This window comes from Aethalodelphis obliquidens, unplaced genomic scaffold, assembly GCF_003676395.1.
Source record: "Aethalodelphis obliquidens isolate GAN/ISIS:26980383/991018 unplaced genomic scaffold, ASM367639v1 scaffold48, whole genome shotgun sequence".
In the NCBI taxonomy this organism is placed as follows: Eukaryota; Metazoa; Chordata; class Mammalia; order Artiodactyla; family Delphinidae; genus Aethalodelphis; species Aethalodelphis obliquidens.
In genome coordinates this window covers 13,272,480-13,518,126 of record NW_020837992.1, presented here as the reverse complement: position 1 = coordinate 13,518,126, position 245,647 = coordinate 13,272,480, and the positions used below count along the sequence as shown (strand labels likewise).

The window sequence follows — 245,647 nt, the reverse complement described above, 5'->3', positions numbered from 1 at the left end:
TGTGTGTGTGTGTGTGTGTGTGTGTGTGTGTGTGTGTGTGTATGTGTTATACTGCTTAAGAACCCTGCTTTAGAGTCTGGATTTAAATTCCAAAATTCCAATGCAATCTACCTGGATTTAAATTCCATGCATCACTAGCCTTGGGCAGGTGATGCCAAGGTCATCATTTGACCTTGGGCAATTCTTTTTTCATTTCTCCAGCACCCAGCCACAATGGGCAAGTTGGTTTGTAACATTTTATATTGCCCTATCTTTCCCTAGTTCCAGGGTAGCCTTGAAAACAAGTAGCCTTGCAACTATGGTAGCTGTTAAAACCAGCAGCCTAGTTGACACTGGAGGGGACTTGAAGCTAACCAGAAAGCCCACCCCAGAGAACTGTCACTATTTGACCTGTCTGGTACCTCACTGAAAAGCTCTATTCTCAGAGCTTGTCTTTATTTAACCTGACTCGACTCACTGTGTGCAAACAGCTCTGTCTTCAGCCTGTTTGTGGAAAGCAGCTGCAGTTGTTTACCATAGAAGCTGCCTGAGGCAGTGATAACAATTGGGGCTAAAAAGACACTGACCAAAAAAGAAAAGGAAAAGCTGAGGAATGACATATCTGTAGAGGACTTTGAAAAGCTCCAGCATATTCCTGGGAATCTAGAAGGCCCCATGCGCAAGGCTGTATGCATGCCCAAGAGAAAAATGAAGAAGGCACCATTCTCACCTGTGACAGAACTTGAGGCTCTGCAAGTAGGAAGTGAAGGCTAGGGCAGAGTTGTAAACTGCGTGTTGGAGTGTTGAAGGCCTATCCCAACACATTCACAGAGCACTTCTTCAATGCTAGGAGAGTTACTGTTTGAAGGCATTTAAGGAGATTTCTGTCCAATCATTAGCTGACTTCTAAGCTAACAAAACAGAATATAGTGGTCACACTCAGCAAAGAATGCAGACTTTACAGAATTAGTCCAAGAAGTTCACTAACAAATAGCAAACACAACAAACCCTGGGGAGGGAAGGGATTCTGTTGTTCAGAGTTGCCACATCATATTAAATGTCTAGTCTCAACAAAAATTTACAAGACATGCAAAGAGACAAAGTGTCTGGGAGGAAGCCCAGATGTTTGACTTATTAAGCAAAAACTTTGTTAGCTTTTAAAAGCATGTTCAAAGAACTAAAAGAAACTATATCTTAAAAGCTAAATTTGAGGATAATCTTTCACTAAATAGAGAATAAAAGTAAAGAGAAATTATGATAAAAGAACCAAATAGAAATCCTGTTTTGGAAAAATATAACAAGTGAAATAAATTCAGTAGAGGACCTCAAAAGCAGATTTGAACTGGTAGAAATATTCAGCAAACTTGAACAGAGGTATCAAGAGGTATCAGTTGAGAGTGTCCTCTCAGAAAAAAAGGAGAGGAATAGGAACTAACACAACATTGTAAATCAACTATACCCCAATATAAAATAAAAATTAAATTAAAAAAAAAGGAATGAAGGGGAAAAAAAGCTGCAGAGATCTGTGGGACACTGTCAAGTGTATTAGCATAATTGGGGTCCTAGAAGGAGAGGAGAGAAAGGGGCACAAAGTGTATTTGAAGAAATAATTGTCCAAAACTTTAGAATTTTATGAAAAAGAATCTGCACATCTCAGAAGCTTAACTAATGCTAAGTAAGACAGACTTTCAGAAGCAGCAAGAGAAAAGTGATCGCATACAAGGTATCTTTAGTAAGATTAACAACTCACTTCTCATGGGAAATCATGGTGGCTGGGAGAGTAGTGAATGACATAAAAAGCACTGAAAGAAAAAGACAGTCCACCTAGAATTCTGTATGCCACAAAATTATTCCTCAAAATGAAAGAAATTAAGATGTTCACACATAAAAACAGAACAAATTTGTCACTAGCAGACCTGCCTGCCTTACAAGAAATACTAAAGAATCCTTTAGGCAGAATTGAAAGGTCATTAGATAGTAAGTTGAATCCACACAAATAAGTAGCACTGGTAAAGTTAACTACATAATTACACATAAAGGACAGTATATTTGTATTAGCTTGGGCTGCTATAACAAAATACCATAGACTGGATGGCTTAAACAGCATACATTTGTTTCTCATAGCTTTGGAGGCTGGGAAGTCCAAGATCAAGGTGTGGGTAGCTTCAGTTCCTGGTGAGGGCCCTCCTCCTGGCTTGTAGACAGCTGCTTTATCACTGTTTCCCTGCATGGTAGAGAGAGCTCTGGTTTCTTTCTCTTCTTATAAGGACACTAGTCCCATAATGGGGGCCCCACTCTCATGACCTCATCTGAACCTAAGTACCTCCCGTAGGCTCAACCTCCAGCTACCATTACATAATGGGTTTGGGGAAGAGACATTCAGTCTGGAGTAGTACTTCTTATTTGTAAGTCTTCTGATTTAAAAGAAAATCACATACAGTAATAAATACGAGACTGTTGAATAGGTTATAATGTGTATAGTTGTAATTTGTATGGCAATAGCATAAAACATCACGGAGGGAAGAGCTATATTGGAGCAAAGGTTTTATAGACTATGGAAATTAAATTGGTGTTAATCTGCAGTCAGATTATTTTAAATTAAGATGTTATCATCCCTAGCACAACCACTAAAACAATAACTCCAAAATCAGTAAAAGGAATTAAAATGGTATATAAGAAATTAACATTTAACACAAAAGAAGGCTGTAATAGAGGAATAGAGAAATAAGACATAACAGAAGACGATAAGCAAACTGGCAGATACAAATCCTGTTACTATGAATTACATTGGATGTGAATGGACGAAACAGTCCAATAAAAGGCAGTTGGCAGAATGGATTAAAAACATGCAACTATATTGCTGTCCACAAGAGACATGTTTAGTTTCAAAGAAACAGATTGGTTGAAAGTAAAAGCGTGGAAAACCTCAACAGTAACCAAAAGAACCTAAATAGCTATACTAATTTTAGACAAAAGAGACTTTGGGCTTCCCTGGTGGCGCAGTGGTTAAGAATCTGCCTGCCAGTGCAGGGGACATGGGTTCGAGCCCTGGTCTGGGAAGATCCTACATGCCGTGGAGCAACAAAGCCTGTGCACCACAGCTACTGAGCCTGTGCTTTAGAGCCCATGAGACACAACTCCTGAGCCCGTGTGCCACAACTACTGAAGCCCGCACACCTAGAGCCCATGCTCTGCAGCAAGAGAAGCCACCCAATGAGAAGCCCACGCACCGCAACGAAGAGCAGCCCCCGCTCCCCAACTAGAGAAAGCGCAGCAACAAAGACCCAACACAGCCAAAAATAAAGAAATTTATTTAAAAAAAGAGACCTTAAGACAAAAATTGTTAGTAGAGACATAATCATTTATAATGATAAAAGAGCCAGTCTTCAGGAAAATGTAACAATTGTAAATATGTGTCCACCAAACAACAGGACCCTAAAATACATTCCCAGATGAGGCAGAAAGCAGCATAATTGAAGGGAGAAATAGACAATTCAACAATAATAGTTGAAGTCAACACGCTGTTTTCATAGTGGATAGTTTAACTTGGTAGAAGATCAACAAGGAAATAGATTTGAACAGCACAGTAAACCAACTAGACCTAACATCGCAAGAGAAAACTTTACCCAACAATAGTAGAATACGTATTCTCAAGTGGACATAGAATGTTCTCCAGGGTCGGTGATAGGCTAGATCATAAAACAAGTCTCAGTAAATTAAAAGAAAAAATTATTCAGTTTATGGACTTTGGCTGCAATGAAATGAAATTAGAATTCAATAGCAGAAGGAAATTTTGTTAATTCGTAAATATGTGGAAATTAACCAATACTTAAAAAAAGATCAGAGGAAATATCAAAAAGCAAATTGGAAAATATTTTGAAGTGAATGAAAATGAAGACACAACATAGTAGAACTTATAGGATGCTGTGTTTAGAGGGAAAATTCCAGGTGTAGATATTAACAAAGGAGATCTCAAACTAATAACCTAACCTTCCACCTTAAGACTGTAAAGAGCAAACTAACCACAAAACAAGCATAAGGGCGGGGGGAAACACTGAAGCAGAAATAACTGAAATAGGTCATAGGAAAACAAAAAAATAAAAGATGGTTCTTTGAAAACATCAACAAAATTTACAAACCTGTTGAGAAGACTCAGATTACTAAAATCAGCAATGAAGGATATCAACTACTGATGTTATAGAAAGAAAAATGATTATAAGGGAATAATATGAACAGTTGTATGCCAACAAATTAGGTAACCTAGATCAAATGGACAAATTCCTATAAAGACACAAACTCTGAAACTGGCTCAAGAACAAATTGAAAACCTGAATAGATTTATAATAGATTGAATTAGTTACAAAAAAATAACAACTTCCCACAGAGAAAAATGGCCAGACCCAAATGACTACACTGGTGAATTCTACCAAATGTTTACAGAACTAAAACCAGTCCTTTGTAAATTCTCGCAAAATATAGCGTATACTTTTTAACTCATTCTGTGAGGCTAGTATTTACTCTGGTACCAAAACCAAAGGCATCACAAGAAAGGAAAACTACAGATCAGTGTTTCTTATGAATACAGACATGAATCTCAAACAACAACAACAAAAAGCCCTACTAGCATGCCAAATCCAACAACATATAAAATGATTAATATAGGACATCTGATTCTAGGAAGATGGAGTAGTATTTTCCCAGAATAGGCAGACAGAAAATCGATTAGTCATTGCTAAGGGCTGGAGAAGGGTTGAAAATTATGGCTATGGGGTTTCTTCTTGGGGGAATGAAAATTAGTAATTCTAAAGTTGGTGATGCTTGTATAACTCTGAATATTTAAACCCCCCTGAAACAATTCCTTAAATAATATTTTAAAAGGGTGCATCTTATGGTAAGTGTCTTATATCTCAATAATGTTGTTATTTATTTATTTATTTTTGTGGTACGTGGGCCTCTCACTGTTGTGGCCTCTCCCGTTGCGGAGCAACAGGCTCCGGACGCGCAGGCTCAGCGGCCATGGCTCACGGGCCCAGCCGCTCCGCGGCATGTGGGATCTTCCCGGACCAGGGCACGAACCTGTGCCCCCTGCATCGGCAGGCAGACTCTCAACCACTGTGCCACCAGGGAAACCCAGGTTGTTATTTTTTTTAATGACTCCCTTTATAGAAGACAAATGGGTCTTCAGTTACAGATACAACTTTCAGTGCCATTCAGCATACTTTTAGTCTAACCCTACTTGCCTTTTGGGCCCAGTTAAAATTAGAGATGTATCTTAGATGGTGTCTAAGGTTGCTTCCAGCTTAAACATTTAATGATGCATTCTCATGCTTACAAACAGCATGTTTTCTTATCACAGATGATTTATTTGGTATAAAACTGTGACCTTTTTGAATATGGCTGTACATTTTATTACTGTTACAGAAATTCTCCTGTAGCTGCTATGCGTTTGAAAGTTTACAGCTAGAAACCACAAGCTTCCTTTTGTAATTTTATTTAATTAGGAATTGATTTAATAAATGAGTTGTGTAGCTAATCTGTGATTATTTTAGCAGAATGTAATTGAAGAGCTCTCTTCAGTGTTCTTAAGTTATACCAAATTTCTTTCAAATGAGCTCCTCAAAATCTTAAGTGATATTCTTTCATTGTGTATAGCCCTTAATACCAGTCTCCACTTCAGGTGGCTGTTTGAGTTTGCTAGGTCTGCCATAACGAACAGATGGATGGCTTAAACAACAGAAATTTATTTTCTCACAGTTCTGGAGGTTAGAATTCCAAGATCAAGGTGTTGGCAGAATTGTTTCTTCTGAGACCTTTCTCCTTGGTTTGTAGATGACATCTTCTCCTTTTGTCATCACGTGGTATTTCCTCTGTGCATGTGTGTCCTAATTTCTTACAAGGACACCAGTCATACCAGATTAGGGCCCACCCCCAGTGACCTCATTGAATCTAAATTATACCCCTTAAAAGACGCTATCTCCGGGCTTCCCTGGTGGCGCAGTGGTTGAGAGTCCGCCTGCTGATGCAGGGGACACAGGTTCGTGCCCTGGTCTGGGAAGATCCCACATGCTGCAGAGCGGCTGGGCCCGTGAGCCATGGCCGCTGAGCCTGCGCTTCCAGAGCCTGTGCTCCGCAGCGGGAGGGGCCGCAACGGTGAGAGGCCCACGTACTGCCAAAAAAAAAAAAAAAAAAAAGATGCTATCTCCAAATATAGTCATTCTGAAGTACTCAGGGTGTTAGGACTTCAATATGAATTGGGGAGGGTGGGGGGGCACAGTTCAGCCCATAACAGTGGCTAATGCTTGTTATTGGCCTAGACACAATTTAGCAGGCAATTCCTAAGGTAAAGATGAAAGCATACTACTAAATTATGCTAAATTAATATTTTAGTAAAACATAAGAAGGCCGGAGAAGAAGACTAAATTTTATTCATTTGGTGACCAGTAATAAAAATATATTGAAAGTACTGCTCAGTTGGCAAGTAAAAGTTATTTTCTAAAAGTGTACTTTTTCTGTTTAGTCAGTGGATTAAATTTTAAACTGCCTGGTTTAAACCAAACTCCATTAAGATGGTACCAAAGGAATACATTTTTTGAAAAATGAATAAACTCAACAGGTCAGAGATAAGGATTTTGGAGACAGATGTTAGCTGTCAGCACATTGGGAAGACGAATGTTTTCACATGGATGGTGAATGGTCAGTGGTAACTGATAGAGCAGCATAAAGAAAGATCAGGAATGTCCACAGAAACCTTAAAAATTGGAGCCCTTGGACTGCTGGAAAAGATAAGGGTACAAAATGAGCATGAAAATTGGATTGGTTGAATGTGTGTATAAGGAGTATTTGGATCCACAGAAACCATCCTCACCACTAGAAGACTGCCTTTCCATTGTCCCATCAGGAGAAGGGTGATTGGTTCTCTATAAAATATGAGCCAGAGCTGTGTGAGACTTGGGACACCAGGCATAGCAGAGGGGGCCCCATCCTGAATGTTGAGATGACCCTGTTCCCTTCCCATACAAAGTCCCCAGAATGCTGGCATTCTGATGACCACTAGGTAGAAGACTGGAGGATTCCTCTTGGAGAAACCCACAATGACATTTGAGGGTAACCCAAACAAAAAAGTTGCACTTTCTCAGTCGCCTTGCAGTATGGTGCACCAGTAAATAGACTTGAATAGACCTTTGCACACTGAAATATAAGAAGCTAGCCCAAGTCACCAGGCATTTGAGGAAAGCCTCTGACATGAAAGACAGGCTGAAACTATAACAGATCAAAACTGATGAAAGATGAAAAGATGAAAAAATGAAAAAGATAATGCAGGAAGCAGAAAAAAACCCAACTTTAAAATCTCAGAAACTCGGGGCTTCCCTGGTGGCGCAGTGTTTAAGAATCCACCTGCCAATGCAGGGGACACAGTTTCGAGCCCTGGTCCAGGAAGATCCCACATGCCGCGGAGCAACAAAGCCCGTGCGCCACAACCACTGAGCCTGCACTCTAGAGCCCGCGAGCCACAACTCTTGAAGATCGCGTGCCTGGAGTCCGTGCTCCACAACAAGAGAAGCCACTGCAGTGAGAAGCCCGCGCACCACAACAAAGAGTAGCCCCCACTCTCTGCAACTAGAGAAAGCCTGCACACAGCAACGAAGACCCAACGCAGCCAAAAATAAATAAATGAATTTATTAAAAAAAAAAAAAACCTCAGACTCTTACATTCACAAATTAAAAATAATATCTTTTAAAGGAAATATGCGAGAATAAAAGAACTTGGAGATTATAAAATACAAAAGGAAAAATGTTTAAGACCAACAGAAGTATTGGAATGCAAGTCAGATGCATCTCACAGAAAGTGGTAAACAAAAAGGTGGAAAATAGAGAAAAAAGTTTTAATCTATCTAGAAGGCCCAAAATTTAACTGTAAAAAGTTTTAGGAAGAGCGGAAAGGTTAAATGGAGAGGAAATTATTGAAGAAACAACGTAATAAAATGATTCAGAAGTGAAGGACCTGGGTTTCCAGATTGAAAGGACCCCAAGAGTGCCTAGCACAAAGAATAGTAAGAAGCTGCATATCAAGGACAGGAGCATGTGATAAAAGGATTCTGAAAGATCCAGAAAGGAGAAAACACATGCACATGTTCAAAGAGGTAAAAAAACATAGTACCAGGCATCTCAAAAATAGTATAAGAAAATTATATCCTTATCTTCTACAGTATTTAGTATATAGGAATTTAATAGGTGGTGCCTAAAATTGAATTGAAAATTCAAAATTGAAAATAAGAGGACTGTTAGTATATTATGTAGAAATAAGGAGTGGATCTTTGGCCCACTCCTTCCACCTCTAAGAATTTACTTAACTTGTGAAATAATGTATATGTACTACTTCGGTAAAAAAACAAAAACAAACAAACAAAATTTGCCTTCTGTTCTCATTTCTGTATGTGAATCTGATGTAACTGTGGCCAAGTGTCTTAGTTCCTCTACCCCATTAGCAGTGTCTTCTGTAAGATGAAGGGGTTGATGTTGCCTATGGTCCTTTCTATCTCTAAAACATGAACTTTTATCTTTGAAAGTATGGAATAAAATCTTTACAGGGTTGAGCACACACTTAATAGATTCTTATCAAATGTATTGAGATTTTCAAGTTGTGACAGATTACTGAGAGAGCTCTGGAATTTAATGCAAGTTTACCTGTTATCTTCAAAATGTTGCTTGCAATGATTTTGCTGTCAGTTGAGTCCAAAGTATAATGAATGGTTGACGGTTTCAGATATGGAAGATGCTCAGTAGGCCAGTGGTTAACCATAGTTTTGTAATAATTCTGTTCCTGAAGTTTCTATGGAACTGCCTTTAGTCAAAAGTTGACAATTAAACTTTACGTATGTCTATATTTCCTTTAATAAGGGTTGATCACCAAGTGGCTAAAAGCATGAGTACTGAAGTCAGCCTGGGATTGGATCCTGGCTCTTTCATTTGCCAGTTTTAGAGTGGAATTGGATAAATCTCATTGATCTTTGCTGTAAGCTTATATGATATAATCTGTGTAAAGACAACAATGTGTAGTGCTAAATCTCACATAAATATAAGCTATTAAAATTAACATGTCACTTCCTAGGAAATGTTTTTACTTGGCAAATTTTATTCTCAGGTCTCTATCTGGGGTCCCCAACCCCTGGGCCATGGACCAGTTAGAAACCAGGCTGCACAGCAGGAGGTGAGCAGTGGGCAAGCAAGCAAAGCTTCATCTGTATTTACAGCCGCTCCCCATCGCTTGCATCACTGCCTGAGCTCCGCCTCCTGTCAGTTCAGCGGCGGCATTAGGTTCTCATAGGAACGTGAATCCTACTGTGAACTGCACATGTGAGGGATCTAGGTTGCGTGCTCCTTATGAGAATCTAATGCCTGATGATCGGAGGTGGAGCTGAGGCGGTGATGCTAGCGCTGGGCAGTGGCTGCAAATACAGATTATCATTAGCAGAGAGGTTTGACTGCACAGAGACCATAATAAATCAACTGCTTGCAGACTCATATCAAAACCCTATCAATGGGTGGCAAGTGACAGTCAAGCTCAGGGCTCCCATTGAGTCTGCATTATGGTGAGTTATATAATTATTTCATTATATATTACAAAATAGAAATGAAGTGCACAATAAATTTAATGTGCTTGAATCATCCCGAAACCATCCCCCCTCCCCCTGACCCCGGTCTGTGGAAAAATTGTTTTCCATGAAGCTGGTTCCTGGTGCCAAAAAGGTGGGGGACGGCTGGTCTACATGATCTAAAATTCTCTCTTCATAGGGGCTTCCCTGGTGGTCCAGTGGTTGAGAATCCGCCTTCCAACACAGGGGACGTGGGTTTGATCCCTGGTCGGACAACTAAGATCCCACATGCCATGGGGCACACTAAGCCCGCATGCCTCAACTAGAGAGCGCGTGTACTGCAAACTACAGAACCCACGTGCTCTGGAACCCACACCACGACTACAGAGCCCATGTGCTCTGGAGCCCACATGCCACAGCTAGAGAGCACATGTGCTGCAACTAGAGAGAAGCCCATGTGCCACAACAAAGAGCCTGTATGCTCTGGAGCCTGCACACCACAACTAGAGAGAAGCCCGCACGCCACGATGAAAAATCCTGCATGCCGCAACAAAGATCCCGCATACTGCAACTAAGACCCAATGCAGGCCAAAATTAAAATAAATTTTAAAAAAAAGGGCTGGGGTGGAGGCAAGCCCCCTAGACCTCTTAAAAAAAAAAGAGTGATTCACTGGGGGCCATTATATAGTAATCTACCCCAGCACATTAAAAAACAATAATAATAAAATTCTTTCTTCACAGTCAACTTCAATTGCATAAAATAGGTTGAAGAAGTTTACAGTTTTGGGATAACTCACACTTACAATTTACTCACATTTTAAAGTTAATAGTCTTATCATCCCCCCCCCCCCACCCCCAAGAGCCAGAAAAGGATCCTTGAGCTAGAAGAGGAGTTTCTTTGTAGAGTGGGGAAAGAGAGGCAACAGAGAAAGGGAACATGGCTATGATTGTAAAGCGGCGTGGGCAAGTGTAGACAGTCTTTCTTTCTAGATGTTCAGCTTTTGTAAACTCTTCCTGGGCCTTGTGATTTCCCTTTCCTAAAGAGTATGGGAGTCAATCTCCGTATGAAGTCTAACATTGTGAGATGCCCACTTTTCCAGCCTCCTTTGTAACTTTAAGGCTGAGATTGTTATAAAAGACAGTTTGATCCTACAAATTGTGTGAATTTGCTGTCTTGCTGGGTCTCTTCAATGAGAGTAGAGACACTGGGCAGGAAAGATTGGCATTCTCAGAATTGGAATAAGAGTTTCAGAAAGATTTGGATGAATGAGTATCTTAAATCCTTAACTCCACTGAGCCTAACTTAAAATGAAAGAAACTCCTTAGATATTTGCTGCCTTGGTGTATGACTGCTTAATAACCTCACTTCAGGTGGTTAGTTACCTGGGAAAAAGCAGTGTATATGTTCTGTTATCCTTAAAATCCCCCATTGTCTCCAGGACATACAGAAACAAAGTGTGACCTGAAAGAATGTTTTGCTTTTTTTTTTTAATCATATATACTGATATGCGGAGAATACCAGGGAAATAGATTTTGAGTATGCTGGCTCCTGAAGGGAGGAATGTAATTTTAAATTGGGTCAGGTTATCAATATGGGTATACTTATACCCAAGGTTAAGGCTCAGTTTGCCAGCTTGAACAGCTGGGGATAGTTCTGTTCGCTTGTTATTTTGACTCAGCAATGGCTTATCTAAATTGGAAGTAGGATGCTAGAAATTCCTTGATATAATGTAGAGAAGGGAAATCAAAGACTTAGGAGGGGGAATGTTGGGGAGGATTTATAATATGATCTGCTCAACCAAATCTCACTATATCCCTCCTGAGGGCCTGGTTCACTCTGTTTACCAAGGCATTGAGAAATATACTGCTGAGCAGAGAACTACACCCTTGAGAAGCTTTATAGTGTGTCTGTAGGCCATGAACGCCAGTGGGAGGTGCATACATTGAAATGGACTCCTTGATGCCGTGGCCGTTGCCAGAACTTCAGTGTGTCAGAAACCAGGTAGTTCCCTTAATGCTAGACTAGAAAGGTGGTGTAGTTACTATAATAGGCAGTAGGACTAACAGGGTGGTCAGTATAGTCTGTTTTTCTTGGGTTTGGCTAATTGATTGTGTGATCCAAAGGACAAAAGTGGTTCTATTTGATTTATATAACTGAAAACTATAGATCTGACTTGAGCCAATATTGTAGTCACCATCTCTTACCCAATTCCCAGGCCCGATATTTTTTTTGCGGTACGCGGGCCTCACTGTTGTGGCCTCTCCCGTTGCGGAGCACAGGCTCCGGACGCGCAGGCTCAGTGGCCATGGCTCACGGGCCCAGCTGTTCCGCGGCACGTGGGATCTTCCCAGCCCAGGGCACGAACCCGTGTCCCCTGCATCGGCAGGCGGACTCTCAACCATTGCGCCACCAGGGAAGCCCCACAGGCCCGATTTAATGCCTATTCCCAGAGCCTTAACATCGCAAGTATAATATGTATGTTCCTCTTAATCTTCTTGAAAGTAACCTGTGGCCGTTTACCAGAGCAATTATGCAACAAGGAAATAAATTCCTAGACATTTTGGGATTACTGAACTGGTCTTGAGTTAGTTCTAATTTGTGGGAACCAGAACATCATGCATTTATTCAGAGTGGAGGCTTATGAAAGTCAGGTGATAAAATGGAGTTTTAACCCATATCTGCTACAGTGGCCCCTAAACCCATCTCTTGGTTACTTCCCATTCATTTCATGAGTGTATGGTTAAGAGTATTAACAATAGCAACTAGCAGAGTCAACACACTGGTTTCCTCATGGTGGAATAGGAACTGGTTTCTTGTGTTTACCAAATTTTAATGGAGGGATACAACTGATATTACTTTACAATGTGATCAACATTTACAGTGTCCTAAATTGCTACTACTGTTATAGTAACAAGGTGCTAATGTAGAATTAGATGGAATTTAAAAGGTATTTCCTCTTTAGGTTGGTAAAATACCTTAACAGAGTTCCAAACTGCTTCCTACCAAACTTTCTTTGGAAAATCTGCCTGTATATGTGATATTAATACATATAGATATGTAAGTGATTCAGTATTTTTACAGATTATACTCCATTTAAAGTTATTCCAAATGGGGCTTCCCTGGTGGCACAGAGGTTAAGAATCTGCCTGCCAGTGCAGGGAGCAAGGGTGCGATCCCTGTCCGGGAAGATCCCACATCCTGCGGAGCAACTAAGCCCGTGCACCACAACTACTGAGCCCACGCGCTGCAACTTCTGAAGCCCGCGTGCCTAGAGCCCGTGCTCTGCAACAAGCCACCGCAATGAGAAGCCTGCGCACTGCAACGAAGAGTAGCCTCTGCTCGCCACAACTAGAGAAAGCCCGTGCGCAGCAACAAAGACCCAATGCAGCCAAAAATAAATAAATCGAAAAAATAAAGTTATTCCAAATGCCTATATTTCCCTGTGCTGTACAATATATCCTTGTTGCTTTTTTTTTTCTTTTCCTTTTTTAAAAAAATTGGAGTATAATTGCTTTACAATGTTGTGTTTCTGCTGTACAATGAAGTGAGTCAGCTATATGTATACCTATATCCCCTCCCTCTTGGACCTCTCTTCCACCCCCCCTGCCCCATCACACCCATCTAGGTCATCACAGAGCACCGAGCTGAGCTCCCTGTGCTATATATAGCAGGTTCCCACTAGCTATTTATTTTACACATGGTGGTGTATTTATGTCAAACCTAATCATCTTCTGGGCTTCCCTGGTGGTGCAGTGGTTAAGAATCTGCCTGCCAATGCAGGGGACACGGGTTCGAGCCCTGGTTTGGGAAGATCCCATGTGCTGTGGAGCAGCTAAGCCAGTGAGCCACAACTACTGAGCCCGCATGCCTCAAGTACTGGAGCCAGTGCACTGCAACTACTGAAGGCCATGTGCCTAGAGCCTGTGCTCCACAACAAGAGAAGCCACCACAATGAGAAACCTGTGCACTACAGCAAGGAGTAGCACCCGCTCGCCACAATTAGAGAAAGCCCATGCACAGCAACGAAGACCCAACGCAGCCAAAAGTAAAATAATTAAAAAAAAAACCCTAGTCTCCCGGTTTGTCCCACCCTCCCCTTCCCCCCTCAGATGTCCACATGTCTGTTCTCTATGTCTAAGTCTCTATTCCTGCCCTGCAAATAGGTTCATCTGTACCATTTTTCTAGGTTCCATATATATGTGTTAATATATGATATTTGTTTATCTCTTTCTGGCTTACTTCCCTCTGTATGACAGACTCTAGGTCCATCCACATCTCTACAAATGACCCAATTTTGTTCGTTTTAATGGTTGAGTAATAGTCCATGATATATATGTACCACATCTTCTTTATCCATTCCTCTGTCGTTGGACATTTAGGTTGTTTCCGTGTCCTGGCTATTGTAAGTAGTGCTGCAGTGAACATTGGGGTACATGTGTCCTTTTGAATTACGGTTTTCTCAGTGTATATGCCCAGTAGTGGGATTGCTGGGTCATGTGGTAGTTCTATTTTTAGTTTTTTAAGGAACCTCTATACTGTTCTCCACAGTGGCTGTATCAATTTACATTCCCACCAATAGTGCAAAAAAGTTCCCTTTTCTCCAGTATTTATTGTTTGTAGATTTTTTGATGATGGCCATTCTGACCAGTGTGAGGTGATACCTCATTGTAGTTTTGATTTGCATTTCTCTAATAATTAGTGATGTTGAGCATCTTTTCACGTGACTCTTGGCCATCTGTATGTCTTTGATGAAATGTCTATTTAGGTCTTCGGCCCATTTTTTGATTGGGTTGTTCGTTTTCTTGATACTGAGCTCCATGAGCCCTTTGTATATTTTGGAGATTAATCCTTTGTCAGTTGCTTCGTTTGCAAATATTTTCTCCCATTCTGAGGTTTGTCTTTTCATCTTGTTCATGGTTTCCTTTGCTGTGCAAAAGCTTTTAAGTTTAGTTAGGTCCCATTTGTTTATTTTTGTTTTTATTTTCATTACTCTAGGAGGTGGGTCAAAAAGGTCTTGCTGTGGTTTATGTCAAAGAATGTTTTTCCTCTGTTTTCCTCTAAGTTTTATAGTGTCTGGTCTTACATTTAGGTCTTTATACTTAATAGATTGTATATCTTTTTTTTTTTTTTTTTGCGGTACGCGGGCCTCTCACTGTTGTGGCCTCTCCCGTTGTGGAGCACAGGCTCCGGATGCGCAGGCTCAGCGGCCATGGCTCACGGGCCCAGCCGCTCGGCGGCATGTGGGATCTTCTTGGACCGGGGCACAAACCCGTGTCCTCTGCATCGGCAGGCAGACTGAATCACTGCGCCACCAGGGAAGCCCTCCTTTTTATATATTATTGAATTCAGTTTGCTAATAGTTTATTGAGGATTTTTGCATCTGTATTCATCAAAGTTATGGCCTGTAATTTCCTTTTTTGGCAGTGTCCTTTTCTGGTTTGGGTTTCAGGGTCATAGTGTCCTTGTAGAATGAACTTGGGAATGTTCAATTTTTTGGAGTAGTTTGTGAAGGATAGGTATTAGCTCCTCTTTATATGTTTGGTAGATTATCCTGTGAAGCTGTCCAGTCCTGGACTTCTGTTTGCTGGGAGTATTTTTAAATTGAAAATTCAATTTCACTACTAGTGATTAGTGTGCTCAGATTGTCTATTTCTTCCTGATTCAGTCTTGGAATGTAGTATGTTTCTAGAAATTTGTCCATTTCTTCTAGATTGTCCAGTTTGTTGGCATATTGCTGTTTATAGTATTCTCTTATGATTTTTTGTATCTCTGTGGTATCAGCTGTTATTTTTTGTTTCATTTCTTATTTTGTTTATTTGGGTCCTCTCTTTTTCTTGATGAGCCTGGCTAAAGGTTTATCAGTTTTGTTTATCTTTTCAAAGAACCAGCTCTTGGTTTCACTTATCTTTTCTGTTGCTTTTGGTTTTTTTGGTCTCCATTTTATTTCCTTTCTGATCTTTATTTCCTTCCTTCTCTGCTGACTTTGGACTTTTTTTGTTCTTCTTTTTCTAACTCCTTTAGGTGGAAGGTTATGCTCTTTCTTTGTGATTTTTCTTGTTTCCTGAGGTAGGTCTGTATTGCTATAAACTTCATATTAGAACCGCTTTTGCTGTATCCCATAGATTTTGTCTAAGGGATTTTCTGATTTCCTCTTTGATTTCTTCATTGAGCTCCCCCACCCCCAGTAGCATGTTGTTTAGTCTCCATATGTTTGTGTTTTTCCCATTTTTCTTCCTGCAATTGATTTCTAGTTCCATATGGTTGGGAAAAATGCTTGATATATACTTTCTGTCTTCTTAAAGTTGTTGGGACTTGTTTTGTGTCCTAGCATGTGACCTGTCCTGGAGAATGTTCCATTGCACATGAAAAGAATATATTCTACTCTCTTGGGATGGAATGTACTGTAGATATCTGTTAAGTCCAACTGGTCTGTTCGGTCATTTAAGACCACTGTTGCCTTATTGATTTTCTGTCTGGATGATCTGTCCATTGATGTAAGTGGGGTGTTGAAGTCCCCTACTATTATTGTATTATTGTCAGTTTCTCCCTTTGTGTCTGTTATTATTTGCTTTATATATTTAGCTGCTCCTGTTTTGGGAGCGTATGTTAACCAGTGTAATATCCTCTTTTTGTATTGGTCCCTTTATCATTATATAATGCCCTTCTTTGTTTTTTGTTATAGCCTTTGTTTTAAATTCTGTTTTGTCTGGTATGAGTATTGCTACCACCACTTTCTTGTCGTTTCCATTTGCATGAAATATTTTTTCATCCCCTCACTTTCAGTCTTTGTGGGTCTTTAGCTCTGAAGTGAGTCTGTTGTAGGCAGCATATCAGCCACCCTGTGTCTTTTGATTGGAGCATTTAGTCCATTGACATTAAAGTAATTATTGTTAGGTATACACTTATTGCCATTTTATTACTTGTTTTCTGGTTATTTTTGTTATTTTCTTCCCTGTTCTTTCTTTAGTTTCTTCTCATGTGGTTTGATGATTTTCTTTAGTGGTATGTTTGTGTTCCTTTCTCTCTTGTTTTTGTGTATCTATTGTAGGTTTTTGATTTGTGGTTACCATGGGGTTCAAATATGTTGACCTATATCTATTTGTTTTAAATAGTAGTCCTTTAAGTTCAAACACATTCTGAAAAGATCTTTTTTTTTTTACTACCTTCCCCTACACTTTGTATTTCTTATATTTTACATCTTCATGTTTATCCCTTTACTGGGATATCAAGTATCCCAGTATCAAGTATCAAGTTATACTTGATTTTAATAATTTTTTTGTTTTTTAGTCTTTGTACTAGCTTATTTAAGTGGTTGATACTCAGCTTTTACTACATATTCGCCTTTACTAGTGGGATTTTCCTTTCCTATAGGTAATTCCTTCTTGTTATAACCTTTTCTTTTCCACTTAGAGAAGACCCTTTAACATTTTATTTTAGGGTTGACTTAGTATTGATGAATTCTTTCAGCTTTTGCTTGTCTGAGAAATTCTTTATCTCGCCTTCAATTCTAAATGATAATCATGCTGGGTAGAGTATCCTAGGTTGCGGGTTTTTCCCTTTCATCGCTTTAAATATATCATGCCACTCCCTTCTGGCCTGTGGTTTCTGAAGGAAAATCAGCCGATAGCTTTATGGGGGTTCCCTGGTGTATGACTGTTTTTCTCTTGCTGCCTTTAGAATTCTTTTAACTTTTGCCATTTTTAATTTTGATATATCTTGTTGTGGGTCTCTTTGGATTCATCTTGTTTGGAACTCTTTGTCTTCCTGTATCTGGGTATCTGTTTCCTTCAGGCTTTGGAAGTTTTCAGCCATAATTTCATTAGTACATTTTTGATCCCTGTCTCTCTTCTCCTTCTGGGACCCCTGTAATGTGAATGTTGGTACACATGATGTTACCCCAGAGATTCCTTAAACTGTTCTTTGTTTTTTTAGTTTTTCTTTTTGCTTTTCTCATTGGGTAATTTTCATTAATCTATCTTCCCAGATCACTTACGTGTTCTGTATCACCTAGTCTGTATCACCTAGTCTGTGTAGATGTATTTTTGAAGTGTTTGTAGGGGGAGGTGAGTTCCACATCCTCCTCCTTTTAGTTTGTTTTTCATTTCAGTTATTGTGTTCTTCAATTCTGACTGGTTCTTTTTTATATTTTCTAGTTCCTTTTAAAAATTCTCACTGTATTCATCTGTTCCTTTCCCTAATTCAGTTAGCATGCTTATTACTAATGCTTTGAATTCTTTATCTGGTAAATTGTTTATTTCTGTTTCATTAGTCCGCCCCCCGCCCCCAGCCATTTTCTCTTGCTCTTTCAATTGAGACAGATTCCTCTCTCCTTATTTGGCTTATCTTTCTCTGTCCCTATGAAATTAGGTGTGACAGTTACCTATGGCATTCTTGAAGGGGTCCTTATGTGGGAGTGTCTCTATATAGTCTGCATGTTCTTTGGTGGGAGAGCTGTATCTGACATAAACACAGGTCACATCTTTCTTCAGTGTGTGCTGGCAGTTATCACCTTGGTGGGAGGTGGGGCTGGAGATGGAGGGGCTAGGGCTGGAGTCAGGTGTGAGGCAGGGTTTCCCATGTTCTCAGTGGCCTATCAGGGGTGGGGTCAGGTCCCAAGTTGCTGGAGCAGAAGCCCTGAGGGTCAGGTCTAAGCTGGCTTGGTTACCTTTTTAAAGTGTGTGCTTTTGCCCCTCCCAGCACTGTCACCCTCACACCAGAGGGGAGCAGTGCTGGAGCAAGAGGTGCAGAAATGGGTATTCAGCGAGGGTCAAGGGTTGAGGTGCTGGCTATGGCAGTCTGGCCTGTCAGAGATCCTGAGTGCCTCTGCCACACTGCCTGTGCAATTGCTAGTAATGGCTGCCCCCCTCCCTGTTAAGACAGCCCTTAGGGTTTGAGCTGCCTTGGCATCTTATGGCCAGCTGAGCTTTTTCCTTGGTTGTGGCAACCCTTGTTCCAATGTGAAGATGTGATGCGAGGCAAGCAGTGCTGGAGTATCTGCTCAGCTCAGGTTGGGGGGTACACCAGGGCGTTCACAGGAAAGGAGTCAGCCACTTGAGAGGTTTCAAATTCAGTCTCCCTTTCCGCCCAGCTTTGCGAGCAGGTGAGTATCCACGTGCTCATGAGTGGACAGCAGCCTTCCCACAGCCCACCTGTTAGTCTCACTGGCCCTCCAACCAGCCAAGGGGGCTCATCTTCCCTTTGTTGGACCCCAGGGCTGAGGCATCCAATATGTGGCTTGAACCCCTCACCCTGCAGGGAGGGCCTTTGCCCATGTAATCTCCCTTTTCCTCTAAGTCCCCTCCCAGGGTCACAGGTCCCAACCTGATTGCTTGTTTTCCCTTCTTACCTGTTTCTGTGTGAATCTTTCTTACAGCCTTGGTTGTACAGGAGTCTTTATGACAGTTTCCAGTTTTCAGTGAGAATTGTTCCACGTGTAGATGTATTTTTGAAGTGTTTGTAGGGGGAGGTGAGTTCCACATCCTCCTCCTCCTTCACCTCGATTCCTCTCCCCATACACATATATTGTAAATAATCAGATGGTCCATGTGCTGGTTTGTCTTACGGATTTATAGTAATTTTTCTTAAGTATACAAAAAATAGTAATAACTTTTTATTTCTTTTTGTGTTCTTTTGTGAGTTATAATTTTAACTGGCAGGAATAATAAAGGTTTTTTTAATGGTCATTATAGAGACTAATTTGCACTTCACCTGTTCCTTTATTTTACTAAAATTCTATTAATTGGAGACAAGAAAAAGCAACCTTCTAGGACTATGCTGTAATAACACAAAGAGATTTTCTTTTATTTCCTCTAAGTTAATATTCTATGTTGATGCAACCTAGACTACCTGAATTTCTATATATGTCATGGGAGTGCTTACATGGTGTATTTAAACCTTTCAGTTGTTACTCTCCCTTAATTGTCAAGCTTACTGCTTGTAAAAAGTTACTTCCTCTAACAAGGTAAATATGTATTAAATCCTTGAGACAAAAATCTAAATTTTTGGTATATCTTTTTATCCAAAGTCTTACATTCAAATGAAGCAAGAACAATATTTATTAATGGAAATGAGATTTTTTTCCAACTAATTTTCATGTCATGTTAGCCTGAGCTACTTGTACAAAAAATTAGCACATACACACACCAAAAAACAAGCAAAACAACAAAAAAGCCAAACCACCCCCCAAAAAACAAGAAAATCCTCACTTCAGAAAGTCATAAGGTGACAAGTTTTACTCCTGAGAGGTAGACAACCAAGCAAATGAATATTGTACGTGCATTAACTGAGGCACTTGAGATCACCCAGTTTATTTAATTCATAACAAAATCTCTCTTCAGAATTTAGTGTCTGTGAACAATCACTATATAATAACAGTGGTCTCAATTTACTTTAACAAAATCTTACTCTGAAGTTTAGTCATGTAGACCTTAAACTTATAAGAAAATGTATTTCTATCTCAGGCAATTATTTAATTTCTCAAAAGCTAGTAATGAAAGATCAGTGTGGGTAGAGATATGATTTCTTGAAATTGGGAATATATTTTAGCTTGTATTTGTGAAAAAATATATTAGTGACCTGAAAGGACATTGTTCCTCCTATTCTATTTAGGGTCATTTTAATAAAAGGCTCTGGCTTCATCTTATACACTACAAACAGAAAAACATAAATATCATGAATCAGTTTAAGTAGAGATGTGATTAAGTATAGTAAAGGATGCCTTCCATAACATAAATAAAATTCCAAACACTTTGCATGTGAAAAATTTCTGAGTATTAAACAGTAGGGTGATCTCAGTCACAAACTTGGCCTTCACGTGAAATGTTTTCATTAAAATTTTAAGTTTTCTTTAAAATAAGAAAAACTTGGAAAGCATAGCTCCCAAATCAGCTAAGTTAGAAACTGCTAATTTTCTGAATGAAAACAGCACTGTTTTTTTTTATTTTTACACAACTGAATTGAAAGAATAGAAAAAGCACTACAGTTGATATAGAGAACTATTAGGCCATCAACACAGACATCTGGGAACAAACTTCTTTTATATTTACCATCTTCTGCAGCCACTTGCTTCTGCTTTGTCATTCACTGACATTTCAACCGTGTCAGCTACTGTATCTTCGGACGCTGGTTGGACGTGGCCCTCTGACTGTCCTCCAGTGTAGGTGGGGGTGCTGTACTTTAAAAGGATAGATTTAAACTGTATTAGAGGTGCATCTGTACGGACACCCATCGGGTCAAAATGAGTTCGGCTGACTCGAAAGCCTGCTTGAGAAAGACAGCACAAAAACTTTTTTAACCTGGAACAAGGAAAGGAAAAAAATGAGGTTCTTGTACTTTTATTTAAATCACAATGTCATTAAAATATTAAATATATACACTGTCATTCACTGACTGTCTTACTTTGGCATATTCATTCCTTTAATGCTGTGTCTATGGATGTTGTAATAAAAGGGAGGATGTTCAGTATTCACATCAGTCTTTTGCCTCTTGGCTAAATTTGTGGTGGTTTCGTTACTTCTTCTCTTCCCTGAAACATACATATATAAACACAGAAAGTTAGCATTCTCTTAAAAATTACAGCCAAATACTTTTATAACTACATACTGTCTTCGAGTATAAATCCTCTGACACACACCATTTCAACCTATCTAATCTTAATTCTAGACAGCTTTTATTGTAAGAAGAATATATATTCTTGATACTTTCACTATCCTTCACCCATGTAATTTTAATATTTAACTGTTTGCTGAATCAGAACTTCTTTTCTACCTTCTTCAATTTTAAGCCTCAAGTCTATTTCCACCTTCTGTAGAAAGCCATTTATGAATTCTGGGCCAGCCATCCCACACTACACTACTCAGAGTTTAAGTTCTGTCATTTTTTTGTTTTCCCTGTTTCACATATTTAGGTCTTTTATGTGTATAAATCCTTTCTTCCCAAATTATATTCTAATCTAAGTTCCTAGGAATAATGTCCTTTATTTCTATACTTGTATTCTCTACTGAATGCCAATACAGTTGAACAATGCAGGTTTGAATTGTGTGGGTCCACTTCAACATGGATATTTTTTAATAGTAAAAACCACAGTACTACATTGTCCATGGTTGGTTGAATCTGTGGATGAAGGGCTGACTCTAAGTTACACATGGATTAACCCTGGGGTTGTTCCAAGCGTCAACTGTATTTGATATACAGTAGGTCTTCAATGAACACAAAACAAAACCAACACAAAATCAGTCTCAAGGGCTTGGATACAGGAATTTAAAAAGGTATAATGTATGATCTCATTGCCTACTTCTTACCACAGTACTTAGCCTTTACATTTTAAGTGAAAGGCAGCTAGCAAGTTAAGTTTCTAGCAATGTATCCTTCCAAAAATCACAAAAGGAAGACAATTGAGATATCCAAGTTACTATGAGATTTTTTCTGAATGTTCAACTCAATTAATTATTTCTACAAGGATGTTATGGCCAATTTTTAAATTTTTATGAAAACTAACATTCACTTAAGCAAAAGTATTCAGAAGCAAAATTTGATGCATGAAAATGATAAACTGCAAAGATAAATATAAATTATTGTTGAACTGTTGCCTCATGACTCCCCCATTAAATCAAATAATTAAAACTTGATTATACTCTCACATTAAATCTAAGAAGATTTAGGAAAATCTGAGACTAAAAATCCGATATCAAACCTTAATAATTACTATCATCAGCAGTACATGGATTTTTTTTGCCTGATATTTTCTATCATGGAAGATTCTGTATGTTGATATACTAGTTTAGAATAATCATATAATTTCAGAGCTATAAAAGAACCTAAAGAGATTAGTCTAATTCCCTTAATTTATACATGAGAAAGGCTCAGAGATTTAAAATATTTTTAAAACTTATGTTTTACCTTATTCTAAAAAGGTTTTATGACAACTCTTTTGAAGGTGGGGGACCTGGCTGAGGTTATACAACAAATGACACAAGGAAGTAGAATGATGCTCTTAAATCTAATGTGCTTCAGAGTATACCATAATGCCTTTTTCTTCCTCCAACAGAGAAATTAAGGAGAATAAATCATTTAAGTGATTTGAATCTTCGCTAATTAGTTGAAGATGCCAAATGAACATGACTGTTGGCAAGAGTATGCAGTAATTACTAAACTGTAAGCTATTAGCAGGAGTTGAAATTTTCTTGTCTTTGAAGATCAACACTAAAATGTTGAGCAACTAATACAAAATTATAGCTTGTAATTATAGTCCTCTGTTCTTTCAGTCTTAACACTGTGTTTTCTTTTTACCTGTATACAAAACACATTTAGAATCTAACATTGTCTTTTTAAAACTTTAGACATTAAGGCACTGACATTATAAATCTTAACATCCTTTTGATATGAATTTGCAGTGTCTAATATAAGTAAATTTTAAAGTATGCACACACCCCAAATTGTAAGGCCACGTAATAAATTCTTATGGCCAGAGTATAGGGGTCTTCTGGTTAATCAATGGAATTCCTATAAATCATATGTTGATGAGAAAGTTTATAAGAATTAGAATAAAATTTAATCTTAACTCTATAACCTTTATCAAATATAATTTGATCTTATTTTGGTTCATATGGTTCTTTAAGATCTTATAGCTCTTGCAAGGGGATCACCATATATTAGAGATGTGAACAAAGTACACATTAATAGAAACCTTGAACTGTGCAAATGCCAGATAAACAAGGTTGATTATAATTTTGTTGTTGGTGTAATATGAAAATGCATTTTGAAGTACGCTACCAAAGCAATCTCTTCCCTTCCAATTATCCTTCTGCTATGTGCCCTTTTGCAAAGACACATACATACATATATACGCACACATATACATACATACCTTGTGCAATGTAATTATCTGTTGTGGTATCATCTGTAGTTTTAATAAATACACCATATTCTTCTTAAATAAAAACAAATGGAAATGATAAAATATTTTACAGAATAACAGTAAGCAACAATTCGAAGTTTAAATAAAAGCTTACTTAATTCTGTGCACACTGCTTTTATGAATATGAGATTCTGTGACCAAAACAGGCTACAAGAATTCATTTTTTAATCCTTTAATAAGAGCTGCTTCTTGTAATGACTCATGACAATGCTAGGATGTCTAACAAGCCCACCCTTATATCAATAGCCAGATAAAACAAAGGAGAAAAAACTTAGCTTTACTGAGTGATAAATGTAAAGCTAGTGTCCATGTCTTAATGGATATTACAAAATTTTTGGCCACACTATTCTGAGTGATCTCAGAATTCTCTCTAGAAAGCGGATGTAGGGTAATAAAATCACAACAGACTTTTAGTTCTTTTCATCTACTAAAATTTAAAAAATACATCTGTCTTAACAAAATCATTATTTATTTCATGCCCCTAATATAAACCTGAAGAAAACTATGCAATTAAAAAAAAAAGTTAACCGGATTATGATGAAACTCATTAGGATTTACTTAAAGCACACAACTTATAATTATACTGCTTTTGATTATAACATCAAATAAAGATAAAAAGATGGAATATTTCTGATAACCAATTTGTAAGCTAGTAAATTAGTGTTCAATTAGTCACCTTGCTTGTTGAGATTTGAAGGTGCATGAACTGAAAACTGACTTTGAGGAGTACACTCTGACTCAAAGATTAATGTCTTTATTAGGGTCTGAATGTCATCTAAACCATGGTGAAGAGATTCAAATAGCATTCTTTTGAGGAATCCAGTATTGAAAAGGGAACTTGACCTGAAAAAAGAACATAGAATTGGGTTTGAGAAATGTTTTCTTTAAAAAAAAAGTCTTCATAATTTAACAACAAGTAAGATAATTTGCCCACACCTTTTATCATGTCAGTTCTCTAAGCTAGTGGGATTAGTCAAGGATATTTTATTCACATTATGTCAACAAGAATTTATTGAGCCCTCATAAGGTGTTTAAGTCCTGTGGTACACAGAGGTGTAAGATATACCAAAGTATAAAATTCAGTGTTTACCTTATGAAAGCTTATAAATCTAGACAGAATCTAGACAGGGACATAGTGTAAGGCAGAGGTTTTCACAATGCATATTCCAGTAATAGTAAACCTTAATTCCAGTGTATACATGGTGGGACAGGGTGAGATACATGAGAATTACATATGCAGGTGGTGATGTAGTTAAGAAATGGCTCAGGGCTGAGTCTGATATGCTTCCCATTTAATTTGAGAGTCACAGGTATAATGGACAGAATATCAGTTCCAAGTCAGATAAACTTGAATTCCTGTCCTCGCTCCACCACTCACTAGCTATGAAATCTTGAATAACTACTGCTTTTGAGTCTCACATTCCTCATCATAATATGGAAAATAAAACCTCTGACAGACTGGTTATGGGAGTTAAATGAGATAGTAGTACACTTACGATCCCTAGTACAAAGTATATCCTCAAGGAAGAGAAGCTATTAAGGTTAGCAAATTATGAAAGGATACGTGATTTTAAGTGTCAAATGAGTGATCAATATAAGATTTACTAAAAGACAATTTAAAGATTATTTTGGGTTTAAACACTTAAGGAGAAACTTCAAAGAGGACGTATAATTTAAACTGGAGGTGGGGAAGGGGTAAGAGCCTGGATGAGTGTAAAGACATGAACAATGGCTTTAAGTGAGAAAATCTTAAGTCACAGTTTAGACCTCAGTTTTGGAGGTCAGAAAACCTGAGTTCTGGCTCTGCCTGTGCTACTAACTAAATTTTAGGGGGTCAGTTTTAGCCAGCACTTAAATACACTGTGCCATAATTTTCTCATCTGTAAAATGAGGGAGGAGTTGGGCTAGATCTTTCTGGATCCAGCAACCTGTTGTTCTTAATTTCCCTAGTTCCAAGATCAGTGAGGAGGATCAATGTGTGATATAAGTAAGAGAGTACTAGAAGGTAAGGCTGGCCAGGTCATTCTTAATCTACAAGTATTTACATGAAATGAAGATAAAATAATGGGTATCAGCACAAATATGTTTACTATTAGGTTAATTTTTAGGCTTAGTAGATGGCCAAACCTTGGCCTGGTAAAGTAATGAGGTTGAAGTTTGCAGTGATTCTTGTCACAATGCTGTCAGGAATCTCAAATTTCTACAAGAATATCTAGTAACAGACGCTTATGGGAAGGTGTCTGAGTAAAAGCAATTCAACTTTAAGGCATTAAAAACACAATAACTAGTTACTAAGGATGCAAAAGCACACATACATTGAATATCTGCAGCTGTGTCCTGTCTAAACAGCTTTACCTAACACAAAAGCAGACGTTTACTTTCACATGCCCTTCTTACTTAAATTCCTCAAAGATCTTTTATTAATATATTACTTGACTGGTCTATAAAAGTGACACTTTACAATCACACCCTAGTTCTATAGTTATTACCTGAAAAAAGCCTCATTCTTACTATGCAGAAATAAATTATTTGCAGATCAGCTAGGCTTCTCTTTGATCCTACTGCATCTTAGCCCTGTCACGAACTTGGAAGAATAATGATGTAGAAAAATGTGAAAACAAAACACCTCAGGTTCATAGGGGGAAAAGAATCATAATTATTTTCCTATACTTAAAAAAAAATTGAACCTTAATTTGCTTGTCTTTTACCACACATAATCAAAAGTAAACAATCAATACATATATCAGTTTTGAATATATTATGCTTAGGCACATACCATAGAGGTCCAAGTTCTATTGCTGTCTTTCCAGGCATGCTTCCATGACAGTTACAGGGTAGCTGTCTATATGGGTTTTCTGTGAAAAGATAATAAAAAGAGAAGTCAAAGGGGAATTGACAATGTAAACAGTAGTAAGTATTATATTAACAATAATTTGCAGCTACAATATACTGAGGATCTACTATGTGCCAGGTATTGTGCTAAGTATTTTATATGCATTAAAAAAATTTAATCCTTACAACTCTCTGAAGTAGGTACTGTTAAGATCTCAGTTGTATAGATCAGAGGATTAAAGCTTAAGAAAGATGTAGAAATCCACATCAAACGACTTATTAGAGGCATAGCTTTTAGTCAGTATACTACCTGAAATAATTTAAGTAGGAGCAAGTCTTGTAAATTCCACAAGATATCCATATTTTAAAATCAACTGATTGGGATATAATTTACACGCAGTAAAATGTATACATTTTATGTGAAAAGGTTGGTGAGCTTTAACAAATGTATATAGCCTGGTAACTAACATCCCATCAAAATAAAGACATTTCTTATAAGTTAACTCTTCCGTAACTGGGAAGAAAATGAATTACTCTATTCCCTAGGCTCGATGCATATTCAGCCCCAAAAATCTAGGCTAGAAGAAACTAATTCAGTTTAAAGAGCAATGAGGGGCCTGATGTAATCACAAGGTGACTGGGGAGGTACGAGAGCTATTCTTAGTTTCCAAAAAAGGGTGATATTCTACCATGGACTTTTTCAGTTCACTTCAGACCCAGAATAGTCATTTTAAATCAGACTCTCTCTGAGTTCCCGCAGGCCATTCCTGGGTTGATCATTCACTTTCTTGGAATGGCCTGATCTGATCAGTGGGTCCTAGATATATCCAGAACCCAGGATTATGGTGGTAGGGACATGGGTCTATAACCTATTGCTATCTGATATCACTCTGTCATTCAATGCAATTAAATGGCAAAATGCACAGTTGTAAAATCTTATATTTACTTAAAGGCTTCCTTCACTGTTCATTCCTAGGTCTACCTTTCAGCCTTAAAAGAAGGTGTGGTTATCATTGACCTTAGCTTTGTTGAGAATGATGTTCCTCAGTTATTATATTAATATATTCAAGAAGTTCTCCCTGAAACCATTAAATAACTAAACTACAAATACTACAGGCAGGGTTACTGAAATTAGGGCGATTTACAGTTACGGTTCTGTCAGTCACACCAACTTACCGCCGACAGCACAGACATAAATTTGTATTAGTCAGTTTGTTTCCTGATGCATTTTGCAAAATGCTCCCATCATATAAATCTATATCTTTTTTCAAGCCCCTCACCTAAGATTTCTCAGTGCCTGGTTAGCATCAGCATCTTGAGGGATCAGGGCTATCATTTCAAGTTACCAGTAGCAAAAAATGAAGGGGTAAAAAAAGAAAACTAGTATTTCTATGTCACTGGTAAAACAGGCTATGAAGGTAATTCCAGATAAGGAATTCAAACATATTTAGAGACTTTTATTTAAATGCAATGGACTGAACACATACTTTATCTCTGCTGTTTCTTAAAGCATTATTAAAATGAGAACAAAGGAATAAAATTCAAACCCCAAAGATAAATAAAATGGTAAAGGAGATGACAAAAGATGATGAGAAATGTCAATAAAATTTTAGAAGTGGGAAGGACATACACAAGGGGATTTAGCAGGTCAGAGAAAGCTAAAGCCTAAGCCTGAAATGGGTAGAAGGGCTACCAATAAACAGCAAGCCCACTGGTGTGGGGGACCTGGAAAGGCTTGAGAATTGAAGGTATTGATGGTCTCTGAAGATGGGAATAGGGTGGTACCACACAAAAAAAGGCCTCGTTTAAAATTTTAAGACTTGTGGATCTTCTCTAATACCAACAGTTAGGCTTCTGCATCTTCCCCATCCCAAAAGAGGAAGTTAATCTTGGGTGAGGCTCAACCGCAGAGAATCTGGGACCAGGGACATTAGTCACAGTTAAGAGTGAGGAGACATATGAAAAGGGACTAAGTAAAAGTCTGTACAAATGTTAAGACCTTTCAGTCTCCTTCTTCAACATGGTTCCTAGAAAGCTGATAGAAGACTGCAAGATTCCTCTGTAGAAATACTTACCAATCCAAGAGAAAAGAGATACACACACAGACACACACACACTTACTGACTGACTGACTGGCATTTGGGGGTTCTTGTAGTGAAAAGGCAGACTGCGTTCTCATTACAGTAAAGTCTATCTGTTTATAAGCCCTGCCGCAAGTACTTCCACATAACTTTTCAGCATGGAAAACTAAAGACCACTGGACATTTGAGATATACTACAACAGAGAACAAAATTACAAGAGAGAAATAGGAAAGAGAACTAAAACAAAATAATGGCAACAATACAAAAATAAGCAAAACAAAAATCCTATCCTTCCCTAAAATATAAAATATACCCAACTATAATCAATAGTCTTAGAGAGGTAAGATTAGATTTTACATCTCTGAAACAAGAATAGGATACTACTAAAAAGGGGGCAATGAAAAAATATGAAATAACTCTTGGAAATAAACCAAGTATGACAAATTTAAGCAGGAAAGTTGGAAAATAAAACTCAAGGAAATCTATAAAGTAGAACTAAATGCCAAATAAATTAATAGTAGAGATACAAAAAAATTAGAGAATTAATCTAGAAGATCCATCATATAACTGAAATGAGTTCCAGGAAGACAGAAGAGATATTTTGAGAGAAGAAAATTATCAAAGAAATAATAGAAAAAAATTTACCAGAACTGAAGAACTCAAGTTTAAGGGCTCACAGATTGTCCAGCACATTGAATTTAAAAAGATGAATTCACACACAAAATGAAGTTATTTTAGAATACTGGGTTAAGAAGAGATATTTTAGGAGCACTCGGAGACAAAAACACAAAGGACCATATATATAATAACAATAGCAGACTTGTCAGTATTGGAGGCTAAGAGACAATGGAATAATATCTTAAACATTCTGAGGAAAAACGATTTCCAACCTAGGCTTCTATACTTGGCCATGCAATCCTTCTCAGGAAGCTATGGGAAAAAGTGTAGTTTCAAAAGGCGAAAGTAAAGAAGGAAAAGTGGAAAATACATAAGATTTAAGATATAGGAAATTCTTCAGAAGGAGAAAGCCAAAGAAAATTTCCAGTATGATGGTCTAAAAGGAAGCCCTAGGGCAACAGCTCTCAGAAGACCTAGAAAACAACCCAAACTAGAGCAGGAGGACTGTCTCCAGGGGAATGAAATGAAACCCAAAGATTACTTGATGTTCTTAACCAAAATCACAGGAACACTGAAATTGGATTATGGATTATGAAAAGTATATATACACAAAAGGTGACAAATACATAGTAATTAATTCCAGAGTAAGCAAAGAGTTGTATAAAAAAAGAAATGTTATTACAGCATATTAACTGGTTCATCTGTGTTGTAGCACCCTTCTAAGATAGATAGGCAGCAATGATTCCTGTCTCTGGCATTCATACCCTTCTATAATCCCTTCCTCTTGAATGTGAGATCACTGGATCTAGAGACTCATTTCTAGTGACTAGAATATGGCAATATTCTCTCTTTTTCTCTTTCCTTCTTTTCCTTTCTCTCTCTGGTTCTTGCTTAATCCTTCCAACGAAGTGAGCTGCTATGCTGTGAGTATGAAGCGGACTGCATGACAAGCAGTAACCATGTGAATGAGCTTGTAAGCAGATCCTTCCTCAGTCAGGCCTTGATGATTGCAGCCCTGGCCAACACCTTGACTGTGTCCTTGTGAGAGACCCTCAGCTACTGGACCCAACTGAACCATACCCAGATTCTTGACTCAGAGAAACTATGAGATAATAAAAAGTTGTTTCAAGCCACTAAGTTTTGGAGTAATTTGTTACACAGTAATACATAACCAATATGACTTGTGAACAATATTTTTATATTTATAAAAATATAAACACTGAATATTGATTAAGCCAACACTGGAGAGGAGAACTACATGCATGTGACTGGGCTGGCTTGAGATGCTGAATACTCTTCTTCCATGCAAGGAAGTTACAGGCAGTATAAGCATGCTACTTAGAAATAGGGAAGACACTAAACATTAAAGACTTTAAATATTAGAAGAAACAGCTATGAGGTTTTAGCTGTTGACTTTAGGGAGTGGGGCAGATATCATTATTTTATTAATAAGACTTATGGAACTATTTGACTTTTTAAATTATGTATTACAAATTGATAAACATAAAAAATTCTAAGTGACCTGACTTTTTTGAAAGACATAATCATTTACACTCTGCAAGTCCTGTATGATTACAAACAAAATGCAGACAACAAATCATATTGCTTTATAGCAATTTATTAAGTAAAAAATCCTTTAAAATGTTTAATTAGGGGGAGGGGGAGGGATGGATTGGGAGTTTGGCATTAGTAGTTGCAAACTATTACATTTAGAATGGATAAACAACAAGGTCCTACTGTATAGCACAGGGAACTATATCCAATCCCGTGGGATAAACCATAATGGAAAAGAATATAAAAAAGAATGTATATGTGTGTATAACTGAGTCACTTCGCTGTACAGCAAAAATAAACATAACACTGTAAATCAACTATATGTCAATTAAAAAATATTAAAAAAAAGAAAAACCACTGTAGTAACAGTCCAAAATTATACAGCAACATGAAGCACTTCTGATGGAGAGGGAAAGATGTTAGGTTTTTATGGATTCAGGATCAAATCTGAATAGTGTATTTGAGTTTAGTTACTTGTCGATACTGTAAAACACACATGGTGAGATATGAAAGGATAATAAACTCCATGTAAGAAAGAATTGATTCATAATTTTAAGGGCAGGAACACTGTCAGTAACACCGGGGTATGAGGTAAAAAACACTGAGATTCTTTTTTATTGAGGGAAACTCACATTACTGATACCCTTTTAAACACTGAAGAGGTCTGTTATTTCTTACATAAAGGAAAACTGAAATAGGAAAAAACAGAAAAGAAACCATAGGGCACTAAACCAATTATCCAGGAGGACCAAAACTTTCCAAAGTTTCATCAAAGATATTTATGAAATCTATATTTTAAAAAGCCAGAGTGGATTCTGTAACTCCTCTGATTATGTTGCATTGAAACCAAGATTAGGATGGTGGACTGAGCATTTAAACCTGTCTTCTCTTCTTATTCCAAATCTCTAGAAATGATAGAAAATATATTTTTATGAAAAATTCCTAAATAGTGCTGGAAAATAAGATGAGCCATCACACATCCCAAATCATTCAGTGCTTTCTGAAAGCCTACAAGCTGTGAGATCATACTACTGGACGAAAACCACACTGGGGAGAATAGCTATTAAAGGCAGAAATAGCCTAGGGGCTATATGAACCAAAAAGCAAGGATGAATGGCACTAGAGTAGCTCTAGGACAACTGTTAAAGGGATTGGTTAGAAACTACTTGAAGCAGCTTACGATTATATAACTCCTCTAATCCATGATTAGTAATTACAGAAGATATTTGTCTTCAGTTTGAAGTGATAAAGGTTTAGGTTGGAGAAGCAAGATAGTGCCCCAACCTTGATAAAAAACAATTATCTAGGGCCCTAAGAAGCTCTGAATTCCAAGTAGGATAAACACAGAGAGACTCACTCAGACACATCATAATCAAACTGCTGAAAGCTACACAGAAAATCTTGAAAGCAGTAAGAGAAAAATAACTTATCAAGTATGAGGGAACAACAATACAATTAATGGGGACTTCCCTGGTGGTGCAGTGGTTAAGAATCCGCCTGTCAAAGCAGGGGACACGGGTTTGAGCCCTGGTCTGGGAAGATCCCACATGCCGCGGAACAACTAAGCCCGTGCGCCACAACTACTGAGCCTGCGCTCTAGAGCCCACGAGTCACAACTACTGAAGCCCACGTACCACAACTACTAGAGCCCGTGCTCCGCAACAAGAGAAGCCACCGCAATGAGAAGCCCGCACACTACAACGAAGAGTAAACCCCGCTCGCTGAAACTAGAGAAAGCCCACGCACAGCAACGAAGACCCAGTGCAGCCATAGATAAATAAATAAATTAATTAAAAACAAAAAAAACCCAATTAATGGCTGACTTTTAATCAGAAATAATAGAGGCCAGAAGGCACTGGAATGACATAGTTGAAGTGCTGAGAGGAAAAAAAAGAACTATCAACCAATAATTCTACATCCAGCAAAACTATCCTTCAAAAAAGAAGGTGAAATAAAGACATTCTCAGGTAAACAAAAACTAGGAGAATTTGTTGTAGCAGACTCACCCTATAAGAAATACTAAAGGGGGTTCTTCAGGTTGAAAGGAAATTTTACAGAGTAATTTGAATCCAAAGGAAGGAATAAAGAGTACTGGAAAGGTAATTATGTGGGTAACAATGAAAGATATGTGTGTGTGTCTCTTTTCTTAATTTTCTTTTAAACTCATAAGATTTAAAAAATAATACTATATTATTGGATTGGGTCTGTAGATGTAATTAACATATGACAAAAATAGCACAGGAGGTGAGAGAAAAATAGAATTATATTAGAGCAAAGCTGCCACATTTTGCCAGTCTTAAGTCAGTATTAACCTGAGGTAGATCAAGATAAGTTAAAGGTATATATTATAATCCCTGGAGAAACCATTAAGAAGATAACTGGAAAAAACATAGCTAAGAAACCAACAGAGGAATTAATTTAAATGACACAGTAAAAAAATATTTAACACTATGAAGGCAGCAAAGGAGGAACACAGAAGACATGAGATACATATAAAACAAATAGTAAAAGTGCTGAAAAGCCAGACATTTTAATAACTACATTCAATATGAATGGTCTAAACACTCATCAAAAGGCAGAAACAATCAGATTGGATAAAAAAAGCAAGATCTAATAAGACACTTACAGATTAAAACTAAAAGGATAAAAAATATATTATGCAAATAGTAACTATGAGAGTGGTATTTGTATTAATATCAGACTATAGGCTTTCAGATAAATATCAGGGATAAAGACAGACATTTCATAATGACAAAAGAGCCAAAGATGATACAACAATTATAAATATATATGAATATTTTTAGATAAAATGATAGTTAAAGAAGACAGGTTGAAGAGAGCACACGCATAATAGTACAATGTAAGACAAATTTTAGAATTAAAAAATATTTAAGAAAGCTTTCTTGAAAGGATATTTGAAGCTACATGATGAAAGGGGATGCCATGATTAGGAAAAATCCTAAAATTAAGGTTAGAACGTAGTATTTCAAAAGTAAATATTCCTTTGGGAAGCCAGGCAAAATAATTATGTCATATAAAAGAAGGAAAAGTTACAATAATATTCAGTAATAGAAGACAATAAAAGAATTTTGACAAGGCACTCAAACTCTAAACTATTTAAGTATAAAGCTATAAACAGGGAGCTTTAAACATGCAAGAAATCAAAGAGTATTTTCCCCATGAACCCTCTTGACTAAACTCAGAAAGTTAAATTTAGCCAACCAACACATAATTCAAGAAATTATGGCAAGAACACTGATGATGAGCACTGAATATATTTAATGTGTGGATTATACTGGCAAAATAGAATATAAATGTTACATATAACATAAAAATGGTATAATGGACAAAAATTAGGAAGGGAAAATGGAAAATGGCAGGCTATTACCTCATTTATGTTAGCAAAAAGCCAAAGTATATTACTTAAAACCGATAAATCCAAATTACAGAAACATACACATATTTGCTACTACAAAAGTAAACGTTAAGAAAATAAACAACAGACTAGATAAGTCAGTATCTAATATAGTTAAGAGAAAAGGGCAGAAAGGACAAATACTAAAACTTTAAAAAAATAAGGAGAATATAACCATAGAAACCAAAGAAATGAGAATCATTAGACAACACTTGGCTCAACTCTATGCAAATAAATTAGAAAAGCTGAGTGAATACTATTAACCCTTTAGTGAACAAATAATTCTGATGCTAGCTAAACTGTTCCCAAGCATTGAAAAAAATGTAAAAGTTCCAAATTCTTTTTGAAGGGAATTTAAACTAATTCTAAAGCCCAACCAAAATTATTCTAAAAAGGTAAACTATATACCATCTTATTTATGATATTGAAACAGAACTCCTTTAAAAAGTTAGTAAACAGAATCCATAATAAAAGAATACTTCCTGACAGAGTAGTTTATTCTAGAAAGTCAGAACGATTTGATATTGGAAAATTTTATTACAATCAATCAAATTAATAGATCTAAGGAGAAATACCATATAATCACCTCCACAGATGCTGAAAAAACATGTGACAAAATTCAACATCGTGATAAAACATAGTAAAATTGTAAATGAAGGTTACTTTCTCAACATGATAAATGATAGGTATCTCAGACTCAAGTATGAATCAGAAAGCACCAGAAGGAACTAAAACAAGGAACATGACAGGATGCCCTCCATTCCTACTATCAATTAACACTGTAGCAAAAGTATTAACTCTTGGACAAAAGAAGAGCATACTGGGTTCTTAGGAAGCTTCAGAACTGTAACAATATCTCTATCCTCCTTAATGTGATCAAGATAAACCACCAACTGGTTTATTTATTTATTTTTTGTTAAGTCAAAACAAAGGATCCAATGTCAGAACACTGAAAATAGAGCTATGAGAAGGGATTGTCTTAACAGATATTAAACAACACTAAAAGTCTTCTGTAATCAAAACAGTGGGATAGAGGTGTATGAACATCCAACCACTGGAATAGAAAATCCAGAAACAAACTCAAATACATGTGGGATTTTAGTATAAGATAAATATGGTAGTCTCAAATCAGTGAAGACGTGAACTATTCAATGAAACATAACCTTCCTTGAATAATACAGGATAGGAAAGCTCTTTCCAACTACAGACAAAATCCAGAGTACATTAAAAGTTTGATTAACTTAACAACAGCAACAATGAAAAATTTCTGCATGAAAAGGTAAAAAAAAAAAAGATGCAAACACAAGTGACAAAATGAGAAAAAATATCTGCAACTATCGTATCATATCACAAGGGTTAAACTCTAGTATATAAAGGAGTTCTTAAAAATCCATATTTAAAAAATGCCAAGAACCTAACAGAAAACAATGGGCAACTCTATGTCCCAGAAAAGCAAAATAGAAACAGCTTGATGAGGGCACAAGCCACATCTTTTTCCTTGATTCCCCAGGCCTGGCATATAGTAGAGGCTCAATAAATGTTTACTGAATGAATTTTATAACTGATGGCTTTTATATTCAGTCAGAAACATGAAAATTATTTTTATAGAATTAATGATTTGAAACATCCTAGATAAAGAGGTAATCTGACTTAATGTTCCTAAAATTAGTGACACTGGAAACTAAGTTATTTCTAGATGTTTCAACAGAGGGCAGGGCTAAAGAGCATAAATTATGATGAGTAAATGATTTTAATGAACTCACACGAATGTCTTGTCTGTTGATGAAAGGAAATCCAGTATAGGAAATAAAGTTAGCACTGTAATCTTTAAAATCAAAGGACAACAATATGTATAATTAGGGATGTGATAAAGGCTTATTCATTGGAGGCTTATAGATAAATTAAACCGAATATACAGTCAAAAGAAACTTGAATTTACCTTCTACCATATTACCATCCTTCTGAAAAATTCTCTCTTCACACCACTGACAATGGATTAGGTACTGAATCTTCTTGGCTGTTTCATCTGCAGAAGTAGGCCCCCTCAAAACTCTCACAACCACCAATACAAAATGTTCCAGAGCCACTGCAAACAGTACTTCTATGCCTTTGTTACATCGGGCTGCAGCTCTGGAAAAATTTATTAAAGTTATTTTGGGAGCTTATCATTTTCCTTTGTTTGGCATTATACTGACAATACTAACTTGGACACTAAACTATGGATGGGTTATGGGAAAATAAGCAAAATTCAATTCTTAGTAGCAGTGATTTTAAAAGATCATTACTATAACTTCTACACAAATTGAAACACAGGATATATAGGATGCTTGGCAGGATTTTAGTAACTACACATTTTCCCTTATGAAATCTTCTCAATATTCTCTGGTTTTCAGTGTCACTTTGTTTCTTGTCATCACAACCATCTTTCTTTCTTTTTATCTACTTTTTTCTATAAAAGCTTCCTCTAAACAATAGATGTTTATTGAGTACTAACTACATGCAGGAACTGAACAGTCAGTGAAAAATGAATAAGCAAAGTCCTTGCCATTATTACTTTTATATACTTTTGGATTAAATTCTACTTGATACACCATTTATGTACTTAGTTTTCCCTCTACAGTTCTAAACTAACTTAAACTTTGTATGTATTGATTTGAATCAAGTTTATAAGCCATCATTTTTTTAAACTACATAAATAAAAGATGAAATGGACAAAAAATGATTGTTTCTAAATCTAAAAACAGGCTTTGCTTTCCCTTTTCATGGTGCTGTCCCCTACATTGTTGCAATAAACTGATTTGAAATTAACTTTCAATATTTCCTTTCTTAGTACTTTAATTATTTTAATAACATTTTAAATTGAAGAGTAAACTATTTTAGGCACAAGCTTTCAAATCAAATTCTAACTTAAGATTACCAAACAAATCAAGATTACATATATGGAATACGGAATTTGTATTTCGTGCATATTTTGAAGAATGAAATAAACACTTCTTGTAATATTATTTCGTTTTATCATATACCCAGACAAGGTACACTGTTGGCCATTTCGTACCTTGCCACTGCAGCTACAACAATTCTGGCTGCTAGCTCCTTGTAATATTCAGTTCGGACAATGTTACAGCCGTAGTGACGCCGGGCAACATGTTGTGCCTTGGCATATAAAGAACTGATATCTGTAGAAGTCACTGACACTATGCCAAGGTTTCTTATATTTCTGAATGCAGAATCAAGATAGTTCACAGATGTTCCAAAAGGGTCTAGGTGTCTAAAATCACAAAGAATACAGACATATTTAAAATCATACTAGTATCCAAAATAATACCATTGTCATTATTTCTAATGACAAAATTCCATGGATTCAAAAGGACTTCATAAATCTATTTTAAATATATAATTATGTTTTTAAAGTAAGCAATAAAATGATCATATGATAGGTTACACCTGTAAAAGTAAATCAGGCTTAGAGGAAATTGTCATGTCCAGGCATTTTATTTCAAATGCTAGAAAATGTTCTTACTGCTTTCCTTAGGCCAATGCCAAAAAACTTTATTAATTTAAATAAACAAACAGTGACAAATTATGTTAATTTTTAATGGCCCCCTTCCTACCCCGTCTCCCGCCAAATCCAAGTCAGTTTAGCAAGTGACACAATTTTTTTCACTTACATGAAATCAAAAGATCTCAAATGCATCAGTACATTGGCATCCATTTTGGTCACCTTAATATTACCAAAGTTTTCCTCTCCTTCAGGAATATCATCACTCTCTTCCTTTTCCTTACAGTCCACTACCACTTTCAGTTTGTTTAAATGGCAGTTCTCCTGAATCAACGTCACAGAGTTTTCATTCAAATCATTAATTGTAACCTTGACTGCATTCCCAAGGTGTTTTGCCCATTGTAATCCCATTATCCCTTGGGAGAAATTGGAGGAAAAATGAGTTTTTAAATTGTAATAAAGAATAAAAGTAGTATAATAATAAAGAATATAATTTTATAAATAACAAAAACAATTCTTTCAAAATCTTAATACTTTCATAAGTAATTCTTATTCTACTTTCTCACTAAAATGCCTCTGAAGAAAATTTACCACAAGAAAATGTGTCCAACAGATTTCCATTAATAGTTTGTAAAAAAAACTTTTCTATAATCCATGTTCAAATAAAATATCCATGTATGTTCTTTATTTGGGCTTTGGTAGGATTTTTTTTTCTTTCTTTTTACAATGGAATACTTTTTTGAAACAAAATCTTACAGAGAAACCCAATATACAATATGAGTAAGAGTGCAGTTACTGTACTTGAAGGGAAGATGGGTAGTTGGAACTCCTCCTGCTGACGTTTACCCTAATGCACCAAAATATGAAAACAACTTTCCTGGATCAGTGCTTTTCAAATACTGCGCAACAGCATCATTGTGAATGAAAAAGAACAACTTTGTATGTGTAAGCAAATGACCAAGAGGAATTGAGACCAAGAGGGCCCTTCTCACAGGCTTTCTATTCCTATTGGACTTGAGTCATAAGGGACATTCACTACACAGTGGGAGATGGTGACACAAGCCTAGCCAATATGGAGTAGAAAAAGCCCTATTTACGGGAAGTATTAACCATCTTCTCCCTACATGTGCTTCATAAATGTAAAAAGTTAGCATTTACTATGTGCCATGGTCTTTACATACATTTTCCTACTCTTACAACAAGCTTGTGAAGTAAGTTCCCATATTCACATTTTATATTTATTTATTTGGCTGCATTGGGTCTTAGTTGTGGCAGGTGGGCTCCTTATTTGCGGCTCACCAGCTTCTTAGTTGTGGCACGTAGGCTCCTTAGTTGCAGCAGGCAGGCTCCTTAGTTGCGGCTCACTGGCTCCTTAGTTGTGGCATGTGAACTCTTAGTTGCATCATGCATGTGGGATCTAGTTCCTGGATGAGGGATCAAACCTGGGCCCCCTGCACTGAGAGCGCAGAGTCTTAACTACTGCACCACCAGGGAAGTCCCTATCCACGTTTCAGAGATGGGGAAACATGCAAAATGACTGCTATGAGCTTGATTTTAGTTTACCAAGGCACATTAAAAAGAAAAGGCTGAGAAGATCTTACTTAAATGATAGTTTTAGGGATTTCAGGTAAAAAAAAGAGTAGTTCATTGCATCATTATTTACAGTAGCCAAGACATGGACACAATCTAAGTGTCCACAGATGGATGAATGAATAAAGAATATGTGGTATATATATATACGTATATATATACATATATGTATATATATATATATACCCAGTGGAATACCATTCAGCCATAAAACAGAAGGCAATCCTGCCATTTCAGACAACATGGATGGACCCTGAAGGCAGTATGCTAAGTGAAATAAATCAGAGAAAGACAAATACTGTATGATCTAACTTACATGTGGAATCTAAAAAAAACAAACTCACAGAAATGGAGATCAGATTTGTGGCTGCCAGAGGTGGAGACTGGAAGGGTGGGAGAACTGGGTGGATATGGACGGGTACAGACTTGCAGTTATAAGATAAATATGTTCTGGGGATATAATGTATAGCAGGGTGATTATAGTTAATGATACTGTACTGTTTATTGGAAAGTGACTAAGAAAGAAGAACACAGAAGTTCTCATAAAAACGGAAAGAAAAATCTGTAACTATGTGAGGTGATGGATGTTAATTTTTTTTGGTGATCATTTTACAATATATACATATCATTATGTTGTATATCTAAAACTTATACAATGTTATATGTTGATTATATCTCAATAAAACTGGAGGAAAAAAAAGAAAAAAAATGACTCCACTATCAAGAAACGTATACAGTACCCAGTCTAGGATAGACATTTAATAAATTTTATTGAATGTAAAAAGAGAGAGAGAGAGAAGTTGTGTCAGGGAAAATGCTGGGAAATAAATCTGGAAAAGTAGATTGGGTCAGATTATAGAGGATATTAAATTGCAATCTGAGAAGCTGAACTCTATTTAGACAATAAAGATGCATGATTTTTTTGACTGAGAAGTAACATTATCAATTCAGTGTTTCAGAGGAAGGGCTGTTTGCAATAGCATACAAGACAAACTGGGTGGGAGAGATATCATTGCCAAAAATCATTACATTGGTGGATATGGAATGGAAAAGGAGTATGAGTCATAATAAAAAAGAATAATTAGAACAGATCGGTGGTTGAGTGTATGTGGGGACAGTGGCAGAAAAAGGAGTAAAAATTGATTCAAATTTAAAATACGACTGGTGGGACTTCCCTGGTGGTCCAGTGGTAAAGAATCTGCCTTCCAATGCAGGGGACGTGAGTTCGATCCTTGGTCGGGGAACTAAGATCCTACATGTCACAGGGCAACTAAGCCTGCGCGCCACAACTACTGAGCTCACCCACCTCTACTAAAGAGCCTGCGTTCTGCAAACTACAGAGCCTATGTGCTCTGGAGCCCACGCCACAACTAGAGAAGAGAAAACTCGCATGTCACAACTATAGAGAAGCCTGCGTGCCACTACGAAGAGCCTGCGCACCACGAGTGCCGCAACAAAATATCCCACATGCCGCAGTGAATATGCTGCATGCTGCAACAAAGACCCAACCCAGCCAAATAAACAAATATTAAAAAAAAATATCCAACTGGCTCAGAGGATGTGATCAGCTTAAAATCACTACTTCATCACTTTTACCATATTTACAGAGACATTACTAATGATGATGATGATGGTAGTAGAAGTGGTAATAATACAATAATGATGATACTGAGTACTTTTATAGCATTTGCTATATACCAGACACTGTTCCAATTTCTTTACATGTATTAATTTACCTAATCTTCACATTATTTTATGGTGGGTACCCTCCTTTAGATAGATGAGGAAACTGAAGTATAAATTTCCTGTGGTTAGACAGTTAACACGTTATAAAGCTGGGATTTGAATGCAGCCAGTTTGATTCCACAGTCCATGTTTTTCACCACTAGTTCTCCCTGAGGAGAGGAACATGAGAGCTAAGTCATGCTTTCATCCCATTGGTACAAACTTCCCAAGAATACACTCCTATAACCTTTAAGAAGTAAGATGTGGATTAGGTACAAGTGGCTTCTTAGAAATTTTCTACTTTTTCCATTATCTTTTCTCTACTGTTAAGTCCTTTTGGGAAAAATGTTCTCAATCTTTAAAATTTCACCTTACCCCACTGCCTAATGACTAAGCAATATTTACTGCATCACAAAAAAGAGACAACCAAATACCAACTGATAGCTGATTACAGTAAATGTGTATTCTTGCAAAAAAAAAAAAATCCTATCTGAATCTGCAAACCTGAAGATCCAACTACCAATTTACAGAAATACGAGAGACAGAGGAACCATGTGATGGTTCATCTTATACAAACCATGGTGATGCAATGAGCAAAAATCTAGACTGTGGGAAACTCTACAGGACAAATGACATGTTATATCAACAAATAATTATCACACATACACACAAAATGATGGAAGGTAATATAGATTAAGAAGAGACTTAAGAGACATACTAAACAACTGAAATATATAGTCTTTGTTTGGATTCAGATTTGAATTTAAAAAAAATTATGAAATAGGTATATCTAAACATTTGATGACATTAAAGAATTATTCTTAATTTTTTAGGTGTGATATGGTATATGGGTTTTAATTGTAAAAAGTCCTTGTCTTTTACATATCCCATTGAAATATTTACGGATGAAATGATCTGTGATTTGTTTCAAAATAATGGGGACATAGAATGGAGGAATGAGGTATGAGGGAAAGTGCATGGGAATACATATATAAGACTGAGTATGAATTGGTAATTTCTGAAGTGAGTGATGGATATAAAGGGATTCATTTATTATATGCTCTACTTTTGTATATATTTGAAAATTTTCCATAATAAAAAAATTTACCTTGGATCTTTTTTTTATATCAAAATATTTTGCTACATATGATATCCATATAAATTTCCTAAGAAAAGATACTGTACCAGAAGGTGGGCAAAAGGTACAAATTTCCAATTATAAGATAAATAAGTACTAGGGATGAAATGTACAACATGATGACTATGTATAGGTAACACTGTTATATAGGAACATCAAGAGGGTAAATGCTAAGAGTTCTCATCACAAGGAGAAATATTTTTTCTTCTTTCTTTTCTTCTCATGGTATTGTATCTACATGAGATGATGGATGTTAGCTGAACCTACTGTGGTAATCATTTCACAATATATGTAAAGCAAATCATCATGCTGTACACCTCAAACGTGTACACCTGTACAGTGATGTATGCCAATTATTTCTCAATAAAACTGGGAAAAAAATCTCTTCAGGTTCACATGATATAAACAAACCCTTAGTTTTCAAAGTGGCTAACCAACAAGAAAAAAAAAGAGAAAGAAAAGATACTGTACAGATCTGATAAAGTGGGGTTCCAAAAAGGCTTCATTACTTACCAGTAGCTCCAAAGGCATCTAGACATTCCAAAGGTTTTCGTTCCTTAGCCAAAGCAGCCAGTGTACAGAATATTAGCTGCCTAGAAGAAAGTATAACAATCAAATAGTTGTACGGCACCATGGTTTCATCATTGTAGATTTTATTTTAAGAATAGTGAGAAATGGGGCTCCTATTTACTATGCAAACTATTTTGGAAAGAGACCTAATATTATATTCCTTACTTAACAGTACAAGAACTAAAAATCTGTGAAATTAAACTACAAATCGAATTGGGTTTTATTAACAAGTATTCACGATGAATAATGATTTTATAAATAAAACTTGCCCACAAACTTGCCCAACATGTTCATTTAATTATATAAAGTTAGACCTGTTTTACTCTCTGAGAAAGAAATTGGTTTGGCAGAAAAATAAAAGAGAGAAAACAATCATTCTGAGAAAATGCTAAAATAAATGATTTTCAATCTATACCTAGTTTTGTTTCAATATATTAAAACAAAAAGATTAGGAAAAGGTACATCTGTAATTATTTGAAACATCCCATAACCCTGTTTTCAATTTATCTTACCGATTTAGCTTCATTTTGGGATTAAAATAGGAATCTGTTTTCTGAGGTACAGAATAGTTGGGACAAACTTGTACATCTGTGTCTGCCTCTTTCAAAATTTCATTAGGTGGTTTGGCAGCAGAAGCTAAAATTACAAAAAAAAAAAAAGATTTCCAGTGAAATACAAAATAATTCTAAATATCAAAAACAATATACATTAAAAAAATAACCTTCCTTTATAATATTTCATGTTAATGAAATCAGTTGAGTAGATGCCAAAAAAGTCCCCCCAAACTGACCTACCTAGTACTGTCTCTGGAAAAGAGTAGTACTCAGTTAAGTATTTGGTGAATTAAAGTTTGTCAGCTTAAAATCTTAACTGTCTAGCACATCAATATATCTGTATACCTAGTTAAGAATAATCAACCTAAGATAGTACAAAATCCTAAAATACCTTTATTACTCATCAAACACTACATTGTGTTTATATAGGTTGGTTGCTAAATATATTTTATTGTGGTTTAAACATTAGAAAATTAACCTTTCTGTGTAGTTACATTCCATTAGCCGGCATGGATAACTAAGAGTCACTATATTTCCTGAATGTGCTTGACTTCAGAACACTTTCTCATAATTATGATTTTAAATCACAAATTATATTCAAACAGCTATAAGCTAATGTAAAAAAATTATTCTACATTTAATATACATTAGAATCATTTAGCTATAAACCCAAATGAAACAGTGATGTGTTTGTGTGAATATATTTTAAATATTTAAGAAAGGAAACATATGTAATATGTGTGGGGGAAATATAATTGAGATTCTCTATGTTTGGATTTCTTGATAACATTACTATCAGAATGTTAACTAAATGGGAACCATATTTCCCTTTCTACAATGCCAAATAAAAGTAATCTTTTCTAGTGTTGTGTTATATATCTTTCTATACTCAACAGTGTCAAGTCACATATCTCACAAGATCAGCCTTTCTCAAACCAGGTTCTGTGAGCAAATTAAGCCCTTCAAATAATTATTTTAGTGACTTTTTTTTTCAATTCTTAAAGGGAAGGTCCAGAGTACCATTCTAGATGTATAAGAGAGAAGTTAATTCATTACATATAATGGATGCCTTAGGGCAGGAGGGCTTAATTCTTAATTCTTGAGAAGGAACTGTCTCAGTATTAACAAGCTACTAATAACTCGATATCACTCGGGATAATAAAGAGTCTTTATATATCACTCTACCTCCTTTTTCCAGTGTTTTTCGATAATAAGTATAACACAGTTATTGGTACAGGAGCCGTCATTCGTAATAAAATTCTATAGTCTTTCATTAAGATACCTATATTTACTTGAACATCAGTTACTTTTTTCTACCCATATTTAATATCTATCCCAGATATTAAATATATCTGTTAAATTGAGAACAGTTGAATATTGTTGGGAGTCTCACAGAAACAAAACAAAACCTGACAGATTAGTAGTTAACTAAATGATTTGGTTAAGTCACTGTATTTTGTCTGCTTGATATCTGAAAAGAATAATTAGACCATTGTTTAAGAATTTAATTATTAACATGTTAATGAGATTGCTCAACTTACCAGCAATATACGTGGATTTAGTCTCTCCTTTATTCACATGGCGCCTAACATGTCCTAGCATATCCGTCCTTCTGGTGATTGTTGCTGAACAAATAATACAATGATAATGGGCTCCCATTTTACTGGATATCTATCAAACAGAGTATTTAATTTAAATACATAAATAAGTTACTAAGACAATGAAATAAAAGTTTATTTAATGTTGTAAATTTATGTATGTTAGTGTATTTAGGGTTTAACGTATAGAAGATAGTATTCATTTTGCCATGTGACTTTGAAAGGATTTTTACTTCCTTACCTATATTTACATATGCTTTTTAATCTTACTTTACAATAGGCCACAAGTTTAATTTCTTAGTTTTTTCCATTCATTCTAATCAGCAAATAACTGTACTCTATCTTCTATAAGCAGCACTTAACAAACGGTATGACACTAGCAGCAATGTGCTGGTAGATGTATAGCAACTGGCTCTCCAGGAAAATAAAGCCCTGATTTGTAGTGTCTGCAGCTGTCTGTGGTTTATGTACTCTACCATGGCCGATGTCAAGCTACAACCGTGACATCTGAAGCTACCAATGGGACATCACTGAACGTGAATTTGGGAAGAGATGTGCAATATCATACCAGAGAACACTGCCACGGTGCAGATATAGAATACATAAATAACGTTAAGAGCACAGGTAAAAGTAAAATGTAAAATAAATGGGAAGTAGTGAGTTGTGAGTATTCATTAACTTTGTTTTTAATATAATTTATTTACTTTTAAGTTTATATAATTTAATTTTTGATGATGGCCACATTTAACAATGAGCTTTCAAGATTTCTGGAAAATTGAGCTAGTTCTAGCACACTACTAAATGTTAGAGACAGGATAAAAAGTCTATTTTTCCAAGTAAAAATTCTCACTTTATAGTTCCTCATTTAGCTAAGAACAAAACCACCACTCCAACAGCTCTTCCTGCTTTTGATGCCTTTTTACTCTTACGTCCTGTTTACTCGGGATTATAGAGCAAGGAGAGAATAGTCAAGAACATTGCGCAAGGTTCCTTATGGCATTGTGGTTATCATATTCAAAACAGATAGGGTTAATGGACTAAGCATTATCCTAACTACTTAAGAAATGTTTGTTCCCCCCTGCCGCCAGTTCTTTACTTTTTTTAGTGACTTGAAAGGAAAATTAATAATGAGGACCCATTAAACTAATACGCATTCAGGATAGTGTCACTATAAAATATTTTACAATTTGTATTCCCCAAAGGTCAAATCTATCCTAAAAGTAAACACACGTACTTTAAAAAAAAAGTTAGTGAGATTTCAGAAAGTTTCTTCCTTCTGTCCTTTGACAAAGTAAGAGGAAGAACATAGGGAGGATGAGTATGAATCGACACATATTAAGATATTTACTAACCCACAGAAATTAAAGGCTCTTATTCCATGATCAAAATTTATTTTGAAAGAAAAAAATTACTATTTAAAAATCTCCATTCCAAAATTAGTAAGTGGGTTAATTTTCCTTTTGAACACAAGAGAGCAGGTGATCTGACTGAAATTAAAAACTTTAAAATGAAAAGTTCAATATAGCAACTTCTTTCATACATTTCATATTTTTCCTACTATGGTAATCTGAAAGCCCTTGTAAACAAAATCTTAAACTCATTGCTGAATATGCACATTTTAGTCGTAAAGCAACTCAAAATTGCACTTTCTTTACGGACAGCTAAGTCTAAAAAAACAAATCTACCATGTGATTACCTGTTCTCCAATAATGTTTGGTTTCACTGGTCGACAAGGTAAGTGACAGATGCACATCCTGTAACCTAGAATGAAGAATGAAGAATTGCTGCTTGTCTATCACTGTTCATTAAGTATTCAGTTATTATTAAAAATTACTAGCAAATTTTATTTTATAAGAATAATTGAGATTATTCTTATATTTGTAATGTCATAGTTTATTTGAATGAGATGGCCTTAGTTTTATGTACTTGCTGTATATGACATAGTATAAAAACAAATACAGGAGGATCTAGGGTCAAAACCTGGTTCTGCCAAAAATATCTGTGTTACCTTGGTTTAGTCATTTAGCTTCTTTGGGACTCAGTTTTATCGTCTTTCTGCCATCTTGACTTTTTTTAGGCTTCATCTTCTCTGCCTTATGCTGCATTTACCATTATACAGCCTCTTCTTCATTTATGATACAGCACTATCTTAGTTCTCTTCCCATCTTTCCTACTTAATCTTCTTTACAGATTCTTTTCCCTCTTCATACACGAAAATGTAGATTTTCTGTATGCTTGATGTGCTACAAAAATTTTTTCTCATTTCCTTGGTAACTGTAGTACCTTTCATGATTGCAACTATCTCCCCTGTGAGAAGGAATCCCAAATTATAGCTCTCTTACCAACTCATTCCTGAGGGCCAGATCTCTACTTTCAATTGCCTATTGAAGACATATGACTGGTTATTTCAAAACCTACTGTCGGGAATTCCCTGGTGGTCCAGTGGATAGGACTCCACGCTTCCACTGCAGGGCACATGGGTTTGATCCCTGGTCCCTGTTCGGGGAACTAAGATCCCACAAGCCGTGTGACGCAGCCAAGAAAAACAAAAACCAAAACCCAACAACAACAGAACTCCAAAAAACCTACTGTCAAGGACTAAAATTTTCACTTCCCCTTGAACCAGGTCTCTTTTTCGCCTTTTTAATGAATAATGCCTTCCACTTACTCCCAATTCAAAAACTAAGTTATCTTTAACTCCTTTCTTCTCATACTTTACATCCAATCATTTATTTGTATATGTTGAAGTGTCTCAGGACTCAGACCTTGGACAACAACTTTTTTCCACCTATATGTACTCTTAAGGTTATCCCACCCAGTCTTACGGCTTTAAATACCATCTATATTCTGACAACTCCCAAATATGTATCTCTAGCCCAAACCTTTCCCCCAAAGTCTAGATTCATGTAGCCTCCAGGCTACTTGATATCTCCACTAGATGCATCTCAACATCTGCATGCCTAAATCTGAGGACCTGTCCTTCTTTCTCATACCTAATGCAGTCTTCTCCATCCCAGTAAAGGACAACGTTTTTCTAGTTGCTCAAGTCTCAAACACAAGCATTCTTGGCTTTTTCTACCTCATCTCCCTTCTATTCCTTCAGCAGATCTTATTCAACATATTTGCCAACTACTTTGAAGCCTGCTCACAAAGACAAAATCATGTTCACCATCTACCAGATGACCACCATGTGAAAGAACCCAACAACCTAATGTACATGACAGAGTAAAGCAATACTATGAGCCATCAAAGAGAAAAGAATAACTTGGAGGAGGGAGACCAAACCTAAAGATTAAACAATGGCTTAAATACAGCAAACGAAAGAGACCTTTGTAATTGAAATGAGATCTTTCTTTTTTGATAAGAAGTCAATATGGTTTACTATACATTCTTATAAATAATTAAACATAAGACATATGGCTTCTGAATTAGTCTCTAATTCCCTTTTCTCTAAGTAATTAGTGATAATCTAAGAAAATAATTCTGGTATAGTTCTGGCTTCTTTTTTGGGGTGTCTTATAATGGCTATTTCATTCCGTCTGGTTGAAACCCCAGATAAGCACATTTAACAATGACTATACTTATATAATCATATATAAATATAAGTATATACATGTTTAAGATTGATATTTAGGGCTTTTTTGGGGGGGTACTTTTTGTTTTTATCCCATATATTGCTATTTTCATTAGTAGTTTACCATGGAAATCCTTCCAAGTAAACTGGTATAGATGTAATATACGCTTTTCAATGGCTGCATAATATTTCATGGTATGTATGTACCATGTACCATGAGCATAATTTATTCAGTCTCTTATTTTAGTTCCAAGTTTTTGTCACTAAGCACATGCTGCAATGAATATTCTTGTACACCTATCCTTGTGTATTGCTGCTTTTACTCCTAGGAAAGAGTGCCTGGTGGATGAATATTTTAAATTTTTTAAATGTTGCCAGGTCTCTTTCCAAAAATGCTGTAATATATAATTCACTAACTCAGAATCTAATAATTCACTGTCTCTAAGAAGTATTTTAACTTGGTAAGATGTTGTTTTTTGTTCTTCAACTTTATTCATTTCGTTATATGAGTCCTCTCGTTAAACTTACTCCCTCAAATTGTGTCATTTTTGTCACTATTATAATTGGTTTTTTCTAATTTCCATTTATCTAGAGTAGAGAGACTCTGATCAATCTTGTATCTCACCACTGTTCCAAATACTCTCATCAACTGGCTTTTTTAAGCCATCAGCAGAAAAAAAAAGATGTTTCTTCTTTTTTCCAATGTTCATACCAATTATTTTATTTTCTGTTTTACTACATTTATTATATCTTCAAAAGTATGTGTAAAATTGTAGTTGTTCTAATATAAAAGGAAAAGTATAACTTATTAAAACATGGTTCAATAAGTAATGTGGACCTTCAGCACCAAGCAGGTACCCCGTACAGAAGAGATGCTTAATAAATGTTTGCCACACTAAACTATTGGTGTCACATCTATCTATTGCCTAGAGAGCTATATGGTCTTTTATTAATAAATACATTAAAAGAGGGGCATTAATCCTTCATAATTTTAAACTGAAAATATTTGATTATGTTTTCATTAAAATTCCAAAACTGGTACCAAATCTTTAATTTCGTTTACATCACTTTTAGCAAGCACAAAAATACTAACCTTCAAATTCAACTGAGACTTTCCAGTGTAAATTTTGAAGGTGACGATGAAGCTTATGACTATTACAAGCTCTGAATTTTTCCTTGGGGCACAATGGACAAGCCTGTTTGTTTCCTGTTAAAAGAAAAGGAACTAATAAAGCGGAGAATATACTAGCTGTTAATGCTTAAATTTAGCTACAAAAGAAGTAACGGGGAACCTCTCTTGCCTCTGCCCTTTACTCCCCAAAACACACACTCACACACCTTAGATAATATCTTTCTTAACATTAGGGAGAAGTCATTCCTGCCTCAGCAGGTACTTAACAATAGTTGTTTTAGCACATGGTCAGTGACTTATTTTTTTACCTAAAACTCTCCTCTCTGTGGCTAGCAGATATCCTTGTTGCCACTGGGAACAGAGAGGATGAGGAAGTGATAAACTACATGATATCCCTCCAGCCAAAGTGCCTGCCAGAGAGAATGTCATTCTGTACTTTGGGCAGGAGAAAAGGCAGCAGTTGTCACACTCCCAGAGGGCTAGGAGCTGAGCAGAGAGCATAAGTATCTGCTCTGATACTCTCCTACTCTAACAGCAACAAAAATAGTTAATGTGCGGAGTTAGAAAAATGGAAGAAGGAAGTGGAAGGAGTACCTTGGATCCTATATAATTGCTATTCTGAGACTGGGGTCATGGTTACAACCACTGTATCCTATTACTAAATTTGTAAGTTCTTCCTTCTTTATTAACATATTCTTGGAAAGATTATGTATTAAATAAGTTTTATTTAATTAGAAATGTAATGTACCTTAATAAAAACTTTGATAGTATACAAGAGACTTAAAATCTCAAGTCCAGGTTTAAAGCAATAAAATATACAGAAATAATAACTCAATTTTTAATCCAACAAATATCTTTCACACATAGCACATGGCAAGTATAAGCACAATTTTATTTCTTTATATATATATATACTCTGCCTACTTCAAAAAACTGTGAGGAGATCTTGAGGATGGAATCCAAGCACTAAGGATGGCAAAGTAGAAAGAGAAGAGCTTGGGGCACTGACAACATTGTGAAACTCTGTACCAGCCCTAAACTGCCAGCCTTGGGACTTCTTTTACATGAGAGAATATAAGCCTCGATACTACTTTCTGGATTTCTGTTACTCATAGTAAAATGTAATTCCTAACTTTTAGTATACAAAGCCCTTATATATCCATGAGACTGTAATTTCCTTGAGAAGTTGTGAAATAACTTATCTCATAGCACCTTTGCATACAGAAGGCTATAATTTCCTAAGTAAAAAACCATTATTTTACTTCTGCTCTAGTCCAGTGAAAATAAACAAGTCTATGCTTAGAAAAATTTTCATGTGTTGAAAGATGACAAATCATTAGAAGTTGAGAAAAAACACATTTTCAAATCATGGAAATACCTGCATCAAGATTATCTGAGTTTAGTGAACTGGCAGAGTCAAAATCCCCTTCAGTTACGAAAGCTAACTTCTCTAGATCAGCAAGCTGCCTTTGAATTGAGATGTGTCTCTCTGAAAGGAAATTTTAAGAGTTAGAAAATTATGCTTTAACAATCTGTATTCCAACTTCATTTTTATTTGATCATGTCACATGGAATTTTACACTTTTATTTCCTATAGCACAGTGCCCTAGTACCTAGATGGGAAACTCAGTTTATAAAATGACAAGTGTGCCTAAGAAGGCAGAGTTGGGGGAAAAACTCTGCTGTGTAACCTCACAGCTTTCAAATTCTATCTTATTATTCAATATAATTCTACAAAAGAAAGGTCTAGTCTGTACAAAACACTGAAGCCATGTTTCCTGTTTTCAAAGAACTTTCAACCACGTGAGAGAGATTAAAACGTTAACTACTAACTAGAACACAAGGCAGGATGAAATGAACACTAGGGGTAAAGGTAATATAATGGTGGCCTACAGAGGAAGAAGTAATTCATTCCAACAAGTGCCCCTGGGAATGTCTTCACTGAAGAAGTGGCATTTGACTGAAATTTAGGGTATGAATAGAATTTCATAAGGTAGGAAGAGAATTTCAATAAGTAGAGATTTCGTGTCAGGCCTTATAAACTGAAGTAACCTAATAAACAAAGGCATGTGGTGTAAAAATACACAGCCACCTCTATACCACTCCTGGCTGGAAAGTAGTATGTTTGGGGGATAGAGTTGGTAGAAAGATATGCAGCCAAAAATGTATCATGGAAGACATAAATTTTATGCAAGTTAGTTTGGACTTTACTCTTCAGGCAATGTTAATTCAGGTTTCTGAGGAAATCAAAGACATGATTTGAATGCATTTCAGGAGGGTATCTCTGGCTGTAGTACCAAGGATCAATAACTGAGGTGAGAAATTAGTAACAGAAAAGTACTGGAGAAGAGAAGGTAAAAAAAGAAGCAAAGAACTTGGGATGTGAAAGTAAAGGTGAAGATTAAAGGACGATCCTGAGATTTAATAATACTGTTAACCAATAAAGGAAGCAGAAAACACTTTTGGCAGAAAGGAAGAGGAAAGAGGAGACAAGGGAATTTAGTTTTTTACACAGTGTGTTTGATTACTACTGGTATTAGGTACTCAAGTCCAGTAGGCAGTTGAATCGTTTTTGGAGCTCAGGAAGGATTCTGAATAGATATAACTCAAAAATACACGTTAGATGAAACTATGAGCATGAATAAGAAAGCGTAAGGGAAAAATTTTGTGAAACAGAGAAGAAAAAAGCCAAAACTCAGTCCCAGTAACACATTTTTGGGTTACTGAAATATTATACATTCTTCAAATTACATACCTGTAAATTTTGGAATATATGAATAAATCTTTCCAAAATATATTTAACATTCTTGAGTAAGTCGTGTGTGGGATGCATTCCCCAATGCTGCTGAACCCACTACTGATTAATATAAATGGATACAATTTTTAAGTGAGGTATGGAGGTATGTAGATATTTGTAAGAGACTTTCAGGAAAATCAAGAGGGTACATTCAAAAAGGAAAAATGGTATGGAGAATCAAGATAACGCAGAAGCCAAGAGAGAAGAGACTGTAAAAGAGAAATGCTCAACAGTAAGTATCACAAATAGTTGCAGAGATCAAGAAAAGACCACTGGATTTAGTATTTAGCAAGTCTCTAGTGACCTTTAAGAAAGAAGGTTCAGTGAGGTGTCAGAGTACAAATGGGACTGGAAGGAGAAACCAAGTATAGAAAATCAGCATAGATTATTTTTTTCAAGAAGTTTGGTAGTATAAAAAAGGAGATGGATGGGATTGTAACTTGTTTTTTCTTTCTTTTTAAGGATAGAGAGACCTGAATATGTGTAGCCCCAAGGAAAGGAACATTTACAAAGTGGAATCCTGAATATGCAAGACTAGATGTAACTGACAGGAAAGGATCCCAGTGAGATAGGAGTCAATGGGGGTAAACCACAAGGCTAATATTAATTATATAATTAGATTATACAATTTCTCGGCACTGCTGTCTTCCTGCCTATCCCTCTCCAAGCTTCATGCCCAGTTGCTTTGTTTTCCTTCTGTATAATTTGTGTTCTTGTTTGTCTCCCCTACAAATAAGAAGTAGGCAAGGGCTATGTCTTATTCATCTTTGTAACAGTTAAGTGCCTAGTGCAGTAACTTGCACACCGCAGGCACTAAAGTTTTTAACTAATTTTTTAAAAAAAATCATTAGTCTTTTTGGATGCAGCAGCACCCTGCGTCAATAATTTTGGAATTCAATTCAGCACTGTCAGACATTCCTGCTAAAATTTATTAAAAAACAATTTTTACTTAATTCTAAAATGAGAAAAACAAGGAGCAACAAATGCTATTGTTTAACTTCTTATACCAGGTATTGTTCAAATGACTTACAATGAGATATGATTTCTATAAACAGGTAAAATTTTTTCCCACATTACAAAAACCTTTAATTGCTAGGTGTCTGACCTTACTGTCTAGTAAGATTCAGGCAATGAATCCACGTGTACAAACCAATCTATTTAATTTGAAATCATAAAAGCTTTTGGCTTCCATAGTTCAAAGATCTGTGTGCGTGAAACAAGATATATAGTGCTACATAACGATGTGCTTATTTAAATCATTCCAACTACTAAGTAGTACAAAGTAAGCGAAAGGGGCCTGGTAAGCTAGAAAACTGAAAATCCTGTGGTCCGCTATTGAAGTAAATTCTAAAAGATCTATCTAAAGAGTCCTGATATGCCTATGTACATCTCTGAAATCACTTTCTGGCTCAACACAGTAGTTATCAGTCAATCTGTACTTAAAATCACTCAATCTTTTTGTAACACACTAATCCAGAAGTCAATAGGCAAACCTCTTGTTAAATCAGATGAGTCCAAGATGCTAGGAGGTTCTTTTAAAACTTCTTTTTCCTCAATTTTCAATTCTATTTCAGATATGCCATCTTCATCTTGCCCAGTTAAGTCTGATTTCAGAGGGCTAACTAGACCATCTAAAAATAATTTTTAAAATGTGATTAATATGTTTCTAATGCATTTCAGATTCTCAGTCATTACCTACTTGTCCCAGCAATACATTTTCAGTTTTCTCAAACATCATGCATTCTTCAAATTAACACACTTGTAAATTTTGGAATATAGGAAGAAATCTTTCCAAACTATATTCAACATATTCTTGATGGTGGGGAGGTGGAGAAAGCATGCATTCCCTAAAGCTGTTCAACCACCTCTAATAAACATAAAAATATCCCATCTAGAGATGAGTTAGGGAGGATACCTTACTCAGGAGAGTGTTCCTCCTCCTCCCCCATTGTAGTTGTGGACGAAGAAACAACTGGCCTTATTTTGCACCTACTAGCTCTGATCTTCTGTGATAAGGAGGGGCCTACCAGAGGCCTGCTGACTTTGTCTTTTCTGTGATCTGCCCTACTCTTAAATCTACTATAACAATTTATATGTTGTTTTAAAATTGTAAAATAATTCTATTAGATTATAACTGTCCAAATGTTTTATAAACATTAATCTCACAAGTGGCTTAGAAGTAGGAAAGACAACGAATTAATTTAAGATATTTTGTTATGATTCAGAAAGAGTATAAAGGTCAATTTTGGGACTAAATTTTTAAAAAAAACTTTCTTAGACCTAACATTTCAAAATGTTCAGAAAATTCCTAAGAAAGTGTTACTTATCAATCTTTTAAATTCCTTTATGGTCCAATAAATCATCACTTAGAAAACATGCAAGCATATTCAGAAGCACAATAATACGGGCTATTAATTTTCAACAGCTGACTTCTGACGGAAAAACGTACAAAATTCAACTGGTATTTATGTCTGAGGGAAGACACCTGTAATTTAGCCGACTCTTTCTTAAACTGTTCATCAGCCTCAAATTCTTTTTGGAAGCAAGCTGCTAAAGGAAATGAAATGAGAAAAACCCATCTCTTGTCTCTGTCGAGGCACAAAAGCTAATTGACAGCAACGGTTGCTAAATCTTGGCAGTTAGCATCTACTACAGTAAACAGGTTGCCTCGGTTACTCTATCATATTTTAAAGGACTTAGCGAACCATGGCAGACGGGGCTGAGAGGGAAACTACCAAATTAGGTGTAACTTCTGATTTTTGTACCAAAAAGACTCCCTTTAACGAAGAAGCCCACAACCTCATTATTTCCTTCTATCTGCAGCACACCTGGCCTCCACAGATCCTTCACCGTGAGGTCCCCAAGGTTTGTGGAGATGCCTTCCCCCATCCTACACCCGTTTTACCCGCTATACGGGTTCCTCCTTCCTCCCCCCATTTCTCTAAAACTGCCTTTCCCCATAAAAACCATCCCAGGGGAGAAGGGCCTCCCCTACTCCCCAGCAAGGCGCACTTTCTCGCTTCTCCTGCGGCAGACAGATCTGGGCCTCCTGCACTTACTGCTTTCAGCCTCATCAGGGGCAGAGGCTAGGGACGGGGACAGGGTCGGAGCCTGGGCCAGGGCAGGGGCTGGGACTGGAGCCGAGGCCGGAGTCGGGGCCGAGGCCGGAGCCGAATCCGGGGCCGGAGCTGGGACCCGAGCCGAGTCCGGGGCCGGGGTCGGGACCTGGACCTGGGCCACTTCCACCTCCTCCTCCTCCTCCTTCTCCTGGGGCAGCAGCTCCTCCTCCGCCATATTCTCCATAGTTACCGCCTCCGTGCCAGGCCCGACCGGGGACCAGGAGGGGCTCACGGCGGGGTGAGACAACTGGCGTGAAAGCCCAGAGGGCCGGATCCGAGGAGTGGGGAAGCAAATGGGGAGGGCGGGATGCGTGCAACAGACAAAAGACGAAGAACCAGTGACCAAATCCAGTCAGCAGAAAAATAAAAAGCAACAGACAGCGATTCTCGGTCCCATCCGCTTCCTTTTCCCCGAGACGTTACGACGCCAGCCCAGACTGCGCAGGAGCGGGCTGGGGACGCCGTCCAATGAGGTCAGAGAGTTCCATTTCCGCGGTGCGTCTCCGTCCCAGGCGTCAACCACGGAATCCAGCCAAAACTACAGTACCCAGGGTGCACCGCGCCGCACGGGGGGACGGGGCCAGAGTTCCAAGTTCTCAGAGGAAGTGAACGCAAAGCTAAACGAACGCTCGGGAGCGATCGAGCGGTACCCTGCCTCTGGGCGCAGAACTACATTTCCCAGCGGGCATCGGGGCTCGGGGTCCCTTTCCCTTGGCCCGGGAGTCCGGAGTCGCCACCGGCGGGAGCGCTGGTGAATAAGGTAGGGAGCTGGGGCGGGGTGTGGGGGGAATCGTTGACGTTACGCTGGGCAGGCTCCGCGCCTCACTCCGGTACCGTAGCGGGCGGCCGGCGGGACGGACGGAGGATTCCGGGTCCCTTCGAGCCTGGGCTGGGCGACTCTGGGGGCGGTCCCGGGGTTGAGCCTGCTCTGTGGAGGGTGGGGTTCTGGCCCGGCCCTTCCTCTGGGGCTGCCTCTCGCCCCGGCTAGGGTGAAGTCTGTGAGTACGCGAGCCCGTGGGCCTAGGCGGTTTACAGGACGCTGACAGGCTCGCCTGTCAGTCGGGTGTCTGCTCCTTGTTTCGCACCTTCACGCACACCGTGACCCGAACACTCTTTTCCTTTTGTTTTTATTTTTGTCCTAACCTACGTATTCCCAGTATCAGCGCTGCGCCGTGGCTGTAAGATTCCTGCGGATAGGGAATTTGGCGGGGTGGGGGCGGGGGGAGTGCCCTGTGCTTACATTTAGGCTGTTAATACCCAAAGGTCGTTAATATGTTGAGCTTCGGGGCACTTGACTGATGCGATTTACATTCCTCAAGGCGTATGCAAGTGAGTTCCCCGGCCCCCGTACTTCTCTTGCCTTTACTCTCTGAGACATCCTGAAGAAGGTATCTTCAGAGTTTGGAAGAATCATATTAAGTGAGTATATTACTTATCTGTTGCTGCCTAAGTTATCTCAAAACTTAGTGGCATAAAACAACAAAAACATTTATTACCTCACAGTTTGTATGGGTCAGGAATTCAGAAATGGCTTTCTGGGTGTATCTGGCACTGGGTCTCATGAGACTGCAGTGAAGATACCGACCAGGGATGCTGCCACGTGAAGGCTTGCTTAGGGCTGCAGGATCAGCTTCAAAGGTAGCTCATTCACATGCCTGGCAGTCAATTCATTTTTGGCAAGTGGTCTCAGTTCTTCCTTGGTGGCCTTCTCTTTGGGTTACTTGAATGTCCTCATGATGTGGTAGTGAACAATTCAAGATAGAGAGTAAGGCAGAAGCCACAATGTCATTAGACCTAGCCACATACTACCATATAGCAATATCCTGTTGGTTACGTGGGTTGTCTCTATTTATTGTGAGAGGGGGCTACATAAGACTGTAATTACCAGGTAGCAGAGATCATCAGGAGCCATTCTGGAGACTGGCCGGCACAGGAAGTCTCCCCTCATTTAGTTTGTATTCTGATTTCCATAGAATCAATATGAATTTCACACTAATATGAGTATAAAACATTTGTCAGGGCTTCCCTGGTGGCGCAGTGGTTGAGAGTCCGCCTGCCGATGCAGGGGACACGGGTTTGTGCCCCGGTCCGGGAAGATCCCACATGCCGCGGAGTAACTAGGCCTGTGAGCCGTGGCCGCTGAGCCTGCGCGTCCGGAGCCTGTGCTCCACAACGGGAGAGGCCACAACAGTGAGAGGCCCGCGTACCACAAAAAAAACAAAACAAACAAAAAAAAAACATTTGTCATAGTACACATATGGGTGTTTTTCCTTTGATAGTCCACTATCTGCAGTGTTTTTTTTCAATTTGTCTTATGGGTAACAGGTTCAATTGTGTTCTTTTTGTATTCACAGCACAATGTGAATGGGTTTAAATTGTAAACGGTAACATAACCAGTCCATTGCCTCTAAGCAGTTTATCTCATGGAAGTTATTATTTTTCATTATGCCTTCTCCCGCTTCACCCCCCGCCAAGCCCCCCATGGAATGGGGTCCTCGGAACAAGAAAGAGAAATGAAGATTATTCTTCTAATCTGAAAGCTCAACTGTGAATTCAATTATTGCCATAAATTATCTTACAAAGCAAAATTTCTGGGTAATTTAGAATTTGTTCGTAGAAGTTTACGTTGGCTACTCTTTTATTAATTTTTATTATTGTTAGATTTCTGTTAGCTATCAGCATTTTTATTCTTTCTTCCATAATCATCAAAACATTCTAAAAGTTTGATTTAGTGTAATTGATCATTCTTTTTTAGAACTTCACTTAGTGTCATCGTGATTGACCAGGAGTAGTTGCAATTGCTTGGTTTCTAGTCTTTGTTATGTTCATAGTGTCTATACATATCACTGCCAGCAATAAACTCTCCTTTGGACTTTGCTTCTGGACCCCTTTTACATCCTCTTGCCCCAGCAAACCTGGTGATATTCCCAGTCTCTGGCCTCTACGTTCCAGTACAGGATGGTTGTATACACTATCTTGAGAGTGTTTATGACCATAAGGAATGACTATGTTTGTTTGTTTGTTTGTTTTCCTATCAGTAACTAACAGTATAGACTTGATCCAGAACAGGGCTGGAAAAGTGAGACTGGGATGGGAAGTGGACAGAGGGACTGGATCAGCAAGAGTTGGAAGTGGCTCAGAATGAACAATGAATATTCTGGGGAAGAAAAATTCACTCATTCATTCACTCAGCAGACATTTGTGAACACCTCAGTTTTCAATACAGCATATTCTTCAAGAAGCTCAGGGTCTAGAAGAAAGACAACCACGTAAGCCAGTATTTGTTAAGACCCTGCTGTGTACTATCCTGTACAAGGTATCTTTACATCCATAGCTTCATCTGAGTTCTTCAAAAACCTTCTCAGATGAGTTATCTCTATATTACATATAATGAAACTAGGGCTCAAAAAACGTATGTATTTTGCCTGAAGTCGCACTCAGTGAGTGATGGAGGGTGTGTTGGGAAAATGAAGACTTTTGACTAGTTGGTTTTGAGGTATATATAGGTGGGGCAAAATACAGCAGTCTGGCAGGCAGTTGAAAATGGTGGTGTGATGCTTGAGAGAGAAATCAGGGCTAAAGGCATAGTTTTGAGAGTCATTCCTAAAAAGGTAATAGATGAAGCTGAAGGAGGGGAACAGATCATTATGAGGGAGAATATAAGTAAAATAAAGTGGAACGATGAGAGAATCCTGTCACCTTGAGAATAGGTAAAATATGGAAATTATTTTGTAAAACTCCAGTCTTTAAGGAACTGAAAAAAATAATTTCTAATGTTTTTGTTGTGGCAGTGGTAAAACATAATGTGCTTTTGATATTTATTTTAGCTTTTCAAAATGTCCAGCAAAGAATCTTACGGAAAAAAAGAGAAATCTCTGAGAAGAGGCACTGCCCCATCACCCAATGTTGATGAAGAAGTAAGAATTCTGGTTTGTTGTCCTAAAGATACCCTTTTTTACAGTTTATTTTTGTGTAATGAAAAAAATACACCTCAGTTTTAAAATGAGATATGTAAATATTTTGTTCTTCCCTTCTGACCCAGGAAAAGTCACTTGTTATTCTCATTCTTTACTTGCATTATTTTATTTATTCCTCACAGCTCTATGAGGTAGGTACTGTTTTTATCCCAATTATACAGAGGAAGAAACTGAGGCTTGGCGGTGTCCTTTGTGCTTCCTCCTCATCTTCTTAAACTATAATCCTTCAAGTGCCCAGCCTCAGTTCTCGCAGCGTAGTAAACTTCAATAACATTCTTTCAGTTGCTTGGGCCGGAACCCTGGTCATCATGCTCTACCTGCATCCCATCTATCAGCAAATTCTAACAGCAGAGTCTGACTCCCGCCTCTACTTCTATCACCATGATCCAGGCAATCAACTTGCTTTCCTAGGTTATTTCAGTAGTTTCTAAATTGATCTCCCTGCTTCCACCTTTGCCTTCTTGTGTTCTTGACATAACAGCAAAGTGATCCTATTAAACTGTAAGATCATGTCACTCTTCTGCTCAATATTTTCTGATGGTTTTTCGCTTCAGAGAAAAAGCTGAAGTCCTTGCTGGGGCTGACAAAGTGAACTACTCTCCCCATCTCATCTCCATTACATTCTCTCTTTGCTTTCTCCACTTCTTGGCTTCCTTGTTGTTGTTCCAATAAGCCAGGCACATTCCTGCCTCAGGGACTTTGTGCTTGCTGTTACTCCCTTTAAATTGAAAAATTTTCCCTAGATATCCACAGGGTTTGTTCCTTCATTTCTTTAGGTCTCTATTCAGATGTCAGCTTACCAGTGGGGCCTTTTTTGACTACTCTGTTTAAAATTGCAACTGCCTCACCCTTGCCTGTCAGCCCTTCCTGACCCCTTTCTCTGCTTTATTTTTTTTTCCATAGCATCATCTGACACACTAAATATATTATTTGCTTATTTGTAAATACCTGCACTAGGTTTTAACCTCCATGAGAGCAGGGACTTTTATTGTTTTTTCATTAATCTGTCCTCACTGTCTAGAAGAATGTCTTTGACACATGGTAGGTACTCAAAATATGTTTGTCCTGGGTCTTTTGAATTCAGGATCCACTGAAAAATAACTGGATATATGGTTTTGCTTTGTAGAAAATGGAATTCCACCATGGCAGTGCCACTTCTCAATGTCCTTGTCTGAGTCGTCTGCAGCCTTCTGCTGTAGCACCTGTATCCCATCTCATCCCTAGTTCAAGAGCACCTACATCTTCTGATTTCTAGTTGGGTCTTTCTTCCTCTTACCAATGTTTGTATGCCCTTAAACATTGTTCTCCTCTGAAATTTATTATTAATGTAGAAAGAATCTTGATTTATAGTAAGTGATAAAATAATGCTCTCTTATGCTGTGCTTTATTTTGTGCTTTTCTTTCCTTTTTTCCAAATGGCATTCTTAGGATAAGAAAGAGAAAAAAACCTCAGCAAATTCTACTAGTTCACCTTGTTCTGTAATATCAGTTTCAACAGAGAAGAGAAAACTGGTGAGTGTTTAGCTACTGTAACTAACTCTAAAAATTATTTATATTTAAGTTTTAATGTGCAGTTAGAAGGTTTATGATATAAATTCCCCCACTACTTTTCCATTATTTTTTTTCTTTATATTATTCTTACTTTTTGATAGCTGATAGACAGAAAACGAGTTTTTTCTTTCTGCTGCTCACTAAAAAGCGTTTATCAAGTTCTTTGTTTCTTTGTGCTAATAGACCCTATTATGTGGGATTAGACAGCATGAATATAAATTTAGACAGTTTTTAGGTCTTTCCCCATATATGGTTATATTTCTCTTTACAATTTCATTTTGAGATAGCCAAGGCACATACAGTGTTTGCATTTTCAGATTCAGAAATAGAGATCCAGAAAGTTAAGTGATTTGTCAAAGGACACAAAATTATTTGCAGCAACAGAGCCAAGTCCAGATTTCTTTCCACTGTCTCACAAGTAATTTGAAACAGTGACAGCAGACCAAACACATTAACCTAGTACATGGGTGGTTGTGAAGTACTCAGCATATTCAAGTGGGAGTTAGGTGTATATCAGGATAGCTACACAGTTGTTGTAGGTAATAAGAGAAGGTAGTTGTGAAAGTTCCATGAATGCAGAATTGGGTTTTTAAGAATTTGTTTTCACATAATGAAACTGCTGTTGCAATTTATTCTTGCTTTATTAAACTTCTTAAAACACTGATTTCATCTTTTTACAACTTACTGTTTATTGTCCTGCTTTGATACTTATGTCCTTTATATTAGGTTATTTGTACATATCCTTCTACTTCTTTCTACTTTATCCTTTTACTGTACTCTGAACTCTTTAGGACAGGGACTATACCCTCTTTCTCTATTATTTTTCTTGTGCCTAGCTCTTGTACCCAGAATACATAGAGAGACAGGGTGGTAGAATACAGATCTGGTTTCAGATCACGGCTCTGCTACTAACTTGCTCTGTGATGTTGAGGATATTTTTGCTCTGTTTGAGCCTTGGGTACTTTATCTGTAAAATGGAGATGATAATAATAACTGTCTCACAAGATTATTGGAAAGATTTATTAAATTATTGTGTCAACCTATTCACTAACACATAGGTATGGAAAAAATACCATCTCCCAATCTCCTTCCCCAGTGCACAATTTATATTTCCTAAATGATATCTTTTTTCTTTCAGAAATCAGATGATACAGATATTCTGTACTGTAACGTAAAAAGAAGACAAGAACTGAAAAGGTAAGTTTTCTCTTTTTCTTGATATATTTTCACTTTTTTTTAGCTTTGAACTGTGAGAGTAAATACTTAGATTCGCAAAATCCTTTATTTTGTTTAGTACTGTTTTGCATGCAAATATTTATAGCTAAATCACAGATTATGGTTAATTTTCTTAATATTTGTATAAATTTAAGAAAAAGTTGAGTGAAATGAAAAGTCTATCAGAATTCTATGCTATGTAAATACTACTTGCAAATAAAATGTAAATTTTTATCTCAAATAATTTGATTTTGATGCACCCTTATAAGATATATAACTTCATTATATATAGTAATGGAAGGGGTTATGAGGCTGATTTAATAACTTTGGATAAATTATCTTTGCATATTACCCATGAAGAGAATATGTAACTTATTGAATTGGTAAGGGTCTAAAACGACGTTAATTAAAAACAGGTTATGACTACAACTAGAGAACTTGGGGAATAGTGTTAGAAATAATGGAGATTATTTCTCCTTAGTTGTCTGTGTTCTTTGGATAAAAAATTCAGAGAATTTTGTGGTGAAGGAATTCTTGCCACTAATGGGGGTAAATAAGTATAAAAAGTATAATGCATGATAAAAGTTGGTAAGATCAAAGTTTCTCTGAAAATAAGGAGTTACAGGAAAACAATTAAAGTGGCATTAAATATATGAATAAAACTTTTGCTTCCCTGACAAGCTCAGTTAATGTTTGCTAAAATCAAAAAATCCAGCTTGCCTCTGACTCTTTTTCAGTTTTTCTTTTGAATCATCTTCTTTTTTTTTGTGAATCTTTGTCTCTATATTATTATCTGTTGAAGTATACTCTGTCACAAATTTCATGTTATATTGACTATCACTTTCTAAATTTTTCAGATTTTTAATACCTTTGTACTAGTATCTGGTTTTTTAAAAAAATTTTAAGTTTGAAGACACTGCCTGACTTTTCACTAGTTACCTTTTGCTTAAGAACACATTTTCTAGCCTTGATTTTATATCCATGTATGAGAGTGTAAATGGAGTTCTGATCTATATACTCAACCCCCTTGGACTTATTCATATAGTCTCTGGGAAGAGGAAAAAATAATGTTGAGTTATTTTGAGAATAGGATCAAAATTATTCTAAGGATGCAATGAAGTTCAACTTGGCGTCAGTATTTACTCAAAATCTGCTACTTGGCTTCAGCCCTTGCATCACTGAATAGTTGAATGTCTTATTCAATGACATTTCTGTATCTCTGAACCCAAGTGTGATCAATGACCATGCTATTGTGTGAGTTATTACCATATCTAATCAGGGTAACAATATCAGTAACATGAACAGTGCAAAGCATCTAGATTTATTGTTAATTTCTGATTATTTACTTTCAGATGTTGGTGAGTAGTTTAGATGTAACTCGTAGTGAAATTTTCTTTTGTCAAAGACAAGTATACAGCATACAACATACTTTGAATGACCTTGTCGTGCATTTAAACAATGTGATATATATTTGAAACGTTGATTGGACAAAAGAAAGCTGTAATACCGTGCTTAGTAGATATCAATATCAGTAATGCGGGATTTCTCATGACCATTGGTTGCTTGCAGAGAAAATGATTCATTTGAGATTGTGTTTACTTCCTGGAGTAGTAAACAGACTTATTTGCCTTAAGGTTATAAATATTTCTTTATGATACATGGCATCTTCCGAAAAGATCTCCCTATTCAACTACAGGAAAGGTCCCGAAATTGATGTGCAAACATTGAAAGCTGAGATGTAGGTGGAAAATCAGAGAGAATTTTGTCATGCTGAAAGCCAGTTACATTGTATTGTTACCACAATTCCAGATCCTTGGTTGAATTTATTAGCAATAAAAATATAAGCAAAGGCAGCAGTCTCTTGAAAATATTCAGAAAGCATTTCGTCAGGTTGCACACAGTTTGTGGGATTTCTTCAATAAAAATTGCATCATAACCATTGGCCAAATCTTTAAGTCTAGGAGTTGAAAAGGAGATAAGTTTTATCTCAGTTAGTATTAGAGAGATGGTACTATTGCCATCAGCAGTACCCATTATTGGCAGAATTAATCAAAAAGTACTTTATTCTTCATTTGACCTAAGTTGAAAGTAAGTATGTGATTTAATATCCTAAATGTGCATTATGATGGCTAATGGAGTAATCTAGCCACTGGTAATGTTGAGCAATTATTTTTCTTGCTGTATATCATGTTTTAAAACATTGGTTACTAAATTTTGGGACTTCCCTGGTGGTCCAGTGGCTAAAACTCCGTGCTTCCACTGCAGGGGACATGGGTTCGATCCATGGTTGGGGAACTAAGACCCCACATGCTGCATGGCATGGCCAAAAAAATTAAAATAAAACCTTGCTTACTAAATTTTAAAATAATCTAATTATAACAATTAAATTTTTGACAAGATTTCACATTTATTTTTGTATCACAAGAGTTCAATCTAGGATGGTGATATTTAGCTTCAGCTGATACTGAGTTTATGCTTAAGTCATTCATAAAAAATAAGTATTTGCTATATGTCTAACATGTCTAAAAAGATCTCAGAACTTTAGTATTTTGGGTTGCAAATATACAACTACATTATCACAATATAGCATTTTGCAAAACTAGTTGATAAGAGGTAACTTCTAAGATTTAATTTTGTTGGTCTTTTAAAAGGTATTATAATGCTGAGTTTTTATTAATTATGACCATATGGACCATGGTGCATAGATTGCTGTGATATATGCAGTACAGGGCCGTTGTGAAGAAAAAAATAAAATAGGAATTTTAAACTGCTCAGAAAACTACAGGGTCCTGTTAAAATTTTTCTTTTGTTTGTTGTTTTTCTGATTTTTCTTTAATGCAGTTGATGTCTTATATGATATACTATTAAGTGTCAAGCTAGGGTCCTATTAAAGTTTTGTTTTATTGCTACTTATTAACAGATAAATAATGTTAGGCAGTCTTTTTGTAGAAAGAGATAGTAAAGAATGTAAAACCAGATGAAGACTCAGGTGAAACTCCTATAGAAACTCTGAGATGTTTATAGTTTGCTCTTGCATAATTAATTATTTGAAAAGTGACTTATTTACCATCTCTTTCTCCCCTGCTGGACGGTAAATTAATTGCGGGTATGGACTGTATTTGTTATGTCCTCCGCTGCCTCCCAGTGCCCGGCAGAGTGACAGGTACTTAAAAGGCACTTAAGGATTTACTGATATAAATTAATGGATTGTGGTTCCTCGAATTTTTTTCCCCTTTCTTTCTGACTACAAAGTAGTATCTAGTTTTATTAAGCAGGAAAATGTTATCACTTCTAGCTATTGCTGCTTCTAAAACTTTTTAGCACATTTCTTTCTAGCTTTTTTACTATGCTAGAAAACTGTTGAGACCACATTATGTATAGAGATTTGTACCCTACTTGTTCTCTGCTTAATATTATATCAATATGTTTCGTTATGTCATTGAAAACTTTTCATAAACATCATTTGAAATGACTGTGACACTCTATCATATTCGCTAGAATGACATTTTTTTAGTCATTTCAAAAATTTTAGCATTTATCTCGTACCTGATTTTTTCCTCTTATAAATAGCCCTGAATTGAATATCTTGCTGTTATTATTTTTTAGTCCATTTCTGCTTTTTTTCCTCCTTTGTATAGAATTTCTAAAGTGTGAATTACTAAGAAGTCAAAGGATAAGAACATTTTTAGAATTCTTAATTATATTGTCAGATTCCTTTGTGTAACTGTTAAATCATTTTGCATTTCCACTAGCAACATATGAGAGGGTCCATTTTACAATTTCTTGCTGGTGTTTAATGTTATTTAAAAATCTTTGCTAATTTGATAGAAGAAAATGGTATGTTGTAATTAGCATGTCTGTGACTTCTAGGGAAGTCAGACTTTTTTCCCCAAAGTGTTTATTAGCTATTCCCTTTTTCTCTTTCATTAATTTTCTGTTTATGCCTTATTCTAGAGTCTTAGTACTTTATTTTTTGAATTTTATTTTATTTTTTTATACAGCAGGTTCTTATTAGTTATCCATTTTATACATACTAATGTATATATGTCAATCCCAATCTCCCAATTCATCCCACCACTACCCCTGCCCCACCACTTTCCCCCCTTGGTGTCCATATGTTTGTTTAGAGTCTTAGTACTTTTTTTTTTTTTTTTGCGGTACACGGGCCTCTCACTGTTGTGGCCTCTCCCATTGCGGAGCACAGGTTCCGGACGCACAGGCTCAGTGGCCATGGCTCACGGTCCTAGCTGCTCCGCAGCATGTGGGATCTTCCCAGACTGGGGCACGAACCCGTGTCCCCTGCATCGGCAGGCGGACTCTCAACCACTGCGCCACCAGGGAAGCCCTTAGTACTTTTTGATGAGCTTTTTATTTACTAAGGCTAATAAGCTGTCACATATGTAGTAAATACCATTTCCAAGTTATTTTAATTTTATTATTTTTTAATATGCTAAAGTTTTAAAATAAATAGTCATTTATGTTTACTGTTTTCCTTTGTGATTTTTCCCACTGCTATTAAGTTTAGGAAGTTCTCTATTAAGAAATCAGATAAATATTCCCTTTTTCCCCTGTGGTTTTTAAGTATTTAATATGAAGTAGAGCAGTTATGGAAATAATAATTATTTTGCACTTAAGTGTTTAATCTGTTTGAAATTATACCATCTGGTATTATATAAAGCTGTACGTTTGTGGGGTTTTTTCCAAATAGCAAACCAGTTCTTCCAATAACCGTTTGTTGAGTAATCCTTTCCACTTCATTCTTAATGTAGCCATTTCTTACTTTTTATGAAGTTCCTATCAGGCCAGTTCTTTCACTTCCTCACTAAAATGATACAGCGCAATATTACATATTATCAGGTACAATTGTAATGTAACCTAGTTTTCTGTGCTGCTTTACAGACTGAATGTAGAAACTGACACTCCAAGAAAGAGACCAAAAATTAGTTCTTCATCCCAAGGACTTGTTAAACTCCAAGAAACATCATACTCAAATGATAATCAAATTACTTCTCAGAGTCCTTCTTCAAATGGAACTAAAAATGGTATAAGTAAATGTGTAGATTTTAAAGTTAAAGATATTAAATTGACAAATGTTAAGAGTGAGCTGGACCATGGAATTAAAAACTTTAGCAGTCCTAAGATTGCCAAAGATGTGAGACCTAAAGCTGAAGGCCAGGCAAGTGAAAAAAAATGGCCTCATCTACTTGCTCAGAGGAAGAAGATGAAGGAACTCAAGAAAGAAAGGTACAATAAATTTAGAGACAGTTCTGAAAAATATGTTTTGGAGAAATGCAAGAGAATCCAATTTTCTCAGGATTATAAGTCCAACAAGATAATTAAGGAACCCCTCGAATCTAGAAGAAGAATGATCAATTTCAAAATCCTAGGAGAATCCTGTGAAACCCTTCAGAAGCTTGTAGAAGAAGATGTCTTCAGTTTAGATTCTAACACGTTAAAGACCAAGCAGGAGAAAAAAGAATGCCTGGAAGGCTCCCAGTTTTCGTTAAATTTGACAAGGCACAAAAGTGAACATTTATTTTCAGATTCCACGTATAAGCAGACTGTTCGTGAGTGGGAAGGAAAATATCATGAGCATCAAAGAAGTAATGATTCAAGTTCTAGTGAAAACCTAACCAAGGTAAGGTAGTGCAAAATGAATATAGGCTTTAGCAAAGAGTTTTAATGTACTTAGGTTTGTGTTGTTTCTATTAGAGATAATGATCATAGAGAGCTGATTCTATTTAGTCAGGAAGATAATGTTGATTCTTTTATTTTACCACGATAATTCCAACTTCCTTAGGAGGCTATCCTGGCAAGTATCAAGGATCCAAAATAAGAGGGAATGTGTAAAAATATAGAAAGAAGCCATTATAGATCGTTCTATCAGAAAAGCACTGTGACAGTCTTAGGCTCTTCTCTAACTCCAGGAACTATAGAACATCCAGGGCTTATTATTCCAAATAGCTATTCGTTTAACAAATTTTTTTTTGAATGCCCTATATGCCAGGCACCACAATCACTGTCTTTCTTTTCAGAGACTTACTTAATATGAGGAGACACAGAAACAGCCACCTCAGGTCTGATCAGTACTTATCACCTAATATGGGAATACACAGCAGGGGATTAACATGGCCTTGGTGCACCGTGGAGGGATTAATTCAGGAAGGTTTACTGGAGGGGATAACAAGTAAACTGAGAACTGAGGATTGAATAGGAGTTATTCACGTGCAGACAAGATGGAGTGAGATGGGAGAAGCAGGGATGTTCCAGGCAAAGGGAACTGTGTGTACAGAGATCCAGGCTAGAAAGCTTGGCATATCTTGTTTTGCTTCTAAATTATGTAATAAGTCAGCATTTGTGGACTAATTTGAGAACCTAATTGCTACAGCCTTGTTTCTATGGCAAATAAAATTATTTATTGATACCTTTAAGACAACTTTTAGAACTTTGGAACTTCAGAAGTTCTGAAATTTAGAGACTGCTTAAAAACAGGTGGTGGTGGAGCCTACCTACTTTTAGGAATCAAGACTACAGAGTGTAGTATAAGATAACTTCCTTTGAAAAATGTAGGAATTGTAACTAGGGAGGCCAGAAGAGCTTGAGAGAGAGTACTCTTTGTTCACTGAACTTGAAGGAGTCCAAAGAAGGAAAGAATTGAGTTTGTTCTTTTTATTGCTTTCTTAAAGGAAAGCTAGAGTTTTCTTCTTGTGCTCTGTAACCAGTTCTGTAGAGTAGCATGCAAGCAAGGAATCTGAATTTTCCAGTATCAATATCTGAATCTGAAATTTCCAGTACAACATCTTTGTATCATTGTTTGGTGTTCCCCTCGTGCTGTACATCTGAGGAACAGTATGAGAAATCCCTGCACTGCATCTTACAGGTTTTTTTGCTCTCTGTGTAGAATTGCTACACAAACCAAAAGAGGTACATAGCATGAATATTAAGTTGTAGGGGAAGCAATTTTTGCATGATTACTTTTCAGTTATTGGAATTAAAACTCTTTATATTCCCTTGATAGCAGTCTTATCTGACTCAAAGTCATGTAGACACAGGAGCAGCAAGTAAATATTGTTCTTATCTTGAATATATTATCTTTAGCATATTATTGACAGTAGCTAATCATCTTAATATTATATTTGTTGTTTTGTTTTCCTCATATATTCCTCAGTAGATAATTATCTTCCTAAAATAATGAGTGTACTTTACAAAGAAATAACTGTATTTTCTGGATTTAGTAATCCTGTTATGCTTTCCTAGGAGAAAGTGACTTATTTTGTTTCTTAGGTTTTATCGTCCTTTGATACAGACCCTTCTCAGTTTGCACCATCCCCTCACCATTGCTAACTAATGTTCTAGAGATTTGTGGTTTATAGGCCACTTTTATAAGTGGTATCCCACTTAATTCTTATGAGTCTGTGGGGTAGAGATTCATCAGTTTATCAAACATTAATTAAAGATACCTATTATGTGTTAGGTTCTAGGCATTTAGAGATGAATAAGATGCTTTTTACCCTCAAGAAGTTCCCAGGGAGGTAGATTAGTAAACAAATACAATTGCAAATACAGTGAAGTAAATATTAGAGCCCTAGGAATTTGGCTGGTATTAGTATAAATTTGGGAGTGAGTTAAGGAAGGGCTTATTAAGGTGGAGGTTCTTAAGCTTGGTATTGAAAAATGTGTAGAGCAAAGAATAGAAGTGTTGTCCTGTCAGGGGAGAGGGCCAGTTGTGTAATGGCCCAGAGTTACGAAATTGCATGGCAAGAGCCTACGTGGGCACTTAAGTTGTTCATTTTGACTTGAGTTGTGTAGAGAATCTATAGAAGAGGAAGTTGGGGAGGAAGCGAGGGTCCAGAAAATGGATTTCTTTATCTCTCATGGGAAAGGTGGTTTTTTATCTTGTAGATAGTACAGAGCCATTGAAATGTAGTCAGGGAAGCAGTATAATCAGGTTTTTAGTTTGGAATCACTCTAGCAGATAAAACCATTTATACCATCATTATTGTTATTCCCTTTTGTCATCTCTAGGGAAGGCTTTATCCAGGTCCATGTATTTAATAAAGCATGGTAGGGGAAGGCAAACATTTAACACCCACTAAGACTTTCTTTTATAATAAGGAGGAGGTTTTCCAGGACAACTGACACGAACTTTTCTGGATTTGGAGGTAACAGAAAATTTATTGAAATCACTGAAAGTGACCTGTGATCAACGAGAGTGAAGGGTAATAGTAAAAGAATGAAAAGACTTCAAATGTCACGAGTTTCAGGAAGTTCTATAATAATCTCTAGCTTGGTTGGCACTCCTTAGCTGAAAAGAACCTAAAGCTCTAGTGAGATTTAAAGTCAGATAGAAAAGGCATTATAAAACCCAGGGTCATGGAATAGTAAAGCTATAATGGGCCTACGTGTGTGATGTATGTGGTGTTGTTGTATCAGGTGAAGATTGATGTTAGGTAGTTTGGGTAGAAGCTGAATTCCCAATAAAGCAACATATGATACACTTGTTTAAAGAGGGTCTGTAATTTTTATACAGTGTCTTGTAAAATACTTGTTTAAAGAGGGTCTGTAATTTTTATACAGTGTCTTGTAAAATACCTGTGAGTTTGGTGCTTGGAGAATTCTTAGAAGATGATTTTGTTTAGTAGTGGCTTTTGCTGAGTTCCTTGTCACCTGTATGTAGTGTTGAGTAAGTCTCATCCACTCACCAAAAGTTCCAGTGAAAAATTGAGATTTTCAATCTTTGCTAGGAGACAAAAAATAAAACACCCATAAATGATAACATTTTTCAGCTTTTCCTCCCTCAGCCATATAATAATCTTCAAGTTCCCTTTGTTTTGTCATGTCACTTTTATAAATGGCTTACTTACTCCTGGATAAAAATTTCCCACCACCGAAGGCCAGCTCTTTTTACCTTTGCCATGGTTGTTGTGTTTCTTAGGGTGACATGTTTTATCCTAGAATACGAGTATTTTTAGGAATGTATATATATAGATGAGTAAACCCTAAAGAATTTCTACTATGTTTCATAACTTAATAGAATGAGGCTTTTCTATTCTAGGGGCAATTTTTCATCTGGGGGCAGTTTTGCCTCTTAGGAGGGCATTTGGCAGCTGACTTGATGGAGACATTTTTTTTTTTTTTTTCAGTTCATTGTTTTTCTTTTTATTGTGATTGTTTAAGTATGTACCCCCAAACAACATAGTTTACTTGTCTTTAAACTGAAGTATAAATCCTTTTCTCTTCAACTCTATTTACAATCAGATTTTATCTCTATTACTCCACTGAAATTGCTTGGGCAAAGGAATGGAGACATTTTTGATTGTCAAGGTTGGGAGTGGGTAGATATCTAGTGGGTAGAGGGAAGAGATACTTCTAAACATCCTACAACGCATAGGATAGCCCCCAAAACAAAGAATTACCTGATCCCAAATGTCAGTAGTGCTAAGGTTGAAAAACCTTACTCTAGGTATATGCTTCGTAACTAATAAAATTACTTTTCATTTCAGAGTTTTGAAGCACCGTGTTCTTCAGTGTCACTTGAAAGTATTCAAGATACAGATCAAGAGGTTACTGATATATTTATTTACTCTGAATATTTTTAATGAAATTAAGTCAAAGGTTCCTATTTCAATAAAATATAATGAGTATAAAAACCTTGATAGTATGAAAATAACAGTGATGTCACTGCCTAATTCAATACGTAAGTTTTTATGAAGCCATGAAAAACTGTTTGGAGAAGTATTTACATTTACTTTATCACCTTTTGGGCTTTTTTTCTAATAACCTCTAATCTGTTTTGACAGAGTATCTTTTTTTTTTAATTAATTAATTAATTTATTTATTTTTGGCTGTGTTGGGTCTTTGTTTCTGTGCGAGGGCTTTCTCTAGGTGCAGCGAGCGGGGACCACTCTTCATTGCGGTGCGCAGGTCTCTTGCTGTCGTGGCCTCTCTTGTTGCGGAGCACAGGCTCCAGATGCGCAGGCTCAGTAGTTGTGGCTCATGGGCCCACTTGCTCCACGGCATGTGGGATCTTCCCAGACCAGGGCTTGAACCCGTGTCCCCTGCATTGGCAGGCAGATTCTCAACCACTGCGCCACCAGGGAAGCCCCTCTAATCTGTTTTGAATAAAGAGCATGGAGCCTGTGGCCCACAAGTTACATGAATTTTAAATTAATGTTATGTTTTTGCATGCTTATGCCTTGGCTTGCCAAAATGCAGTATGATATTAGCATGTTTTGCCTCATTTTTCTAATTAGCAACAAGATGGACATTTCTTCAAAGAAAATGAGGGCACATACATTTATTTTTTACCTGTTGCTTCATTTCTCAGCTAGAATCTCCTGGTTGAACCTCATAGAATTATTGCATACAATTTTATCTTCCCTGCTTCTAAATTAAAATTAGATTCATAGAACACTTTGTGTTTTTCTATTTAAAGGAGACTTTAAAACCATACTGATTGCTTTTTATTTGTGACAGTCAGTTATACTTTTATGTCTTTTGGGTCAATGCTCCTTGAGAGAAGAAAGATTTCTCACCTCTGCTCTAAAGTTAGATTATACTTTAATTTCTTTGCATCAGAATACATCAGGGAACTACTTCCCTGAAGTGAGAAGGGTATTAAGATCTGGATTTCAGTTTTTGATGGTTCATAAACAATCTTAGAAATCTTAGGAAAAGTGCTCATCATCCAGATAAAAACATATTTGGCTCCTAAAATACTTTGAAGTGAGAATGGGAATGAGAATTAACTTGTTTTGGAAGTCTGTTTTGTACTAGGCTCTGTGTGAGGTTCTTCACATTATTTCATTTAATCCTTACGAAAAATACTAAAAGGATACAGATATTTAATATTCCTATTGTGTAGATAAACTGAGACCCATGGTTGTTAAATAATATGCTTGCCTAAGGTTGTAGAAATAATAAAGTAAGAAGAGAAGAGCTATATTAGAAACCTTGTGTATGTTTATAAATCTGTATTCTTTTATCATGTGGCTTTCATATTTTTGTAAATATTTTTCTTTCCACAAACTATCTCATATTAAGTGAATTAAGAATTAATTGCTTTTTTCTCTTACTAATCTGCAGAGAAACTAATTCAAAATATTTTGCTGCGGGTTTTGCAATTTAGATGCAGATTGTAGAAGAGCTTCACGCTGCACGTGTGGGAAAAAGTGTGGATTTAACTGTGGTTCCACCTTCTGGAGAGTTAACAAGTATGGAGATTGACTTGGTGGAAGATGATGTACATTCCTCTTCTGGTATATCCTATATGCATATGACAGTTTTATGATCTCCTATGTTTTCTTAAGAATTAATGTGCCGACATTCAATTTTTGTAATATTTAGAGGAAAAATGTTAAAATGTGCTTATTTGAAATAATAAAGTATATTTCTTTTAGCTACAGGAATCAGGTCTAAGGTTTGTCTTACCATCATTTGCTTTATATATCTCACATTATTAGGCAGTTAGACATATTTTCTCTTTCACCTTTTGCCAAGGGGCAGTAATCAGAGTTATGAGCTGTCTTTTATTTTTGCTCTTAATCATAACTTTTAACAATTTCAGCTTTGTAAAGCACTGATCAGAAATAATGCAAATTGCTCAAAGGTATTATATTCATGGATTTCTTATTTATATAGTAAAATTGTGATTATTCTCACTCCTTGGAGAAGATAATGATAGATATTACCCAAAATATGTTAGTATACTGTTTTGAATTGTATTTGTAAAAATAGTAATGCTATGTTACATTCACATTGCATTTTTCAGTTTATTAAGTGTTTTCCTATGCATCAACTTATCTGTTCCTCACATGACCCTATGAAATAACAGTGCTAGTATTATCTTTTTTCTTTCATTTACATATATTTGTTTTTTCAGTTATATTTCAGAGTACATTAAAATTAGCTTATGATTCCTAAGTACATAACTACCAGTGATCGAGTACAGGGTTTGGCAACATAGTTACTGCTGGTGCAAGTTAATTTATGATTTAAAATCCACCCGTAAGCAATATACAATATTCTATTGGTGGATAATTAAACACTGATTACTGTTCTTTCTCTTAAGAATTGGAGTAAATGCATTTTTGTTTTTATTGTCTAAAGTACTGCCTTAAGAATGCTATCAAAGTTCTGTGATATCAAAATTGTAGTTATTATACAAGTCTGTTATCAAATGTCATGAAATCCTCACTTTGCTCTTTTTCTTTAGCAAATACTGCTTCAGACAAAAAGCTTTTAATTGTTGTTGACACAAATATACTGATGAATCATCTCAAATTTGTTAGAATTTTGAAGACAACAGAAATCTCAGGTATTTATAGAACATATTTACCGATTCTGATTTTCTTATTTGAGTTGGTACTTTATATGAACAGTGATGTGGGTTCCCCCCCCCCACAAACTTATTTCCATTTGGATATGTTATTAAGTATGTGTGTGTATATATACATGAAGCATAATCAACTTAAGTTAAAAAAAAAAAAAGCCTTTACACGTTAACCTAGCTTCTAAACTTACTCTTTTGTGATTTCCAGTAGTATTTATTTTTGTAACATTCTCTTGACACTTATATCTGGTTTTAGTTCCTATTTTTATCTATTATCTCTTCATTCAGATTGTGAATTTCTTTAAAACTTTTAATTCTCCTATAGCAGTTTGATTTAGTAGCTCAATACATATTTGTTGACATCTAAGAAATCTTTTTATTTTTTAGGCTTTGACAGGCTTGTGTTAATAATTCCCTGGGTTGTTGTGCAAGAGCTGGATCGTATGAAGGCAGGAAAATTACTGAAACGTGCCCAGCACAAAGCTATACCTGCCGTTCATTTCATCAATGACGGTCTCAAAAATCAAGATAGAAAGCTATGGGGTCAGTCAATACAACTTGCATCTCAAAAACTTTGTAAGTATTGTTCTCTCAGGGTGCTTCTTGATTAAGATTTGTTTGGACGCTGACTCATTAATGAAGGGAAATGGTGCAGAACTTTAAAAAAAATTAACAGTATTACAGTGTGAAATGGCAGGGCATAGTGATGCTTTGGCATATTCTGTTAGGCTTGGTTTGGAGGCCTTTGCTTTTTATTTTTCTGCTTCTCCTAGACCTTCTTAGGTTATGTCCATATTTCACAGAGACTGACTGTATAGTTCTGTATGCATAGTTGTCTATATTATAGTACTTTGGATTCTTTTTTTAAAATACCATGTTGAGTGATGAGGCCACTAAGTGATCTATGTTTCTAATCATCACTGCATGCAGTTAATATAATGCAGAGGCAAGCATTGTTTTCCTCTCGTTTGTCACAACCTGTAATAAGGAGGTATTTTTATTATAGAGGTCTATAGATTTTCTCCTGATTTTTTTCCATATTAGTTTTTTTTTTTAGTCATTTAAAAATCTTAGAACCTAAGTATGTTCTTCATGTTTTTATATTTTTTATACAATTTTTTTAAATTAATTAATTAATTTATTTATAGCTGTGTTGGGTCTTCGTTTCTGTGCAAGGGCTTTCTCTAGTTGTGGCAAGCGGGGGTCACTCTTCATCACACATGCAGGCTCAGTAATTCTGGCTCACAGGCCCAGTTGCTCCGCGGCATGTGGGATCCCTGCATCGGCAGGCGGACTCTCAACCACTGCGCCACCAGGGAAGCCCCCATGTTTTTATTTTATTTTTTAATTTTTTTTTAACATCTTTATTGGAGTATAATTGCTTTACAGCGGTGTGCTAGTTTCTGCTTTCTAACAAAGTGAATCAGCTATACATATACATATATCCCCATATCTCCTCCCACTTGTGTCTCCCTCCCACCCTCCCTATCCCACCCCTTGTTCTTCATGTTTTATATAACTATTTGGAAAAAGATCTGTGTGTAAAGCAACACTGTTGCCTCTGCAGAGTTTATACATACATTTAGAGGATATATTTCATTCTTTAAAAATTGGTTTCTTTCCAACTCAGAAATATTTGTATATGTAGATTTATCTTATTTTAAATATGGATTTATGTTGTCTACTGTATCCATATTTACTATAGGATATGAAATAATTCATCTTTAGATGAATCTAATCACGAAATTAACCCTGAGAAGACTTTTGGCACAGCTGTTTAGTCTTAAATCTTTGAAGAAAAAGGGCCTCTCCCATTAATTTCTTTATTTATTCTCTTTACAAATATTTATTAGCTCTTAGTATATTCGAAATACAATGCTTATGCATTTTGAGTAGGAACATCATGTGCTGTTTAAGAGCTTTTAAAGGAAACCACTAAAAAAAAATCACTTATTAGAGTTAAGAAAATATTAAAAATATTAAAATTAAAAACATATTAAATTGAACACCTTAGATGGTCTTTTTTTTTTTTTACTTTCCGTTATGAAAACTTTCAAATGCAGTGTAATATAATATAATATAATAATGAATCCCTATGTACCTCTCACTCATTTTCAGTGATTCTCAACATTTTGTCATTCTTGTTTATTCTCTCATTTCCTTTTCCCCTTCTCCCCCAACTCCTGGAACTCCTGTAGTACTTTGGTATGTATTGTTAACAGATAGGACTTTGTAAAAAAACAGCCATGCAGTTAACAAAACCTCTGATCTAAACCATCATTTCAGTAAAACCCCGATCCTTAAGAAGAGGTGGGAATTTTTTTTTTACTCTTAACCTTTTATTGTTTTTCTTTGTTAGTTGATACAAATTGTGTTTTATTATATAATTATGATAATAATAGACAACATGGCCATTACTCTCCAGACCTTTTTCTAAGTGCTTTACAGCTAATATCTCATTCAAACCTTATAGTACTTGTGGAAGATAAATTCTTATTAGATCCATTTTATTGATGAGGAAATTGAGACATAGAGATGTTAAGAACTTGTCCTAAATGGAATATCTGTCCCTTCAGTAGATTGACTTTGAGACTTATTTTAGAAGAGCTAATTTTAGAATAGATATTTTGGCCACATTTATTATTTATCGATGCTTGTTATGTTTCTTTTGATTTTTCCATTTTTATGTGCTTTTTTGATACTTTGACTTCTTCAGTCTATGCTTTTTGGGTTATTAAGGAGGATAAATCATAGTAGTGGTCTCAAACTTCTGTGCTGCTTCGATTTCTGGGTCTTCCTTGATATCCATATTTCACTTTAAAGCTTAAATTGATATTATTTGATCTTTGTTTTGTTAAATTGCACTTTTAGTTGTAAGGTTGTAGATAGATTATTTGTGTAATTGTCTGTGTCAGATAAATCCTTTATGTGTTTCACTGTATCATTGTTATCTGTCAAACTGATTATTTAAAACATTCTTTATATAAAATCTAATGTAACATTTATTCTGTTGATAGTGATTTTATGATATCCTTTAGAAATATCCTTAGTCACTTTTATCATAATAAAATTATATTTTATATTCTAATGGTAAATTGAAATTCTTATGTAAAAACTTAATTCAGGATTATTGAGTGAAATTAAAGTACTTGCTTGGAGAAAAGCAAGAACAAAACAGTCTTTACACTTTACATCTGTCGAGCACATTTGCCACTAACTCTAATAATTGCTTATCTTGCTGTATTATTATCTTTTATGTAATCACAGTATTATAACAATGTATTTTTTTAGACAAGCATTTTCCATTAAAAAAAAGAAAAATGCCACAAATTGAATGCAGATAGTCCATTTTAAAATAGCCTTAGTTGACCATAATTTTAGTGTTGTCCTTACTCTTTTCAAAATTGTGTTTATTTGATGTAGTACGCATTATGGTGAGAAGAGAATAGGATTTGAAATGTGATTGACCTGGGTTTATAAGCTGACCTAGGGAAAGTTGAAGGTGAGGAAACTGAGTAAATGAAATGGGGGGAAATGACCTCCCCCTGAAAAAAATGGTTGTGAAGATTGGTTGAGCTAATATATTACTTAATGATTTATGGTCTGGAATAGGCGATAATTCTTTTGTGTCCTTTTACATGAGAAGGTTATACAGATTGATTAGAAAAACTAAAAATCCCTTTCCCCTAAATGGACATAGATTATTAATAGGTAATTCACAAAAGAAGTACAACTAGTCAGTCCTTTGTTCAAGGCAAATATTTTCCTGTTTGCTATTTTTAATATTGTTAATTTCTTATGTATAAAGTTTTAGTTTATATCTTTCACTTTTTCCTTTTTTTTTTTTTTTTTATTGCTTCTATGTTTAGAAAGCTGCTCCTTCCCAGCACTTGATGGGAACACAGTGCTCAGTGCATTGGGAATATAAATTAGTAACTTTTCAGGAGAGCAATTTATTAGTGTGTATTAAGAAGCCAAAAGAGATGGTTCTCTTTCTAGAAATTATTTTAAAGAAATAATCAGAGATGCTCACAGTGGTTTATATAAATAATGTTCATCACAGCATGATTTATGCAGCAAAAAAATTGGAAACAATCTGTCTAACAGTTGTAGAAGTTACGTATAATGATGTAGTCATATGAGAGAATATTGTATTTTGAAAAACGTTAATGATGTGTGATATTAAAATAAGATTTAAAAGAATATAAAGTGCAATCCCAAATTTCTTAGATTAAGTTAGAGAAAAACAAATATCATATGACATCACTTATATATGGAATCTATAAAAAATTAATACAAAAAAACACTTAGAAATTTGTCTCAGTTCTGAAGGCTAGGAGTCTAAAATCAGTGTGTCAGCAGGGTTGTTTCCTTCTGAGGGCTTTGAGAGAAAGATCTGTTCCAAACTGCTCTTCTTGTCTTATAGATGGCCATCTTCTCCCTATGTCTATTCACATCGTCTTCTCTCTGTGCACGTCTGTCTCCAATTTTCCCCTTTTTAATAAGAATACTAAGTCCTATTGGATTAGGGCTGACACTAATAGACTCACTTTAACTTGCAAAAAGAATAAAAAACAAAAATAAGATTTAAAAGAATATGAAGTACAATCCCAAATTTCTCAGATTATGCATGTATACTTATAGATGGTGGATATTGGTAATATTGAGCTGATGGAATTATGAGTTATTTTAATTTTCTTAATATTTGCTGAATTTTCCAGATTTTCTATAATTATTTTATTTTTATAATTAGGTAAAAATAATTAAAAGCAAAAATAAAGTTATCTGACACCTCCCACATGAGACATTTATTCCATCATTTTTATATTTTCTTTTATTATATTTTTGTTGAATCATTTATCTGCCAAATATTTGTACCAGACACTTCTAAGTGTTGAGGCTGCAGCAGTGAATGAGACATACGAGGCCTGCTGTTGAGAAGCTTTAATTCTATTAAATGTTAAAAATCATATTAACTATAATTTATACAGAATTTATTTTGGTGTTGAATGTGAGTAGAGGTTGTTGCTGTTGAAGTGCCATTTAAGCTGAGTCTTAAGTAATAAATATATGCTACTTAAGGAACACATGATATAAGCATATATTGGGCCAAGTGTTTCATAAATTTTCTCATTTAATCATCCTGTTAAGCAGTTTGTCTATTATTACATGTCCAGTATGTGGGAAAGCAGGGATTCAAACCCAGATCAGTCTGTTTTCAGAGTCTGTTTTGTTCACTTTTGAATAGTACCTGAGCAGGTGCTCAAAAATATTTGTTGATAAAATATTTCATGAATATTCTTGTAGTTTTAGGTATATCTTCCAGGCCCATGTGTCCTAGAAAAAATGACAGAACAGGTAATCTTGAACTTTGATACCTTTAGGGCATGTACTGTAGCCTTTAAACATCCTTCTTTTGGTCAAATTGAGTTACTAAAGTTAACCAGTGATTTTGAGCTGCCCATTTTGCATTATTGTGGTATTTACTCTGTGAGCTGAAAGAAGGAAAATTGACTGCTATAATACATGTGTGGGTGGCTGGCTGGTTGTCTGATTAAAGAACTGAATCACGTCTCCCTGAGGCTCATGCTGTGAGATCAGTTGAGTTCTGTCTAGATTTCACCACGAGATTGTGAGATCCCAAAGAGCTTGTCTTTTGAATGTCCAGTTACCTAGCATAGGCACCTGGTGCAAATTAGACCCTATATAAATATTTATTGAATGCATGAATGAATTTTCTAATTTGATAGTTTAGAGGACTAAGTGACTGTAGGCTAAAAGTTGAGGGGAAAAAAGGTTATAATCTGGGAACAAAGTTGAGTCTCACTGTCCAGTACATCTTGAATTTCAGTGTGTAAGAGAGTTGCCAAAGGCTTAAATCAATTTTTGGGTCCAGGCTCCAAAGATTCTTTTCCAGAAATGGGTCTGGGTAAGTACCCCAGGGAGTTCTGAGGCAAGTAGTGTAAGGACTTATAAGAAATGCTGTCTTTGGTCCTATTCCTACACATTACATTATTTTCACAAAAAAACAAGCTTACTACATGCTTTAAGGCTTGGAGAATGCTAGAGGACACTCTGTCAGCCACATATTAGCATTTGTTAGAAATTACTTTTTGTATTCTCTGCCTAGCGCCTGTGTTGCCTTCTTCTGTACATCTCTCTCTAAATGTTATTGCTTAGAGTTTAAGAAAAAGCAGACACATGAAAGTGGTTCTGTTGTTGGCAGAACAGTTGCTTATAATTTTACAGACCTCTTTTAAGTTGTTAATTTTAAGCATGATGTAATCATATAATTTACTTATGTTAAGTCACTAAGTGACTGAACTGAGACTAGATTCGTAGCTTTTGGTTTCTAATATGGCATTTAACCTACTGATCAGATTTTTTCCGTTGGGTTTATTAATAGGCATATCCTATTCCATTTTACTGATAGTAGCAAACTAATCAGTTTATTAAACCCGCAACTATATGCTGCCTGAATTCTAGATCCAGAATTTTCAAGGAATTGTTTTTGTTGTGTCTTATCTTCCTCTTCTTATTTAAAAAGTTTTCTTTCTTTTAGATGATTTGATTTGTATATATGGCCTAGATTATTCATACAGTTCCCAGATTTTTAGTGTGCTTATTGATTGTTGCTTTTACTAAATTTGCAGATGGATTGAGCGATGAGAACAATGATGACCGTGTATTAAAATGCTGTCTTCAGTACCAAGAATTATTCCCTTGTTCTCTTGTTATTTTGTGCACGTGAGTTTCATTATCATTTTACTCTTTTTTTAAAAATAGTGACTTATATTAAAGAATTTTTAAAAATCATACTGTGTCCCCCATACCAAGATGAAAAACATACATACTTTTCTAAATCTGCCAGTAAGTATATTCAGTTATATCTCACATTCTTATAATGTGCAAGCTATAGAAGAATGAGATTTGAATCTCATGGTTTCATTTCAACTTAAGTTATTTGATATTTAGAAAACTTTTGAAAAAGCAGGGAAAGTCAATTTAACATCCCCAAAAAATAGAAATAAAAATCTGACATTTTTGGTCATGAGGCAGGAGAGTTAATTAACTAATTAATTAATTTGTGGAGAAGGGCTAAGTTTGTTGCAGTTATATCCTTGATGCCTGTGATAGAGTTAGAGTTGGAATTTTGGATCTACCACTTAATCAGCTTTGTGTCCTTGGAAAGTTGCTTAATGTTTCCTCATGTGTAAAATATAGGGAGGATAATAATACCTGCCTTTATAAGGTTATTGTGAGTATTTAGTCAGAAAAAATATATATATGACTTAGAAGAGTGCCTAGCACATAAAATTATCTCAAGAGTTTTTTCCTCCTCCTCCCTTCCTGATTCCATTCCTCCATTCCCAACTAATGTATTCATAACTTAGTTCTAAGGTAAAAGTATCATAATGTTAAGCAAAATTGTATTCATCATGTATGAGAAAAGGCTTTAAAGGAACTGATAAGAGCAATTTTAATTTGCAGTTTTAGTCTGAATTGTATTCACTGAAAAATGGGCTTTTTACAGTTTCATGATCATGCCTAAGTTCTCTGAAATGGAGTGATTATAGAAATGAATAGCCATAAGATTTTTCTTGTAAGGGGGCTTGGTCAATTATCATTTTAGCTGTGTTCAAAGATAATGTTATTTTTTTATATTAAAGGAAATATTACAGATTTCTATCTCTAGTTTCAAATTATTTTTTAATCTAGGACATAATATATCATGTTGGAGTTTGTTGAAGGCTGAAATAGAATTAGTAATATGTTAATCATTTCGAATTTGTGATAAACTAAAATTGAGAGATAATTTTTATATATTTGTTATTTTTTTAGTTCAACTTAGAATGAAAATTAAATTGGTGAGATTTTGTCAGTCCTCCATTATTTCTGCAGTCACTGTTTTGGAATTAACAGATGTAACAGTTTTTAGTGAAACGAAAATTTGTAGTCAGACTTTACTTTTAACTGACATCATCAGGCAAGCCTGTTTTTTATTTTTTCCTATAAAGTGTGATAATCATACTGTGTTAAGTCACACATACTTAATGTGAGGATACATTTATATTACTTAAATGGATGATGATTATAATAATTAATATTAATAACAACACTGATTAGGGGAACCCTTCTATAAACACTATATACTATACCTCATTCTAAGTGCTTTACTCATATTTACAATCCTAAATATGGGCCAGGAACCCCCAGTTAATATCTCTAGTCCACATCTCTCTTCTAAAGTCTCGACTAGTATATTCATCTACTTATTTGATATCTCTGTTTGGATGTCTCCTAGACATCTGGGACCTACCATCTCCAAAAATGAACTCTTGATCTTTCCTTCTAAACTGTTCTCCATCTGAATAAAAAGTGCCATCTTCCACCCATTTGCTAAAGCCAGAAACCTAGGAGTCATTTTTGATTCCTGCCTTTCCTTCGTAATCTATATCCAGTTAAATAGCAGGTCTTGTATGGTCTTCTTTTCTTTGTCTACTCTGCCACCATCCGATGTCAAGTGATGTTATTTTTCCTGTTCCTTTTCTGTTCTAAGACCCATTATGCTCTCTACTTCAATACTTACTTTCCATTTATTTTTCAAAAAGTAATAATGGTATTTTTAATTTTTAAAAAGTTTCGTTATGAAGAATTTCAACAACTTTCAAAATGAAGAAGAGTTAATAAACTCCTAAATACTCAGTTACAACAATTATCAAGATTCTACCATTCTTCTATTATCTATATTTCTGTCCCCCTATATGATTATTTTTATACAGTTCTTTTTATTTTAAGGGAAAATGTATAATATTAAAATGCCCAAATCTTAACTATACAGTGTTGACAGTGGATACCCTGGTGTAGCCCACATCTCTCTTGATACATAGAATATTTCCATTACCCCAAAAAATACTCTCATGCCCCTTTTGTGCTCTTTTCCTAGTTTCTTAAGGTGGACGCTTAGATCATTTTTTGAGACTGCTGTAAATTTCTCTTTAAGCACTGCTTTAGCTGCATTCCACAAATTTTGATATGTTATGTTCTTATTTTCATTCAATTTAATATATTTTATAATTTTCAGGAATTCCCCGGCAGTCCAGTGGTTAGGACTCAATGCTTTCACTGCCAGGGCCCTGGTTTGGATTCGATCTGTGGTCGGGGAACTAAGATCCTGGAGCCATACGGCATGGCCAAAAAAAAAAAAATTATAATTTTCCTTATAATTTCCTTTTGACCCATAAGTTATTTAGATATTTGTTACAATTAATTCCACATATTTTCAAAATTTCCAGTTATCTTTTGTTATTGATTTGCTCTTTAATTCTGTTATGACTTGAGAACATAATTTATATGATTTCTATTCTTTTAAATTTGTTAAACTTTGTTTTATGACCAAGAATAAGGTCTAACTTGGTGAATATTTTATGTGTACTTAAGAAGAATGTATTCAGCTCTTGTGGGTAGAGTATTCCATAAATTTTAAATAGGTCAATTTTATTGATAGTGTTGTTCATGTCTTCTATAACCTTACTAATTATCTGTCTACTTGTTCTATGATTACTGAGAGAGGAGTATTGAAATTCCCAACTGTAACTGTGGATTTGTTTACTTCTCCTTTCTGTTCTCTTTGTTTTATTTCATGTATTATGAAGCTCTTTAGTCAGAGGCATACACATTTAGGATTGTCTTCTTGGTGAATTGACACCTTTCTCATACAATGTCTCACTTTGTTACTGATAATATTCCTGGTTCTGAAGTTTCCTTTGTTTAGTATTAATATTACTACTCCAGTTTTGTTTGCTTAATATTTATATTGTATATCTTTTTCATCCATTTACTTTTAACCTATCTGTATCTTTATATTAAAGTATTTTGTGGATAGCATGTAGTTGGTACTTTTCTTTTTTTCCATTCTGACAATTTCTGTCTTTTTAATTGATGAGTTTCTACTATTCACAGTTAATTGGTTGGATCAGAATCTACCATTTTGCTAATTATTTTCTATTTGTTCAGCTATTCTTTTCTTCCTTTTCCTTTTTTTTTGCTTGGATTAATTGTGGTGCCGTTTTATCTCCATTATTGACTATACCTTTTTGAAAAAACTTTTTAATGGTTACTTCAGTGTTTATAATATACAACTTTACTTGATCAAAGTCTACCTTTAAATAATATTATATTGTTTCATGTATATTGTAAGGATTTTAATATGCTTCATATTTCTCCCCCTGTTTTTGCTATCATTGTCATATATATAACCTTTACAGAAACAATAAACACAATACTTTGCTAATATTTTTGCTTCAGCCATTTACCATCTAAAGCAATTAAAAATAAAGTGAATATTTTAATCTTGCATTCCATTTTTAGCACTCTTCATTTCTTTTTTTGGATCCAAGTTTCTGTCTGGTGTCAGATTTCTGGTCATACTCATTTTGCCCAAACAACTTTCTTTGACATGTTAAATCTGTTGGCAGAGAATTTTCTGGTTTTATTTGTCTGATAGTGTATTTATTTATTTATTTTTGAAAGATATTTTTACTACATGTACAATTCTGTGTTGATTTTTTTTTTTTTCTTCTGGTATTTTAAAGGTGTCGCTCCATTTTCTTCTAGCTTGTTTGGTTTCTGATGAGAAGTCTGCTGTAAATGTTGTCTTTTTCCTCTGTGTGTAATGTGTCTTTTTTTCCCCTCTCATTGCTTTCAAGACTTTGTCTTTTGTTTTTTTAGCAGTTTGTTTTAGCAGTCTTTAGCAGTTATGGCCAGTTGTTTGTGTGTATGTTTGTGGTAGAGGAGAGGAAATTATCCTGCTTGATATTCTCTGAGCTTCTTGGATCTATGGTTTAGTGTTCATTTTTAGTTTTGGAAAATTCTCAGCCAAATATTTCTTCAGATATTTCTTCTGCCCCATTCCTTCTTTTCTCCTTCTGGTATTACAGAATTACATTGTAGTAGTCAGCATCCATGATGACTCCAGTGATCCCTGCCTCTTAGTATTTTTTTGTTTGTTTGTTTTTGTTTTTTCTTTCTTTTTTTTGGCTGCACTGCATTGTGAGATCTTACTTAGTTCCCTGACCAGGGATGGAACCCAGGCCCCCTACAGTGGAAGTGCAGAGTCCTAACCACTGGACTTCCAGGGAATTCCCTGTGCCTCTTAGTGTTAATGCCCTTGTGTAGTCCTTTTCTACATTGTACCAGGATTGGTTGTCTGTGTGACAGATAGCATGCATCAGAAGTGATGGTGTGTCACTTCTTAGATTAGGTTATAAAAGACTGGGAATTCCTTCTTGGGCACTCTTGTTTCTTCCATCTCTCTTGGATCACTTGTTGTGGGGAAGCAAGTTCCATGCTGTGAGGAGCCCTGTGGAGAGGCCCACATGCTGAGAAACTGAAGCCTCCAGACAAAAACCAGTGAAGGGCTACTCCCTGCCTATAGCCACATGAATGAGCAGCAATTAAATCTTGAGATGACTGCAACCCCAGGCAATAGCATGCTTCACCTTTGTGAGATACGGTGAGCCAGAACCATTCAGTCAAGCTACTCTCAGATCCCTGACTCTTAGAAGCTGTGTGAGATAATAAATGTTTTTTCAAGCTGCTAAATTTGGGGGATTAATTGTTACACAGCAGTAGACAACTAATACATGCATGTATATTGGACCATTTGATATTGTCCAACAGCTCTTATGTATTTTTTTAACCTTTTATTCTCTTTTTGTTTCAGTTTGGATAATTTCTTTTGACCTGTCTTAATGTATGTTGTTTCTTTCCTCACTTGTGTTGAGTCTGTTGAGGAGCCTGCTGAAGGCATTCTTCATTTCCATCTGGTTTTACATGCTATTCACCTTTTTCATTAGAGCCTCTAACAGATTAATCAAAATTATTTAAAATTTCCTATCAGATAGCTTCAACATCTGTGTCATGTCTGAGTCTGGTTCTGTTGATTGCTTTGTCTTTTGGCAGTATGTTGCTTTTTTTTCTGGGCAGAATTTATATGCAGATTTTAGGACTCACCTTCTCTGTGGTTTCCTCCCTTCTTCAGGTTCCGCCTTAACTTTCTATATGCTCTGGCCAGTCCTGAACAGTGCCCTCTGACATTTCAAGCCATAAATGCTGTGGCTTTCTGTTGTAAGGCAGTGATGAATTAGGGAATACCCTCAGGCAAAAAGATAGAAAATTGTAGCTCTTACCAGTGCAGCATCTGCTTCTTGAATGTAGATTCCCCTCCACCTTCTGCCTACATTTGATTGCCTTCTAGTGCCTTCAAATAGGGTTTTTTGGGGTTGTCTTTTTTTGTTGCTTTTGGTCCAGATTTTCTAATTCTTGTTGTGGGAGGGTTGGTTAGTCTGACCAAACTACTCTGCCATTAACAAAAGCTGGAAGCCTACTAGTTGCAAGAACAACAGTTTGGTAAACACAGATCTGATCATGTCATTTCCCCATTGAAGCCCTTAAATCTCTTTCCATTTATTAATGTTCTTGCCTTTCTCTGTAGCCACGTAAACTGGTCTCATGCACTATGCTCTAATCATACTGGCTCTTTCAGCAAATAGCAAATTCACATCATTTGTCTTATGCTCACTCTAAGGAAATTTATAATTGCTTACCCTGTGTAAATTATTTATCTTACTATGGCTCTCTGTGTTTATCTTGGGATGATCATATTCTTGTGTTCAAGTCCATCTCCCACTTACCGGGTATAACTTTGGACAAGTTACTTAACCTTTTTATACCTCGGTTTCTTTCTTTTTTTTTTTGGCCATGCCGCATGGCTTATGGGATCTTGGTTCCCCGACCAGGGATTGAACCCAGGCCCTCAGCAGTGAAAGCGTGGAGTCCTAACCAGTGGACCCCCGGGGACTTCCCATACACCTCAGTTTCTTATGTGTGAAATGGGGATAAAAATTAGTATCACTCCTACCTAAGAGGTTTCTTGTGAGAATTAAATGGATTGATATATATATAAAGTGCTTAGAACAGCGCCTGGTACCTGGGAAACATTCAGTATATAATAATAATAATTATTCTCAAAAGCTCAGATGATTTGATTCTAGTGTATATTTATTTATATTCTATATTAAAAAAATTGTTATCGTTTCTTAATATATATGCTGAGAATCACCAACCTCTGATTAGATTCCATGTGTTTTTAGTTGCCATGTGATTTATCTTATAAAAAATAAAATATTTTTTCCTCCTAACCCAACCTTAGGGATGATAGAAATTTAAGAAACAAAGGCCTAATAAGTGGTGTGAAGTCACTCAGTAAAGAAGAATTGAGTGCAGAATTATTAAACTTATCTCTGAACACAGTTGTATGTCATCAGCCTTGTATATCTAAACAACAATTGAAAGCAGGTAGTATTCTTACTACAAATAATTAGAAATATATCATATTTTATGTACTAAGAATATTGATAACAGTTGGAATTAATAGTAAATTTTTATTTTGTACATTGAAAGTAACATTGTTTGGAGTATTTTCTGGCACAAATGGTAGAGATGAATGAATATTATAATGGTAATCCAACAGAAAATATAACATTATTACCTTCTACATATACTTTTACAAATTAATTTGAATTTTTGTCTGTACACTCACATACATGTTTATATATTTATAATCACTGTGTGCATCCTATTTTTTACCTCAGAGTATACCTTTTAAATTAATAGTAGCCACAGGAACTAATTCATTTGAGGTAGAGAGAAATTTTTAGTTTATTTTAAAAATTAGTTCCATATTCATAACTTTCTATTAATACAGTAAAAACTCAGTAATAGAGAAACTTGAAGGACTCTAGTAATAATTTTTTTTTTAATTTGAACAAATATTTAAGAAAGCTAAAGGCAATACTGCTGTTTTATCTCTTTTTTTCCACCAGAATAATCTGTTCTATCGCTTGATATTTGTTGAAATATATTAAATCTTACGTAATTTAAAAATACATCCCTCCATTTCCCTCTGTGGGAAAAATAATTATTGAAGTCTCTAAAAGCATATGTATATGCTTCATGTATTCATATATCACATGCTACTTATTTGACCTTTTTGGTAATAAAATTTCTTTTGTCATAATATTCAAAATGGCATTTAGAGGGAGTAACAGAATATTCTAGTATATGGTTTTTCAAGGGAAACATGCGTTTGGTTTGCCCATTATATTACTCTCATTTTAAATCCTTGGTTTGTATTTGTAGAGATGTGCCCCTTAATACATTGAATTTTGCCATAAAGAAATTGCAGTTGTTTGCAGGTGTCAAAGTAGTAATTATATTGAAATAATATCAATTAAAATAATCAAAACTTATTTTAGAAGGGGAAGGAATAAAAGTGGTTAAGTCAGAGCTTTTAGTCTTTTCAAAGCAATTTATTAAATGTGAGTTGTGATTGGAAGAATATATTATCTTTGGAAGAAAACACATTTTGAGCCATAGTTCTTGGTTTTCTACTATAAATAGATGCAAAGCATTATTTTAATTTTTACTTTTTTTGAAAATAATAAAATTTAAACTTTGGTTAAAATATCACACACATTTCTCAAATTTCTATTTTAGTAAAAACATTTTGTCTCCTTTTGTCAAAAGGTAAAGCTTTTGCTAATGTGATATATTTATGTTGAGTCTAAAACAACTATACTAGAAATAAATGTTTCTAAATACTGTTTTATTTTTATTTTAAAATTTATTTATTTATTTATTTTGGCTGTGCCGCATGGCTTGCGGGAGTTCCTCAACCACGGATTGAACCCCGGCCACGGCAAGTGAAAGCCTGGAATACTAACCGCTAGGCCACCAGGGAACTCCCATGAATACTGTTTCAAAAATAAAGTATTCATTTGTTTTTAGGATCGAATACTAATTATATCCATTAAATGTTTATTATTTATGGCCAAATACTAATTATATATGTAAAATATTTACTATTAGTGTCCTAAATAAAGCCTGTAACTATTTGTTTTAAAGAAGCAACATCTTTAGAGAACAGCTGTGAGGAGGAATCTACAAACTCTGGACTGTGCATTCCACTTGAAAGCATTGTATCTGATCTCGAAAAATCTCTTGGAACAGCTTTATCTTCAATATTAGAAACAGAAATGAAAATTGCTTTTGGAAACCTTTGGACGGAGGTGATTATTTCAACTCTTAGTTGAAAATTTCCTTTTTATTGCTAAAGATTTATTACCTTATTTTAAGAAATATTACTTATATAAGAGTGTAAGCTTTATTGTAATAATCTACATCACATTATATTTTTTTCTTGAAGTTTTTGGAATAACTCTTTGAACGCTAAGTGTTGGGCATTTCCTAAAGATTAGGACTCTATTTTATCATTCATTTTTTTTGAATTTTTATAGAGCAGGTTCTTATTAGTTACCTATTTTATACATATTAGTGTATACATGTCAATCCCAATCTCCCAATTCATACTACCACCATCACCCTCACCCCCGCTTCCCCCCTTGGTGTCCATATGTTTGTTCTCTACATCTTATCATTCATTTTTTTCAGTGAACAAATATTTATTGTGTGTCTACAGTGTATCAGACACATTGCCTCCATGGAGCTTAAATTGAATTCAGAAAACCTCTCATTTTAAGTTTATTTGAGTCAAAATGTCTAGTATAGGGAATTGCCTTAGCAATATGTTTTCAGAAAGAGAAGTTAAATGTTAGCTTATGTAAATATGAGAATCAGAGTATAAATTTGATATTAGTAAAATATTTTGAATTTTCCTTAGATTCACATCTTTTCTGCAATCAGTAAAACACTACATTTGGCAATAGTGGCCTTCTTAGTTTAATGTTTGTTTGCTGTTCACATTTATCATTAGGAGAAACTTTGTTTCCCATCAGTTGTATCTCTTCCAGATATTCAGTGAGGTTCTAATATTTGCCAATGTGGCTTGATTATATTATCAAGCCTTGAACCAAGATGATGAAGAATGATCAGATTCTTCTAGGAAGGTTGACGTAAATTAGATTTCATAACAGAGTCTAAGAAAGTCATTGCATATGAACGGTTCAAAAAAGGATGTGCTGACATCTTGTAGTACTAAATGATCAATCTTCTTTGTAAACATGTCTTTACAAGAGTGTAGCAAGTGTCAATTATAGTTGACAATTTTTTTCTATATAGATTATTTTCTCTAGTTTTATGAAATAGATTGATTTCCTCATAGAAGTGACCATGTTGAAAAGTAGATCGACAACTTTTGCTGATTAGAACTATGCTTCTTCTGATTAGAACAGTGTTTTTGCACACATAGTTTCTGAAGCTATAAGGATTAATACTAATGAATTTTACAAAAGCAATTTGCAGTGGAATTAGCATTTTAAGATTGTGATTGGTGTTTAATAAAACATCTTTTAGTTTTAAAAGAATTCAACTATGTTTTGCCTGGAAATATATGTAGGAATTCCTAAATAGGTACTTTTAAATAATAGGAATAATAAGTAAATCAATGATGCTATTTTTTTCTAGGTGCTGTACTTGAAACCACCATGGACTCTAATACATTTATTACAGTGCTTTAGAAAACATTGGTTGGCTGTATTTGGATTAGTTGTGGAAAAGAACTTGCTTTTAACTGTTGAGAGCCTATATGAAAATCTCTCTAAAGGTTTGAATCTTTTATCTTGTCTTTGGAAGTGTTGTATTAAAGTCAGACTAATAGATATACTCCATGGAATGTGAAGATGAATTAATAAGAGATTTGTCAATTAGTTCTTAACTATTTACACTTCTAATTTCTTAAGGAAATTTATGGCAGCTGGATGAATGGATGCAGTTCCTAGAGCTTGTAACTGTTAATTGTATCATTGTTGATGTTCCTGGATATTGTGAATATATAATTTTTAATAATGTTTGAAAACTTTTAAAAGTTTATTTAGGTATGCAAATAGAATTATGTGGATTTTTTTTCATTTCTCATCGTGTTTAACACACAAACTTTTTTTTTTTTTTTTTTTTTGCAGTACACGGGCCTGTCACTGCTGTGGCCTCTCCCATTGCAGTGCACAGGATCCGGATGCGCAGGCTCAGCGGCCATGGCGCATGGGCCTAGCCGCTCCGTGGCATGTGGGATCTTCCCGGATCAGGGCACGAACCCGTGTCCCCTGCATCGGCAGGCGGACTCTCAACCACTGCGCCACCAGGGAAGCCCAACACACAAACTTTGACTACATTTCATGTACTAATTTAAAAAATAGTTTATCAAGGTTTCTATTTAAAATACATGGATAAGGAATAGGAAACGTTTGGCTTTGGTGCAGAGTGAATTTTAGAACCAAGACAAGACTAAAATCAACCACTTAGTTGGTAGTTTTATAACTATGTTGCACAGAACCTTCTTGAAGTGCCTCTGGAGTTGCCACAGATTGGAGGTGGAAAGGTTGACGGGGAGCCTGATAATAGCAGGCCTTTGGCCCTCAACCCCAACTTTAGCCATTCATCTTTCTTTTGTTTGTTTATATATAGAGATTCCATGTATGATTAAAAAAGATTTTCTGCTAAGAAGCAAAAGATGCGAAAAGCCCTGGTCTAATGTTATTAAAGTCTGTGTTTTATTGATATGATTAAGGAAATAAGACTTGAGAGGGTAAGTGATTTGTCCAAAGTGAACAACTAGATTTGTCTTGCTATACCTTTAAAAAGCAAAGTATAACCATTGTTAGGATGTTCAGTTGGTTCTTGACTGTTCTTAAACTTCTAACATGAAGTGATCTATTTTGTTTATTATTATATGTATTAGTTATATCCTGTCTACTTTTAAAAAAATAACTGGGTATATGTGAGCCTTTACATGACCACCTGAGTACAGGAGGTTTTAAGTTAGGCTTTAAGGTACAAGAGCCAGGTAATGAAGAATAAGAAAGATAGTTTTACTATAAAGCATGTGAAAATAATTGAACACCCTTGAAGACAGATTTTGACACTAAGCTTCCTGGAAACTAAGATAAAACAAAAACATTCTATGGAGGGGTATGCCAGTTCTCTCTCTCTCCTCAAGTATAAACTCTTTGAAAACGTTTTACATCTTTAAAAACTTCCCCAGGGAATTTAAAGTGCCTAGTCAATACCTTATGACTTATATATGGAATAAGTCATAAGATGTAAGTCAATACCTTATGACTTATATATGAATATCTATTTTTAAAAGCTACTGATTTTTTTAAAAAAGACACACTTTCCAGGCATTGATCTTTAACTATGGAAAATATTTATTGGGATATTATTATATAAGGAATATATATATATGGAATGACATACTGGACATGTCTCCAAAGCAGTTTTACAAGATATATAGAGACATTGTCCATATCTTTTACTAGGGGCATAATTTAGTTGGTTCTATCAAAAGAGAAAGTCCATAGGGTTTCCCTGGTGGCGCAGTGGTTGAGAGTCCGCCTGCCGATGCAGGGGACACGGGTTCGTGCCCCGGTCCGGGAAGATCCCGCATGCCATGGAGCGGCTGGGCCCGTGATCCATGGCCGCTGGACCTGCGTGTCTGGAGACTGGGCTCTGCAACGGGAGAGGCCACAACAGTGAGAGGCCCGCATACCGGGAAAAAAAAAAAAAGTCCATAAATCATCTTGAACAAGATTTTCAAAAATGGGATCTTGAACAAGATTTTCAAAAATGGGATATCTAGTTGCCATCTTCCATTTGTCCATTTTTCCAGGGCTGGGCACTGTTTTGCTCTTACACACAGCTTAGAGGTAGTAGTCAGCAGCTCTAACTATTTCTTTCTAGTAACAAGAAAACTGAAGAGACAGTGACTGCTCCTTTTGCTAAAAACTCATTTTGAGGATTATTGTGTGCATAATTTATTGATCCTTGATCTGAAAGAATCTGATGCCTAATATTTACTGACTTGTGAAGAACACATAATAGAATTATAAAAATGCCTTCTGCTCTAAAATAATTTTGAATTAGAAAAACTCAGAGTTTATGATTTTGTTTATAATCTTTTAATAGTATCCTCAGCTGTTGAATTATACATGTGTTTAACTACAGTATACCAAGCATGTATCTTTAGATCAATTTGTAGAAAATTGTGTAGAAGACGAGTAGTAGCTTTTTCTGACTTTGTAGTCCCTATTAACTTTAACCTAAATAATTATTGATCTTATATAAGCATTATTTCAACTATATAGATTTTATGTTGTGTCTAGGTACTGAATTGATCATTGTTATTATACTTTTGCCCATAATCTTAGTAAAGAATTCTTGTAAGACAGAAATCAAATGATTAATTCAAGGATATAAGCCTTACCAAACATAGCCTACACTGGAGAAGCACCCTTAAGAGAAGTTGTGCCCAATTTCTTTTTCTGAGGAGATTTACCTACATTCTGTCTTCTGTAGCATCTCTCATATCTTCTTTTCCCACAGGAATTTAAACTAGTCATTGATTTAAAAAATAACTAGGGGCTTCCCTGGTGGCACAGTGGTTGAGAGTCCGCCTGCCGATGCAGGGGACACGAGTTCGTGCCCCGGTCTGGGAAGATCCCACATGCCGTGGAGCGGCTGGGCCCATGAGCCATGGCCGCTGAGCCTGCGTGTCCGGAACCTGTGCTCCGCAGCGGGAGGGGCCACAACAGTGAGAGGCCTGCGTACCACAAAAAAAAAATAAAATAAAATAACTAGAAGTGTTTTGTAAGGAGATAGACTGGTTGTTTGCTTGATAAAAGGGAAGCCAGAAGCTTGGCTATAACCATCACATTAGATTAGAATTTCTGAATTTGTGTAATTAATTATGAAAATCTATTTTTTATTTTCACTTAACCTTTCAATATTTCACAAGCAAATACTTGTTGTGTAAGTTATACAGAGAAACTCTTTATTTTTTTTAACTCACAGTGCCAGTGAAAAACCATGCCAGTGTTTCAGACTATAACAGAATTTCTGAAGCTGTGAGCATTAAAAGAAAACAAAACAAACACATTGTAGCATGGTTATTTTAAATGCCTTCAAAATCTATTATGTAGTATTCTGTCTTAATAATAGAAATAGTTTTTTTTCTGTTCTGAATTTTGGTGACATTAGAAAGTTATTCAACTTCATTGTTCATAACTTTTTGAATCTGAAATTATTGACACCACTTCTCCCAATTGGTTTGAGAACTTAATGCAGGCGATTTTAGTTCCTTGAGAAAAAATTGTTATATCTTTAAATTATTACTTGTAGATTAACTCACTTTGCTAATTTATGGGGGAAAAAAATTCTACTAGCGTCTCTTGCCCACAGCTCACTGTTACCCAAATTGCTTACTTTTCGCTGAGGTTATATTGTGTCCAGAGAGAACACATTTTCAATAAATCTAGTATTACCTTTCATGTAATGAAGTTTGAAGGTAAATCACTACATGATAACTGAGTTGATTATGAAAGGTTCTGCATATAATTTAAGTGCTTACCGCCAAAATGTGACTCTCTGATACCTCAACAGTAATATGTATACAAACAACCTCAGTTTTGAAAATCTGTGGTTTAACTCATTTGGTGGTTATCTCTTTTCTGAAGAGTTTAATGTTCTTTCATTTTCTTTTACTTTTTTTAAATTGAGGTATAGTTGATTTACAACGTTGTGTTAGTTTCTGGTGTATAGCGGAGTGATTCAGTTATATATATATATGCATATTCTTTTTCATATTCTTTTCCATTATGGTTTATTAAAGGGTATTGAATATAGTTCCCTGTGCTATACAGTAGGACCTTGTTGTTCGTCTATTTTATATATAGTATGTTGCACATTTTACTTTTACTTTGAAGTTGACCTTGTTGAGGGACATTCTGGAATCTGAATATAGTCTCGGTATCCAGGACCCACAAGGATAGCAAAATTCTCAATGCTCAGGTCCCTTATATAAAATGGTATAGTATTTGTGTATAACCGACACACATTCTCCTGTATACTTTAAATCATCTCTAGATTATTTGTAATACCTAATACAATGTAAATGCTATGTAAATAGGTGCCAGTGCACAGCAAATTCAGGTTTCACTTTTTGGAACTTGATGGAACTTTGTTGCCAAATATTTTCGATCCATGGTTGATTGAATCTATAGATGTGGAACTGGTGGATATGGAGGGAAGGCTGTACAGAATACCAGAATGAACCCCAAGAACTTTGTCTAAAACTAAGTCTAATTGTTGCTTTTTACACAAGAGAGATAAATTAGGAGTAGCCTATAGGTGTAAATGCATACGCTTCTTAAATTTCATAATTATTATTACATTGGTTTTCCAAAAACATTTTTGTGTTGTATACTCATTCTTACATATTTTTTCCTTCTTAATTTTCTGTTACCAGCTAACAATGCAGTGGATTTTACAACAGTGAAATTGCTGCTTCAGGATTCTAAAAGTTTGCTACATGCTTTCAGTACAAGGTCAAATTATGATGGTATTCTTCCACAGGCCTTTGCTCAAGTAAACAAACTACTCCAAACATTTATAGAGGTAAGATACCTTTGGAATGCCACTTAGAGTAGCTAATCACATGCGTTCTAAAAATGTATTGGGCAGACAGCAGTAGGTAAAAGATTTTAACTTATTCTAACATACTAAAAGTAAATATTAAGTGAATTGAATGGCGAGTAAGCAATCCTTATTACAAGTTATAAAACACATCCTCTTGTGGAAGCAGTGTCACAGCAGTTGTTGGGATTTTATGTTATTTCATTTATGAATAGAAGAAAGCTATGCATTGTTGCTGACTACTCATTTTTCAGTGCTCCTGACCAGTGGATCACAACATGCATCAAGATACTTTGGAAATTTTTTAAACATTCAGATGCCAAGGCCCTCTCAAATTTTACTGAATAAAACTTCTGGCAGTGGTACCCAGTAATGTTTTTGTTCTTGTTTCATGTTTTATTTTGAAATAGTTTCAAACTTACAAAAAAATTACAAGAGTAATATAAAGAATTCTCATATATATCCTTTACCCCGATTTCCCAATGTTAATATTTTATCACATTTGCTTTATTGTTTTCCCTATCTACCTGTCTACTTATCTAACCAAAATATTTTTTCTGAACTGTTTTAAGAGTATGATGCAGATATCATTCTCCTTTACCCCTAAATATTTCCATATATTTATATCCTAAAGAATAAGGGTATGTTATGTAACTAGTATAATTAATCAGAAAATTAATATTGACATAATTATCTAACCTGCAGACCCTATTCAAACTTGCCAATCGACCTACCAATTTTTTAACAAGTCTCCTCATGTGAGTCTTACGCAGTCCACCTAGCACTGATGGCCTTTTTGCCCCTTTAAAATAACTATGGGAGTTTTGTCCCTGGTAATACTGTATTTCTACAGTCTCGTAATTTCAAATCTAGAAAATTCTGGATAGCTTATATGCCTGAAATTGCTCAAAAAACTCAGCATCACAATTACTAGGTAAGCTATTAATGGTACTTTCATCTAGTATGTATATATCATATTCTTTTTTTCTTTGAGTTATTGGCCAGGTTTTTCTCAATGATTTTTTCTGGTAACATAGGTCCCACTACTTATGAAGTAATGAAAGGATTAGATGATATTATACTTAGTCATAGTTGGTGAGGAAAGAACTTACTTGCTTAAGAGAGTATCTTACAGAGTGAAAAAGCATCTTTTTGATAAACTCATAGGAAATATATGATAATTCTTGAGGAAATAATTGATTTAAGGGGTGAATGATCTTTTGGTTTAAGATGACCAAAACATCGGTAGTTATATTTTTCTATGGCAAGTGTGACTTTTAGAACCTTTAGTAGGGAAGAATGGACCTGGAAATGTAGGAGTTGCAGCTTGAGTACTGTACTTGAACTGTGTAGGGGAAAATACATTATCCTTTTCCCTCACAGAACTGAGCCCTGAACCCCATCTTTACTGAAACAGACATGGTGAACAAGATGAAAAGTTCACGATACTCACAGGCTTAGCAGTTTTTGAATTAAAATTATTGAGAATAAAAAAATTAGGATTGACTGAGAAAAAAAATGTTAATGAATATCAAGATTCTTTCATCAATTGGAAACCTAGCAATGGGAGTTACTATGAAAATGTGATGTTAAAATTTAGTGTTGTTTATCACATAATGGTATGCCTAAGATATATTGCCTCCTTTTAAAAATATTGAATTATTACTTAGTAAGTTATTTCTTCTTGGATCCTGATTTTCCAGTTGTCACATTGGTAAGCTTCAAGAAGGCAAGTGGCAAAGAATCTAGTATCCTCATTAGTGCATTTCCCTCAACACTTGGCATTAGTCTGATTGCTTGAAACAACCTGTGTTGTTTCCACAGTTAGAGCTCTCAAGTGTTGCTTTATTTTCATGTTTGAAACAATTCATTGTCCCAAGTCAGCCAGGAACTTTGTGATTTAGCTTGGGCTTTTAAAATACACTTTCAATAGGGTTTTGTTTTGTAGAATACATTAGATTTGATATATGACCTGAATACTTAGTCATGTGTCACTAACATGAGCAACAACAACAAGTAGATTACCTCCAGGAATAAAGTATCTAAATATAGTAACTATAAAAAAAAATTCCCCCTATCTGAATTTACCAAGTGTAGAAAATCTGGAAAAGAGAAATATTCATTATTTGTTTGCTTCTGAGAAACAAAAATGGGAAGTTAAGTAGCATCATTTTCCAGATTTTTGTATAGATGGGGTGGAGAAAAGGATATATATTTTTTTCTTTTATAAGCCTTTTAACCACCATAAAAAAAAAAAGACTTGCTCTTCCAGGAGATAGAATAATTAAAATAAGTCTTGTTAATAAACTTTAGGCTTGTGTGCCTCAGACTTCCCATGCTGACTAGTTGTGTTTTTACCTTCTGGTTATTTAACCTCTCTGAGCCTTAATCCTTTCTTTTGTAAAAAGAGTATAATAATCTCTGCTTCAGACCTTTCATGACAAATAAATTAATATTTGTAGAGCACTTAGTGCCTAGCACATAGTCAGTGCTATATAAGTGTTTGAAAAAGCAATCCACTTGCATAGTTGTATACACTACTGTTTGACAGCTGAGGAAAAGCACTATGTGGTGTGTAAACACATTTATTTCAGAACAAAATACATCTTTCCATTCATGTGTATTTATTAAGTTCATAATTAATGTAAACAGGCAATTTTCTTCCTGCCTCGAAAGAAATAAAAGGGAAATACTCTCTTTATAGTTGGAGAGAGATTATAAACCCCATTCATAGACTACTGAAGGTCAAATTCTGTTCATGCCTCTTAGCATCTGTGTGACCTTGCATGAGTTACTTATCCTTTCTGTGCCTCAGTTATAAAATATAGATAATCACAGATGTAATTGTGATGGTTAACTTTCTATCTATATATAAAGTTCTAAGAAAATTATAAGTAAAGTTCTTAGAAAATTCTTGTACATGAGAAATGCTAAATAAATATTAACTGTTACAGTTTTGGAAATTTCCTTTCTTTTTAATTTGATAAACATGAAACTAATAAACCATGAATAATCCATGAAGCTAACCTTTGAAATCATACTTTTATCAACAAAGGAAACCTAGAGATTTTATTTAAGTTCACAAAGAAGTTATAGTAGTGCCAAGTCAAAAAACCCAAGTTAAAATCGTAGTTAAAACTTTTTTTCCATTCTATCAGATATATTTTTCACCTAAGTTAATATTTTCCCCCAAGGTGATTTTTTTAAAAAATCACTTGAACCAGTAGTATCACTCTTTTACCCTGCTTAAAAATATGCTCAGATCTATTCTTAAATACTTCTAATTGGTCATGCTATTTACTGTACCATCTCCTTCTGTCAACTACCAAACTTCTTAAAAGAGCAGTCTATAACAGTTGTTTCCATTTCTTTGCTCACTTATTTCTTCATCCCTTTCAAGTAGAATTCTACTTCTATACTCTGTAATAAATAGATTGGAAATATTGTTTGATATAAATGGAAAAGGAAATTTTTTTTTAGCTCTGATGCTATTCTGGGAATATTCTATACATAATCAAGTACAAAGAATAATCAGCACTTCCCAGAAAGCTAGAACATTTGTAAGCAACAATTAGCATTCTTTTTCTCTCACTTACTAGTGAAGGATTAGCTGCATATTATGTAATTCTTATTTCCCCAGGTCAAGGCAAAACTTAAGCAAAATCCTTCAAAAAATACAGCGGGTAAAAGGCAAGAAGATAATTCTTTGATGAAATCTAATAACCAAGAAATCACCATTTCCTCAGGTTCTCATCTTCCCCAACCCAACAGGCATCAAGAGATCTGGTCTATCCTAGAGAATGTTTGGATTACAATATATCAAAACAGGTACTAAATTTCCAAGAATTTTTGAGTTTTAGGGTTTTCCATCATTACTCTTATTCATTAAATAGTTAGTGTTTGGGTTGTGAGTTTAACAATATAGTTTGTACTAGATTATCTTAAGGGGGCCTTTTGTCAAATTTGTACCCTTAGAAACAGTGATGCTTAACTAGGGGTGCGCATCACAATTATCTGGAGAGTTTAAAAAATGTGTATGCCTAGGTTCTAAGAAGTGCTGATTCAGTAGGACTTGAGTGAAGCTGAACTAGTGCTTCTCTCCAGGTGATTCAGATGTGAAACCTTGATGAGAATCATTGCCTATATATGTCAAAACCAATGAATAGTCACCAAGATTAGCTAAACGAATTAGCAGGATACAAAGCCTTAATCAGATTTAAAATAATGTAAAGAAAACATCAGTCTGGATAAGGGAAAATTCATGTAAAATTTTTTTAAAAGGAAGATAAATACTTTTACTTAAAACGGAGAAATACTTTTATTTCATACACATGAAGTATTATGGTCTCGGTAAAATGAAAAGATAGAGACCATTTGTGAGTAGTCTTTAAATAGGCTGCTGCTAGAGTAACTTAAAAAATTATTGAAAACAACTGGTTTTAAAGTAGGCCGACGCTCCCTTCCATACTTTTCCCCAAGTCTATAGTCTTTATATAATTAATATGTTAATCTTACTACGTGCTTTGTGGTATGATTTTGTCTCGAGGGCCTAGTTTGTTGTTTTGGATTAAGATCATTTATCTGTTCTAGTTGTCTACAAGAGCAGCAAAGTAATATTAGCACTCCACTTAAACATCTATTCTCAATCAGTCATAGATTTGGGACCCATTTTTAGTCCTTGACAACAATTAAAAATCTTTTTCAAACAAATATATAGTCTGTTATCCTAAAGAAATAACGATATCTGACATGTGAGGTAAAGAAAACATATAAAATTTTGTATTTTCATATAAAGCAAAGGTTTTGTTTGTTTTGTCCAGTCTTAATGTATTTTTAATGTTGTGGCTTATCAGATATTTTTGTTAGCAGAAAGTTGTATATGCCAGAAATGATCACTTTAAAAATAAAGTAGTTTAAAACAATATCTAAGATATTTTAATGTTCCTTTCATTTAGAAAACATTTGAGTACTTTATGTACCTTAGAACTGACCTATAATATACATACAATTTGTGTTGGATGTTACAGAGTTCTTGGTAATTTCTGGTTAATAGACTTACATTACAGTACTTCAGTAAGTGGAAATTGCTTATATTATTTTATCAGTATATAGTTTTTAAAGCCTACTTTATTGTTTCCCATGCCTGGTTGTGTACCAGAGTCACTGTAGAACTTCTCAACATATTCATGTTTGAGCCTTTCACATAGAGATGCTCATGTGAAGATCTGGTAGGCCCTATGCACAATTTTTATAAAATAAAAAAAATAATTTTTATAAAACTATTATTAGAGCACCTATGCACAACCTTAAAGAGGTTGGGGTTAGCAGATGTAAGCTTTTATATATAGAATGGATAAACAACAGAGTCCTGTGATATAGCACAGAGATCTATATTCAATATCCTATGATAAACCATAATGGAAAAGAGTATAAAAAAAGAATGTACATATATGTATAACTGAATCACTGCTGTACAGCAGAAATTAACACAACATTGTAAATCAACTATACTTCAATAAAAAATATTGAAAAATAAAATAAAATAACAGAAATCTATTCACTCAGTTCTGGAGGCTAGAAAGTCTGAAATCCAGGTGTCTGCAGAGTTGGTTCTTTTAGGAGGTTCTGAGGGAGAATCTATTCCATGACTGTCTCCTAGCTTCTAGTAGCTGCCAGCAGTATTTGTAGATATATCATCCCACTCTCTGCCTTTGTCTTCACATAGGGTAGTGCCCACCCTAATCCAGAATGACCTCATTTTAACTTAACTAATTACAAAGATCCTGTTTTAAATAAGGCCACATTCTGAGGTTGTGGGTGAACATGAATTTTGGGGGGACACTGTTCAGCCCATACAGTATATGTTTTGATTTTTTATATGGTTGTTATTATTTGAGTACATTTTGTATACCTTAATTTTTCTGTTTCATAGATGGCATAAGCATCATTTTAATAGTTGTTTGGTCTTTCATCAGGTGGCTAATTTACTATTTATTAACACTTTTTTTAATTGTTGAACATTTAGGTGATTACTAATTGTTACCCAGTTATGAATAATTATTAATATGTGATAGATTTCTAAAATTGGAATTACCAGAGTAAAGTGTATGAACACTTATAACATCCAGTTTCAGCAAACTCTAAATCTGATGTCTGATTTTTTTTCTTCATCCTTATGTACAGGAGTACTGTCAGTACTTACGTACTGACTTGAATATAAATTGATATTATTACTTCCCTTCCATCTCTTATGGTCTCTTAGAGTGAAACATTATTCATATAGCTTTTACAGTATTACTTTAGATTAGACCTGTATAGTTGTTGACCCATATCTTTTGCATGAATGGTAGCCTGGACATTCACAAGTTAGTCTTTTATTTCTAATTTAAATAGATTAGCATTATGAGAGAGGAGTTTTAAATATTACCTAATTTTATACACTAGAAATCGAAATACTTGAATTACACTAAATATGCATGTGTACCTACGAGCATTTTTTTCTCTATTTTAGCATGGATGTGTTTCAAAGATTGGGCTCAAATTCAGCTCTGATGTCTTCAAAAATAGCATCATTTGAAGAAGCATTTGTGTATCTTCAAAAGTTAATGGAAGCTGTTAAGGTTATTCTTGAAGGAATTCAGAGGTAAATACTAACTAATTTTAAAGTTTATTACTTTCATCTTTCTTTTAGGTTTATCAGCTTTTTCAGAGTTGCTGGGAGTCTTCCAGCAAGTTTTATAAACTAATGGCTTTTAGATTTAACTTCTTTCCCTCCCTTGCAAAGAATCCCTGTTTCTAATTTGGACCACACGAATGTTTCCACTTTTTTCCTTTCTAGGAAAAAATAGACCAGATTATAAGCTTCATAAGGAACTTTATTTTCTTTATTGCATAACTATAGCTACAAGAACAGTGCCTGACACATAATGGGCACTCAGTAATTACTTGTTGAATGAAAAATATGTGTTAAGGTAATTATCACTGCCCTTTAAAAACAAATATATGTTAATGTTTGTAAACATGATTGATTTCATCCAATCCAGTCTCACAGTACCACAAACTGAAAAAGTTTGAGAAGCAACCTAGTTTTATGATGCTTTGAGACTTAATACATACGTGATTATTTTAAATATTTGTGACGTATATAGAAAACATAGTTCCAGAAAGGTATAGAATGGACCATACCACCTGTGTAGTGTGAAGTCAGATGTTTTCTTTTGTGGCACTGAAGAAGAATACTAAACTTAATCTTGCAATTTTTTTCTTTATATACCAAAGTTGCTTGACCTGAATTGGCATGCAGCTTGCTGACAGAAGAATACTGTTCTTTATAAATTAAAAAAACAAAATCAAAACTGATTTGATTTTAGCATGTCCAAGTTTTAAAAACTTGGATTTTTGAAACAATAGAAGCTTTTGGTTTTGTTTTCATTTCTCTTTACGGGTTTTTGGAAACTTCATCTCGTTGTTAATGCACAAAGCATTTGTACCTCTTTTTGGATCACTTGGCTAATATGATTCTTAGAATAAAAAATTACCAAAGCTTTTTGCCACTCTTAAGTTACTAATGAATTGAAGATGTAACAGATCCCAAGACAAGTTAAGTATCATCTCTAAGTGCATGTAGTCTCTTCTTTTATTTAAGGCAATATTAAACAAGAGTAGCTCTATGAAGAAGAAATAATTCAGTTCTGATGTTAGCTATGTAAAAGCTGTTGCGCATGCATGCTACATTGCATAAAAGCCATGCTTGACACATTACCTTTTCTACAGAAAGTAGGGATATGAGTCTGAATTCAATTACTCAACAAATGTTTATTGAGCACTGCCTGTGCTTGGTATCATGCTAGCTCTGGGGAATCAAAGATAAATGAGATGCAAACTCTGACTCCAATGAGCTTGTAGAAATAGTGCAGTCACATTGAAACAGATAATTGCAATAAAGAGTTATTGATATTTTAATAGGATTACAGGCAGTGGAGCCAGGGAGAGTCTGGGAAAAGATGAGACTGGATCGAGGTTGGAGGGGAATGACTTACAGGCTGCATAAAGCAGTTTCCACTTTATCCTGTAGGCTAGTATTTCACACATCCAGAGCTGTCAATTATGTGCCTTGACAGAAGTGTTTCTGGTCCAAAAACTTCAGAAATATTGCATATTATATTACCCACTCAGAAAATCACTTTACATCCATTAATAGCTTTTATAGACTTTGCTGTAGAGAAAGCTTCTTAATTTTAGAAGCTTTAAACATATTGTTCCCTCGACCCCACCCCAGAGATTCTGATGGAATTGGTCTGAGGGTGTGCCTAGCTGTCAGGATTTTAAAAATTTCTCCAGGTGATTCTAATGTGTAGGCAGTGTTGAGAACCACTAGCCATTATGCTTAACCAGGTGTTCTCAGAGTGTGGGCACAGAACTAGCATCATCATCACCACCTGGAACTTGTTAAAAATGCAAATTCTCAAACTCTACCAGACCTCCTGAATCAGAAACTCAGGGTAGGGCCTTGCAGTCTGTGTCCTCCAGGTGATTCTGTGCAGGCTAAAGGCTGAGCACCATGGGCCTAAGTGGTGCTCAGCCCTGGTGGCCAATTCTAATCATCTGGGAACTTAAAAAAAAAAAAGAGAGAACAATGGCTGGGTGCTGCCTTAAACCTATTCAATCTGATTCTCTGGGGGTGGGACCTGGGTGTATGCATTTTTATAAACTCCCCTGGTGAGTCTCATGTGGAGTCATGGTTGAGAAAGTATAGCATGTACTGCTTTCATAAACTGTATCTAAGGAAGTAAATACTTGAATTTTAAGGCTGATTCAGTTTTGTTAATCTTCCCTGTAAGTGTTCATACCTCCAGGAATAAGAAAATGTTAGTTGTTCTGCTACTTTTTATAATGTGACCTGGAGTAAATTGTCTTGAGCCTCAGTCTTCATCTATAAAAGAGGCATAATAATGCCTTCTCAGAGCTTTTCATAAAGTTATTGTGCTTTGAAAGTCGGGTGTTGGTATAACTAACCAAACCAGCGATTCTCGGCTTATTTGTTGGGGAAGATAAGAGTTCTAGATCTTATCCCAGATTTACTGAAATCACAGTATCTGTAGGTATTTTGTAGAGGAGGGAAGTTGTATTTTTAACAGGCTTTCCAAGAGATTTATATGCAGTTGGTGGGGGACCACAGTTAAAGAAATTAATCCAACCTACTGTAATAAATATAGTAGAACCTCTTGAGTTACCAGCAGAGGGCATTATGATTAAAAAGTTTGCCCATTTAAGCAATCAATGGAAGTTTGCCCATTTAAGCAATCAATGGAAACTACTAAAATTGCATTTTTTTTAAACCTTCAAACAGTGGACATTTGAAAAAAATATAGTAAAAGTTAATATATATTGTTTTGTCAAGTGAATATGTGGTCTTAAAATCCTTTAAAAAACAGTCATGTTGGGGCTTCCCTGGTGGCGCAGTGGTTGAGAGTCTGCCTGCTGATGCAGGGGACACAGGTTCGTGCCCCGGTCTGGGAGGATCCCACATGCCACGGAGTGGCTGGGCCCGTGAGCCATGGCCGCTGAGCCTGCGCGTCCGGAGCCTGTGATCCGCAACGGGAGAGGCCACAACAGTGAGAGGCCCGCGTACCACAAAAAAAACCCAGTCATGTTAAAGTAAGTTCAGTTAAAAAATTGGAGGTTGGCTAACTATGAGTGGATTTTTAAACGTTGAAAAATACACTCAAATTTGTAGTGACTACAAATTCATTAGTATTTTGGACGCTTACTAAAATGAAATAGTTTCATTTAGTTTTGAGATGCATGCTCAGTGAATATATGTCAACTCTATTTCTTTTTATTATAGCAGATGATTTATAGTGTTACATTAGGAATCAATAATAGATGACCTGTTAACTGGGTCCTTCAGTTAAAGAAGTGAATGAAAATGTGTTTGTTGAACTAAGAGTTTGGGCTTCTAGTTCAGATCTTTCCCATTGTAGCTGACTTCAGGCATGTCATCTACCCTCTCTAAGCTACAGTTTCTTTCCTTAGTAAGTGAGAATACTCATCTCTTCTTCACATGATGTGTATGAAGATACTTTTTAAACTGTAACATATTTACAAGCGTTAGTCTTTATTTTCTCTTTAAAGCTGATATGTTAAATTTGAAATGTTTAAAAGTGTGTTATTGCAATTTTAATAGGGGTCTAAACATGATTGCCATAAGTTAAGATTGAAAATATTGATGTAACAGTTGTTCACACAGTTATACAATTAGGAACAGAATACCTAATTTGGTAAAAGTTGAAAATGGGATGGGAATATTGCTGATTTCTATACTTTCTGCACACTTTCTTCTTGGGTAGGAGAGTGAACTTATTTGCTATTGGTTTAGAGATTGCTTCTCTCTTATTTTTCCTTTTATACATATACAGGATTAATTTGAACACTTTTGTTAATGGTTTTCTTATCTAAACACTAGTGAACTAGTCAGTACTCTTTCCATGTAAACAAAAGTGCTTTAAGATTTATTTTTTAGGGCAGTACAATCTAGTCTCATATTATACTTCAGTGAACTTATGTCTAGATTGATCAAGTTACTCTCAAGATCACAAAAACCTTTTGTTTAGTATATAAAGATTATAAAGCTTCATTTGGAGTGAAAAATTAATCGGAGAGTCCTATGGCAAATTCTAAAACTAAGAAAACTTCTACTTGTACATTAATCAAAAAACATTAAATGTCTTGTGCTTAGATTGACATATCTACAAAGTTAACTAAACAGGTCATGTAATCCAAATCTGAGGCATACTATAAATGTGTGCAGCTTCAACCTGAAAGATAATACTCACAACAGCCATGAATGTATGTTTTTGTTGTCTGTGAAGTAGATGATGAGCTGCCTGGTTTAGAAGCAGAGGAGAGGAAAGGGGAAGAGTGAGGGTAGGAAATTGCAGTCTGCCTACGTTTTATAATCATGTTTGTGTGTTTCACCTTTATAAAATAAGATTGAAATTATTAAAAAGAAAAAAAACGCAAATTGTAGCATTTGAATCCAAAACTATAACTAGACCATGCTTAAGTGTGTATATTCATTTTATCACTTGGTTTAATATGTAAAACTTTGTATTTCTGTGTCAATTTCATGAACTCTAGATTTCCAGCTCAAGTAGCCTAAGATGAAGTGGTTAAAATCATGTTTTCTCAATTTCATATTTTGAATCTTATGGGGGAGTTATCAGTAACTTGGCACATTTTTTGGGGGAGGGAGCTTTTTTTATATGAGGGGATATCTCAAGTTGAATTAATTAATTTTTATCTCTTAAGCTAGATGATTTTTTTCTCTAGCTGTCATATTTGGTTTGATTATTTTAAAATGTAGACTGAGTGCTAAATGGTGCCTTGGACACAGTCATATTCTGAGTGGACATTCATTTGTGATCATAGTACATGATTGTGGAAAATGAGACTTCTGCTTGAATTTAGGAAAGGAAGATGATTAATTTTTGTCATCTTCAGATGCTTTTAGTAATCTTCAAAACCTTTGTAACCTCTGTTACATTTCTGTGGCTTTGGTTTGAAATACCTTATAGAGCTGGTTTTCTAAAACAAAACAATTATAATCACGAAACTGGGGATTTTTACGTGTGTGTGTGTTATTTACATACATAAATTCTTATTAAGTCTCACAAGAATTTCCCTATTACTCTCTTACCCCATTTTAACATAAGAACGAAACATATACTGGTATAACCATACATAATTCCTGGGAAAAGGACTCCTACAATCACAGCAGTTTTTTATATCTACTAATGAATTAGTAGCTTCAAAGAGTGTGGAGTTCGCATTTGAGAGAATATTAACTTAATATTGTATGTTTTGATAGCTGACCTCTTGAGATTTTAGAAAGGTTATTTAGGGAAGGTCATCCTTTGGTTGACACAAAGATAACACTCTTTAGGCTGTTTTATAGATGAAGTTAATTGTTGAAACAAAAGTTTTTATGAAAGATGTAGAAAATAAAGACGTTAAAATTAGTGGTTTTTTAGCATCTTGACTCATTGCAGTGTGCAAGATGTTCCGCCGTTGATAAAAAATTTTCCTTGTCTAGGTTAGAGAGGTTTATCCATGTTTAGGTCTGACCTACTTTCTTTGAGGCTTGGCCTTTCTACCCTTAGATAATTAGACTTCACCTTCCCTCCCCCATTAGGGTTTCCACAGATGTCACTGCATCTCTTTATCAGATTTTTCATATACCCCATGTCCTGTATATCAGTCACTATGTTGAATAAGAGAAAATAATACAACCTTTTATTTTAAAATGAAAAGATTTAGTTGCTTCACCCTCCATGCCATCGTTTTAGACCTTTTTCATAATTTATTTCATAATCAGCTCCCTAAGACTTTGACCACTTTTAGGGCAGGAACTTTGCTTACTTTTCTTCATTTTACTTTTCTATACCTAGATTTATACCTGTATGACGCATAGCAGATGGTTAAAAAAAAAAAAAAGCAGGGGAGGTGTGTTGAATGGTTGAATGAGTCTTTTATAGTATATCTGGTGGTGGACAACTTCTTGTAGGGCTGAATGCTGCTAATAGTACTACATTATGACATTAGATCAATAGGTAATATAGAGGTTCCAAAAAAGATACAGAAGAGAGAAGCGCAAGCTATGAAAGGATAAAGAATAAGAAAATCAGGAGCGGGCTTCTCTGGTGGCGCAGTGGTTGAGAGTCCGCCTGCCGATGCAGGGGACACGGGTTCATGCCCCGGTCCGGGAAGATCCCACATGCCGCTGAGCGGCTGGGCCCATGAGCCGTGGCCGCTGAGCCTGCGTGTCCGGAGCCTGTGCTCCGCAATGGGAGAGGAAGAAGAAAGACTGGAACAAAGAGATTGAGGAGATAAAAAAGGTATTTGTGTCTAGAGCAGATGATGGAGCCTCCAGTAATTTGCCCAAATGGCTCTTGTGGTCCCATGTTATCCTTAATTGTTTAATTCTGATCTCTCTATATCAACTATCTAAATTAGGGTTAGTAGAAGGAAAGATGAGATGTAATGGAAGTGATTGAGACTTAAGGAATATAAGCAGGTGTTTCTTATATAAGACATATAATGTATATAAAATATAGACAATAAAAGCTTTTTATGGTATCTATATTACAGTTTGATAAACACAGCTTTAACATAACATTTATATCAAATGTATGTAATACATAATAAAATTTGTATTAAATTAGCTGACAAAATATTAGGCATCCACATATTAATCTGACTGAATTATCCAACACAGCTGATATTTTTTTAACATTCCTCTTTAATGCTACTGAATGTAATAGATCACACATGACTTACGTTTTAGAATAACTAGATTTCACTTTATACATTTGAAGCTCTTATCTATGCTTCCTAGCATTTGTAATTCAAGAATAGGAAATAAGGACCTTTATTTTTATCCTAAATGTCAGCGTTGTGAGGACCTTTATTTTTATCCTAAATATCTGCGTTCTGATGCCAGTTATTCCTGCTACCCCTAAAGCATTTCTAAGTGTTGGTGTTCTTTTGTTTTAGTCAGTAAAATCCAGTTTTGGTGATGGAGTTAAATATTTCCCATCATAAACTTCTTGATCACACCAGAATCAAATAATCAAATATAAATGAAGATTACTTCTTGAAAATAACAAATATTTTACTTTGTTTATAGAGTTGTTTTTATTTAAAATCAATACTTGAAAATGTTTCTTTTTTAGCTGATTATTTCTGCCTAATGATTTATTGATCTGATAATTTAACTAAAATTCCCTGCTATCCCTGCTATTAAGTCACCCTAAGAAATTCTAAAACTACCAAACACTACATTTTTCAGAGAAGCAGATGGGATGAATGACTGACTAAATCAGTGGGGTTAGACATCAGTAAAATAAATGAAATGGGGTGGGGGGATCAAAGGTGCTCAACAAGGGCTCTATCATAATAATTTTAACTTAAATAATAAGTATATAATAAATACATGGATAAAGCCAGATGATCAGTTCTAATTCCTTCTTACAGAGTAGTTGTACAAAAGGTTTAACATTAGAGTGTACCCTAGACTCTAGGATTAGTCTCATGTATTTTGAGAAATATCTTCTTGTGCCTCTAAAGAACTTTTAACACTGTAGTAGACCAACCATCTGCCCATAGTGAGAAGTGATGCAATCAATGTTCTCAAGGCTGTTTCTAGTAATATAAAAGGTTGAGTCCAACTCAGGACAATGTTTTCTCCCTAGAAGATAACTCAGTAAACATTTATTATACATCAGAAACCCCTGGAATTATGTTACATTTTGATGGTCCAATCCTTGTCAATAAGGCATAATAAACCTTCAAGAATCAACATATACTTAACCATTAGTAATAATGTAACTGGAACTATAAGTTGTAGATTTTCCAATTAATGTTTCTTTTTTGCTAACATTAAGATTATGTTTTGACAGCACAAAGCTATATATTTTCCCCAACTTGATTGTTGAGCTAAGACAAATAAGTAAAATCATCAAAAGTATATTTTTATATTAAAGATAGTAATTTATGCAGATTTTATTTAAACTCTTGAGAACGTAGATGAAAAAGTGTGAGTACTTTTGTACAGCATTGGAGTGTAAGGTAGTATAAAGAATGTATCAGTCTTCTTTAAAAGGATTTGTATCCACTTACTAGGGTGACTCTATCCTAGAAAAAGTGAAATACTCAGACCTTTTGGGGGGTTACTAGATACTGACTCTGAGTTAATACTAATCTCCGGGGACCTAAAATTTCACTGTAGTTGGAGAAATGATCAGGGAAACAGATCTACCTTGATTAATAAGCAGTGACTACTGGTTTGTTTGGAAACTTGGAAAAAACAGAATTTGAGGATTGGTGACAGGAAGTCTAGAGGAGAGATGTGTGGATGGGCATCTTGTAATGGGCACATGTGTCCCATGTGAATACTCATCAAAGACTACCCACTGCAGTGGAGACTCTCAGTAGTCAAATGGACAAGATCAGCTGTCCTGCGGATGTCAGTCACCCTCTTCCCCTAGCCACCCCAGTGTTTGGTCAGTGATCTCATATGCAAAGGGACAATAAATAGCAGCCTGGATAACATGAGCTCAGACGTGGGACTTCCCCTTAGAAGGCTGCTCCGGATGCTACCACTGCTGAAAGCCCAAACTGCCAACAGCTGAGGTAAATGCTAAGCAGTCTATAAGGCACCATTCCCTAGGGTACCATCAAGCCACTAGTGGCAGTGATTCAGACCCCTTCCATCATGAAGGGGGCAGTGATTTGTCCTCACTGGAATAGACACCTCTTTTAAATATGGAATTAACTTCTCTTACTGCAGTGCTTCTATCAGCAACTCCATCTGTCGATTTAAGGGATTTGTTGGTTACTGTCTTGATAACCCATACAGCTAAAAAACTAATTTTATAGCAAAAGAAGTACAACTATGGTTACATGGAATTTGCTGGCTTTATCATATACTAATCTAAGGAACTGGCTTGGTAAAACAGACTTATTTTCCATACCAGCTGTAACCTATGAAGTTAGGGTGCTGTCCTAGATAATGCTGTATATGATGCTGTTTCTCCCTTAGTCAGAATGTAGATCCAAGAATCAAGGGAAGTGGTAGTGGTTTCTCTACAATTAAACCAAGTAACTTCTGTTAACAAGTACTGTTTCAGTCATTGCTGAGTCAGGAAAACAGAAGCCACTCTAGGTATTTAAAACAAAATTTAATATACAAACTTAATTTCAGTGCTATTGGAAGGACTGGAAGAGCAAAGGGGAGAAAGTGGTAATATCTGGAGGGGCAAAAAAGAGGAGGGTTTTTAATGAATTTTGAAATTTTCTGTATCTTGGTGCCCCCTGTACCATAAGAGCACGATATTACATGATTACTGTACTTATTTTTAAAAAGTCAACAGTTCCTCTAGATTGCTTGGAAATAGTTGTAAACAATTACAAGAAGTGGATGTGATCCTATAAAATATTTTGTGTATAGAAGTAGAAACATTCTTCAGTCTAGTGTTCCATTCAGTTAAGGTGTAATTGTTATGCTTCCTTTACATATATAGGCTTAGGACCTAATGTACAAGCAACCATCTGTTCTCAAACAAAACAAAGAAAATCCAACTTATTTTCAGAACCTTTAATCAGGAATTAATTTTCTTTCATAAATGTGTAAATTTTCAAAGAAGGTACAGAAATTTTATTATAACCTGAGCCAATGCATTTTTCATACCTATGTGTTTTCAACTTTCCATTGAAAAGTCACTTAAAATAGAACTCCATGTTCAGAAATTTAACTGCCAGTTCTTCAACTTAGATACCTCTGTGACAGAATGACTATGTAGGAAGGGGCCATTGTTTATACACCTACTCCTTATGGATTTCTACACTCCATCTCAGGTCTATGTCTTACCTGGGCTCAGGGGTGATTGGCTCCTGCTGCCACGATCATATCTGTCTACCACCAACAGAGGTACTAATTTCTCTTCTCATGCTGAGATATGGAAAATATTCTCTCTTAGTTCAACTAAGATACCATAGGACTTTATAGAAGGAACCTTCACTAAAAGGCTAATGAATATATGACTAAGCAAAAGGAAAAAAAATAGACAAAAGGAGTTCAGCAATTCCTCGTGCTGAACCAATCAAATGATTAGCTGCAGAAGAAATTTCATACTTTGCAGTTTATGTAGTTGATGGTTTTTTCCCTTACCTCAGTCCTCATGTTCTGGGTCACCTATTGCTAAATCCCAGAACTTACTAGCTTAAAACAATAGCGGTCAATTATTTATTTTCTCTAATGGTTCCAGGGCTTGACTGGACACATGTGGGTAGTTCTCACTTGAGAACTACTCTTGTGTGGTTGTGGTCAGATGGTGTCTGGAGTCATCTCAAAGGCTGGCTGGCGCTGGCTGTCGGCTAGAACACAAACATGTAGCATCTCCATGTAGCCTGGGCTTCCTCATAGACTGAAGGCTGGTTTCCAAGATCGTCCCAAAATAACAGGTGGAAGCTCTATTGCTTGTAATGACATTGCCTTTCTGACTGAAAGTGTTATTTTGCTTTCATTCTTGATTGATACTTAACTGTGTGTAGATTGTAGGTTGACAGTTATTTTCCCTAGGCACTTTTAAAAAAATATTTATTTATTTATTTGGCTATGCCAGGTCTTAGTTGTGGCACGCGAGATCATTTTAGTTGCGGCATACAGGGTCTAGTTCCCTGACCAGGGATTGAACCCGGGCCCCCTGCATTGGAAATGTGGAGTCTTAGCCATTGGACCACCAGGGAAGTCCCTCCCTAGACACTTTGAAGATGTAATTTCATTATCTTATATCTTCCTGGAAATGAGTAGTCAGCTGTCAGCATACTGCTTTTTTCTTAGCTGGTAGTCTGTCTCTCCTCCCACCCCCGTCCCACCCTGGAATGCTTTCAAGATTTTCTTCTGTAACGTTTATGTTTGGTAATTTTATCACAAGATGTCTAGTATAGGTTTTGTTTTATTTATCTTTCTTGAGATGTGGTGTGTTTTCTTCAATCTGAAGACTCACATCTTTAACTCTGGAAATCCTCAATTATTATCTCTTCAATTATTCTCCCCCTCATTCTCCGTAATTCTCTTGTTTTGGAATTCCTATTGCTGACTCTCCTCATTCTGTCAGCCGTATCTCTTGACTCCTTTTTTCCATCTCTTTTATCCCTCTGTGCTGTATTCTGAATAATTCTTCAAATTTATTTTCTGATTCATTAATTATTTTTACCAATTTTTAATAATTTTATTTAATCATTAAAAATATATAATGCCTTCACATTGCTTAAAAATAATTCATTAGGTGAAAAAGAATATACAGTGAGTGAAAATTCTTCTTTCCATGTCTTTTACCTCAGTTAGCTCATTATCTTCAAGGACAATCAAAATTAATTAGTGTAGACTCTCTCTTGTCTATACTTTTGCTTATGCTACCTGTTTTAAAGTGAGACTAGCCTGTAAGCTCTATAAGGACAAGAACTCTTTGTTTCGGTTTTTGATATAGCCCCACCTCACCCAGGAGTTAATGTATACTGAGTAATCAATTAGTACAGAAATAAAGAGAAAGAAACTGCCTGGTCACCTGGATCTTAACACCATGATTTCATAGTTTTGGAAGAGTTCATCCTCAAATTTGTAAGTTTAGGAATTTTATTTTACCAGTTTACTGAAAACTTACCAGACTCAACAGTAACCAAATTTAGAAGCAAGCTGATATATCAGAATGCCCATTTATTTATTTACATTGAAATCAGTAACTGCCAGCTGAACTGAAATATTTATAAATTAAGTGACTCCTAGAGGAAAGTTTACGCTGCAAACTAGATTACTACCAAGTTTTCTTGCTGACTGCTGGGGATGTTGACCTCAAGCTAAAGTAATCTCTTTTCTTCTCTGGAATTTTATTTGCCAAATAGTCAGCCTTTCCCCTACACAGGGATATTCTTTTTCTTTAATTCCCTTTTCTAAGCTCTGTGCAAACTACTACTTTTTGTCAGTTGTGTCAACTAATAGTTATCTGAAAATGTCAAAACACAACTGGTCGGATTTCAGTGTTATTTACATTGCTTAAATTACATTCCTATTTCCCTAAGGTGCTATCTTGATGACTGATTAGAATTGGCTGATTACTAAGGTCTATCAGCAGCATGTTTGCACACTATCTCTTAGGGTTGGTATTAATCTCATGTGTTACATATCTAGAGGCACTTTGTATACTGGGTAGGAAAGTGGTCCTAAAGCCATCTTCCCTGGGTTCATATCACTGCTCTATTACTTCCTAGGATTTTGACCTGGAGCAAGTTACTTAAAACCTTTGTCCTCCATTTTCTCAAAAATGGAGAAGTAAAACTATCCTCTCACAGGATTAATGAGGAAGTAAATTACTATATGTAAAGGAGTTAGGACAATTTAGAACAGTACCTGACAAATAGTATATAAATTATTACTATTGCTGTTGTTTTGTTGTTATTCTTACTGATTTATATTTCAGAAAAAAAATTTTTTTTTGCCTTGGTTCTAAATTGTGGAGGTTTACTCTCTTTGGAAACCATACTCTCTGTGTGGACTAACTATAGGATCATTTTTATACTGTTCTTGTTCAGATCCAGCATTACCTTAGATTACTGTGTATTCCATAACTGATCCTGTTGATAATCCCTTTACTACTTTTCCATATTAGTGCCCTTTTTTCCTACTGTTAACAGAACTTCTGGTTCCAGCATTAACTCCTTAATGCCTGGACTATTGTGATAATCTTCTAATAGGTCTCCTTGCCTTTAGGCTCCTTTGACAGTTCCTTAAACTCCTTAAATCATATTTTATGGTTTCATTTCTTTCCTTTGTTCAAAAACATTTATTTTCTCTTATTCCCCTCTGGTTCAAATACAGCCTTTCCAATTTGTCAGACAAGGCTTTTGACTGCTTGGTCCTAACATACCTTTTTAGTCTTACAGTCCTCTAGACTACTTTGTAGTTAAGCCAAATTAATTTTTTTGTGGTTTTCAAAGCAGGCCTTATGTTTTCTTAATTCTGAACCTTGACACAGTATCTTCTTAGAGCTTGGAGTGACCTCTTAATCTCCATGTATTTTTCAAAGTTCTATCCATTTGTCCAATCCCAGTTCAGAAGCCACCTACTACAAACAGACTTTACAGTTTGTTTGTATTGAACCCTTAAGGTTCTTAGCACATGTTGCCTCCCATTATAATTATTTGCAGACATTTTATCTCTGCTCCTAAATTGTGAACTCCATGAGGCAGGATCAAAATCTTATATCCTTGGTGTTCCCGAGATATCTTGCATGTTGCTTTGAACCCAGTACTATTTGATAATAGTAATAAGTGAATAAATAAGTAACATTTATTAAGTAGTTAGTATGTCCTAGTCACTGTACATAGGTAAAGCTCTTTACCTATGTGATCTTATTTAATTCATACAATAACCCTCTCAAGAGATGCTATTGTTACCGAACCAGGCTCATTTGCCTTTCTCATAACGAGCCAAATGCTGAGATGTCAAGGTTTGCAACAGAGAAAGAATTTATTTACGAGGCAGCCAAGTGAGGAGACGGGAGAACAGATTTCAGATCCACCTCCCTGAGGGCTTGGGATATTTATGGGCAAAGCGTATAGGGGGGTCAGAAGTGCAGGGGAAGGTGACTGGAGGTAGGAAAAAGGTGCGGTAACTGCTGCTTTGCTCAGCCGTATCTGAATTACGTGCTTCTTCATGGGATGCATGTTCAGAAAATGGCAGCGTTATCATGCTCTGAAGATAGAGTTTTTGACCCTCTGACGTGGAAAGGTCATTCCCTGGACAAACAAGTCTCTTCTGCGCAGACTCTGATTGGCCCCATTGGTTCCACACAGTTTCAGCCAGTTTTGTTGTCTTATGAGCAGAGGGGTTTTTAACAAGCTGTTCCCTTATCTGCTCTTCTGTAAGACAAGCTCAAGAACTTCTGTTAGTCACCAGTTTCTATTAAACCTATGGGGCATGGTTTCAGGAAGGGTTTTTTAAGCCTGTCGGGGGCAGGCTTTCACTATCACACCCATTTTACACATGGGGAAGTAGGATCACAGGCATTATATCATTCCCCAAGGTCACACAGTTTATACTTGGCAGAATGACGTATTGAAATTGGTCTGATTCTAGAGGGCTCACTTTTTAAATACACTAAACTTTCTGACTGAAAAAATTACTTTAATGTTGGTTATATTCCAGAGGTATTTTTTAGTTGGTTTCATAGAACTTTAGAAAACTTCTAAGTTTAATTTAAAAGAATATTAAATGACTGATCAAAAAAATACAAAATATCTTTGCCTTAGAAGGAAATTTTCCTTCTTTGTTTTTCCAAATTTGTCTTTTCTACCTTTCATTTTTCTGGGAGGAGAATGAGTCCAGTTACCTTGGTTGAAATGAATATCCCAAAAAAGGTTTCCATTGGTAGATGATCTTGTCTCAAGAGACAGATGTTAACAAATGAAACAACTGGGGTAACAAAAGCATGAAAGAAAACTGTATCTGGGTGATATTGCTGACAGTCAGCCCCATGCAATTTGGAAGAGCGGTTAAGACCTGTCTTAAAGCTGGAATAAAAAGTTCCATCCTATGGAATGGTCAGACTAGGTCAAGATTAAGTTAGCATCCATGTACCAACACAGTGGGTTATTCATAGAAAAAAAAAATAGGTAAATTTGTTGTTTTCATGCATTTTAAAATGTGTCATTTGCTTACATTTTTTACTTTGTAATGGATTAGATATGTATTTCAGAAATGCCTTAGAATTTACGATGCATAGTTGGATTGGAAACAGTATTTCTACGATTGAGAAGAGAAAGGAAAACAATGGTTATTTATTTTAGAGGAAGAGTGCACATGGTATCTTAGGTAGTACCAGGGGGGTAATAAAGATACGTGAAACTATCCTTAAGCCCAAGGGGCAAATGTGATGCTAGAAATTTGAGGTAAAAACGCATAAGAAAAAAAAACACATAAGAAAGAAGCCTGGAACACATTGGAAATTAGTAGAGAACAAAGGACAAGGGAGGAAACAGGATGAAAAGATCCAAAACGTTCTTGTTTGAACAGTGCTGGAGTGCTCGTGCCTTTTTAAATTGGCCATGCCTATGTAGCAAGGGTAGATTAGCCCAATTTATTATTACAGATCTGTAAAAGCAGACTGAAGTTGATTTAGCAGAAAGATAGACTGAAAAGTTCCAGAGACTGGCAACACAAATATCTGGAAATTCCCTGGCGGTCCAGTGGTTAGGACTTGGCACTTCCATTGCTGGGGCCTGGGTTCCATCCCCGGTCGGGGAACTAAGATCCTGCCAGTCTCGTGGTTCGGCCAAGTTAAAAAAAAAATCAAGGAAGGAAGGAGTTCCAAAAAAGAAGGAGGAATCTTTAACAGTGTCTTGTTACTACTGAGAGGCCAAAAAAAAAAAAAGGCTGTCTGTTAGATTGAGCAACATAGAAGTCGTTGGTGAATTTGTTGGTGGCAGTTTCATGAGAGTGTGGGGGCAGACGTTAAACATCAGTAGGCCGAGCGGGGGCGGCAGAAGGATGTTGTGAAACTGCGGGAGGTCATGAGGCCAGGGGAAGAGACTGTGTTCCAGATTTCCTTGAGAAAACAGTCAAGTCAGTGTAAATATTTCTTAGATAATATCAATATATGAAAAGATAAAACCATTTATAATAAACATCAGAGTTACAGCAAAGACAGTGATTTTGTAATAACAGTACATGAAGTTATTCTTGACCCCTTCACTGCAATAATTCTAAAGTCTTCTGGTTCCTCAAAAAGACCTTTCTGCTAGGATTTGCCCTCTTATAAATGGAATCATACAGCATTTGTCCTTTTGTGACAGGCTTATTTCACTTAATACAATGTTTTCAAAGTTCATCCATGTTATAGCCTGTTGTAGCCAGAATTTCCTTTTTAAAGCTCAGTAATGTTCCACATATATGCCACATTTTGTTTATCCATTCATCTGTTGGTGGACACTTAGGTTGCTTCTACTCCTTGGCTATTATGAGTAACGCTGCTGGGAACAAAGATGTACCGATATCTCTTTGAGTCCTTGCTTTCAGTTCTTTTGGGTACATACCCAGAAGTTGAACTGCTGGATTATGTGGTAATTCTATTTTTTAATTTTTTTGCGGAACCACATACTGTTTTCCGTAGCAGTTGTACCATCTTACATTCTCACCAACAGTGCACTAGGCTTCCATTTTCTCCACATCCTCATCAGTACCTGTTATTGTCTGTGTTTTTAAAAATAACCATCCTAATGGGTGTGAGGTGGTATCTCCTGATTTGGTTTGCCTTCTTTTTATAAAAAATCTAATGCATTTTAAAAGCTCTTTCAGTGTTGATTAGTTAAATGTATTTGTATTACAAAAGAGGTATTTTATTTTCAATTTTTTTTTCCTCAGATTTATTCTAAATAGAACATTTCTCTAATGTTTTTGATCTATTATCAATGTCTATATATAGTGAGGTGTGCTTATAATAAGGCAGTAATAAAATTGTGTCTCAGCCCCAGCTGGATATATTGAGATCTTACAGCACTAAATGGTGGGAGCACAAGATAACTCAGTCTTCTGTTTCTTTCACTATGAGCTCATATCTTGGCTCTGCCCCTTCCTTGTGATCTAGAGAGGTCTTATTTGCCATGTTACAATGGAAAGATAGTAGGTACCTGGTAGTGAGGTATGATTAATCATCTAGGAAATAACATTCATAAAATATTAGGAGGAAATGTGATTGAGTATTATGCAGATTTAGCTGGCGTATAGTGGGCATAGGACTCACTGAAGACCTAGTTATGAAGATCTAAATTGTGAAAACATCGTTGAGCCCGATAGGGGCCTCAACACTAAGTAGAAGAGAAATGAGTTGGTTTTTCATACTTCTGGCCCCTTTGAGTACATTGTTAGTACTACGCCTGGAACTGGCCTCCAGCAGCACCACCTCGAGTAGTAAGGTTATCTTTTAGCAAGAAGCATAATGCTATGAAGCAAAGCAAAGTAGTTACTTGGCAGCTAACTACTCAATGAATTCTACAGCGGTCTCACGTTATGGGAAGTGGTCCATCTTGCTTCTAACCTTGAGGTCCATGGCTCCTCAAAGCTGAGCCCTCAGTATTTAGGAATGTCAGTTGTATTCATTTGCTAGGGCTGCCATAAGGAAATACCACAGACTTGGGTGGCATAAACAACTGAAATTTGCTTTCTCACAGTTCTGGAGGCTGAAGTCCAAGATCAATGTGCTGGCTGGGTTAGCTTCCTCTGAGGCCTCTCTCCTTGGCTTGCAGATGGCTGCCCTCTTGCTGCCTCTTCGTATAAACATCCTTTTGTGCACGTGCATCCCTGGTGTCTCTGTGTATCAGAGTTCCTCTTATAAGGACACCTCTTATAAGGACAGTCAGGTTGGATTAGGGCTCATCCTGATGGCCTCATTTTAACTTAATCACCTCTTTATAGGCATCTCCAAATATGGTCACATTCTGAGGTACTGGGGATTAGGGCTTTGACATATGAATTTTGGGGGAACACAATTCAGCCCATAACAGTAGCCAAGGCCCAATAATAAGTGCTGGATTTGAGGAAACTGCGAGTGTTGTGATAAAACTCTTGGGATGCATGATGGCTGGCATTTTTCAGAATTTCCTGAATAATGGTATAGGATCCTAGGGTCTTCTGACCTAGCCTCACTAGACCAATCCAGATCCCTTTGCTAAAAAATGTCTCTTTAGTTATGAATGAAGAGCCATCCATCCAGTACTTGACCAGTGTATCACAGAAGAAGATGTGACAGAGGCTTGGATTGTACCTTATTATAGACTCATTAGCTGAGGTAAGAATATGCTGCTTTGTGAACATAGTTAAGATTTTTCTGAAGATGGCTTTTAATTGAACACTAAACCTAGTGAGATGGATTTTTGATATCACCACAAGCTGTCTTTTCGTCAGTCAGAGATTCTAAATATTTTAGAAGGTCATTTCCATGACCTTTCTGGGAATAAATTGTAGTACTGATGTCAGTTCCCATAATTCCTGTGAAGTCACATAAAGATAAAACTGAGGCTAGGAATATGCATGTTCTGTCTGGGTGTGGCCAACACAGCTAAGCAAAGTTCAGTAATATGGCTGCAGCTGATTATCATAGTAACAGCTTTTATTTCTAGGGGTGCTCCTAGATCCTGGTGATGTGAAACAGTATGCTCTCATCTGGTTGGCAGCCAATGGGTAGGGCATAGTTCCTGTGTTTCTCCATGTTCAGATCATATTTTATAGATTATGTTCTGTATTGATAATAATCATGTTTTTGTTAGAGTATGGCTCCACCTTTACCTTAATTGCAATAATTAGGGATTGAAAATGTTATTGGTTACATATTGGCCATCTTCTCTGCCTTTCATTTTTCTGGAATTCCCTTATTGATGTTTACATCAACATCCAAGACTAAAGAGAGAAGATTGTCACCGTTCATATGGATCACATAAAAGTTCACTGCTGGACAGACTTTACAAGGAGATAACAGGTCCCCTAACGGTTTGAACTAAATATTTATTTAGTTCTCAGTTGATAAGCTACAGTGATAATTGGGGGTGTTTTTTTTTTTTTTTAATTTTATTTATTTATTTATTTATTTATTTGTGGCTGTGTTGGGTCTTTGTTGCTGCCTGCTGGCTTTCTCTAGTTGTGGTGAGCGAGGGCTACTCTTCCTTGTGGTGCGCGGGCTTCTCATTGTGGTGGCTTCTCTTTGTTGCAGAGCACGGGCTTCAGTAGTTGTGGCTCACTGGCTTACTTGCTCCGTGGCATGTGGGATCTTCCCGGACCAGGGCGCTGGCTCGAACCCGTGTGCCCTGCATTGGCAGGCGGATTCTTAACCACTGCACCACCAGAGAAGCCCTGGGGGTGTTTTTTAAGATAAGAGGTAGAAGAATAATAATAGCTAACATTTTGTTGAGCCAAGAACTGTTCCAAGTATGTTATACATATTAACTCATTTAATCCTCTTAACAGTCCTGGGAGATAAGTACTGTTATTATCCATGTAATACATGAGAAGCATAGGTGCAGAGGAGTAAAGTAATATACCCGATGCCACTCAGCTGGAAAGTGGTAGAACTATGATTTGAACTCAAGCAGACTGAGTCCAGAGACCATGATCATAATCATTATATCGTTATGCTTAAATGCCAATGTAGAAAATACATTGGCGGAAGAGGCTGGTGACCCTTATAAGAGAATTAGTGGAAAGTGTATGGCTATATGGTGTTTTAACCTTTCTGCAAAATTAACAGAAAGCTGTAGTATTTGCCAGTATGTTCTAATTGTATGTATGTTTATGTGTAGCACACATGTAAGCCGTATAATCTTTTCCTTAATCTAAATGATATTTTCTTTCTGTAGAATTTGCTTTTATAATTAAATTTCAAATGTAGTCATTAAAATTACCTATAAACTCTCCTTGTTCCTACCACCAACTTTATAAAAAAAATCTCCAGTGTTCTGAATAGATCAAATTTTAATTATTAACTGTATCCAAACTAATCCAAAGTTCCTACATTTAATACCTATATCTACAAAATTCTTCGCTCTAAAGGGAAAACAGGAACATAAAATAATTTATTTTGTTTAAGTTGTTTAACTTTATTTTTTGCTTTTTAATTGCATATGGTGTTCTTTTAAAATCTGGGGCTGATGGATATCTTCCACTTGCATAGCTGATTTCACCAAATTAACTATAGAAAACATATGATTTTAATTTTACTTGTAATAAAGGACCCCCAAAAATGTACTCTAAGATCCAATAACATTTTCCTGATGAGCATATCCTATTGTTAATTTGATAAATTTTCACCCAGTTTATCAGTAATACAACTTAAATTCATCATCAGCAAAATTCAGTTTGCATGTCACTGTATTAAAATAAGAGGAACATGGATGGAGCTAGAGATTATCATACTAAGTGAAGTAAGTCAGACAGAGAACGACAAATACCATATGATATCACTTATATGTGGAATCTAAAGTATGATACAAATGAACTTATTTACAAAACAGAAACAGACTCACAGACATAAAAAACAAACTTACGGTTATTAAAGGGGTGGGGGAGGGATAAGTTAGGAGTTTGGGGGTAGCAGATACAAACTACTATTTTTAAAAAAAGGAAGGAGAAAAAGGACAGAACTCTAGGGTCAGAATGATCTGAAGTTGAATCCTATTTCCATCCACTTACTATCTCTGTCACCTAGATATGTTAATTAACCTTTTTTGTATTTGTTTCCTAATCTATAAAATGGAGTTTATAATAATTGCTTTATTAAATTGCAGAAATTAAAGGAGACAGCATTTGTTCCATCCCTGGCACTTGGTAGATGCTGAATAACTATTGTCCTCAATAAAGATGTAATAGTTGATTCATAGTAAAATTTAAGCTCTGAGTCAGTTCTTAGCTTTGGAGAATGTACAATGAGTTTTTAAAATAATGTTGTAAACAAACATTTTTACTTCATGTAATTATGTATTTTTTTTTTTTTTTTTTTTGCGGTATGCGGGCCTCTCACTGCCGCGGCCTCTCCCGTCGCGGAGCACAGGCTCCGGACGCGCAGGCCCAGCGGCCATGGCTCACGGGCCCAGCCGCTCCATGGCATGTGGGATCCTCCCGGACCAGGGCACGAACCTGTGTCCCCTGCATCGGCAGGTGGACTGTCAACCACTGCGCCACCAGGGGAGCCCCTAATTATGTATTTTTTAAAAATAAATTTATTTATTTCATTTATTTTATTTTTGGCTGTGTTGGGTGTTCGTTGCTGCGTGCGGGCTTTCTCTGGTTGCGGCGCGCGGGCTTCACATTGAGGTGGCTTCTCTTGTTGCGGAGCACAGGCTCTAGGCACACGGGCTTCAGTAGTTGTGGCTCGTGGGCTCCAGAGCACAGGCTCAGTAGTTGTGGCACACGGCCTTAGCTGCTGCATGGCATGTGGGATTTTCCCGGACCAGGGCTCGAACCTGTGTCCCCTGCCCTGGCAGGCGGATTCTTAACCACTGTGCCACCAGGGAAGCCCTAATTACATATTTTTAATCTAACTTCTTTATTGTAGTAAAATACACGTAAAATAAATTTACCGTTGTTACCATTTTTAAGTGTTCTTAAAAATGTATTAATGGGGTATTAAATACATTCATAATGTTGTGCAACTGTCACCGCCATCCATATCCATAACTCTTTTCATCTTGTATAACTGAAACTCTATTCCCATTAAATAGTAACTCCTCATTTCCGCTTCCTCCCCAGCCCCTGGTAGCCACCATTCTGCCTATCTATAATTTTGACTACTACAGGTATATACACAAAAGAATTGAAAATAAAATCTTGTTTCTGTGCAAAGGGCTTGCTGCCCAATTCGCATACAAGCCAGTACTAGGACACCAGCTTTTGAGAAGAGGAAAGACTTTATTGTAAGGTTGACTGGCAAGGAAACAAGGAGGCACGGCTCTCAAATCTGTCTCATCAATCTGGGGTTTGGTCAAACTTTCATGAGTTAGGGGAAGAGGGTTGGTTTGAGCCCTGGTGGGGCAGGTTTCCATTGGAGGGCTTTGGAACTTGGCCATTTATGGTAAGGTTAGGTAAAGGGGCTTCAGCACTGGATCTTCCTGAACAATGGACCCTTCACTTCTGAAAGGGTTCTGGTCACATCTGGTCCTTTGGTTCTGTGGAGGGGAGAAACTTTGGTTCCAGGTGTTATTTGAGGTCAAAATTTTCTCTTCTGCGTGTGCTTCGGCTGCATGACTTGTGGTTTTGTTTTGTTGTCTCTGAAAAACAACTCAGTATCTTGTTAGATACAGGACAGGGCCAGTTTGGGCTGGTTCTGCAATTATAGTGTCAAAGAGGTATTTACATACCTATGTTCATAGCAGCATTATTCACAGTAAGTAAAACATGAAAGTAACTCGTGTCTGTCAGCAGATGAATAAATAAGCAAAATGCGGTATATGGATAACAGTGGAATATTATTCATCCTTTAAAAGGAAGGAAATTCTGACATATGCTACAACATGGATGAACCCTGAGGACAGTATGCTAAGTAAAATAAGTCATATAATTAGTTTTTAAACTTATTTTTAATTTTCTTCAAGCATGAAAAACTATTTAAAATATTATATTAATGTGAAACTGCCTTGCCAGCAGGGAACATAATTTATTCAGTTCTGTGGGTTGTAAGTTAAGATTTATAAATATCCAAGAATATGCTCTCTCTCCTTTTGAATTTCTAGAATTAGATATTAAACTTGAATATTCTAGACTTATTTCCCCACTCCTGAGTCTGATGCTTTATTGCTCCTATATAGGAGAAAAGTTTTATTTGAATTTTTAAAATCCTTATTTAAAAATTAGTCCATTTTAATGCATTATTTGACTTTTTAATTTTAGTCAGATTAACTTTCGTTTCTTTTTAAAATTTTTGAGTAGCATAGTCTTTTTCTTGATGAGATACATTGATATTTGTCTAATATTGATAAGATGGAAATGAAATTTGTTTAACTCAGATTAACTTGTTGCTTACTTAATGTTAATTGCTCGTAAATAAATAGAAAACTCAAAGTGCTTATGTGGTTAAGAGTCAGGACTTGTTGGTTCTGCTACTGACTTCCTTTGTGGTTTTGAAAAAGATATAACAACTACAAAGATTTAGTGTTTGAACATACACAGAATAGTTTGCCAGAAGCATTTGATACAAGGCAAATTAACGAGGTTGTTTTTGCTTACATATGAAATTTTTAAAAGATTTTAAAGAACTTTATTTCATTTGATTTCATAAAATCATTTAAGGCAAGAAGATGTGCGGGTTATCCTTTTTTATTAGTGGAAAAAGCATGGACTCCAGAGTCAAACCAATAGAGATTTAGGTACCTACCACCACTCTGTAATCTTGGGCAAGTTTTTTACAACCTTGAGCCTTGGTTTCTACATCTGAAAACTGGTTTTCATAGCACCTAATATTTATTGACATGTGCCAGGCATTGTGCTAATAAACATTTTGGTATTTTAGATATATTGTTTTATTTACTTCATATAATAACCTTATTCAGTAAATACTACTTTCTCCTCATTTCACAGGTGAGGAGCTGGGGTACAGAAAAGTAGGTAACTTGATCAACTTGGTTTGTAAATAATCTGCGAGCAGCAGATTAAATCCTACTTCAGTCTATTTCCTAATTCTGATTCCAAAATTCTAAAGTGAAATTTCAAGATTATAACAACTTGAAGATAGGCAACCATGTCTTTTTTCTTTTATATTCCATAGCTCTTAGTATCATATACATTTGAGAGAATAGTATGCATTTGATATATACTTATTGATTGTTATGAATTTCTCTTGAAAAACAGATGTGGATATATTTATAAATTAAAAAATGGCCATTTTCTCTAAGGGCTAATCCTTTCTATTATTCTTTTTAAAAGTTGCCATTGAAGGGTAATTTTAGGACTTTCATTCTAAGAGTCTTTTGTCTTTGTGCTGGTATTTTAAAAAGAAATGAGAAAGCTATAGAGAAGGCTGACCTCTCAAGAATTTTTGTGTGGGGAATTACTAAGGCATGAAAGTTCATAAACTATTTTTCTCCATTTCATTTTTTGTGTATTTTCAACAAGCTGTACTTCTAGTTAGTAAAAGTTGGCAGTTTTTGTTTATACCAGGCCAAATTCCATTCTCATAAACTCAAACTTCATTGGACATAATGAAGTCTAAATTCAACCCTAAATTGAGTGTATTTTAATAAATATTGTCTAGTCTCTTTGGGGCTCAATTTACCTCAAAATATTTTTTTTAATTGGGGTATAGTTGTTTTACAGTGCTGTGTTTCTACTGTACAGTGAATCAAAACATTTTTAAGAGTAGCAAATTTTATAACAAATCCTATAATGTGTATCCTTGTTTTAAAAAATAACATGTACAATTTTATTCTGATTATAATAGTATATATTTGTGAATGATGCTGACATCCCAATAAGCCTTTTTTCATTAGAATATAATTCTGTGGAAATTTTGTCAAATAATCAAGTATTTAAGTTTGTACAATGTACATCATTGTACATCTCAGTAAATTTATTTATAAAAATCATTGAATTGTTAAAATGAGTGAATAGTAAGACTGTTAAAAAATAAACAGTAAGATTGTTAAAAAATAGTTTTACAGTCTTGAACAGTAAGACTGTTAAAAAAATAAAACCATGCTGGGAGTTTAAAATTTTTTCAGTTTTTGCTAATTGGAAAACTAGGATGATGTAATTGTTTTCTTTATTTCGTACTATGGCTATGACTTGTTGCTATAGATAAATGACTATTTTACCTAAAACTAGTTTTTCTGCAAAGTATTTCAGTACAGAGAAATGTTAACTTTATTCTCTGGCAAAGAGCGTACTTGGCTTGAAATTTATAAGGCTCTCTTATAAAACATCTTGCTTTATCTATTTTTTTTACCCTCTTTATGGACAGTTTGGATTATTTCCAAAGCTATAAAAAAGAATGGGTGTAAATTATTCTACATTGCTTATAGTTTGTTTACACTAGGTTACAAAGTTGGAACACACTATTTTTCCATTGCTTTTCTAGAAGATTAGTTTAGCTTATCTATATAGCTTTGTTCTCATATTTGAAAACAAATTATTTATGGACTCTCTCCAATGTATTTATCCTCTTGTTTTTTCTTTCTTTTTTTCGGTATTGAGATTGTGTCTTAAAATTACTTGTTGGGAGAATAATTTTTTCTATGAAACATTTTTAGGCAGATTTTTTTTGGCTGCACCGTGAGGCATGCAGGATCTCAGCTCCCCAACCAGGGATCAAACCCGTGCCCTTTGCATTGGGAGCACAGAGTCTTAACCACTGGACCTCCAGGGAAGACCCATAGGCAGATATTTGTTTGTTCTTAAAGATATTCTGTATGTGTCTCCTCCAAAAGAGTATGACCCATTTAAAAATTCGACTATATCCTGAGAAATTATTTATAAAAGCTCTCCCACAAGTCTGATGAGGGCCAACTTGTTTAAAGATCTAATTAAGTTTATTGAGATCAGTTAACTCTAATGTCTGACAGCATCAAGCATTGGCAAGGATGTGAGAACCTAGAGACACTGTTGTAATTAAAAGAACTTGGAATTTAAGAATTAATTGGGGTGGATTGATTTCTCATAAGTTAAATCATCATGAACTTATTCTGTGGCTTGAAAGTATTAGGCATTAGATGGTAATAGTTGTTGTTGTTACTATTTTATATATACATATATATAGTACTTGCTGTATATCAGACACTGTTGTAAAGACTTTACAGTAACTTGTTTAATTGTCACTATAATCCTATGAAGTAAAGACTGTCACCATCCTCATTTAGCAGATAAGGAAAATAAGTCGCACAGAACTCACTCAAGAACACAGAACCCAGGCAGACATTGCTCTTAACCACTTTACCATAATGAAAGGACTGCTTTCCTTTTCTTTCCCTTTTTTCAAAAGAAAAAAAATTCATCTTGAAAGAATTAAAAAAATACTTAGTATAAGAAAATGAGAATTAATACTTTACCGCTAGAGGGAGAAACATGGTCTTCCATTTCCTTCTTTTTATTTCTTGTTTCCATTTTATGTTTTTATGTTACTTTATTTATTTATTTTTTCGCGGTACTCAGGCCGGGCCTCTCACTGTTGTGGCCTCTCCCGGTGCAGAGCACAGGCTCTGGATGCGCAGTCTCAGCAGCCATGGCTCACGGGCCCAGCCGCTCCGCGGCATGTGGGATCTTACCGGACCGGGGCACGCACCCGTGTCCCCTGCATCGTCAGGCGGACTCTCAACTACTGCGCCACCAGGGAAGCCCTGTTTTTATGTTATTTTTATGAGTCAGTGTTACTTCTAACAACTGACATAGTCTGATTACTAACGCTTTTTCATCAACTGCTATGCTGTTAGTTCAAACAGTATTATTTGAATTTAGTCACAGAATCTTTATTAGGATTTTTTTTTATGTGTTTGATAGTTTATATCAGTTGTCCACTTGGATTGGTTGCACATTTTTGTGGAAAATCTTTAAGCTTTATCTGCAGCTTAAAAGATAAGGAGTGTAAAGGTACTTCACATTTCTACCTACCTTTTGAAAAATATATATCATTGTAACTCAAAATGTGAACTATAATTTCATGTTAGAATGCTAATGGTTGTTGATTAACTGATGATGTAAATATTAAGTAAACAAAAATCTTTTAATAATTTGATATCAATTGATAATCGATATTTGTTGAAGTAAGCTCATGGTTTTATAACTGTAATTGATAAATAAAGCCCCCAAAAGATTGTAAACATTTTAATAAGCTTGTTATACAATAAGGTATCTCTCACAGTATGAATATGTACTGGGAGAAAAGTTCAAGGTATTGTTTTTTCTTAAATCATTCATTCTTCCTCCTTTGTTTTTATTTTATTTTTTAGGATTTTGGCACCCAGTAGTAATTATCAAGATGTTGAGACCCTCTATAACTTCCTAATCAAGTATGAGGTAGGAGAAATATTTTTAAATGTTTATCATATTTCCGTTATAATCAAGCTTTAATATAAACAAACATAGGTGTTCTAAAATGTAATCAAATGCTATTTAATTGATATTTGCTTTAAATTCTTGAATGCCACAGAAGTTTGCCAGTGCCAGTCAGTTTTTTTCTTTTTTTCATTCTCTAAGTAAAAACATACAGTAGAGACCTATAATAATACACTTTATCCAACACAGAATTGTTTCTCATCAGGGGTGCTGTTGGCATTTTGGACAGGTCATTTCTTCATTGTGTGGAACGTTGCAGGATGCTTTAACATCTCTGCTCCTCAGATACTAAATGCCAGTAGCTCCCCCAGTCAGTGTGACAAGCAAAAATATCTTCCCACCGCACCCCACTCACTCAGATGGCCCCTAGGGAGGAAGAACCACCTCCGGTTGAGAACTACTGATTGCTGAAAAAGAAAGCTATAATTTAGTTTCCTCCATAGCAGCAGTATAGACCTTGGAATTAAAGTTCTGGTGAGGCTCCACTGTATTTTGTAAATTAATCTGCATGCTTTTCTTATCCTTGTTGATCCAAGGAAAGTAGTCTGTTGATCTTCAGTTTTTGTTTGCCTAAAGTTCTTTACCCATGTGCCCATATATTCTTTCTTTTTAAGTGTGTGTGTGTTTAATTTTTAAAATACTCTAAATAAAGGAATATGACATATTTTCAGGTGTCACTTTTCTTATGGAGTCAAACTTCTTTAAATATATTTCTTCACTTTTATTCCTGGTTAGCTCTTTATTTAACTTTTATTATGCCACATCTTACATTAAGAACCTAGTGACTAAGAACACAGACTCTGAAGTCAAACTACTCATGTTCAAATGTTGCCGCCTATTAACTGTATGATCTTAGACGAGTTATTTAATTCTCTTTGCCTCAGTTGCTTCATCTGTAAAATGGGAATAACATAATTAGATAAATTACAGCTATTCTTTAAAGACTAAATAACTTAATATATATAAAGTGCTCCAAACAGTACCAAGCACAGAGTAAGTGTTCAATAAGTGTTACTTATTTTATTTAAGGAAAGAGTGGTTGTTTACATGTACTTTTTTAAAGTTACATGTACTTTTTAAATCATCTCTTTTGAGATGATTCAGTGAAATAATTATTTCATTATACTTTCTGAATTTCAAATTCAATAAAAATATATTTGTAGAAACAATGGGGACAATTTTCAAATCACATATCCTTGAAAAATCTGATATATAGGTCTTCTTTGGATTTAGTGCTTTCTGTTGCTGAGAGCATTAGGAGAAAATACCCAACTTGCTATTTATAAGAATATGTGGATCTGAGTCCCAGATTTTGAAAGTATTTCTCTTAGCAGAACTTCCTCCCCAGTACCAGTTACTACATTGGATATATTTGTCTCACATCATAAACAGTGATACAACGATTTAAATTTTTTAAGATGTTTGGCTATTTTTATACTTAACCTTTGCCTTCTGATCTTGATTTTTTAAGAATTAAAAATAATATAGTCATTTCTGATATTTGGCATTCACTGTAAATAGTACAGCTAAGAATTAACGACACCAATTCCATAATCCATTTACAATCACAACTCTAACGTTTACTGATGAGGAGGCATCTTTTAGCTCTTTGTTTTCTGGGAATTATTAAATGATATTTAAGAGCGTAATTTAAAATGTCCCAATATGAGTAATTTAAAATGTCTTGTATCAGAATTAATGAATAGAATGAAATGGTATATTTCAGGCTAGAACCTGTGATGTATGTCATGAATTTGTGTTTCAGTTTTCCTTTATTAGTAGTAGATTAACTGCCTACTTTATAAGTCATCTGCTGTAACCTGGAGCCACATCACACTTACACTCCAGCCACGTTCTGGGATAAGTGTCTAAATGTACGTGGATGATTGTTTTTTAAAGTAAAGATAAATCTAAATACTTTTTGCTAAAAATCTACTAATGGCTTCAAAAACTATTTTGTATTCATATTATATCAGGTTCAAAATCAGTTCTTCAGCTGATTTTTCTTAGCAGTTGATAGAGAATAGATTATTCCATTCATCTTCTGATCAAAGATCTGCAGTGTTGATTGTTGAAATTTGCTGGCCTAAGTTTGGATACATTATAGGTCCTAGCATGTTGGGGCAGTAGTGAAAATATCAAAGGCCCTTGAGACCAGGGCAGAATATGTAAAGAAATAGGAATTGGACTGGTCGATAAGTTAACTCTAAATGTATATTTTAGAACATTTTTGGAAGATTATTTTAATAAAAATTATAAAGTACTTAATCATGATCAATTATACACCAATTTCATAAATCATTAAATATAATAGTAAATATTATGTATAATTAAATAACATTAAATTATATATAAATATATAATCCTAATTTTAAGTGAAAATTTAGGATTATATACATTTCAACTGTTATATTTAAAAACTATGTGTTTTTAACCTTCAGTGAATGGAACATTTTCTATACAAATATGGTGACCTTATGAAAATACTGAGGAAGCTCGTAGAACTTTTGCAAATAAGCAAAACCCTAAAATCCATAGAAAACTTTCATGATATAAATCTTTAAAGTAGTGTTAATTAAATCTGGGTAGGAGCATTTTTCCTCATCAAAAAACTGCATACGGGGCTTCCCTGGTAGCACAGTGGTTGAGAGTCCGCCTGCCGATGCAGGGGACACGGGTTCGTGCCCCGATCCGGGAAGATCCCACATGCCGCGGAGTGGCTAGGCCCGTGAGCCATGGCCGCTGAGCCTGTGCGTCCGGAACCTGTGCTCCGCAATGGGAGAGGCCACAACAGTGAGAGGCCTGCGTACAGCAAAAAAAAACAAAAACAAAAACAAAAAAACCCTGCATACGGCTAATAATAGCTTGAGTATTTTTAAAAGTAAATTGAATAGAAGATAGTCTCATTTAGTTTCCCTTCACTAATACAGAATCTCTAAAAACTTAGACACTGGGTTATATCTTGAGTAATCTGATAAAAAGAATTTCCTTCTGCAAATTTCCAGATTGTTCCTTGCAACTTAAGTACAATACTGTCTAAATCAGTGGTAAGTCGCAAGAAATACAGGATTCCTTCAGTGTGTTCTCCACGTGTGCCACAACAAGTTTTTGTATGATGAAGGACTTTTATATTTTTATAGTGTTGTAAATTGTCTCTGAATTGTAATATTTATAAACTTAAACATATTAGTTTAAATACTTAGACCTCAGTAGTCTGAAAAACACATTTCTTCAGAAAATGTCTATAAATCAGGCTTTTTCCTAAACAGGTAGATCTTTCCACACAGTTTATAACCTTAGTGTTTAAATGAAAGTTATTCAGTAATAACTTTCAGAAGTGTCAATCATAGTATTCAAATGTTGTTACAGTTGAATATTTAACTTTTTCTTTCAGCTTGAATTATTTCTATTCATGAAATAAGAGCTGGCTGATTCTGCTTACAGTAGTCTACCTATGGAACCCCAGATCTACTCTAGTCTTTTAAGTACAGCTGTTAAAATTTTTTTTAACAATTTATTTACTTCTCCCAGAAAATAAATATTGAATAAATACATTAGGGCTAGGCTAATTGATGCATGAATCTGTTGATAAGAGCCAGTAGTGGTAGAATTTAGTGTTTCATGTACTACACATTTTTTTCTGTCCGTTTGATGTATAAAATGATCATCTGCTTTTTGAGATTCCCACTAACCTCAGGACCATCTCACTTCTTCTGGTTCTGTGAACAGATTAAGTTGTAACAATAGGACTAATATTTTTACACATAGTTCAGTGTTAGTATTATGGTCACTGATCTTCTAATTGTTATTATTTAGTCCTTTTTATGCAAAAACTAGAAACTTGACATTCTGCTTCCTCAGAATATGGGCCATTCTAATTGTGCTCTCACCACTCATTTGACTTAATATGCATTTTAAATAGCTATATCTTGGTTCTTTTCAGGTAAATAAAAATGTCAAATTTACTGCCCAGGAACTTTATGATTGTGTTTCACAGGCTGAGTATCGGTAAGTCATATCTGTGTGTAGATATATCAGTGTAACACTCTTTTACCATGTATAGCACCACTTGGTGGCGGTGCTGAAGGGTTCTTTTTACGTCTTCACTAAACTATGACATTTTTTTAACCTTTCTAAATATGAAATATACATACATAAGAGCTGTGTGTGTATGTATGTATGCATATAGCAAGTTTAAGTTTGAAAGTGGTTCTCAAGCTTTGGGGCATCAAGGTTCTTTTATATTTTTTAAAAATACTGAACACCCCTAAGAGCTTTTGTTTATGTGGGTCTTATCTATCTAAATTTACTGTATTAGAAATTAGAATTGAGAAATTTAAAAATATTCATTTAAAAATAACAGCTAATTACATGTTATGATAAGTAACATAATTATGAAAATAATTTTTCCCAAACACAAAATATTACTTACAAGCATGGCGTTGTAAGAGATTTTTGCAAATCTCTTAATGTCTGACTTAATAGAAGACAGGTAGATTCTCATTGCTTCTTTTGCATTTAGTCTCAGTAATCCCATGTTACATATCTATGGAAAACCGTTGTACACTCTCATAAGGACGAGAATTCAAAAGGCAAATCACGTCTTAGTCTTACGGAAATACCTTTGACCTCACAGACCCTTTGAAAGAGTCTACATTCCCCAGTCTATGTTTTGAAGAACAGCTCGTATAAAGAATACTCATATGCCTGCCATTCAGTTGATAAAATAGACCTTTACCCACCTTTATTTGTATCCTCCCTCCCATGTTCTCCTTAGTGGGGATATATACGTAGTACGCACAGGGTATAGGTGTAAAGCCCTTCAATCCTGGGCCAAGGCAGACAAATTCATGAGGATTAGATACCCATTTAACCCTTCCAGGGTTGCCCTCCAGTCCCATAACCCCTGCCCCCAACCCCCAACCCATATTGTTTTTTTTTTATAATTTTATTGAAGTACAGTTGATTTACAGTGTTGTGTTAATTTCTGCTGTACAGCAAAGTGACTCAGTTATACATATATATTTATATTCTTTTTCATATTCTTTTCCATTATGGTTTATCACAGGATATCGAATATAGTTCTCTGTGTTATATGGTAGGACCTTGTTGTTTATCCATTCTAAATGTAATAGTTTGCATCTGCTAACCCCCAACTCACAATCCTTCCCTCTCCGACCCCGCCTCCCCCTTGGCAAACACAAGTCTGTTCTCTGTATCTGTGAGTCTGTTTTTGTTTCAAAGATATGTTCATTTGTGTCATATTTTAGATTCCACGTGTAAGTGATATCATATCTTTCTGACTTACTTCACTTAAAAGGTCCATCCCTGTTGCTGCAAATGGCATTATTTCATTCTTTTTTATGGCTGAGTAATATTCCATCGTGTGTGTGTGTATGTCTGTGTGTGTGTGTGTGTGTGTGTATACCACATCTTTCTCCATTCATCTGTCAGTGGACATTTAGGTTGTATCCATGTCTTGGCTATTGTAAATAGTACTGCTGTGAACACAGGGCTGCATGTATCTTTTCAAATTATAGCTTTGTCTGGGTGTATGCCCAGGAGTGGGATTGCTGGATCATATGGCAACTCTATTTTTAGTTTTTTGAAGAACCTCCATACTGTTTTCCACGGTGGCTGCACCAATTTACATTCCCACCAACAGTGTAAAAGGGTTCCCTTTTCTCCACACCCATTTCCATTCTGACTGGTGTGAGATGGTACCTCATTGTAATTTTGATTTGCATTTCTCTATTAATGGGGGATGATGAGCATCTTTTCATGTGCCTACTGGCCGTCTGTATGTCTTCTTTGGAGAAATGTCTATTTAGGTCTTCTGTTCATTTTTCGATGGGGTTGTTTGTTTTTGTTGTTGTTGAGTTGTATGAGCTGTTTGTATACTTTGGAAAGTAAGCTGTTGCCAGTCACATCATTTGCCAATATTTTCTCCCATTCTGTAGGTTGTCTTTTCATTTTGTTTATGGTTTCCTTTGCTGTGCAAAAGCTTATAAGTTTGATTAGGTCCCATTTGTTTATATTTGCTTTTATTTCTGTTGCCTTGAGAGACTGACCAAAGAAAACATTGCTACGATTTATGTCAGAGAATGTTTTGCCTATGTTTTCTTCTAGGAGTTTTATGGTGTCTTGTCTTATATTTAAGTCTTTAAGCCATGTTGAGTTTATTTTTGTGTATGGTGTGAGGGTGTGTTCTAGCTTCATTGGTTTACATACGGCTGTCCAACTTTCTCAACCCCACTTGCTGAAGGGACTGTCTTTACCCCACTGTATATTCTTGCCTCCTTTGTAGAAGATTAATTGTCCATTGGTGTGTGGATTTATTTCTGGGCTCTCTATTCTGTTCCATTGATCCATATTGTTTTGTTTGTTTGTTTTTACTTAAAAATTTTATTTATTATGTAATCAATATAATACATGCTTATAAAAATGCAGAAATTGCAGATAAATTTCATTTTTTAATATACTTTTACATAGATTATACTGTATATATATGGTTCTGTATACTATTTATTTTCCAACTTAACAAACCTCAATAACCCACACCTCTGTAACCAGAATCTCAACAAGCATCATTTTTAATGTCTGTATATACTTACATTGTCTAAATGTACCATGATTCAGTTAAGTATTTCCTTAAATGTTGGACATTGACCATATTTCCATTTTTAAACCACTTTATGTAATACTGTGTTCAGTATCTGCAGAAATCTTTGACCATGTTTCTATTTCTTTAGACTATGAACATCTTAAAAGATCTTGATAATCTGTTGACAAATTCTTCTCCCCAAAGATTCTTGTAGTTTATTTTTGAAACTACTAATGTATAAAGAAGTATTTAGGGTTCTTGTCAAAATACTAGCTTTACCAAAATTTTTCTTTTCTTTTTCCCATCACACCATTCTGCCCTTTAGCTCATGTTAAAGGAGGGGAAGGGGGCTGGTGGATGGGGAGGAAAGACAGCCAAAAAACAAACAAAAATTACATACAATAATGGTGGTCGTATATTCTACAAGTGATAGCCATTTTCAAATTTTCCATCAGCCTCCATCTTTAAAGGGACCCTCTCAGATGATATGAATGGGGAATCAAGGCTTATTTTCTTTTTATTTATTTTTTGAATTTTTGAATTTTATTTTATTTATTTTTTTATACAGCAGGTTCTTATTAGTTTTCTATTTTATACATATTAGAGTATATATGTCAATCCCAATCTCCCAATTCATCCTACCACCACCACCACCCCCGCCACTTCCCCCCTTCGTGTCCATACATTTGTTCTCTACATCTGTGTCTCCATTTCTGCCCTGCAAACCGGTTCATCTGTACCATTTTTCTAGGTTCCACATATATGCGTTAATATACAATATTTGTTTTTCTCTTTCTGATTTACTTCACTCTGTATGACAGTCTCTAGATCCATCCACATCTCTACAAATGACCCAATTTCGTTCCTTCTTATGGCTGAGTAATATTCCGTTGTATATATGTACCACATCTTCTTTATCCATTCGTCTGTCGATAGGCATTTAGGTTGCTTTCATGACCTGTCTATTGTAAATAGTGCTGCAATGAACATTGGGGTGCATGTGTATTTTTGAATTATAGTTTTCTCTGTGTATATGCCCAGTAGTGGGATTGCTGGGTCCTATGGTAATTCTATTTTTGGTTTTTTAAGGAACCTCCATACTGTTCTCCATAGTGGCTGTATCAATTTACATTCCCACCAACAGTGCAAGAGGGTTCCCTTTTCTCCACACCCTCTCCAGCATTTGTTGTTTGTATATTTTCTGATGATGCCCATTCTAACTGGTGTGAGGTGATACCTCATTGTAGTTTTGATTTGCATTTCTCTAATAATTAGTGATGTTGAGCAGCTTTTCATGTGCTTCTTGGCCATCTGTATGTCTTCTTTGGAGAAATGTCTATTTAGGTCTTCTGCCCATTTTTGGATTGGGTTGTTTGTTTTTTTAATATTGAGCTGCATGAGCTGTTTATATATTTTGGAGATTAATCCTTTGTCTGTTGATTCATTTGCAAATATTTTCTCCCATTCTGAGGGTTGTCTTTTTGTCTTGTTTGTAGTTTCCTTTGCTTTGCAAAAGCTTTTAAGTTTCATTAGGTCCCACTTGTTTATACTTCCATTACTCTAGGAGGTGGATCAAAAGAGATCTTGCTGTGATTTATGTCAAAGAGTGTTCTTCCTATATTTTCCTCTAAGTGTTTTATAGTGTCCGGTCTTACATTTAGGTCTTTAATCCATTTTGAGTTTATTTTTGTGTATGGTGTTAGGGAGTGTTCTAATTTCATTCTTTTACATGCATGTAGCTGTCCAGTTTTCCCAGCACCACTTATTGAAGAGACTGTCTTTTCTCCATGGTATATCCTTGCCTCCTTTGTCATAGATTAGTTGACCATAGGTGCATGGGTTCCTCTCTAGGCTTTCTCTCCTGTTCCATTGATCTATATTTCTATTTTTGTGCCAATACCATATTGTTTTGATTACTGTAGCTTTGTAGTATAGTCTGAAGTCAGGGAGTCTTGATTCCTCCACCTCCGTTTTCTTCCCACAAGACTGCTTCGTCTATTCGGGGTCTTTTGTGTCTCCATACAAATTTTAAGCTTTTTTGTTACAGTTCTGTAAAAAAAATGCCATTGGTAATTTGATAGGGATTGCATTGAATCTGTAGATTGCTTTGGGTAGAATAGTCATTTTCACAATATTGATTCTTCCAATCCAAGAACATGGTATATCTCTCCATCTGTTTGTGTCATCTTGATTTCTTTCATCAGTGTCTTACAGTTTTCTGAATACTGGTCTTTTACCTCCTTAGGTAGGTTTATTCCTAGGTATTTAATTATTTTTGTTGCAGTGGTGAATGGGATTGTTTCCTTAATTTCTCTTTCTGATCTTTTGTTGTTAGTGTATAGGAATGCAAGAGATTTCTGTGCATTAATTTAGTATTCTGCAACTTTACCATATTCATTGATTAGCTCTAGTAGTTTTCTGGTGGCATCTTTAGGATTCTCTATGTATAGTATCATGTCGTCTACAAACAGTGCCAGCTTTACTTCTTCTTTTCCATTGTATTCCTTTTATTTCTTTTACTTCTCTGATTGCAGTGGCTAGGACTTCCAAAACTGTGTTGAATAATAGTGGCTAGAATGGACATCCTTTTCTTGTTCCTGATGTTAGAGGAAATGCTTTCAGTTTTTCACCATTGAGAATGATGTTTGCTGTGGGTTTGTTGTATATGGCCTTTATTATGTTGAGGTAGGTTCCCTCTATGCCTGCTTTCTGGAGAGTTTTTATCATAAGTGGGTGTTGAATTTTGTCAGAAGCTTTTTCTGCATCTATTGAGATGATCATATGGTTTTTCTTCTTCAATTTGTTAATATGGTGTATCACATTGATTGATTTGCATATATTGAAGAATCCTTGCATCCCTTGATCATGGTGTATGATCCTTTCAGTGTGTTGTTGGATTCTGTTTGCTAGTATTTTGTTGAGGATTTTTGCATCTATATTCATCAGTGATATTGGTCTGTAATTCTCTTTTTTAGTAGTATCCTTATCTGGTTTTGGTATCAGAGTGATGGTGCCCTCATAGAATATGTTTGGGAATGTTGCTTCCTCTGCAATTTTTTAGAAGAGTTTGAGAAGGATAGGTGTTAGCTCTTCTCTAAATGTTTGATAGACTTCACCTGTGAAGCCATCTGGTCCTAGACTTTTGTTCGTTGAAAGATTTTTAATCATAGTTTCAATTTCATTACTTGAGATTGGTCTGTTCATATTTTCTGTTTCTTCCTGTTTCAGTCTTGGAAGGTTTTACCTTTCTAAGAATTTGTCCATTTCTTCCAGATTGTCCATTTTCTTGGCATAGAATTGCTTGTAGTAGTCTCTTATGATACTTTGTATTTCTGTGGTGTCTGTTGTAACTTCTCCTTTTTCATTTCTAATTTTATTGATTTGAGTCCTCTCTTGTTGAGTCTGGCTAAAGGTTTATCAATTTTGTTTACCTTCTCAAAGAACCAGCTTTTAGTTTTCTTGATCTTTGCTATTGTTTTGTTTCTATTTCATTTATTTCTGCTCTGATCTTTATGATTTCTTTCCTTCGACTAACTTTGGGTTTTGTTTGTTCGTCTTTCTCTAGTTCCTTTGGGTGTAAGGTTAGATTGTTTTTTTGAGATTTCTCTTGTTTCTTGAGGTAGGCTTGTATTGCTACAATCTTCCCTCTTAGAACTGCTTTTGCTGCATCCCATAGGTTTTGGATCGTCGTGTTTTCGTTGTCTTTCTTCTCTAGGTATTTTTTGTTTCCTCCTCGATTTCTTCCTTGATCTCTTGGTTATTTAGTAACATATTGTTTAACCTCTATGTGTTTGTGTTTTTTACATTTTTTTCCCTGTAATCGATTTCTAATCTTATAGCGTTGTGGTCGGAAAAGATGCTTGATATGATTTCTGTTTTCTTAAATTTACCAAGGCTTGATTTGTGACCCAAGATGTGATCTATCCTGGAGGATGTTCCATGTGCACTTGAGAAGAAAGTGTAATCTGCTGTGTTTGGATGGAATGTCCTATAAATATCAATTAAATCTATCTGGTCTATTATGTCATTTAAAGCTTGTGTTTCTTTATTAATTTTCTGTCTGGATGATCTGTCCATTGGAGTAAGGGAGGTGTTAACATCCCCCGCTATTGTTGTGTTACTGTCAGTTTCCTCTTTTATAGCTGTTAGCAGTTGCCTTATGTATTGAGTTGCTTCTATGTTGGGTGCATATATATTTATAACTGTTATATCTTCTTCTTGGATTGATCTCTTGATCATTATGTAGTGTCCTTCCTTGTCTCTTGTAACATTCTTTGTTTTTAAGTCTATTTTATCTGATATGAGTATTGCTACTCCAGCTTTCTTTTGATTTCCACTTGCATGTAATATCTTTTTCCATCCCCTCACTTTCAGTCTGTATGTGTCCTAGGTCTGAAATCGGTCTCTTGTAGACAGCGTATGTATGGGTCTTGTTTTTGTATCCATTCAGCGAGCCTGTGTCTTTTGATTGGAGCATTTAATCCATTCACATTTAAGGTAATTATTGATGTGTATGTTCCTGTTACCATTTTCTTAATTGTTATGGGTTTGTGTTTGTTGGTCCTTTTCTTCTTTTGTGTCTCCCCCTTAGAGAATTTCCTTTAGCATTTGTTATAGAGCTGATTTGGTGGTGCTGAATTCTCTTAACTTTTTTGTCTGTAAAGCTTTTGATTTCTCTGTCGAATCTGAATGAGATCCTCGCTGGGTAGAGTAATCTTGGTTGTAGGTTCTTCCCTTTCATCACTTTAAATATATCGCGCCGCTCCCTTCTGGCTTGTAGAGTTTCTGTTGAGAAATCAGCTGTTAACCTTATGGGAGTTCCCTTGTATGTTATTTGTCATTTTCCCTTGTTGCTTTCAGTAATTTTTCTTTGTCTTTAATGTTTGTCAATTTGATTACTATGTGTCTCGGCCTGTTTCTCCTTGGGTTTATCCTGCCTGGGACTCTCTGCGCTTCCTGGACTTGGGTGGCTATTTCCTAACCATGTTAGGGATGTTTTCGACTGTAATCTCTTCACATATTTTCTCAGGTCCTTTCTCTCTTTCTTCTCCTTCTGGGACCCCTATAAATGCGAACGTTGTTGCACTTAATGTTGTCCCAAAGGTCTCTTAGGCTGTCTTCATTTCTTTTCATTGTTTTTTCTTTATTCCTTTCTGCAGCAGTGAATTCCACCGTTCTGTCTTCCAGGTCACTTATCCGTTTTTTGCCTCAGTTATTCTGCTATTGATTCCTTCTAGTGTAGTTTTCATTTCCATTATTGTATTGTTCATCTCTGTTTGTTTGTTCTTTAATTCTTCTAGGTCTTTGTTAAACATTTCTTGCATCTTCTCAATCTTTGCCTCCATTCTTTTTCCAAGGTCCTGGATCATCTTCACTATTATTATTCTGAATTCTTTTTCTGGAAGGTTGCTATCTCCACTTCATTTAGTTGTTTTTCTGGGGTTTTAGCTTGTTACTTCATCTGGTACAAAGTTCTCTGCCTTTTCATTTTGACTGTCTTTCTGCGAATGTGGTTTTCCTTCCACAGGCTGCAGAATTGTTCTTCTTGCTTCTGCTGTCTGCCCTCTTCGTATTGTTCCTTATTTCAACATTGAGATTCATCCACATTGAGGCATGGAGCAATAGTCAGTTTACACTCAGTTCTATTATAACATGACATATGTGTTCCTAAGTATCACTGTTATGCAGATTGCATACTGCATACTGAACTATGCAAATTCATGCAATAAAAGCCACAGGTCTCATAGAAAAGGTGGAGTTGGGGTACATCACTCACAAACTTAATAAGTGGGCTTCCCTGGTGGCGCAGTGGTTGAGAGTCTGCCTGCTGATGCAAGGGACACGGGTTTGTGCCCCGGTCCGGGAAGATCCCACATGCCGCGGAGCGGCTGGGCCCGTGAGCCATGGCCGCTGGGCCTGCGCGTCCAGAGCCTGTGTTCTGCAACAGGAGAGGCCACAACAGTGAGAGGCCCACGTACTGAAAAAAAAAAAAAAAACTTAATAAAGGACATTGAAAAAAAGATAGGAACCTAATCTAAATAGTATCACAGTTTTACACATTTTAGGACACATTTGTCCTAAAATGGTTAAAAAATGGTTAAAAAATACATAAGTCCTAAAATAAATCTAACACTTTACCTTTAAAAGAAGGTGAAGTTTGCTATGGACGTGATCATAGGAAAGGTTGTAGCCTGTGGATTAGTGTGATGTGGTAGAATCTGAAATTGGATATAAGGGTGTAGCACCAGATATGAATAGTTGTGGCTCATAACAGGAGGAAAGCTGAGGTAGCTGGTACGTATTTGAAGTACATGCATGTGTGTATTGTGTGTATTCCTAAGCAGTTTGGTTCAGCTGCGGTGCAGTTTTCTCTGTTCATCTAGCATTTTTCACTGTTGAAATCCTGTTTAAGAAAATGCAAAATTTTTGTTGTGCTCAAATTGTTCCTTAATGTATTGATGGTGTTGCAACAAATTCTTGTGTTCTAAACAAGAGCTGTAACAGAACTGATGGTATTTTTACTGCTATGTAATGTGCCACTGTATCACTAAACCACAGTTTATTTGCCATTTGTAATTTGCAGATATATTTGTGTAGCTATAAAATTGTATGAGAAGACACGGTGACAGAGTTAAATATCAAGGTGCTTCTACTGGTAAAACTCTAGATTGATAAATATATTTGATGATATCAAGACACTAGGATTGATAATCATACACAAATGTTACTAGGCAGCATAACTATGAAAATTCACTCACTCAGTAGATTAAAGTAAGTTTTCTAAGAAAATCTGAAGCCAGTGGGGCATGCATTATCTGTTGTAGCTGGGGGTGAAAATGGTTTTTTACCCTGATATTCAGACTCTCAATTAATCAGTTGTACTCTTATTTATATATCTTTACAAATACTCCACATTTAAAGATTTGTGTACATGAGATTTGTGTCAAAAATACAATGTCTTCCAACCTTAGTGATACTTTTGAAGGTGTAGAAAGGTCACCATATATAACTTGGAGGGCAGAGTCCCTTGCAGGATGGTTTCAATCAAGTGTCTAAAATTATTTTGACTTCAGCTTACTGTTTAAATACTTTGGAGGTTTTGGTTTTTTGTTTGTTTGTTTTTTGCAGGGGGGAGGGTGCAAGGGTCAAGCTTGAATGTTCAAAGTTAAAGTGGTAGTACCCATTTTTCTCTTCTTTGTTTTCCTTCCACTTACTATGCCAGGGATTTGAATTATGATATTAATTAATAAGCTCCCTCTTATATCCTAAAAGTGTGAGTTTTAAGAGAAATCAAATACATCTAATATCTTGAATGCATTGGAAAATGGGGATTGCTGTTCAACGGGCTTTTGGTTATTAGCTTTTAGATTTGTTACTCTGTTGTTTGTTTTGAAATTATTTGCCATATTTTCAGTGAATGGTCCCTCCCATATTAGCCTCTGGTGTACTCCACAGCTCATGTAAGCTGCCAGAAGACAGAGGTTCTTTTCGTTTCAGTAGTCTATACTAGACACAGAGCCAAACACAATAGATACGAGGTAGCAGAGTTTCCCTGTGACTCAGAGGTGAGAACAGAAGAATGATTTAACTTGGCAAAGACAGTTACTTAGATTGTCTGAATTTGCTAATCTTTGTTTTTGATTTGTAAAGTGTTCCTTGTGAAGGAAGAGGCTATGATGTGCCCAACACCATATTTATTGCAATAGGGAGGAAATTAAGTAGCTCAAGAACAGAAAACTATTTTGTAGGTTCTGATAAAGCAAGTAATTAAGGTTTCAGATTGAAAGTAGCTTTGATCAAAAGTTCAATTCCATGACACAGTAGAACCTTGATGTTTATATGTATAAATCAGTGTTTTCTGTCTTCTGCAGTTTGTAGGTTCTTTGTTATAGCTTTTGCTCTTGCCAGTGGGGTCTGAGCACTGCTTACCCTGAGCAGATGAGGAGTTTGCTCAGAAAATCCAGGATGGTAAATTATAACAAGATTATCAAACAAATATCTTGTGTGTGTTATCTTCTACATATATGAGAAATAAGTTAGGAACAGTATTTAATTCACTTTGTTTGACAGAATGTTCTGACATGTTGGCAAGACAAGTCTCTAAGGTCATTTTTTCTATGTGAAATGCACATTAGTTTGTGACATCAGCTCCATAAAGTACCTGGCGTATCCACGTAATATGCCGCCTGAGGCATGTGTATCAGGAGCAGCCTTGTTTTCCTTCTAGCAGGTGCTTTCAGGGATTACTGCTTTCTGACTCCAGGAATTGGCTCCATGGTAGTATCTTCTAGATTACATTAGAGCTGTGGTTCCTGGACCTGAGTGTCAGCACCACCTGGGAACTTGCAAGGAATGCAAACTCTAAGGCTCCAGCCCAGACCTTCTGAATCAGAAACTGTTTATATACTGTTTTTATATGCACTACACTGTATTCCATTTTTCCTTTATTTGAGATGCACATTGCAAATGTATAGAAACATTGAGAGAGTTGTAAAACATATCCATTGTAGACTTTTTTCTTGTACCTAAAAAGGATTTTGGAAAAACTGCATCAAATATTGGAGTTAGGGCACTTAAATTCACTACTGCCATGCCACTTTGACAAAACTAGCTATGGAAATGAGTCAGATAACCACTGGAATTATTTTTTAATTGATCTGATCAAGTTTCCAGTTATTTTGACCCATCTGAGATTTGGTCAAATTAAGTTTGATACTCATAATAGGACAATTTAGAAAGACAGCGGCAGTTCTTTAGAAGTTTCACAAGCAATATAGAATTGCAGAACTAGAAGCAACCTCCAGTCTCGAGCTTTGTTCCAGAAAGGATTAGGAGTTGGGATTGTTTAGTTTGGAAAAGAGAAATAGGGTCACTATAAGGGACATAAAATATTTGTACTATTAGAAGAAATAAGAATAGCAACTTTTTGTTTTGTTTTAATTTAGGCAGACAGGTCAGATAGGTAATTTTTTAAGGCCCAATGTAAAGGAAGAACTTTCTAGCAATTAAGAGATATCAAAATATGTAATGGCCTTTCTCTCAGTTGTAAATATCTCATCACCAGGAGGTGAAAGCCAAGGTGAGATGATTCTTTGGGGATGCTACAGAATGGTAGACAAAAGTGTTAATATTCTGCCATATCTAATATTCTGCCATTCTACATATAATCCACAGGGAAAAGGAACTCAAGAATTACTATCTTCATAGTCTAGTATAGACCCAACACATGTGATGAAAAACACCTGGTACTTTCCTCAGCCAGCAATGACAACTTGATGCAGGAAGCAAAATCTGTAGGTGATAATCCATTGTCAGAATGCTGACTCCCACAAGTAAAACCAAATGCCATTAGGATGAAAAGAGGGGATAGGGCTCTCCTCTTAGCTATGAGAGGAGGAAAAAAGAGGAGAAGAAAAAGAAAAGACATCGAAATAGATTAAAAGTCTAGTTACTAAGGAATTTTCTTCCACATGTGGAATAAGTAACCAAGAACAGGAATAGGGGCCTGCCCTTTTTATTTCATTTTCAAGTTTATAAGAAGACATTTTACATCTCTCCAATTTTGGACCTCTTAGGGTCTTCGGAAAATGATTTTCTGAGCAGTTATAAAGAACTGGCAACGACATAACACTGATTTTAAGCACTCCAAATGCAGGAAACAGGACTAGAGTAACACAAAGCCAAAAGTCAGGTTTCAGCCAGCCCCAGGGAAGCCACACGTCTTCAGGAAGTGAGGCTGCTCAAAATACAGTGTATTTACTTTGCTGCGGCTCCTAGCTCTCATCCTAGTCCTTGAGCTCTGATTGACTTCTTTTTTCTTCATACCCTGCATTAAGGGATCCGTGAGGGTGGAGGGGCAGAGGAGGGGCAGTGTGCAAAGGCAGCTGGAAGTCCTCCCCGACACTCTGGACATGGTTCAGAGCAGTCTTAGAAGGCAGAGAAGTCATAACAGTGTAATTTTCATAACTGCCATTTCTTGAACACCTTTACATACCAGATGCTGTACTGGGTACTGGGTATTCTTCGTGAACTTATGTAGACCATCTCTCAATAGATTTAAATAGGTTTCCATGAGATTTGAACTCTATAGACACCATGTATAATGGATTGGTGCTCTAACCGATAACTTAAAGACCTCACAGCTTGTAGGCCTCCTGTCAGCTTTTGAGAGTCCAGCCAGGCTTCATCTTAGATAAAATTGTGAGTAGTCATGGCAAATATCAGGCCTTTACTCCCTGCTTCCCCACCTCTGGTTTAGAGTAATTATCTAGTATTCATTTGTTAATGACTAGGTTACCTATCTTGACAATTCTCTTTAAGAGTTGAAGCTCTGTCAACTTCCTATCCCCTCACCAGTGTCTGTTCCTGTCTGGAGGTGCACCCTCTTAGTATCCTCCAGTTTACCTGTTCTCTAACTCCCAAGCCAAATAAAACAAAAATATGTGATCTACTCCACAGCGTTCTTGTTGACAGCAGGTCTGCCATGGGAAGCTTTATTCCTGAATGAAGGAATTGCACCAAAATCATCTCCATGTTGACTGTCTGCGAACCCGTGCTGCTAAGTGCTTATCCTCCCATGTTGTTTGGTTTGGGCTAAGGATCCATAACTTTGGCATTTTCGCTCTCAGATATCAAATAATGTATTTCAAATCCCAGTGTTCTCCTGTTGTATTAAGATTTTTTTCATTTATCTGACTAGCTCTCTTGTAGTGATATAAAATTTCTTTATCCCCTAGGGAAAAGTTAACCATCGGATGCCGCCAGCTGGTTGAGATGGAACACACCATGCAACAGTGCAATGCCTCCGTCTATATGGAGGCCAAAAACAGGGGATGGTGTGAAGACATGCTCAACTATAGAACCTAAGTGCTGATTTTGTAACTTAGAAGGAATGCATCTGTCTTCAGGAACAACAGAGTAGCTTTCAACCTTTTGTGCCAAACCCGGGAGACTTGCAAGAAATGTCTTAAGAAATGTCTCAAATGTCAATGTCTCATAAGTACAAAAAGATGATTGCCTATTTCTGACAACCTCATTGAGGTTCTGATGTGTCCATTGTGGGATAAACTGTGAACTCAACTTGTCTGAAGTTGACTTTACCTCCCTACCTCTACTCCTAATACTGAGCCAGTGTGTCTAAGGAAAGGAGAGCCATCTTTTTGGTCATCTTAGGGCAAGAGCCACTGCGGCATCTGAGGAAGGCCCAGGACACAGTGTTAGCATCTCTCTCAACAATAAATATGGGTATGTGACCAGAGATGTTTCCAAACCTCAAGAAAGAATTAGGATATGACCATGCTCACCATATTCCACAAGAGAAATCTTACCCTGGGCTGTTCTATGATCAAACTGTCTTCCATGTAGACACAATACGTAATACGTATCCCTTCTACTTCCCCCAAGGTAAGGGAAGTAGAATTTTGACTTTGGCTCCAACTTGCTGCAGTAGCCTCTTTTCTTCCCTGGCCTTGTCACTTCTCAGTGCATTTCTCATGGGATAAACAGGGAGACCCCTCTGCTCAGTGTCCTCTTAAATGTGAAACAGCATGGATTTATCAGGTAGCAGTGGCTGATGTTTGCCCCTGGCTAAACCAAGTGTTTAACTGACTTCTTTAGTTATAAATACCATCTATGGAAATCCTTGTTTACTAAAGTATATTATGCTTTTGTTAATACATTAGATTAAATCTAATTTGGTATTCTATTATAAATGTTAATTTATTTTTTTTAAAAAGCAATGAATTATTTTTAGTGATTTTGCTTTTCATTTTACTTCCAAATTTTTTTTCTGAACTGCATACAGGTATGATTATAAAAGTGAACCTCCAATGAAAGAGAACTATACAGGATGCCCACTAGCAGGAAGAAGGATCCGATGAGCTTTGTTTGCTTAGAAAGCCACACCTCCTCCTGGGGCTCAAAGTGCCCTCAGGGATATGAGCCTGGGTAGAAGGAGAAGCTTCCAGAGCACCTCTGCTGTCTGCCTCTTTCCTTTTCCATCCCCTCCCCCTACCAAATATGTCTTCAGACTTTTATCCCTCAGCTGCTTCTAGTTGTTATTGAGTTTTGCCCTGCTTTGTTTTTGTTGCTGTTGTTGTTGTTTTGGTCGCAGCTTGCAGGATCTTAGTTCCCTGACTAGGGATTGAACCGTGGGCCACTGCAGTGAAAGCGCAGAGTCCTAACCCCTGGACTGCCAGGGAACTCCTTGCTGTGCTTCATTACCTCCCTTTTTCTCTCTTATCTTTTTAATATGTTATACTTTTTAGGAAATTTCTTTTCACTCCTATCATCTGAATACTTCTACGTATTTCACCCTATGCATGTGGATTTTAATTTTATCCTAATCTATGTGTCTTTCACTTTGTGTGTTAATTTGTCAATTTTCAACCTTTTTTAAGTTTTTTTTTTTTTATTTTGCGGTACGCGGGCCTCTCACTGTTGTGGCCTCTCCTGTTGCGGAGCACAGGCTCCAGATGCGCAGGCTCAGCGGCCATGGCTCACGGGCCCAGCCGCTCCGCGGCATGTGGCATCTTCCCGGACCGGGGCATGAACCCATGTCCCCTGCATCGGCAGGCAGACTCTCAACCACTGCGCCACCAGGGAAGCCCTAAATATTTATTTTGATATGTGAAAATGTTTTAACTTTCTAGTCTTATTTTTATCTTTAGAAGACATTCTTTAAAATTTTTTTAGTGTTTGTTTCTTTGAAATGTAAGGGTTTTGGGGTTTTTTTTTCTTCTTTTTGTTGCCTTCTTTTCTTATCTTAAACTTTAATTTATACTTTTTTTCTAACAGTACAGTGTGGGAGTTGAGGTATCCCTTTCCTCCCATCCCCTGCTCGCTCTTTTCTGGGTCTCCCCTCTGGATTGGAGTAACTCAGTTGACATAAGGATCCTAAGCCCCACCTTGGTAAGTTTGTTTTCATGGGAAATTATCATATCTTTAGAACTCCAGGTTTTAAAATCTCCATTCAGTAAACATAGCTATTATATTTGGGGCAGAAGCTTCATAAGCATGCCATGAACCAGAAGGGACTGATGGGAAAAGTCACATGAGGGCAAGGGCTCTCTACATAAAGTCTTGCCTTAGTGAGAAGCTGGTGATAACTTCCTGAGAAGCATCCCTGAGGATTTTGACAGCAAAGTTCCTGGAACCATTTTACTGTAGCCTTTTCCAGCTTACCTCCACAAGATAGTCCATTTCCTTCTGGAAAGGACCAGGGAGGGTCCCCTGGCTTGGCCAGGCCACAGCTCTTCCAGCATTCTGAGCCAAAGAAAAGTTGGCTAAAGACTTAGAGTCTGTTGTACCCTACTGGGTCCTCCTGTTAGGACCTGCAGTGGGCACTTGGGACTGCACAGATTGGAACTTCATAGATGGGTTAATTTCACTCTCCTATCATTGTCTTTGCCTGTCATGAAAGACAGGGGACACAAGACAAACCTGAAACTTTATTTCCTTGATCTTTTGGCCATCATCTTAAAACACAAGTTCTTTCACCCTTTCAGGGTTGATCCACAATTATTTAGTGTCGTGGTCTCCCTTAAGAACCTAGCTTTTATTGTTCATACTCCTGATGTGACATCTCCCCACGCCCACCTATCTGTTGGAGCCTTTTAGCTCCCTACCGTGTGAGATGGGATGAAGTTACCTTTATCTTCTCAGAGGGAATATACCTCACTACTGAATAATGAAATGCATCCTCCACTTAGGAAGTGCTGCCACCCATACTCCTTTTCCGATTTAGATTGGACTGACAGTCCAGTCTCCCTCCCAGTTGGTGGCTCTTTAAGCTATTTTGCCAACAAACAACAAAAAACCCCACTCCAGTGAAAATAAGCAACTCCATGAGCTTAAGCAGAATTTACAGCTATGAACCTATAAGGTAAGGCAGTAAGACACTCAAAATCTCAGTTACCAACATGGCTCGCTGCTCCTAACTACAAACCAAATTCAGTATCCTAGCCTTCGCAACTCTTATTGTAGACTAATGGTTATCGCTGAACTACATTAACTCAGTACATACCCTTGCATGGCCAGTGGGGATGAACGGTTCCCTGATGTGATTTCCAGTCAGGTAAAATATTGACATGTCCTAGACTTTTTAAAAAAGGCTTTTCCCTTTAAAGGTTTGGTTAAGCTAGAAAGACAAAACTTTTTCAAGTGTAAAACTGTAGTTTTGAGTTTTGTCAAACACAATCACATAATCACCAGCACACTCAAGTAATGAGTTCCATTGCTCCTCAAAATTCCCTTGTGCCCCTTTGTAGCCAACTCCCATCCCCATCTCAGGAAGCCACTGATATGTCTGCTATCCATGTAGCTCTTTTCCAGAATGCTATGCAAATGGAGGCTTTTGAAGCTGGCTTTTCACTTAGCATGATGCTTCTGAGGATCCATCCATGTTGTTTTATCAATAAATACTTCAGTGTTTTTATTCCTGAGTAGTATTCCATTTTATTCATGTACCCTTCCATTCATTCACCAGTTGGAAGGATATTTGAATTTTCAGTTTTTGGTGATTATGAATAAAGCTGCTATATTCATACACAGGTTTCTGTAAGAACAGGTTTTCATTTCACTTGGATAAATACCTAGGAATGGGATTACTGTGTCATAGGATATTTAACTTTATAAAAAACTGTCAAACTTTTTCCAAACTGACCTTACAATTTTGTAATTCCTCCAGCAATTTGAGAGCTCCAGTTGTCATTTTGCTTTTTACATTTTCCTAATGATCTATGACAGTAAGCATGTTTTCATGTTATTATTAGACTCCATTTATCTTCTTTGGTGGAGTGTCTTGTTCTAAACCTTTTGCCCATTTGAAAACTGGATGGTTTTATTGAGCTTAGAGAGCTCTGGATGCAAATCCCTTATCAGATGTTTTCTTTCAAGCCTGTACCTTGTAAGGATTTGGCATCACTTTTGGTTAAGATAGAGACAGAACACTTGCATAATGCAGAAGGTAGATCTTACTATCATGATTTGAGAGTAGCCTCAGTGGATAGCTGGCCCTGTTAATTATTGATTGGATGACCACCATTACATTTGATAGATGCCTTCAAACTTGGCAACTCTTATTCTTAACTTGCAGGACAGTTCAGTTCATCTCGTAAGAAGTTTCAGTCTCTCGCTCACTGAAGTTTGGTATTCTGTGTGCCTTTCTCCAGGCTAAAATTGCATTAGTCCTGTTGTTCTTTCTGAGCAAATATCTTGTATTTCCACAAGATGTCAACTCTGTATATACTCAGCTTAATAACCGAGCTTTTGCTTCTCACCCTTATTCAGACCCCCAATAGAGAATTGAGCTCCTAACAGTGAAGCCTAAGTACTTTATTGGCCATTGTGCTAGTAACGGTAAGTTAAAGAACCCATGATATGCACTTGAATACATCCCTCTCTTTATGTACTCTACTTATTGCTCAATGTATCATTATCATTTTTAAGACTCTTAAGAAACTTCTGGTCTTATTAAGAAAACTGATGCTTCACAGTAATTGCTTTTTAACCTTCAGATAATTGATTTAATAGATCTCCTGTTAACAGGACCAAATTTGTGGCTTGGCCTTACTATTTGAGATTGATATATTTGATTCATATGTTGGCATTTTCTCCTCTTTTTTCACTCAGTTTACCCTGTATCTTAAGTCTCAATGAGAGACTCTTCAAATCCTTTTTTGAAACAAAGTAGGGTACAAAAAATTGACTAATAAATCCTATAGAGACCGTGTTTTCTGTGACTCATAGTCTTCTAAAGGCAACTCTGGAATTACAGTAATGTCCTAGAGGGACTTTCTCCTTTGCCTACTTCAGTTTTAAGTTAAGAATTCTGAGATCTGGAGAGATTATAGGGCGTACACCTAATATATTAAGCACTAATGATATTCCCAAATCCAGGTCTTTTCCTAAAATATGATTATGTAAGGAATTCTAAAACATTGAAAATGGTAAAGTATTTAAGACATACTAGAAGCCAAAAATCAAAACCCTATCCTTGAAAATCACAGTAAAAGAATTTATTGTGATTTATGCTTGAGTATAATCAATTGTTTTGTTAATTCAAACAGGTATTTTATAGTTTTGCTACTTTTAGAGATTTAGTCTAGTATGTTTTGTGCACTATTACTATTGATTGCAAGAGTGGTTATTACCAATATCATTTCTAAACTATTCCAAAACCCATACTGGTTTAAAAAGAAAATAATTTATGCTGAGGCTATGCCATTTTGTCCTTCCCTCAAAAAAAAAATTACCTTTTAAATGTGGATAAACAGAACTGGTCACTGAGCACTATTTTTTTCTTTATGAAACCTTCTTATATTCAAAACATACTTAAAGAACATAATTTTGGCTACCAAACTACCTGTTTGGCATCAATGGTAATATAGGTAAACTTTGACCCAAAGTATTCCCACATATTATTGCATTAAGCATGTTACATAGGAATTGAGAAGTGATTTCAAGGATTTTACACTGACTCCCCCCACTAAAATTTTATTTCCTTGTGCTAAATAAATAGAACATATACAGATCTATTTTAAAAATATTTCATCATACTAGGCAAATTCAAATCTGCCAACCCAGTTTTAGCCCAGAACCAAACCAGTGATAGTCAGGAACTACACAGCCACCAGGCAAACTGATTTCCTTTCTCGTTGGTTCTCTGTGGGGATAGATGAGTGAAATAAGGTGTCAAAGTCCCAGCGGAACATTTGTAAAAAAAAAAATACCTAATTTTCTTCTCACCCAGGTTAGCCAGTGGATAGTCATGTTGTCCCAGTTGGCTCATTAGATTCCTGTGTGCCTCTTTGTCTTCCCAGAGAAAACAAAACTAAAAAACCCCCTTTACATCAGTCCTTATTTCAGATATAAGATGCCAGTTAACTATTTTCCCACAAATACCTTAAGCTCATTTTTACTTGAAAAAAAAAAATTTCCCCCCAAAACTTTTAGTAATGAATGAGTACACAACAACATTTGGATAGTAATCCCATGGTGCAAGGATTTCCTGCAAAGTACCTTTAATATGTTTGCATCAGCAGCAAGCATTAGGATGTTCTAATTTTGGCACCGTAAGTTATATGTGTAGCATTACACATTAGATACCAAGTCACCACCCCAACCAGTATTTATCCATATGAATAGGAAAACTGAACAAAAACATAGTTCTGATAAAGGCTGCATTCATAAACCCAATACAGTTTAAGGTAATTTTTTTTTTTTTTTTTACAATCAAGGGCTGCCATTTAGGATTGTTTTTTTAATGATAAATAAAAAATAGGAATTATTTAGAAGATAAAATACTTCACTGTTCTTTACTGTTATTAATACAATATTGAGTGTTTTGCTATATAAAATATACTCCCAAGAAGTCAAAGTATTTAAAAACAGTGTATCAAATAAAAATCACAGCCATGTTACTGTTCAGCAACTCCATTCCAAAAAACATTGGTATTGCATTCTCAAAAAAAAAAAAAAAAAAAATTGCAGCTGAGGCAAGAGCTCTCTGAAGCTTGCATTCTGGGCGTGTAAAACACCTCACTGCATACTTTTAAGACTGTCACTCTGCTTCAGTAATTTGAACCTGCCACATTTTACTTCAACAAGTAAAGCACTCTGCTGAGAATACAAAAATTTATAAAAAGGCCATCATAAAAGATTAAACCTCGGTAGGCATGTAAGCTTTCTTTTAATAAAAACAAAAATAGTCATTGTCATCTAGTTAAATAAGTCTCTTTGTTATAGAATGTTCCAGTTATTGAAAAAGGGACCTTAAAAAACCCAACTGCCTATATCTTAAAACCCTACCTCTCTTGCCCCATAATACACACATTTGAGGGAAGAGTCATTTAATGTGCAAATTGGCAAACAAATGTGGAGGAGAGGGGACTTCTTGAAATGACGTGCCCAATCAATTCTTGGTTTATTCTTTTACAATATCAACTTCCAGAAAACTAAAATAACCAAAGTAGCCCTAAAAATACACAAAACAGACCTTCATCTTTGCATTCCTTTCCCAATAAACACAAAAAGTATGTACAGCATGTTTAATAATATGCAATATGCAAAAGCTTTGTGTTGCTGTTAGCAACATCTATACCCACCCACCCTCCTTATTCACAAGTGTACCTCTACCTAACACAATTACATCACTAAGCCTGTTAGTTTGAAAGGGTCTTCAATTTGTTAAAACTGGAAAATCTTGGTATAGGGGCTCCACTCATTTGACTCAAGGTTATAGACTTCCACCGTATTCAGAAACTCATTGCCATCAAATCCTCCCACTGCATAAATAGTGTTCCCTACAGTTGCAATCCCAGCATTGCTCCTTGGTGAAGTCATGTTTCCCATCATCTTCCATTCATTTCTAGTTGGATCGTACATCTCCACACAACTGATGGCATGAGAACCATCAAAGCCACCACCTACAAACAGTTTTCCTAAAAGAGAAAAGAGACAAGGTTAATCTAGAGAGGCTAAGAAAGAAACCCTTAAATTGATCTTTTGCTAAAACAGTGGTTCTTGGTAGAAAAGACTGTTCATTCTGTCAGAAAGTATTTATTGAATGCCTACTAATGTAGCAAGCACTCCCTAGAAGCTGGGGATACAAATGGAATAGAGTTGAAAAGAACCCGTTTGTATGTGTAAGTCAGGCAATTTAAAGGAAGGGGAGGCACCATCTAACTACAGTGCAATTCTCACAACAATTCTATGTGGTTGTTTCTATTACTGCCATTTCACAGATGAAGATATAATGAACAAAGAAGTTGGACAACTTGCCTAGAGATGCAACTAGTAAGTGGCAAACCAGAGTAGTTCTGTGCACTGCAAGTTTTGTTATTAGTCCAGTGCATAAGAACTAAGATTCAAAGTAAGTTATAGGAAAGCAGGTTTCAGATAACTGAACATTTTCTAGAGCTCTCCAACTGTATAAAATGATTTTGGCATGGAAATTTCTTCTTGGAAACAGACTGAACTGTGACTATTTTCAAATATACATGCAGGGCAGTTAATAATTAAATTAATTTCAGACAAATAAAATGTTAGCATTAAATATTCTCTGGAGTTTAAGGAAAAACCTTATTAGTGATTCTCGAATTCATTATTTTCTCATCTGATTGTCACTTAGCCTACCTGCATCCATGTACTTACCCATAAAAGAACCGACAAGGCTCATAGTAGGCCAGGGGTTGCAGGCCAGTAGGCTACTTACTGGTGTGCCTACACACTTAGGCTCTTGCCAGTTGAGCCACAAGCTTTGTTCTAAAAACAATTCTAACTGAATTCATCATTGTAATTATGTAATTAAACATTATGTAAATCCATAAAATGGATGTGAAAACTGTGTCTACATATGATGATTTGCAAACACTTGTTAAAAATAATCTAAAAATACTGCTTCCAATTAGGCATGGAGTAGACAATTAGAAAAGACTAGATTTAGATGATTTCCATTTCTTTTGTTTTACAAATCAAATTTTTTAAAATTCTTGCTCTAAAGAAACAAACTCAAATTCCAAGATGATGCATTATGAGTATGATTTATGGAAGAAGATGAATTAATGTTATATATCCAGTACTGAGTGATTAGAAAAGACATTTCTAAAAGACAAACCACCAATCCCCACTGCGTCAGAAAAGAAGGCTAGTTCTGAATTCTTAATTATACAAGTGGATAGTTATCACTGACATTCTCTTGGAATTTTAGAACAAACTCTTGCTACTACCTACTCCTCAGCTCTCCAAATCCCAACACTCACCGCCGAGAACAGCCACTCCAGCTCCTCGCCTAGCCACATTCATGGATGCAATTAAAGTCCAGGTGTTATTTTCAGGATTATAACGTTCTACTGTGTTCAGACAATTCCAAGACTCTGCGCCTCCAATTATGTACAAATAACCACCAAGCTCACAGACTGCAGACTGGTGTCTACCTATAAAATCAAGTCAAACCAAAATTATTATTCTATCTCCCCAAACTGTAAGTGTGCACTACACATACCATTGATTCAGAGGTCTTAAAAAAAAAATCAACTTACGAATATTAAGAGGAGCACAGCTTGTCCATGACTTTGTTATAGGATCAAATACATCACAATTTTTCAGTCCTTTTTGACCATATGGATCTGAGCCACCAACAATGTATAATTTCCCATTCAGAGCACACACTCCTATGTGAGTATAAAATAAGGTTATAAATTGATAACTTAATTATCATACTTAAATACTGATGATCTCAGCAGAAAAGTATTACCTGCATTACAACGATTAGTTCTCAATTCTGGAATAGGAGTCCAGTCATCTATGTTTGGATCATACATCTCTCCACATCTCAGGTCATCTGAGTGGCCATTTGATCCACCCACCACATAGAGCTGGCCCTATGCCAAAAGCGAGAGATTAATATTTCTGCCATTCTCAAGTTCTTAGAAAAAACTAAATGTGGGCTGCTTCTTCCTGCAATATAGTGCACTTACCATGAGTACGGCCATTTGAAATCGGGCTCTTGGTGTCCTCATGGGAGCAAGAAAGGACCAATGATCTGTATGTGGATCATAGCATTCAACTGTTCGAAGACACTCCTCTCTGTTATAGCCACCTGGTACAAGAACCACAAAGAGTTATGCTTTAAGTATTAAACTGGACCAGCCTTTCTGGTCTAGAATGGTTTAAGTAATCTGTACAAATGAGAAAAAGAATCTTTGTCCACACACTTAATAAGGCCACATTAGTTAATGTTTTAACTAAGTGCCTGTAACAGCTGAATGACAAAATTATGAGTGTAAGTAAATTGCTTAGTCTTGACTTGAAAATTAGGAGGGAACAATTACCCACTTCATAGTTTTTTAAGAATTAGAGACAGACATTAACTTGAAGGCTAGGCAATACTATAGTATTGACTTTTTATTTCTGTCTTCTTAGAATGTGGTAAAGTGGAATGTCACAGAAGAAGGCATATTAAATAAACCCTGTCTTCCAAAGTTTGCATGTCACAAGCAAGCATAAACGTCCACTTATAGAGGCTTAGCCAGTTGAAGGTTTCTGATAAGTCACTCATCCTTCTATTCTTACCTGCAGCTATGAGTTTGCCATTCATCTCTGCTGTCCCCAGACCAGATCGTGCGTACTGCATAGGAGACATGGGCTTTTCTATTAACTCATCTGGTTGCATCTCAAAGCTTAAACTTTTAATGAGTTTTGGAGTACTTGTTGGTGAGCTCTGTGGGCTGTTTCGCCCATGAAGGAAAATGACACAGAAAATACCATCCAGCACAGCCAGGCACAAGTAAGTGTTATCTGTAAGCACAAGAGTTCCATGTTTAAAGATGCAATTTTTATTACTTTTGGTTGCTGTGTGATCCTGAATTGGACTCCAGATTCCAGACAGGGGATGACCTGCTACTCTTTTCCAAATTTAGTTGCTTCTGAGTTTTTTCCTCAATCACTTTAGAAGTATTATATGGTTCCACTTAAAACTCCTTCTTAAAAAAAGAAATAAATTGAAGGCAATCTGACAAGTGTAATACACTTACTTGAAGTCTTTTCCGAAGCAACGATTTTCCACTCGTGCTTAGGGCTTTGTATTGTAGCATTTGGAGAAGACAGACATCCAATGGAACTGCTACTTATCTGCTTATGGCCATTCTCACGTGGTGGCTTTTTCTGCAAAATCAAAAGGCAGCTACAGAAACCTAGCCAAAGACCATACCTGGTGTACCTTTGCTCCTGAGCTATTCCACAACACTGAGAAAACCCTTAGTACCCTCCACTTATGCATGACATTTATAGCACACGTAGGTTTAACACAAAACAACACTTTCTGACTGACACACATCACTGGCATTCTTCCATCTCCACTTAATAAGGAAACAACTACACCTACCCTGGTCAAGAAAAAGTTCCAAGTTCAACAATTAAAAAAACATGTTGTGGGTCAAGTATCAGAATAGTCAAGAGAGGAAAAAACGGAACCTCCTCCTTCATAATCCACATAGTCTTTATATTAAGTATAGAATTTTCCAAAATGTTATAAATCTAAAACAGCATGAATTAACTGAGAGAATACATTTAACCCACTATCTCCATGAAACTGCGAAACTTAACTAAATCATATGTACCGGTATCCTTCATATTAGCAGACATATATCCATCCAATCTCTCTGAAAGTTATAGGAAAAAAAAGTGGCAATTACAAGAAATATTTACAAGTATATTTCTTTAGGATTACCTTAAAGGTATTATAGAGTGGTTTTCTAGACAAGTAAAACTACATCAAAACACTGAAGTAAAAATGGTAATCAGAAATTAAGGAAGCAATAATACTAAAAGAACCAAATATTTTTAAAGGAATACATGAGAACATAAAAGAGGGAGAAATGGGCAAAGCTGCAAATTTTCAAATGACTGTAAGAAGATTACATTGTACCCTCGTGTATGAGTTCTCTTTGATGGTTTTCTTCCAATTACTTTAGCTCTTGACACTTCCAAAGGATATGATCACATGTCATTAGAAGAGTCAAGATTACCCTGGTAGGAACTGCCTGCTGAATGAATAGGTACCACCTTCAGTACCTGGCCAAGTTTGCTCATCCACTTATTTTGATCCCCAGGGCCACAGCCTCATGGGTAGACAGAATCTCTAACAGAAATTTCTGTTTCGAGTGGAAGAAAAAGGCCATGAAACAATAGAGAAAAAGATTTTGATAGCTACTTGAAGCTGTGAAAAAACTATCAAGTTTGGTGTAAGCAATTCAGCAAATGTGGTTATAGCTTAAGTAGGCTATTTTGAGAAAAGGCGGAGAATGTACCATGCTAATGGTTATAATTACATTCCATTTAGACATTTATTATGTACCTAGGTGTTATTAGGTACTTTATTCACACTGTCTCTTTTAATCCATTAAGGGCAATATATCTCCCCATTTTATAGGTAAAAATACTGAAAATAAGAGAGAAAATATGCATTGCCTAAGGCAATGCAAGAAAAATAAGGATTAGGAATTCTGAGTATAAAGCCACTCTTTTATACTACGATAGTCTGGTGTGTCCTGTGCTACTAGGAAGTACAAGGTACATAAAACCCTATCCCAATCTGTGGGAAGAAGGGATCCAAAGTAACACAAGTTGATGATGCTTGATTAAGAGCTTTCACTGTAGTAAGAAACCTGTTCTAATGTATGGCTTTAATTGAGAGAAAATCAAATGTGAAAAAAAAGCACAGTAACAATGAAGACTACTTGGTGTTATGTAACTAAGCCTTATATAGAAATGCTGGTTAACTCTTTTATGTTCCTTCCAGAACACTTTCAAACCTAATTCTTTACTCTCCTTTATTTTCAAACTTCACCCTATCAACTCCTCCCACTCAGCCCACCCACTGGCCCACACTTTCTTTGCCTCTGACCTCCCCAAGGGGTGGTCCCTGGTAGCTCTTTCTTTGTCAGCCACCATCACTTCTGAAGCTAAGCGTTTCTTAACCTTAATACTCTCTGGAAATTATACCCACTAAAGGTTACAAAGTGGCTTCCTAAAACCAATGTAGAAGAGATATCCCTAATCTTCTTTTACATGACCTCCCAGAGGATGATTTGACACAGTTAACAATCCAGTCCTCCTTCAAACTTTCTTTTCCTATGTTAGCTAGCTTGTACAACACAATTTGATTCCAATGGCGGCTTCTCAACTTTTTCTCTTCCTGAAGCTTAGTGTGTTTCCTCATCCTTTTTACTTCATCATCTCTATTCATGGCACTTCCCTGGAATAAGTCACACAGGTCAGAGTCCTACTCACCCTCAAATTCTTCGTTTCCTTAATTTTCCGAATCTAAACAATCATTAAAGACCTTTGTAACTATAAATGTCTAGAGTCCACACTTTCCCCTTCTCGTCCTTAGATCAAGCCCTCATCTTTTCACCTGAACTACTGCTTGTAATAGTCTACAAATTGTTCTCACAAGCTTTAATCTACCCTCTGTACCTGGTCATAAAAATAGAAGGGTTCGATGCATTAAGTAAAACAAACAAACAAAAAAAACCCTCAAATGAGCTAGAATCCCACGACCCAGAGACTGCCACCTGATAGTTAACTATCTGTCTAAAATATGATAATGAACATATAGATCTCTGCTGTATGGAAATACCATAATTTAACCAATCCCCCTATTGCTAGACTCTTGTCCAGTTTTTCACTATTATTAAAGTTGTGAAATATATCTGTTCAGATCACTCTACTCCCTTGTCTAAAATTCTTTGAAAGTCCCACACTACTTGTAGAATAAAGTATAATCCTCGATCAGATGTTATTTACCTACTCTCCCAGTCATGTGACCTGCAATTCCAACAGTATCCTCCTTTCACAGGTATCCTTTGCTATCTGACACACCTCCATCTGCTATGCAAACTCTTCCACATCCTCAGATGGCTCAAATGTCGCCTCCTTTGTGAAATTTCCCTAGTTTTTCTCCTTTTGGTTCCACCCTCCCCTTAATGTCTTCCGTAGGTAATGCGTATAAATCTGTTCTGTTTTACCTACTCCTGTAAGGTCCCGGAAGCAGAAACTGTCTCTTACACATTTCTGGGCCCTCTTACCTAACATCACGGCCTGCCACTTATCAGGCACTCAACCACTGCTTGTTGAAAGGGTACTTTAAAAAACCATTAAATTTCAGTTTAGAGATGTTTAGAGATAAGAGGGAAAATATCCTCAATGTTCAAAATACACAAACATGAACAAAATTCTCAACTAACTCAGCCCCAAAAGCTTTTTGTGAAAATAAAAATATTCAGCCACTATTGACACAGAACACCTGATAGTATCACCATACACGTTATTTCTGAGTCTATCATTTACCTTCTAATTATTAAAGGAAAACACCCATTAACTTGGGTCGACTCAGCCTACTTTATAGTTATCCCTCACAAATACAATGTTGAGCTAAAGGCCAAACAAAAAGAATACATATTGTATAACCATTTACATCAATTTCAAACACAGGCAAACTAATCTAATGCTTCAGAAGTTGGGATATAATGGCTTCCTTTGGGGTAGTGTAGGGCAGTGACTGGGAAGGGGGCAAGAGGAAGGCTTCCAGAGTGCTAGAAGTCTCTTCTTGACCCAGGTAGTGTTTAAACCAGTGGGTTCACTATGTGACATTTATGATTTGTATTCTTTTCTCTATGTTATTTATCCATAAACTGAAAAAGTTTATACCTGAGATTTTTTTTAAAAAAAATTGGGTCTAACGGTCATTCCCAATACAAACAACTATTTTTTATAATCTGACCAAAATAACATTTAATTTCTATTTTGCTTCATCTTATTGGCCCTTTTTCTTACTGCTTATAAATCCTACTTGATTGAGAAAAAAATCTTAAGTGGGGTTCGCTACTTTGTTCTGTTAGTTTCTTTTTATGTGGCAAAAATGGTAGTAATGGTATGAAAGGTATGCTTGTTTTCTCCCACAAGTGTTTCTGTGCAGTCATACTAATGAAGGTCTTCCACTTTCCTTTATTAAAGGAAAATTTCAGTATACTATAAAATGCTCTAATCAAATTTTAACCTGAGGTTACCTCAGATGTGCAATGTGTACCTGCACAAACTGAATGTGGTCATCATCACTGCCAAACACCTCAGCCTGTCCAGCTAGTAGGTTCCCATCAAGCAGCTTGTGATCGGCTGAGTAGTACAAGGTTTGAACCTGCAAAACAGCAACAGAACACCCATGTGGCTACTGTCTCCATGGCTACTCCACTAGTATGCAGATCACACAAACGCCTCAAGGTAACCTCCAGTGTGCTTCTTGAGCTTCTTGACATCTTACTCTGGCAGGATCCCAAAGTAAAGAAAATACATGTCATGGTGGTAAAAATTTAAAAAACAAAAATAAGATACAGAATCTTCTAATACTGGCTGAAGAGTCCTTGGCTTGGTTGGCTTGAAAGAAATCTTCGTTTTTTCATAGCTTCTATTATACAGCATTAAGAAAAAAAGGCACTAGTACAATATATAGGCTCTTAAAGAATATACATATTTATAATAAAATACCGAATATGGTTTACACCTTTGAAGAGTAAGTAGTCTAATGTGCATAAACATATTTCCGTCCTGCGCAAGCAATGTCAAGAAAAACAGATAAAAAACAAGTGCAAAAATTCAAGCAAGCTACAGAGATACCTCCCTTAACAGATGCAAACATATGGCTAATGCATCTGATTTTCAAGTGGGAAACCATATAGAATTTAAAAATCACCTGTTAGCCTTTTTAGAGCATAATGATAACTGCATTTTTAAAGGCCTAACAGGTTTGGTAAGCCTTTAGTGAATCCGAAAGGCTTAAGTGGAGGGATAAACTCAAGGTCACTCCACTGTTCCATCTGCATGTTTAATTCCCACCATTTCTCTGTCAATTTTTTCTTGTGTATTTTTCAAAAAGTAGCCCAAGTTAAGTGAGTGACTATATGTATGAACAACACCATTGAAAAACACAAAGCTTTAAAGATAAGAATCCTGTAAAGGAGTAAACACCATTAAATCATCATCGTTCTCTGCCCACAGCGGATTTTTCTTAGGAGAACTGGGGCAGGACTGCTGCTTCTTTACGTGTCAATACACTTGAGGATTCTTCTTGTTTCTTCAGTCTTGGGTATCCTAGTTTTGTTAATAAACCTATGGGGAGATAAATCAATGGGGAGGAACAACCATTAGAAGCTTTTACCTACTTGTCAATTTAAAGCAAAAACCTGTGAAGAAAAATTAAGAATCTACAGAAAATTTCAGTACCACCTCCCATTTCTAAAGCAAATTACATGCTACTTTAAAGAAAGTTAACAGCACATAATAAGCAAAGAAATAAAAAAAGAAAAGCAGAAGACCAAACTGAACAGTTCATTCAGCTCACCTGGACACCCCCCCTGTTTCTCAGCTTAGGGGTACCTATAGCAAAATTTAAATTCTTTAGGGTCATGGTTATAAAATAAAAGTGAAAGGGAATCCTTCATGTTATAGCAAAATAATTTTTAATAATTGTTGAATCCCATTTACTTTAAAACTAACCTCTTCCATCAGCTCTTCCAGACTGTCTCCATTCTCCCAGATGCTACGCTGCACCCAGTTGATTACCTTTGTGTACAATTTGCCATTGCTGGGCAAGCAAACATTATCTTCAAGCATTACCTCCAACTAGAGTTGGGAAAAAACAAAGACACATGGATCAGTGTTGAGCCTCTAATTCTCAATTTCATAATAAAGAGGTCATAGATGCCCAACTGCACTCCATACGCTTACTCTATTTTTTAAGGAAACCAGTAGCCAAAAAAAAAAAAGAGAAAGAAAAGAAAGTAAACAAACTGGTAGGCAGAAAACCATTACACTGCTAAAAATAACCGTATGGTTTCAATGTATTGTCTTTTTCATAACCATTACTCACTTGCTTGAAACATGGAGAAAGATTACATTCCTGGAACTAAGTAGTATGTATCTCTTTATTTAACCTTTACATCTTTCATCTTTATAGATTTTACCTTTAGCCGTGGAAGTTTAAGAAACTCTTCCTCTTCTGAAATTTGTAACAAATGCTCCTGAATATAAGCATCAACCTTATTCAACAAACGGGAGTCTCCCATACAACTTGCAAAATTTCGGTAAGAGATGCAGCTGGTAATATCCATTCTAGATAGTAAATAATCACCACAAACCTTGGAAAAGAAATACATGAGTGCCAACATTTACATACATTTTATTTAACAAATATGTAATACTCAGTGTGTAAGTACTATGTGGATATATAAAGATTAACCAAAAATCACTGCCTTAGAACAAGTTTAACAGTAGGAAGAATACATGTATACAAATGATAAACATCAAAGAATGCCATTCAAATATATAAGAAAAAATGCAACAAACTGAAATGCTATGAAAATGCACATGAAATGTTCGGACAAGTATTTCCAACTAGAATAATAGATAAGACGTCATAAAGGCAGTAATCTGAATGGGGCTCTACAGGGGAGATGACGCTGAATGCACACAGAAACTAGGGAAGATGCTGCAACAATTCAGTTTGGCCAGAACAAAACATAAGACAATCAAAATAGTTTTGGAAGAATAGCAACTATATTAAGGAGAGCCTGGAATTCTAACCTGAGGGACGTGTGCTATGACCACAAAAGGATTTTTAAGCAGAGTGAGAGGCTTAGCAAACTTCTTCTCAAAGGGCCAGACAGTAAGTTTTTAGGCTTGTGGGCCGTACTTTCTCACAACTACTCAACTCTGTCACAGCAGGTGGAAAGCAGCCATAGACTGTATGTAAATGAAGGCTATGTTACAATAAGATGTTATAAAAGCAGGCAGCTGGCCTCAGGCCTGCAGTTTTCTGACTCCCACATTAGAGGATTAAATGCCTTTTTTCCTGTAAATTATTAAGCACTTCTCAGTGGCATTAAATTCTAGAAAGAATACTTCTAAAGAACAACCGAGAAGTGTAGAAGAACGGAGAATTAAGGATATGAGTTATATGATTAACTGAGAAAATCAAGACTTACCCTGCCAGAGAAGACTACTGAAAGAGCAAGATTGTAGCTTGAATTATCTGAGAGGAAGTGTGACCCTGCTGTGTTACATTGGCTAAACAGTTAAAATTACATACATATTTGGTTCTCTAGGGGAAAAAAAGGGACATTTTCAAGTTCTTGAGTCCAACAGATGTCTTATAACAAACTGTACACACTAATCATATAAAATAAGACCCCCTAGTAACAGTACTCCTTGTATATTACTTCTGTTACTCTACCTGCTTTACTCGGTCCATCTTCAGCTTTTTTGCTGCAGAATAAACGTCTTTGACTAATTCCTTATCGGCTTTCAACCTATTAGAAAAAAGGTTCTTTATCATTTATCATACCAAGGCCTTGAAACACAGACACTTAATTTAAATAAATTTAGAGGGACTTGGAATTTCATTCCCTAGTTATATGATGTACTTCAGAGAACTTACTGAGCAGTGTAGGCATAATTCAACAAGACTTCAACAGCTTCCGGATTGAGATCATCAAACTTAACATGAGAAACTCGGTGAGGATCACTATCATTATTAAAGATTTCAAATAAATAGGGGCTGCAGCAAGCCAGGACTGCTCTGTGTGCTAACATCTCATGGCCACAGACCTGCAAAGTGAGGAATTAACATTAGAAGCATTGTGGACTATGTATTTCTCTAGCTAATTACTACATCGTATCCTTCATCTTACATTTCTGTGTAAATCATTCTTTTTTAAACTTATTTCATTAAATGCCTCCTGTGAAAAACAAAACAAGCCAATCCAAGAACATATGGTTTTTAGTAATGAAAGATCAATTCTGTAAGTTTCCAATTACGTTTTAAATACCTGAAGTCGAACATCACAGAACTGGCCACTTTTCCTCAGGGCATTTAATTTGGCAACAGAAGACTCAATGAAATTTTCGTCTTCAAACATTAAATATCCATTGGGAATCATTTTTCCTTATAATTTGGCTAAAGGGCAGAAAGAAAGAATGAATGGTGATTTTTATAACATTTTAAAGAGTAATGCAGTATTTTTAATTTTCAAATTTCATCCTATCAACAACACATAAAAATGTTATCATACAAAAACATTGCTAAAACACCACTGACACTGAACGTCTAAGCCTTTGTACCCCTATACTTTGGTCCTAAGTCTTTTCAAGGATTCATACAGTAGTGTTATGGTGTCCCAGCAATTTTGGCCAGGTTTCTATTCCTATTAGTACATTCATTGTGAAGGAGAAAAAAAATGTAAACCCAGCCCTGCCCAAACCCATATAACAAGCAACTGAAAAGCCTGGAAGGATGTGAAGTGGTCATCACATATAGATTCCTTGGTTGGGGCTGCAGTCATTCCTTTACTCACTGATATATACGACTAACTTACATTCTGTTCCCTTTGCTCTACTCAATATTCTGTGATAACCTATGTGAGAAAAGAAGCTAAAAAAGAATCAATATATGTATAACTGTATATGTATATATATAACTGAATCACTTTGCTGTACACCTGAAACTAACACAACACTGTAAATCAACTATACGCCAATAAAATAAAAATATTTAAAAATTCTGTTCCCTTTGCAGGTTTCATATATTTTAAATCACTTATCTCATAAACATACAAGATAGAAATGTATGTTCTTTAAAAAATTTTCCATTTCACCGTTTCTTGTGAACAAGTGACTAATGGCTACACAAAATGCATCATTAAAAAGTGGTAATAGAAGATTTCACTTTGAAGTAACTGATTTATTTAAATTCAAAATAGTTTATAGAAAGGAAAATATAGGAAAAAAATTTTTTCTATGAATATTACTGACTTCGCCTTTTAAAAAAATTATGAAAGGCTGTTAGTGTACTTGGCACAGTCTTCAAAAAAAAAAAAATGTGTGCACTGGGCACTGACTATCCACTTACCTACTATACTGGTGAGGAATGTATTTCCGGGGTGTTTTAAATAATCAAGGACAAAGGAAACTCAGCGCTTTGTTGAGGTATGAAGACAGGTGGCTGAAGTGAAGGCAGAGGTGTCTGAAGCTCTAATGGTGATTCCAAAACTATCAGGCTTGAAAATGATGTAATCAAGTCCTTTAAAGCTATAGACACGAACTTCTTCTGTGATAATCATGCATCATAATCTGTAATAATGACAATTGTTGGATATTCAGAATGATCAAAGACTGCCAATGATCTAGGTAGATCAGATCATGCAAAGTCCTGATCTTGAAGACATTTTGAGGTAAATGGCACAATACAGAAAATAACACGAATGCTACTATACATAAGCATTTTCATTTAACCTGCAACCACTCAGGTGATTAAAAAAAATAAAATCCCTCCCCAGAAGGAGCTAGTAACTTTTACCATTTAAGTGAGATACACAAGCACAAAATTAGAGAAAAATATAAATATTGGTTAATTCTAATATTCTTTACTATTAGATTCCAACTAATATACAAACATGTGTTCTGTCTGTTACCAGCCAGCAAGCAACCATCATTATTCCCCGACATGTATACAATGTTACAGTCAAACCAGATATACTGTTTCCCAAAATGTGCTCTGTAGGTACCCACCTCTGTAACTTCAAGTTTCCTTTTCTTGGAATACCCTTAACCCAACCTCTGCCCGCTGAAATCTTACCTCCAGAGCCCCTGCCAAATCCCTTCAGCTGAGTAGTTCCTCCCCATCCTCCACATACTGAACCCTCTCTGAAAGTGTGTATGTGTGATCTTCCAGCTGGTCTGTACTGGCTTATCTTCCTTGATTCAAGGCCTCTTGAAGGCAGAGCCTCTGTTTTCTTTATCTTTGTATCCTTCCCATCTCCCCCCACCAAAACAACTAGCCTAGAAACCTGAATATAAAGATGAGTAATTTGTTGAAATGAACTAAATAAACAAAAAGGAAAATATTAATGTCTGTGCTTTGTATGATCATTTTTCTCATATACAGTAATAAACTACCAATGGAACAATTCTGGTTCAAATCAAATCTTCAGGGAAATCACATTCAGTCCTCCCCCCATTTTCACATGTCATTAACTAAAAGTGTCAAAGTCAGATGGTACTTAGTTTTTAATCATCTGAACTGCTGTTACACCACTAATTCAACAAACCAGAACTAAATAAGAAATTATGTGAAAGATGTGCATACTTTTTAAAATGGACATCTTCAAATTACCTGTATTTTCCTTATATATCAATCAAGCCCACAATTCTAAATCTAACAATTATGTTAATGTGTATGGTCCCTTACCCCAGAACCCACTTGAAGGCTAGTCCAGTTCCATTTCAACAAACTATTGTATTAAGTGCAACACATGCGCAATCTGTATCCCGTACGCCTTCACTGGTTTCTCCATAGCTTAGGTTTTATTTCAAGGAAACCTGAGTATTCTGACTCAGGTTGGGACTGTTGTCAATGCTTACTCCTGCAATGAAAGTATTTCATACCTTTATGTAATATTGATTTCCTCTGCTCTACACTTGCATCCAGATTAGTTAATTCAGCTTTTCTTAAGAAACCAGTTCTAACAAAACAAATGTTTTCCAAGTAACACACAATTCTATGTACAGAGAGAACACACTATCCAAAAGAAACCTTCAAACATTTTCAGCCAAGACCTAGCTCAAGTTGGGAAAATCTATGCAAGGGTGAAAGGGGGGGACCCCTCCATGCAAGTTATGTTGGATATTATTAAAATGTATGCCCTCTGAAAAACCAAAAACAAAAGGAGATTTATAAGTATTTTAAACTTTGACCAGTTTTATTCAGTATTTATTTGTAAACTAGCCTTGATCTTACCAAGAATAAAAGTGGCATCTATAAATATATAGACATACCTCGTTTTACTGCACTTCACTTTTTCTGCTTCACAAATACTACCTTTTTTTTTTTTTTGCAAATTGAAGGTCTGTGGCAACCCTGAGTTGCCAGCTGATGGTCAGCATTTTTTAACAATGAAGTATTTTGAAATTAAGGTATGTATGTTATTTTTAAAGACATAATGTTTTGGACACTTAATAGACTCCAGCAGAGTGTAAACATAACTTTTATGTGCACTGAGAAACCAAAAAATTGGCGTGACTCGCTTTACCACAGTGGCCCAGAACCAAACTCACAGTATCTCTGTGGGTGTATTTGATAAATTGAAAGTTCTACCTTAAATTTATTTTGGAAAACAACAAGAACAACAAAAACCTGGATGGTTAAAACCACTTCAGTCCTTTGGGAGAAAATACTGGAGAATTTTTGGAGCAACTCTTGCCATACAAATTTGTACAATATTATTAGTTCTGCAATAGAGTGAGTACTACTACGTTAGTACTCGATGATTTTCTCGTACAGCAAGGTCTTAACATGAACCTCATCTCTTTAACATCTGCTGATCCGTATAACCCTACTTGATTTTAAAAGCTAGCCCAAGTCCACTCAACATTTAAGTTAATGCAACAAACTTTATCTAATTACTGTCCTTATATACTATATGCCCCTACTCTCACCCACCCCCAAGTTGGAGGAGGTCACCTCAGCTTCTGCCTGCAAAACCACGTCTTTCAAAGTTCACATTCACTTTCAGTAAAGTTAGTGTGGACAAATTGAGTTTTAAGCCATTCCACAGAGTCACAGATCTCAGTTTGGTCTATGAAACTCAAGCTCAAAAACTGATGAAATAAAAATGTGTGGAGAATTTTTTATCTTTGAAAAGCCAAACCAAAAGCCCCAACATCCCAGGCTTACACACAATTATAAAATTTAGAATTTTATTTGATATTTAAAAAACACATTCGACTAATCCACTTTTAAAATTAAAACTGAGATCAAATGCAATATATTCTGGTAAACAGTCTTCAGTTTCTTCATATGGCCAGTTCAAGAAAAGGGATACAGATGACTTATAAATGAGTAATTAAACTGCTTTAGTAAAACCCAGAAGTTCACATGTTACCACAGCCCCCCAAAAGATCAGCTGAACCCAAATACACTTCAGTAAGCCTTATCAAGGAGCTGTAAAAAATGTAGGTACAATATGACCTGCCCCCAAATTCTTCTTGGGCCTTCAGTAAGAGCAAGATAAAATGTTATCAAACTTTCAAAGAATCCTTAAAACCTCAAGGCAAATTACAAGTATTATTTAAGTTTCAAGGCAATCTTTTGAGGGTAGCCAACTCACAAAATAGTAACCTACTCCATTTTTAAAGGACAGACGTTATAATACAAAGTAAGTCAATAAATCTTTTAAAAACCAGAAGTTATAGATTCCCAATGTCTGAAACGATCCATCTATATCAAAACTCACCAAACTCACTCACTCACTCCATGCTTCTTATATCGCACAAACATTTATGGCTCCAAACATATGGCAGGCACAGTCTGGAATGGGATGCTCATAACACAATGAAGTTAACTCCATTCCCCAGCCTTGAACACTCCACAGACCAATCAGAAAGACAAACCAAGCAGTGAAAACAGTTCAAACAAAAGGGGGAAAAGGTATGAAAGCACACATATTCCAGAAACTGCAGCGATCTCTGTTTAAATAGACTGTAGTTTGCAGGATGCATATGGTAAACAGTAGGAGAGGAAGTAAAAGAGATCAACATTAAGGTTTAAACAGAGCAGAATTTTTAGCACAGAGGCATAGGACACTAGCAGAAATATAGGGGATGGTCTGGAGGAATGGGTAAAACATGGATGCAGGGAAATTATTTATAACCCTTGCTTATCCTAACTAAGGTAATAAGGATATTTTAGAGTAGATATGTGGCATCAATATCAAAATTAGAATTCCAAAAAGCATAATAGAGACATTTTTAGTTTGCTGCATGCTTAAAGTCAGGAAGGAAAAGAGGAGTTTGCTTTGGGACATTATAAGGCTGAGGTACCTGTTGGGCATCCAGGTTGATACCAAAAGTGTAAGTAAGGATAGTGAGCGATGTATCGGTTTATAAATCATTTACAAGGCGGTAATTGAAGTTTACAAGTAAATATAATCATGTACTTTCTGTGGTTCTAACAAAAACTCAGAAATACTCCCTTATTCATTAATTCCTGCATTTACACTCTCTCTAGCACAAGGTCGGAGGCTCCCCAACCCTCCTGCAGATTTGACTGTACAATCATACTGTTGAAAAGTCAATGAAATTATTTTTAGGGGTACTTCATCTTAATATCAATGATTAAGACAGTTCCCCAACAGGAAAACATTTTGCATTAAAAACAACAACAACAACACTTATTTGCGAAACACATTCAATTGCCACCTAAAATATCCTTCAAACAAGAAAAAACAAAACCCCACTCCAAAGTATTGGGGTGGCCAAAAAGTTCGTTCGGATTTTTCTGTAACTTCTTACAGGAAAAACCCGTACGAACTTCTTGGCCAACCCAATAAGTAGCCAAAAAGACACTAATTTAAAACTAAAACCAAAACCTGGAACACTTTGTTTTGGGGGGAAAAGTCAGAAAAACAGACCTGCAAATTAAGACAATTAAGAAATTAATATTAACTAATGATAGAGATTTCATCTATTAGGAAAACAGAGGAAAAACCATTCTGGGTCTCCTTTAGGTCAGTGATGCTAGTCCAGTTTTACCTCTCACTACCAAATTATAGACATTTGACAAGTAGCCTGCCAGCTGGTATTAAATTATAGTATTCTCAATCCAATTCTAAACAGTGTACACCTCATCTCCAGATATACAAAGAATAACTGCTCCTTCAGCATCTTTCAGACAGAAGTTTTGGCATGATTATGCCTAAAGCTACTCATACTGTTATCCTTAAACAACCACCAGTGCTAGAATTATTTTAAAAAAATATGTCTCTGGTAGTCTAGTCCATGCTGTACTTGTTGAACTGTTTAGAGTAGTACTATGCTTACAGGGTTGTTATTTACTACTAGACAGAAGATCACCACACGCAAGTTCTCAAAGAACAGCTTGATGCCAGGGTGTTCTAATCCTCCATGACTGACAACAGACATTAAGGAAACAAAAATAAACCCTTTAGGCCTCTGATTTCTACTTATCTAGTTTTTGAAACGTCAGCGCCCTCAAACAATAGATCTGTCTACTTTGTATTGGGGGAAAAGTAAATCTATTTCTAAAGTATTTGTGGTTCAAGTTTCCCTACGGTCAATCCTCAATCTGATACTGCCTACTACCTTCCTACCATCATGAGCTTACAACCAGAGTCCCTTTGTAAGATACGCAGAAGGACGGGAAAAGAGCAAACCTCTCTGCCGATTTTCTTTGGCAAAAACAAAGTGTTGAGCGCCCCAGAGTGACTGGAGAGTCCTGCAGTCCCAGGCCTTCATCCCCGCGCGGCGGGGCGGGAGCCCACTCCGAAGGCTGGGAGGCAGAGCGCCCAGCGTCTGCACACCCCCGCCCGGGATTGGCCAGCCCCGCAGTCATTCAGCGCGACACGTCAGGGCAGCCGCTCCCTTCCTCCCTCCTCCCGCCCCCTTCTCCCCGCGCTTGGCAAGAAAAGCGGGCAACGTGGAGCGGGAACAAAGGACCCCGCGGCCCACGGCGATCAGGGGCGCGGTGCCACCGTACCCCAGGCCCGGGGTACCGATGGGGCCCTGGACCAGCTCCCCGCCCACACTCGCCGGGTCCTGGGAAGGCTTACGGAAGAGAGTCCAGACCCTGGGCCGACCCCAACACTGGGCATCGATTCTTGACAGCAGGAACGGAGATTCCCGCGCCCTCCTTCTGGGAGGTCATCCCTGGCCCGCGCGCGGCGTCTTGACCCAGGCCCCCGAGGACCCCTCGTGCAAAAACTTCTCGTTCCTCACGCCCTGCTTCCTCGACTCCAGCGCTCTCCGAGGCGGCCCGAGCCCGCCCTTGGCCGCTAACGCGATCCGGCAACCACAGCAGCACCGGGAGCGCGAGGGCCGCTCGGCTGCGGCTCCTCGCCCCCAAAGAGCGACGGCGGCAGCGGCCGCAGCTTGGGGCGTCCTCCTCCCGGCACCCGGCACCGCTCCGCGCCATTCCCCAGTTCGCAGTCTGGCTGCGCCCTCTTCCTCCTCCACCGTCGACGGGACCAGCGCGTATTACCTGGTTCATCTCTGAAGAGATGGAAAAACTCATCTCTGGAGCTTCAAAGGGGAGCAGAAGGAAGCGGGCGGTAATCGGCCCAACGGAAAGCGTCTCGAGGCCACCGAGAAGGGAGCGACCGAGCAGGGAGACGAGCGAACAGCCCGCAGAGGCTGCGAGGAAGGGGAGCGCACCGGAAATTCGCAGGGACTCGCTCGCTGGCTCGCTGGCACAGCGGCGCTGAAGCCGCAGGCAGCGAAACTGTGGCCAGCAGTTCAGAGAGACCGACCTCCACGCGCGTCCCGGAGACACTGCCCCCGCCGCAGCCGCCCGCTAGCGCCTCACCCCCTCGCACGTCACCACGTGCGCCGCTGCCGTAGCCGCCGCCAACGCCTCCCCGACGCTTCCGGCTGGAAAGCGTCGGCAAATGACTGGCGAGCACAGCAATATAGCGCTCGAGGCCCCGCCCTCCGCTGGCCCCGCCCCCACCCTTTTCCCCCCCTCCCTGTTTGGTTCCGTCCTGCGCAGCTCAACTAGGTCAAAGCAAGGTGATCTTTGGAAGAGCGGGTGCTCGGGGACCGACACTTGTCGCGCCGTCGGCCCTCGCCCTTTCAGGGCGGGAACTGGTTCCCTCCAGCCGCCCTCACCTGTTCTGCCATCCCCTGGAGGCACAATATAGCCAGACAGATTAGACGTGAGAGATTAGATTTTTCGGCGTCAGACGTACATCTAGGCAACAGCCCTAGGACTGGAGCTGGCCGCAGTGGACGTAAGAGTCTGTAGCTGCCCGTCTGCCCTTACCTTTGTAGGAGGGTGGTGCGAGGAGGAAGCGTGGTGATTGTGAGGAAGAGCAGAGGCACGCCGACGAAAAGGGGTGAGAGGATTCAGTAACTTAGAGAAAACAATTGGAGAGGTCAGAGAAGGCCTAATATTATATCAGTGTTGCTCTGAAAAACTGTTTACTTCTACTTTTCGTCCCCGGGATTTGTTTTGTCTGAGTGCAGCTCTCCTCTCGGCGACACTGAGTCAGCTCTTTGCTGGACTTGCCCTCTTGGAAAAAGAAAATAACCTTGAGACCAAATAGCAACCTTAATTATCCCCACGCACTCACCCACCTTGTCCCCAGAAGACAAACCTGTTCAGGGGGAGCGTGGGGTATAGCAGGCTGACAGCAACTTCATGGGACTCTGAAGGGCACACTGGAAAGCTTCCTAGATTGAAGGTGAGGGGATTTCGTGAGGTAAACTTGTTTAGAGTTTGGCAAAAGCTTCCAGGTTAATGTCCTGTTAAGCCTATCCTGATTTGGTGAGGGCGCTTAAGCCATCTACACCTAACCTTGTTTGTATCTGATCCCTCTGCTTAATTAGTAGACATATTTCTAGGAGCTCTTTGTCATCACTCCCTACCATTCTTTATCATTAACTATTTCGTATATGCTTATGGGAGCAGGAAAAATGTTGGGGCCCTTCATCTGCAATAGAAGCTTTACAACTTTTTATTCTAAAATATTGAGGCAAGGAGATTTTTGTTTTGTTTCCAATTCAATTGTGGAAGGAAACAGGGTCTAAGATATCTATAATTCTTATACCTTTCTTAAGGAGAAAAAGACTGACATTTGCCACTGGCCTCTTGTTTTTGTCTTCTGATAATAATTGACAGCAGTGTTCACTTTTATTGCAAATGAAACTATTCGAGTACATACCTTTTACATTCCTCTAATACCATAGACTTCATCTTTCCAGAGAGAGAGTATGAACTTCCCACTTCAGGTAGGCACATGACTTTGTGGCCTGCTGGACACATGGTCCCACTCGCTGTACTCTAAATAGTGCCTCTGTGACCTGAAACAGTCACCACTTTCTTAAAGCTACAGTGTGATCAGTCAATGCATTTTTGCCTTGTATGGAATTTCACATTTGCATATTACCTTCTCTATGAATAATGACAATTTATGCATTCCATTTGTCTTCCAGGCAACTCCAGATTTAAGCCTATCTTTCCAATTACTATATAATCCAGATGAAAATTTAACAATGGAACATTGTGGACAATTTCAACCCAGTAAAGTAATAAATTATAAGATTTCACTCAATATTTTAATTACACAACGTATAATTGGACAGTGTTTAATAAAAATAAAAACTATCAACTTCTATTTTATGTCAGGCACTGAGAAAGATAAATTAGGGATTGATGCCAACCTGCAATCTGCCTGTTTTCCTCTCTGATCCTGCTTTAAATGTTGTCCCAGTCCTAAACTCTGGCTTGTGTTTTATTCTTTATGTATTAGTTTGCTAGGGCTGCTGTAATAAAGTACCACAAACTGAGTGGCTTAAACAACAGAAATTTATGGTCTCACAGTTTGTACTTCTAAAATAAAGACATCTTTAGGGTCCTGATTCCCCTGTAGGCACTTGAGAAGGATCTGTTCCAAGCCTTTCCCCTGGCTTCTGGTAATTCCTTGGTTTGTGGCACCGTAGCTCCAGTTTTTACATGGCATTTTCCCTATGTGCCTGTCTGTGTGTCCAAATGTTCCCTTTTTATAAGGACATCAGTCATACTGGGTTTGAGGCCCACCCTAACCCAGTATGACCTCGTCTTAACCAAATCTCCATTTCCAAATAAGGTCACATTTTGAGGTACTGAGGGTTACGACTTTAACATGAATTTTGGAGGGAACATAATTCAACTCATACCACTTTAGTTCAGTGTTTCTCCAAGTTTGGTCCACGGAGCACATTTATCAAAATAACGTGGATGTTCTTATTAGAAAGGAAGGTTCCCAGGCTTCACCCTAAACAAGTGATTCTCAGATGAGGGGAGTGATTTTTTTTTGCCCCCAGGGGACATTTGGCAATGTCTGGAAACAGGACTGGGGAGAGGTGCTACTGGTATTGCTGCTAAACACCCTACAATGCACAGGACAGTCCTCCACAACAAGAAAATGATCCCACCTCCAATGTCAACAGGGCCAAGATTAAGAAACTGTACCCTAGAACTGCTAAATCAGAATCTCTGGGGCCTTGAAATGTACATTTTGACAAGCATCTCAACTACTTTTACCCACACTAAAGTTTGAGAAACACTGCACATACAAAAACCTTTTCTAGGCGTATGTGCGTGCTCCATTTTGTTCCAGATATCAGTTACCTCTCTTATTTATTAGCCATGCTAATTATGATAAGATAATCTAATTATTACAATTTAGCAATTCACACAATTTATATGTCTTCCTGTACTGGAAACTTGTTTCTATTTTAAAATTTCGATACCATATTACATTATTTTGGGTCAACTGTCTACATCCTCTGGATGCCCTTTGTCTGATGAAAATTGTTGCCAATCTCTGGCTTTGGCAAAGCAATGCTGCACCTCCTCCAGTCCACTAGTTTCTCCTGTACTCAGAGTGCCTGCCTTGTCTGTTTCATATATTTCATATATATATATGAAATATATTTCATATATTTCCTGCGCTCAAAGGATGCATGACTGCATCCCTTGCAGTCATGCTGCTATTCTCTCAATTTCTTTCTCTTCTTTACTTCTGGCATTTGAAAATATTTTTAGGGTACATTAGTGGTGCCTTAAAAGCAGAAACAAGAAAATGGTAGAGTCACAAAAGACACAAGAAGCACAGGGAAAAAATCTTAAAACTTCCATTAAAATAGGTCATTGGACACTGTTATGTATTTCAATGTATGACAAATTGAGAACTTGATGCCTCTCTAAAACATTGTTTTAAATATTCCCTTTTAGAGAGAATCTTCCATTTTCCCGATAAAACTTCCATAGAGAACAGGCAAGCTGTTCAGAAATATATATATATATATTTAATCCAGGGATTATAAAATCAGATTATTTTGGTCCTGCATTATCCTTACTGACTATTATATTATCCAAGCTGACTATTTTACTAATGACTTTTTGCTAGTTTTCTAAAGTCATCGCTGCTAAAATTTTGAGAACAACTCTAGCCTCCTGTTCCAACAACCAGAATCCCCTAATAGTTTCTTTCTCTTTCAACAATTTCTTAGGAATTAAAACTTCTCATGTCATTCAAACATACTTTCTGTGACGTTATATGACCTTTAAGCCAGCTACCTCTTTGTGGCCAGCAATCATATATTCAGCTCTTGAATTCTAAAATGCAACCTAACCTTTCCAAAAGCCTTCATCCAAAAAGCCTTTTCTTTTTTTTTTTTTTAAATCGACTGCTGAGAATAAGCAAGGCATGGAATAAGCAGCCTTTATACTAAGCTGAGTTTTTAATATAAATATTAAAATCAAACGTATAAACAAAAGTGTGGTAACATATAGCACAGTCTGTACAGTTCGATCCAGAAAGAGATCTTTTGTGATATTTGCATCCAAAATTTGACACCTGATGGAGGAAAGTTACACAATACAGTTCAGCCGGACTAGCCAGCCAACTGTTGCTAGTGTAAACTGATCACTTAACATATGAAGTCAAGAGACTACTTCAAAAAAATCAGAAAGGATAAAGCAGTGGGGTTGTAACATCAGTTCTCCCTTCTTCTATAATGCTTTCTACTGTCTGAAGGAGACCAGAGTGAAGTACAATGAGAAAATGATGAAATTTTACGAGATTCTTGTGAACTGGGCTTTCGAAACTACTGAAGACGGAAAGTCATAAAATTGTCATCTAAGAATTCCTACCCTGAGAGTAATCCCTCCTGGCCACAATTCTCCAAAATTGGTACCCTAGGGAACAGAATTATCAAGTGAAATGTTATCTTTCCCAGTCATCTCTAATGTCTTACTAGAGAGAAAAATGTGAAAGAAAAACTTTGGTGGTGACATATTCTACCAGTGCCCTTAAAGGTGACTATGCGTGAGATACCCTCCCTCTCAGTACCCACCAATCCTTCAAGACCCAATCAGCACTTTGCCACTTCTAAGAAGTGGGCTCAGATAAATGGAAAGAGTGCTGCGATTGGAGGTCTAGGTCCAAATCTTGGCTTTGTTACTTAACTATTTAAGGAAAATCTCTTGTCTTCTTGGTGACTCTGTTTTCTAATGTTCAAGGTGGGAACAATAATACTTGCCTCACAGAATTCTATACTTGGCACATGGTGGGCAATGAGTAGATATTTCTTTACTTAAAAGCCTCCTCCAATTACTCCAGCATACATGACTTTTTTCCCATCTCCCTGAACCCTGGCACATATAAAATTCATTTGTCTCTTAATCTACCTTGGGGTACCTTTATGCTCGCAGAGTTAAGAGATGAGTGGTTTGAAGCATAGCAGCAACCCAGGCTCTTAAGCAGGTTGTTCCTCTGCCCTCAGACACCTTGAAGTGTTGGATGAATGAATGTCTAAACCACATGTGCCTCTCGTGCCTCTTTCTGTCAGACTGATGTTTCCAAATAGTGAAGATAAGCACTAGAGGAAGCTGGAATGATAGAGGACTAGGGAAATAAGGACGGAAGTGGTTATTGAGGCATATCACAAACCAGAGGGAATAAAGGCACCTCAAATGGCAGAACCAGGACGTCGGATCTCCTTGGCTGATTTCCTTTCTCTGTCTCAAAGTGGTCTCCAATGTGCTGAAGGGGATGTAGGATTCTCAACTCCATCTTCCCTTCACCTAGGGAAGTGTGTATACAAACATCCTAAATACTGCTTCCTGTGTCTCTTCCAAGTGGAAAAGTGTCATTATGTAGCTGTTTCTCAGATTTTTTACATAAAATTATTCTTTGCCATAACAAAATAAATCCTGATTTTTTTGCTCCGTATTTCCTAGAAAATTAGGAGAAGCCTATGATCTGAAACATGATGGGAGTCAAGGTTCTTCCCTGTGTGCATCTATGCCAGGACGCAAGATCTGGCCCTAGCAAATCTCAATGTTCAAGTTCCTTTTCAGCCACGCTGAACCTCTCCCTTCCTTAATACACCATGCCTTTGGGTGTGCCATGGCACTAACTGAAGCACCCTTTACCTGGTTAGTTTCTACTCATCCTCCAAACCTCAGTGTAGAACTGTAGAAAACTCAGTTCTTCCACGCAGCCTTCCTGGATGGGCCTAGGCTGGGCCACTGTCCCTCCTATGAACTCACACGATATCCTGGGACATCTCCCCTCTTTGCAGCGTTAATCACACAGTAATGAAAGTACCACTTGTAGGCACCCCATCTGTATACTGTGCTTTGGGAGGACAGATGCCATCCTGTTCATCGTCACATCTTCAGTACCTACCCTGGACCAGGCATGTAGAGATCCTCAAAACACATCACTACAACAAACGAAGAAGGGAATGGTGTGCGTTATTGTTATTGCCTTGAGCTTTGAAGACACGAAAATGTACAAGACAAGAAGTGACTTTTGCCTGAATTTTTGTAGTGTGATGATCAATTCGTTTTAGCTTTCAAATTCTAAACTAAAATAATACGCGATGTTCACAAAGCTTGTAGTCAAGAAAGTACCATGTAGGTAATTCTCTGTCACTTTTCGGAAAAATGCATCAGTGGGGCCACTGCAAGCCTTTGACGTGACTCTGTTTACCTACATGTTATGGCCCACATGTCAACATTAGTCACCAAACAGCTAGTCAAGCATACACATTCTTAACAGTTTGAGTCATTTCATTTTCTGGAAGGTAATGTATCCACAGTTTTGATATCAGTCGAGGAAGGTCTCATTATTCTAATGTTGCACATACGAGAAGCCTCTCCTACTCTGCAGAGCCTGTTTCTGGGTTTCTTAAGCTCCTCCATTATATCACAAGCTTCTTGCATGTCTTCTCCAGATTTTAGCAGCCACAGTGCCAAGCATGATGCCGGGCACATAGCAGATGATTGAGGGAATTACAGAATAGCAATTTTGACTGTTATAGGGGCATATAGTCACTTCTGATGTTATTTTATTCACTTCTCACAACAGCCTCAAGAAGATATATTATCAGGCTTCCCTGGTGGCGCAGTGGTTGAGAGTCCACCTGCCGATGCAGGGGACACGGATTCGTGCCCCGGTCCGGGAAGATCCCACATGCCGCGGAGTGGCTGGGCCCGTGAGCCATGGCCGCTGAGCCTGCGCATCCGGAGCCTGTGCTCCGCAACAGGAGAGGCCACAACAGTGAGAGGCCTGTGTACTGCCAAAAAAAAAAAAAAAAAAAGAAGATATATTATCATTCTTATCTTATAGGTAAGGAAATGGGAATTTAGAGATGTTTGGATGCTTGCCTGAAGTCATGTTACTTGAATGTTGGTGCCAGGAGTTCAATCCAGGAGAGTCTGATCTGAAGCTCACCCCTGTTCTACCACCACACCCTGCCTTTCAGTACATGTTTACTAAATTGATTTATTACTAATTTCCATAGGAGACAAATGAATCAGCTAGCACAACTAATTCATCTAGGGGAAGGGGCAACAGAGAGGATATTGATAGGTTATATAACTGAACTTTTGTCTTTGGTGCTAGTGGAATTAGCCACTAAGAATAATCAGAAGCATAATGTAACCAGTACATAGAGCTGCAAACACACCCATTTGGCAGGCAGACCTAAGAAATTGAGTAACACTTCTTGATAAACAGCATTAACCTAACTCCGTGAACAGGTCTCTAAGAGAAACAAGGGGAGGCAGACATGGCTGGTTGCCTATGTTGTCCATCCATTCTCCTTTTCCTCCTTAGAAACGCGGTGCTAAAGGCCACAGTTCTTAGTCTCCCTTGCAGCTAGTTACGGTAAACTGAAATGTGAGGACTTCATAAAAGTGCTCTTCAAAGGAAAAAGGAGTACCTTTCTGCCTTTCCTCTTCCTGCTGGCTGGGATGCAGATGTGATGGGTTGAAGTCAAGTAGCCATTTTGGATCAGTCGAGGATGACCAGAGCAGCGTGCCATAGGAAGAGTCTAGCTTCTGATGACCTCTGAGCTGCCATCCTGCTCTGGTCTGCCAAACTCTAGAATTACTCTGTGTGAAAGAATAACAAGCTTTCACCTTGTTTAAGCCAAAGGTGGAAGTGGAAATAGCCAGTTTAGTGATTTCCATCATTTGCAACAGTGTCCCTCCTGCGTGTTATTCTGTTTCTGTCCAATTTATTTCATTTTACAATACTGCAGATGTTTATATTTCCTGGAACCTACACTGAACATTTGAAACTAGCAAGCAGCAAACATCATTTCTGTGTCACAGACTGTTTGGTTGTTGATCCTATCTAACAAGTTCACAGTAAGTCCTTTGGAGGTGACTCTGATTAAAGGTCAGGAGGCCACATGTAAACTCTACAAATAACCTCAAGTTTTGAATTATACAATTTAGAAGTTTAGGCCCTACCTCAGCTTTCTCTTATCTGACCATCGATCTAATGCCGCATCATTTTTATTCTCCCAAATGGCATATTAGCCTACTTGATGGTTAACTGCAAATGTTTACTGAGTTTACACATAATAAAGTGTAAAACATGTGCTGTATACAGTGAGTTCACAGCTGGATTGTAAGGGTTTTGATTCTTTAATAATCAGTTTACTGAATGGGGGTAAACTCTGTGGAGTTATAAATAGGGAACGGGTTTACTTTTCTCTAACCTTCAAATATGGATTCTCTCATTATAGGTAACCCTTCAGATAGATCCTATAGTTTTTTAGTCACTTTTTAGTATTTAAGGCTTACTTTCAGGTATTAAAGACAAATACATTTCAGTCTAAATCAAAACCTTACATTGAATTCTCTAATCCAATTACATCTAATCTCACATGTAGTTCAGAGTTTCCCCTGGCCTTCCCCACCCCCAGCCCAGGCCTGATCCAAGGCTCAGGCACCCACAGTGGGCATGAGGAGGGGGTGTGATCTTTTTCTCACTCTGCCTTTACTCTCTACCCATTGCATAGAGAGTAATCTCTGCCCATTCTAATCTCTGCCCTTTTTTCCTGTCGTGTGCCCCCCTTGCTCAATTCTCTCCAGTCCCATTGGCCTCTTTGCATCCCAGAACATATTAAACATGTTTCTGCCAAGGGTCCTTGAGTTTCCTGTTTCTCTTCTTCTCTCTTCCCCCAGCCATCTGCATGGCTTGCTCCCTCACTTTTAAGCCTCTGCTCAAATGTCCCCTTATCAGTGAGGCTTCCCCGACTACTCTATCTCAAGTGACACACACCCACACGCATCACTTCCTTACTCTGCTTTAAGTTTCTCATCTCACCATCTGATAAATTACACTTCTGCTGGCATCTCCCCTCCTGCTGTCTTTATGAGGCAGGTCAGGAGGTAGCGTAGCTTTCTCTCTTTGTGAGAAGAAAAGCCAAAACGCTCTCTGCTCCTTTGAATTCCTGTTCTCCTTGACTTTCTTCAACCAACTTTCACAATTTGGTCTTGTTGTATAGAGAAGCTGGAAGTGAGAGTTTCGTAGATACTGGACTGATCTGTTTTCTTTTACTAAGTCTGCCATGGATGTGTCAGGCACTCTCTTTAGAACATGGGGGCAATTGTCTCTTACTATTTTCAGCTTTGGGACTTCAGCTCAGATATAGAGATGAAAAGTAAAACTTCATTCAACATGCTGTTAAATAAGAACATTCTCACAGTCTAGTATGTTCTAATTGACACAGAGAGAACATTTGAATTTGAGGTAACCATTGTGATATGAGCAAGAGGCTCCATGGATTCAGGATGTCCAATTTTTAGGAAATAGGAACCTAGGCATTTACACAGTTCAAAAGCAATTAAAACTGGTTATGCAGTGATATTGCCACTAGATCCAGCCATGCTAAAGTCAATGCCTGGACTTTTTATATGAATCAATTAATTTCTCTTTTTTTCTTAAGCCAGGTGACTTGGCTTTTCATCACTTGCCACCCAACAGCCCTGGCTGTCCCCATGCCATTTCTTGACTTAAACTGCTGCCTGTGTATTGTCATCACAGTTGCTACATTCCTGGCATATTTTCTCAAGTTGGACTTTTCCCAGGGAGTGCTGATAATTGAAAGGATTTATTAATGTCCCACTCTCGAATTCTTCTGGCCACAGAGCACAATAGAAGAAATATTGTCAGTAATTGTTTTGACAAATTCAGTAATGCTATGTTTGGATGCATAGTTGTGTTTGCGGTTCTGAATTATATTGCTCTACATATGGCTGAAGAAAATATTTTCTTATTCATTTCCCATAATAATCCAACAAAGTAGGCTCATATTCTTGGTAATCATCATTTGCATTAGTTAGTCTTTAGATAAGCATACAAATATCTTTAGGTTATTAATCTTTTATATTCAAATATGAGTTATATACCTAACTCCAAAGGTACTATAATCCTTTAAGGAACTTAAAGTCCTCTAACATTCATTCATTCTCCCTAGTGCCTGAGACATATTCCTCTAATAAAGAGATTTATAAAGTAATATATAACCCAGTCAATGTGGTTTACATCTTTGAGAATTTTTAGCAATGTTACTGTTGGGAGAATTAATTTTCTGGAAGAAATTGGAAATTATTGCTAATTTCAGATTTTAGCCATAATTCAGAGTGTGATAAAAACCAGGGTGTGATATTATACACCCACCAAAGTTCTAACTTTAATTTCCTGTTTTTACTCTGAAAAGAAAATGTTTATGGGAAGAAGTACCAAAACTTGAGAGGAAATTTGAAATCAAATTCATTATAGATTCACCCCAAAGAAAGAACTTTGAGCTCCAGATAACATAAAATACTACACGGGGTCTAGTTTTGGATTCCCCCTTCTGATAGGGATGTGGAGATAATAGAGAGGTTCCTAAGAAAAACAGGAAAAGATTGTGGGGTAGGATTGGTAAAGTAAGATCCAGTGGTTCTTTACTGAAAAAGAAAAGCTGATCTCAAATTCTTACGTCTGCTTGTTTATAAATTAATTCATTAAACAAATGTTTATTACATGTTTACTGTATACCAGGCACTATGGTGAGTTTTCATCCTGTAGAGTAGGAGACAGACAATGAAATAAGTGACTATAATCACTGTAATAATGCTGAGGGAGTGAGGGAGGGTCCAGGCCCTATGGGAGTCTGGAAGAAGAGCAGGTGAGCCTGTGAAGGCAGCGACCAGAGAAACCTCATGAGGTGCGGTTTGACCTGAGACTTGAAGGATGAGTATGAGCTTTCCTGGTGGATAGGGAAGGGCATTTTAAAAAGCATATGCAAAATAAAAAGTGTGTCTGAGGATTCCCGGGTAGATTATGATAGGGAGGGAGTAAGACTGGAGAAGACTGGACAACGAAATGAAGGTGGAAAGAGAAGCAGTTACCTTACTCCTTATTCTTTAGAGTTTGGATTTGTCTTAAAGGCAATGGGGAGTGGCTGAAGGATATTAATCTAGGGAGGAACATTATCATATTTGCATTAAAAAAAGCTTTGTGGAGTGTTTTCATAAGGAGAAAGCTAATGAGTTCCCCATATCCACAAGAGAGAGAATAAGATGGAAAAAGATGAGATAAAAGGATTGAATCACTGCAAGAGAGAGTTCGATAAGACAAAGAACTTGACCCTGTGGTCAAGACAGGTTGTGAAGACCTGAAGATGTTTTATAAAGGATGGTCATCTTTCACATTTTAAAATATGTGTCTGGTTTGAGGCAAGAGGTTACATATGCTGAGATTTCCTAAAGTATGTTCTTTAGAAGAGTTGTTAATGTTCCTTGAATAAAAAACAAAATTTTACTGCTCTCCAAAAGTTTGGCTTGGGTGCACTGGAGAGGCCCCCAAAAGTGCTGTAGGACTTTTTACAGGCTTTAACATGCTAATATGCCTTGTGAATCTTTGAGTGGGACATTGGATTCAGGGTTTCCAAACTTAATTTATCACAGGACCCCTATGGTCTTCTGTCCTATAGAGAACACTTGGTAAAATAATGAACCAGATATATTTGATTCTTTTACCAACTCCAAGATTTTTCCCTTAGGTTCTGAAATCCTAAAAAGTATTTAAGACTTGGAATTACTTTTCCAGAGTGCTTATCCATTACAAGTCCATGATCTTACAGTTCTCAAGCAAGTCTGTCAAAATTTAATAAAAACTAGGCAATGACTACTTTTTAGATCCCTTATTTTTAGGATAGAATCAGATAAAATATGAACATATGTGCTGGCCTTAAACTCAAATCAAACTAGAATCCTAAGGTCCAACTTCTTTTTTTTTTTTTTGACTGCGCAGAATGCGGGATCTTAGTTCCCCGACCAGGAATAGAACCCGTGCCCCCTGCAGTGGAAGCACAGAGTCTTAACCACTGGACCGCCAGGGAAGTCCCCTCCTAAGGGCCAACTTAGTAGACAATTCAGGAAACCAAAGGTATACTCATTTCAAAAAATTAAAAGAAAACAGGGAATAGATAAGCTGTCCCTCATCCCTCCACATAAAGATATTTCCTGACAGCAATTCAAAACTCAGAGAGGGAATTAGAATTCTAATGTGTAGTTTTAACAGAGAGATGGAATTTTGGAGTCATCTAAAGAACGTCACCTTTGGGAATGTGACATTAGGTTGCCGGGCATAAGACTTGGGACATTCAAAAAAAACTCTCAAAAATAGATTTTCTAGTGATTTAATCTAACCCTCGAATTGCAAATAGACTTCAATTTAGATGTCAATTCCAATTAGTCGGCAGTGTTGCTTGAAGTATTAGGTTGTGAAGAGTTGAGAGTCTCCATCCACTTTTGAAGTCATACTTGGAGGTATGTTAGGTCATAAAGTGTGCTGGTAAGCTGGATTGGATGAGAAAAAATTATTTGAGAAATATAGGCTATTTAAAAATGATTCAGAAGATCTTATCATTCACTCTTAAGATGATTCCTAATTATTTGTTTTTGTTTTGCTCTTTTGAGATATTGTTTAATTATTTTTTCTCTCAATATCACTTGTATGTAGGAAAACTATTCATTTTTATAAAAGATATTTTTTAACCCGCAAAAAAAAAAAAAAAAAAAAAGAAGATCTTGTCAGGTCATTCAATGTATGTAACCCCAGAGGTCTGGAAGAAGCTGGTGTCCAAGAGAGCCATATTACATTGATGCAAGTTAAAAATGTGAACTTTGCAGAAATGTGGTACAACAATGCACCCCATAGAAAGGGGTCCTTGACAAGGAAGTTACAAATCTCTTTTACCACATGATGTGTAAGTCTTCAAATTTAATCTAGTGTGTATATGCAAATTTCTGTATGGTTGGTCTTTTCTGTGAGTACATCGAGTTTGTGTTCATTATTGTGTTTTGCCAAGCAGGACTGTAAATCCTTAATGAAATTCTCAATATAAGGAGTAAAGGATTTTCTTTCCTTTAGCAAATGGGGCCTCTGTTACCCACAGGTATCCCACAGTCCCTGCAATGGGTGACACTGTCAAAGGGAAGGATATTTCACTGGGAATAAAGAAGGAAAACAGTAGTATGTCCTTGTTGATTACACAGTCCAGACAAATCCTGGCCACCATCTCCTGCAGGGGCAGGGGGCTTGCTCTGTTGGTAGACAAGCTGCTACCCAAGTGGAGTGATGCACCTGGTGAGTCAGGACCCCTTACAACTTCACACCCAGCTTCCTGCCCAAATCGGAGTCAATTCTGTTTCTTAGCCAAATGACATAAAAAACAACTTGAGGAAAATATAAAGAAAGTTATGCCCTTTTGAGACAGTTTATTTCCAGTAGTGTCTAGCCTGTGGCTAAAATTCTGGATTTGAAATTAGGAGAGCTGAGTACAGACTAGGCAAAGACAGAAATGGAAAGTTCTCTGGGCGTTTCCCACCTTTAACAGGCACTACTTCAGAAACTTTGACAATTCACCTTCCCTGGGTCTCAGTGTCCTCATATTTTTCTTTTTCTTTTTTTTTTTTAATTTTATTTATTTTTATTTTTGGCTGCGTTGGGTCTTCGTTTCTATGCGAGGGCTTTCTCTAGTTGCGGCAAGCGGGGGCCCCTCTTTTTTTTTTTTTTTTTTGCGGTATGCGGGCCTCTCACTGTTGTGGCCTCTCCCGCTGCGGAGCACAGGCTCCGAATGCGCAGGCTCAGCGGCCATGGCTCACGGGCCCAGCCGCTCCGCGGCACGTGGGATCCTCCCGGACCGGGGCACGAACGCGTGTCCCCTGCATCGGCAGGCGGACTCTCAACCACTGCACCACCAGGGAAGCCCAAGGGGGCCACTCTTAATCACGGTGAGCGGGCCTCTCACTATTGCGGCCTCTCTTGTTGCGGAGCACAGGCTCCAGACACGCAGGCTCAGCGGCCATGGCTCACGGGCCTAGTTGCTCCGCGGCATGTGGGATCTTCCCAGACCAGGGCTCAAACCCGTGTCCCCTGCATTGGCAGGCAGATTCTCAACCTCTGCGCCACCAGGGAAGCCCAGTGTCCTCATATTTTTAATTGGGATGAGAGGAAGGCTGGGGTTGGTGACAGTGAAGAAAGGGATTTCATATTTCATAAATTCTAGATAATTTATCTAAAGAATTCCCTGCTCTCCCCAGACAACACCCAATGGGCTCATGAGACCAGCAGTGAGATGATCATCCCACAAACTGGATGAAATAGAGAGACCCCTCCCCACCCGAATCCCCTCGCAACTGCTGCAGGAAGTCCCCAAGTTTTGTCAAACAAGTGATTTGGAATTTCTGTCGTCTCTCTGGCTGCCTTGTGGTTTCAGATATTGCCAGTGCCCTGAGACTCCTGAGATGCACACCGTCACGAGCGTAGTACCTCACTCCTCACTCTGTCATAGTGTGCCTTACAACAGTGCCCACAGAGGTCTGGGTAATGTGGCCCCAGGTTATTGTTTACCGGTACTACTGCAGGTGTCCTTTCCCGAGGATGGACAAAAGCTTCTGAGGATCAGGCTGGAAACAATCCAACTGCATTCAAAATCACCTTTTCTGTCAGAAGACCTGTTTCTAAGCATGGGTATAGACTGGCATAGAACTTCTTTCCTTAAGTTCCTTGGACCACTGGCCTTCAAACTATCTGCTCTCCAAAGCTTTAAAAGACTTTTTGTAAAACTCTGTATCTCTTTATGCATTATCAAGGCAACATCTGAACATGTTGTACAAAGAATCTATTTTATAACATCTTCATTCTTTAAATACTTTTCCTGAAAATCTTGGAGTTGCAGGTTTGCCTCATTCAGGTCAGATGTTATTCATTGTAAAATGAGAGAGCAAAATATCTGGCCAAAGTAGAATGATTCTTTTTTTGGTCAGGAGAAGGCTGACTTCATTTTTATCTTTTTTATTGCAAGTAAGTGTGGTTAAATGCATATCTGTGCAATGTTACTCCTTAATTCAAGTTGAGATTAAGTTGAGAGAGAGAAGGTTTGGAGCTTCCCGGTGTCTTTCTTTGCTTTGCTCTTTCTCTCCAGAAATCTCCTCAGGAAATCTCCATTCCCTCATGGTCCCTCTGTTTGTGGCCTGGAGTTGTTTACCCCTGGAGCAAACACGCAAAAGTTATATGCCCAGTGGGGCTTTGCTTTCACTTTCTTTTGTAAAGTGGTTGCAGGGCCTCTGGTTGGGAAAGGGGATGTGGAAAAAGGAAACATGGGCCATGCCACCGCAGTGTTCTCTTCAGTAAACCAGTGTTATGAGAGGACACATGGGAGTTCAAGATTTGAACACTGATTCTGTTCAAACAATCCCTGCCTGTGAAACCCTCCAAAGTATGTGTGTGTGTGTGTGTGTGTGTGTGTGTGTGTGTGTGGGTCCACACATACCCCAGTTAAGTTATGGGCACCCCAGTTTGAAGACCACTGCCTTACACCCCCTTATTCACCCCAGCTGGTAGGTTTGATTGCTCTCTTTAACTTAGACTTCGAAATTTGAATATTTGCAATGTACCAGTCAATTTAGCTACCTAAGTTTATCTTCCTGAAGATCTTGTTACAGATAATTAACTGTGCCATCCAAAGTCACAGTAGCAAAAGACTCAGGAACCAGAGTGAAGTTCTCTTAGTGTTTTTTTTTCCCCCCTACCACAAAGGCATTCTTAGTTGTACAAGACTTGGTCAGCTGAGTATGTGAATTAAGGGAAGGATTAAAAAGGAAACCTCAGTCTTTATAAACTATTTCTGATTATTTTCCTCGTCTTCCGTCAACCCCACATAATATCTCATCACTTTGGCCTGCCTTCAGCAAGAATCCTGAACCCTTCATGTTTCCTCTTAGGACCTTTCCATTCACCAATCCTCCCCTGCTCTCTGCTCCCACCCCCTTCTCTGCTCCTTGGCTTTTCCTTGTGTTGGGAGCCCATGTCTCTTCCCTACTAAAAAAACCCCATTGTACTAGCCCACCTTGAATAAAGTCTTCCTTACTGTCTTTAACAAGTATCATGAATAATTTTTTAAGATTCCAGTAGGGCTTTAGATAATCTTGTGAAGCAGTTTGATTTACTTAGAGAAATCTTCATAATATTATATTAATTAGATATAACTCATAAAACAGTGACTTGTTAATTCATAGAACAATTTTCTAATGTCTTTTTGAAATTTACTATGTAGTAGAATAAAAGATTCAACAGCTCTTAAATAGCTTTTATTGAAAAAAAGGTAAATTGTATCCGAATTACTCCTAAATATTATAAAAATCATTTCCCTTTAAAAATAACTGGCCAAGAATCCAGAAAAATTCTTCATTTTAGAGGTTCTCCCTACCTTTTGCTTTTCTTTTCTCTTATATCAGTCATTTTATTTGTTTATCGTGGACAGTAAGAAATCAGTTTTTACTTTGAAATTAAAGACACTCACTTTTGTCTTTAAATTTTTTAAACTATATTGCTTATTTTTTTGATAATGTCTTAGGCTAACTTGGCAATTTCTAGAGTTTTATTAATGAAAAATTATTAGATTTACTGCCTCTCTCCTGTTGGGTATAAAAGGAATGGTATCTAATTATACTCTAATTTCCCACTTTTTTTAAACTTTTAATTGTTTATTTTTTCCATTCAAAAATTGAGCTATAACTCACATAGGCTTAACCCTTTTAAAGTGTACAATTCAGTAGTTTTTAGTATACTAACTTTCTTTTTAGATAGCATCTAAGGTCACCTTTTTAAAGGGCAGATTTCTACACTGCAGTTCTTCCAGTTTACAAATGAATGGCTTTTCTGTTCTTGAAGCACAGAGCCCAGCACAGTGCCTGGCAATTTATTGGTCCTCAACAGACATTTACTGAGTGAATGAAAGAATTGAAATGTCTGCCTTTGGTTACTGAGGTGCCCTTGAACAAGCTTAGAAATGAAAAGCTTTGAAGGATTTCAACATCCCCTTGAACATCATAATTGGCTGCTGCGGATTCTTCATCTTGCCCCCTTTTTGCGAACCACACTGGCAAACAGAGCACAGACTAAGGTTACTACCCTCGCTCAAGTTACGTTCAAATCTGGGTGTTGAAAATGCCCTATAGTTAAATGGCACGGATGTCACTCATGTTTCTTTAGTCATATTTCTATTATACATCTCTTTACAGGCTTTAAAGAATTTATTTGCCATTAAAGATATATCTGATCATGGAACTTGAGCCTGAAGAAAAACCAAGCAACTTTCAGTGTAGGGTCTACCAATCCACCTTGAGAATGTGTATGTGCATATGCAGTTGCTCACTTCTTCCTCTCCCGGGAGCTCTCTTGAGACAGAGCCCTGGGACAATGGGGTCTTCAGTGTTTGCTGAAGATAGATCAAGGCTTATGGAATTCAGTTTATAGTGTATAATGCGTGAGGAATACAGCTGCCCTGAAAGAAGAAAATATTTTGTATTTTGAAATAGTTTTGATATGTTGGATTTATTTATTTATTTATTTATGGCTGCGTTGGGTCTTCGCTGCTGCACACGGGCTTTCTCTAGTTGCGGCGAGCTGGGGCTACTCTTCATTGTGGTGCGCAGGCTTCTCATTGCGGTGGCTTCTCTTGTTGCGGAGCACGGGCTCTAAGCTCGTGGGCTTCAGTAGTTTTGTGGAATGTGGGCTCAGTAGTTGTGGCTCGCGGGCTTAGTTGCTCCACGGCATGTGGGATCTTCCCAGATCAGGGCTCCAACCCATGTCCCCGGTATTGGTAGGCAGATTCTTCTTCTTTTTTTTTTTTTTTTGTGGTATGCGGGCCTCTCACTGTTGTGGCCTCTCCCCTTGCGGAGCACAGGCTCTGGACGCGCAGGCTCAGCGGACATGGCTCCCAGGCCCAGCCACTCCACGGCATGTGGGATCCTGCCGGACCGGGGCACGAACCCGTGTCCCCTACATCGGCAGGCGGACTCCCAATCACTGAGCCACCAGGGAAGCCCCGGCAGGCAGATTCTTAACCACTGTGTCACCATGTAAGTCCCAGTTGGATTTATTTTTTTTTGTTTGTTTTCATCAGCTTACTTCTAAAGCCAAATCATGAGTCTATATTGAAAATTTGTGTGGTTTAAAAAGCGTTTCCTGAAGGAAAGCTGTATCAACTATCAATAGGGACTTTCAGTTTTCTTATTCATGTCAAGTTCAACACAGTAAACAAGTCCTACTGAAGCGAAGATGCGCCTAGAACTTTCCTCTTACAGATAAGTCCCTTTAGGACAGCCTAGCAGGGTGTTAGCTCTTCACTCCCTCTCCAGGGGTAAGTGTTCTGTGAGCTACTGCAGCCCCCAGCTGAGCCACAGCAGATGTTGGGGCCCCTCATGAATCAAAGCACACAGGTATAATCCTGACCCTGAGGGAGCAGTACCTCTATAGGAAATCATTATGCTTCTAATCAATTCAAATTAATTGATTCAATTTTACAGTTTAAAATTTGCATTTATACTAGTCAAGCAAAGGATCCTTTATGAAACACTAATTTTAGGGCTTCCTCACCTCTTGCCTGGATTGTTGTCATTTTGTCCTAACTGGTGTATCTGCCTCTTTTCTCAGGGCAGTTGAATACTGATTAGAATTGCCAGATAAAATACAGAATGCCAAATTAAATGTAAATTCCAGAAAAACAAAAGAAATTGTTAGTATAAATTTGTCCCAAAATATTTAGTATATTTTGCCCCCAAATATTACATAGGATGACTGTAATATATGATGGAATGACTTATCATGCAATCTTTAAAAAATTCTTTCCACCTATCAGTGCTGACCACTTCCAAATCTCAGTACCCAGCCTCATCATGTGCTCTAAACCAGCAGTTCCCAACCTTTTCGGACCCAGGGACCGGTTTCGTGGAAGACAGTTTTTCCATGGATGGTGGGTGGGGCATGGTTCAGGCAGTAATGCGAGCGATGGGGGAGCGGCAGATGAAGCTTCGCTCGCCCGCTGCTCACCTCCTGCTACCAGCCGGGGACTGGTACCGGTCCGCGGCCCGAGGGTTGGGGACCCCTGCTCTAAACTGAGTATCTTCATTGTGATGGCTTGCAGACAAGTTGAAATCTAAACTCATTATCTTCCCTATCCATGTTCTCAATTTCAACAGTGTTGCCACCATCCATCTAGCTCCTGAACTGCCCTGGACCATTCCCTTTGCTCCAGTCACACTGGCCTTCTGGTTACTCCTCTAGGTTGGCCAAGTTCCCTCCTATCTCAGGATGTTTGCACTTGCTAGTTTCTGTACCTGGAACACCTCCCACCTCCAATATTTACATGGCACTCTCATTTCTACCAATTTTATCAAATGACACCTTATCAGTGAGACCTTCTCTGATCACCTTATTTAAAATTACGTCCCCAACTCTGACAATCCTTATTTTCTTCTCTGCTTTATATTAATTAATTTTGCTTATCTATCTCTCTCTACTAGGAGGTAAGCTTTTTATGATAGGGATTTTTTTCACTGCTAAGTTCCCAGCACCTGCAATAGTGCTTGGTTTGTAGCAGGTGCTCAATAAATTTATTTGCTAAATAAATGAATAAGTCAATACATACATCTATATATCCACTTTCAAACCTCATTGTCTTCTTACAGGAGAAGATGCCTGTTCTGTGCATCAATGTACCCACCTTATTGCCTGGCACATAGTAGAGATTCAAAAAAGTGATTTTTTTAAATTAAGTTCATTTAAGTTGGGAGTGGTAACAATGGAGAGGGAATAGTGTGTGTCACTTTAAGAATACTTATGTTTTTATTCATCGTGTTTATAACCCTGACATTACTACTGTGTACACAATCCTTAAAAGAGAAAACTACCAGTCATTGTATTCACTTGTTTACTGGAATGAAAGTTTGGCTTACACTGTTTGTAAACACTAAAAAATTGGAGGGACATATATGGGAGCATTGTGGGAAAAGAATTTTGTTGGTTTCAAAGTAGTGACACTTTCCTGCACACAGTTCCCATTTTTGCTTTAATCATAATCAAATAGAATATAGGTCCACAGTTCTTTATTGAAAACCTTTAGGAAGCTGGGTTCAGGATTCAGACTTTTCACCTCAGGTTTTAGAAGGTAGAATGTGCTTCATTATTCATTACATAGTCAGCAGTCTCGGGCAGACTTGACCAACCATGTCAATACTTCTGCAGAGAGAAGTCTGAATAGTCACGCTGGGTAGGATATGGACCCTTAACAGCCCACATAGGTTCCATTCAGGTTTTTCCACAATAATAAATTTGACGCCAAAAGCATGGGAAAAGTTGGTTTTCAGAGATTTTGAGTTGTTCTCCTCGCCTGGGGGTGTTATTGTTGCTGGGTGGTAACACTCAAGTGTTGTATGACCCAGAAGGCTTTTGACTTTAGGAAAGTTCCTGTTCCTGTTCGGAGTTCCAACCCCAATGACGGAACAAATGATACATGATTCTGATTGAATGACAACTCAGTGTCACCCAATAAATCGATCATTTAATTTTGAATGATTTAAAATATAAATAATTCAAGCAAATAGATGCAAGAAGGAAAATGTCCTTTTCTATTCAATATCCCAGAACCGTGACTAAAAGAACATGGTCACATCATTAGTTGTGCAGAAATCAGCGTTTTCATTTATTGCTTCCAGTTTGAAGTCCTTACGGCAGAGTTTCTCAAAGTTTAAGTGTTTAGACTCTACAGCAGGGGTCGGCAAACTTTTTCCTGCTAAAGGGACAGATAACAGATGTTTTTGACTTTGCACATCGCATGTCTTGTCCGCATGTGAGTGTGTTATTTTCTATACCATCTCTGCCCCAGCACCTCCATTTTCTGCCCAGAGAAAACTGCCTGACCCTGGAATTGTCAACATGTTAGGATAAAGCCGTCAAAGAAAAATCTTGTTGGCATTTGGCATTTGGATTTATATTTTGTAGGAGTTACCCTTGATCAGATAACCACTCTTTTCACTCTAATGGATGACAACCAAATCATTTCTTGCTGTCAGAAAACAGCTTCTCAATGAAAAGGCACCCCTGGGAAGAGGTTCACCTCCAGAAGGAGATGGCCCCGATAAAGACCGTGCCATCAGCGAGGGGCTGGGTGATGTCATATCCTGCCTCCTGGGTTCTAGATGTCCTTCTCTAGGACACTGTTTAGGTATCCCTTGTTGGATCCATAGCATCTAACTAAACAAAATTCTGATTTTTCACTTTTTCAAAGTTAACTGCCAGCCTGGGATATTTCTGTTAAAGGGTACTTTTAAAAATAGGGAATATTTCTGTTAAATAAATAAAATACTACTTAGAATAGCTAACATTGTGCTATCCACTGTATTAAAGCACTTTACATCAGTTCTTCAGGGTAATCCTCACCACAACCTTGTGAAACAAGTATTATTAAGAAACCAAGGCTTAGAGCAAATGACTTCTCCAAGGTCACCCAGTTAGTGTCAGCTGAGCTTCTAACCCAGATCTTATAGAGTCAACCTTATACACTTAAGTATTATAGAATATGGCCTCATAAATATATATAATTTTTTGCATGAGAAGAAGAAAGGCCTATTGGTTATGCCTTGATTTTTTTTTGTAGATGATCTTACCATGAGGAATATTTAAAAACTGGCTTTGCAATATAGTGCAATTGATGCCATTCTTTTTGTCTGAGGAATGATGGATGCCATGACCTTTTCCTTTTTTAGGGATACTGACTCTTTTCTTTGTAGCATAATCTTCTAGCAGGTTGTTGTTGATTTTTTTAAAATGTGGCTTCTAAAAAATTAGCTTGAATTTTTGTCACAAAGATTTTGTTTCTAAGAGAAAGTTAAAACCTTTCTGACATTTTTTCTATCCTAAGCCATTAAGACAGTTTTAATAAGGTTTGAACCTTCCGTAATATTCATGAAAAGTGGTGAAGAAATAGAAAACAGTTAAGTTGTTAATTTAGTACCTATGGTATGGCTAATAGTCTTTTCTCAATTAACTTATGATTAAAGGCTTTACATTTCTTTTTAAAAAATTTATTTATATTATTTATTTTATTTTTGACTGGGTTGGGTTTTTGTTGCTGCATGCAGGCTTTGTCTAGGTGCGGCGAGCGGGGGCTACTCTTTGTTGCGGTGCGCGGGCTTCTCATTGCGGTGTCTCCTCTTGTTGCGGAGCACGGGCTCTAGGCGCGTGGGCTTCAGTAGTTGTGGCTCGAGGACTCTAGAGCACAGACTCAGTAGTTGTGGCGCACGGGCTTATGTGGAATCTTCCCTGACCAGGGCTCAAACCCGTATCTCCTGCATTGGCAGGTGGATTCTTAACCACTGCGCCACCAGAGAAGCCCTGGCTTTACGTTTCTTTTCCCCTAGGTTTTCTGTACCTAAAGTAGAGAAGCGACAATAGTACTAATTATTTTAAGCTCATTGAAATCTTTAAGAGCCTATATTTTATCGTTAGTGCATGGGCTAAAGGCTGTTTTTCTCATTATAGGGTTGAAGACTGACTGACCCTAGAATAGAAAAGTAATAAACATCCCCTTGGAGACTTTCTCCCGAGAGAGGAGGTAAGAAGCTGCCTTGTAAAGGTAATTCCCTTTATTTTCTCCAATAAATACCCTGTTGGAGAAAATGAAAGAGAAAGAAAGAACAACTATGCTCCTTTTGCCTTTTGTACCTAATACAGGGGATTCCAAGTATCAGAACCAACAGAAAGTATTTTCCAGACAAGCCTCCTTTTGCAGAGGCAACTATTTTAAGTTCTGCTGCTAGTTTCTGTTTCTTGATTTACCAGTTCTGGGCCATATGTACTGACTTCTTGCTGTAAAGGATGAGAAGAATTCTCATAGAACCTTCTGTCTAAATTACTGTCTTTTGTCTCCTGATATTTGTTACCTCTAGCATCATATTCAGTTCTAGAGGTTGCCTGTAATGACTAGACAATATAGATGGCCTCTGTTTTCTGACTGACTTTTAGATATACCTATTGACTCCTTTCCTATGAAAGTTGAGGAAATTAGCACAGGTATTCATTTTCTACTTTTTTCCTCCCAATTTTCCTTAGTTATGTTTTTATTTTTAAATGGCCATGGTTTATAACATGCTTCATTGCCTTATCAGCCCCTGATTGCCCTCAGGATAAAGTCCTAATTCTCTACTATAGTGAATAAAATCCTTAACCACCTGGTCCCATCCTATCTCCTAATCTGCAGTACAGGAGTTCTCACTGTCCTCAAGGTACCATAGCCTTTTCTCTCTCTGGGACTTTGCACATTTTATTAACTCTATCTCTGGAATTCCAACTCCTTTTCTTTCTGGCAAATTTCTGCTCATGCTTCAAGGATCCCACGGACCCTTTCATAGAAGCCTTCCTGCCTCCCATTTTCTGGGGTGGTCAATCCCATGGGTCCCCATAGCTCTCTTCCTATCTCCATTCCAGCAGTTTTATATTGAACTATGATTTTGGGTGTATGCATCTCTTCTTGAATATGAACATTAGATGTGTGCATTCCATTTCTGTGTCTCTGGCCTCCAGGGTAGTTTCCTCACACAGAATGAATGAATGAATACACAGAAAAGAAAACGTTTTAACCCCAAAACAAATACATTTGGGATATTGTTTCTTTCCTAAACCAATTTTATTCAGCAAAGTTTTCAGTGGTCCTTTCCTGGTCTGGTTTATATTTTTCTTTACTTTGAATACCTTGTCTACCTCCTTGGGGTGGGAATAATTGAAGGAGAAAATAATTTCTGCCTGTATTGCTGGTAAATGCATTGCTACGCTGAGCTCAAAAGTGAGGAAGGAAAAGAGAAACATACACCAGAACATGACTTTTTATCAACATATACCATTTTAGAAATTTAAGTCACAAAACAAAGGGAGGATAAAATTACTTTGAAAGGATGTTTGTTATCAAGGGCTCTAAATAAAAATAATTTGTCTTTCATTCTTACTTTTTTCTTATACTAAGTCACTTGAAAAAAAAATCACTCAATATGCATTTGAGAAGAGAATCAATTCCCAAAAGTGTTACTTATTTAAAACAATCCCTTAGAAACTACTACAAATGCATGATCTATTTTGAGTAAACACAGAATGTGGCCACAGGTTCAGTTGAATTGGCACAATTTCAGTTCTCTGTTGACTAAAATCAGGGCACATGTTGATCCTCATACACTTGTTAGATTTCTGTTATGCTCTTAACTCCTACTGATGTAAAACCGATTAAGGCCAGTGGTGAAAAGATGCTAATGAACTGAGTACCCAGATATAATTGTAGTTCTCTGTGTCCTGAAACAGTGTGATTTTTTTTTTTAAAGAAAGGTATTTAAGCAATACATGAACATACACCAGTAAATGATAACACAGATAATTCTGGGAGCCTGTCTTCCATCATTCTGATGCCACACTCATACACCTACTTTTCTTTTTTTGCTAAATTTATTACTTTTACTTGTGTTAAATAGATTTTCTGTTTCAATAATATAAAATATATTATTACTATACAATATTTACAACTCCCAGGATATCAGATTAGCATTTACAGTAGCTCTCGTCAATTAAAGTTCAATAATGAGTTTTGGTTCTTCAGTATCTAATTTATTAATCAATACTTTAGGTTTTTAAAAATCTATTTAGAATATGTAAAATCCTGAAGTTGGTTGGGGGATTCCAGTGTAATTAATTCACTAAGGAATACTTCATCTAAGCCACACTGCAGTGGAAAAGGAGAAATAAACATGATTTCTCAATGTGAATATTCACTAACAATTTAGATAATTTTATACCCAATTTATAAGAATCACAATACTAAAGGTATAATGGGATGAGTACAGCCAGAACCCGGGACTCATCCACGTCCCAGTTTGCCACACCTCACTGGTTAGAACTTGGAAATACCAGTGTTTGCACTCACACATCAAGGCTTGTTCTAGGGAAAGAAATGAACACCATGTTTCAGATTAATCCGATTTTACCAACTTTTATACATTTGAACAAAACAATCAAATCAGGAGTCAGGGAAACTGAAAGAAGCTGAGTTGAGGAGAAATAAACCAGGAACAGAGCTGAGAGTCCTGACTTGGAGTCTCTTCTCTACTCTGAAGCTGATGAAAATGAATGACTTGCCTGGGTCATGGTTTTCACTTCTAAAGAATCAGGAAATAGTCAGAAAATCCTTATGGTTCTTCACTGTTCAAATACCCTATGCTCCTGTGAGTCTACAATGATCAGGAAAGCAGACTAAGATATCAAGAGAAATTAGAAACAGAAGATCGACCGCAAACTCAGGCAAGAGGAGAAGAACCCTTGTTTTAAAGATTAGGTTTATACTTAGGCCATTTAAGGGAAACTGGCCTATAAATTCACTTAGGAACAAATACTGGCCTGTCCTTTGGGCATTTTTTAAACTGCAGGCCTATTATGAAGGTAAGTTATGACCAGCTAAGTGTGCCTATCTAATCAAATCATCTTTGTATAAGTAAGGATGAAGGAGATGCCAGTCTATTACATCATGAGTCATTAAGTAAGTGACTTAAGCTATGTCAATAGCTTGTGTAACAAGAAAAAAATCCACCGTTATTAAATAATAGGGAAAGATTTGTATTACATAATTTAAAAGTCAGGATCAAAGCTTTGTTGTGGCACATAGTATAGACTACCGGCTCATTACTTCATGATCACATCTCACTGTAATAAGATTATTAGCAGTATTTTTTCCTTTTATTTTTATTTCTAGTAAATATTAAGTCTTCATGTTTGGGGCAGTTCTTAAATCTAGACCAGTCTAAAACATAGTAAAAAGTTCCATTCTGTCAAGCTAGTCCTTATTCATTCTCCAACTGAATCTTAAAAGAAATCTATCTTTTAACTTCATCCTCAGTAACCAGGGTAGGAAGGTTAATCATATAAAAGATGTAAGGTCAAATCACTTGTTTTTTCAGAATCACCAAGTGAAATCCATCCCTGAATGGGTGCATCAAGTTGTAGTTTGCATTTACCAAAATGTTGAAAGAGTACCTCTTCATATTTGCTGAAAGAGTACCTCTTCATATTGAAGAGTACCTCTTCAATCATTTATTCAATTTGTACTATGTTCCAATTGTACCAAACATTTACATAAATTATCCTATTTAACCCTCGCAATAATTTAGGGGGTAAATATCATTATCCTCATTTTACAGATGAGGGAACTATGTTTAAGGAAATTGGATGTCAAAGTGGCAAAGCCAGGCTTTGAAGTCACTTCTCTTAACCGCTCTGGAAGTGGAAGGGTGACAGATGGAAGGTGAGTAGTTATTAAATTCAGAAGAATAAGACCTTGCTCGTTCTAGTAAAATCAGGAAAAGTGAAATTCTACTTACTTGGTGACGCTTTGGAATATCCATCAGGCACTCAGTAAAACATAGTGTTCGACAACTGATTGATCAAGCCTGGCATTCAACAGGATTATTATCAAAGATGAGAAGAGTTTGGTTGTGACAGCAATTGTGTTAAGTAAGCAGAAAAAGTGTTATTATCCTTGTTTTACAAAGGAACAAACAGAAGCTCAATGGGTAAATAATTTACAGATGGTCATGCAGCCAGTAAGGAATGAAGCCCAGACATATAGCTCTTCCAGAACTAAATGCAGTATTCTTTCCATAGTGCCACACAACCTTCCCAAAGATGGTGCTCTGTTTAATTCGGGGAGGGCTTTACCCCCTTTACTTGTGGCTTACCACGACTGTCTTGGACTTTCCCCCAATCCCAAATATTCTGTTAAGTTATATATTTGTGACCTTGAATATAGCCTTGAACTAGATGCAGCACCACTCTACTGCCTGGAGGAGATGAGCTGAACACTCTGACCCGCAGAACCTGGAAATAACAAAGTGTTTAGACACGGTGAGGTAGTGATGTTATTAGTGCTTCAATATGACAGAAGGAAATGATCACTCACAGTGAGCCCTTGAGCCTAGAACAGGCTTGGCATTTGGAAAGAACACTGTAAATGTTTGCTTAATAAGTGATTGAATAAACACAACCATAGGGACCACTGCTTGTTTAGCTGCTGGTCTCCAGGTTAGGGAGTATGAATCCCAAAGGATACACCATATGATCCACTAGGATATGGGATGAAAATATTAAAATGTATACAAAAAGTTTTTATATCATCTTTTAAAAAATTTCTATTTTGTTTTATAATGTATAGGATATTTAGCATCATGGCACATGTAAATAATTTATGAATAAAAGTATAAATATACAAACATTAGGATTACGTTATACAAAAGGTTTTATTGATGGGGTACATAATTTTTTAAAAGTTGGAAACTTCTGGTTAAGATCAATTCAGCTGCTTTGCCTTCTGTGAGCTCCATAAGGGTTTCAAAACTTCTTTTGCTGTGGTTCTCAAATTTTAGTGGGCATAGGAATCATTTGGGTTGCTTGTTTAAAAAGCACACTACATGGTTCCAGACCCCGATATACTGACTCAGTAGATCTGTGGCAGGATCCAAAAATCTGAATTTTTTACAAACAACCAGGTAATTCTGCTGCAAGTGGTCTCAGGGGAAACACTCCCTCACAAGGCTGCAGTAAACTGGAGCATCTCCCCCTTCTCCCACCATCACTTTTCAGATACCTTGATGCAGTTTTGAGAACCAAAGGCATAAAGGTTCTCCTAGGTTCTCCTAGCCTATTGGTTATGAGCTTAATGCCTTGAAGAAAAAATATGATGGTCATAATAATAATTTTAAAATCAGCTACCATTTATTGAACACCCACTTAGTATAGATTATTTCTAATTATCACAATAATCCTACAGGGTTGCTATCATCAGCCTCATGATAGAAGAGGAAATGGGTCTTAGCAAGGTTAAGTAAGTTACCCAAGATTTTCCATTAATTTTTCTGAGGCTCAGAAGAAGAAACTTTCTGTATAATTTCCCAACAATCCATTGTCCCACTCATGTGTGGGAGGATTAGGTTTATAATCTTGATCTCTTTCTGCATTCAGATTCACGTGACTCGAAGGTTGCTAAGAATCATATTTCTGGTTACCTTGTTGCCAGCCACTACCTTGTCTTTGTTCACAATGAGCTTGGAAAGTCCAGAGGTGGCTTATCTATACTCTACTGTAATAATCTACCCACAAACAAAGGTTAATTAAAGATAGACGACTCTTTTAAATACAAATACTCTGAAATATTTACGTAAAATTACCCTTCTCATGCCCTCAACTGCCATCTTTGAAACGGAAGGTTTGGGCCAAACACATGCTCAAATCCTTCTATCCCAAATGTTAAAAAAGGATAATTTACCACTGCTTTCAGCAATGTGTAACAGTCATTTATTTAAGACTTCTCCTGGTTTCAGTGCCAGAGCTATCTCCCACCTTCCACATCTTCCGACATGGACTCATCTGCTTCCCACGTTAAAGCAAGTTAGTCACTCTTGTGAAGTCCACACTACTGCCAACTATAGTGGCTGTTACAGGCATGAAGAAACGAAGCAACTTAGTAGTACCAAGACTGTATAAACTCAAAAGCCCATTTCCAAAAGCCACGTTAATTACAGTCCTACTTCCTCTCTTAGACTGCTTACTTTGAGAGAAGCTATCTGTCTTGTCATGTCACTCAAGCAGGCCCACAGACAGGTTGAAGGAAAAATGGAAGGAACTGAGGCCTCCAGACAGTTGCCATGTGAATGAGCCATCTTGAGCCAATGGTGCACCATCTTGGAAGTAGACCCTTGAGCCCCAGTCAAGCCTTCAGGTGACTGCAGTCCTGGCAGACACTTTGACTGCAAGCTCATGAGAGACCATAGGAGAAAACCACCCAGCTAAGCCACTTCCAGATTCCTGACCCTCAGAAATTATGTATGATAATAAATATTTGTTTTTTTAAGCTTAAACACACACACACACACACACACACACACACACACACACACACACACACACACACAGCAGCAACACTCCTAGGACGTGCCTCTGAAATAGAGTGCCTAGATCACCCCCTTAGAGATTTATCCTGGAAGGGAGTCTGGCCTGAACACCAAAACAATGTTTTATAATTGTGTTTTGTTGATTCCTCTTCCTATATCGTCAACCTCCAAATGGTTATCAAGAATTAACATACCCCTCCCTTCTCACTGCATTCCTGGATCTAATCAGGAGGGGAATGGTAAGTGTTGGGCCAGCTGTGGGTCTGGTCATTAACCATAAACTCATCAAGTGTTGGCCTGTCACTCTGACCAGGATCATTCTGACCTTGAACTATTCACCAAGCTTATGCTTAAGTGGGCTACAGCTACATGCACTCTACCCACGATAAAGACATTGTGACCACTGACCTCCGGGCTGTAGGAGCTTCTTAGAGTCTGCAAGAAACACTGGCCTTGTGGTCTTTTGGTGTGACATTCAAGCTACTGGGCCATTGTCTGTACTCTACTCTGTGAGATTCCTAGGAATTAATACAAACAAGTGTCAGAGATGAACTGTGTATTTCATATGGTCTCAAAAAGAAACGAGGGGGATTCTACTTATTCAAGCAAGGAATTTGTGAATCTTTGGACCCTAATGATACCTCTTTGTGACTGTAAATAAGACCAGTAAATTCTTTGGCTGGGGCAGCATGCCAATGTAATAAGATAAAGATCAGCCTTGTTTCTACTTGCTCATATGGGCCTGGGGGCATATCCTCACCACAGAGTTCATTCTCTGACTTCAAAGAGAATTCTTTTGTGATGAAGTGATGCATTTAGAACTTAATGAAACTAAACTACGCCAGTATATAAGGATGGTTGGAAAGACTTTTTTTAAACTTCCTTGTCTGTTTTGCAAATCATAGGTTTTTAGTTTGAAATGTGTACTGTGCACACGAAATGGCCCAGATACAATATAGTAGTCTTTTTGATAGAGAATTCTTTTTCCATTTTACTGTCCTTCATTTTATGCAATTTGCATTGAGTTTCAACAATATGAGCATTTAGTTATTCATTATCTTTTAATTTCATAAACAAAAGTCAGAGTTTGAAATAACTTCTGTTGTTTTTAGATTTTAATGGTTATTTTTCTTTTCGCCATAAAACTTTCTTAATTGCTAGAACTGGATCTTAGAGGAGCCGTGCTGCCTTCCCTTATCACGTCATTGACACCCATCTACGCCATTCCAAACAGGTGCAGGTTGAACGATTCTGCCACTAACTAGCTATGGGATACTGGGCCTCAATTTCCCCAACTTTATATTGGAAGCCCTGGACTACATGGTGTTAAAGTTGCTTTCCCATAATAATATTCTGTAAATCAAAACAAAAATTTTTTAAGAAAAACTTGTGACAAATTAACCTTTATTTTTAGTTATAAAATTTAGGTAGAATAAAAATAGTCTGGCCCAAGATACTTCCCATACACTTCCAACATTTTCTTTGATTATTTGTATCTTTTCAGAGAAGTCAGCCTTTTCTTTTACCCTTTGGATCTCCCTCTCTCTAAGTATGTTCCTTGGTTGAACAAATTTTGGATAAGCAGTTGAAAAAAAAGAACACTATAGCACTGCAATCAGTTTACTACAGTAGTTTCTAACCTGGCTGTGGCCATTATATGTGGACTGTGGGGAGAGCAGAAGTGAGTAATTGGATATACATTGTCATTCTCTGTTCATCAAATATCTTCCCCCTCCTTTGAAAATGTGACATTGTGAATCCTATTCTAGTTTGCTGTCCTAATCATCAGCGGTTACAAACTGACCACCTCCAGACTTTCTGTGGCTTAGAGAGATATCTCCCTTATCCTCCGCATTCTAGAAGGGCCAACCATCTCAGTTTTCCTGGGACTCTCTCTGTTTTAGCACTGAAAGACCCATGCCCTAGGAAACACCTTGGTCCTGGACCAACCAAGGATGATTGATCACCCTATTAAAAATGTTGATGCAAGAGGTTTTTGTTCTTTTTGGTTTTTTTTGTTTGTTCGTTTTGTTTTGTTTTTGTGGTACACGGGCCTCTCACCACCGTGGCCGCGGAGCACAGGCTCCGGACGTGCAGGCCCAGCGGCCATGGCTCATGGGCCCAGCCGCTCCGCGGCACGCGGGATCCTCCCGGACCGGGGCACGAACCCGCGCCCCCTGCATCGGCAGGCGGACTCCCAACCACTGCGCCACCAGGGAAGCCCTTTTGTTCTTTTTTAAAAATTTTTGAATTAGTTGTCAAGATTTAAATATCAGATGGTTTCACAGAAAAATCCTGATTTCTGGCTTCTCTTTAAAAAATGAAATATCTGGCACTACTGGGCCCTCTTTCATAGCACCAATCAGCAGGAGCGGAATAACTGCTGCCCCAATAGACAAGACATGTTATTTCCAGGGTCCCACAGGCCCTGCCACTCCATAGGACTCCCCCAGAGTGAGGCTGAACACCAGATACTCATCAACGCCCTCAGGCTGTTGTTTTTCCTATGGTAAAGTGGAAAGTGAAATAGTTCCTATATCTGTATCTCTATCAGAAGGGGCAAAAAATGAAAGATCTACCAATAGGAGAAAACATATTTTTGGGTGTGGAAGTGAAGAATATTCCTATCTGTTAATAGACCTGACCCTCCACACCTGGTACACAGCCCACTGGCCCCTCCAGGCATTGAAGTCCTGGTACACATAAGGGGTTCTGTCATTTATAGTGGATGGCTGGTTAGTACCTTGACTCAGGAATTTGGCAGTGTTGGCCAATGTGCCAAAACTACTAGCATCCCAAAACATTATTAAACTATGTCTTAAATGCTTGATCCTTCCTGACAGGAACTCAATTTCTGTCATTGCTTCTGCCTTCTGTAAAAATCAGATAACCCTTATTTTCCTCACCAGGGATTTCTTGAGTTTCAGCCTCTCTAATTAACTTCTGGGCTTCATTAATCTTGAAGTCATCAAGGACGCTAAGCAAACACATGTAACCTAGGGCAGGTAGTCAATTTTAATATTCTCTCACATGGGAATATTTATAAAATGGCCATCTCCGACATTTTAAAAAAAAATTGCAATCTTCACATTCTTGTCTGTGTTTGCAGGAAGTTAATCCTCATCTATAAATCCTGAATAAGCAACCAGCTGGAGGATGTAGAGATTCTCAGCTCCATACAGGCAGGGATGGTGCCCTTTTTTTGGACTCATTATTTTAATTCCAGAAAACAGTACACGCCTAGCCCATAGGGAGTCCTTGAGTAGCGTTAACTGAATAAATGAATGAATGAGTGAGTGAATAACTAAATGTTACAGGAGAAAGAGTAAGCTCTGAAGTTGAGAGGACTTGAGGTCAAATCCCAATTTCTAACCCCAGCTCTGCCTCTTACGAGCAATTTCTCTGAGCTTCAGAGAATACCTGTACCTCATAGGGAAGCTATGAGGCTTAAAAGAGAGAATGTTCCGGGTCCAGCACACAGAAGGTACTCAAAAAAAGAGTAGCTATTTAAAAAGTCCTTTGCAAAGGATATTGGAGAGAAAGAATGGAAGAAATCCTTAAGCTATTTTTTTTTTTTTTTTTTTTTTGGCGGTACGCGGGCCTCCAACTGTTGTGGCCTCTCCCGTTGCGGAGCACAGGCTCCGGACGCGCAGGCTCAGTGGCCATGGCTCACGGGGCCCAGCCGCTTCGCGGCATGTGGGATCTTCCTGGACCGGGTCACAAACCCGTGTCCCCTGTATCGGCAGGCGGACTCTCAACCACTGCGCCACCAGGGAAGCCCCCACTGTTTTCATCTGAATTTGTTCCATTAATCAGAAGTACTGCCACGAGAGCTGGAAGATCAAGCTCGCTGGAGGGCAAGCTTCGCTGTTTTGCTCTTGTTTGCCGGCCAACACTGGCATGGTGGTATCTGGTTTTCCTGGGGGTGGTTTTCTGGTCTTGACAGCTCCTGAAGAGTACTGACCTCCTTCTCATGCTAGCTTCCTGATCCTGACGGCGGTGGTCTAGTCTCAGAGCCAGCAGCTGGAACCTCAGCTTCCAGTTCAGCTAGAGGTTTCCTGATTGAACAGCATTCTCTCCCTTGGTGGGACAGTCAATGTGTGGCTTTCAAAGTGGTCCATGAGAGCTCAATGTGGAGGCTGTTTCTTCAGCCTTCTCAATGATTCTGTGAGCCACACAATTAATGCTGTAATTAAGCCCTTTCAGCTTGAACTAGCTAAAGTGGATTCTCTTCTTTGCAACCGAACCTTGACAGACACAACCTTTAATTCCTAACCATTGAAATCTCTTCCACTCTGAAATCGACTAGGAGGTAGGCTTATTTGTTCAATCAGTACACAAACTTGGGCCTGGAACTGTTCTAGACTGTGGGGTTGCCATGATAAATAAGCATATAATGTCAAGCGCTCACAGAACATTCGTTTAAGAGGGCAAGACAGAAACTCACCATGGAAACAAATAAGCTCATGTCAGAGACGGATGTAATGAAGAAACGAAATCAGAGTAAATGATAGAGAGTAACTCTGGCGGGCAGGGAGGGCCGTATTGGATAGTGTGATCAGGGAGGAAGGCCTCTTCGAACAAGTGACATTTAAGTAGTGACCTGAGTAAAAAGCTGGGATCTGCCATGAGATGACCTGTGGTTAGAACTTTACAGGAGCGGGGGCTAAAAGAAAGAGGCAGAAAGGTGAGAATGAGCTCAGGATGTACAAGAGGCAGAAGAAAGGCCTGTGTGACTAGAGCGTAATGAGCTCAGAGGAACAAAGGTAGGAGTCCATTTCATTTATTCACTCATTAAATATTTCTTGAGCACTTACTATGCACCAGGCTCTGTTCTGGGTGTTCGCACTACAGCAGTGAATGATAGAGACAAAAAATTCCTGTTCTCCTGGAGGTTGTATTCTGGTGGTGGGGAAGAGAGGAACAATAAACAAATAAATAGGTAAAACACATATTAGATCATGGTACTAGGGGATGACTTTGGCCCTCAGGGGACATTTGGCAGTGTCTGGAGCTATTTTTGGTTGTCACACTGGGGAGGAGGAGGTGGGTTTTTAGTATTTAGAGTGTAGAAGGTAGCAACATCCCTACGTTGCTAAACATCCTGCACTGCCCAGGGCAATCCCTGCAAACAAAGAAATATCCCCAAATGTCAATCATGCCAAAGTCAAGAAACCCTGTATTAGATGATAAAAGTTATAGAGAAAAAGAAGAGAAAGATGATAGGGAATACCAGGGGCGGGGTATAGGAGGGCAGGAAGCTGTTCAGGGAAGAACGCGGTAGGAATATGACATTTGAACAAAAACCAGAAGGAGGCAGGGAATGAGTCATGTGGATACCGGAAGAACATTGTAGGACAGGCAATAGCAAATGCAAAGGCCTCAGGAATGAGCATGTTTGGCAAGACCCAGGAGAGCAAGATCAATGTGGCAAGGGCAGAGTGAGCAAAAGGGAGAGGAGCAGAGATAAAAATGACAAGGTTACAAGGGCCCTGAGTTTTGGCTTGCGCTCTGAGTGATCAGGAATCAATTACTAACTCAGATCAATTACGGAGGTTTGGTCAGACATAATTTCTGACTTCATTTTTTTTTTTTTTTTTTTTTTGCGGTACGCGGGCCGCTCACCGTTGTGGCCTTTCCCGTTGCGGAGCACAGGCTCCGGACACGCAGGCTCAGCGGCCATGGCTCATGGGCCCAGCCGCTCCGCGGCATATGGGATCTTCCCGGACCGGGGCACGAACCCGTGTCCCCTGCATCGGCAGGTGGACTCTCAACCACTGCGCCACCAGGGAAGCCCTGACTTCATTTTTAAAGGGATCACTCTGGCCATTGTTTGGGAAATGAGTCATTAAAGAATGAGGACAGAAAGCAGGGAGACCAATTAGGTGAGACCAAGACCAATGGTGAGAGCAAGAGAGGCAGTGAGGATGACAACCAAGCTTCTGGCCTGAGCAAGTGGAAGGTCTGAGTTGCCTGCACGGAGATAGGGAGAACAATGGGGGAAGCAGTTTGGAAGGCAGTGGAGATCAGGCATTCCATGTTGGACCTGCTGAGTTTGAGACATCTACTAGAAATCCAAATGGAGATGTCACAGACTGCAGAATATGAGTCTGGGGTTTAGGAGAGAAGTCTGGGCTAAATATATAAATTCATTAAAGTCAACAGTAGGTGGTATCAGGACTTCCCTGGTGGCACAGTGGTTAAGAATCCACCTGCAAATGCAGGAAACACGGGTTCGAACCCTGGCCCGGGAAGATCCCACATGCCACGGAGCAACTAAGCCCGTGTGCCACAACTACTGAAGCCTGCGCACTCTAGGGCCCGCGTGCCGCAGCTACTGAGCCCGTGTGCTGCAACTACTGAAGCCTGAGTGCCTGGAGCCTGTGCTCCACAACAAGAGAAGCCACCGCAATGAGAAGCCCACGCACCGCAACGAAGAGTAGCCCCCGCTCACTGCAACTAGAGAAAGCCTGTGCGCAGCAACGAAGACCCAACGCAGACAAAAAATAAATAAAATTTTTTTAAAAATCTGAAAATTAAAAAAAAAAAACAACAGATGATATCTAAAGCCACAGGTGTAAAACTCACTAAGAAGTGTGTCTCAGGACTCGAAAGCTAAGCAGGGTAGGTCCAGAATGTGTAGAATATTTATCAAACTGCTGAAAATATACAGTCAAATACTTTGCTAGAAAAGACCAGTTATAATTATAAATTGGAAACCTGCTTATAAAATGTATTACTGCTCTTTAACCTTCATATGTTCATCTTTCACATTAATTCTCAAGAGTTGATAATTATTACTACAAATTCCTTAAGGAAAGGCTAAAAATAAGGTATTTAAAGTAATGGTATCATGGATTACTGGGATTGTTTAAAGAATTCCATAATTGGACCATAAACATCATCTAATCTGAATCCAAAATATTAGAGATGACAAAATTGAGGCCCCACATGGCCAGGGCATAGACCAGTGGGACTTCAGAGTGTCATTTGCCCAAAGCCACATGGCAAATCAGGGGCGTAGCCAGAATAGGAAGCTTAATCTTCTATTTCTTATGTTGATGCTCTTTCCACTTTATCACGCTGAGAAATCAACTCAAAACAAAAAACTCTTCTGAGATAATGATTTCAGTTTGGGGAGAATTTTGATTTGTTTACAAATATTTGATATCCACAAAACTCATCCTATAGACAGCCTGTAGCATAAAGCAATGCACCTCTGTATCTGCAGAAGAATAAGAATCCATCCTGTGCACTAAATGCAAGGATGAAACACCAAGGGAAGGTAAAATAAGCAACTGACCCTGGTGCTCTAGCAGCTAGGAGGAAGGTAAGGAAGTGAGTCAACGTGGTGATGTCACTTGGTTAGCCCAAGATTTTGTTCTTACCCTGTAATAAACAAGCCAACGTTGAAAAAAGCCGCTATTTATCCCTGATGAAATATCCCATGGGTATTGTTGGTGCAACAGTAATAGGAGGGAAAGTGATTCTGTGCTTTGCCTGCAGGGAACAAGAACTAATCTCTTTTGATCCCTGTCTCAAAGCACACTGGCAAATATACTCGTTTATTTCTGTGGAATGAAGAAAGGTGCTGAGGATTGCCAGGGCTCCACTATACACAAAGGAACAGAAACATCAGAAGGGGAAGTGAGCTGGGCCTGTCATCTTGTGAGTCAGTGGTGGAAGAGGCTGCATGCTATCCTGTGGTTTAGCCACTGAACTATATGCCTCCTCTGTGCGTGGTAAGCAAACCTGGAGAGACAGAGCAGATCTGGGTCTGGTCGAGCCCAGGGTAGGGGGAGAGGAACAAGAGAGCTTACATTCAGGCAGGGAGTGACACGTATGGCACAACCAGGAAATGCAAATCAAAAAATCTCAGACCTCAGACCTCTGCTGTTCCCGTATGCCAAGGTTTTCCCTCTTAGAGAGCATTTGTGTTCTATATGACAAAATCTGGGTTGCTTGCCTTTTTGCTCATTCCTTTTTAAAATGTTCTGAATAAAAATACCTTTAACAATATCTCCTTTGGATATTTTTTTCAAAGTGGGTATGGTTTAAGATTGCTTTCTGGAACTCTATTTACTTCCTTTCTTCTGTTCAGTATAAGATTACTCCAGGGACAGGAAATATGGTTTAGTAGGAATGTTCTGTTGAAACAGAGAACTACTAACATCATCTTTGAAAAATCAAAGAGTACAATAATCTAAATTCCCAAAGCAAGTCCTTTAATGGAAAGTTCCCCACTGTTGCCTTCTGGGAAGTAGGGTCCTTAAGCAAGAGACCTGAATCCTATTGAATTATTTTCCCATGTGATAGAACTTTGCTTATATTCTAGGCCATTCTGGAAAAGTCTTTCCAAATTCTACTCACAACTTAAGGCCAAGCTCACAAACAATCTCTTTGCTGAAAGTTCCCTGATTATTCCTCCCAGGCAGTGTGTGTGTGTGTGTGTGTGTGTGTGTGTGTGTGTGTGTGTGTGTGTTGTGTTTACATTCCTCCATTAGACTGAAATATCCTTAAGGCTAACCCAGGGGCTTCCTTGGTGGTGCAGTGGTTGAGAGTCTGCCTGCCGATGCAGGGGACCACAGGTTCGTGCCCCGGTCTGGGAAGATCCCACATGCCATGGAGCGGCTGGGCTGTGAGCCATGGCCACTGAGCCTGTGCGTCCGGAGCCTATGCTCCGCAGCGGGAGAGGCCACAGCAGTGAGAGGTCCGCATACCGCCAAAAAAAAAAAAAAAAAAAAAAAAGCTAACCCAGGATTCTAGTCTGTATCACTCAATCCTATACTCTCTCTATAGTACCCAACATAGCACTTTTGTATAAAAATAGAGGAATGTCAAATAATTATAGCTAGAAATAAACGGTTACTTGGCTACCACGTTGAAGGGAATGTTCCTAGAAGATTATAGATAAGTGCGGGGCTATGTAAAAAGTCCTAGAAAGGTTACTACGTAAATGTGTATTTAAGTGCATTCCATGTCATTGCAGGTGTGTAGGCAGAAAGTGGATAATAAAACTTAAGAGATGCTGTAGAGGAATTTATATAACAGGTAAGGAGGTAAATCAGATGACCTCTAAAACTTTTTCCAACTGTAAATTTCAAAATGACTTTTTAGAAGATTTTGCCTTAGGTGAATAATCTTGTTGCACTATTGCCCCCAAGGACACTGCCCCTATAGCAGGCAACTCTAGAAGCTTTTTTTCCAAACCACCTGATTAAAACACCTCAGTTTACAGCTTCTAAGGAATGCATCATAGAAGCCTCCTAACCTTGATGTAATCCCACCTTCACTTTACTTAGGGATCATGGAGGCCCACGGTTCAGGAAGTCCACAGAGTAGTTAGAACCTGGACTCTTAACTCTCAACCCCAGATTCAGAAGTTCAAGTTTGAGTGCCCATTTTGTACTCACTTGTTCTGTGTGTTTGATCTCTCCAAGCCTAAGCCAGATCCAGAAGAGAGTCTGAGAATGATTATTCGAATAGTCATCATTGTTGCTCTTTCTTCTCTGTGTCATCAGTGGGGAACACTGAATGGACTTTGGGGTACTGCCATTCTTTCCCAATAATTTTAAGTGCCAGATTAATGCCACAGAAAAAAAAAAGTGTCAGAAAAGTTGAAAACATGCCCCTTGAACATGCCATACTTCCTGATCATTGATGTTCCTCGAGGTAGCATCATCACTCTCTGAAGCACAGGAACAAAACACTGCTGAAGCAGACTATGCCTAACACTATGTAGAGTAAGTGGGATTTCAGGCACCACTGGGTTTGGAGACTAAGTTAGGAAGAATGTTTCATTGTTGTCTGTCCGTCTCTCTGCCTGCCTATGTATGTATGTATGTATGTATGTATCTATCATGTATCTATCTTCTAATCACAAAATATATCATAATAATGCTAGTTCCTATGTGTTGTAAATGCAGATTTATGTAGAGCAAACAGTTGAAGGGATGAAAATTAACCAGGACCTAAAGACAGCTATGTTATAATATGGTAAGCTGTTTCTCTATTCTAATTGTTCTACTATCGATACTTTAAAAGAAAGATTGATAAAGCAAAAAATACCATAACAGACCTGTCACATGTTTCTTTTTTACCAATCTGCTTCACAAAATAAATCTTTTTGTGCGATTAATACAACTTTCCCAAGCTAGAGACTATTCTTATCAATATAAGGGTAAATACCCGTATATTAAACTCTAAAGTATCACAAATTACTTAAAGTAATTCCACCTAATTGAAAAACAAGTTCTCCATTTTAAAATGATCTGTGATGTTTTCAAGAGCTTCTTTGCCCTCCCTGAGGAAATATGAGCTGTCTGGGGATCTGTGGAAGTATCAATATTTACAATGCAAAATAATCAAACCATCTCCTATGGTAAACAACCCAACAAATGACAGCAAAACCATTACTGCTTCAGCTTCTAAAAAGACTTCTCCATGGTATCACTGTCAGGCTCAGGAAGATAGCGTGTTGATTCATTGCTTGTATATGAATATATTGGATAATGTATATCCTAACAGTGTTGTAATGAATCCAGTAAAAAGGCTCAAACCTCTGTTTTAAGGACTAAAAATATTTATTTATTTGTTTACTACATATTTCCAAACCCTTCCTGATTTCCTTGTAAATATCACATTTAGGTTTCTGTAGCCTAGCGCATGTCGGTTACACATTAAATAGTTGTTAGATTGAATTAAATCAAATGCCCACCAAATCTGGTTAATCAAACACTAAATTCACTCTTCTGCTGACCAGAAAAGAAAGAATTGAGGCATCTCACCCCAGCTGCTATAAATCTGGTGTGTTTATACAGGGACACGTGTTCAGAATCAGATTAGTTACAGGGAGCGCCATAATTTATTGTGAGGCTATAAACAAGGAATCATATCCCTTCCTTTTCCTGCTGAAAATCACTGACCAGGGCATGGAAAAATCCCAAACCCAGCACCTCTGCTTTTTTTTTTTTTTTTAAATCAGTCCTGCTGGCGTCTTGGCAGACCAATTTGGAAACCATGATTAACCCCCTGGTAAACAGAAAATAAGCTCTGGAGCCAGGAGAAGCCAAACCTGAGTCACTCTCTGGAGACTCTACCCTCAGCCAATCTAACTCTACCACCTCCTCCCTCCAGGAGCTGGCGATTTTCAGCAAACAGAAAGGCCTTTCTGTGGTGACAGAGGAGCCCAGCGAAGCCGAGACTAAAACGTCACTGTAAGTGACTGACCACAAGCTGGTGTAACCCAGATACATGCAGGGGTTACCGTGTCCTAGATTATTCAAATGAAATTGGCTAGACCCCCAGGCTACATGAAACGGGAAACTCAATATCCTTCGCAATTTCTCCAGGGATTGGGGGGAAGGAAGACAATGTACCTAGATTTTTCTTTGTCACCTACGGCTCTTAGTTTGGTCTGTGATCATCTTGCCAGTGCATGAAAGCTACCCTTGCTGTTGCCCCTTGTTGGACATAGCCCTGCTCTCTGCACTCATTTTATGTACTTCCCCAAATACCCCTAACTCAAGACTCTGGGTGTTAACTACTTTTATGGAAGAGTCAAGGCAATGGAGAAAATTTACCTGGAAGCACCAAATATAAGAAGATGTGGTACATATATACAATAGAATGTTACTCAGCCATTAAAATGGGTGAAATGATGACATTTGCAGCAATGTGGATGGACTCGGAGATGATCATACTAAATGAAGTAAGTCAGACAGAGAAAGACAAATATCATATGATATCACTTATATGTGGAATCTAAAAAAATGTTACAGGGACTTCCCCGATGGTCCAGTGGTTAATACTTCACACTTCCACTGCAGGGGGCACAGGTTTGATCTCTGGTCCAGGAACTAAGATTCCACATGCCATGTGGCGTGACCAAAACAATAAAATAAAATAATAAATAAATAAATAATAAAACAAATGAACTTATTTACAAAAAAAAAAAAAAAAGGAAAAATTAAATATCCCTGTTCTTAAAAGCCCTTCCTCCATCCTGTGGCCCCAGAAATTTCTTACCCATTGTCCTTTCCTCAAGCACTGGCCTCCTCTGGCTCTGCCCTCCCCTATTTCTCCAGCTAAGCCCCTCTCCCAAATTCCTGCCACTTTATCATGTAAATGTTGCTTTGATTTCCCTGTTTCCTTGCAAACAGTATCCTCACCTTATACTCTCAAAATATTTTCCTAAACAAACACACCCCTTTTCCTAAGAGGAACTTTATGCCAGGTGTTCATATAGTACATTTACACACACCTACACTCATAGATGAGCACACGTGTGCACACACACACACACACACACCTATGACTGTCAGAAAACACTTGCACAGACAGAGCTGTAAGTTCTCAGGAGCTGTGTCCACAGGACTGGAACAGAAAAATTGGAGAGAATGGGAGGATTTTCAAGTTGTGGGTTTTTTGTTTTTTGTTTTTAACATATGAGTATTGCTTCTCCCTTACTTTTCTAGGGTACAGTGTTCACTAGAAATATTAAAGATTCTCACTGCTGTTTAACTGTCTGAAACCAGGTGGCACCAAGAAGCCCAGCTTCTATTCCTCAGGACACATCCATGGTGCTTCTGGTAGCTCAGGTGATCCCTTTCTCCCCGTGGGTTTCACAGGCTGCTTCAGCCTCTACTCTCTGGTTCATTCTCTCTGCACGGCACACCACCACACACACCCTTTGCCACCTAGAATGCTCTGAACCAGATCTATTCTTCCAAGTTTTTTTTGTATGAAGTCACCCAGATTGTGGCATTTGATCTTATTCTTTTCTTCTCCTTACTCATTGCATTTACGTAGACATTTCCTCCCTAATAGAGACGTAAATTCTCTTGAGTGCAAGGACTGTGTCTGGCCCTTTCTTTGTGTTCCCCACATTGACTAGCACAGTTCAAGACATGCGATAGATGCTCAGCAACTGCCTACTGGGTTGAATGAAACAGATCACAGGACCTCTGAACCCCAGTGCAATTATCCATAGCATAATTAACCACACACACTAACACACCTTCTTGAGGGCAGCTAAGAAAACTTGGATCCCTGGAAATGACGTCGTACAGCAGATTTGGGTAGTTTCTAATCTCAAATCCAATATCTACCTTTTTTGTAACCTTGGGCCAGTCATTTAACTTTTCTAAGCATCATTTTTTAAATCTTTAAAATAAGAAAAATAAAAACACCTACCCTGCTCAGCTCACATAGCAGTTGTAAGGATTAAATGGGAATATATACATATGAAAGTGATCTGAGAAGCACTGTGCACAAGACAAATAAATTATTATGACTATTAAGATGTCCCAGGTATCTTAAAAAGAGCTTGAATATTTTAGCAAGTAGCATAGATTATCGATTAAAAGTCTTCTCATATTTATTATGAAGCATTTTCCTATAAATAAACGCCACTATTATTTTCCAAGAACATTTTCTTATCCATAAAGGAAGATGTATGACAGCTCTCTAACCTATGCAAATCTTAGCTATAAGCAAAATATCTCTCATTTTTTCTCTTCTACCCAAGATAATTTGTTTCATTTCCTGCAGGATTAGCTATCATAGGAAAATCAAGGTATATAAAAGCCACCTTTGATGCTAATATTATGAAAATGATTACACTCAATGGTAAACTATGTTAGGAAAATGCTTTTAGATGTGGCAAATTTTACTTAGCACAAAAGACTATTTTTAGAGTTGTTAAATAATAGCAGGCATATTTTTTTAATTATAAGAATCTAATGAATTTTTAGGTACTTTAGCCTATAATTCTTCTTTATTTCAGTGTATATTAGTTTCCTGTGGCAGCTCTAACAAATTACCACAAACTTGACGACTTAAAACAACAGTTGCAGGGAACAGATGTTTGAAATCAGTTTCATTGGGCTGAAATCAAGGTATCAGCCAGGCCACCCTGCACTCCTTCCACCGGTTCTGAGGGAGAATCCATTCCTTGCCTCTTCCAGCTTCTGTGTAGTTGTCAGCACTCCCTGGCTCAAGGCTGCATCACTTGAATCTCTGCCTCGTGGTCATGTTTCTCCTGCTCTTCTGGGTTCCAGGGATTAGAACAAGAATATCTTTGGGTGATATTTTTGGCCTACCACGTGGTAGTGCTCAATCATTTATCAGAATCACCTGGGAGGTTTGTTAAACCACAGAGTGCTGGCGCCCACTCCCAGAGTTTCTGATTCAGTAAGTCTGGAGTGGGATCCAAGATTTTGAACTATTAGCAAATGCCCAGGTGATGCTGGTGCTGCTGGTGCCAAGCTCACATTTTAAGAACCACTAACTTACGTTATCCAATGCTTTAAAAATTACATTCATGTCACTTTTCCCACCTCAATGTTTTTATCAACTTTTTTTTTTTTTTCTGTACGCGGGCCTCTCACTGTTGTGGCCTCTCCCGTTGCGGAGCACAGGCTCCGGACGCGCAGGCTTAGCGGCCATGGCTCACAGGACCAGCCGCTCCGCGGCATGTGGGATCCTCCTGGACCCGGGCACGAACCCGTATCCCCTGAATCGTCAGGCGGACTCTCAACCACTGCGCCACCAGGGAAGCCCCTTTATCAACTTTTTATATGTCTTTTGTGCATGTTGACAGAAACAGTGCAACTGACACTTTTTTCTCCTGTAGATTCTGCCGTGCTTTCTTCTCTGTATTAGAGCTCTGCAGTTAGACATTTCTAGAGATCAAAATGTTTCTTCTATGGACTCATTTGATGCTCCCGTTGGTTTCAGCAAGAGAAAGTATAGGTTTTATTTTAGCCTGGCAATCAAGGGCCTCCAAAATATGACTTTAAATCATGCCTACAGTCCACAGCCAGATTCTTTGCAGCTTCCCAAACACCCTCTGAACATTTCTCCCAGGTAGGAGACTTCCACACTCTGTGGTTCCTGACTTTCTGGCAGTTTCATTATATGAGCTTATATGGTTGCCATTTTTGCCTACTCTGCTTCAAGTCAGATTCTGTCTCCTGTAGTCAAGAGTCCCGACTAATAACCTACGTGAAGGGTATGACTCATAATCCTTTAGTAACTCTTGTAAGAAAAGTGGCACCTCCATTGTCCTGATGAGAATTTCTAACCCCCTGTGTATATTAGACCATGCACTGTCCTTGAAGACACTGGGTATAATGGAAAATTATATATAACTCATTGTTATGAACCCAAGGCAGTAGAAAAAGAAAAACAGAAGAATCCAACTCTTTCTCTTCAGGAGAAATTTTCTCAGGAATCTTGGTGTGGGAGTCCAATCTTCTTAGTTTTACTTTTGATAGTTCAAAAAGGTAAAGCCCAGAAAGGTCAAATCGCTCACTTCTCTCATTAAAAATAGCTAATGGAAGGGGAAAGACATGTAAATAAATTAAAAATAAAATGTATGGGTACAGTGGTAGAAGTATACACACAATACGCCAGTGGGGCACAAAGAAGGAGTGGGTATTTCTACCTAGAAGCAAGAGAGAGAAAGGACTCGAAAATGACTTTAGGGAGGTGGCAACTCTTGAACCCAGTTCCCCGGGACAAAGAGTGCCTTACAATGTCAGCTGTTTCTAGTCTTCTACTCATTTGCATAAAAATCATACAGCATTAGGTCAACAAGGATTTGTAAGATACCTATATATATGAGGTGCAAGTTAAATAAGGTAAGGATTCTTTTCTCAAGAAGCTCACAGAATGACACAAAAATCTCCTCCACTTTTAAAGTACAACATGGTTAGAAGATAAAATGATATGCTGCTTAGGATATTTTCCAAAAAAAAAAAAAAAGCGGGGGACAGGAAGTGGGTGGAGGAATAGATGGAACAAGGCTTGCCATGGGATAGAAATGGTTGAAATTAGGAATGATTGCTTTGCAGTGTGATGACTTGGCTAGGCTGAGCTACATTTCCCAGAATTCTATTCCCTCTATATTTCCGGTTAGGGTGGGCCATAAGAGACCTTCTTGTTTGGAATTTGGGGACTGGAAGTAAAGCTGCAGCCATTTTTTTTTTTTTTTTTAGCGGTACGCGGGCCTCTCACCGCTGTGGCATCTCCCGTTGCGGAGCACGGGCTCCCGACGCACAGGCTCAGCGGTCATGGCTCACGGGCCCAGCCGCTCCGCGGCATGTGGGATCTTCCCAGACCGGGGCACGAACCCGTGTCCCCCGCATCGGCAGGCGGACTCTCAACCACTGCGCCACCAGGGAAGCCCTGCAGCCATTTTTATAACCATGCATATTGTCTTTATCTGTTGGTTCACCAGATTGGCATGAGACAGACCTGAAACTGCTCCACCTACTTCTGGAACTTGCTTCAGCCTCTCCAACTCCACAGCAAGGTACGTGTGCCTAGCTCTGTGATGAAGGGCCTGACTTCTGTAAGACAGCCACAAACCAGGGTCTAAGGCAAGATGAGTTTCAGTCTGTCCTCGAAGTTGCCAACTCCAGCATGTTCTTCCTGTCTCCCACTTTATACTCATCTTCCCCTCCTGACTGCCTGCCCTGTGCACTTCAAATTCCATCAATCGATTCAAGGGCAACAGCCTTACAGCGACTATTAAACCAAGTTCCACAAAGGCACAATTGTATATGTACAAGCATACACACATATATGTATATTTAGACACACACACACATATTCACACATGTCCTAGTAGTTACACTTAACTTTTTGAACACTGACTGATACAGTGGGTGATGGGTACATTGTACTCTTTATATTATTTTAAATTTTTTGGATATGTTTGAAATTTTTCCCATTAGTACTTTATTTTAAATTCACTATGGAAGAGTTTGGCAATAGAGTCTGTATAAGATGCTATGGAATCACCTGAGGGGAGCCATCTCCAGCATATGAGGGAGGAGCAGAAGTTTCCTCCTCACAGCCAATCTCTCCCTTTGCTTCCCCACCTCCCTTTTGTGCTCCTTCCTCCTAAATGCAGGTCACTTTAATCCTCTTAATCCTTCTTCCTAAGCATCCGCCCCCAAATTTCAACCAGGCTACGGCATAATCCTTCTTTTTGTTTGTTTTTTTCGGTACGCGGGCCTGTCACTCTTACGGCCTCTCCCGTTGCGGAGCACAGGCTCCGGACGCGCAGGCTCAGCGGCCATGGCTCACGGGCCCAGCCGCTCCGCGGCATGTGGGATCCTCCTGGACCGGGGCACAAACCCGTGTCCTCTGCATCGGCAGGCGGACTCTCAACCACTGCGCCACCAGGGAAGCCCCATAATTCTTAATTCTCTATAAATATATCTGTCCTGTTTCTGGATTTCCAAACTCTTGTTTCCACCTACGTGTTAGATGTCTCCTTATTCATGGACAACCAACATCTAAACAGTAACATTACTTTTCAAAACTAAAAGCTAATCCTTCCAACTTCCAATTTCTCTTGGTCATTCATTCCTCGTCCCTGAGCCCAAAATCCAGGGTTATCTTGGACACCACCTCTCTTCCACCCAATCTTTCGCCATATCCTGTCAATTTACTTCCACAGATCTGCATTCTAGGGCATCACAAAAGTTTCTCTTCTCTTTATTATCTTATCCATCTGGTCATTCTTGTATTCATCCCACAATGGTTTTCCAAGCATCTTTTAATATAGAAAATCTTGAGATGGATTGAAGGAAGAAATACATCCTTATCCTTTATCATTGCTTAAAAACTTACAGCCTCTCCCATTACTTACAGAATAAAACCCATGCTGTTAGTCTTTAAGGTCATCTAAAATCTGGCCCTGTGTGTGGGAGATGTGACTGCTGCTGCGGTGATGAAACTTTCAAAGAGGCTTTGGGGAAGGACTGTTTCCAGAGTAAGAGCCTCCTTAGAAGTCAGAAGTCAGGCTAGGAGAATCTCTGTCTTCCCGTGCCTTTCTTTCTTTTTTCTTTTTTTAAATAACTTATTTATTTATATTTTTGGTTGTGTTGGGTCTTCATTGCTGAGCACGGGCTTTCTCTAGTTGTGGCAAGTGGGGGTTCATTGCGGTGCGCGGGCTTCTCATTGCGGTGGCTTCTCTTGTTGCGGAGCACGGGCTCTAGGTGTGCAGGCTTCAGTAGTTGTGGCACGCGGGCTTCAGTAGTTGTGGCTCACGGTCTTAGTTGCTCCACAGCATGTGGGAACTTCCCGGCCCAGGGCTCGAACCCATGTCCCCTGCATTGGCAGGTGGGTTCTTAACCACTGCGCCGCCAAGGAAGCCCCTTCCAGCGCCATTCTGAATCTGGCTGGGAGTTAAGAGAGCACAGCTTTTAATTTCTTCCTATGTTAAAAAAACAAAACAAAACAAACAACAACCTGTGATTATACAAATGATATGTGTTCTTTTTTTTTTCTAATTTCAAAACTACAGAGAAGCAAAAAGAATAAAATAACAATGACCTCTAATACCACCACCCAGAAACACCTAACCACTTTTCATATTTTGGTGTGCCTTCTTAAAGAATATTTTAGTTTTAATTTATAAACTTTGGATAACACTGTACATACTGTTTTCTAATCTTCATATTTCATTTAACAATATATTGTGAGCAACTTTCCATGTCAATAAATTTCTGCATCTATCATTTTTGAAGGCAGTATGCTATTATCTTGTATGGATATAACAATTTATGTACATGCTTCCCTTTTTGGGGACATTTAGGTTATTTCTAATCTTTCTCTACAACAAAAAAATTTGCAATAAGTATCCTTATAGATGAATCTTTTTCTGCATCCTCATTGTTCTCTTTAGAACAAACTCCCAAAAGTAAAATTCCTGAGTCAAAGGGAATGTATATTTTTAAGGGTTTTGATATAAGACCGTATATTTTTCTGAGGATCATTTGGAAAACTTGTATAGGATTTCAGCAATATGCCAATGGTATGAGTCTAAATGTGGCAGAACTACACCTAAAGTTGCCCTTAATCACCCACCTTCTGAGGATATTAGAACTCTGGGGTGCTAGTAGGTTAATTACTTTTTTAGTACAATATATATTAACCTGATAGTTTGAAAGACAACAGTTTAATTTATATGTAGATAATGTACATTATAAGAATTTATTCATCATTTTATAGTATTATTTAATTTGCTCCAGGGTTTGTTTCTTTGGATAGACATTTGGGTTGCTATTGTTATTTTTCAATATAGACATTTTCTGCTTTAGCACAAGACAGTAATGAGTTTGTTAATGAGATGGCATGACAGAAAACTTCCACTCTACCCTTCTGTAACAATAGAACTCAGCCACCCACCTAAGAGCTATGTTTCCCACTTTTCTTGCAGCTAGGTGTGGCCATGTGACAAGTTTTTGGCCAATGATAAGTAAGCTGAAGGGATGTACGCCCTCCCCCCTACCCTCCTCAACTTCCCACTGGTTGGAATGCAGACATGGCAGTAGCTGCTGCAGGAGCAGTCATATTAGACCACTAGATGGAAATTTCACGTTGAGGGTGGCGGAGCAGCTAGATAGAAAAACCTAGTCCCTCGCAGCGTGAAACTGCTAAGTCTGCCGCAGTCTACTTAAGCTTGACTGTTCTGTGAGAAAGAAAGAAACTTCTATCTCGTTTAAGACTGTTATTTTGACCTTTGTTTCAGGAGCTAACACAGAGGGAAGATTTGGGGAGCTTGGCCATTTATTTTCACTGGCCACTAATAAAATAGTCCCAGTGGCAGATTAAAATTGTAACAGAGACTTTTTTAGGTTAAAGGACAAAGAATATGTTGACAGTCAAGTAAATCGAAGCCAAGATATGTTACCATAGAAATATGTGCAAACTCTTTCAACATCTAATGAGCTTTTTCTTTGAGTCAAAAGTCCAGTTACGTAGGGCTTCCCTGGTGGCGCAGTGGTTGGGAGTCCGCCTGCCGATGCAGGGGACACGGGTTCGTGCCCCGGTCTGGGAGGATCCCAGTTCCCGTGGAGCGGGTGGGCCCGTGAGCCACGGCCGCTGAGCCTGCGCATCCAGAGCCTGTGCTCTGCAACGGGAGAGGCCCCAACAGTGAGAGGCCCGCGTACCGCAAAAACAACAACAGCAGCAACAAAAATCCAGTTACGTAAAAGGAATGATTAGGCTTATTGTCTTTTGGTCTTGCTTCCACACTATATAAAATGTTAGACTCAATGACTTTGCTTTAATTTTTTTTTTTTTTAATCTTTGTGATTATATAGATTTCTTCCTTGATGTTCAGGGATTTTATAAAGATGAAAAAAAAGATGAATAAAGCTTCAAATTATAAAAATTAACTCCATGTAAATTGCATATAAATATATGCAAACACCACTGTTTTATAAATTATAACTGTACTTACATATTACCTTCCTAAAATGATCTAGATATCACCAACTAAACAATAAATTTTACATTACCTAGTAAATACATGAAGTTGATTATTTCTATATCCACTTTAGAGGTAAGGAACATGAGAAGAAAGAAGCAATTATGTCACAGACAAGTTTCGTGAAGACCCAAGAGACTTACTGTAAGTCTTATACTGTGTATGTGTGTGTGTGTGTGTGTGTGTATCCATATATACATCTCCAGTACCCATTTCTTTCTTCCGAGTAGCACCCAGATTTCCTTTTGTGCAAAAGCTCACTGAGCAGTGACCATCCTATAAATCCGGATGCGTGCCTCCATGGAAGTTGAGAAGACCAGATCCTTCCCGGCCCCTCCACTCACCCCAGCCAAGGGGCAGGCACATGAAGAATCAGCCAGACAGTTGCTTTCCCATGGGTTTTTGAAACTTGAGTGACACAAGGAAACAGCAATGGCTCTGACCACAGGAAGTTTTCCAGCCTGTTTCCAAGCCCTGCTCTGCAATACCACATCAGTTCCGAGCACACCATCAGCACCACCAAACCCTTTGCTCCAATAAATACGCTTTAGCTTCACTTGGCCAGGTCACTTTTTGTTAGCAGCATCCAAGGGACTCTCACTGCCACAGAATCTCTTACCACCATAGGACCTAACCTCTCTTTCCCTAGCGAATAAGCTTTGTTTAAAACCTAAATGGACAAAGCAAATCTATGTAAAATCATGTTTCAAAGTTTTACAGGGTACAAACGTAGTTTTTTGTTGGCTACAACTTGAGAATTCAGCATATGGGTTTTAGCGTTCTCCCTTTTCATTGTAAGATGTAAATATTTTCTATCTGAAAATTTAACCATATACTTCAAAACAGGTAATTTTTTAATATCCTTGAATTATTCCTTTTTTATATACTAATTTACATCTTGTGAATTAATCTGTTCCTTAAAAATAATTAGTAAATACCATGATACAGCTTCTGTCTCATATTTTATCTGTTCCACACAGAGAACCATAAACTAAGTTGGTAGCCAACTTAGTTGTTAGAGCAAGTAACTCATCACTCCTAATGGACACAATTATTTGCCTCTGCTTCGCACAACTTTCCATTTTAAGCATCAGACAAGCAGAAAAGACTGGTGGCTAAGCAACAGCTTTCCTGTCAACGACCAGAAATAGAATATATAGAAGGCTAATTTATAACATATTATATACATATGTAATATATAAAATTAAAGAGAAACCCAGCCCCACAGTCTGGCTGTTCACCCAGAATGCTTGTCTTGAGTATTGAATTCATAATGACAGCGTGTGAATTCCGAATACATTTGATCCATGAATTCTAAAGTAACTATATCATCTTGTGTCTTCCTCATTACTGAAAAACCAGCAAGTAATATAGAAACTAGAGTTTTGAAGCAGATTTCCTTAGAAGAACTATTGGTGGAGTGTACACTTAGGTTTTGTTGAACCAAGTCATTGCTAATGTAGCATTCACATTTCTGTTGCAGTACTGCTCTCTTGGTTTAAACCACACATTTGATGCCCTAGGAGGACATACCCCAAGCAGTTAGTAGTGAACACCATGGGGAGATGACCGTTTACTTTTTCCTCTGTATTCTCTACAATGAAAATTAAAATTGCTAGTAGTTGCTGGACGTTTATGAGGTGCTGGACACTGTTCTAAGATCATGTGTGTTTAGTCACATTAGCATTCTCCACTTGGCAGATAAGGAAAGAATCTCAGAGAAGTTGTGTAACTTGCTCAGAGTTATGCATACAGAGAGCAACAGAGAGCTGGGATTTGAACCCAAGCAGTGAAGCTCCCGGTCTTCACTACTTCACTAGTTTTCCTTTTATAAGTGTGTTTATAAATATACAAAGAAATAATCCCAGAACCAAATATGCATTATTATATATTAGGGAGCAGTGTGAAGTGTGAGGAATCTTAGATTTCTAGAAAAATGTAGATTGTATCCACTTCCTTATTTCCTTAGTCTCTGTGCTTAAGTTTCTTCTCCACCATTCTGCTGAAACTGCTTTCAGGAAAGTCTCCAATGAATTACAATTTGCCACATTTCCTTTCTCAAGGAATATGATATTTGACACTATTGTCTACTTCCTCCCGGACCTTCTCTTCTTTTTAGCTTCTATGATGTTGCCATTGAAAAGTTTTCTGCTGCTTCTCCCCTTTCTTCAGCTGTTCCTTAAATATTGATATCCAATATTCCATACTTAGTCCTTTTTCCTTTTAGTACTATAAGAAATTATGATTTGGTTATAAATAGGAACCAAATCATGCATGCCCATAGCAGACATTGCTATTTGATTTGGGCAGTTTTCTCTGATGCCCGATGCTATCTTAGAATTCTCAAAAATGCTTCAGGCAACAATCAAATGATCAGAGTTTGCAGATGAGAAGAAACTTTTTTCCCACACCTGTTTTACATACCCATCTTGGAAGAGCTCATCTGTAATCATGACTTTAAATTCCAAAAATCCTGGGGCTTATTCATTAGTGTTTTCAGAACCTTGCATAGTGCCTGCAGAGCATGGTTTAGGTTGGATAAATATTTGAAGCACAGATGTTAAAATGTTTGATGAACTAACGATATCTAAGTATGTCCTGACATGTCTTGGCTGCTTGAATATAATTAAAATTGAAATGTAGTGGTCCTAGAGTATATACAACATGTGACAATATTACAATGAGGTATGTACATTTTTAAAAAAATTATTTATTTATTTTTGGCTGCGTTGGGTCTTCGTTTCTGTGCGAGGGCTTTCTCTAGTTGCGGCGAGCGGGGGCCACTCTTCATCGCGGTGCGCGGGCTCCTCACTGTCGCGGCCTTTCTTGTTGCGGAGCACAGGCTCCAGACGCGCAGGCTCAGTAGTTGGGGCTCACGGGCCTACTTGCTCCGCGGCATGTGGGATCCTCCCAGACCAGGGCTCGGACCCGTGTCCCCCGAATTAGCAGGCAAATTCTCAACCACCGCACCACCAGGGAAGCCCCGAGGTATGTACATTTTGAGAAATTTTATTTCTGGACAAAACTTACTTTCGGTACGCGGGCCTCTCACTGTTGTGGCCTCTCCCGTTGAGGAGCACAGGCTCCGGATGCGCAGGCTCAGCGGCCATGGCTCACGGGCCCAGCCGCTCCGCGGCATGTGGAATCTCCCCGGACCGGGGTACGAACCCGTGTCCCCAGCATCGGCAGGCGGACTCTCAACCACTGCGCCACCAGGGAAGCCCCAAAACTTACTTTTTATATAAGACTTTATAATTATTTTCAAATAAGGAAACTTAACATCTGCTCAATAATAAGAAACACCCAAGGGAACTGTGGAAGTTTCATTTGGGGTTTGAGAAGTTGGTAGCAAGCTAATCCAGTGGGATATTTTCCTCAAAATTATAAAATGCAATTCAACGGCCAGTAAGAATAAAATGCGTTTTTTCTATGTATTCCTAGCCAAGGTTAAAGTGGTAGCGTATAATTCTGCACTGTACTTTGTAACCTTTTGAAAGAATTATACATCCTCAGTAATCAGGGTTGCAGCCTGATACTTTTTCCGAAAATTAATAAAGTAAATAAATCTCTAAAACGTTTACTACAAAGATGCTTCCAATAAAACATGTTTATAGAAGTAGAATAAAGTGTTGTAACTTTGAGCCTGATTTTTCTCCTTCCTCATTGTTTCATGTTTAGATTGATCTACAAAGGAGAATTATTATACAACAGGGAAGTATTTTCGACTGAGGTAATATTGCCTAAAATTTATTTATTTATATACCACTTTTGCCATTTTTTCTGTATTCTTACAAAAGCACAATAGTACCTAGCATATAGTGCTAAATAAATGTTAGCAGTTATAATTGTATATTATCAAAGATGCTTGGCTTATGTTGAGGGTGAGAAGTGTACATTTTTCAAGGCATGTAATAATGTGGTTCAAAGTGTGACCTATCAGCTCATATAGCATTTACACTAGTGCACATTCAATTTCAGGGTGTAGCCAGAAAACAGCAGCACAGAGGTGGTGTAGAGCCCAGGACAGGAGGGCCAGCTTGTTTATAATGTATCAATTTTCTCACGCAGGTATTGGCAAACTTTTTCTGTAACAGGCCCTTTGGTAAACATTTGGGGCTTTTTGGCCATATGGTTTTTGTTGCAACTGCTCAACTTCGCTGTTGCAATGCAAAAGCAACCACAGATAATACATAAATGAATGGATGTACCTGTGTGCCAGTAAAATTTTTTTTAAAAAGTGGTGTGCTGGATTTGTCCCAGGGATCATAGTTTGTAGACCCCCTACGCCAGTGGTGTGGTTTTCGTGCTCAATTAGTTTTCTTAACTCTGCAAATTCTTTTTTCATTGTTTCATCCTCTGTGTTTGTGTGCGCGTGTGTGTGGGTTTGTGTGTGTGTGTGTGTGTTTGCCATTGCTATGTGTTTCATTTTTATGTCGCTCATTTTTAATGTGGACTGAACTTCAATTTGCTCTGATGCAGGTAAATTCTTCTGGACACTTTCCACCTTATCTGAGATTTGTTTCTCTTCCATTCAGTATGTAGTATAGGCTACATATTGAGATGGGAGCTACATTGCAGTCTATTGGAAGACCTGAGCTCTGTACTTTGATCTGAGATTACGTTAAATATTCTATAACAAAGAGCAGTGGAACTAGTTGGGAGTATATTTTATTTTTGGACAGATTCTCTCAGGCTTTTGTTCATTTTTCCATTCTTCATGAAGCCCTGGAAAATGGTAAAGTCTGGAGTATTAACTCCTCCTGACATTGCCAATGCACTCCTTTATTTCACTTATCTCCTATTTATTTTTGGGGGGAGTGGTGTTAGTAATTTTCTGGATTTGTTTGACTCAAAATGTTAATTCAATATTGTTTCTGATAAGTGGGAATAGGATTAATAGATATTCTCAATCCCTTTTATTTATTTCTTATTTTTTTAGATGCCTCTTTTCAAAGTTTATGGCATTAAGCTTAGACTCTTTCCTTGAATGGTAACTAAGGACTTTTTTTTCTTCATCCTATTCACATTGCTTGTTTGCCTGTTTTGTCTGTGAGCAGAATAGTATGGTGGTTAAAGATACAAGCTCTGGGTTTAGACTGCTTGGGACCATATCCGAGGCCTACCAATTACTAGTTAAAACCTGTGCTTCAGTTTCTACGTCTGTAAAATGGGATAATAATAGTATTTTTTCATAAATGCATTATACTATTGAATGAGGTATTATGTATAAAGTTCTAAGAATAATGCCTGGCACATATTAAATACTATTCAAATTGTAAATATTATTGATATATGTTTTTGATTTTTGTTTTCTCAGATATTGGGATAGGTGGTTTTGCTATTTGGTTCATTCTGCCATATTGACCTTCAGCTGTACTATTTTTGAAGCTCTATAGTCATTCTTTATTAGAAATTAAACCTAAAAACTTACAACAAACTCTATTATAATCACTTATGGACAGTAGAAGAAGAAAGAAAAGGGGGCATTTAATATGCTTAATAGATAAGTAAATATGAAAGAGTTAGCCTTGCAGCTCTGTTTACAAATGAAATTGATTCATTTTCAGCTTTGTGTAGACTTGATTTACTCTGCCAGCCTGGCTCATATATGACTTGACTCACTTCAGAGCATACACTTTCTACTTTGTTTTGTCTGGTTGTCTCAAAGCAAGCCTCTTCCGAATCCCCTTTCCTGACCTTACCTTTTGGCCACAAATGCCTTTTCTTATCTCCTGCCACCTGGAATGATGTTGGTTCCACTCTTTCCATTATTTCCCCGTAAAGGAACCTTTTGTACTCCTGGCTCTAAATGGCAGAGACATTGGTTATTGCTTGCTTATGTTTTCACCCAGAGTTTTAGGTACAGACTTTGTCCTTCATTTAATTTGAATGTGGGGTTTAGGGTGAAAGGATTCTATCCAAATCCAGGATACTGGTTCCTTAGAAATCTCTTAACTTATAAAAATTAATGGAATTTTTTCAACTGGTTGCACTGGGACTCAGGTATAGATAGGCCTAGTTTTGTATAGCTTCTTTACAATTCCTACCACCATGTCCTCTTACAGTATGAGTTTTTCAAATCTTGGAATTATATTATAGCAAAATGGAAATAAACAATTATGTTCAATAAAAGCAGCATCACTGGATGGGATGCACAGTTAAATTAATTTTTTGATGAAGTGAAGATCAGCTAGAAACCCATTTTATCTCTATCTTTCTCTCCAACCTTAATATTGAACATGCAAAGATTAGCTTGACTTGGCGCTGACCCTAGGACTTAATCTGAAAATCAAAGTATACCTTTGATAATAGTTTGTTTTTGTTTTCTTCTAAAAATAGATGTTTTTCCATGAAAGAAAGTTTGTTTCTTGAATTCTCATTAATTGAGGGTTTGATATTTTTCTCTTAGCTCTTGTTTATATGCTACCATAGAACGAGGTGTGACCATAATATTTGGTCAGTCTGAGTTACTGTGGCTCATGACGTCAGTTACATAAGTCCAGGTCTAATATTTCCAAGTTTCTGTGTAGCCAGTCTACATGAGAACCACATGATGAACCAGATCTTTTAGTCATGTCTAGTTCTACCATATTCATATGAATATGACAAGAAAGGAAAGAATGGTAGCATACTTCTTCAAACCAATTAGGCAACATTTCAAGTATTCAGATTAATTCTGAAAATAATATAACAGACCCCTGGGTTACTGCTGTCCATTGAGGACTTCTAAATCCTCAAAAAAGTAAGTGTAAAAGGTGAAGGTATCTCCCTCCCCTTCATACTCTTCCTTTCCCTCTCTCCTTAGAGGTCATTGTACCGAAGATGGCGTATGCATCCCTTATTTAATGCTGTGTAAAAAAATTACCCCTAAGACTTAGTGATGTAAAACAACAACCCGTTATTATTGCTCGTGAGTCTGCAGGTCAGCTGAATAGTTTTACTGATATGAGGTAGGCTGGGCTGATCCGACCTAGGATTGCTCATGTGTCTATGGTCAATTGGCAGGTCAACTGGGTTCTGGTTTGTCTTACTACAGCCTTACTCATCTGTCTAGTGGCTAGCTGATTGTAGGCTGGGGTAATGGGGTTGACTGGGCCATGTGGTGTTCATCACTCAGCAGACTAGCCCAGGCTTGTCCACTGGACACTAGCAGGGTTCTGAGAGGGAGAGGAGAACGGAAGTGTGTTCGGCCTCTGGCAAAACATTGCTTTCAGTGTATTCTGCGGGTGAAAATGAGCGTCACAAAGACATGAGATTCAAGGGGTGGGCAAATAGACTTCACTTCTTGGTGGAAGGAGTGGTAAAGTCACATTGTAAAAGAGTGGATTTCTAGGAGGGGTGGGAAATTATGGTCATTTTTGTGATCCACTGCAAATCATATGTATTTTTTCTATGTATGTAAATGTGTTTATATTTATAAATAATATTTCCTATTGTTATAAAAATTAGCATAATTAATATCCTATTCAATATATGGCTTTACACATTAAAAAAAATTCATAATTATTACTGTATCAATGAATTTAATGCATCACAACTTATCTATACCTTCTCTTGTGGATGGACACAAATTATTTCCCATTATTTTTTGTAATCACAAGCAAAGCTGCAATGAACATGCTTGTACACAATTTAGTGTGCATATATGAGAGTTTCTCTAGGTTCATTTCTGGAAAATGGATGGATTGGGTTGTGCAATACATACATTTTCAACTTTACTAGATATTGTCAAACTCTTGTCCAAAGTAGTTAGACCTGTTTACACACCCCATCAGGGAGTAGTTTCATTTCTCCTACATTCTTATGAATTACACTTTGTGTTATTAGACTTATTTTTATATTTTGTGGAGCCAGTTGGAGAGTATTATCATTTAAATTGCATATTCAGTTAGCAAGGTTGAACATATTTCATATGTATACTGGCCAGATAAATTTCCTCTTCTGTGAATTAATTGTCTGCTCATATATTCCAACATTTAAATTTTATTTTAAATACTAAAAGGATTTCCATTGAGTTATTTGTCTTTTTTTATTATTTACAGTTAAAATGCATATTAATACTGGAAACCAGTCCTTTTTCAATTATATGTATCATCTTTTAGATTGTGGCACTTACTTTAACTTGGTTTATTGTGTCTTCTATTATACAGATGCTTTTGAATAGTAGTATAGTCAAATATTTCAATATTTTCATGGTTTATGGTTTTTTTAATCTTGTTTGTAAAAACTTTTCCTACCAGGATGTCATAAGTATATTTTTCTGTATTTTCTTTTAAGGTTTAAAAGTTTTTCTTTTTGTTTAGTTTCTTAATCCCTCTGGAATCTACTTTATGCATGATGTAAAATAGGGATTTAATTTTATCTTTTTCCAAATAGAAAACCAGTTGTCCTGGCACAAGTTATTAAATACACAGTCTTTTCTTTCTCAATGATTTGTGTTGCTAATGTGTCATATCTCAAGTTCCTATGTAGACACAGATTTATTTCTGGGCCCTTTATTCTTTTCGGTTGGTCTTATTTTTCCATCTCTGTACCACTGATATGCCCTTTTAATGACTGTAGCTTTACAGTAAGTTTCATATTTGGTAGGGGTAATATCCTTTCTCATTCTCCTTCAAAACTGTTTGGCTCTTCATGGCCCTTTGCTCTTTCATATTAAGTTTAGGAGCAGCTTATCAAGTTAAAGGTGGAAAATTCCATGCAACAAAAAAAACAGAACAAGGTAAGGGAGATTGAGAGTGCAGGGGGAAATTTATACTGTTAATTAGGGTGATGAAGATAGGCCTCATTGAGAAAGAAGTAGAATTTGAGGGAAGACATATAGGAGATAAAGAATTTAGCCAGTTTTCTGGGGGAAGAGTCTTGTAGGCAGAAGGAACAGTCATTGCTAAGGTTCTGAGCCAAATACGTCTGAGAAAGAGGAAGGAGGCCAGTGAGACTGAAGCAGAGTGAACAAGGGGGAAAGTAGTAGAGTTAAGGCCAGAGTGCTTATGGGGGCCAGTAAGCCACTGTAAAGATATTGGCTCTTGTTTTGTGTGTGATGGGAAGTCATTGCAGGGTTTTGAGTAGAGTTGTGACATAGTCTGACTTAAATTTTAAAAGAATCACTCTGGCTCCTGTGTTGAGAATAGAATGCAGGGAGTAAGTATAAAAGTAGGAGACCAGCCTGCTTAAAGATGGTGGAGGAATAAGACGTGGAGACCCCCTTCCTCCCCACAAATACATCAGAAATACATCTGCATGTGTAACAACTCCTACAGAACACCTACTGAACGCTGGCAGAAGACCTCAGACTTCCCAAAAGGCAGGAAACTCCCCACGTACCTAGGTAGCGCAAAAGAAAAAAGAAAAAACAGAGACAAAAGAATAGGGACGGGACCTGCACCTCTGGGAGGGAGCTGTGAAGGAGGAAAGGTTGCCACACACTAGGAAGCCCCTTCATGGGCGGAGACTGTGGGTGGCGGAGGGGGAAACTTCGGAGCCGCTGAGGAGAGCGCAGCAACAGGGGTGCGGAGGGCAAAGCGGAGAGATTCCCGCACCGAGAGGATCGGCTAGCCGGGAGGGAGTCCGGGAAAAAGTCTGGACCTGCCTAAGAGGCAAGAGACCATTGTTTTGGGGAGCACTAGGAGAGGGGACTCAGAGCACCACCTAAAGGAGCTCCAGAGACGCAGCTATCAGCGCAGACCCCAGAGACGGGCATGAGATGCTAAGGCTGCTGCAGCCGCCACCCAGAAGCCTGTGTGCGAGCACAGGTCACTATCCCCACCTCCCCTCCCGGGAGCCTGTGCAGCCCGCCATTGCCAGGGTCCCGGGATCCAGGACAACTTCCCCGGGATAACGCACGGCGTGCCTCAGGCTGGTGCAACATCACACTGGCCTCTGCCGTCACAGGCCCGCCCCGCATCCGTACCCCTCTCTCCCCGCGGCCTGAGTGAGCCAGAGCCCCCGAATCAGCTGCCCCTTTAACCCCGTCCTGTCTGAGCGAAGAACAGACGCCCTCAGGCGACCTACACACACAGGTTGGGCCAAATCCAAAGCTGAACCTCAGGAGCTGTGCGAACAAAGAAGAGAAAGGGAAATCTCTCCCAGCAGCCTCAGGAACAGCGGATTAAATCTCCACAATCAGCTTGATGTACCCTGCACCTCTGAAATACCTGAATAGACAATGAATCATACCAAAATTAAGGCGGTGGACTTTGGGAGTAACTGTAGACTTGGGGTTTGCTTTCTGCATCTAATTTGTTTCTGGTTTTATGTTTATCTTAGTTTAGTATTTAGAGCTTATTATCATTGGTAGATTTGTTTATTGATTTGGTTGCGCTCTTCCTCCTTTTTAAAAAATATATAGATATAGATATATTTTTCCCTTTTTCTCTTTTTGTGAGTGTGTATGTGTATGCTTCTTTGTGTGATTTTTGTCTGTATAGCTTTGCTTTTAACATTTGTCCTAGGGTTCTGTCTGTCCTTTTTTTTTTTTAAGTATAGTTTATAGCGCTTGTTATCATTGGTGGATTTGCTTTTTGGTTTGGTTGCTCTCTACTTTCTTTCTTTTTCTCTTTTTTTAAATTACTTTCTAATTTTTTTATTTTTAATAATTATTTTTATTTTAATAACTTATATTTCTTTCTTTCTTTCTTTCTTTTTTCTCCCTTTTCTTCTGAGCCGTGTGGCTGACATGATCTTGGTGCTCTGGCCGGGGGTCAGGCCTGTGGCTCTGAGGTGGGAGAGCCAAATTCAGGACATTGATCCACCAGAGACCTCCTGGCTCCACGTAATATTAAGTGGCGAAAGCTCTTCCAGAGATGTCCGTCTCAATGCTAAGACCCAGCTCCACTGAATGACCAGCAAACTACAGTGCTGGACACCCTGTGCCAAACAACTAGCAAGACAGGAACACAACACCACCTATTAGCAGAGAGGCTGCCTAAAGTCATAATAAGGTCAGAGACACCCCAAAACACACCACTGGACGTGGCCCTGCCCACCAGAAAGACAAGATCCAGGCTCATCCACCAGAACACAGGCACCAGTCCCCTCCACCAGGAAGTCTACACAACCCACTGAACCAACCTTACCCCTGCGGACAGACACCAAAAACAACAGAAACTATGAATGTGCAGCCTGTGAAAAGGAGACCCCAAACACAGTAAGTTAAGCAAAATGAGAGGACAGAGAAACACACAGCAGATGAAGGAGCAACGTAAAAACGCACCAGACCAAACAAATGAAGAGGAAATAGGCAGTCTACCTGAAAAGGAATTCAGAGTAATGATAGTAAAGATGATCCAAAATCTTGGAAACAGAATGGAGAAAATACAAACATTAAACGTCTAACAAGGACCTAGAAGAACTAAAGAGCAAACAAACAATGATGAACAGCACAATAAATGAAATTAAAAACTCTTTACAAGGAATCAATAGCAGAATAACTGAGGCAGAAGAACAGTTAAGTGACCTGGAAGATAAAATAGTGGAAATAACTACTGCGGAGCAGAATAAAGAAAAAAGAATGAAAAGAATTGAGGACAGTCTCAGAGACCTCTGGGACAACATTAAATGCACCAACATTCAAATAATATGGGTCCCAGAAGATGAAGAGAAAAAGAAAGGGCCTGAGAAAATATTTGAAGAGATTATAGTTGAAAGCTTCCCTAATATGGGAAAGGAAATAGTTAATCAAGTCCAGGAAGCACAGAGAGTCCCATACAGGATAAATCCAAGGAGAAACATGCCAAGACCATATTAATCAAACTATCAGAAATTAAATACAAAGAAAATATTAAAAACAGCAAGAGAAAAACAACAAATAACGTACAAGGGAATCCCCATAAGTTACTGCTGAAAGATCAGACAACGGCTGATCTTTTAAACTCTAAGAGGGGAGTTTATAGCAATACGATCCTACCTCAGGAAACAAGAAACATCTCAAGTAAACAACCTAACTTTACACCTAAAGCAATTACAGAAAGAAGAACCAAATACCCCCAGAGTTAGCAGAAGGAAAGAAATCATAAAGATCAGATCAGAAATAAATGAAAGAGAAATGAAGGAAACAATAGCAAAGATCAATAAAACTAAAAGCTTGTTCTTTGAGAAGTTAAACAAAATTGATAAACCATTAGCCAGACTCTTTAAGAAAAAAAGGGAGAAGACTCAAATCAATAGAATTAGAAATGAAAAAGGAGAAGTAACAACTGACACTGCAGAAATACAAAGGATCATGAGAGACTACTACAAGCAACTCTATGCCAATAAAATGGACAACATGGAAGAAATGGACAAATTCTTAGAAAAGCACAACCTTCCAAGACTGAACCAGAAAGAAATAGAAAATATAAACAGACCAATCACAAGCACTGAAATTGAGACTGTGATTAAAAATCTTCCAACAAACGAAATCCCAGGACCAGATGGCTTCACAGGCGAATTCTATCAAACATTTAGAGAAGAGCTAATGCCTATCCTTCTCAAACTCTTCCAAAATATAGCAGAGGGAGGAACACTCCCAAACTCATTCTATGAGGCCATCATTTTCACAAAGAAAGAAAGCTACAGGCCAATATCACTGATGAACATAGATGCAAAAATCCTCAACAAAATAATAGCAAACAGAATCCAACAGCATGTTAAAAGGATCATACGCCATGATCAAGTGGGGTTTATCCCAGGAATGCAAGGATTATTCAGTATATGCAAATCAATCAATGTGATACACCATATTAACAAATTGAAGGAGAAAAACCATATGATCATCTCAATAGATGCAGAAAAAGCTTTCAACAAAATTCAACACCCATTTAGGAGAAAAACCCTCCAGAAAATAGGCATAGAGGGAACTTACCTCAACATAATAAAGGTCATATATGACAAACCCACAGCCAACATCGTTCTCAATGGTGAAAAACTGAAAGCATTTCCACTAAGATCAGAAACAGGACAAGGTTGCCCACTCTCACCACTATTATTCAACATAGTTTTGGAAGTTTTAGCCACAGCAGTCAGAGAACAAAAAGAAATAAAAAGAATCCAAATCGGAAAAGAAGTAAAGCTGTCACTGTTTACAGATGACATGATACTATACGTAGAGGACCCTAAAGATGCTACCAGAAAACTACTAGAGCTAATCAATGAATTTGGTAAAGTAGCAGGATACAAAATTAATGCACAAAATCTCATGCATTCATATATGCTAATGATGAAAAATCTGAAAGAAAAATTAATGCAACCCTCCCATTTACCATTGCAACAAAAAGAGTAAAATACGTAGGAATAAACTTACCTAAGGAGACAAAAGACCTGTATGCAGAAAACTATCAGACACTGATGAAAGAAAGATAATACAAACAGTTGGAGAGATTACCATGTTCTTGGATTGGAAGAATCAACATTTTGAAAATGACTATACTACCCAAAGCAATCTACAGATTCAATACAATCCCTATCAAACTACCAATGGCATTTTTCACAGAACTGGAACAAAAAATTTCATAATTTGTATGGAAACACAAAAGACCCTGAATAGCCAAAGCAATCTTGAGAAAGAAAAATGGAGCTGGAGGAATCAGGCTCCCAGACTTCAGACTATACTACAAAGCTACAGTAATCAAGACAGTCTGGTACTGGCACAGAAACAGAAATATAGATCAATGGAACAGGATAGAAAGCCCAGAGATAAACCCATGCACATATGGTCACCTTATTTTTGATAAAGGAGGCAAGAATATACAATGGAGAAAAGACAGCCTCTTCAAAAAGTGGTGCTGGGAAAACTGGACAGCTACATGTAAAAGAATGAAATTAGAACACTCCCTAACACCATACACAAAAATAAACTTAAAATGGATTGAAGACCTAAATGTAAGGCCAGACACTATAAAACTCTTAGTGGTAAACATAGGCAGAACACTCTATGACATAAATCACAGCAAGATCCTTTTTGACCCACCTCATAGAGAATTGGAAATAAAAACAAAGGTAAATGGGACCTAATGCAACTTAAAGGCTTTTGAACAGCAAAGGAAACATAAACAAGATGGAAAGACAAGCCTTAGAATGGGAGAAAATATTTGCAAATGAAGCAACTGTCAAAAGATTAATCTCCAAAATTACAAGCAGCTCATGCAGCTCAATAACAAAAAAACAACCCAATCCATAAATGGGCAGAAGCCATCAATAGACATTTCTCCAAAGAAGATATACAGATTGCCAACAAACACATGAAAGAATGCTCAACATCACTAATCATTAGAGAAATCAAAACTGCAATGAGGTATCACCTCACACCCGTCAGAATGGTTGTCATCAAAAAATCTAGAAGCAATAAATGCTGGAGAGGGTGTGGAGAAAAGGGAACCCTCTTGCACTGTTGGAGGGAATGTAAATTGATACAGCCGCTATGGAGAACAGTATGGAGGTTCCTTAAAAATCTAAAAATAGAATTACCATAGGACCCAGCAATCCCACTACTGGGCATATACCCTGAGAAAACCATAATTCAAAAATCATGTACCACAATGTTCACTGCAGCTGTATTTACAATAGCCAGCATATGGAACCAACCTAAGTGTCCATTGACAGATGAATGGATAAAGAAGATGTGGCACATATATACAATGGCATATTACTCAGCCATAAAAAGGAAGGAAATTGAGTTATTTGTCATGAGGTGGATGGACCTAGAGTCTGTCATACAGAGTGAAGTAAGTCAGAAAGAGAGAAACAAATACCGTATGCTAACACAGATATATGGAATCTTAAAAAAATAAGTGGTTCTGAAGAACCTCAGGGCAGGACAGGAATAAAGACGCAGATGTAGAGAATGGACTTGAGGACACAGGGAAGGGGAAGGGGAAGGGGAAGCTGGGACGAAGTTAGAGAGTGGCATGGACATATATACACTACCAAATGTAAAATCGATAGCTAGTGGGAAGCAGCCGCATAGCACAGGGAGATCAGCTCGGTGCTTTGTGACCACCTAGAGGGGTGGGATAGGGAGGGTGGGAGGTAGACGCAAGAGGGAGGAGATAAGGGGATGTATGTATATGTATAGCTGATTCAGTTTTTTATAAAGCAGAAACTAACACACCATTGTAAAGCAATTATACTCCAATAAAGATGTTAAGAAAAATAAAAAAGAATGGGAGACCAGTAATGGGGTTATTGCAGTAATCCCGGTGAGAGATGTTGTGGCTTGGACCCAGGTAGTAGCAGTATAGGTATGAGAAATAGCTGGATTCTGGATCTATTTTACAGGTAGAGTCAACAGGATTTCTTGATGGATTGGGTGTTCGGGTGTAAAGACAGATAGGAGTCAAGGATGACTCCAAGGGTTTTGGCTTGAGCAGCTGGAATAAAGAATTGCTATTAACTGGTCAGGGAAGACTGTGGGAGGCGCAATTTTAGGGGAAGATCAAAAATCCGTTTGGGGCATGCTGAGTTTGAGATGTCTATCAGACGTCTAGGAGGAGATGAGTCTGGAGTTCAGGGGAGAGGTTCAGGGTGGGGATATGGATTTGGGAAAAATTAGTATATGTTTGGTATTTAAAATGTGGAAACCAGATGAGATCATCTAGGAAGTGAGTATAAAGACAAGTGGTTCAAAGACTGAGCTCCTTGCTAAGTCAAAGAAACACATACAAGGGACCTTTTGGGGAAAATGGAAATGTTCTAAAACTGTATTGCAATGGTGTGGTCGCGTGACTTGGTAAATTTTCTAAAAATCATTGAACCGTACACTTAAAACATGAAGTTTATGGTATGTTCCTTATGCCTCAGTTTAACAGCCTTATTCATATACATTTAAAAAAAGAACTCAAAGAGATGAGAAGGCACTAGTAAAGGCTATTTGAGGAGTGGCCAATGTTAAGGGAAAAAAGCCAGGAAATTACGGGGTTCTGGCAAACAACTTAGTATGACTTTCATTCTTTCTGTTTGTCCTTCCTTGTATCATTTCTCTACTGTATTTTTCACAGCTAAAGTTGGATAAAAGAAGTGGGAAGTGGTGTTACTTGCATTTGCTTGAATATATTCTTAATTTATTAATATATTATTAATCCAGGTTCACATCCCTGTTCTGCCAACTTGAATTCTCCCAGACTAAAGGAACTGATAAATATTGGAGAATAGGGGTAATGAGAAGGGGAAAAGGTGACTTCACACAGAAGAATCTTTGCTTAGATGAGCTCTGCAGGTGTATAAACAACAGTGGAGAAAGGGGTCATCCGGATGGGAGTCCTGGAGCCCTGGGCATCCTCCATAGTGGTGGTGGCATCTTTGTAAACAGAGAAGCAAAGTTCATAACAGTTTAAAATGACATTAAACAAATGTCGAAAATTCTGTGGCAATGGCTTTTCTTGCTTTTATATGAAGCCTAAGACATGTGGGTCATGCTTTGTGGCTTTGGGAACTGATAGAGTAAGAGACACTGGCAGATGCCTATCTTCTCATATAAGGGCTCTGGTACCATTATGCAAAGTAGTGTAGGGTTTAGTCATCATCCCATGGAACACTTTGCTTTATTTAAAGGGTGTGATGTGTTGCAAGATGCATGAAGTCACTTCTTAGAGGTGTACTTAATACGGGAGGATTAAAGAGAAGCAAATACAGTTCTGAGGATCAGAAGAATAACTTGTGAGCAAGCACATATTTTAATTTTTTCCTCCATGCTCAGAATTTGTGTAAAATTTTGTAAAAGTTTTCAGAAATTTTGTAAAAATCTGAGGCCCAAATAGGGAAACTGAAAAATGAACTCAGTATATTGAAATATAAAAATTAGGAGGTGAGGAAGTAACCTATCATAGGTGGCAAATTAAATCGGAACAAATTCATGCCAGCCTTTTACTTTTACATCTTTATTGGAGTATAATTGATTTACAATAGTGTGCTAGTTTCTGCTTTCTAACAAAGTGAATCAGTTATACATATACATATGTTCCCATATCTCTTCCCTCTTGCATCTCCCTCCCTCCAACCCTCCCGGATATCCCACCCCTCCAGGCGGTTACAAAGCACTGAGCTGATCTCCCTGTGCTATGCGGCTGCTTCCCACTAGCTATCTACCTTACGTTTGGTAGTGTCTATATGTCCATGCCTCTCTCTCGCTTTGTCACAGCTCACCCTTCCCCCTCCCCATATCCTCAAGTCCGTTCTCTAGTAGGTCTGTGTCTTTATTCCTGTCTTACCCCTAGGTTCTTCATGACATTTTTTTTCTTAAATTCCATATATATGTGTTAGCATAGGGTATTTGTCTTTCTCTTTCTGACTTACTTCACTCTGTATGACAGACTCTAGGTCTTATCCACCTCATTACAAATAGCTCAATTTCGTTTCTTTCTATGGCTGAGTAATATCCCATTGTATATATGTGCCACATCTTCTTTATCCATTCATCCGATGATGGACACTTAGGTTGTTTCCATCTCCGGCATGCCAGCCTTTTATATCTTCTAGATAATGTGAATCAATATGTTTCTTGAGGATGAAAATAAATGAGCTAAAGATCTCGAGTGAGATACTTGTATTTTGATAGATTGGAGTTTGGAGCATTTCACTTTTGCTGCTCCATTAACATGGGAGATAATATTTGTTTCAGCACATCTCATCCAAGAAGCTCAAGACTAATATAAGTGGATTATTTTGGTTAGAAAGAAACCATTTTTTTCCGCTAATAAACAACAGTTTGTTAGATGTGGCTAATCCACAAATCACAGAAACCTTTTAAAATTACTTTGAACATATTGCCATTTCATTTTAACTGGTGAAGGGGACCTGCCCTCCGGAAGGAGGAGGAAAGCTGGTCCATTGGTCTCTCAGGCAGGGTCTGCTAGGGCTGGGGGTGGGCAGAAAGGAGCTGGATGGATTAAAATGCTCGTTTCTGATAGCATGGTGGCAGTTGAAGAGAGCGGGCTCCCTCTGAAGCATGGTGATTGCGCTCCTGTTCCTGCAGCCATGGGAGAAGGAACAAAGTGGCTGCCGGGAGATGTGGATGCTTTGTTTCCTGAGGGAACAGTGCTTCTAGTGGCGCTTGACTCATAAGTGAATTTCTCTTCTATGCCAAGCCGTAGGGACAATAAATAAACTGTCCTGTTGAGTGGGCGCCTCCTGACCACGGGTGAGTCGCCTGAGACGGTCAGTGGGATCAGGCAGCATGGAGTAGCCGGGTGGATGCAGGTAGCCATTTGCTCACCCATCCATTTAAAATGTAAAATCAGGGCTTCCCTGGTGGCACAGTGGTTGAGAGTCCGCCTGCCCATGCAGGGAACACGGGTTTGTGCCCCGGTCCGGGAGGATCCCACATGCCGCGGAGCGGCTGGGCCCGTGAGCCATGGCCGCTGAGCCTGCGCGTCCGGAGCCTGTGCTCCGCAACGGGAGAGGCCACAACAGTGAGAGGCCCGCGTACCGCAAAAAAAAAAAAAAAGTTCCATTGAGCATCATCTAGGTGCCAGGAATGGTAGTATTGTAGTAGGTGCTAAAATATAATAATGAGCTAAGTAGACATGGATCCTGCCTCCGTTAGTTTAGTAAACGAGTATAGAATTAGAACCTGCGCTAAGTACACTGTAAAGAAAAGGCAAGGGGAGTCTGCGAGAGAGCACGATGGGGTGTGGGGAGGCAGGAGCTGAGGTAGTAGGGTGGTCAGGGGTATGAAAGGGAAGAGAAAGGGGGCAGCGAAATGGCCTTGCGGCCTTGCCCAGGTTTCCAGGAGGTGTGAGGTCTGCCCTGAAGGAGCGAGGCCAAGCGGAAGGGCCACTTCTGAGAGTGGAAGCTCACCTGGGTGAGCCGCAGAAGGAGCGTGGGGGTGGGGGTGGGGTGATGGTGGCAGGGATGGAGGTGAAACAAGGTCTTCAGAACAAAGCTAAGGCACAAATGCATCATGCACGGGGGAGGAGGGAGTGCTGCCTTCCGTGCAGCCTAGTGCATGTTAAAAAAAAGAAAAAAAGCAGTTACCTGCTTATTTGTAGGCAAAAAACCCTTAACACACTGCAGCAGTCCCACCTTGTCCACGGTTTTGCTTTCTGCACTTTCAGTTGCCCGCGGTCAACTTCGGCCCAAAAATATTACGTGGAAAATTCCAGAAATAAACAATTCATAAGTTGTAAATTGCGCACTGTTGTGAGTAGCGCAATGAACTTTCTCACCGTTTACTTCGTCCCACCCAGGATGTGAATCGTCCCTTTGTCCAGCGTATCCCACCCGTTTAGTTACCTAGTAGCTGTCTCTGTTTTCAGATCGACTGTCTCCGTAGAACAGTGCTTGTGTTCAAGTAACCTTCATTTTACTTAACAATGGCCCCAAAGCACAAGAGGAGTGATGCTGACAGTTTGGATATGCCAAAGAGAAACTGTAAAGTGCTTCCTTCAAGTGAAAAAATGAAAGTCCAGCTAGAAATGAATCCTAGTGTCTCCCTCCCTGGGCAGGGCTGGGTAAACCCAGATACGCTCTTATTCTTGTGCTATCATCTTCTTTAAGTCGTCACGAACCACCATCCTTCAGTTAGCCAGTTTACATTTACCATTAAAACAACCAAATACTTGGCTTCATGGCTCTGTCAGGAAGTTTTAAAAGGTCAAAAGTGAGCCATGACTTGAAATCATTTAAGGAAGAGGAATAAAAAGTTAATGAACGAGAAAGACCCCAGAAGGACATCCTCCATATTCATGACGGTCTTACTTTTTGTTCCTCATTTAATTCCACATGTTTTTATTTCTGAAACAAACTTCTAAGATTTTCTTAACATTGTCTTTTTTACTTTAACTATCCACCCCCTTTTTAAACTTCCTTCCCAATTTTAATTGACTGCTATTTTTATTTATGCCTTTGGACTGCAAAACTCAATTGGGATGTTTTCTTCTTTATTATTTGAATATTGTACTGTGCTTCCATCTGTGTCTTATATTTTCTCTCCTATTTTTCATGATTTGCCTCAAATCCCCTTGATACCTCAAGCCATTCAGGACCCTCACTCATGCACTTTTCTTCCTTTTCACTTTTTGAGTTACCGAATGACGTTTCACCACCTACTCCTTCTCCCTCCTCCACGGGTGGTTGTGATACCAGAGTAGAGCTCTCCATTATGGACTTCGAAGACTTCATCAGTGCTTGAGTGGCTGCTCTCCTGAGGGGCAGTGGCCATCTTGTGCACTTCTCTTATTACTAAGAGACAGGGTGAGGCCACAGTCTTTTTCATATTTTATTGACAGATAAATTGAAGTGATAAAGGTTAAATAGCTTTCCCAGGAACAAACAATGGGTCAATGATAAATGTTTTGCCAATTATCTCTCCATTAGAAGTTGGTCCATTTACAATATTCTTCTTCCATAATACGTCTCATATAAATATAATAAATACTCTTCTAAACAGAAATGACAGCTTTGTGAGATCCAAATGCAGGCTCTTGGAAGGGTTCCCTGTTTCTCTGCCCTCTAGTCCTCCGAAGCACCCTCTTTTTCTCAACCGGCTCAGACGTTCAACCCAACTGCTATCCAGCCCGATCTTCCTTCTAAGCTGAGATCCTGTGACCTACTTCTCCTCCCCTTTAACAAAGCAAGTATCAGAGGTTAGAGGTTTCCAAAGATTACTGAGCACTTAATTTGTTCCTACATGCTTTGCTTAAGGTCTCTGCTATTATCTCCAGTTTACACACATTTAATACCATATATTTAAGGCCTGATTCAATCCCTGGAACTGTATCTCTTGGTTCTCCATGTTCAAACGTACAGAATCTCATAGAATATGTCTTTCAGTTAATGTGTTTCCAGTTTAGATGTCTTGACTGTTCTGATGGTGAAATCAGTGTGGTTCTATCTGGACACTGGGTATTTATGTGTGGCAAGATGGGAGTGTTGCCTAAGGATTGGATGAGGCCTTCTCTCCAAACATCTCTGGATGGTTCATTGCAGTAAATCATCTTCCTTTCACCCCAGGAAGTATCACAAAGAAATTTCCCTTCTGTGTTCACAACACTGGATCTATTTCTGCTGCATGGCATGAGGTGGTTTTACAAACTTAAAAATAGCTTCTTCTGTTTTTTCCCATTCTTCTGTTACTCCACCCCTCTGCTCTTCTTATCCTTGTTTCTTCTCTTAGCAAGTTATTGTATTTGCTGAAGGATATAAAAGTCCCATGATGGGTGAGGGGAAGGAGATGGGACTGTAAATGGGAAACACAGCTGCAAAATGGAGGGAGGTGAGGACAATGCTTTTCTCTAATTAGAAAAACGAAACTGTTTCAAGTTTTCAGTGATCATATGGCCGTGCTTATTAGTCATCATCACAACACAAATAATAGTTAACAAAGTGCCATGTACTTTTACATGTGTTAAATCCTATACGATATTTAAGACATGTTCTTCCTTTTTTTTTTACGTTCACTTTACAGGTGAAAAAACAGGTTTAGAGTTTGTACAGATTGCCCAAGGCTACACAGGCAATAAATAGTGCAGCAAGTTTCAAACCCAGGTCAGGATGACACCCAAGCCCACATTGTGCTGCTTCTCTGCATTCAAAGGTGGTGTGAGAGGTCCATTGGGAAGAACTTGTTGCTATAAAATGAAACGTATATAATAAAATCACAAAATCTGGGCAACCTGATATGTTGTTGTATAAATGTAAATGGAAGCACACACAAATGGTTCTAATTAGTATCACTCTTATGCAGTCAAATCAATTTTTTACTGTTTCTTCCCTCATTTTGCTAGTTTTCACAGATCTCCAACCACTTTTCCCAGATGCCTGGAAGGTCATTTCCTATCTTCCAGTGATATGCATGTAATGACGACATCAAAGGCTGTCTCTGTTTGGGAGGTCCTGGGTGTTGCCAGGTAGTTCCTAGTTCATCTTTTCCAAGATCAAACTGTAAATAACTATTATCTCAATCCAAATGTATTAGTTTTTCATGCTACCAGAATTTTATAGTGTTGTGATGCAGTGATTGAGAGGTTGAGATTTGGCATTTCATAGGCCATTGTTTGCAGTTCTCTCTCTGCCATTTCTCTAGTTCTGTGACCTTGGCTATATGCTTTCTAAATTTCAGTTTTTCTCTCTTTAAAAGGGATATAACAAGAGTACTTAATGTGGTTATTAGGATTAAATGAGCCAAAGCTGAAAAGCGCCTAGTACAATCCTTGATGTAATAAACACCCAAAAAATGTTAGCTGTTACTATTAAGAGTAAAATACTAGTCTCATACTTTATTATGCAGTGAGAGAAGGCAAGAAATGCCTGAATGAATCCTCTGAATTGTGTAATATTAATTTAGATTTTTTTTCAGGGGCAATATCATGTTCTCTAAATCCTATAATGTAATAGGAAGTATCCATTTTGAATGGATCCTTCTGAATTAGGAGATTGAACATATTAGTGAACAGCTTTCAGATGGATTCAGTTCATTTTGTTTTCCCTCATTTCTTTTAAATTTTATTATTTATTTATTTTTCCCAGTTTTATTGATGCATAATTGACAAATAAAATAGTATATATTTAAAGTATACAACATGATTTTTTATAACTGTATATTCACTTTATTTTCTTTCAGATTAAGATTTAATTGACAAATAAAACTGTAAGATATTTAAAGTGCACAATCAGGTTTATTAACACCTCGTCACGTCACATAGTTACCATTCTTTGGTGTGTGTAATGAGAATGCTTGAGATCTACTCTCTTAGCAAACTTCAAGTACACAATACAGTATTGTTAACTATAGTCACCATGCTGTACGTTACATCCCCAGGACTTATTCATCTTATAACTGAAGGCTTGTACCCTTTGACAGCATCTTTCCATTTTCCCCACCCCTCTGGTAACTAATGTTCTACTCTCTGTTTCTATGAGTTCAAAAAAAAATTTTTTTTTTAGAGTCCACATATAAGCGAGAGCATACAGTATTTGACTTTCTCTGTCTTATTTCACTTAGCATAATGTCCCCTAGGTGTATCCATGTTATTGCAAATGACAAGATTTCTTACTTTCTTATGGCTGAGTAATATTACATCTTATATATATATATTTGTATATATAGATAAATCTCTATATATACATGTATATCACATTTTCTTTAGCTGTTCGTCTTTTGATGGACATTTAGGTGGTTTCCATATGTTGTCTGTTGTGAATAGTGATGCAGTGACTGTCTGAGTGCAGGTATTTCTTTGAGATGCTGATTTTATTTCCTTTGGATGTATACCAGGGATGGAATTGCTGGATCGTATGGTAGTTTTTATATTTTTAATTTGTTGAGGAACTGTCCTACTGTTTTCCATAATGACTGTACCAATTTGCATTCTCATAAACAGACTACAATATTTTGGTGTGTGTGTCAAGTATTTTCATGTGAATGTAAGAGGATTTCAAACTCAGTTTTTAAATCTGACTGAGCACTGCTGTTTCTTCCCAGAGTTTAGGGTTAACATGAGGAGAAACTGTATTTTCTATTCTGGATAGTTTTTTTTTTGGAGATGTTTCCAGGACTTGTTTCTGTGTTTCAGAGACAGCCACAAATGTTGTCTTTGTACCCTTACAAACCAGCAGACGTAATTTCCCAGGCCATCTCCAAACAGGGACCTGGTGGACAATTTTGATGAACAGCTAAGCTCAAGTTATTTATGAGGCATGTGGAAATATGCATGAAGCTTTAAGGATGCTGCAGAAGGCACTTAAAACACAAGACTTGAATGTCTAATGCAATGAGAAGGCTGTGCTTTAAGCAGAAAAGGGAAATCTCTCTTCAAAATTGCACTAATTATTTTCAGTGTTCTTTTAATTTTACCATCCCAGACACTTAAAGTCTGTAAGCTCTGCCAGTCTCATACCTGAAAAGAGTTGCTATAGGGATATTTGTGTCTGGTCATAGGCAGATCATAGGCAGATCTTGAGATTAATTGGCAGGAGGGCATAACTCATGATAAATTCTTTTGAGATGTTCGTTCAGAATTGCATTGATTATCTTAAAGTTTTTTTTTTTACAGGAACATGGGCAAAAGTACTCTGTAAACTGTAAAGTTATGAATAACTCTTACAATAAACAATATGAGGGCCTTTTAGCCTTAAAT

At 37.4% G+C, this 245,647-nt stretch overlaps 3 protein-coding genes across 16 annotated transcripts; 1 reads left to right on the top strand and 2 right to left on the bottom strand.

Moving 5' to 3' along the window:
* Positions 1–19,604: 19,604 nt before the first annotated feature.
* TRMT1L (tRNA methyltransferase 1L) lies at positions 19,605–55,730 on the bottom strand. 6 transcript variants are annotated; one of them, XM_027083016.1, is made up of 16 exons: positions 55,226–55,650; positions 53,660–53,797; positions 50,748–50,858; positions 49,331–49,444; positions 46,360–46,424; positions 44,607–44,736; positions 43,024–43,147; positions 42,455–42,534; positions 37,658–37,904; positions 37,045–37,257; positions 35,929–36,119; positions 26,265–26,343; positions 24,165–24,331; positions 23,438–23,500; positions 20,971–21,097; positions 19,605–20,867 (listed from the first exon to the last, which is right to left on the bottom strand). In XM_027083016.1, exons 1-16 carry the CDS (start codon positions 55,467–55,469, stop codon positions 20,615–20,617), a joined length of 2,346 nt encoding a protein of 781 aa, XP_026938817.1. In that variant the 5' UTR covers positions 55,470–55,650; the 3' UTR covers positions 19,605–20,614. The 6 variants fall into 6 exon arrangements, with proteins under 6 accessions (XP_026938817.1, XP_026938822.1, XP_026938818.1 ...); XM_027083021.1 differs by having other exon boundaries at positions 19,605–20,746; XM_027083017.1 differs by having other exon boundaries at positions 23,438–23,497.
* A 206-nt stretch (positions 55,731–55,936) lies between these two features.
* SWT1 (SWT1 RNA endoribonuclease homolog) lies at positions 55,937–147,743 on the top strand. Of its 7 annotated transcripts, XM_027083011.1 has the most exons (20): positions 55,937–56,045; positions 59,113–59,214; positions 60,691–60,774; positions 61,952–62,010; positions 66,928–67,666; positions 71,532–71,591; positions 73,157–73,286; positions 74,243–74,344; positions 74,747–74,935; positions 81,013–81,106; positions 87,573–87,718; positions 89,327–89,490; positions 90,845–90,983; positions 95,679–95,827; positions 99,486–99,673; positions 102,357–102,488; positions 128,879–128,945; positions 132,928–132,992; positions 146,325–146,454; positions 147,392–147,743. In XM_027083011.1, exons 2-19 carry the CDS (start codon positions 59,122–59,124, stop codon positions 146,452–146,454), a joined length of 2,730 nt encoding a protein of 909 aa, XP_026938812.1. In that variant the 5' UTR covers positions 55,937–56,045; positions 59,113–59,121; the 3' UTR covers positions 147,392–147,743. The 7 variants fall into 7 exon arrangements, with proteins under 7 accessions (XP_026938812.1, XP_026938813.1, XP_026938810.1 ...); XM_027083012.1 differs by lacking the exon at positions 147,392–147,743 and having other exon boundaries at positions 59,113–59,202; positions 146,325–147,330; XM_027083009.1 differs by lacking the exon at positions 147,392–147,743 and having other exon boundaries at positions 146,325–147,330.
* Positions 147,744–152,564: 4,821 nt separating this feature from the next.
* Positions 152,565–172,578, bottom strand: IVNS1ABP (influenza virus NS1A binding protein). Of its 3 annotated transcripts, none has more exons than XM_027083005.1 (15): positions 172,193–172,578; positions 166,049–166,269; positions 164,970–165,097; positions 164,579–164,748; positions 164,375–164,450; positions 163,107–163,280; positions 162,640–162,765; positions 161,177–161,284; positions 157,122–157,251; positions 156,661–156,885; positions 156,066–156,187; positions 155,843–155,969; positions 155,628–155,759; positions 155,349–155,522; positions 152,565–154,028 (listed from the first exon to the last, which is right to left on the bottom strand). In XM_027083005.1, exons 3-15 carry the CDS (start codon positions 165,078–165,080, stop codon positions 153,775–153,777), a joined length of 1,929 nt encoding a protein of 642 aa, XP_026938806.1. In that variant the 5' UTR covers positions 165,081–165,097; positions 166,049–166,269; positions 172,193–172,578; the 3' UTR covers positions 152,565–153,774. The 3 variants fall into 3 exon arrangements, with proteins under 3 accessions (XP_026938806.1, XP_026938807.1, XP_026938808.1); XM_027083006.1 differs by having other exon boundaries at positions 152,577–154,028; positions 162,760–162,765; positions 172,193–172,307; XM_027083007.1 differs by lacking the exons at positions 162,640–162,765; positions 163,107–163,280 and having other exon boundaries at positions 152,577–154,028; positions 172,193–172,307.
* Between the last annotated feature and the right edge of the window lie 73,069 nt (positions 172,579–245,647).

What these genes read in the sequence shown, in the direction of transcription:
- IVNS1ABP (XM_027083005.1), bottom strand. Translation starts at nt 165,080, where the DNA reads ATGATTCCCAATGGATATTTAATGTTTGAAGACGAAAATTTCATTGAG. An exon ending in TGCTTCGGAAAAGACTTCAA is followed by an intron (nt 156,886 to 157,121) that starts GTAAGTGTATTA and finishes TTGTGCTTACAG; the next exon opens with ATAACACTTACTTGTGCCTG. An exon ending in CTGTGCTCCTCTTAATATTC is followed by an intron (nt 155,523 to 155,627) that starts GTAAGTTGATTT and finishes TTGATTTTATAG; the next exon opens with GTAGACACCAGTCTGCAGTC.
- SWT1 (XM_027083011.1), top strand. Translation starts at nt 59,122, where the DNA reads ATGTCCAGCAAAGAATCTTACGGAAAAAAAGAGAAATCTCTGAGAAGA. An exon ending in ATTCTTGAAGGAATTCAGAG is followed by an intron (nt 102,489 to 128,878) that starts GTAAATACTAAC and finishes TTTATTTTTTAG; the next exon opens with GATTTTGGCACCCAGTAGTA. An exon ending in ACTTCCTAATCAAGTATGAG is followed by an intron (nt 128,946 to 132,927) that starts GTAGGAGAAATA and finishes GGTTCTTTTCAG; the next exon opens with GTAAATAAAAATGTCAAATT.
- TRMT1L (XM_027083016.1), bottom strand. Translation starts at nt 55,469, where the DNA reads ATGGAGAATATGGCGGAGGAGGAGCTGCTGCCCCAGGAGAAGGAGGAG. An exon ending in CTCATCTGATTTAACAAGAG is followed by an intron (nt 50,859 to 53,659) that starts GTTTGCCTATTG and finishes ATTTCCTTTCAG; the next exon opens with AGAGACACATCTCAATTCAA. An exon ending in AAAGGAATGAATATGCCAAA is followed by an intron (nt 20,868 to 20,970) that starts GTAAGACAGTCA and finishes TCCTTGTTCCAG; the next exon opens with GTTAAAAAAGTTTTTGTGCT.